The sequence below is a fragment of the Biomphalaria glabrata genome, chromosome 15, assembly GCF_947242115.1.
Source record: "Biomphalaria glabrata chromosome 15, xgBioGlab47.1, whole genome shotgun sequence".
NCBI lineage: Eukaryota > Metazoa > Mollusca > Gastropoda > Planorbidae > Biomphalaria > Biomphalaria glabrata.
The window spans coordinates 5,647,659-5,923,426 of NC_074725.1; the positions used below are offsets into that span (position 1 = coordinate 5,647,659).

The 275,768-nt window shown below is 35.3% G+C and overlaps 9 protein-coding genes across 31 annotated transcripts in view; 5 read left to right on the forward strand and 4 right to left on the reverse strand.

Annotated features, from left to right (window-relative positions):
• Positions 1–19,273, reverse strand: part of LOC106055802 (succinate--CoA ligase [ADP-forming] subunit beta, mitochondrial-like) — a 31,688-nt gene extending 12,415 nt beyond the window's left edge. The window contains exons 1-10 of the mRNA XM_056011863.1: positions 19,128–19,273; positions 15,395–15,578; positions 14,830–14,941; positions 12,942–13,104; positions 10,919–11,093; positions 10,119–10,214; positions 9,056–9,217; positions 7,467–7,609; positions 6,532–6,652; positions 5,196–5,284 (exon numbers count right to left, since the gene is read on the reverse strand). Of these exons, the coding sequence (XP_055867838.1) occupies positions 5,196–5,284; positions 6,532–6,652; positions 7,467–7,609; positions 9,056–9,217; positions 10,119–10,214; positions 10,919–11,093; positions 12,942–13,104; positions 14,830–14,941; positions 15,395–15,578; positions 19,128–19,193 (1,311 nt within the window). The 5' untranslated portion in view covers positions 19,194–19,273. The remainder of the gene's footprint in view (positions 1–5,195; positions 5,285–6,531; positions 6,653–7,466; positions 7,610–9,055; positions 9,218–10,118; positions 10,215–10,918; positions 11,094–12,941; positions 13,105–14,829; positions 14,942–15,394; positions 15,579–19,127) is intronic.
• A 50-nt stretch (positions 19,274–19,323) lies between these two features.
• LOC106069969 (RNA-binding motif protein, X-linked 2-like) lies at positions 19,324–25,276 on the forward strand. Its single transcript, XM_056013133.1, has 6 exons — positions 19,324–19,551; positions 19,885–19,930; positions 21,323–21,481; positions 22,144–22,273; positions 23,464–23,656; positions 24,615–25,276. Exons 2-6 carry the CDS (start codon positions 19,917–19,919, stop codon positions 25,172–25,174), a joined length of 1,056 nt encoding a protein of 351 aa, XP_055869108.1. The 5' UTR covers positions 19,324–19,551; positions 19,885–19,916; the 3' UTR covers positions 25,175–25,276.
• A 3,023-nt stretch (positions 25,277–28,299) lies between these two features.
• Positions 28,300–42,429, forward strand: LOC129923205 (uncharacterized). Its single transcript, XM_056013233.1, has 7 exons — positions 28,300–28,448; positions 30,957–30,991; positions 35,881–36,057; positions 36,951–37,089; positions 38,956–39,071; positions 40,883–40,985; positions 42,217–42,429. The coding sequence occupies exons 1-7, from the start codon at positions 28,313–28,315 to the stop codon at positions 42,249–42,251; spliced, it is 741 nt and encodes a 246-aa protein (XP_055869208.1). The 5' UTR covers positions 28,300–28,312; the 3' UTR covers positions 42,252–42,429.
• Positions 42,430–51,979: 9,550 nt separating this feature from the next.
• On the forward strand, positions 51,980–151,127 carry LOC106055827 (beta-arrestin-1-like). 12 transcript variants are annotated; one of them, XM_056013259.1, is made up of 17 exons: positions 52,064–52,447; positions 56,919–57,151; positions 94,608–99,061; positions 112,720–112,750; positions 126,160–126,220; positions 127,107–127,249; positions 128,470–128,574; positions 129,145–129,204; positions 129,413–129,480; positions 129,607–129,742; positions 130,495–130,579; positions 134,026–134,098; positions 134,932–135,078; positions 135,724–135,810; positions 139,346–139,402; positions 142,453–142,593; positions 144,805–151,127. In XM_056013259.1, exons 3-17 carry the CDS (start codon positions 99,039–99,041, stop codon positions 144,902–144,904), a joined length of 1,317 nt encoding a protein of 438 aa, XP_055869234.1. In that variant the 5' UTR covers positions 52,064–52,447; positions 56,919–57,151; positions 94,608–99,038; the 3' UTR covers positions 144,905–151,127. The 12 variants fall into 12 exon arrangements, 10 of the variants coding, with proteins under 10 accessions (XP_055869227.1, XP_055869226.1, XP_055869234.1 ...); XR_008775134.1 differs by lacking the exon at positions 94,608–99,061 and having other exon boundaries at positions 52,293–52,447; positions 144,805–145,290; positions 145,327–151,127; XM_056013252.1 differs by lacking the exons at positions 52,064–52,447; positions 94,608–99,061 and adding an exon at positions 51,980–52,018.
• Positions 151,128–154,751: 3,624 nt separating this feature from the next.
• LOC106055823 (histone deacetylase complex subunit SAP130-A-like) lies at positions 154,752–177,755 on the reverse strand. Of its 7 annotated transcripts, XM_056012731.1 has the most exons (22): positions 177,151–177,572; positions 176,002–176,124; positions 173,020–173,221; positions 172,747–172,855; positions 171,430–171,708; positions 170,617–170,830; positions 169,746–170,086; positions 168,743–168,850; positions 167,727–167,971; positions 167,282–167,370; positions 165,116–165,249; positions 163,956–164,126; positions 163,461–163,656; positions 163,219–163,329; positions 162,612–162,742; positions 161,788–161,899; positions 161,642–161,671; positions 160,106–160,245; positions 159,526–159,660; positions 158,849–158,952; positions 157,925–158,035; positions 154,752–157,009 (listed from the first exon to the last, which is right to left on the reverse strand). In XM_056012731.1, the coding sequence occupies exons 3-22, from the start codon at positions 173,206–173,208 to the stop codon at positions 156,860–156,862; spliced, it is 3,099 nt and encodes a 1,032-aa protein (XP_055868706.1). In that variant the 5' UTR covers positions 173,209–173,221; positions 176,002–176,124; positions 177,151–177,572; the 3' UTR covers positions 154,752–156,859. The 7 variants fall into 7 exon arrangements, with proteins under 7 accessions (XP_055868706.1, XP_055868710.1, XP_055868704.1 ...); XM_056012735.1 differs by lacking the exons at positions 176,002–176,124; positions 177,151–177,572 and adding an exon at positions 177,609–177,755 and having other exon boundaries at positions 162,612–162,724; XM_056012729.1 differs by lacking the exons at positions 176,002–176,124; positions 177,151–177,572 and adding an exon at positions 177,609–177,755.
• A 6,362-nt stretch (positions 177,756–184,117) lies between these two features.
• Positions 184,118–207,454, forward strand: LOC106055822 (uncharacterized). Of its 4 annotated transcripts, none has more exons than XM_056012253.1 (21): positions 184,118–184,263; positions 186,632–186,786; positions 187,066–187,168; positions 188,192–188,215; positions 189,141–189,176; positions 189,509–189,532; positions 189,682–189,762; positions 190,884–190,941; positions 191,678–191,757; positions 192,406–192,548; positions 193,344–193,487; positions 194,145–194,228; positions 194,826–194,901; positions 196,373–196,561; positions 197,974–198,069; positions 199,238–199,373; positions 200,219–200,402; positions 201,365–201,528; positions 202,257–202,403; positions 203,447–203,525; positions 203,918–207,454. In XM_056012253.1, exons 2-21 carry the CDS (start codon positions 186,647–186,649, stop codon positions 204,402–204,404), a joined length of 2,475 nt encoding a protein of 824 aa, XP_055868228.1. In that variant the 5' UTR covers positions 184,118–184,263; positions 186,632–186,646; the 3' UTR covers positions 204,405–207,454. The 4 variants fall into 4 exon arrangements, with proteins under 4 accessions (XP_055868228.1, XP_055868226.1, XP_055868229.1 ...); XM_056012251.1 differs by lacking the exon at positions 184,118–184,263 and adding an exon at positions 184,449–184,524; XM_056012254.1 differs by lacking the exon at positions 184,118–184,263 and adding an exon at positions 184,463–184,516.
• A 2,052-nt stretch (positions 207,455–209,506) lies between these two features.
• Positions 209,507–220,958, reverse strand: LOC106055821 (uncharacterized). The gene is made up of 8 exons (XM_013212294.2): positions 220,757–220,958; positions 215,592–215,860; positions 214,654–214,926; positions 214,399–214,526; positions 214,128–214,190; positions 212,325–212,373; positions 212,080–212,142; positions 209,507–211,687 (listed from the first exon to the last, which is right to left on the reverse strand). Exons 1-8 carry the CDS (start codon positions 220,794–220,796, stop codon positions 211,595–211,597), a joined length of 978 nt encoding a protein of 325 aa, XP_013067748.1. The 5' UTR covers positions 220,797–220,958; the 3' UTR covers positions 209,507–211,594.
• A 7,058-nt stretch (positions 220,959–228,016) lies between these two features.
• LOC106055820 (uncharacterized) lies at positions 228,017–254,877 on the forward strand. Of its 3 annotated transcripts, none has more exons than XM_013212291.2 (21): positions 228,017–228,134; positions 229,161–229,311; positions 230,391–230,508; positions 231,072–231,107; positions 231,247–231,288; positions 231,879–231,902; positions 233,680–233,760; positions 235,052–235,115; positions 236,212–236,285; positions 237,654–237,796; positions 239,178–239,321; positions 240,590–240,673; positions 240,852–240,921; positions 241,457–241,633; positions 243,333–243,428; positions 245,054–245,192; positions 245,916–246,078; positions 247,519–247,688; positions 249,062–249,208; positions 249,703–249,784; positions 250,771–254,877. In XM_013212291.2, the coding sequence occupies exons 1-21, from the start codon at positions 228,128–228,130 to the stop codon at positions 251,369–251,371; spliced, it is 2,613 nt and encodes an 870-aa protein (XP_013067745.2). In that variant the 5' UTR covers positions 228,017–228,127; the 3' UTR covers positions 251,372–254,877. The 3 variants fall into 3 exon arrangements, with proteins under 3 accessions (XP_013067745.2, XP_055868019.1, XP_013067746.2); XM_056012044.1 differs by having other exon boundaries at positions 228,091–228,134; positions 229,046–229,311; XM_013212292.2 differs by lacking the exon at positions 228,017–228,134 and adding an exon at positions 228,256–228,274.
• Positions 254,878–255,883: 1,006 nt separating this feature from the next.
• On the reverse strand, positions 255,884–266,457 carry LOC106055818 (uncharacterized). Its single transcript, XM_013212290.2, has 3 exons — positions 266,296–266,457; positions 265,436–265,645; positions 255,884–262,118 (listed from the first exon to the last, which is right to left on the reverse strand). The coding sequence occupies exons 1-3, from the start codon at positions 266,323–266,325 to the stop codon at positions 260,916–260,918; spliced, it is 1,443 nt and encodes a 480-aa protein (XP_013067744.2). The 5' UTR covers positions 266,326–266,457; the 3' UTR covers positions 255,884–260,915.
• Between the last annotated feature and the right edge of the window lie 9,311 nt (positions 266,458–275,768).

The window sequence follows — 275,768 nt, forward strand, 5'->3', positions numbered from 1 at the left end:
CCCCGCTATAGCAATTCTTACAACAGAGCAAGAGGGCGATGGAATAGGCCAAATTACACATTCAGCAACCAAGTTAACAACAGAAGAAACAACTATGGAAATGGAATGTACCAGAATAACCAAGGAAGGTATAGGAATGAGACTAGAAGGAACTACTCCAATCAAGCCGAATGTGCCGTGGTGCAATTGCCTGATAGACAAGGGACTTGCAATCTGATCTACCATAATCCAGAAAGTGTGGCTAACTTCATTATGAATGACAAGTCTATTGGATCGCTAAACATAGAAGAAGGAAAGCTGAATGGAAGAAAGGCGTCGATCCTGAGAGATAGCGGCTGTAGCGTTATCGCCGTAAGAGAGACACTTGTCAATGAAAAAGATATTTTGCCGGAGAAATGCTCATTGTGCTTAGCAGACGGGCAAGTATTTAGATACAAAACCGCAAAGGCAAAGCTTGACACACCTTACCTGAAAGGAGAATTCATCGTTGTGCTATTTCCGGAGCCGGTCGCTGATGTGTTAATAGGCAATGTGAAAGGTCTGTTTGTGTCAGCCGTAGAAACGAGAGGAATGAAGAACAGAGAAAGGGAAGAAACTCAAGTAAAGTCTCCGGTCATAGGAACAATTATAGAAGGGAGTCTAGAGAAGGAACAAGAAGAAGATGAAACTCTGGCACCACTATGGAGAAAATGTACCGAGCAAACAACACAAGTGACTAAAGAAGCATGTATTACGTTTGTCAGGAAGAAGAGTTTGCTTTACAAGAGAGTTACGTCCCTTACGGAACCTCAAGTTGTTAAAGATCTTTTAGTTGTTCCTAAGGGCAGGCGTAAGTTAATACTGGAAAACGCCCACAGCTCACCACTGGCAGGGCATATGTCTGTAAAGAAAACAAAACTTCGTATCTACTCTGAATTTTATTGGCCAGGGGTCGACAAAGATGTAAAGCAGTTAGTAAGGTGCTGCGACCCATGTCAGAGAGCAAAAGTTCCAGGGAGAGCTGGTAAAGCAGTGCTGGGGAAGATGGACAGACAAGGTGTACCCTTTAAGAAAATCGCAATAGACCTGGTTGGACCTCTTCCTATGACAGAAAGTAAACATAGATACATCCTAACTATGATAGACACATTCTCCAGATGGCCTGAAGCTGTACCGTTGAGAAATATAGAGACAACTACTGTGATAGAAGCTTTGTATTCGGTCTGCACTAGGATTGGTTTTCCAGAGGCCATTCTCTCAGACAATGGTTCTCAATATGGTTCAGATTTATACACAGAAGTCTGCAAATTCTTCAATGTGAAGATAATCAAGTCCTCGCTATACCACCCGGCCTCGAATGGATGCGTAGAACGCCTACATGGTTCACTTAAGAGCATATTAAGAAAGCTGTGTTCTGAACGATCTAAAGATTGGGACAAATACTTAGTCTCGGCATTATTCGCTATAAGAGAACTGCCCAACGATACAACAAGATTTTCACCCTACGAACTTGTATTTGGAAGAAAAATTAGAGGGCCGATGGCAATTTTGAAGAAACTTATGACCAAAGAAAAAGAAGTTGACACTAATTACACTAACTTGTTTGAATATCTTGAGGAATTAAAAGAAAGACTACAAAGTACAGCTAAGATTGCATGTGATAATGAAGACATAGCGAGGCAAGAACAAAAACGACTATATGATAGAAACACTGTAAAAAAAAGTTTTGATACAGGAGAAATGGTATTAGTGTTGAAACCAAAAAAGGGAGATAAGCTCAAATTATATTGGGAAGGCCCGTACAAGATAGAAAAGAGGTTATCAGACTTAAACTACATAGTAAAGAAAGGAAACAAATCAAAGATATTTCATGTAAACAGATTAATCAAATACTATACCCCAGTTGAAGTAACAAGTAACAATGTTGCCAACAGTAGCTGTAAAAGTAACATTTTGTCTGCTGCATTTATTGGAGTCGTGGATGAATATGACCATGATGAAACAGGGCAAATCATTGATAATGAGATAGAAGAATTAAAACTACCGAAAATGATCCATGGAAATGGAGAAGTAAACCAAAGGGCAATAACCATTAATAAAGACTTAAACCAAACTCAGAAAAATGAAGTTGAAAAACTTCTTGAAGACTTTGCACACGTAATATCAGATGTACCAGGAAAAGCGAAAGTGGAGCCCTTTAAAATAACTCTAACATCGGATAAGCCTGTCAATTTAAAACCTTATAATGTACCAATGGCATTGAGACAAAGGCTACAAGAAGAAATTGAGTCGATGATTAACATGAATATTATTGAAGAGAGTGAATCGCCTTATGCATCTCCTATGATCTTAATCAAAAAGAAAGATGGAACCTTGAGACCAGTTGTTGATTATAGGCAATTAAATTCCATAACAAAATTTGATGCAGAAGTCATACCAGATCAAGAAGAACTATTTATCACACTAAGGAAAGCTAAATATTTTAGTAAATTAGACCTAACGAAAGGTTACTGGCAGGTGCCATTAGAAGAGAGTAGTAAGCAGTACACAGCGTTCAAAGTACCCAATGCACACTATCAATTCAAATATCTCCCATTTGGTTTAAAAAACAGTCCTAGTTTCTTTAACAGAACAATGCGTAGAGTGCTAAAAGGTTTAGAACAAGTAGTTTGTTATTTTGATGATCTGTGTGTGTACAACACTGATTGGCAGAGTCACATGTTCTCGTTGAGACAGGTGCTTGAGAGGTTAGGAGAATTCAATATTACTGTTAAGCCTAACAAGTTACTAATTGGGTTCCAAACTATTACATTCCTAGGCCATAAGATTGGCCAAGGCTTTCTTCAGCCTGAAAATTCTAATGTCAGTAAGATTCTGCAGCTACGGTACCCTAAAACAAAGAAGGAAACCCGATCATTATTAGGTCTGCTCAATTATTATCGCTCCTTCATTCCAAACTTTTCAAGCTTGTTGTCTCCCTTTACTGAAATTCTTAAAAAAGGGCACCCTTCTAAAGTTGCTAAGACTGTGGAGGGGGAGGTTGCATTGGAGCGTATACAAAGATACTTGACTTCTCACCCCATTTTAATGTTGCCTGATCCGGATAAATGTTTTTATCTACAGTGTGATGCTTCGGACAAGGCTGTTGCAGTTGCTGCTCTACAGTACGTGGGAAACAAATTGCATCCTGTCCGTTTCCTCAGCAGAAAATTACTCCCACGTGAATGTAAATACAGCATAATGGAGCGTGAGTTGTTAGCATTAACATGGGGAATTAAGAAGTTGGAACACTTCTTGTATTCACGTAAGTTCATTGTTTGGACTGATCACCTGAATCTCAAGTATCTCAAGTCTGCAACCACCAATGCTCGTATTGCTAGATGGATATTATACCTTATGGACTTTGACTTCGAAATAGAGCACATAAAAGGTACAGACAACTTTTGGGCTGACCCATTGTCTAGGCTGACAGTTTGAACTCACATTATTGTTTCTGTCAGAAGCATACCTGGTATTGTAACGTTTTCAGACTGTGCACGTCTCAGCAATCCAGTATGTACGTTGAACTTTTTCAACTATGATCGTCTTGTCAGAGAAGTTACTACTATTACTACTACTACTATTATTATTATTGCTAAATTACATGGACTGAACTGTTCATCTCTTTGTGTTTTAATTGTACTTTGCACAAGACGCGTCGTCTCATCCAGTATTGAGAAGCATCGGAAGTCAAGTCTTAAGCTCTATATTTACAAACAATAAACAGTACATTGTAACCTGACGTCACAAGAGAAGGAACTGGACAAGTGGAACAGATGAAGATTAGTTTAGTTATATTATTAGTTTTATTATTACATATGCATTATTATTGATGAACTTGTTTTTTGGTAATGGAAAGATAATTCATGTATTTTATTAATGTTGATGCATAGCAGTATTGTATTCATTATTTCATACTTAAACTCATGGATGTAATTTGTTGAATTGCAATTAATTACTAATGTAAACATAATAAGATGTACTGTGTATTTTTGAGTAGTATTTTTTTAACCATGTTGTACTTCAACAATGTCATTAATAATTTTTTTTAGTGTACATAATATAGACTTAGATTTTCTGGGAAAATCTAGGGGAAGTAAGGGGGAGATGTCAAGAGCGTGGGTGTGTAAGATGTGAGATTGTGTGTGTGTTTGTTTATTTTATGGGTTGGCGTGTGAATTGTTTTATCACGGGATTTTCAAGGGGGGACAATTAGGTTTCTAGCGGTCAGTCAAGCAGTTGGAGAGCTGACCTGGTCTGAGTAGGGTGCTGGTGTTTTGTGTATTTCATAAGAGTGATATAATTGTGTGCTTTATTAAGTATTAAAGTATTATCGATATTCATGAATATAAGGAGTTAGAGTTGATGTATACTAAGTGTTCGTATTTGAGTTAAGCAAGTATTGACAAGTGTAATTGAGAATCATACCCTAGATTATCGAGCCATATGTAAGTGTAGTAAGGAACTCACCCGAGTTCCCTTACATCCCCCTACTCTTGCTGTCAGTTACTTGCATATATTAACCGGTTATACACAAGTACACCGACTCAAAATATGCTGGACTAACATGTATTAACTCCCCCTACTCTTGCTGTCAGTTACTTGCATATATTAACCGGTTATACACAAGTACACCGACTCGAAATATGCTGGACTAACATGAATTAGCCAATTACACACAACTAAACGACTCGAAATATGCTGGACCAACATGAATTAGCCAGTTACACACAACTACACCGACTCGAAATATGCTGGACTAACATGAATTAGCCAGTTACACACAACTACACCGACTCGAAATATGCTGGACTAACATGAATTAACTCTCCCTACTCTTGCTGTCAGTTACTTGCTTTTGATTTAATACTTAATATATATATATAGCCAATATATTGTGGAATATTTCCACATGTCCAGAGAGCCCTTTGTGTCTGAACTCATCATCAGTGTACACAAGGTCCTCTCAACACTGTAATGTATTAAAAGGTACATGTGGGTGAGTAGTGAAACAGGAATAAAAGAATCCTCTTCTGTTACATTACATTGTCTCATGTGCTCAATAAAAACGTATCCTCAATTAGCTAAAACAATAATGTCTTGATCGAGATAACTTAGATGACCTTTCTTATTCCATTCTTACTGACTGGATTAATAAATAAATAGAAGGTACTCACTATTTTGGCTGCCTCATCCAAATTATCAATAGCTATAATTTTAAGTCCACTATTAGCTATTAAGGCTTTAGCATCATCCATCTTGGTTCCTAGTGGAAAGATAAAAAGACATTTTTATAAAAAATCTTTTTTTTTGTCCAATAATGCCTTCCACCATCAGAATCTCAAATATATCTTATCTTATATAATACAGACGTTACTTCAAAAAAGAAGATGATTACGCCCTACACGTCATGCATTTAGTCATACATATTAACCAATGACTTAAATTCTGCCAAGTCACTGGTTTTCCTGGCTAGCTCAGGCAACCCATTCCATGCTCTAATAGCACTAGGGAAGAAGGAGTATTTGTACAAATTTGTCCTAGCATATGGGACAAGGAATGTGCATGATGTCTTTTCATACATTTAGTCAAATAAATTTATTTGGAGTTATAATCGTACAAGTTTAGAGTTGCACAGGCATTTAGTCTGACATTATTTAAAATATGATTTTCTTTGACTATGTAATTTGACTGTGTCATTCCGTAAGTGGTATTTGCTTTCTGATGTTAAAATTGTATTATTTATTGACTTTGTGGGTGGAAGAGAGAAGGCAAGTATGAATAATAATAATAATAATAATAATAATAATAATAATAATAATCTTTGTTATCTATAAGGAAATTTGTCTTACAATATGTGCATTACACCAAACAAAACATTATAGAAAATCAAAATATACATTCACACAAGACTCATTCATAATTCACAAATGAAATGTTTATACCAGATAGTTGAATTGTATTTAATGATTTGATTGCCATGGGAACAAACGAGTTTTTGTGTCTGTTTGTCTTTGCTATCTGTGTCTTGTATCTTTTTTTGTGATGGTAAAATCACAAAATCCTGACCAAAAGGGTGATTTTTATTTCTAAAATCTTATTAGTTTTCTTAAGAAAGTTTTGTGCGGTAATTAGGTAGCAGATCTAGTGTTTTGTGGTGGCTTTTCATGAGATGTTAATCTCCCTTTGCTGTTAATATAATTTTATATTCAATATACATGTTTAATGCATGGATGTCAATGAAAAAAGAATGATATGGGGCCAACTGCCATCTTTGATCTTTTATATTCTAAGATAGGATACAGAGCTGGTGTGAAGAGTGAATAATGTTTTGGTACCTTGTATTAGGTAAAGCTTCAAATCTATATCTCAAGGTTTTAATAATTGCAGACAGGCCATGGATCCCATTTAAATGTTTCTGACAGTGTGTGTACCTAATTGTATGAATGGAAGCTCTACAAGTCCAATTTAGCATACCCTTCGCCACACCTACTTTCAACGCAACCAATTTACCTTGTAACCTAACCACAATGGGAATCTTTAAGCTCAGACTTCCTGCAGCTGCCACAATCCCTTGAGCAATAATATCACAGCGCATGATACCTCCAAATATGTTCACTAAGATTGCATTTACCTATTAAACAAAAATAATATATAACTTTTACCTCTGTTAAATGATGCTAAAAGAAACACATTTCATAAAGACAATACTTGCAAAGAGAAATGTACACATTATCCAACTTAAATTATATTTGGGAGTCGGCCTGACACTAACATAATAAATATTATTTACTAGATCCCATAAGTCCTAACAATCAACTAGAAGACGAGAAGCAATTACCATTATGGAGGATTAAATATTAATTACAACAGTTTAAGTTTAAGGCATATAATATTATGTAAAGGCTTAAATTTCAAGTAAGAAATAGACAGAATGCTGTGGACCTCTTTTTCTCAACTAAAATTTAATGTCATTTATATGTTGTCCAACTATAAAACTAAATATATAATTTAATAAATACCTGAGTTTATAATTAAGACTAAACACCTTATGAATCATGAAGGAGATATACTTCACCAAACTCTGTGACCAATAATGTATGTGGTATAATGAGGTGATAATTAGCCACCAACAGCTTTTTTTTGGGAACCATGGAGTAGTTAGAGGCACAAGTTTCTGATCTAGACTTCAACCCAAAAGCATGATTGCAACCAAAATGTTCCTTGGTATGCCAAACATCTGACCTAATTGGAATAACTACTTTCTAACTTCAATAAATAACAAGTTGCTAAATAAAAAGCAATAGGATTTTTGAACAAAATTAGATTTTGATCAATATAAAAAAATTAATTCCATAATGTTTTCCCATTTAAACAAATTACACTAATGAGTAAATTTTTTTTTGGCACCAAATTATTTGCAAACACATCTACGTGTCTAAAATTACTTTGGGATCTGATGTGATAAGTTTGAAGGCCTCAGTGACTTGTTGTGCTGTAGCACCTCCACCAACATCAAGAAAGTTTGCTGGAGCCCCTCCATGCAGCTTGATAATATCCATGGTAGCCATAGCCAAGCCAGCACCATTAACTGAAGAAACAAAACCATAAATAATATATAAACATTTTGCTATATCTTTTCATTGACTTGTTTCATTTATTAAATGTCAACTAAATTCTTCCCTTAGCGGATTAAAGCTTAACTTGTGTTAGATGAAGCAAAATTCTGTAAGCCACAGATTAACTTGTGCTCTCAAGGGCTATGAAGGTTCTGTAAGCATTTGAGGAAGAAATATTAACGTGCACTTTGCGGACAACAAAGATGGTCTAGCCAAGACAGAAGAAGAGCTAGATGACTTGGTGATAAGCCTAGACAAGACTTCTGAAGCATATGGTATGCAAATCAATGCCAAAATAACACAAATCATGACCAATAGCCAACAGGGCTTTAAAAGAGACATCAGTATGGATGTGAAAAGCTGACAAGTGTCAGTACTTTTAAATATCTCGGAGTTATTGTTTCAGACAAAGGAATAGCACAGTCCACAGCAGCCCTTTCAAAACTCAAAACAATATGGAAAGACAAAGGCATAGCACAGTCCACAGCAGCCCTTTCAAAACTCAAAACAATATGGAAAGACAAAGGCATAGCACAGTCCACAGCAGCCCTTTCAAAACTCAAAACAATATGGAAAGACAAAGGCATAACCCTTGACACTAAAATCAGACTGATGGGCTCCTGGTCATGACCACATTCTTATACGCTTGTGAATCTTAGACACTGACTGCAGAACTAGAGAGCAGGACCTTAGCAATAGAAAGATCCTAGGTATCACATATAAAGACTGCATCACAAATAAAGAGATTAGAAACAGGATAGGTTCGGCTAACTACTGTAAAAAAAACGCAAACTAAAACTCTATGGCAATATTAAAAGCAAAATCCTTCCTTTAGGGAAAAGTACCAGGAAATAAAAGAAGAGGCAGACAGAGAAAGAGATTCTATCAAAGGAAAAAGACAGAGGAATAGAGAAAGACTATCAACAGATCTAGTTTGGTGCCCCAACAGACAGAGATAGGTGAAAGTGAACCTTATGCAGTAGTTCTTTCATGATTTAAGGAGAGATAGGTGAAAGTGAACCTTATGCAGTAGTTCTTCCATGATTTAAGGTTTGATCATTTACAAGCTGGTACGCCTTTTTACTGGCGTCTCTGTCCTGTCCCTCCTCAATATCTTGACATTTTTTCTCTATCCGCTTCTTCTTTCAGGTTGACAATTTTGTATTCATGGGAATAATTTCGGACGGACAACTTTTTCACATTAAGCTCTCATTGCTTGTCACAGAGCATAAAGTTAGTATTTAGTTATGAAAAAAAATAATTTTATTTATTAAAAGGAATAGTATTACTGTCTAAACATTATTAACAGCTCCCACCACCAGAAAAAAAAAACTGTCTAAACATTATAAACAGCTCCCCCATAACAGAAAAAAAAAGAGTTTTTATGATGCCACATTTAAACAAAAGCATTCACTGACCCAAGCAACCAATGTTTCCGTCCAGAGCTATGTAATTCAGGTCAGACTGTGCAGCTCTGCAGTCTCTCTCATTCTCCTGAGACCAGTCTCTCAAGGCAAAAATGCTTTTCTGTCTGAAGGCAGCATTGTCATCAAAGTTGATTTTAGCATCCATGCAGTAAACTAGAAAGACAGAAGTACCCTTAGATAATGCTTCTCTTGGTGGTCAATACAAAATATATATATTAAAATGATATATTTAAAACAAAAATGGTTCAAGCCATGGAAGAAAAGAAAATACACATCACCAAAAGAATTATGTAGAAAAAAAAATATTCTCTCATTCTACAGAAACTTTAGCTATGGTGGTAGACTCTGTCAAATACCTAAAGAAGTCTAATAAAAGTCATCTATTTGCTCATTATTGTTTGAGCCATTTGAAAAATCATTATCAGTTTGGCCAGTCAGATAAACATTAGATTAAAACATTTGAAACAACCGGCCATTGTTGATGCTTTAAAACTAATTTGTTTCCTTTATTTTCTTCCTAAAATATTTTTAATTGCTTAAAAATTAATCATAAATAATTTCCCATTGTTAAAGACCTTTTTTTTTCTCTTTTCCACATATGTTAGTACCAAAGTATGATGTGTTTAAAACAGAGGTCTTTACATTTTCTCTAGTATTTTGCCTTTCTTTTTTAATGGCAGTGACATGGGATAAAAAGCTCAAGATTTCCATTTTAATTGCTTTTAAGGTGTTATTTATTAAGTGTTGTGTAAATATGGATCCTAAAATATTTCCTAGAACTTATCTCTAGATCTAGATAACTTGTATAGGATTTGTAATGTTTCATTTCATAATTCAAATTAAAATAGCTTTTGGTCCTATAAACATTAATTTAATTCTATACCAAATGTAACATTTTCTGATAAACATAAAAGTAGTCATAATATGGAACAAGACAATGGGCCAGTGATATATCCAACAGAATGTAGAAAATAATTCCAGAGAAAGAGTTAAATGTCTTTTTTTAATTGTCATAAACAAATGAGCAGTTTGATAACTATACATATGCTTTTACCTTGACCAGAGTTATCCTCCACCATTGGGTTGATCTCCAGCATAGAGGCATCATATTTAATGAAAATATCATTGTACATCTTCATGATATAATCTGCTGCCTGAAACGGATCACAATCAAAGTCAGATCAAGAAAAACTTGAACATAGAAAATGTAAGGTGGGTTACTTTAAAAAAAAAACAATGTCTACTTTAGTTGGCATGTATGGAGAGGTTTTATAGGAAGCTGGGTTATGTGGAACCTAGTCACAACCTGAGCTGCCTAATGGTAAATGAAAAGAAGCACAAACATTTGATAGTTTAATATATATTTTACCAAGCATTAAAAATATGTTCAGTGCAATGACACAAAGGTGGGATGTATGGTTGAGTGACAAAAAACGCTTGGCTACCTATCAAGAAGCAACAAGAAAAACCTTCCCCCTGGCCCCAGTGCTCCACAAAAGAGATTGTACCATAGTGTACTGAGCATGCTATAAGCATGAAAGTTGGGTTTAAAAAAATGAAATAAATAAAAAATATAAAAAAATCTAAGCAATAATGCTATAAATAATTGATACAAAATATTAAAGACATTATATTTGGGTCTAATTCTCTTCTTTCCCTCTTTGATTACATTAAGTATGTCAAGAGTATTAGTTTGTCTAAGTAGTTAGAGAAACAAAAATGTAGAATAGATGTGAGATGTTTATTTTGAAGCCATATTAATATTGATGTTCAAGTAAAAACTGGAAGACTTTAAAAGTCTCACAAGTAGGTGCTAACATATCCAGTGGTAGGAGCAATTGTAGATTAAAATACTTGCCTTCTCTATTGCCGCAGAGCTGAATCCAATCTTTTTAGCCACATATAAGGCCTGTGATCTGGAGATGCCTGCAATGATGTCAATGGGTTCCTTGATGATTGCACTGGGATTTTCCGCTGCCACTTCCTCAATATTGACACCCCCATGAGCGCTGCCAACTAAAACGGGGCCCTGTGTTTTCAAGAGAAAACCATTTAACATTTAGAGGTAGGTGAGACTGAATGGAAAAAGGAGAACAAAAAATGTGCATGACAAAGATCAAAACTAAATCAAACATGGCAGATCATGAGGACTTTCGATTTCATGCTTTTTATTTAAACCTGCACCAAGAACTCTTCTTAAATTTCAGTTTGAAAACAAAGGCTCAGAGTCAGACTACATACATCTGAATAGTTAGTGGGTTATAAATCGTGCTGAGTATGCAATGTCCTTTTTAAACCGACTGCCACAGAAAATGATGAAAAGTATTTCACTAGACTGAATAACTAAACAGTACCAATTAGACAGACTCTGACTAACTTCTTAAGATTTGTTCACTTTTGCTACTGCTCAGTTCATGGCACATTTACTAGTCCTAGTCAAGGATGCATGGACAAAGAAATTGACCTTTATGTTGCAGGGGTTAAATAGCCTTTTAGAATATATAAGTGCATATATCAAAAGAAAATTACTGATGGTTAAATAAGTTGTTTCCCCCTTTCAGACCATGTGATCTATGGGGCAGATGATGTAAAGGTAATCTGTTTCTGTGGCCCATGGTTAATGAGGGTGTCATGTGGCTAGCACAATGACCAACCACATTTACTTTTTCCCCAACTATTGTCAGGTACTCATTAGAGCTGGGTGGACTAGAAGGCGCAAAAAAATCCTGAAATTAAAAATCCCAGTCTTCTTCAGAAAGATTCAAACCCGGGACCCCCAGTCTGGAAGCCAATTCCCTTTATGTTAATGTTAAAACAATGTAACTATTTAAAAACACATAGTGGCTCTGTACCTATAAAGGTTTCTGATTTGCTTTGGAACCATAACCTTAAACTTTGCTTATTTCTCAAGTTTAATTTTCTAGAAGAAACCTTCTCCCCGTGCCCCTAGCATGTTTTTAACATAACCTTCACAAAGAGACATGGTGACTAGCCCCAAAAACAATTCCCTCATCATAAAAATAGAAAGATGTAAAAGATCATGGGAGCAGTGAAGAAAAGTTTTATAATTGCCTTTTTTTTTTTCAAGGCCAAAGAATGGAATAACTGGTGCAGAAAATACAGGTAGCAAGACTTTTTGTAATGAGACAGGCCAAAGACATTCCTTGACCTAGATAGCTGTCTTACTTTTCTTCAGTTAAGTTGGTCACAGTGTTATATAAATGTGACAACAGGTAAACATTAAATCTTGGAACTTAAAAGCAAAGGACAGCAGCCCCTTGAGTGTGGCAAGTACAAGAGTACAACAGCTATGAACTGTTTAAAAAAAAAAATTAAATAGTAAGAAATCAAAACTAATAAAGTTCCACCACTGCATCATGTTTTTTTTGTAGGCAAATTGATACTGCCAACTAAAACATAGGCTTAACATTATGATACATTTTTTTAAAATATCAAATGAAAATAATGAATGAAGACTCTATTAGAAAGCAATCTAATTACATTTAATTAAATACTTTGCATATCTTTAAATATATGGATTTACATGAACTACAGGTACAGTTCTAAGGGAACTTGTTGATTTTTTTTTTTAATTTCAAGAAACTAAAGCTTTTCTTTTTTACTTTTATTTTCTTTAAAAATCACATATTACTATTTGGTTGAAAGAGATCATTCAATACATTTATAGACTATTCTTTTTTATTTAGTAGGAAATTAGATTTGACTATTAGGTAGCAATATAATTCTCTTTTAAAACGTCAATAAATCTCATTCTTATGACACATAAATCTTCAAGGCTATATTTTAAAGTAAAATATTAACTGTTAATGGACTTTAAATACATAAGACCAGCCTACAACTGGAGCTCAAAACTCACCCCATAGGTTCTCTCTAAAGTGATTGCAAAGTAAAACTCTCGCCTGAGGTACAGCCTCTCAACCACCATCACCTTGTTGCAGATGCGGCCTTCACTCCCTGTCTGTTTTGTGAAGAGCTTGTGACCAATCATTTTACTGCCAATCTCCTTGGCCTCTTTAGCTCTGTCAAACAAAACAGACTTTGAAAAAAAAACCTGTTGAATTTTATGGGAAGGGTTAGGAGAGTCTCCAGATCTTGAAAATAAAGCAACGAAACAAAATATTTATGAATAACATTGCAACTGCATTTTGCCAAAGAGAAAAATTCAAATATGCTGTTAAAATCCTTATCCTTTCAGCAACTAAAAAATATAACAATACAATTTTAAGCCTATTTCTTTCTTTTTTTTTTTGCTATCTTTATTTAAACTTCTTCGCTTTAGAATTTATAATTTATTTAGGATTTAAGTTTATAAGTTCCCTTTCAGACCTTGCGGTCTTTAGGGAAGATGATGTAAAGGTCATCTGTTTCTGTGGTGAATGAGAATGTCATGTAGCCAGCACAATGACCAGCCGCCTTTAGTTTTCCCCAACTAATGTCAGGTACCCATTATACCTGGGTGGACTCAGAGGTGCCCTAAGTTTAGAACTCACAGGTAAATTAAGCATGAACATGTATGACAAATGTGATACAATTATTCATAGTATCAGAGTTGGCCATGTGATAGTCTATGATTCAGTCAAATCTTTACTTGTTGAAGGCTATGTAGATGATAAGATGAGCAATGTTTGAAAAATGACATACTATATACCTTACCTATATTTGTTGAAGGTTTGTGTATATGTTTCAAAGAGGACATACTATATGCCTAACTCTAACCTATATTTGTTGAAGGTTGTGTATATGTTTCAAAGAGGACATATTATATGCCTAACTCTAACCTATATTTGTTGAAGGTTGTGTATATGTTTGAAAGATGGGCTCTAACTGATCAAATGTACACATGTGAAGAAGATGGAAAAGAAATATACTTTAGAACCTCTGTACAATAAACCTGATAACGGCAAAAAAAATTCTTTACTTTGGACATTAAATTTAATATGAAGCGAAAAAAATATATAATGATTTGTTTAATTTATTATTAAGTTCAATTTTTTCAATTACTTGTTTTTGATTATAAAATTGTATGCTATATTAATGAAAAGATTTTTGGGTACATCAAAGTCACTGCAAGCTTTTAAGCCAGAATATAATGAGCAGTCTCTCAGCAGTATTAAATGAAAATAAAATCCAGTTTTCCAGTCCATAATCTAATTGTATATATATTATATGTGTCTAGGAACACCTACATAACTGCAATCCAAAATGTACTACAAGGATCAAGGGTTTTAAACTTTTGGCATGAAGTTTACTTTCATTAATTTCTGGTCACTCAGTCAGGTAGTGTTTTTGTAATTGTAAGTTAGGGTTCAGTGTTTTATGTATTATTTCAGTCTTGTGTCCTGAAGTGTCTCTAAATTTAGTTATTATACTAATGGGTGTTACTTTAAGGTAGATATGAATTATATTCGTTTGTTATATATCTTATGGCTTTATTTTGTGTCTATTCTAGTTTCTTAATGTTTTCTTGGGTTGAAGGGTCCCAAGCACAGGTATTAACATATTCAAGCGAATATTTTCTAGATGGTAGAAATAATCTTAAAATTTCAGCAATAGGATATTGTATGTACTATCACTAAATTAATCAAGTTTGCCTTTTCATTGTGACTAACAGAAACTTCAATTTGCTGGCTCTCAAGATTCAAATGGATTTCAGTTACAATGATGTCTGACCTTGAATCTGGTACTTCATTGTATTGAGGTTCAATAGTAATTAGTACAATTTTTTAAATGACAGAATTACTCACGAGTACACTAATTTCACTCCCCCTTTGAGTCCACTGTCCCATGTTCCTTTCCCACGTCCACCTGCCAGAACTTGAGCCTTCACCACCACATCTGGAGTGCCAGTCAACTCGGCTGGATCAGAACAAAGGACTTGATGTCAAACTACTCACAAACAACTCAGTCAAATAAAATACATTAAACAGTAGCTTTAAATGTTAGGGCCTATTAAAACAAATGAAACATTAGCACAGTGGTTCACATCTTTATGTAAGTAATGATCTAGAGGACAAGACTACTAGGCAGATTTATCTGATATTTTATGGTCAAAAAGGATCACAGTAAAATAGAACAGAAATAAAATGACAGGATATTCTGCATTAAGCTGTAAATGCATCTAGAATGTCAATTTAAGTCAGACTTCAAATTAATAAGACTAACTTGGATTTTTAACAGCATGAACAATTATTTATTAGATACAAATAAAAAATGGGGAAAATAACCTAATCTTTTAAATTTTAATACTATAAAACCTTTTTTTTAATTCTGGATATATAAGATTATGATAGGGAAAAAATGTTTATATACCTATTTCTTTTGCATCCTTATAAATTTCTTCACTATTTGTTGCCACTCGAAATCTAGGAACTGCAATACCGGCATCTCGAAGTAGTTCCATGGACATGTGCTCATGTATTGAAAGGTTTCGTTTCTGCTGGGACTGGCCACTCCACACATTTTGTAAGGTAATGTTATTGGCAGCCGACAGTACCTGCAATTGTATAAATCAAAATAAGACTATAGTTTTTAACTACATAACTTTATGCAAGATGCTGACAAAGCAATTAAGTTTACCATGTTTTAATTAAATTTATTTTCTGTAAATTGTTACTAGTAATAATTTCTCTACGTGTTTAAGTTGTTTGTTTAAAAAGCTGCTCATTGCTACAATATTTCTTTTTACATTTTTTTTTTTAGTAACCACTTTAATAATTTTAAAGAATTAAAGATAATAAAAAAAGAAAGGGCAACATTAAAGTTCATATTTTGCTGAAGATCATGTTCAGAAATTTGACATGGGTATTTATTGCTCCATTTTTTTTTTGCCACTGCTTTATTGAGATGCTGTCTGTGAATAATTATGAATGAATTTTACATTTAAAAAAAAAAAGCAAATAAAACCAAAACTACAGTATCATTAAGTAGGTAGCCTTTGAAAGCATGCAATTTCCACCCTGAGGGTGGCATATATTACAAGCTTCCAGCTCATTTAATCTTTGATATATTTAGTATATTTATGTTGTCAGATTGTTATATTGAGAAATATAGTTAAATAGAGTCTGTATTGGCTCTGTTAAAATTGTTGGTGGAGATGGGTGTGGCAAGGTGGGGAGGGGAGTCATGTGACAGTTAACCTCTGGGACAAGAAAATGCTGCAGTTAATCTTTACAACTGAAATATTATCAATTAGAATAATTAGACAACTTCAATGCTCATATTTGATTTATTTATTTAATTTAACAATTTGACACTATGTTTTCAATATGTCACGCTTGACAGCACACAATAGCAGCTGAACCAGGGGTACGTGAACAGTCCGAATTATTCTAGGTCAATTTTTGTGTGTAGGTGTAAAGAAATATTTGTTTTTGTTCTACTGTACCAACTAGACGACCTTGACATGATTCAATGTAATTTAGAAACTTTTTAGAAATAGATCAAAGGTCTAGGCAGAACTTTAAGAAACTTGAAGAATTTACTAACTGCACAAACAATTCAGAAAACTGTTTGCACTGTACGATTTAAGGAACATAGAACTAGCTATTAGGGTTAATTGTTCACTGTCATTAGTCATTGATTGTTGGTCATTGTTAAGTGTGCTTATTATTATGGATTATTATTGGTCACTTGCATCTTCACTGTGCTTTAAATTTATTCTCCAACAATATTTTATGTCAGTTAAGTTATCAGTTTAACAGTGATTCCTATTTTACTACTCATTTCTCATTGGATTACTAATTTTTATTTTAAAAGCATAAAACTCAAAGAAAATTGTATTCATTCAGTGCTGCGTTTATTCAGTGTATTAAAGTAAAGAGTTGGTATATATTTCTAGGCACCTCAAACTCCACATATGTTGATGTTAGATAAGTTTCATAAAGGAAATTTTTAAAGCAAATAATTTTTTTTTTAAATCTCAAAGTAGAAAATATTTTTTCTATTCATCCTCCTCCTCTTCTTTCAGAACAAATCTATAAATTATTTTTTAACCAAATGTGTATGTTTTGATTAAAAGCAAATATGTGAACTTTGTGTCACTCTGTTATCATTTAGTCCCACCTATATCAACATTGGTATGATAGTCCTTTTTTACTACACACTCTATAACACAGATAAGAAAGGGTCCTTTAGTGATAGGGTTCAAAGTACAACTAAAAACTAGGTTTCATGACACACAACAATAAATCACAAATGACAAGTTACTTTTTAAAAAATATCAATATTTAGATATAAAAATATAAATAAATAATAAATAATGCAATAATTATATTCAGTAAATATACCTATATACCTAGGACTACAGATAAATATTACAACTAGGTGTGAATGGATATCTAAGCTCCTCTTCCCCTCCCCCTCATGTCTTAAAAAAAACATGAAAACTAAGGCCTACATTTTGTGTATGTGTGTAGATTTATGTAAACAGTTCAAAGTTCATAACATAAAATTTCCTTTCTTATAAAAAAAAAAGTTATACTATTTAATTAGAACTGAAAAGTAAAAAAGAATACATGCATGTTTTCAAATTTAGGAAAATTGTTTGAAACTATCAGTGATTTTAAATTGAAAATTGGACAACATAAACTGAAATGATTGGAGCATCTTAGATCTTGTATTTTATAAGCAAAGTATGCACCACATTCAGCAGATGTTGAAGAAAGAGAATCTATAGTGCATCCCTGATAGAGACAATTTTAAAGATTAGCAGAGCTAATATTGCAATGACCACTGTCTTTAAAATTACTAAATGACAAAAAACATTGACTTGTAAGATAGTCAATTAAAAAAAAAACAAAAGTTGCTGGCAACCTAATTCAGGGAGGGGACAGAGCCATAAGTCAATGGAACACAAAAATCAACACTAGGAAAAAAGTAAAAAAAATGATAGAGATATGAAATTTTCATTGTTAACATCATTTCAGAAAATTAAAAATAAACAATAGTAAAATAGAAACTGAAACTAAAATAATAATGAACTGTGATAGAAGTACTGGTAGATCAGATCCTATATAAAAATTGCAACCAGTCCAACTCACAACCTTTGCCTGTGGCATGACGCGTAGGACGTAATCATCTTCTTTTTTGAAGTAACGTCTGTATTATATAAGATATTGGGTTCAGCGGAACTGTTTTACTTTTTTTTTTACAGGAGAAGGAGAAAAAGCTAGTAACTGTCGCATAAACCACCAAGCTTCAGGAAGGGGGAGTTTATTAGCCTTGCTTGGCTACCGACCTAGATGCTGGAATTCAAACCTCTGCTGCCTTGCAGCTATACCCAAAAATGGAAGCTTGGGAAGTCAACTCTGAGGAAAAATCAGGACCTGAGCCAGTGACCCTTCTTTAGGCAGTTTGCAGCCCACAGTAAAATACACCCTGGCAGAGTCTACAATGATGCTGATCCTAAAAACTGTATATACACGGTACTTGCTGTTCTTTTGGATAAATCCACTGAGTGGAGAGGGGATAACTGCTGCGTGGACAACACTGTTTTGACCATAACTTGCCATAAGCAATGCTATGCTAATGCTGCTATGAAATAATCCACCCAGTTTCTTCACAACTGAAGGAAACCATATAAATTATATATTGTAATTCTATAGAATTAATAGAAATATTTACTTATAAATAGATCTACTTTGAGTTTGAGATTGAGTCACTTGACTTTGACTACATTTGCATAATAATTAATAACATAGATCTATATTTGGATTATTTCTATATATATAATATTATATATTTTTTTATTTTATATTATAACATAATATTTAATATATATCATATATTTAAATATATTAGAACTATATGAAAAATAATATACATTATAATAATAGATCTAGATCTTCTATTACTTTATAATTTTTACTTTACAATTTAAAAGTATTGAAAAAAAAAATGAAAATAGCAACCAAATTTTTTTCCGACCTTCACCTTTAACCAAGGCTGTTTTAACAAATTAATTAGATCTAGATTATTACTAGCAATAGTTTTAGAACTATAATGATTAATAGGAAAACAGAAGATTACTTATATTAAGCCATACCTTCAAGTGTTGTTTTATTCCAAGCTTTTCGACCAAACGTCCAGATCGAAAAAATAAGGTGGCCATGTCTGGGGGACAACCAAGTTCACATACAATGTATATTTCGCAAATTTACTTTTTGTTTGTGAAAGATAATACGCGATTTTTTTTTTTATGTTAACCATTCAAGGGGCTTCACTCTAGCGTCAAAGTCTTTCAAAACAAAAGAGTTTGACTGTTTGTCTTGTTTAGGATCTCTCAATCTCTGGAATAGATCTAGACTAAGACTGACTAGACTAGATCTAGAAAAAATTCTAGAATTTAGAATGCTAGATCTAGATTTATAGTCGCTACCTTACAGTCTACTAAAGAATCTAAATTTCTGATTATAGATTCTATACAAATTACAACTAGACCTAGAATTCGGTTTTAACACCACAAACTAGTTCAGTTGTCACTACTTGTCACTAGTGACTAGACTATAAATATAATTCTATAATAAATAATAATAGAGACGAGAGGAGAGTCTAGAGAATAGAATAATAGACTATTAGATAGAGTCACTAGCTAGAGTCTAGTCTAGATCTTAGTACTAGTACTACTTTAGTTAAGTTAGATCCAGTTTTCATCCTGATCCTATGAAACTATGATCCACTCATCCAGCCATTCCATTTCTACACACTGAATGCTGAATGATTTTTTTTTTATAAAGTCACTGATTTGACTTGCATTGTCACATTGTGAATGATTGTGACTGTCTGATTTTACTTATTTCCAGATTTTGATTAAATTTGGCTCATTGACATCATCATGAATCCTCTGACGTGAGTTGTTTTTTTCCCAACACATTAAAGTTTTTGTTCACTAAAAATCTAGATATTATATTACTATTACTCATTTACTGTATTAGAAGGTCTACTAATCTAGTATTAAATTAATTAGATGTATAATCTACAGTAATGATATTTTTCTCCTCTCCCGCTCATGCCTAGATAATCTCTGTTATAATATTATATATATGATGAATTTTTTATTTTTGAATTTCTCTAGCTCTGTAATGGTTTAACCTGGATAAAAATGAAAGTATCTTTAAAATCATTGTCCATTCATCTTTAAAAAATAATTATGATTTAATGTATTACTTCATTTTGGCAATTTGTTAAAAATAAATCATCTGATGCAACATTGAAGCACAGAGAGTTTTCCCTGACCATCGTATTGCACAGCTTGTAACATGAACTGCTCATATCAATAAAATCTTTTTTTTTTAATTCATGTCATTTTATATATAAACAGTTCTCAAATTTGGACAAAGACAGGATGGACTACATCTCTCTTTATAAAGAAATAAAACTTAATCATTCGTTGCAACTATTCCTATCCCCCCTTTCCCCAAGAGTACCATTACAGATGCTCCAATGAAATGAAATGCTGGTCTGGAGTTGGCGTGGCTTGAATTTATATTGTCAAGCAAAACATGTCAAATGACTTTTCTAAACAAATCCATCTTAGACATGATAATAACGTCTCCATTTTTATTATTTTGATTTTCTTTATTTCATTCATTATGCTGGAAATAGATGCAACAGCTAGTTGTCTTTTGGAGTGTGACTTTTCTTGTTAAATATACATTCTTATGGATGCGTTTAAATAAAAAACATTTTTTACCATCTGAAAAAAAGAGTTTACATTATGCAGAGTTACAAATAAAAAACAGTACAGAAAATCCAACTTATTATTTCTTCTTCATGTTTAAATGACTATTTATATCTTTTTTTAAATTTGGTATTCACATACATATAAAATTTAAGACAAATTCATTTTTTGTTACTCAATGGCTATTATATAGGATGTTAATCATCTAGATTCATGGTAAAATTCTCTAGTTTATACAACAGCATCCTCACAGATTTGTTAAGAACATACTGTTGTTTTTTTTAGTACCTATACCTGGAAAGTCATTATTCTCACCTAATTATTTTCCATTCAATTATTTTGTATTACCTTCTACATACTAGTACACATTGACATTATATAGCTATTTAAGCATATTAAAAACAGATGATATACATTTAGACTAAGCTATATTGTACACTATAGCTATCTTGTAACACAAACTTCTTTTGTCACACTGCTTTTCCTTTAATTGACTATTCTTTTTATTAATTAATTTGTTTTTATTTGAATGAATTTTATGCTGTTGCTTCTTCTTTCAGCAATATAAAAAATCTTCAAAAGATTAATGAGCGAGAGCTTGAGTTGGGGATCATTGGGAAAAAATCTTGGCATGATGAATACAAGGACAGTGCCTGGATATTTATTGGTGGACTTCCTTATGACTTATCTGAAGGAGATATTATCTGTGTCTTTTCACAGTAAGTTTACTTACGTTTTCAGAATCGAAGACATTGTCGTTACTATTATTATGTTATAGTTGAGTAAATAGAGTATAGATAAAATCTATTCAAACTCTTCATATTCTTCTAGCACTTTCGGGTCTCTGAAATAACATTAAATAATTAGAATATTTATAAATGTTACCACCGGATTTCTCTTCATCAGTTCCACAGATCTCTGTAACTGTTACCACTAGATTTCTCTTCATCAGTTCCACAGATCTCTGTACATGTTACCACCAGATTTCTCTTCATCAGTTCCACAGATATCTGTACATGTTACCACTTGATTTCTTTTCATTTGTTCCATAGATCTCTGTAACTGTTACCACTAGATTTCTCTTTATCAGCTCCACAGATCTCTTGAACTGTTACCACTATTTTTTTTTCATTTGTTCCACAGGTTTCTGTAACTTGTTACAAATATCTTTCTCTTTTGTCATTACCACAGAAATTTGTTACTGTTAGCCTTAGTTTTCTCTTCATCAATTTCACATCTTTCTGCTACTGTTCCCAATTTTTTCTTCTTCAGTTTCTAAGCTCTTGCTGTGACTAGGAAAAAAGTCAAGTAAACGTACTCCAGAAATGTATATTACTTTGTTGGACTATCATTATTAAGAATGTTGTCGTTTTTTCCTCAGATATGGAGAAATAGTCAATTTAAACTTGGTTCGAGACCACAAGACTGGCAAATCAAAAGGATTTGCATTTATTTGTTTTGAAGACCAGAGGAGTACAGTACTTTCAGTTGATAATCTCAATGGAATAAAAGTAAGTGTTAATTCTAGATCTGTACTACAGTAAATCTGCTCAGCATGGAACAAACTGTATTACTATAACATTGTCAAGAAGGTATGCTAGGAAGTGGGTTATTTAAAATGTAAGTAAATCAAAACATGACATTGTTAATACATTTTTACAACTAGTACTAGTTTATACCGTACTTAGCACTAGTAGATTAACCTGTGTTTTTGGATTTACACTAGTCGATTAACATGTGTTTTTACAGCCTTCAAAACATTCTTTACAAACTAGACGTATTGTCTTTGTTGCTGATTTATGTCTTATAATAAAGAATTCCTAGATTACCTTCCTTCTCCAACTCAGTGGAAAATGTAAAACACAAAACTAACTTTCTGGGTTTTTTTTAAGGTACTAACTAAGATATGTGTATGTAAATGCACTAACTGTTGATTCCTACTCCGAATATCACACTAAAAGACTACCATATTTTTGCAGATATACCCATCATACGTTTATAACACACACACATGCATACGCCACACAAATTAAAAAATAAGTAAAAACTAATTCCTACAACCTGCTACCTTATATATCCTGCATGTGCAGAACTACTGGTACATAAATAACTATCATCAGTACTATTTGTTTTCTTGAGGTTTAGAAGGAGATGTTGATAAAACCTTTCCAATGTACATTTCACAACCACACAGCTAACTTTGGGAAGTATAAAGACCCTCTGGTATATCCATGGTTTCCGTTATGCTATGTTTATGAGTAAAATAAATTTTGTAATCCCCACACTTTTATATAATGGCACAGCTGCCATTCGTTTGTAAAAACCTGTATAACTCACTGGTTATATGCACAACAATATGATATTTGTTCAAAATAGAAAAGTGGAAAAAAAAGTATTACCAAACTTTTTTTCTCAATTTTATCACAGGCGCTGCATTTGAACACAACAACAATTTGAAAACATTTCATGATTTTAGTTAAAGGGTCAATTATGTATAAAAAAAAAAAAAAAAAAAGAAAATTTTCTTTAATCATTCATTTTATCATTCTATTCATTTTTTTATTAAAGTTTGTCATGTAAAAAAAATTCAAATAAAAAAATTATAATAATACATTTATTTATCTAATTAATTATTTAATTAAAAAATATATTAAATAGCTCAGAAAACATTCATGGCTTAACACTGCTGTTTCTTGCTTAGATTTTAGGCAGAACTATCCGAGTTGATCACGTTAAAGAGTACAAAGTGCCAAAGGAACATGGTGATGAGGATGAACTTATTAAAAAAATCAGAGAAGAGGGTTGCGCTCCAAAGATTCAATCATCTGAAGAAGAAGAAAGTGACGGGGAAATTCAAGACAAGGCTGAGAGCACTAAAGTAACAAAAGTAAAAAGTAAGATTATGTCTCTCTGACACCATTACCTTACAGTTCTTGTAAATCACAGCTGCAGTTTACTTTGCTAAATCAGGCTGGGCTTACTAAGCACACACTGCAAGGTCTAAGAAAAATGATTAATCTTTAATATAACTATGTATAGTTGTTGGCAGCACCCATCTTTTCAAACCCATTCTTTTCAATATTTAGATGCTTTGATTATTTTATAACTGCTGATACTGGGTCATTGGTTTAAAGCTCAAAACAGCTAGTGCAACTAAACCAATGTAGGCATATTATTTTCTTAATGTGGAACTTGAAGTAAACTTGAATGGGCTTCTTTTAAAACAAACTTGGAGTTAAGATCTTAAGTGTGAGTGCAATACTATACTGCCCACCACTCTCAAATCTCATAAATAGAATCAAGGTGCATATTGTGTTGGCTAGGCAAGGGAAAGCATCACTTTGTCAAAGTTATTGCAAAAGAAGTTATTACTCTTAGTATAGTCACATTACAATATACTTGTGACTCAGCATTCTAGAGATCATTTGGTTCTCTTTGACAAGCAAGGTGATCCTAACATAAAATTTGATTTGTTTCTCTTTTAAAAGCAGAGTGATCCTAACATAAAATTTGATTTGGTTCAATTTGACAAGCAAAGTGATCAATCATAAAGTCTAATAAAATGTATTACATATTTAATTATTTTTTTTAAATCACTTTTCAACTAAATTTCTAATGTAATGAATTCAACACAATTATTTTTTTTTAGATGGAAACTTTTTTTGCAGAACTTACATTCTGATGTTAGGTAGATTCTGATGTTGGGTAGATTTTAATGTTTTTATTTTTAGGAATACGCTGGGTTTTCATGCTTTCATCATAACTATTTTTTTAAACTTGGGGTTAATTTCTAATTTGATGACATATAAAACATGTTTGAATTCAGTGATTCTTAATATCTTATTTTCTCAGAAAGCAAAAGAAAAAAGAAAGAGAAGAAGAAAAAAAAAGAGAGGAGCAGCTCTGAATCTTCCTCCAGCAGTGAGACAGACAGCAAGAAACCACTACAAAACATCAAGAGCAAAGCTGTTGTGAACAGTAAACAACATGTGAACGGCTCTAGTTTCAAAGTCAAGAAAGAAGAGTCATCTGACTCAAGCAGTGAGAGTGAACAGACATCAAGGAAATCTGGAGATGGAGACTTCAGAAGAAGAGAGAAAGCTGGGCCTAGAAATAACCACAGAGAGAAGAACAGAACTCAGGAACGAGTGAGAGAAAGAAGTAGAGATAGAGAGTCAGCTACCAGCAGCCAGAGAGAGAGAAGTTTGGAGAGGTACAGGGACCGAAGCAGAGATAGGGATAAAAATAAAGACAATTCTAAAGCAAGAGATTTCTACAGAAAAGACAGCAGAAACTGGGTCAGAGAGCGAGATGAGAGCAGAGAGAGTCACAGAGGTCATGACAGGGAGCGAGACAGGAACAGAAGCTACAAGGACAGGGATGAACACTCAATGAAAAATAGAAATAGATAGTTCGAATATTTTAGCATGCATCTTTACATCATTGTATATGTCCAATCATTTGTAATTATGTTGTCTACGAAAATATATAAACATAGATAATTTGTAAGTAAATTGTTGTGTCTTTTTGTTCAATTATTATGATTTGGTTCAAGTCAGAATCATGGTCAAGCCTGAACAGGGATCTCAAAAACGGCTCTAACGATTTTGCTAGAAATTGAACAATTGAGGAAAAGAATTACTAGCTCGTTGGCCACACTGAGAAAACTCTAGTTTAACCGTTATAATTTTTCAAAGAAAAAAATTATTTGGCTAGAGAACGAAAAAAATATTTTTTTTTGAATGTACTATATGTCTTAGGGCAGTGATGCCCAAAGTACAGCCCGCGGGCCAGATCCGGCCCGCGACGTGAGTCCATCCGGCCCGCCGAAATGTCGCCACAAGGTGTAGAAAATCCCCCCTTTTTCCAAAAAAAATTGTAAAAATGTATCTTAACTTACGTTTGGGGCTTAGGGCCCTCAATTTTTCTCCTGATGATAAGTTCCATGACATTTAACATTTGTGAGTTTATGAAAGAGATATCTGAGTGTAGAATGTACGTTTTCAACCAGGAAAAGTGACACGGTTCTTTACTTTGTTTGTGGAACATGATCATAAGCCAACATTTTATACAGAAAGTCTGGCTATTTAAAAAAAAAACAACAACAACATATAAACGACATTATAAAACAAATATGACGGCATTCTTGGTTTGAGCCGCGAGTAAAAGATTGTTAAACTAAGCCTAGAAATTGGAGGATTGATGGGAATATTTACCTGGACAGGAAAATGACTCGGTTGTAAAGCTAGCTACAATGTTGCTCATATTCTAAGTAGAGGAATGAAGCCCAATCTTGCTGATATTTTAAGCACAGAAATGAAGCCATCTTCTGACGTAGGGAAAAAAAAAGATACATTTCAAATATCCCATTAATTAATGAAGCACAGGGTCTACGGGTTTCAGGTCAATATCGGTTTTTGTAGGCCTACGTTTTTGTTCATGTGGCCCGAGACACGAGTGTCGGAAATAAAAATGGCCCGCAGGTCGAATTAGGTTGGGCATCACTGTCTTAGGGTATTTAGCGTTCTTGATGGAAGAGTCTAATAAATTAAATGTTCAGGACAATTTTGTGCATCATCTAGATCTGAAGTCCTCTTAATGGAATATTATTAGGTCTAGTAGATCTATACATTTGCTTAATCACATTCTTTCTCTGGGGGGACAGGGCAGGGTACAAAAATATTCCATTGCTTTTTAATCTAACATTCATTAGATATTAAGAGAAAAAAAATTGCTCTCTATAATTTTTTTTTTTTTTTAAAGTATTTTTATATTTTTTTCTTGTGTGTTTTTTAGTTTGTTAATGAGTTCTCATCTATTCGAAAAATGAAAATGCTCCATTCTGTTTGAATTCCTTTTTGTGAATTAAAAAAATTCCTTTCATTGATTTAAAAAAAAAATTACTTTCTTTTCCCTTTTTGTTTTTGTAGAAACTTAATTGTGGCACTAGTAAATTTTCAATTTTAAAATAATGGTAAATCACTAAGTGAAGACCAACACCATAACCTAAGATGTAAAAGTAAATCATATAAAGAACAAAACTATTCAGAATTATCTTTTTAAATTGTCAAATGTCCCAATTCGTGTTAAAATTCTTGCTTGTGACAACCAAGCAGAACCAGCCTGGGGGGGGGGGGGGGTGACAGCAGAAACTATTATAAACTAGTTTGTTCATGCAAAATGTTTCTGAATCATTAGTTATTTGTTAGTGACCTAATTCATTTCACCCCTAAGTGACAGGTGCAGGTCTCTCCTGTGGTTATGGATTCCGCTATGTAGCCTACCAATGCTTTGCTGTCTCCAACCAGCGATGAAGTCAGAGAGCAGACGGCACAATACCAGGTCGCTATAGAATTGTAGTTGTGTTGTTTTGTGTTACGTTTCGGGATATCCCTTTAGACCACATCTCCCACGGGACGGCGGGGATGGCGACGAGCTTGGTTCGAACTCAGGACCACCAAGACGACATTCCAGAGCGCATACCACACGAGCAAGCAGTTTATAAAGTGTTTTTTTTTTTAAATTATAAAACTTTATAATTTTTTAAATTTTATTTTGATATTTCTGATCAAATTAAATATCAATCATCAAGTTGATCTGCTACTTTTATTGACTTTATTCAATGAAAATTGGCTAGCCACTAGTTGGATAAGTCATATTGTGGCCTTCTCCAGCTGACATCCCGAAGTGTGACAGCCGTGAGAAATGGCAAGACCAATTTTCCTAAAAGGCCTGAACACTGATTGCTACGTCGTAACCTGTGGACAGTGGAGACCAATGGCTCGTTGCCACTTCACGGGTCTGTTCGACGTGACAACGAGCTATTTGTCTGAACTGCCCACAGGTTGTGACGCTGCTGGTCAGTATTGAGGCCTTCAATACGAACGGTCTCGGATGGAGTCGGTGTTGTCCCTAAGTCACATTCTAGTGGAATTCTTTGGAGAGCGAAAGGTCTTTTGATCAAAGGGAGAGAAACGTGAAAGAAAGACTAGCAGACGACAAAAATTTTAGGGAGAAAGCTGGCTGCTTACTGGGACAGGTGGCGTTTAACCGGGACCAATCGTTTCTGCTTTAACCTGAACTGATCCCGTACATAATACTTATTCAATATATATTTTTTTATTATTATATATATATATCTGAGTTTGGTTGTTTTAATGTTTAATAGCATCTTTATTTTATAGTTAGTGCCATTAATGTGCTTACATATAATTTTGATTTATCTTTCTAGATCGTAAGTTTACGATGCCACATCAGGTCTACAATCATATTTTCCTTTTATTGAATAATGAATACCCAGCCAAAAATGGCATAAAAATGAAATATATGTGACAATATTTCAAGCTATAATTCCTGCCACCTGGCTAGATTGACGTCAAGGACACGTTTTACCTGTAGGCTACTTCATTTACATTATTACTTCATTAACCGCAATAAATTCGCGTGGATCCTCGTCATTTTGGTAGTAAACGGGAGACAATCCGTTACAATGGCGAGAATTAAATGACAGACATTCATCATTACGTCCCCTAACTAGTTGATGAGTAGTTATGGGGCCTGGGTATATAACTAGGACCTACCGTCTGCGACAAAAAAGAAGAGGTGGCCTTTATCTAGATTTGCGATTCCTTGGCCTTAGGTTCTCAGAGATGTACACTTCAGTTTGTTTGTGGTTAACTTCTTTGGGTAAGTAATCAATGGAAACTTAACATACAATTTCATAATTTTAGGCTGCTAACTTTAAACAAACAAGATATTTAAAAAAATCCTTTTTATTAAAAAAAAGCTTCTTTTTTAAGGGAAAGGACTCCACACTTGCAGTCATATCTCTCAGTAATGTAGAAGTTATTTCCTTTATCCAATATAAAACACAACAATTAATTACCAATAATTAATCGACTAATTGATTCATGTTTTGTTAGATACAATAAATAATTGTGTAAAGTTTTAATTCGAGAATCGGTGTGCAAAAAAATAAAAACCTCCTTTTAGTAGGTGAGAAATGACAGCAGGTAAGACTTGAACTCAAGACCTTCGTGGTGACATTCCAAAAGCGCTTACCGATATCACAAAACGCCCACAAAAGGGGGGACATGCCATCCTTTTTGAGGTCTTGTTCTCCCTCCGCCAGGCATTGGATGAGAACGCTTACAAAGGAAGAACCCTTAGATCAGTGGTTCCCAAACTTTTGACCTATGTTTTTTTTATGCTGAGTACCTCTCGCCCCCCCCCCCCCCACACACACACATTTTAATTTATTAACAGAACATAATAAATGGGTATTTAAAAAAAAAAACAGCATAGTCTTCCCGTACCCCTGGGGTACGCATACCCCACTTTGGGAAACACTGACTTTCATGGCTAAGAAGTCACAAACAAAAGTTATTTTCGTCATGGAGGGAGGCGCATCACAAGTACAAGTTTGAGAAACATTGAGACAGTAGTTAATGAGTTTTACATCCTTTGATGTGTCCACGTTTCGTCAATGACATTTTAAGCGTTGTTTTAAAAGTTTATTTCTTTGCCCTCTACTTTGTAAAGTTTGTCCTCCTTTGGTTGTATAGGTCCGTGTAATGACTTGTTGCATAATTTTGTTTTATTTGCAAACATCATTGAAAAGTCTATTATTTGTTTCTTTGAAAATATCAACTTACTTAGATCTAGACTTAGTGCAGCTCATTGGGCGTCAAGTGAGTCTCCAGAAAGATCTGTCACTGGCAATGTCTGAAGCCTCTTCCCACCTGATTTCCACTGTTTTGAGGTCCTCCATGAAAGTGTGGCGACAAGTATCAACTTAAACAAAAATAATAAATGTCGGAAACTTGTCGGCAGCCCCTGCGGGTTAGATGTGACGTACGTTACGTTAACTCTTTCCTTTCTCTCCTAACTGTAGATACCAACGTTGATTCCACCAGAATGTGGTAAATAATTACGGAGAGAAAGAGTTAATAAAATTTATATGCGCTCTTTTGGAAGGCCATATGAAACTGTTGCGCATACTAACAATGGACCTCATTCGCCAATCGTAAACAAACAACATTTAGCCACGTGATTGCATTTTGTTTTATGCGTTAGGAAGGTTCGTTGGAACTTTTACAATTTTCATTTCTCTTCACTGTATAATGGACCTCATTCACCAATCGTAAACGAACAACATTTTAGCCACGTGATAATATTGATAAAACAATGGAAAAAAAACAGTATCACGTGACAGCTTGTGTGTATTACGTAATTTGTATAGAAGAGATAGAGAACCACGTGGCTAAATGTTGTTTGTTTACGACTGGTGAATGAGGTCCATTGTTTAAAATCTGCTTATTTTTAAAATACTGCTTGTCATTTCAAGCAGAATACAGGCAATGCAATGGTGAAATAAAATTTAGTTTTTTAGCTAATCGCACCGTGTGCCACCAACCCTCGAGACGCCTCTCTGACTACCACTTTTGTGCTAGTTTAATACTGAATTTTGAGAGAAAGTAGAGAGAAAATGACACAAAGAGAGAGGGAAGAGAGAGAGAGTAGAGAGAGAAAATGACACAAAGAGAGAGAGAATAGAGAGAGTAGAGAGAGAAAATGACACAAAGAGAGAGAGAATAGAGAGAGTAGAGAGAGAAAATGACACAAAGAGAGAGAGAATAGAGAGAGTAGAGAGAGAAAATGACACAAAGAGAGAGAGTAGAGAGAGAGAGAGTAGAGAGAGAAAATGACACAAAGAGAGAGAGAATAGAGAGAGTAGAGAGAGAGAGAGTAGAGAGAGAAAATGACACAAAGAGAGAGAGAATAGAGAGAGTAGAGAGAGAAAATGACACAAAGAGAGAGAGTAGAGAGAGAGAGAGTAGAGAGAGAAAATGACACAAAGAGAGAGAGTAGAGAGAGAGAGAGTAGAGAGAGAAAATGACACAAAGAGAGAGAGAATAGAGAGAGTAGAGAGAGAAAATGACACAAAGAGAGAGAGTAGAGAGAGAGAGAGTAGAGAGAGAAAATGACACAAAGAGAGAGAGAATAGAGAGAGTAGAGAGAGAAAATGACACAAAGAGAGAGAGTAGAGAGAGAGAGAGAGTAGAGAGAGAAAATGACACAAAGAGAGAGAGTAGAGAGAGAGAGAGTAGAGAGAGAAAATGACACAAAGAGAGAGGAAAGAGCGAGAAAAGGAAGTGAGCTTAGAATTAACCTCTTACATCTTGTACTTTTCAGTTTTCTTGTTCGTCTCATGTAGAGGAGAACTTGAGGTAAGGGTCCAATCAGAATGTATCCACAGACATAGACTTTAAACATACGTTCACAGACAGACAACATGCTACACCACTTTTAAGAAGAACATTAAGACCTATCTGTTTAAAACTTTTTTAGATTAATTGTCATTTAATCTATTATCTTATCTTATCTTATATAATACAGACGTTACTTCAAAAAAAGAAGATGATTACGTCCTACGCGTCATGCATTTAGTCATGCATATTAACCAATGACTTAAATTCTGCCAAGTCAATGGTTTTCCTGGCTAGCTCAGGCAATCCATTCCATGCTCTAATAGCACTAGGGAAGAAGGAGTATTTGTACAAATTTGTCCTAGCATATGGGACCGGGAATGTGCCTTTATCTTTGTGTCTTTTTATTGTTTTTGTAATGTTATTACAGCGCCTTGAGCCTACATTTTGTTTGTTAACAGAGCTTTGTAAATAAAATTATTATTATTATTATTACGTATTCACATTACAGATCTGAGTATTTATATTTTCCAAATAACGCTTCACGGTCGACTGAAATATAAAACTGATTGGTTAAAACTAGAAGCCTTATCAAATCAACCCAGCAGTAGGTCCTACTACCTAGTTCTCACAATCAAATCAACCCAGCAGTAGGTCCTACTACCTAATTCTCACAATCAAATCAACCCAGCAGTAGGTCCTACTACCTAGTTCTCACAATCGAATCAACCAAGCAGTAGGTCCTACTACCTAGTTCTCACAATCAAATCAACCCAGCAGTAGGTCCTACTACCTAGTTCTTACAATCAAATCAACCCAGCAGTAGGTCCTACTACCTAGTTCTCACAATCAAATCAACCCAGCAGTAGGTCCTACTACCTAGTTCTCACAATCAAATCAACCCTGCAGTAGGTCCTACTACCTAGTTCTCACAATCAAATCAACCCAGCAGTAGGTCCTACTACCTAGTTCTCACAATCAAATCAACCCAGCAGTAGGTCCTACTACCTAGTTCTCACAATCAAATCAACCCAGCAGTAGGTCCTACTACCTAGTTCTCACAATCAAATCAACCCAGCAGTAGGTCCTACTACCTAGTTCTCACAATCAAATCAACCCAGCAGTAGGTTCTACTACCTAGTTCTCACAATCAAATCAACCCAGCAGTAGGTCCTACTACCTAGTTCTCACAATCGAATCAACCAAGCAGTAGGTTCTACTACCTAGTTCTCACAATCAAATCAACCCAGCAGTAGGTCCTACTACCTAGTTCTCACAATCAAATCAACCCAGCAGTAGGTTCTACTACCTAGTTCTCACAATCAAATCAACCCAGCAGTAGGTCCTACTACCTAGTTCTCACAATCAAATCAACCCAGCAGTTGGTCCTACTACCTAGTTCTCACAATCAAATCAACCCAGCAGTAGGTCCTACTACCTAGTTCTCACAATCAAATCAACCCAGCAGTAGGTCCTACTACCTAGTTTTCACAATCAAATCAACCAAGCAGTAGGTCCTACTACCCAGTTCTCACAATCAAATCAACCAAGCAGTAGGTTATATAATCTAGTTCTCACTATATATTTAATTAGGCTCTGGCATCTGGCTACAACATATAATAATAAGCTTAATCCTCCTTCTGGTCGAAGATGAGCACAAGCATGATACAATCTCAATATCAATTTGAACTCGAAGATGGCTGTTAAGTTTTTTCTTCGCTTTGAAAAGCCGGCCACACTTGAGACTTGCACAATAAAAATTTCCTGGACCCTGTTTTTTCACCGAATGTAGGTTGTAAGGTCAGAGCCGGATTTAACAAAGGGCAGGAGGGGCTACTACTCTGGGGACCCCACAATAGAGAAAAAAACAAATCCATATTACGAGAAGTCTGCGTTGTTTGTTTTTTTTCGCATTTTTACCGATAGGCCTACTTTAAATCTTACAGTTGGCAACACTGTCGTGATTAAAAAGCGCCCACTTATAGCAGCGGTTCTCAACCTTTTAAGTTCCGCGACCCCTTTTTACAATTGCTCACTATGGGGCGACCCCAACTGCAAAAATCATTTTTGCAATCGTTATAAAATCGTAATCATAATGAAAATATCTTAGATGAATTGCCACTAAATATTTCTGCCTATGATTAAATTATAAATAAATGAAATTTTATATTTTACTTTTACGTAGCGTGAACAAAATATTCCACTTTTGTATTGATGTGGAAACTCGAAAGCATTACGGAGCTAGGTAGCATCAAGTCTACTTCTGTGTTCAACAAGTTGGAAAATCCTGATTCGCAAAGACATATTTTTTGGGAAATGATCTCATTTTAAGATGACAAAGATGTCAAAGAGTATTTTCTGTAGTTCACTTTCATCGTTATAAAGTTTTCTAATTTAAAACTTTTTTGATTTATCACGAATAATAAAATACAATGTTTTACAAATTTGCTTCTTGACATCAATCTCACTTCAATGTGAAATATCAGAATAGTGTTGGATGCATCGAACTGACTACAAAGCTTTGAAAACATTCGACTGTTTAAAACAATTTTTACACCATTGAAAGCGCTAACATTGTTCTTTTATTACTTCTTGTCATTCTTGTGCCAGTTACTTCATCGAGTTTTGGAGATTTTTGGTGACTCATTCTGTACCAAAAGTTGAGAATCCAGACCAACATCCAAAGATACTTGGATCAGATTCTTTGAAGACACTATAATTACTTTTGTAAGATATTTTACAATTTTTGAGAAACGTAAATGTTTTGTCAAATACATCACGTGCTGTTGTAGTCCTTTCAAGAAGCTAACAATAGAGAAACTCGTCTTTAAAATCGTCATCTTCACGTAAACCAGTTCTTCTTCTTCTTCTTCGTTCTCATTGTTATGTTGGAGTGTTCAGATGACTATACCAATATATGAGATGAACTGCACAGTGGTTTCCAAATCAGGGAGCTCTCCATATAGTTTTCTTTCTATTGGGGTGTTTTGGGGCCAGTGTCTTGTACGGGCCTCTTGGTAAAGAGAGCAGTTTTGGAGGACGTGGTCAGCATTCTCTGGTGATATTCCACATGGGCAGATTTCACTGGTTGAGCTTCCGGTACATGTGTTGTCGCATTCTGTTGTGTCCGGTCCTGAGTCGAAAGATTAGACGTTGGTCTTGTCGGGATAGCTTATAGTAAGCGTCACGTAAACCAGTAATTGTGATCCATTTGCAAAATCTTTGATTTCTTCAAGCTGGATGATAAATATCTGAAGTGGAGCCACACACAAGTCTGCATCCAACATCACAAGACAAGCCTTCACATGGAACCCCCAACGAATACATGGCACCGTTGCTAAGCAGATGGGCAAGATGCTGGGACCATTGGAAAGATTGCCCATATTTAAGACTTCTGGAGGAAGCTGGTTGGTTGTCTAAGACCCAGACGGAAAAATTTCAAATACTGAATGTCAAAGCCCGGATGTTCGATATTAAAATAATGTTTCAGATTGTTCGGATTCATTGATTCTGATAACAGAGCGTGGTTTCAAATGACGCATTGAGGTTTGTCAATTCCTGCTTTAATTACTGAAGTAAAGCCATATCGGCTAAAATAGTCATTACTTTTTTTCTTTACTATTATTTTAACGGGGTGTTCCATAATGAAATTTTTACCTTTTCTAGCATGGACTATAAAATGATGGCCTATTACTAATTATAAACACATCTGATTTTCAAATACGTGCATACATTTTCACCATAGAAATAATAAATTTGATTCCGCAATGGCGTAACGTCCTGTTTGGTCACACCGTTTAATGGCTGATGCTGCGCAATTAAACAAGTTTGGAATGATTCTGATTCAGTTATCTGCAACATCTTATCTCGAATGACAATTAAAAAAAAAATAGTAGCTGCCCATAAACAATTTTGCACAATGTCACGTTTTTTAGACAAAAATCAATTTTCCAATGGTCTTAGGCGACCCCTAGAAAATTTTCATTCGCCCCCCAAGAGGTTCGCGATCCACAGGTTGAGAACCACAGACTTATAGTTTGCTCGTAAAATACTACGGATTAGCTACATTTTGCAAATACTAAAAATTTTCATTTTTTTTTGTTACTAAGACAAAATCGTAATTTTTAAACAAAGGAAAATTACATTTAATTTGCATGTAGGCCTATTCTCTTTCTTTTATAATATGGCATGCTTTAATGTATTTGTAGGCTATTTTTTTTTTTTTAAGTTTTGAAAAAAAGTGTATGGGCCTCCACAACTATTCTGCCCCGGGGCCTCCACATGCTTAAAACAGGCCCTGAGTAAGGTGATAAATCTCCCTCACTGAAAACAATTTTTGTCGCCTGGTTCATACAAAAACAAAACTATTCGAATTTCATTAACAGTAGACTAACTGGTTTTTCTATTTGGTCAGAAAATAACAATGCTACAAAAAAAGTAATAAACTTCCCAAGAATTTTAATGTGGACAGCATAGGGACAAAATATTTATCAACATCTAGATCAAGATGTAAGTGAATATCACTTTGGGGGAGGAATTTAGATTGTGCGTATATTTTGAAATCGTGTAACAATCAATGGATGTAGGTAATTATCGTTTTTTATTGTTTCAATACGAATAATCAGCCAGTGATATGTAGATCTATTATTTGGGAAATTGGGGAAAGAGGTGATTGGAGAAGTAACACCCATTAGCTAATCGCACCGTGTGTCACCAACCCTAGTGACGCCTCTGTGACTAGAGGACCTCTTTTATTTTTCTCCTAACCATATCTGTGCTAGATTAATCCTAAATTTCGTTAATAATAAAGTACGCTGTACTCTCTTGATTTTCAATGTACCCTTTTTTTAAAAGTATTAAAATATGTTTACACAGTTGCATTAAGAATCGACGTTTACTTGCTATTCTAGCTTGCCGGGGAGAAAGAAGTGAAAAATGTCAGGGCATGGAACCCACCTGAACTCATCCGAGTTGGCATGTATTGGAAGAGTTTTGCCAAACGACGACTTGACGCCTTGGACCGTTGCGAGAGAAGACTCGCAATCTACGTCGAGAGGCTGAAGATGGCGCAAGACATTCTTGGTGGAGTAAGGACTTCAATGTTATACTTACTGTTAACTTTGTTATTTTAACTAAGCACAACAAGTAGGTTACATTAAGCAATACTGTCTTCAACTAATCCGCTTTGCTCCAGTTCATTCTGAAGAATACTGAAACGGTTTGCATTTACAATTTTAATTGGAGATGGTCTTTTGCAATGAGGCAGGTACTTAACTAATTCTAGTGTGTGTTGATGCCTAAAAGCAGCACAAAATCCTTCTCCTAGACAACCCCTACACCCACATGTACATAAAAGAAATTCAACCATAGCGCACTGGCCATGCTGAGATGTTCACGCTAAACTTAAACAATGTCATGCACGCTTCAATTTCGTTAAATAAGGAAAACTTACAAACGGAAGAGCTAAGAAAATTTGATCCCAAGCGCTAAAAAGTGAAAATAAAAATAATATAACTTTTAAAAAGCATTTAAAAAAAAAATTCCTTTGTTTCTGTACACCATAAAGCTTTCTATTTATGGATTTGCCCCCATGTATACAAATCTCCAATACCATAAGAGAGATGCATGTTACGAAAATTAGTTTACGAAACTTGAGCTATAAATTCTATGTGACAAAATAGCTATTCATATTTGACATTAAAGAATTCATATAAACTGACTTTATTGTCAAAATTAGAAATGAGATTTAAAAAAAAATGATTATAATAATTGCAAATTAAAAGTTTATTATTTCTATGTATTACGTTCATTATTTTTAAAATATGTATATGCCACATCTCTGGTAGTGCTGTTTAACAGCGTTAAATGAGGGGCAACCATTGATTTATCAAACTTGTTCAAACACTCTGACGTGCTGGGAGAAAGGTTTGAACATTTGAGTTTATATATATATTATAAATATATATTGTCCTTGTTTCAGTTGGCTAAGCGTAACGTCAACTTAGACGTGGCCCAGATCAAAACATTAAAACAAGAGACCTCTGTGGCGGAACTCAGTTTGTTGGAGTGTGTCAATCAAATCACAAAACAGAATCCTTTGGATCCATTCTATAAAGACTGTAAGTGTGTCCTGCACCCCTAACACCATCCCCAATACTCACGAAGACACCCACCAACACAGCATTGCTCGGTGATCATTTGCTGTCTTACAAACTCTTTCATACGTTGCTTTTGCCCCCCCCCCCCCTTTCCGTGCCCAGAGGTCTATTGCACCAAGTTATGACCAGAGTACTTTAATGGAAAAAAAAGACAACTTTAAAAATGCAAATAGTTTAAACATTTATACCCTCGTCTCTAGCTTCTCTACTCGCAATGTCAGAAGTTTTAGCAAATAATTATGATCTACTGCATCTATTGATACAATAGAAATTACATATCTACTATCTACTGACAAATAATTGATGGAAACAGAACTAGATCTGTCATTGTCTATGTTCAACAGTTTTACATATCTACTATCTACTGACAAATAATTGATGGAAACAGAACTAGATCTGTCATTGTCTATGTTCAACAGTTTTCACATAAAAGTGTTTATTTTTACGATCAATGATTTTAACAGTTTTATTCAATTGTTAATGATAGCATAAGTTAACATTTAATTATCTGAATAGCCTCCCTATCACACACACACACACACGCACAACAGAGAGAGAGAGAGAGATTTTCTATCAAGAAACCAGGAGGAAAGTCTTTCAAAAGTTTATTACTCAACACTTCTAGATCTAATATTTCACTCACCCTCTGATCCTTACATAGATTTAAAGTAATTTGATTACAAATCAAATTAAATATAGATAGATCTAGGGCCCTAGGCCTACTCCAAACCTCATTATTTTGTCTTTCTACAGTGAATTGTGCTGTAATTGCTCCCTCACGGTGGTATTATCCTTAATTATTATCAAATGACATATAGAAAAGGTAGCATGTTAGTTATATGATCTGTTTTTACATAAAAGCGACTTTCTATGATTAACTCACACTTTTGCCATAGGAAAAAAAACAATATTTTTACAACTTTCCATCTTATTGATCGCTTGAATCTCTTCATTAGTTATTGAATCCATTAAAAGAGCTTATCTCTCTTTAAATCCCGATATAGCATCATTATTAATCAGGGAAAGTAAAAATTCCCCTGTATTATTCTTATCATTAAGTAGAAGTAGCCTAGTATTCCTCTTGTCGCCTGCAATACAAAGGTAAGACACTATTTTTTTTTATTGACACTTTAAATTATGTTATTTTTTATGACATATGTGTGATATAGACCTGTTTCATCCATATTATTTGAACATAAAGAAAGGATTAATTTTAAAAAAAATAATTCTATATTTCTCGCATAACATAAATTTAAGAGTTACCTCCTTTATGATGCAAGAGATGTGTAATTAAGTAATGTCCCATGGGAATGCCTGAGGCAACATATATGTTCAACATACATACTCTCATATAGATTTAGATAGGCCATTAGGCTGTCTATTTTTTTTAATGACCTGTAATCTTCTAATACATGCTCTAAGCAGGCTAAGCCTTTTTTTTTACAAAGCTTATATTAAATCGCCACGACTGTCTGTCTGGTACAAAATTTGTATATGTTTTTTCTCGCTTTTCCCAGTCTCGGATCAAATTGAAACCTTGTACAATTATTCATAATCCATGGCAATATATGAATCAATTTAAAAATTACGTTATCAATTAGTGGTAATTAAATAATTGTGTTTTATATAGAAAAAGGGAGTTAAACATTGCAGTGTTGAGAGATATGGCAGTGATTTCGTGGTCAAAAAATGAACTTTGTTATTAAGAAAGTTTTTTTTTTATTTGCTTGTTTTTAAATGCATATTAGAGCTTATAATAAAATAGACCTATCTCATGCTGATTTCAAGTGATAAAATATTTGATCTCATTACGTGTCTGCTCTACAGATCAGCTTTTGTCACATGATCTCCAACGTCTGACCGACCAAGTGGCGTCTTGTATAGAAGCAGGAGGTGCCGTGTCCCAAGGCAAGAGGCAAGTCTTGGAGCAAGTGGACATACAGGTTTGGCAGTGACCAATGGTCAGATAAATTGCCCATACATTGAAACGTTTTAGTCATTATCATGGCTAGTCAGTAAGATAAATTGTTGATGATGTTGGCCTATGATGTAATGATCATTAAAAAAAATGAAGGTTCTGATTACCTGAGAGTGATTTAATTAAGAATGAGTGTACATCGAATTCAGGGTTTACCTATAGGCAATATATAGGCCTATTAAATTGCAAGTTAAGGCTCAGTGCTTCCACTTTCCCCACCAAAAAAAAAAACAACAAAACCCTCCGAGTTTTTTTTTATGAATAATAATGATTTTAAGTTAAAAATGTATATCACTTTAGCCCTCTAGGTATTTGGCACTGAAATATAATATCTAGATTAGTAAAGAGACCTAATTTTGAGTTTGGTGGCTAAGTTGTAAAGCGCTTGGCTTCCGAACCGAGGGTTCAATTTGAATTTCGGGAATTTTAGGGATACCATGAGTCCACCACCCATCACCAATGGATACCTGAAATTAGTTGGGGGAAAGTACGGTCGGTTGTTCGTTGTGCTGGCCACAAGACACCCTCATTAACCGTTAGCAACAGAAACAAAAGACCTTTACATCATCGCAATGTCTGAAAGGAGTACTTACATTAATAGGCCCCATAACTCTACTAGATGAGGATCTTATTAATTCTTTCTCTCCTAACTGACGCTACCAGCGTAGATTCCACCAGAATGTGGTAAATAATTACGGAGAGAGAAAGAGTTAATTCTAAATCCGTCCCTGGGCGTACCCTGGGCACATTTGGAATCGTCTCTTGATGGATCATCTTTTCAATAGAATTAACTCATCCTTTCAGAAAACATTTCCGACCTCTGACCTTTTCATAAGCTTGACTAAGACAGATCTCTGTCCAGGTGAGCGCAATTAAGACATTCATTAAAAGAAACAGCTCAGAAGGGATCATACGCAGCCAGTCGCAATTTAAGACATGAAAATGGAGGAAAGCTATGTGCTATTAAAAACTTCACCTATTTTATTTTTACAAAGGTTATATTAACTCACTTTGTCTGTCTGTCTGTCTGGTAAAAAGCTTGTACAATTATTTCCCCGACACCTAATCTCGGATCAAGCTATAATTTTGCACAATTATTTCTTTTACCTGCTGAAAACACGGGAATCAATAAAAACAAATGAGCCAATTAGTTTATTAGCTTTTGGTAATTAATAATATTGTTTGGTATCTTGAATAAGGGAACGAAGTTGTACTTGACTGAAGTGGTGGTATAAGCTGAATTAGTCCCCTTTATATGTCGTCGCCCTTTGAAACAACCAATAGATAACTATACCTCACAACCTCATCACGCTCACTAGCACAGTGGTTAGTATGTAGGCTCGAGGAGACTTGAGCCATGTGTTGGAATTCAGATCGCCCCCCCCTCACCTTTTTTTAATAAATGCTTTTAAAAAGTGATTATTTTAAAATCCCTTTCTTTCTCCCCTCCCCCCAAAAACCATTTTCCCATCTTGTCCAGATAAGTGAAAGGATCATAGCGTATTGAGAAAGCTAAATGCATGAAATAGTGCTAAACAAAAACAATTGGTAAAATTATTTTTAATCGCACAGATTTATTTTCCTTGGTCTAGATCTATTTCAAATTTAATTACATGACTGATCCAAATACATTTACACTTCGTATAGCTTTGTTTTTTCAGAGTATTTTTAAAAAAAAATGTTTTTCTTGTTTCAATGCCATATTTTAATTCAGAGCTATTTAAGTTTTTTTGTTTCTTAGTTGACAATGAACTTGTTGTTTACAAATACGTCAAGGTTGTTCCGGAAAGTTCTCCACAAATGAGAAGAGTTTATGAAAACATGAAGATCAAACAGCAAACAAAACTCTCGGAAAAGGCGGAATGTTTTTCCTCGTTGGGTCAGTTTGTGTTTCTTTAATTATAAAGTAGGCCTACATTGATGCTATTTTTGTTTCTAAAATGTTATCATATAATGTATTTACAGTACTATACTTAACCTATATAGCTTCTTCGGTCTCGGAACACAATGGTCTATGGATAGGTCCAGATGAATCACTGTTGTTGTTTTTTTTTTCTTCTTGAGACGGGGAAGAATCTGGTGTGATTTATCAAGCCAATTCTGGAGCGTCAAAGTTTGCCACTATTCGTTAAAGGATTCGTTTTTAGGGCGAACTGATAGGGCATCTTTCTTTTTCTTTCTCTTGACTAAGACCACTTCGTTTCTTTTGCTCTCGGCGAAGTTCGTATCAGCACGCTCTGTCTCTGTCTCCGTGCTGTCCGATCTTGAGCCTAAACTGTTGAAAATGAAAATTAACATTAGCTAGTTATTCATTTCTTTTTAAATAAAAGTATTTTGTGCTTCAAAAGTAAGAGTTTAGGTCATCTGGTTCTCCAGTGTTAAAAAGTGCACAGAATTATTTTTAAAAAAAGCTAATTAAAAAGTTGAATTCACGTTAATGACATCGGTACCAAAAGTAGGCCAATATTTTAAATGATTCTCCAACAAATATAGGCAATAAGTCAGACGTGTAACACGGCGTATTTAGCCAACACCTGGTGTTCTGAGGCTTGTTTTTTGTTTTGTTTTTTTTTGCCTAAAATATAGGGGCCTATTGCAAAACAATGATGATAATCCATCCATCCCAGTGGCGCTACAGCCCATGGAGGGCTCTGGCCTGCTTCAACACATCCCTCCATTCAGATCTCTCCTGGGCCTTTCGTCTCCACGCCCTAACCCCAAGCTGTTGCAGATCTGCTTCCACATCATCAATCCAAGATGATAATAATACATAAATAAATAATTCATGACATTGTCTTTGATTCTGAAGATTAAAATTGAGTGAAGTGTTTCACAAAACTACGCAAATTTAGTTTCGACCTGCATATTCTGTCAGGTCTAATGCATACAAAGCCGTTGTCTTGTGTCTTCAGCACCTGGAGCATGGAGACCGCTACATTTTACAATGTATTGTCTATGGTTGTCTATGTGACCTTCAAAGAATGACATTTTTTTTGTCTGATTGTTGTCATATTGTTCTTGGTGCCAGACGTAAGCAACACAATTCGTTTACTTATTATCATTTAAAGTAATCAACTATTCAGTGAATCATTTTTGTGGTCATTCCGCAGCTATCCCGAGCAACTTTCCTGTCCAGTTGGAGTGATGTGATGACTGTGAGGCACCGGTGGTTGATTAAAAGGGCTGACGAATCTTTCTACCACAATAACAACTTCTTCCAACGAAACATTCTGAAAATCATCTTCCAAGAAGTCAAGATAGATTTTAAAAAAAATGATGGTTTTATTTGTTAATAATTACAGAATAAAGAATTTAATATATTTTTTTTTGTTCAAAAGAATTATTTGAATCTGCAGTATTTTAAGTTTCAACATGTCTGAATATAAGAAATGCTTTAAAAAAACAAACTTATATTGAATATAATTTTATCCGTTTGGTTCAGTCATTTAACTTAAATTTTTAATACATCTAGATTCTAGAACGACAAATCTGTGCGATTTGAAATATTTTTACCAATTGTTTTTGTTTAGCGCTATCTCGTGCTTTTAGCGTTCAATCCTTAGTGTACTTTCTACTTCAAATGAATGTTAATGAACAATTAATATTCAAAGAATCAAGAATTTAAAAAACAACACAAAATTTAAAATAAATTTTGATAAGGAATTATAAACATTGACCCTGTTTGGTACGTTTTTAAAAAAATATTTTTAATCAGATCAGAATTTCCAACTTTGCATTCTTAAAGTAAACTATAAATTATTAATATAGTAATGTCAGAACACAAAACGATAGTTTCATCGTTTAACCAATTATGCCATCAAATCCGTGATGGTTTGTTTCAGTTACTTCATTCAAAGTGTATACTTGTTTACAAGTATAACAAGGTCAAGGTGAAAACATTTTCGTCTTCTGCGCCGGTCTTTGGCAAGGGCTCTTTTCTTTGGGCTGCAAAAAAACTGTATCTTTCAGAGGCCATCGGCTTTCATCTATGCCAGTGAAGGCGAAATCTCGACTGATTCGATTTTTGTAGCGTTCCGATGGGGAGGGTACGCCGCCCTCCATAAAGCTCGCTCATGCTTTCTTCCCCCATGCGGGATAGGTGTCGTATCAAGCCCAACTGCATCTACACTGTCCACAACGGTCTTCAGCAGAACTTTTGTTAATTTGCAAGGTAGTCTTGCCAGCGTATGCTCATTATTGAGCGAAGGCACCTTTGATGGAAGCGTTCGGGGAGCCTTAGATGCATCCTATAGAGCTATAACAAAATATTGTGCTGAGAACCACTGCTTTACTTTATAGACAAGGATTTTTGTGTAGGTAGGCGAAGAGACCTATTCCGCCAGACTCTTATCAGATAAGATAAGATAATTTTATTGATCCAATCAAATGGAAATTCAGTTTGACTACAATTGACAACCTCAGCGTAACTACTTTCCAAGAACAATATAGATGAAAAAATTGGAACAACATTCACACACGAAACACATACACATTCACAACCAGCGCTTTATGAGTTTGACTTCTATGTACTTCTCGATGACGACAGCTGATCTTGTAACACTCTGACCGAAAGTGGGATAAAGGAGTTTTTAAATCTTTCTGTTTTTAGTCCTAATGGAAAGGAGACGACCACTTCGTTCAGATCTTATGTAACAGTGGTTTAATGGGTGCACGTTGTCTTTAGTGTTTCGGAAATGCATCTTTCTTGAAAAAGATCTTCAAGAGATGGTAGCTGTATTTGAGTGATATACGATGCTTTTTTAATTAGTCTATTAAGCCTATGTCTTTGTGCCAGTGAAGCATTACCATACCAGCAGGTGATGGCAAAGTTGATTAGACTGCTGAAAGTTGCTGTGTAGAAAAATTTGATTATTGTTTTGTCTATGTTAAATTTTCTTAGCTTTCTGAGATAGAAGAGTCGCTGGTGAATTTTCTTGTATATGTTATTTTTAGGTGACCTAAAGAGATGTTGAGCCGGAAGGTTGTCTAAACAGTGATGCATTGTGGGGCACAGTGCTGCCAAGGTACGTGAAATGTTCACCAACATTAAGGAGGTGGCCATTCATATTGATTTATGGAGCTGAGTTAGTTCAGTTTGGGAACTTATTGAGATTAGTAAACAGATCAAACGAGGAAGAAGTCTCAGCAAATTCACTGGCGGCTTAAATTGAAGCTTTCTGTTTGGCTTGTGCCTGAAGGGAGCAATCATTCGCAATCATCACTTCCATTTTTTAGTTGGCAATGCGCGAAAGTTTGCTGTTGAAGCGGAACTTGATGTAGATTCCCTCATGCAGACGTCGCTTCATTTTATTTCAGTATAACTCCGAAAGAATGATTTAGAAAGCCACGCACCCCTGATTATTTACATCATTTTCTATAAAGATTGGCAAAATATGTAGGTCACAGCTTGGAGCGCGTAGACACATGAAATACTGCACTCCTCTTTAGTCTTCGGGCTCAAAGACAGTTTTTTATTTCAAGAGAAATGAGAGGATGTCACAATATTTGTATCTGATTTCGTCTTATCTTGAAAATGACAGACGTTCCTTCAAAAGAGAAGATAATCACGAATCCATGTGTTGTAATAGTTCCCTTATAGTAGAGACTTAATCTCTACTACGCCGCTGGTTACTTCAAAAAAAAAAAGAGGATAATTACGTCCTAGGCATTTCATGTGCCAATCTAGTCATGCATGTTAATTAATGACTTAAACTCTACTAAGTCTTTGGTTTTCTGGCTGATTTAGGCAACCCATTCCATTCTCTAATGGCACTAGGGAAGAAGGTGCACATGTACGAATTTGTTCTAGCATACGGGATGAGAAGCATGCCTCTATCTTTGTGTCTTTCTGAGTAGGCCTATTTCATTAGGTTTTATTTTTCTGTTTGTAAGTTCTGGTTTAGTGTTTTATGTATTATAGCTACTTTGCTTTTTATTCTTCTGTCCTGAAGTGTCTGTAAGTTTAGTGATTTTACTAATGGTGTTACTCAAATGAAATAGGAATACTCGTTCGTTCTAAATCTTTTTTGAGTTGAGGGATCCCAAACAGAGAATGCATATTCTAATATTGGCATAACTAAAGTTAAATAGCATTTTTAGCGGCCCCCGTAAGGGGAAAAAGCCGCTATTAGGTTTGTGCAAAATGTCCGTCTGTCCGTCTGTCCGTCTGTCACACTCAGATCTCGAAAACTAGAAGAGATATGAAAAATATTATTTCATCATTAAATCCGGCTTGAAAAGTTTAGGTGCAACGGCTACTTTTGGTTTTCTAAAAGCAAACCGTTTAATTTATAAAATTAATTATGCAAGCGATTTTTTCATAAAAATACACCAATTCTAAAACAATTACGTAAATGTAAGGGAGGCAATGTTACAATATGCTAACAAAGATGGACAATTTTTGTGTATTTTCAGTATCACTAAGTCAAATATATTTTTAAAATGTACAGGAAATGTTTACAACAAATACAAATAATAGTTAAAGACGTTTTTTCTGGTCAACTAGCAGCTAAAATTAAAAGAAAACATTTCTGTTTGTTTATAAAGGCTAATAATGCACTTTGTATGTAAATATCACGCACATTTTTTTAAATGGACTTTTTATGCAGCGATTTTCGTGCAGTAGCGTAACGTCGCAACATGATCAGGTGCTAAACCAATTCCTTAAACTTTTTTTAAAAATCAGATTTTATTTATTTTTTGTTTAGTGCCCCCATCCGAATAAAAGAAGCTTATTTTTGTGCGTTTTGTCTGTTGGTCGGTCTGTCCGTCACGATTAGATTTAAAAAACTAGAACTCTAAAAGCTATTGAAAATCTGATTTACCCTTTAATGTTCCTCCCATAACATCTCAATAGTTTTAAGTATCTAAAATTGATTGTTCCGGATTTTTTTGTGCAAAACTAATCAACGCCAACAAATGTTTGTTTGCTCTTCTAACTTATATTACATTCAATTTCCATGCTTAAACGTTGCAAAAACACATTATCAATAATATGTTGTTCCGTTTTTTATGTAAATAGCATATTAATGCTAAATCATAATCTCTATACTGACTTATATTTCATTAAGTGTAAAAATGTTCCGGATATTGTTTTATAAAACATGAATCATGCCTAATGATTGTTTGAAATCGCATAAGGCTTTTAAAAAAAGTAATTTACTAGAATTGATTACTGAAAATTACTTTTTAGACATTTAATTTTCTTGTAAAACATAACATAGAAGTTTTGTAATCGATAAAGAAAGTTCCGGATTTTGTTTCTTACAAATCGTCGCCAGAAATTTCCGAATTTATTTAAAAATCTACTAACGCCAAATAATTGTTTGAACTCCCTCTTCTAATTAATAAACAAATAATCTTCTCATTTACGAAATAATGTTTTTACGGATTTTTATTAAAAATATTTTAACTCACTACTCTCTTACAGTACATTTAACTTTCTACCTAAAACATTAAAAAATCTAATTATCGTTAATATTATGTTCCGATTTTTAAGGAAAACAGAATCCAAACACCAAAGTAAGGTATGAAAATCTCTCCACGTGGCTGTAGTACATCTAATTTTTATACGAGACCATCCAAAAAATTTAATTAACGGTATTACATTTATCTGAAATTCTCTTTTTCTTTTACTATTTATACAAACATCCGGAACAATCTATTATATAAACTTTTCAATTGTGTTCATACCTAAAAATTATTGCGATGTTTTGAAACGTAGAATAAAGGTTAATCAATTTTTAATAACTTTTAGTTGTTTTTTTTATATCAAGATAACGGACAGACCGACTGACAGACAAAACGCAAAAACAATGTGGCTTTGATCCTTTTTAAATAATATCTATTAGAACTCAGTGCACCAATGTCTATGAACCCTCGTTAAATATCTCGTGTAAATAAAGACATTTTTTTTATGGTACCGGTACTAGCCTATTGTGAGGTAATGGAATTTTTTTTCTTTGACGTCATATGAATGGACTCTTTAAATGTAATGTTAAAAGAACGCACTCGGTGCACCAATGTCTATTAACCCTCGAAAAAATTGCTTGTATTAATGAAAACATATTTTAGTCTAACTAAGCCGTTTGACGTAGTGTTTTTTTTTCCTTTGACGTCACATGGAATCCTATACTCTTAAGCGAGCAATTCTTGTATGTATGTATGTATATATATTTATATTTATATATATATATAAATTTTATTTCGAAAACGGCTCTAACGATTTTCTTTAAAATTTTAAGGTATGTGCATATTAGTGAGAAAAAAATTCTCAACTCATTGGCCACATCGGGAAAACTCGAGGTCGACCGTTATATCAGTTTGAAAATGCCTCATTATCGAAAAATTAATTTTGGCTAGAATGTTTTATGAATGAAAATTTTCCATGACGTAAACGGGAAAAACGCTGCTTACGTCACTAGGCTTACAGCAGTGCAGTACACTAAAATATTTCTTTGCAAACAAGAACGAGTTTTAAAGAATCAATAGACCTAATTAAACATTTGCGCACCATCTTACTGTAGATTGATTTATTATAGAACTATGAAAGAAAAGTAATGAAATTAAATGTGCCGATATATGATTAGTTATTGTGTTTTAAGTGCTTAATAAGTTGTTTACACTTTAATTGTGTAGAGCGGTGTAGATACCTTTTACTTTGTTGTTTATTTTGCTGGTGACCTCCAGCTGTCCTGAGGCCCCATGCAATCAGGTGCTCTCTTCTATGTCAGCTAAGTCAAGTTTGCGCCATAAGCTGGTCTTTTAAGGGTTTCGGTGTTACGTCGACCACTTTTTAGCTCACCAAAAAAGACTGCCTTTGGCATGCGTTCGTCTGAGATTCGTCTCCCATACAGGATACTGCTCTGTCCAGCGTAACTGTCGGACTTAAAGAATTCCCTCTATACAAAGGCCGCGGATACACATTTGAGACCAAAAGAAAATTTGCTGCCGAGGACAGACGCAGACGCTAAAAGAAAATCTTAATCGAGCATCGCGGACAATGGTTATGCTTGCCCTGGATGGGCAAGATATGTAGGTCACAGCTGCAATCCTCATTAATTTTCGGACTCTAAGACAAGCCTTATTATTATTATTATTTTGCTGGTGAATTATTACCATGTGTTCATGCTTCAGTGTCTACCTCTCCTGTACCAAAACAAAGGAAATGGTCATAACACAGCTTCTCTACGTCTTACTTGCTCACACTAAACATGATATCCATCTAGCGGTCAACGAGTTTGCGTACACTGCAGCCTCTTTTGATTTAACTATAAACCTCGGTAAAAAGCTTGGAGTTAGGGCCAGGAGAGATCTGAATGTATGGATGTGTAAAAGCAGGCCATAGCACCACTAGGATGGATGGATGGCAAAAGCCGGTATGAACTTCCTATAGTCCGACAGTCAGGCTGGGCAGGGCACGTAACCCGTATGGGTAACGAGCATATTGTTTGGCGTAACAGATGTGCCCCACGGAAACGTTTCTTTAGAAAACTAATGCCATGATTTAAGTCTAATAGGAAAAAATGCGCCATTTTACTTTGTCACTAAGTGCATGTTTTACCCTATAACGTAGAGAAGTTACATTGCAAAGACTTTCTTCCAAGCCAATAATAGTAGGCCTACAATAGTTTTACTCAAAAGATGGATTGTAAAACTATAAGACGGACGTGAGCTGTAGTTTGTCTAGACTGTAGGAGGACTTAAAAGACTTTAAATTTAATCGACATGTACAATTAGGCCTACAATTAGAACTAACAGAACACTAAAACAACTCTTCAGATTAGTAGTCTTTATCCGATCGTTCATTTTCGTAATTACAAGAATATTCCCAAAATGACTTCGGGTATATAACCTTCCGAAATTATTTAACAGAGCGAGGTTCGGCCACCTGGTACAAAAATATTCTCAAAATCACTTCGGGTATATATCCTTCCTTAACAAATTATTCATCCGAGCGAGGCTCGGTCACCTGATATTGAATTCTTTAAATGAAATGCTAAAAGAACGCACTCGGTGCACCAATGTCTATGAACACTCGAGAAATGGCTCGTGTTGATAAAGGTGATTTTTAGTCTAGCTAGGCCTTGTGACGTAGTGTTTTTTTTTCCTTTGACGTCATATGGAATGAATTCTTTAAATGAAATGCTAAAAGAACGCACTCGGTGCACCAAAGTCTATGAACACTCGATAAAAGGCTCGTAATGATGAAGGCGATTTTTATTCTAGCTAGGCCGTGTGACGTAGTGTTTTTTTTCCTTTGACGTCATATGGAATGAATTCTTTAAATGAAATGCTTAAAGAACGCACTCGGTGCACCAAAGTCTATGAACACTCGATAAATGGCTCTTATAGATGAAGGCGATTTTTAATCTAGCTAGGCCGTGTGACGTAGTGTTTTTTTTTCCCTCTGACGTTATATGGAATTAATTCTTCAAATGAAATGAAAAAAGAACTCGGTATAGTAATGTTTATTAAGCCTCGTTATGTGACTCGCGTTTAAAAAAGGAATGATATCTTGATTTAGATCTAATCTAGATTTTTTAAACTAGATCTAGATTTTTATTACAGTATATCTAGATCTTGATTTATATTCTAATTAAAATTATTTTAGAGTCTAGATCTAGAATTTCTAGATCTAGTTTAGACTAAAATAGACTAGATTAAGATGTAGAATTTCAATTTCTAAACTTAAAGTGTAAAAAAAAAGTGTAGATTTTCATTTCCAAACGTTTTGATCAATATTGTAATGTTTTAATATACTAAAACTAATCTACTATTTTTTTATTAAATTTAAATTTAAATTTACGGCAAATGAATCTTTGAAACATTATAACTTTTGACCATCGGATGGCTGCCTGGTCGTGCGGTTTGCGCGCTGGACTGTCGTTCAGATTTATGGATGGCCCAGGGTTCAAACCCTGCCCGCTTCCATCCCCCGTCGTCCTGCGGGAGGTTTGGACTAGGAAGTAATTATCTTGAACTCTGAAGGAACATCCGAAACGTGTAAAACATTTTACATCAAAATTAAATCACCTCTTGAATATTATTTGCGAATATGCAGATCCGACAGGGATCCGACTTCGACGGGGGCCGCCTCTGAGTTTGTGTTACACAAACTCTCTTTGTAATCTTGTAGTATTATGTTCTTGTTTGATTTGTAAAGATTTCTTTTAATAATCTGCATTCCAAAGCCGATCTTCTTTGGCGAGCTATCTAAAAGCATGTTATATTTTAGATGAAAGTTTCATTTGATCTCACTATGCTTTTAATCTATTTAAAATGGCATATTTTAATTTAAAAAAGTGTATGTTTTTGAGTTTGTGGAGGGTAAGGCCCATAGACTTATGTATTATATCTAAACTGGAAACCGGAAATAAATTCTTATCCGCCATTGATCGATTCACAGACATATATATATATATATAGATTATTATGTACGTAAACTCTTTTTTCAGGCTCTAAGGGGAGTCGCCCCAATCAATCTTTTCACCTGCTACAGCATAACGCATGCCTTGTAGACTTCCATTTTGGTAACCGTAGTTAGCTTCTGGTTTTCCCAAACTCTTGGCCTGAGTCTAGCGAAGGTCGAGGCAGCCTTCCCTATGCGTTTTTTAAAATCTCCTCTTCTAGAGACAGGTCATCTTTAATTGTGGATCCCAGATAGCAGAATTCGTTTACGGCGTCCTGCTTGTTATCGTCTATAAGGATGAAAGTTGGTGCTGTAGCAGGTGATCCCATAACATTTGTTTTCTTCGTGCTAATAGTCAAGCCATATTCTTTACAGGCCTGATAGAAGCGTGACATAAGAGACTGAAGTTCCTCTTGCGTGTGTGCCACTACCGCTGCTTCATCCGCGAGAAACATATCTCTTACGAGGGTAGTTCTGATTTTAGTTTTGGCCCTCAGTCTGGCAATATTTAGGAGTTTGCCATCAAATCTGGAATGGAGATAGATGCCTTCGGTGGATTTGTCAAACGCGTTGTGGATTAGCAGTGAAAATAGTATTCCAAAGAGGGTTGGGGCCAGGACACATCCTTGTTTAACTCCGCTGTTTATACTGAAACTTTAGGAGCTGGCACCGTTGAATTGCACTGTACCCATCATATTTTGGTGGAAAGATACGATTACATTTTGTAGCTTGGGTGGCAACCTATTATCTGTAAAATTTTAAAGAGGCCATCTCTGCTGAATAGATCGAAGGCCTTTGTCAGGTCAATGAACGCAATATACAAGGGCATCCTTTGTTCTCTGCACTTTTCCTGGAGTTGGCGAATGGAGAAAATCATGGATCTCCCCGAGCGAAAGCCGCATCGTGTGATTCTGGATAGAGCCTATCAGCGAGTTTTTGTAGCCTGGGAAGTATCACTCGAGCTATATACTTAGGAGGGAGATTCACCATTAAACACCATATTTGAGCAGCCTTACTTATAAAAAAAGATAGAGAGAAGGGAAGAGGGCTATGCAGGCTATTGGGTGTAGCTATCATGTAGCTATCATTATTGTAATATAAGGTAGACATAGGGCCTATTAAAAATAATACAAATACGGCCAAGGTATATAGATTATAATTTTTTAGAAAAAACAAAAACAACAAAGATACAGTGACACATTCATATAAAGTTAGGACTCCATTTAAATCCGCCACTGATTGTGATTAGCGTGATTTCATTAATTTCGATAGAGATACATCTGTACTAAAGTTCTCCTTCCTTACCCCATTCCCTTTTCTAAGATAAAAATAGTCAACTGTGACTGTGAATCTCCGAAAAATTGGGCTCGTGAATGATCCGGAAAACCCCTAAGAACCTGACCTACTTAACAAAAAAAGGTTTATAAATAATGGGAGTTCCGAGGGACGTCACAAAACATTTTAGTCACGTGATTTTATTATACACGGATTGTCTGACGGTGGTAAGATATTATTTTCTAGGTTAGTTACTAACTGTGAGCAAATGTACAAAAAGCATTTGATTTTGTTTGTATAGTCGTTTTAAGTTACGTTTATGGATGCTGCTTATAAAGTTTTTGTCATCTATACATCTGAAATGTTTATGCTAGCTGCATAATTTAGAGACATTAAGTAGATTCTAGCAGATAGGCTTAGGGCGCCGCCATATTTTAGTCTCTCGAGTGTTGTCTCTGTCTGCTAGAGTGTTATACTACTGAGTACTAGGCTAGATCTACTACTGGTAACTTAGTTACTAGAATCTAGATCTATATTACTAAGTTATAGATCTAGTTACAGTGTAGCCTTAAATTGTTGATAATGCCAAAGACAATCTTTACATTACAATGAGTGAATGACTGCACTATATCACTATATCTAGAATATAAATCTAGGTGAGTAGGTCTAGAGTCTAGACTCTTATAACTCTAGACTCTAGTTAGTCTAGTAACACTAAGTCCTAAGTTAAGGCTAAGGAATCTGGATAGTATCTATAATTTAGACTATCTATATTACTATTAGATTATTAAATTATTAGATCTATCTATCTCTATTGTTATAATTATAACTAAGAGTAAAACCATACTCACAGACTGATACTCTTTTACTATATCTACTTTTAGATAGACTTCAGATCAGATCTAGACTACATTTATCAATAATCTATATTAATATAGATAGTATATAAAATAATATATTATTATAATTATATTCAGATCTAGATCTAGAACTATGACTATAGCATCTAGATTCTAGATGTAGAATTCTAGATCTCAGTTTATATCTGAAATAATTTGACTCCAAGACTTAGTTAAATTAAATTTGAATTAGGTCTATAGACTATCTATTTTACTGACTTGTGTATGCTATTACTGCTAGGTCTAGAACTAGAACTTGTTATCTAGTAGAGACAACCCTTAATCTGCTCAAACTTTGTTGGAATGGGTTAATTTACTCAGGTGTTTTATCTGGAAGATTGAAAATAAAACATTTTTTCTATTTTACCATATATTTTCTTTCTTTTCTTTTGTTTTGCATTTTAATTTTAAATTAAAAGTAATTTTAAATATAGGTACTTTTTATTTACAGTTAATAGGACCCAGCAGCCAATTACTCGGACCAATTACTAAAGTAAAAAAAAAATATTATTGAGATAAGTTGACTAGGCTGGTTATTAGGCTGATCATGTCCCAATATGGTCTGATTAACTGGATTCAACTATTTCTTTTGCTTTTAATATATTCTTTAGTCACTGAACTGTAATAATAATTTCATTCAAAAAATTTCCTTTTTTACCTTTAAAAAAAAAAGATGTTGGGGTAATAATTGCTATGTAAATAAATATGTTTTTGTTATGACTAGATGGGGATTTTTATCAAGAAATGAATAAATGTTCACATTTGATGTACTTTTAAAGCTCTCAACTATTTAACATTTAATTGAGTTATAATTTAAAAAAAAATCTGTTTGTTAAATAGTACATGTATGATATATATTAAGATTAAACCAAAAAGTTATAAGAGTTCAACATTTCATGTGTGCTATTTCTTTCTAGTACCTCAATAGCATACACTGGTTTTCTGTCATGTAAGGTAATAAATTGGTTCATTCATGGCTGAACTAAAGGGAATACAAATTTAATTAACATATTAATTACTACAACCCAGCATATTTTAGAAGATAGTTAGTTTGGAGACTATAAATAAGGGGCACTAAGTAAATTTAAGTTAGAGCCAGGCAGTCCATAGATTTAAAGCTTCATGTAAAATATGCTTCTTTGGAATTTTTTATTTTTTAATTTTTTAATCTTACTTGTAATATTTATTGCTTTTAAAATGCTTAATTCATTCTGTGATTCCTATTTGGGATATTAAAGCATTTAATTTCTGAATATGTATTTATATTGATTCTTCACCTTTTTAACTAGTCCTGGCTTTGCTTGGTGATTTTGTCATCAGATTTTACTTATAAAAGTACATAGTTGTACACCACACTATAGCAGAGTAACCTGTCATTATCAGGCTGTAATTCAAGTTTCAAATATCTAGTAACTCAACAACAGAAGTGTAATTTTGGAGATTTAAAGAATTAAATTCACAGAAGAAACATCCAATTTAGAATATAAAAGAAAATAACATAGCACCATCATGAATTGTAGAATAAAATTAATATTCAGCAGAATATGCTACAGGCTAAACATAATAGAAAAGATTATAGTTGACTTATTTACTATATTTTGAAATGGATATGCTATGATTCAGATATAGGATCACACTGTACAAGTACATGAACACACAAAACAAATACCGGTATAGGAACACACTATACAAGTGCATGAGCATACAGTACAGATATAGGAACACACTATACAAGTGCATGAACATGCAATACAGATATAGGAACACACTATACAAGTACCGGTATAGGAAAACACAATACAGATACATGAACTCACATACGAGTAGAGGAGCATAGAGAAAGAGGAACACGTTACATGATACAGATAAAGGGACGCACAATACAAGAATAGGAACACAAGACACACTTATTGGACTTGGGAACACAATGCATATTCATATATATATATTATAATAATATGTGTGTGTGTGTGTATTTTTTTTTCTTAGAAGTCTTTAGAAAATGGGATGGGGTGATGTAATGGATCAAACTACAGTATACAATGGTAGAATGGTTGTCATTACCTCTGCATAAACACTTCTTTGCATTACTGTGTTAATGTTAAAGCTGGGGGGGGGGGGGTTGCTCTGATACCTTAACAAATAACTCTTTCTCTTGGATTCAATCTCAAGACCCACGATAAATCACCTGACCATGTCAGTGACATTCTGTAGCTCAATGCAAATAAGTGTGTATGTTTGGTAGCATATCTGTACATCTTTTCTAAGAATGTAATAAAACCACTGTTGCCTGTCTCACTCTCCACTGTACCGGTATACAACTATGACCCTCTGATCTATATGAACCAATGCATTCAATAAAAGTGCATTTGCAAATTAACTCAGGACTGACGCTAGTCTATATTTGTTAACCTATTTTAGGGAAAAGGAAAGTACCCTGTTAATGAGTGTTTCTACCGCACTTTCTTCTTTCGATTTGGCATGGCAGGATTGTAAAGACGTTTAAGTTCTCACATAAATATACTGGGATACATTTTTTTTTCTTCCTTTCATATAACATATGTAATATCCTTTTTTTTTAATATAAAAAAATCCATCTTAATACTTTTTAAATTTACTTCGACCCGTGGGAACGTATTTGTTTTCCTTACTATTGTAGCAGTAGTCACACGATAGTGTTAAAAAAGGATATAGCTTGAAAAACAAGACATCACGGCTACCCGCCAGGACTGAGGCATCAATCCTTTAACGGAAGCCTCACGACTAATGACAGCACTCTAATAATGATGAGGTCGAAAAGAAAGTCCCATGTTTGAAACTTTGGGGTCCAATTAGAATGGTGGCGGCGTTACCAGGTCTTGCCGAAACACAGTACCAACAAGATGGGTTTGGACTACAGCTAGATAACAGCACTGACTGAAACTAATGGTACCGTACTGACAAGATGGGTTGGACTACAGCTAGATAACAGCACTGACTGAAATTGATGGTACCGTACTGACACGATGGGTTGGACTACAGCTAGATAACAGCACTGACTGAAATTGATGGTACCGTACTGACAAGATGTGTTGCCTACAGTTAGGTAACAAAGCTGTCTGAAATTGATAGTTGTAGATATGAACAAGATGGGTGGCCTACAGCTAGATAACAGCAGTGGCTGAAACTGATGGTATCAACAAGATGGGTGGCCTACAGCTAGATAACAGCGATGACTGAAACGGATGGTATCAACAAGATGGGTGGCCTACAGCTAGATAATAGCGATGACTGAATTTGATGGTATCAACAAGATGGGTGGCCTACAGCTAGATAACAGCGATGACTGAAACGGATGGTATCAACAAGATGGGTGGCCTACAGCTAGATAATAGCGATGACTGAATTTGATGGTATCAACGGGACGGGTGGCCTACAGCTAGATAAAAGCGCTTTGTCAGAAACTGTCTGAAGCATCGGTGAAATTAATCCCACGTCTCAGAGCCAGGCGGGAGTGGAATGACTTAATGAATAGCGCTGAAGTTACTGAGTAAACCATAAACAAAAATTAGAATGACCGCTGGGTTGGGTTTGGGGGGGAGAGGAAGGACTGCTCAGCCAGCGTTGTCTGGCCATCCACGAGGACACGAGAGCTAGAAACCAGATAAACTAGCCAACTTAAGAACAGCTGGTCAAGCAAACATACACAAAACCGTAGAGATCTAGATCTAAACACGGAATGTCATACTGATAATGTTGGTCCGCATATGCACGGCAGGCAATAGTGTAACATCGCTAACCCAGTTTTGTTGTATCACCTTTTTTTTTTTTTTTTTTATTTATTTCTAAGAACGTATCGGTCACTTTTGTTTACAAAGTAAAAAAGATGTAATTCTATAGACACACAACTTCTGCCTGCGTTTCTGTCATGTACGGGTTAATGTGGAATAATAAAATAGTAGGCCATACTGAGTTTATTGTTTGACTGTTTTTTTTTGTTTTAAATCTAATAGACCTACTTTAGGTGCAGAGAAGTGGGAATTGATTCTGTTCCTTATACGTTTTTGATGCTTTTTTTTTTTTATAAATATATTAATTCTGTGTTGATATTACGTCTCTGCACCCCCACCCCCCTCTTTTGTTAAGCTGGTATTATACCTTTGGCTATGAGCCAAGGTGTTGGTTTACTTGTGAATTGATTTATTTCCCTTTCCACAACTAGAGTCAATCATTTCCTATTGTGTTTCAGTTCTAGTACCGACGACACGTAGTGGACAAGGGACGAACACGCCTTTGTGGCTTGTGGGACAGTATTCATTACGTTGGTTTATATGGAAGCTGCGTAACGCCACTGGTATCACGTAGACGCAGTACAGCTTAGTTCAGTTCACGCCACCATCTGGAGAGTATGGCCGGATTGTCGGGTCAGAATGGCCCCATGGATAGTTCACTGGATGACCAGCAGAAGAAGCAAGGCACCAGGTGAGTTCACGGCTCAAAATTGTACTTTTGCACTTTCTTTGCACTTTCTATTGTGAATCTTACGACCTTGAATGCCTAGGAAAGAAATGATTTACATCCGTCTTGTCAGCTGCTTTGAAGATCTGAAGTTACATGGCGTACTGTAGAATGCATTCTTTCAGAGAGACATAGGCAAAGTTTTGTTTTTTAATGATCGATCTCGCAACAGTAATGTGTGTCAATGTATATCTATGCTTTTAGTGTATGCTATGTTTGGCCGTTGAATAAAAATGTGTGTCTGTGTTTCTGTCTATGCATTATTTTTGGGCACCCCCCCCACCCCCCCGGCGTACATCTGCTTTGTCTGCATAAGATGTGTAAAAATATGCAGGTCACACTGGGTTTGTGTAGCCATTTGAAGCACTGCACTCATCCTTAATTTCCGGAATCGAAGACATTACCATTAATATTTGGGCTCTGAGAAGAAATGTGTGCCAGTACGTAATGCTGACACAAGTGCTTGGATTCTGGATGTAAATCATGGTTGAAAAGTATTCCACTGTTGTATAGGCTGTTTTTGTCACAGATAAATCTTGCTTCTAAAGTTGTACTGTAACTAAAGTCACGAAGTCAATAGATACAATGAGACTCTAGTAGTTACACAGTAAGTAGCTATTCAAAGCCACTTAACATTCCGTCAAACTTATACTGATATACATTCTATAAAGCGGCCAATATCCCAACAAGGACCTGTCTCTTCAAGTTGTTTACGTTGCTATTGTAAGGGCTTTGCTTTTCAAAACATTGATTTGTGTTCCCTTGTAGCTAGCTGTCCTCTTGTTAAATCTGTGGGCAATCGTTTGCACTGCTTTTATAATAAGATTGATGAATTGAACCTGTTTCGTTTTTTTAAATCACTGATACAGAAGACTCGTATCAATGTTTGACAATTGGGGGGGGGGGGGGTTGCATAGGTTCAGACCACTTATATCTTGACACTCACGAACTGTAGACATAGCAAGTGACACACATCTTCATCTTCATATGTATATGTTTGTGTTTGAAAACTACACATCGTGTGTGAGATGTCGTCTCTAATAGCCCAAACCCAGAAGTATTTATCTATCTAAATCTATATTTCTGCATGAATTGAACCCGTTTTGTTTTTTTAAATCACTGATACAGAAGACTCGTATCAATGTTTGACAATTGGGGGGGGGGGGGGGGTGCATAGGTTCAGACCACTTATATCTTGACACTCACGAACTGTAGACATAGCAAGTGACACACATCTTCATCTTCATATGTATATGTTTGTGTTTGAAAACTACACATCGTGTGTGAGATGTCGTCTCTAATAGCCCAAACCCAGAAGTATTTATCTATCTAAATCTATATTTCTGCATGAATTGAACCCGTTTTGTTTTTTTAAATCACTGATACAGAAGACTCGTATCAATGTTTGACAATTGGGGGGGGGGGGTGCATAGGTTCAGACCACTTATATCTTGACACTCACGAACTGTAGACATAGCAAGTGACACACATCTTCATCTTCATATGTATATGTTTGTGTTTGAAAACTACACATCGTGTGTGAGATGTCGTCTCTAATAGCCCAAACCCAGAAGTATTTATCTATCTAAATCTATATTTCTGCATGAATTGAACCCGTTTTGTTTTTTTAAATCACTGATACAGAAGACTCGTATCAATGTTTGACAATTGGGGGGGGGGGGGGTGCATAGGTTCAGACCACTTATATCTTGACACTCACGAACTGTAGACATAGCAAGTGACACACATCTTCATCTTCATATGTATATGTTTGTGTTTGAAAACTACACATCGTGTGTGAGATGTCGTCTCTAATAGCCCAAACCCAGAAGTATTTATCTATCTAAATCTATATTTCTGCATGTCTGTCCGTCCATCCAATCCATCCTTCTAAAAGTACACGATAATAAGATGCTTTTAAATTTAAATGTAATTAAACCACGTTAGTATTGTGCTGTAATCTATACCATTTCGTACAGATATAATTTTCTTTTTTAATTTTGATAGTCTTTTTTTAATCTTTTTTTTGATTTTCTCTCTTAGAAGCTCTTTCTCAGATATTACTTGTCACACTTCTTTGCAATCCTTTTTTTTTTTTTTGTTGTTTAAAGTACATGTTTTTCAAGCGCATGCAGTGCCTGTTCTAAACTAATTTAAAGATGGATACTGACTGACGCTTTGGCGCCTTGTAGCTGTTAAGTGAGAATAAATAGGATTACAAGTTTGTTTGTTTGTTTGTTGTCTCTGTCATCTTTGCTCCTGTTTACTTTTTAATGCCGCCGTAACAGCTCTTTTACACACTCACTCGTACTATTAAATGTGACCTATCGACAACAAAAAAAAAAAAGCTCTCTATAATTTACATAAGTATTGTGTTTAATTCTTCTTCTATATCATGTCACATTGATGTTTTATTTTTAATTATAGGAACACTTATGTTGACTTGAAAATCTGTTACACCTGCAGATCTGTTTTTTAATATGTCTTTATTATTTTTTTGGTATTCAAATTGAAGGCTCTGGTGCAAGAAAGTGGTCCCATTTCAATGAAAATTGAATTAGTTACAAATTTAGTCATCAGGATGCTCAGTACACCTTCTGACAAGACTTTCCGTGTGTTGAAGTGTAGAGATGCGTACATAGTGCACATTGGTGGGGGGCTATCTCCATTCATAGCAACTTTGTGCTTGAAACTGCACGGGCATGACCGACTTGTTGCACTGAATGGTGTTTGATACAAGTCACCTGCCAATGTACCTGTCAAACTACTGCATTGCTTTTAGCCTTATAACATAATAACATATCATATTACAATAGTTTAGCTCAGAATAGATGCATATATAGAATAATCATGAGCGTATTATCTCTGTCAACCTAAGAGGAGTTCAAGTCTAATCTCTTTCAATAAATGAAGGGGGGTCAAGTCCAATGAACTTGACCCCTCCCTAGTTTGACAGAAAATTAAATTATGGAGAAATGCCCCAGATCCCTAAGATAGTACTGTGGAAAATTGCCAATTAAGACTGGAAACACTAAATTTTCGTTCACAAGAACCAAATGTCATGAAGAGTATACAAAATAGTTCTTCTTCTTCGTTCTCATTTTACATGTCGGAGGGTTCAGATCAGTAATCTTATATCTGAGATGGACTGCGCAGTGTTTTCCTGATCAGGCAGTAGGAGGGTTTTGGGGCCAGAGTCTTCTTAGGGCCTCTTGATATAGTATGCAGCTTTAAAGGACATGGTCAGCATTCTCTGGTGTTGCTCTACATGGGCAGGTTTTGCTCGTCCCGACTTTAAACTTCCGGACCATATGTTGTCTCATTCTGTTGTTTCCGGTTCTGAGTCGAAAAATTATGCGTTGGTCATGTCGAAATAGCTTATAAGCTAGAAGATCTATCTATCTATCTATCTATCTATCTATCTATCTATCTATCTATCTATCTATCTATCTATCTATCTATCTATCTATCTATCTATCTATCTGTCTGTCTCTCTGTCTGTCTGTCTCTCTCTCTCTCTCTCTCTCTCTCTCTCTATATATATATATATATATATATATATATATATATATATATATATATATCTATATATATATATATATATATATATATATATATATATATATATATATATATATATATATATATATCTGTCCGTCTATCTGTTTGTCTATGTAGTATGTACTTAAACTTTAGTCATCAAACAGCTTATTAATATATTTGTTTCTTTCATGAGCACTAATGAAAGATAAGATACACGTCTTTAATAGAATTAGATCAAAGCATTAGGAAAACAAATCATCTGTTTAATGTCCGGATGCAATTTCTTTTGAAATTGAAATGTTGAAGGAATAAAAAAAAAAGGCATTAAAAGTGTCTTTTTTTTTTTTGTTCCAATCTGGAAAGAATTATTTGTAGGAGTTAAAATGAGATACCAGGTAGATCTTGTTCTAGTCATTCGTTGGCCTGGGTCGCCCTGACATAAGCCTTAAAGAAATCTAAACATAACTGAGATAAATGTTCTTGTGGTATCAAAGAATCAGGCTGAGTATGGCGTGTAGGTTTCGCTGTTTCTCAACTTGGTGATTTCTTCTTTTTTGTTACTCTGGGGGAGGCGAACATTCACCATGTCGCCACATCGTCACAGTGTCCTGGTAGAGATGTCGTAGCTTAAAACAAAAAGAAGCTCTTAATGGTTTGTAAAACGTTTAAATGGTAAACAGTTAGATTCAATGCCAAATTTGAATTTTTGTTTTACAGATTTTATCAGCTACAACTTTCTTTCTATCTCGACTATAATAACAACCAATGTTCAAGTCATGTTAGGTCCTCACGGGATATTGAAAGACTCGTTGTTTTGAGAAGCTTTGTAGAGTGCAGTCATTTATAGTAGGGAAACAAATCTTGTGAGTTCTTCTCTTCTCGAGATGAAACGTGAAAACTGCGTGTCCCAAAGGCAAAGAAGCTGGCCTTGTAAGATAACTGCTTTAAAGAAAAAAAATTATGTAGAATGTTTCTGTTGTTGAGTTGAGCCGCAGGGAACACGGACAATTATACACTGAATAAACTCGTAGACGAGATTGCATTTTGTTTTATGCTTTAGGAAGGTTCGATGGAACTTTTACAATTTTCATTTCTCTTCTCTGTATAGGGCCTCATTCACCAATCGTAAACGAACAACATTTAGCCACGTGATAATATTGATAAAACAATATAAAAAAAAACAATAAAACAATGAAAAAAAAAACGTATCACGTGACAGCCTTTAGGGATTACGTATTTTGTATAGAAGAGATAAAGAACCACGTGGCTAAATGTTGGTTGTTTACGATTGGTGAATGAGGTCCATCGTCGTTAATGGAAACACAATGATATTCAGATATAGACTAACATATTATTTTTGTTAAAAGAACTCTAATGAAATAGTGTTAGACCGCAGAACGAAAAGTTGTGGACGGTACAAGACAACGTGTAACACGCGAATGGTATGACTGTCTCGAGTCTGGCACTTCACCCGCTGATCTCATTGAAGTAGTCTTCAGTTTTTTTAAGAATGAATCTCTTCTGAATATATTTTTCTCTATGTCTGCAACATTTGAACGGGCATATCGCTAGTTTGTGTTTCTAACATTGACTTTTCAACTATGACCTTTGGGAGCCATTCAAAGCGTTTTCTTGTAGTGGTGGAACTGTCAGTGCACTAAAGGCGATCATTGCAAGACACAGTTGAGACTGAAAGGGAAAGTGCCTAAGAAAACTCTTACTGAATTAAAGCTGAAACTATAAGCAGTTTGAAGCGAAATAAAAGCTATTTTAGTTCAACGAAGAATTTTTTTTTATTGTTATATTATTAATAAAGCAGCTTGTTACTTCTTCTTCTTCTTCTTTGTTCTCATTGTTATGTTGGAGTGTTCAGATGACTAGACCAATACATGAGATGAACTGCGCAGTGGTTTCCAAATCAGGGAGCTCTCCATATAGTTTTCTTTCTATTGGGGTGTTTTGGGGCCAGTGTCTTATACGGGCCTCTTGGTAGAGAGAGCAGTTTTGTAGGACGTGGTCGGCATTCCCTGGTGATACTCCACCTGGGCAGATTTCACTGGTTCCAATTTTGAGCTTCCAGGACATGTGTTGTCGCATTCTGTTGTGGAAGCTTGTTACATGTATAAGGTATTCTGGTGTTCAACATAGTACAGCCAAACATTTATTTTTCAACGATGTCATTCTTTGTGTGTTAACCCTTACATTATTTGTCACTCCTATCGAACGCGACTTTATTATATTGTATTGAGTTTTTAATGACTTTCGTAAGTGGACAAAGTTGTACAAATGCTCCTTCTTCCCTAGTGTTATTAGAGCATGGGATGGGTTGCCTGAGCCAGCCAGGAAAACCAGTGACTTGGCAGAATTTAGGTCATTGGTTAATATGCATGACTGAATGCATGACGCGTAGGACGTAATCATCTTCTTTTTTGAAGTAACGTCTGTATTATATAAGAAGATAAGAACTGCATATTGGCTTGTATTGAATTTCCTATATCACACCAAGCTAGATGCAGCTTGTTTTTGTTTTTACAACGCTTTTACTAACTCTTTCAGAGGCCATCTGCTGCTAGCTACTTCCTGTATGCCGGTGAGGGCGAAATGGCGCCTGAGTTGATCTTCATAGCTCTTACGGGTTGGGGGCATCCTCCTTTAAGCTCCCCAAAAATGAATGCATTGGGTGAGGGAAAGACTTTGTTTTTTCACTACCAGAATTTTTTTGCTTTTTAGTGTGTTTTAATCTAAGCCGTTGTTGTTGTTGTTGTTTTACTCTTTATTATTGTTCTTAGTCTGTCTTGATGTATAATAATAATAACAATAATAATAATCTTTATAATCCATAAGGAAATTAGTCTTACAATTTGTGCATTACACCAAACTAAACATGATACCTATAGAAAACCAAAACATATATTCACACCACACTCACTCATAATTTACATGCGAAAAATGTATATCAGATCTATTAATTTTGTTTAATGATTTGATTGCCAGGGGGACACAATAGTTTTTTGTGTCTGTTTGTCTTTTGTTGTCTTGTGTCTCTTTTGTGATAGTAAAATCACAAAGTCCTGACCCACAGGGGGATTTTTTATCTTTTGAATCTTTTAAGTTTTCTTATGAATATTTTTCTGTAACAGCTGCCGAAAGTTTTTTTTTTTTTTTTTTTTTTGCCAATGATTTTACCAGCAGCATTAAGGATTCTATGAAGTTTATTTTTTAATGTTCAGATTGCCATATCAGGCAGTGATATTACAACGTAAAATATTGCAGATGTGAGCACTATTGTGTGTTGGCATTCGTTTTATTCTTTGTATTTTCTAAAAGTGCATCTGTCTGTTTTAGGTCGAGGCTAACGAAAGAAAATCACAAAATATTTTCTTTGGCTCCCCTGAAAGGTAACATTAGCTTGGCTTTCGGCTAGCGGTGGCAGTCTTGCGACATTACAAAAAAAAAAAATAGGTGGAGCTGATGACCTTCTTGAGTCTTAATCCTAGGTTCAGTATCGCGTAATCCTTTACAGCTGTGTTTCCCCTGCTCAAGGACCAGGTCGTAGAAGTAACTATATTTAGATACATCTGTAGGACTTAAGCAAGGAAGGTCACATTTTCAGAACTTGCAATCTATATTTGTGTTGAGTTTAAAAAAATATGTAGATAAATGAAAGTCCGAAATTTAGTTACTTCATAGTGTAGCCTACTTATTTATCAGGTTTATTAATCAAAAAAAAAAATTAAAGCTAATAAATTGAAACTGTAAGGAGAAAAACAATTATAACTAGTGTTAAAGGAGTCTCCAGTTGAATGAAGAACATGACCATTTCTTTTTTAAATTATACTCTATTTGGTATGGATATAATGAATAAAATAAGCAAAGTTCCCCCGTTCAGACCGTGCGATTCAAAGAGCAGATAATGTAAAAGTCATTTATATCTATGGCCAACGCCTTTAATTTTCCCCAACTAACTTTAGGTGCCATTCAATCAAAGTTGGGTAGACAGTGGGGCTCCCTGAAATCTCGAAATTCAAAATCCCAGTCTTTACCGACGAGAATTGAACCCGAGACCTCCTGGGCTCCAAGGCCAAGCTCTCTAGCACTCAGCCATCAGGCCCCTTAAGGATTACCGCCATTGTAATTTGTGTTGTGTCCTTGAGAATGCATGAGAGGATTCACTAAGATTTGCACCAGAATTGAGATCAGCGAAGCAAGCATCACGAGTTGGCACCAATATAAATAGATGCAGCAGAGACAAGACGCAAATAACAAGACACATTTGATCAATAGCAGGCGCGGTGGCTGAGTGGTAAAGCGCTTGGATTCCGAACTGGAGGGTCTGGGATTCTCATCCTGGTGAAGACTGAGATTTTTAATTTATTGATCTTTAGGACGCCTCTGAGTTCACTAGCCAGTCAGTCAAACTCATTCATAAACACATAATCTTACATAGTTACCTTATAAATTGTTATAAAACGGTTAGTATCACGTAAGAGAACAATGAATAGCACTAACCTCTGTGCTTTGTACACATTGTTTATGTGTGTACATTGTCGTGTGCATCATGCCCTGGTTTTAAGGTACTCTACAGAGGACCAGAAATAGCTTCAAAAGATCAGAAGTAGTCACATCTATTTTAAGGACTGTGTAGAAATCAGATTCTCACAAAAAGCTTTAGTTGTTGAGAAGAACGTCAATGTAGCAGACACATAAACTAACAGCGGCTCCCCCCCCCCCCCCCCCCCCCACGGGAAATGCTAACAATAGTCCAACACAATTTTTCTGAAATTTACTATTTCACTCATCGTAGGCTTTAAATGGTCATGTTTCTGTACAACTGGCAATACTAGAATCTAGAATGTAACAGTATTAAATGTCATTTAATCACACCTTTTTTTTTTTTTACAAGATATTAAATCTCCTGTCAATGACCAATAAGATAATGACATTGCTTGGTACGTTCAGAACTACTTAATCATAAGTATGACACAACAGAGATAGTGTCATGGAGGTTGTCTGCGTAATTGCATTGCTTGAAGATTTCCTAGCTAGTCTGCCCCCCCCCCCCGATCGTAGAAAAACGTATAAAAGGTGGTGAACAAATGAGGAGAAGGAGTTGACCGAGAGGTGTGTTTATTGAAAAGCAGTTTTAAGGTGAATTGAAATCTAGTTTTTCAATCGTGCGACATCCTTTTATTTCAGTTGTCTCATGTAAAAGGACGTTTTTCTGAGCTTCATTCACGTTTATGTAACACTACGACTACAAGGTTTTGTTCTAGCTGGCAGGAGCTACAACCCAACACAACATAGCACCAGATAATGCTCTACCATGCGTTATTATAAAACAGTTACGATACGACGACTGATGGATTGATTTTTATCTAGGCCTTTTCTTTGTGCTGGGCTTAAACTTTCTGCTGTCTCTCTATCTCCCTCCCCCAGCTTACCCCTCCACTTCATTCCTTTGACTTAAGGCTCCGCCCACGGAATTCCTATCAACTTGTTTCTCCATTTGAAGTATGCCGGCATTTCTCTGATATTGATTTTTTTTGTATTATTTTGAAATGCACGTCATCGATGGTCATTGAGGCCCGTGGAGCTTGTTGGGTGAAACACTCGGGGCTGGACGGGCCAAATGACGTGGGCTGTTGTTATCAGTCGACACACAAAGTGGTTTGGCCCTAATAATAACAAGGTCTCCAACTACTGAGACTCGTTAAGGCCATTGTCACGGTACGGCTTAACATTGGACTGAGTGAGAATTAGGGATGAGTATATACCGTACACAGGTGACGCCTTCAACTTACACTTACAGAAAATCATAACGTTTCGCAATCATGGTGCAGATAAGGCATTCGAAATGTCGGACAATTTCATGAGGTATTAAAGCTATAGCAACAACAGTTGTTCAACTAATACAGTTAACAAAATAAATAGATAGAAGCATTGGGTGACGATCTAACGTTACACTTAAATATCCCTTTGTACACCTATTCATTTCAATGCATAGTAATTTTAGACTATTCATTTCAAACATTAAGAAAAAAATAGTGTACATGTCTTTCTTTGAAATCAAGACAGTAGACATTTGTATCTGAAACTATATAAAACACATATGCACAACAATATGTAATCACCCAAACAACGTTTATGTCTTTATTTACCTATAGTGTAGAAGGAAGACGTCGTTTCATTGATTCAGGTCCAATACTTTCAGTGGTCTGCGTTTTGTTCCGCCACAGCTGACTTGGTCTGACCAGGAATAAGAGAGATGAATACAAAGTTGTTTCACTAACTCAAACTTCTGTGACATGTGACACTTTGCCTACTGTTTTTTTTATTAACATTGACGGATTGTGTTGCCCATTTCGATTACGACGCGTGCTCAGCACTAGGCATGTACTTTTATGTATATACGAGTATCTCATACAGAAATGTGCCTTTAACTATGAATATTGATGCTTGGCATGATCCTAATACTGGTAATGCATTTCTTTCGACAATAGCCAATTCCATTTTCTGTGATTCCCGTATTGACAGTGTGTCAATTATCGTGACTGTCCGCTTAGTGCTATTTGACACGCTCACAATGGCATCCAGAAATACGTTCACTGGGGGGGGGTGTGAGTGAGCCGAGGTCTTGTGATGGACACGTCCAGAGGGATGAATTAGATAAGATTGCCTGCTTATACCTTGATTAGGGTTCGCTGATTAGACCAAGGAAACCAATAGAATCATCTGACAAAGCTTTAGACTAGATTACTAGATAATAAAAGCTATTTCTGTTTCCTCTCAAACCTACACGCTTCTAACACTGAATCGAAAAACATAATTAAAAAGTTAAGAGGGTAATGTTAATGATGTATGTGCATATATGAAAATGGAGACCTGTAAGACCTAGTTGGTAATACTTTTGCTCATTGTGTAAATATGTTAGGTAACGTCCAGTCAGAGAAACTTTCACTTTTATATGAACGGAAAATTAATACACCACCAAATAGTTACATAAAAAGTCACGCTAGCACTGACATTTGTTTCTATATATATATATATATATATATATGCAATAGGGACAAGCTGGGACGAAAGCGTCCATTTATGATAATATTGAGAATTCTATCGGGGACACCCAAATCAGAGAGATTTTAATAAACCATATTACCAGGTTCAGCCCAGTGTGACAGTGCTCTAGACTAGCCCTAGATAGTAGATATAGATAATGTTTTGCTAAAGAAATAGCATTTTACTTGCATGTGTGCTAGCCTGTGTAAGCCTTTATAGGTAATGTTTTATTGCTGAATAAGCTCTTTCTCTAAAGCATTGCTCTTGATCTGGTAGCTCTTACTTACTCTGCAGGGGTTCTAAAACCTTCTCTAAAGTATTGCTCTTGATCTGGTAGCTCTTACTTACTCTGCAGGGGTTCTTAAATTTTCTCACAGTTGCTTTTTTAAATAATTTTTAGTGTTTTTTTTTCGAACACAGCACTTCTCCTTTAGTTTTTTTTAAGACAGATTTGGTACAAATACCAGTCAAAGTATTAATCTAGCATTGAATATTCATTGTGTCTGGACCATTTGAAACTGTCGGGTTGAGTTGAGCCGAATGCTCTTGAAACTCTAGGCCGGCAAAACAAGTTCGAAAAGCTCCCTTTCACCGGCCTGACTGAACAGATTTGTTCTGTTTGGAAGAGATCCCAGTCGGTGGCTATGTACCACACCGCTATAATCAGTGATTCGGACGCTCCTGACACACTGGGTAGAAATGTGGCCGAATAAAATAAAAATAATCGATATAATTAATTTCTACGCATTTTAAAAATAAATTAGACTTGTGGGTCACAACGACACGCCAGTTTACAAGCGAGGGTGTAGAACATATTCCTGAAATGTTTGCAATTTCTTTTTCCATCTCTGAAAACTTTTGTCTATTTCCTTGTTTTAAGTGATGCTAGTTTCTTTGTCCAGTAGTAAAGTTCAAATGTATATATATATATAGGTCTTGGGTCTGAATCAAAATGTCAGGAAATGAATTACTTTTACCTGCTCGCTATTTGGATCTCCATTGATCCCATAGTTTGAACGCCTGCACAGCTTCCTTCCTCCCACCCTTCTTGTTTCTTCCCCCCCCCCTCCCGTGTCGATATGAACATCTTTTTTACAAAGCCTATATCAACTCACTCTGTCTGGTAAAAAGTTTGTACACGTTATTTCTCTTACACCCGATCTGGGATTAAGCTGAAAATTTGCGCAATTATTTCAATTACCTGACAACACAAGAATCAATAAGACAGTTAGCTATTGGTAATTAATTATTTTGTTTGGTATCTCGAACAAGAGAAAGAAATTGTACTTGATGATAATGGATAATGAATTAGTCCCCTTAGTAGTTCGTCGTCTGAGTCTTAGTAAACACAAACATGAAATAAGACGAGACTATAGAAACAATACCTACTTACCTAAACAATCTACTATGTTCATAGGAACTTCAATAGCAGAGTGGTTACAATGTCGTCCTGATGAGACTTGAGCCATGAGTTCGAATTCAGGTCTTTTCCCCCACCCCACCCTTTTTATTTTTATAAATGTGTTTTTTTTTTGTTGTTAGTACAAATTTTAATTACACGACTGATCCAAACAAATGGATACAACTATGCTTAATATAAGCTTTTTTTTTTAAAAAGTATTTTATTTTTCTTGTTTTGGGGCTGTTGTATCTTGTTCAAAACACGTTTAGTAGTGAACAGGCAGTTCTGCATCGTTTTGTACTTCAATTGTAAGTCTCTGTTTTGTACTTCAATTGTAAGTCTCTGTGAAAAGCCAAAATGCGTCTGCTGGGAAATATTGAGATCAGACACCTAGATATATAGAGAATGGCCAACTGGGCACTTTTAAAAAAAAATGCTACCATCAGTAGTCTAATTACCTTTGCCCAGTCTAATTACCTTTGTCCAGTCTAATTAGCTTTGCCCGTCACCGGCTGTCATGGTAATACGTCAATGGCACAAAGATATCATTAAACAGACTTATTAAAAAGGAATCACTCTGACACAGGTACCATTAAGAACCATTTCATGAAAGCTGCCTTTATTAAACACATCAAATCCTTTACACTACAGACCTGGTCGTCTCCTTTGAGGTTAGAATAAAAAGATTTTAGAACTTCTTAGCTCTACTTCAGTCAGGGTGTTTGAAGGCCATTCTTTTATATATATAGAAATATTGTCTGTGTTTGCATCTATATTGTTATTGTTAACGTAATAGTGATGATGTTAACAGTTGTGGTCAAACTGAATTTTATTTGTTTAGATTTATCTTATCTTTACTAAGAGAATGTATGTTCAACGTTGTATGTATGTCTGACTCGTAGGTGCTGCCTAGGAGTTTGTGAAACACAAACTCACTTTAATTTTTTTTTTTGTTCCATTTCGTTTTAGGTAGATATCTATATGTTTTACTATCCTGTTTACTATGTCCCGTGGATAGAATCCAATTACGTTCCAAAGTACGCTGAAAGAACGGCAATTAATTGGATGTCTACATATCTTCTTACACTATGTTGCGCAAACTGGCCAACAGCTGTGCTTGGGCTTATAAGCTTTTGCCTGGACAAGCTACGCGCGGTTTGGTTGTACAAGAAAGAGGCTTAGTTGTATAGATTTTTAATTAAGGCCATGTAGGTGCAAGAGCCTGTTTATCTCCCTGTTAGCCAAGCTACGTAGACTTAAAGAATTCGGATCTTGGAAACCAGTGTGCCTCTGTGTTAAGCTCAGCTTCTATTAAAGGAAATGAAAGGGCTCTTCTCTTTATCTAAAGAGTAAGAACGAATTTAAAACAACAGTTGTTAGTTCGTGTGGAAGTGGGTGGGGGCAATAGTTTGTCTGTAAGGCTGTTTCTTCCCTTGAATGACATGACGTTTACTAAATCAAAATCGTCATTCACACGTACCATTATTGGTAGAGAAATACCTAGAACTTCCGTGAGTACAATTCAAGGCGGCAAATCGCTTACTTCAGAAAGTATTTCTAACACATTTGTATTATATTGTTTTCTTAAGATTTAGTGTTAATTTTTTTTTTATCAATACTCTCGAGACTTGAACCAAAAAAACTTGGGCGACTTTGTCACAGCGCTACTTTGAAGAGCACTGAGTTTGGAAGTATAAAACTAAGTGAACCAACGTTCCGAGACTATGACTGAGTTGTGTGGCCGAGCTACGGAATGAATTGCTTAGACCTTTCCGTTGTCTTGGAACATGGCCTAAAACTTCACACTCTTTCTTCATGACGGAATAACTCTCTCTCTGGTCCCTGGGTGGATGTGTTTTTACTGCTGGCAGTTATTGATTCCAAACAATAGCGTGGGTTTGGTTTGTTTGAATTCATTGATGACATCTTTATGTTACGTTGTATCATCAGTCAGGTCAGGTGTTACTTCATAAAATCAATCAGGGGTTCTAGTGAGACAAACTACTTCATAAAATCAATCAGGTGCTATAGTGAGACAAACTACTTCATAAAATCAATCAGGGGTTCTAGTGAGACAAACTACTTCATAAAATCAATCAGGTGCTATAGTGAGACAAACTACTTCATAAAATCAATCAGGTGATCTAGTGAGACAAACTACTTCATAAAATCAATCAGGTGTTCTGTTGAGACAAACTAATTCATAAAATCAATCAGGTGTTCTAGTGAGACAAACTACTTCATAAAATCAATCAGGTGTTCTAGTTAGACAAACTACTTCATAAAATCAATCAGGTGTTCTGTTGAGACAAACTACTTCATAAAATCAATCAGGTGTTCTAGTGAGACAAACTACTTCATAAAATCAATCAGGTGTTCTGTTGAGACAAACTACTTCATAAAATCAATCAGGTGTTCTAGTGAGACAAACTACTTCATAAAATCAATCAGGTGTTCTGTTGAGACAAACTACTTCATAAAATCAATCAGGTGTTCTAGTGAGACAAACTACTTCATAAAATCAATCAGGTGTTCTGTTGAGACAAACTACTTCATAAAATCAATCAGGTGTTCTGTTGAGACAAACTACTTCATAAAATCAATCAGGTGTTCTGTTGAGACAAACTACTTCATAAAATCAATCAGGTGTTCTGTTGAGACAAACTACTTCATAAAATCAATCAGGTGTTCTGTTGAGACAAACTACTTCATAAAATCAACCAGGTGTTCTGTTGAGACAAGCTACTTCATAAAATCAATCAGGTGTTCTGTTGAGACAAACTACTTCATAAAATCAATCAGGTGTTCTGTTGAGACAAACTACTTCATAAAATCAATCAGGTGTTCTGTTGAGACAAACTACTTCATAAAATCAATCAGGTGTTCTGTTGAGACAAACTACTTCATAAAATCAATCAGGTGTTCTGTTGAGACAAACTACTTCATAAAATCAATCAGGTGTTCTGTTGAGACAAGCTACTTCATAAAATCAATCAGGTGTTCTGTTGAGACAAACTACTTCATAAAATCAATCAGGTGTTCTGTTGAGACAAACTACTTCATAAAATCAATCAGGTGTTCTGTTGAGACAAACTACTTCATAAAATCAATCAGGTGTTCTGTTGAGACAAACTACTTCATAAAATCAATCAGGTGTTCTGTTGAGACAAACTACTTCATAAAATCAATCAGGTGTTCTGTTGAGACAAACTACTTCATAAAATCAACCAGGTGTTCTGTTGAGACAAGCTACTTCATAAAATCAATCAGGTGTTCTGTTGAGACAAACTACTTCATAAAATCAATCAGGTGTTCTGTTGAGACAAACTACTTCATAAAATCAATCAGGTGTTCTGTTGAGACAAACTACTTCATAAAATCAATCAGGTGTTCTGTTGAGACAAACTACTTCATAAAATCAACCAGGTGTTCTGTTGAGACAAGCTACTTCATAAAATCAATCAGGTGTTCTAGTTAGACAAACTACTTCATAAAATCAATCAGGTGTTACAGTGATACAGTTAAACTTAAAAAGCTTTCCCCTATTTATATATAAAAAAATCATTATTGTACACACGCTATCTAAATAATTTAGAACTCTCCTTAAAATTTATGTGGGTTTTTTTTTTTTTTTCAACTTTTGTGTGTAGCTCCAGGAAGATTTTCCCAGCCGTCTAGAACAGGGTACAAATGGAATCTGTTTAGCCGCATGCCTTGGGGAGTTAATATCTGGGCAAAGTAATAGCGTGTAGCATGAAGGTGTTAGGAGAAGCTCTATTGATGGACCTCATAATAGCATTAAACATCGACTAAGAAGATTGGATGCCAGCTTCACATTGCCAGTTGTTCAAAGAGACATGAACATTAGCTCCTATATTGGCATTGAAGACAGAAAACTTTTTGGGGGTTGAATTTTTTTTTTTTAATTTGTGGCAGTTCATGTTTTAACTTTTTTTTCCCCTCTATATTTCCATTGAAGATTAAATAGCTTTGAAAGCCTTGTGTCCATTGGACAAAGTGCAATCCTGTCTCCATATTTCCATAAAGATCAGTAAGATGTACCACATGAACTTGTGTCTACTACAGATCAATACAGTAAATGTCAGACCACAACCGCCAGTATCATCGTTACACAAGGGATTATATCGTAATACACAGTACTGAGTGCATTCATTACAGTGGAACTATGAAAGCAGTGAAATACAATATAACTTTTTTGTTAAATTCGAAGTGTTAGTATTGGGTATTCTTCATTTGTTTTCATTCATGTTGTTTTTTTCATGATTGTAAATTGAGAGTGCAGTCCTTGTCTTAAGATTACATACGTTTCAATAAAATAGATTATATCGCCCTAAAGTGTGTTACGAGACTTGGGGTTTTCTAGCCTGATTCAAGCAACCCGTTCCATGCTTTAATGACACTAGGGAAGAAGGAGCGCTTGTGTGAGTTTGTCCTAGCATATTGAATAAGAAGTTTGCCTTTATTTTTGTGTAAGTCTGAGCAACTTTTTTTGGGGAAAGGTATGGTTTAGTGCTTTATTTATTAATTGATACCCTACTTTATGAAAGGACTAGATTGGCAAGAAACATCGTTGCTAGTAGGTGTTATTTGTACAGAGGTAACTGAAAACCAATGCAAGAATAAGATAGTTCATGGAAGATGTTCCTGCTATCTTACGAGGTTCTCTCGTTCAATCGTTGCGTTATTTGAAATAGTGGTCACCTAATAATGACCTGCGTCCAGTCTCTGTTGTGTTCTTCGGTATGATAACTTTGCGAGTAGCCTCCGTTTGCAGGAGTACATGTTGTACACACTAGTCTCCAAAGCACGACTTTTACTTTCACGCGTTTTCTCCGATCCCACTATTTGGCTTACAGGTTCGGAGTCCTATTGACCTGATACCAACCTAAGCAGACTTGATTTCTTGAGCACTGACCCGTTTTCGTATACAAGGGAAAAAAAAAAAGAGAAAAGAGGTTATAATTATGGGGAAGGAATGTAGAAAAACAAAGAATTATTGTTATCTTAACTGCATTCTTTTCTCCTCCCCACCGCTGAGAGATTCCAACCACTATATGGCTGTAAAGCAATTATAAACGTTATATGCTGTAAAGCAGTTGTAAACCACTCGCGTAATTAGCCCAATTGTATTGTCTACATAAATTCTCCGATAGCATTGTTGTCTCACGTTGATTGAGTTAATGTTTTACTGTTTGCGTGCATTGAAAATGGACTTGTCTCTCTGATCATACACGAGAGTTCTCAACACTACCTTGCTCTTCTCACATTTGGGTATTCTCTCCCCTAGACTACGCGTGTAACTATATTTAGCTGCAGCTTGAATCGACTCAATTTAAATTTGCCGTTTGATTGAGCCGCTTCATATTAGAATGCTGCCCCCCGCCACCTTTTTGTGTTCCATCAAAGTCGTTCTCTGTTACTTCATAGGATTTCTTGTTAATGAAGAATAGTCATTCGTCCAGGTTTGACTGCACCAGATACAACGCTACTGACATGTGCACTTGAAACCTATCGTGTCTCTACATGCTGTTAAGAATTGCTCCCTTCTACTGATTTGAGATGTTGTCGTATAGAGCAATGCAGAGCGGTCCTAGTTAGCTAGTTCGTCTGACTAGATAGTAATGACACTTTGTTTTGTTTTGAGAGCGATGAATATCTAATATTGTATACTTCTATAAATCTCATTTCCAAATCATTTCATGTCCTGCGATTTCGTTCTGAAACAATTAAAGCACTTATTCTTTCAATCTGCACTAGAATCGAGTGTGTCTTCGCCACTACATCTGACGGAGATGAACCAGATAGAACCAGCCAACGTAGTCTACCAGTTGTCTTTTTACATTTAGTCTTGTGTGAGAGAGAGATAGAGAAATAGGGGGTATTTTGTGTCCTAGAGAGAAAGAGAAATAGGGGTATTTTGTGTCCTAGAGAGAAAGAGAAATAGGGGTATTTTGTGTCCTAGATAGAAAGAGAAATAGGGGTATTTTGTGTTCTAGATAGAAAGAGAAATCGGGGTATTTTGTGTTCTAGATTAATGAATCCTGACTATTTGCTTTGAGTGTGTCCATGAGTACACGTGCTGTTAAGTGTATCTCTTACACTTGAAGACTTTTTCACTTTTTGTGAAGACTATCAACGATATGAACCAGTCAAAGTCTTTCAAGTTTTTCTTTTCATACCTTGATATTTCATATGCAAGTTCGAAGTCCTCAATTTGCTTGGCTTCGTCTTGCGCAAGAATGCAATGGTACAGATATCTAATTGTTTGTATTGTATTTTTGTATCGCGCGGGCAATGCTTGCGTGCGTTCTGTACCTGTGTTTAATTATATTCTATTGACTTTGCCATGTCAGCCCAGTGCCATGGCCGATCCATTTACTTTTGGGATCAATCGCAATGCCGTGGCATTGGTCTATGCAATTATTTAGCGCAGGCCATTACTGAATTAGTTTCGTGCGCGTTGACACGTGACATAAGTCCAAGACGATATTGTGTGACCGCCTCATCCTCCCAGGGAGTGGGGGTAGTGGCACAACTCTTTGAGTTTGTATAGTCACAGTAGGGATTATCGAAAGTTGATTTCATTCTTCGCTCCGAACTAATGTAGTGTTAAAAATATTAAAGAAATTTTAAAGAGATCTTCCTATTGGGGATTTTCACTAACGAAATGACATTTTGAATGTTCTTTGCATTTTGTTGTTTTTTAAGAGCCCGTGTTACGTTTCTTTAAGCCATCAAATGTGCCTGGTGGGAATGTACATTTGAGTTTTCTATAGTTATAATGTTTTGTTTGGTGTGATGCACATATTGTAAGACACATTTCCTTATGAACAATAAAGATTATTATTATTATTATTAAAAATACAGTAAGAGAGAGAGAGGGAAAAAAAAAAGAAAAAATCGGTATGAAGATATGTGGTGGCGATATAATGGAACGTTAACAAAAAAGAAAAAAACGTAAGGCAATGAACTTTGGACGGTTGGAAGAGATATTGAAATAGCCAGACTAAATAATGTAAAGTATAGTCCATTGACCTATAAGCGAAAGAGTTTAAACTTTGATTCTGCATGGCTGAAAGGGCTCAAAAAGCAAATTCTATGTTTTAAAAATTCTTCTGTACACCGTATAAACCAAAGACCTTGCTATTTATGGATTTGCATCCATGTATGAAAATGTCCATATGAATTTGTTTTTTAACACAACAATCCACTCCTTTATATTATGTGTAATATTAACGACTAAGAACTTTTCCTAAAGAAACGAATTATTCAATTTAAAAAGTAAATAGAGTTCTTAGCGAGAGAACAGAATCTTGTCTAGGGAGAAAGAGAATTAATATTTTGAGAGGCCCTCCGTGCTCTAGTTTCTGGTCCAACCGCTGAGCCGCCGCTATTTGTGAGTGCGGAGTTCTTGTTTCTATCAGAATACATGGAGAAATCCCAGGTGTCTTATTTATCTGCCCCCACCCCTTTTCCTTCACTTTACTCGGTGACAGGCTCAATCCCTGGACACTAGGGTCGTTGGGGGGAGGGTTGTGATTAGGAACAAAACGGAAACAAGTTAGTCGTTGCGTTGTGCCAGACCTTAGACTTGGCTCTCTGAAGGACACTCATAAATCATAGACTTACATTCGGTTTTGTTTTGACCTGATCTGTTTGGTTTCACTTTGTATACTCCTTCTCTCTCTCTCTCTCTCTCGCTCTCTCTCTTTCTTTTTCTCTCTTTCTCTTCTCTCCACAACACCCTCCTATAACAAATAAAGACATTTTTAAAATGCTTCTGAAAAGACGAGCTTAAAACTAGACCAAGCAAACTGGACCATTTGTTCTAAGACGTCGGCGTTTAAAAATTGAAAAAAAACTTATTCTTGCTTGTGTCAATTTCAAATAAGTGTATTTGTCTTAGGACGCAGATATTAATTACTAATATAACTGTAACAAAAGTTGTGTTTTTTTTTTTGTGGACTCTTCGTCTACAGAAATTGTTGTTTTTTTAAATAAATGCCGTACTGTCAACATTCCTTGTTTTGTTAGAGGTATGGATTCAGTTTGATGATTGTATGTACTATCAAAAATACTATACGATTTTTATTGTACTTAAAGTAGCAATAATACATAAAACAAATACAAAAGCACAACCTAACAAAATTCTCAGAGACACAAATATAATGGAGCATTTCTTATTCCACATGCTAGGACACATTTGTACAAGTGCCTTTTTCTTTCCTAGTGCCATAAGAGCATTGCACTGGTTGCCTAAATCTCTATTTAACATGCAAGACTAGATTGACCCTTGGATACGCGTAGGATGTAATTATGTTCTTCTTTAATGAAACGTCTGTAATTTATAATTACATCCATGGATGGCTATTTGCAGCTACTGATTGGCTTCTTATACATTTATAATTTCATCCAAAGACTCGTCCAACGAGAACATTATTTCTCTACCCTTTATGTTTTTCCACAAGGACTCAATAAGTCGACTTCACTTTCACATTTCACATCCGTTTAGCACCACAGTCTCGAAAAGTCTTAAGTACCAGCAACTGGAGGATGCAGACTAGCTCAGGCTAATACAAACAGTGTTATTTTAGCCAAATTCTACAATGTCTTCAGTAGAGTGCAGAGGTCACATGGGGGTCTACAGTACTCCCATTTCTCCTTACTGACTCTTCCATTCAAGTCATCGTTTTTTTTTTTCCCTCTTGTTTTGTTTTCTTTTAAGTGCCAACGGCTATGTCCCACTGGGTACCATTAGTGACTGGCCTCCAAACTAGACAGTGACATGGCCGTCATTACATTGGTTTCTCGGACATTCATTTCTGTAACGACATGAAAAATTAACTAAACGTACAAAACACAAGCACACTCTCGCAGTTTTTTTTTTTTTTTTAAATTGCTCACTAATTTTAAATTATCTAGAGCTATCTAGTGCTTTTTTAAAAAAAAGCACATTAGCTATGACTTTTCAGTTGATAATATAAAAAAAAGTCTAAAAGTATTCAATCGATTTCTTTACTTGGCTACTTTAGAGCTGAGTTAACTAGCTCCACCATTAATAGATCTATCTAGAAGATATACGTTTCATTATGTTACCGTGGTAACAGTCAACTTAGAAGAAATCCGTGGGACGGAATATGTGTCTTTCTCATCGTAGACGGCATTACTGAGATGAAAGCGCTCTCGGTCCACGGGCTCAGCCATTTCCGCTTTGTACGTGTAGTATAACTTCCTTGTCCCTCTAGAAGGAGATAATGCTTTGCTAAGCCAGGTCTGTTGAGAGCGCCGTCCTGTGGAATGACGGGCGTCACTTCTAGTTATAAACATCCCATGTAATGGCCCACCTAGAGCCCATTATCACACGCTTTATTAGTATTGACTGCTCCAGTCTGGGAAAAGGGAGAGGGGGGTTCTGAGTAGAACTTTGCTGGTATTCCAGCTTGTATTTAGGCGACGGGTCTGTTTGAATTATGTGGTCGTGTGTCCAATAACCTTTCGGTAATCGATTGGGATAGTCTTGTGGAAAGCTTTCGTTGGCTGTTCCAGAGTAGTGTGTGTGTACAAACAAACGGCCAGGTCCAGTTCGTTAAACATAACCTTGAAACGGAGACCTCAAGTACTTTTAACAATGGATACCTCAAGTACTTTTAACAGTGGAGACCTCAAGTACTTTTAACAATGGATACCTCAAGTACTTTTAACAGTGGAGACCTCAAGTACTTTTAACAGTGGAGACCTCAAGTACTTTTAACAATGGATACCTCAAGTACTTTTAACAATGGATACCTCAAGTACTTTTAACAGTGGAGACCTCAAGTACTTTTAACAATGGATACCTCAAGTACTTTTAACAATGAATACCTCAAGTACTTTTAACAATGGATACCTCAAGTACTTTTAACAGTGGAGACCTCAAGTACTTTTAACAATGGATACCTCAAGTACTTTTAACAATGGATGGAGCTGGAAGTAACTCATCCTCTCCCCCTGCCCACCCCCTTTTAAAAAAAAATTATAAATCCTAACGCTAGTGTTGGTGTTGAAGTAAAGGGCACGTACTTTCGTCTTCTGAAGTAACTTAGTGAGTTCGAATAATGAGCGCTACTTTAGACCTTACAAAGTAATTCCATACCATTATTAGACAAAATCTGTGACCAAAGGTAACACAATTCTTGTTTTTTTTTTTTAGCTCAGACTTCATAGAAATAGCACGAAACAACTGTAACAGGAGATTTTCACGAGTATTTTTGTCTGATCTTTCGTTTCGTAATTTTTTTTCCCCTAAAAGATAATGTTCGTTGTTTTGTATAACTCAGCGCCAGAGCCAAGAGAGTTCCCACTTACAACGAAAATATGAACCCTCGCCTTTTAAATGGATTTATATTTTTGTTTTTCTTGCTGAGTCGTAAACAGTTTCTTCAATTTTTACTGCGAACTTTCGCCCTCTCACTAAAAGTATTGGACTGACTGTTAGCCAATTGAAAGTTCAATGGTTCCCCTGCTAACAGCTTGAAGTTAGTAGCCTATGTTTTAGCTAGAAGTTAGTAGCCTATGTTTTAGCTAGAAGTTAGTAGCCTATGTTTCAGCTTGAAAAATTAACAAATTAATCAATTAATTATTGATATCGAAACGCGAAATAAATTCTGCATTATTGATATAGTTGTTTATGTGGAGTTGTTTCCGTTAGATATTTTTATATATTGCTTGTTTTCCAACACACTGCCATTAGATGACAGCAAACATTGCAAGTAGTTGTTCCAATAGCGGTGATATTATTGGAGAAATGTGTCTCCCTTTTCTCATGTACTAGTAAGTTTATTGACTCCTCTGACGCCAATTTCACTGGTATCTGGATGAATAGGTCTTGATTGTCATCCACACACTTAATTAACAGTCTGCGCTTCGGGCTGTTGGCTCGCATTGATTCCGTTGTGACAGACAGACCACTTTATGGACTCTCGTGGCTAGGCTGCTTTATAACTTGCTTTACTATATATATATATGGGTCATCCGACGTATTATTTCTAGTCCATCCACAACACTTAGCGATCAAATAGGGGAAAAAAACACACAACTATGTCTAATACTATGATCTGAATGTGGTTGAAGTCAGTAAAAAAACACACAACTATGTCTAATACTATGATCTGAATGTGGTTGAAGTCAGTAAAAAAACACACAACTATGTCTAATACTATGATCTGAATGTGGTTGAAGTCAGTAACATGCTATGACTAGCATTAAGTTTGATTGAAAAGTCAAAAAGATGAAAAGTTGAATTCAGAATTCTCCGCTAGCTTTCATTTCGTGTAATCTTATTACAAGTTCAATGCATCTGTTTGTCGTGTCCAAGTGTCAGGTGTATTTTCTTACTGTTAGTCGTCAGGGAGAATAAAAGTGCACACCCAAGAAGTCCTAGTACACTTTGCCTGTCTCACTTAGGGTTAGTGCGTTGTTTTCTTGGGGGAGACGGCTCGGGAACTAAGTAGCCTTTAATAACAAGTTCATCTTCCATATCGTTATCAAATTAGAGGCCGGTGTTGGGAAAACATTTTCTTGTAACGATTTTCTGTGTATGGATGTTTACTACAAATATGCACTGGGCCTGTGTCAATGTATTTGTTCTTCGCCTGGTAGTCGTGGCGGTGTTGTGTTATGCTTGTACCCAGGACACAATGTGTATTTTGAAAGCTCCTGTTTATCTTAGTATAACCAGAGCCAGTAAGTTTTGCAGTCTTCATATTTTCCCCGCACGTTATTGAGACAAACCAGAGAGTTGACTCGTACAATTGACTTACATGTCTGTTGCTTCTACTTCAAACCAATATAGATAGACTTAGATCAGTGGCGTAGCTAAGGTGGAGGATAGTGGGGGGGGGGAGAATTTGAAAAATTGGGGGGGGGGGCCTAATGAGTGTTTTTTTTTTACATTTAATATCACGCAAAAATGCAGGGGCCTCCGAAGAGGTCAAGCCCCCCGGGCCCCCAAATGATGGCGAATTCCTATCTACGCCCCTGACTTAGATCTGGCACATCTGTTGAAGTATTCGTAAATGTCTATCCAATATAAACTGGAGAAGACGTGTTGACTTGTGCTTTGAAATTTGAGCTAGCGGTAGGACCTCTAGGACGATTGGGCGCTTGCGAGTTTCTCTGCCAATTTTGTAATCACGTTGGAGGTGTTTTGTAAAATTGGAAGATCTTAACTCTTTGTTATGATTTGGTTCCTTTTGTATTTCATATTGTCCTTTTCGCTAGTTTGATCTGCTACAAAGATAATAATGAACTGGATGGATATAATTATTTGTATTGGAAAAGGATTCGCTTGCGGTGCTGGCTCTAGTAATTTTTAGTTTCTTTTATAGTCCTGAGGCTCACATTATATTGGGTCGTAAACAGCGCTGAATATAGTCAAGGTACTGAGAGAAATGTAGAAGGACGGTCGACAGATCTTGTGTGCTGCCCCAACTGTCCAACAGACTAGGTAAAGGTGAAGGTGTCTTAGTGCTATCGAGCGCAAACTCCACAAAGATATGGTCCTATTTGAGCAGATTGCTTCTAAATCTAGCTTGACTGTACATTTTAGTGGCTCAACTGACAGTATGATTTCCGCGAATCATGACATTGATTTTATTGATTCAAACCATCAACTTAAATTATCAAATTTTTGGAACTAGAAGTAAATGTTTATTTGTCAGCTAATGATTGCTTCAAATCCACCTCGCTCACCTTTCGGTATCTCTATTTAATATTGTTTCTCTTTTTCTGATTCCATACCATACTTTTTGGTTGGAAACAAACTCCTATAAATGACTGTAATATTTATGTCTTCGCTTGTCTGTTGCCGTAATGAGTTCAATCACAGGACTTGCTGCGCGTTCATCTGATGTATTGAGAGCCAGCGTGGAAGATGAAAGGAATTGTGTTCGGATTGAATTCTAGATTCTATAGTTCCCTTGACTTTAGCGTGCACCTTCATTCTTTTCCCCTTTCTTGTGGGCGTAGAGTGCACAGCTTGTTAGGGCGTAAAGTAGTCATCTTAGAGGTCTTTGTTCTCACTAGTTCATGTCTTTGGTCTCACTAGTTCATGTCTTTGGTCTCACTAGTTCATGTCTTTGGTCTCACTAGTTCATGTCTTTGGTCTCACTAGTTCATGTCTTTGTTCTCACTAGTTAATGTCTTTGGTCTCACTAGTTCATGTCTTTGTCTCACTAGTTCATGTCTTTGGTCCCACTAGTTCATGTCTTTGGTCTCACTAGTTCATGTCTTTGGTCCCACTAGTTCATGTCTTTGGTCTCACTAGTTCATGTCTTTGTTCTCACTAGTTAATGTCTTTGGTCTCACTAGTTCATGTCTTTGTTCTCACTAGTTAATGTCTTTGGTCTCACTAGTTCATGTCTTTGTCTCACTAGTTCATGTCTTTGGTCCCACTAGTTCATGTCTTTGGTCTCACTAGTTCATGTCTTTGGTCCCACTAGTTCATGTCTTTGGTCCCACTAGTTCATGTCTTTGGTCCCACTAGTTCATGTCTTTGGTCTCACTAGTTCATGTCTTTGGTCCCACTAGTTCATGTCTTTGGTCCCACTAGTTCATGTCTTTGGTCCCACTAGTTCATGTCTTTGGTCCCACTAGTTCATGTCTTTGGTCTCACTAGTTCATGTCTTTGGTCCCACTAGTTCATGTCTTTGGTCCCACTAGTTCATGTCTTTGGTCTCACTAGTTCGTAGGACACGAACAACTGCAAGTCGGTAATGTTCGACTTATACAACAATACATCCGATGTCACAAACTCAACGACTTAATGTTGCAATACAACCGATGTCAACGACTTAATGTTGGAATACAACCGATGCCACAAACTCAACGACTTAATGTTGCAATACAACCGATGTCAACGACTTAATGTTGCAATACAACCGATGCCACAAACTCAACGACTTAATGTTGCAATACAACCGATGCCACAAACTCAACGACTTAATGTTGGAATACAACCGATGTCAACGACTTAATGTTGCAATACAACCGATGCCACAAACTCAACGACTTAATGTTGGAATACAACCGATGCCACAAACTCAACGACTTAATGTTGGAATACAACCGATGCCACAAACTCAGCGACTTAATGTTGCAATACAACCGATGTCAACGACTTAATGTTGCAATACAACCGATGCCACAAACTCAACGACTTAATGTTGGAATACAACCGATGCCACAAACTCAACGACTTAATGTTGCAATACAACCGATGTCACAAACTCAACGACTTAATGTTGCAATACAACCGATGTCAACGACTTAATGTTGGAATACAACCGATGCCACAAACTCAACGACTTAATGTTGCAATACAACCGATGTCACAAACTCAACGACTTAATGTTGCAATACAACCGATGTCAACGACTTAATGTTGGAATACAACCGATGCCACAAACTCAACGACTTAATGTTGCAATACAACCGATGTCAACGACTTAATGTTGGAATACAACCGATGCCACAAACTCAACGACTTAATGTTGGAATACAACCGATGCCACAAACTCAACGACTTAATGTTACAATACAACCGATGTCAACGACTTAATGTTGGAATACAACCGATGCCACAAACTCAACGACTTAATGTTGGAATACAACCGATGCCACAAACTCAACGACTTAATGTTGGAATACAACCGATGCCACAAACTCAGCGACTTAATGTTGCAGTACAACCGATGCCACAAAGTCAACGACTTAATGTTGCAGTACAACCGATGTCACAAACTCAACGACTTAATGTTGCAATACAACCGATGCCACAAACTCAACGACTTAATGTTGCAATACAACCGATGCCACAAACTCAACGACTTAATGTTGCAATACAACCGATGTCACAAACTCAACGACTTAATGTTGCAATACAACCGATGTCACAAACTCAACGACTTAATGTTGCAATACAACCGATGTCACAAACTCAACGACTTAATGTTGCAATACAACCGATGTCACAAACTCAACGACTTAATGTTGCAATACAACCGATGCCACAAACTCAACGACTTAATGTTGCAATACAACCGATGCCACAAACTCAACGACTTAATGTTGGAATACAACCGATGTCACAAACTCAACGACTTAATGTTGCAGTACAACCGATGTCACAAACTCAACGACTTAATGTTGGAATACAACCGATGCCACAAACTCAACGACTTAATGTTGGAATACAACCGATGTCACAAACTCAACGACTTAATGTTGGAATACAACCGATGCCACAAACTCAACGACTTAATGTTGGAATACAACCGATGTCACAAACTCAACGACTTAATGTTGCAGTACAACCGATGTCACAAACTCAACGACTTAACGGTGCAATACAACCGATGTCACAAACTCAACGACTTAATGTTGCAGTACAACCGATGTCACAAACTCAACGACTTAATGTTGCAGTACAACCGATGCCACAAACTCAACGACTTAATGTTGGAATACAACCGATGTCACAAACTCAACGACTTAATGTTGGAATACAACCGATGTCACAAACTCAACGACTTAATGTTGGAATACAACCGATGTCACAAACTCAACGACTTAATGTTGGAATACAACCGATGCCACAAACTCAACGACTTAATGTTGGAATACAACCGATGTCACAAACTCAACGACTTAATGTTGGAATACAACCGATGTCACAAACTCAACGACTTAATGTTGGAATACAACCGATGTCACAAACTCAACGACTTAATGTTGCAGTACATCCGATGTCACAAACTCAACGACTTAATGTTGCAGTACAACCGATGTCACAAACTCAACGACTTAATGTTGGAATACAACCGATGTCACAAACTCAACGACTTAATGTTGCAGTACAACCGATGCCACAAACTCAACGACTTAATGTTGGAATACAACCGATGTCACAAACTCAACGACTTAATGTTGCAATACAACCGATGCCACAAACTCAACGACTTAATGTTGGAATACAACCGATGCCACAAACTCAACGACTTAATGTTGGAATACAACCGATGCCACAAACTCAACGACTTAATGTTGCAATACAACCGATGCCACAAACTCAACGACTTAATGTTGGAATACAACCGATGTCACAAACTCAACGACTTAATGTTGGAATACAACCGATGTCACAAACTCAACGACTTAACGGTGCAATACAACCGATGTCACAAACTCAACGACTTAATGTTGCAGTACAACCGATGTCACAAACTCAACGACTTAATGTTGCAATACAACCGATGTCACAAACTCAACGACTTAATGTTGGAATACAACCGATGTCACAAACTCAACGACTTAATGTTGGAATACAACCGATGTCACAAACTCAACGACTTAATGTTGGAATACAACCGATGCCACAAACTCAACGACTTAATGTTGGAATACAACCGATGTCACAAACTCAACGACTTAATGTTGCAGTACAACCGATGCCACAAAGTCAACTTTCAGATAAGAACACGAAGAACACAGTTGCCTGTCTACAGCACAGAGCGCTGGAAATATGTTTGAACCACTTCGGCCAAAACCTGCAGGTCTTGTTTAGGACGTCATGTTGACAATCTGGTTCTCAGCTTCCTACTTGAAAACTAACAAGTACATGGATGGAAACCAACAAGTTTTAAGTTTGTTGGAAATATCTTGTATCATATCTTTGATGCTCAAAAACTTGGCCACGGTGCCTATCTATCTATCTATCTATCTATCTATCTATCTCTCTCTCTATCTATCTATCTATCTATCTATCTATCTATCTATCTATCTATCTGTCTGTCTGTCTGTCTGTCTGTCTATCTACATATCCACATATTATTCTAATAAAATCTAAGTCATCTACATATCCACATATTATTCTAATAAAATCTAAGTCATTTTGATTCTAGATCCAGTAATGAGTAGAATTATCGGTCGTTGCTATGATGCGCTGAGTGTTGTTTGCTTGTTTCCCTAGGTGTCTGTCCATTCAACTTTTTTTTTGTTTGTAGATCCCAATGTTGGTGTTTTGATAAGACCTGGGGTCTATTTGTTTCACCTCCCTGCTGACACATTGGCTTTCTTTACGTGTAGCAGACAATGATACCTTTTATTAAACATTGACTGCTGCTATTTCTTCTGTTACTTCTGAACTAAGATCTGTTGTGTTTCTCTAGGGATCACGACAAATTGTTCACGATAAATTTGTTCTCTAGACAAGTCGCTCACCGACATCTGGCCAACAGACGGTTCACCGACACTGGCCGACAACTGTTTACCGACCCATGACTCATGAGAAGTGATTCACGTAATAAAAGGACTGACATTCTGTTAACTACAAGGGGTTACAGGGACATTTGTTTGACGATAACGAGCATACTGTTATATAGTACTATAATATATTGATAAATTAATATGTCTTTATAGAACTGTGTAAAAAAAAAAAAACATTGATTGAAATTGTATCCATTATTTTGAATTGGTCATGTAATTAATTTTGTAAACATCTAGACTAACAATAATAAATTTGCACGAGTATGTTTGTGAAAAGCGCTCTTTAAATTAAATTATTATTGTAAATAGTTTATCACTGTTTTTTTAAGGGAGAGTTTCATGATTAATGCGCTATGGATCTACTCTATTACTTTTCTAGACCATTTTATTTTAAGGGGAGGGTGGGAGGCAGGGAAATCGTTAAAAAAAAATTGCCGCTCTGCCTTTTCAAAAGCAATTTTAAAAAAAAGCTGAGACTGAATTCGAACTCGCGGTATGGAGCCTCCATGACGGAAAGCCGACATGCTAGCCACTGACCTTTACATATATCTATACAAATAGAAGGCTTTAAAAGGGATAATGGTTTTGTTGGATTCAAATTTTTAACCAAAGAACTAATTAACTACACAAACTATATCCGATCTTAGCTAGTAAGGTCTCTATATAAAATAGATTAATTATTTACGACTAATTGAAAAATAATTGGTCGATTTTTCGATGGATTCATGTGTTGTCATCGACAATGAATAATTGTGCAAAGTTTCCATTTGAGCCGAGAATGGGAAGTGGGAGAAATAATGTGTACAAGATTTGTACCAGACAGACGAAGTAAGTTTTGTAAAAACATTGTAACAATTAATCTTATTGGTCCCTATCTCTTAACTACAAACGAAACAGTCGACTAAAAATGTCATCAGTCTACGTAGAGTACAGCTGGACAATGAGCAACATAATTTGTATTGATTTTTGTTTTATTAAATCATAAACATCAGGAAACGATTAGATCTACATGTATTGTGTGGTTTTGATGGAATACAAGCAATAAATGAAAACCTAACACAGTAGCACACTACTGCTTCTTGTATACTAAACCTTCAATCACACACATTGAGATATAGGAACTAAACCTTCAATCACACACATAGGGATGTAGGAACACACACACTACTGCTGCCTTGTATACTAAACCTTCAATCACACACATTGAGATATAGGAACACACACACACACACTACTGCTGCTTGTATACTAAACCTTCAATCACACACATAGGGATGTAGGAACACACACACTACTGCTGCTTGTATACTAAACCTTCAATCACACACATAGGGATGTAGGAACACACACACACACACACTACTGCTGCCTTGTATACTAAACCTTCAACCACACACATAGGGATGTAGGAACACACACACACTACTGCTTCTTGTATACTAAACCTTCAACCACACACATAGGGATGTAGGAACACACACACACTACTGCTTCTTGTATACTAAACCTTCAATCACACACATAGGGATGTAGGAACACTCACACTACTGCTGCTTGTATACTAAACCTTCAACCACACACATAGGGATGTAGGAACACTCACACTACTGCTGCTTGTATACTAAACCTTCAACCACACACATAGGGATGTAGGAACACACACACACTACTGCTTCTTGTATACTAAACCTTCAATCACACACATAGGGATGTAGGAACACTCACACTACTGCTGCTTGTATACTAAACCTTCAACCACACACATAGGGATGTAGGAACACACACACACACACACTACTGCTGCCTTGTATACTAAACCTTCAACCACACACATAGGGATGTAGGAACACACACACACTACTGCTTCTTGTATACTAAACCTTCAACCACACACATAGGGATGTAGGAACACACACACACTACTGCTTCTTGTATACTAAACCTTCAATCACACACATAGGGATGTAGGAACACTCACACTACTGCTGCTTGTATACTAAACCTTCAATCACACACATAGGGATGTAGGAACACTCACACTACTGCTGCTTGTATACTAAACCTTCAACCACACACATAGGGATGTAGGAACACACACACTACTGCTGCTTGTATACTAAACCTTCAATCACACACATAGGGATGTAGGAACACACACACTACTGCTGCTTGTATACTAAACCTTCAATCACACACATAGGGATGTAGGAACACACACACTACTGCTGCTTGTATACTAAACCTTCAATCACACACATAGGGATGTAGGAACACACACACACTACTGCTTCTTGTATACTAAACCTTCAACCACACACATAGGGATGTAGGAACACACACACACTACTGCTGCTTGTATACTAAACCTTCAATCACACACATAGGGATGTAGGAACACACACACTACTGCTGCTTGTATACTAAACCTTCAATCACACACATAGGGATGTAGGAACACACACACTACTGCTGCTTGTATACTAAACCTTCAACCACACACATAGGGATGTAGGAACACTCACACTACTGCTGCTTGTATACTAAACCTTCAATCACACACATAGGGATGTAGGAACACACACACACTACTGCTTCTTGTATACTAAACCTTCAATCACACACATAGGGATGTAGGAACACACACACTACTGCTTCTTGTATACTAAACCTTCAACCACACACATAGGTATGTAGGAACACTCACACTACTGCTGCTTGTATACTAAACCTTCAATCACACACATAGGGATGTAGGAACACACACACACACTACTGCTGCTTGTATACTAAACCTTCAATCACACACATAGGGATGTAGGAACACACACACACACTACTGCTGCTTGTATACTAAACCTTCAATCACACACATAGGGATGTAGGAACACACACACACACACACTACTGCTGCTTGTATACTAAACCTTCAATCACACACATAGGGATGTAGGAACACACACACACACTACTGCTGCTTGTATACTAAACCTTCAACCACACACATAGGGATGTAGGAACACACACACTACTGCTGCTTGTATACTAAACCTTCAATCACACACATAGGGATGTAGGAACACACACACACTCACACTACTGCTGCTTGTATACTAAACCTTCAACCACACACATAGGGATGTAGGAACACACACACACACACACTACTGCTGCTTGTATACTAAACCTTCAACCACACACATAGGGATGTAGGAACACACACACACACTACTGCTGCTTGTATACTAAACCTTCAATCACACACATAGGGATGTAGGAACACACACACACACTACTGCTGCTTGTATACTAAACCTTCAACCACACACATAGGGATGTAGGAACACACACACACACACACTACTGCTGCTTGTATACTAAACCTTCAACCACACACATAGGGATGTAGGAACACACACACACACTACTGCTGCTTGTATACTAAACCTTCAACCACACACATAGGGATGTAGGAACACACACACTACTGCTGCTTGTATACTAAACCTTCAATCACACACATAGGGATGTAGGAACACACACACACACACACTACTGCTGCTTGTATACTAAACCTTCAACCACACACATAGGGATGTAGGAACACACACACACACACACTACTGCTGCTTGTATACTAAACCTTCAACCACACACATAGGGATGTAGGAACACACACACACACTACTGCTGCTTGTATACTAAACCTTCAACCACACACATAGGGATGTAGGAACACACACACTACTGCTGCTTGTATACTAAACCTTCAACCACACACATAGGGATGTAGGAACACTCACACACACTACTGCTGCTTGTATACTAAACCTTCAACCACACACATAGGGATGTAGGAACACTCACACACACACACACTAGTAATGAAGTTACAAACATTGTTACCTCGTTCTTCTCTTTCCTAATCATTTGTAAATTGTTTTTCATGGCTATAACAGTAGTCATTAAGAGAGGAGGGGGGGGGAGCTAATTAGCCATTAAAAATAAATTTAAAAAAGCAATAAAAAACTAAATAATTGTATTGCTCTTTTAGCCTTAAGCTATTGTCATAGCATTCAAACTAAAGGGTACATGTATTAACTCCATTAGATTCTGTCATCGCCAGCTTGTGGTGGATCTAAGCGTGGTCTGAAAGAAGAGAACACTTGTCCAGGTTTACTTTTGGAGCTATACAATTTCAGGACCTGTCGCTTCAATGTTCTGCATTGCTTCTTGATGCCTTGGCGTCCAGAGCGATGATTTGAGTTCTTTGTTTTGTTTTTTTCTTTCCCTTTAAGAGAACAAAGCCTCGAAAGAAATAGTTAATTTAAACTAAAATAATTAGGAACACTGTCGCACTATAAGGTAGAACATAACGGCGTTTGGGGGTGTTTAGTATGAGTAAGAGACCCAAGGCGTTTTCAAATTACTTTCATAAGCGTTGTTTTTACGATTCACTATGAAACTCTTATTGTTCACAACTATGGCATATAGTAGTGTATATAATTAGTGTAATTTCCGTTGAAGGAAAAATCACTTTGAAAAGGGTAATTAAGACCATGTTAATTACCAAATCCATTAGTAAGCTTTCTTTATAATTGATTAGTACACATACATTTAACATAGTCTTTGATATCACCGTTACATTGACATTTAATTATTTTATTTTGCTCTAGCTCTCTTCCGATTCCAAAGCTCCTAATTCTCTACACAAAGCTTATCTCCCCTTTGCTTAGCCCATTTTCTGTTTTAAAAAAAAAAAACAGAAAAAAAAAAAAAACATTAATGACGACTAATTGACCTATTTGTTTTTGTGTGTTGTCATCCAGCATGAGCTTGTATGCAAAACGTTATGATGTTTGGATGAGTAGAAGTGGTCGAAATATCGATTGTGAAATTCTAAACCAAGTGCACAGTGAGTTAATATAAGCGTTGTACAATTGTTTGTTTTCATCACCACCTATTGCAACACTTTCAGCGTGTGGTCTAGATAATAAGATGATAGATTTGAGGAAATATTTTTTACAAATACATATGCATTGTATTGGAGGTCAATCTTTCAGAAGTGTTTTATGATAATGGCAATAGCCATCAGGAGTGTTTTATGATAGTGACAATAGCCATCAGAAGTGTTTTATGATAGTGACAATAGCCATCAGGAGTGTTTTATGATAGTGACAATAGCCATCAGGAGTGTTTTATGATAGTGACAATAGCCATCAGAAGTGTTTTATGATAGTGACAATAGCCATCAGGAGTGTTTTATGATAGTGACAATAGCCATCAGGAGTGTTTTATGATAGTGACAATAGCCATCAGGAGTGTTTTATGATAGTGACAATAGCCATCAGGAGTGTTTTATGATAGTGACAATAGCCATCAGAAGTGTTTTATGATAGTGACAATAGCCATCAGGAGTGTTTTATGATAGTGACAATAGCCATCAGGAGTGTTTTATGATAGTGACAATAGCCATCAGGAGTGTTTTATGATAGTGACAATAGCCATGTCAACAATTGATTTTTTTTTTTTTCATTTGATCCAGCAATGCTCATTAGCTAGAAAATAGACTTGTCCATAGTTCGTGTCTGTCTAATTTCTGTAACTACAGTCGTCTTGTCCTTGTGTACTGTCCATTATCGATGTTGTAACTACAGTACAGACTGTCCATCTTTAAGGTCTGCCTTGTTGTCACTATCTGATGGCCTGTTCAATGACAACTAAAGGTGAGTGACCGCGTGGTGCAAAGTGCTGCACACACACACTAATGTGGTATTTAGCACGCCCCCACGCTTCATTTGTTTGCACTGGTCATGACCTTTGCCCCTTAACCCCTCTAGCCACTACTGGACCTGGCCGTGACTGGACTGTTTGCTGGCGCTACTATTAAGCACTAGTAAGTAGCGCCTGGCGTCTCGGCACTTAATTGGCCACTTTCTTAGAGTACAGATCATTCACACTTTGAGCTGGATGACACATGAAACGTCTAGCCAATGTTCTAGAAAATGATTTGGTTTCCAGTGTTGACTAGCAGTAACAACTACTGTGCTCACGTACTGACAAGGAACCTGCTGTAATTGGTGTTCTTAGTTCTGGTAGGTCATATTAGTAACATGCTTGTTCAATGCGTGCTACCGGTGTAGTGTTTCATTGGATTAAGAAGTAAATGTGAGTTGAAATGGTTTATTCACTATGCTCAATTTGAGTAATAAAAAACAGTTTTGATGTGTTTTTTTGGTATTATCTTAACTCTTAGTTCGTGTTGGTTGGTACTATTTTATCTCATAGATCGTGTTGGTTGGTATTATCTTAACTCTTAGTTCGTGTTGGTTGGTACTATCTTATCTCTTAGATCGTGTTGGTTGGTACTATTTTATCTCTTAGATTGTGTTGGTTGGTACTATCTTAGATCGTGTTGGTCGGTACTATCTTATCTTGTAGATCGTGTTGGTTGGTACTATCTTATCTCTAAGATTGTGTATGTTGGTACTATCTTATCTCATAGATCGTGTTGGATGGTACTATCTTATCTTATAGATCGTGTTGGTTGGTACTATTTTATCTCATAGATCGTGTTGGTTGGTACTATCTTATCTCATAGATCGTGTTGGTCGGTACTATCTTATCTCTAAGATTGTGTATGTTGGTACTATCTTATCTCATAGATCGTGTTAGTCGGTACTATCTTATCTCGTAGATCATAGACGTCTCTTCAAAAGAGAAGCTCATTAGCCCTATTTTGTTATGAATGCACTTTTAGTGACATTGCCTTTGACATCGTGGATTGTCCTTACTCTTGTATAACGTCTTGAATCATTCATTGCTCGCCATCTTCTGTTTGTTCTTTCTTGAAGTATTCTTGTCTGTGCTGAGTAGTTAGCTATCGGTGTCAGTAATGCCTGTCTTTGTATAGCCTAGAGCAGCGGTTCTCAAACTTTTAAGCTCGGCGACCCCTTTTTACAATCCCCCACTCTGACGCGACCCCCTTCACACACACACACATACAGCAATAGAAGAATACACAATAACAATCCATATTTTCGATGGTCTTAGGCGACCCCTGGCAAATCGTCAATCGACCCCCAAGGGGGTCGCGATCCACAGGTTGAGAACCCCTGGCCTAGAGTCACCCTAGTAGTGATGGAAGTTTTCATTTCAAAACATGTTCTAGTTGATGTCTGTCAACGTTTCACGTTTTCAATGAGACTTGTAACTTCAATGATGACAGGCCGTAGTGTTCACTTCTAAATCGGTTAAGCATTCAAGCCTCCATTGTCAGAACAAAATAAACAGCTTCCGGTGGCATCATTTGTCAGTGGGCGAGAACACCCGGCGTTCACTATTGCATGGCTAATGAATTCGTGCATTATTCAGGACACTATTCATCGCATTCAGCTAACAGATACACACTGGGGCTCGCAGTAAACTCTATCACTTAGTCGTTGGTTAGTCCTTTGTACAGATAACAGAACTCGGTGCCGCTCTGTGTTTCTTGTTGGGCTGTGAATGTCTTAATGGGTGATTTGGAATCGATCCAGAAAGGATGCTTCGGAAATTGCATTGATAATCGCAGTGTTTGTCAAAGTCATAGATGTCACAGTGTTGTGCAAGGGTTATTAATTGGTTTAATGGCTGTTATCAAAGCTCACCGATAGACTTGACAGAGACCAGACAAAGGTTAGGACAATGTCAGTTAGGTGTTTGTCTTGTAGAGAGACTGATATGTGGGTCGGGACAGACATTAGTAATGTTAGTTTAGGCGTAGGCTAGATACTCAGCCTATATAGAGTAGAGTTTGGGGCAGTCGGGACACAGCGCCATGTAGTGTTAGCAGGGGCGTGTGTCGTGTGCTAGGCGTTTTCTGGTAGACGACACATACAGACATTGGGAGCAAGTCGCCGAGGTTGGCTCGCGATCTTGGCTCCAAGATGTGTGAGTTGTTTGCCAGAGACAACATGTAGGAACTAATTCTTAAGGACCAGGGTAAGAAGAAATGTTTTTATTTGTTATATATCTAGCATTAGATGTTAATAGATTATGAATAAATAGTATGGCGCTTTAGCTAGTTGTTAGCGATATCTTGATTATTTGTCTATTTAGAGTGACAGTCTTGGCGACTGTCTGAGTCTTAGTGACATTCTGACGGTCAGAGACGGTAGATCTATATATGGTGTATCCTTGCCTGCTACTCAAGGGGATATCACTCTAGTATTGAGCGGACTGTGACGTTGGGTTCCAGGATCCGTGCAGAGACTAGAGAGAGAGAGAGAGAGAGAGAGAGAGACAAGAGAAATGGAAAGTTCATCGTGACCTACAGCCAAGCATCAATGTCTATGTGATTATTAAATTTTAATTCTAGAATCACATGTTATATGTAACTATAGTTGTTAATTAAATATTTATTTTTCATATGCAAATTTGTGTCCAGAGATCATGATTTATATCATTATTGAATATTGTGGTCTTTAATCCATAGTCATCTGTGATGTGTGTGTTTTATCAGCTAAATTACATCAGTAAGAATCACCCTAGACGTATAGCCATCAAGAGCTGATATCAAGATCTTGACAATTGGGGCCTCGTCTAAAGTTTTATTTTAATTTTCTACGACACTTTAATGATGTCTGGGGGCTAATGAATAACTGGGACCTGTTATTTTTCTTTAAGTGAAAATACTTTAGTTATACTTGATATAGTATTGACATTTATTTTTTTATCCATCATAGTATTGAGAAAATTGTATTTTGCTTGTAAAGGTTTGGACGAATATTCACTGCTTAGAATTAGCATTAAGTAGAGTTTCTGTTTACACTTGTAATACCATGATTGTATTTTTCAAGATTTTTTTTTTTTCTACATTTTGTTTTCTGCCTAGCATTTGTTGTGGTACAGGTGAATTGGCTGTTTGGCAGTGGACGTCACACATGATCTATTTTTAGACTGTCACTCCTGATTCCTGCGCCCATTGTCTTGGGGCCTTCGTGTATCCACGGTTTGAGGGTAACGTAGTTATCTTCAGCGCGTGTTTTTTCAATGTTTAGGTAAGCTGTATGATGTAGTGAGATAGGTGTAAGTTTTCTTGTTTTTATTTTTGATAGGGAGCTTAGGGATTTCATAGAGGTGGGATAGAAAGAGGTGGACATTATTTTTAAAGCATAATTACTGCACTGGGCAGTGTTACATTTATACTGTGCTTATACTGTGTTTTTTGCAGGCAGACAGGGGCGAGTTATTGTTTGGAGAAGGTAGAAGGGGGTTGGACCTGTATGTTCGCGTTGGGCAAACGTATAGTGTCGTTGTCCTCAGTTATTTTTTTTTCTTGCTTTTTAGCTTGTTAAGTTTTGTAGATGGTTAGCCAGGTGAGCAGTACTGTTGGCCAGTTGTTTTTTTTGTTGCCATTTTGGTGTTTTGATAGGCGGGATAGGGGGTTTGAGAGACAGACAATGGCGTTGGGTCATGTAGTGTCTACCCCACCCATGTATTTTAGTAATGCCTATCAAACCTTGTAGTTGTTAATGGAAGTTTTGGAATTTCGTTTCCAGTGCCATGCCAGAGGGCAGGGACATTTGTTTTTCTTCTCCCTCTTAGTTGAGGTCGAGCGTTGATTTTTTTTACCTGGTGTGTCCTTGTTGTACGGATTCATGGTAGTTAAGTCACAGGGTGACGTAATGATTTTTTGTTGTTGCGGCAAGAGTTGTTTTTTTTTACAGTGGGTCTCGAGTTTTGTTGGGCCTGGTTTCAGTTTTTTGTATGCCGTCTATTTTTTTTGCTTGAACGTGTTGATGATAGTTGGCTATAGCTCTATATAGAATATCCGACATTAGGTATGTCGTGGATTTTTTTATTTCAGTGAGATGTTGCTGTGTTGACAGATCATCAGTTTATCAAGGTCATTTGATTAGTTTGTTCAACGTTTGATATTACTAAGATGTTAAAGTTTAGGCCTGACGAGCTTGAATTGGTTTTGATTTTTTTTACATAGATTTTTTTTTTTTTTTTTTTTTTTTTTTGTTGGCAAATATTTGAGCTTTAGCTGAGTTATGGCGATTAATGTACACGCTATCTAGATAGCTCAGAAAATTGGCGTTTAGGGACATTTGTATCCAAGGTGGAACATGAGTTGTTTGTTGAAGAGTCAAGTGAGTCCTTCTAATGGGGGAGGGTGCATAACAGACACTGAAGTAAATGACAAAGCGTTGTTTTTTTTCTACGACATGTGTGATGGACACTGGCAATGAGTACAGCCATTTGACCAATTTCTATTCTATTGCAGGGATGCTAATGAATTTTGTATTTTCATTTTATTATCATTATGTTTTAGTTACTTATAGATTGAATTACACTGTTCTATATTTAGGTCGATCAATAATATGCAAGTGTAGCTTACAATCAGAAAAAAATTGTCCATGATTAGATGATATCATTTTTCTTTCTTTTAGTTTTATTTTAATTCGTGTTTTACTTGCACTCGAGATTTGATTGGCAGAATTGCATTTTCACTTTGATGTATATTTTTTTTTTGTAAATCTACTTGCAGAGATTCATGACTATATTATTTGATGATTAAAGTTGAAGTTTGTGACAGTTGCAGTGCAGATATATGAGATGGCGATGTTCACATGTTTATTTTGATTTTTTTTTCTTTCTTCTTAATTACAACCACTTTGTTTATGATTTTATAATCTTATTCCAGTGTGCTACAGTTGCCTTAAGTCTTTGGTAGGCAATGCTGCAAGTGTTCTATAACATTATTTTTATGTCTCATTATAGTTCCAGAATTTGTTCTCAAAATGTGAGGTGGTAGAGGCAGTTTAGACAGTCGCATTAGTGTGACTTTGGTTGCAAATATTGCAACAAAAGTCAAAGGAGAAGGGGAAGATGTCACAGTGTTGTGCAAGGGTTATTAATTGGTTTAATGGCTGTTATCAAAGCTCACCGATAGACTTGACAGAGACCAGACAAAGGTTAGGACAATGTCAGTTAGGTGTTTGTCTTGTAGAGAGACTGATATGTGGGTCGGGACAGACATTAGTAATGTTAGTTTAGGCGTAGGCTAGATACTCAGCCTATATAGAGTAGAGTTTGGGGCAGTCGGGACACAGCGCCATGTAGTGTTAGCAGGGGCGTGTGTCGTGTGCTAGGCGTTTTCTGGTAGACGACACATACAGACATTGGGAGCAAGTCGCCGAGGTTGGCTCGCGATCTTGGCTCCAAGATGTGTGAGTTGTTTGCCAGAGACAACATGTAGGAACTAATTCTTAAGGACCAGGGTAAGAAGAAATGTTTTTATTTGTTATATATCTAGCATTAGATGTTAATAGATTATGAATAAATAGTATGGCGCTTTAGCTAGTTGTTAGCGATATCTTGATTATTTGTCTATTTAGAGTGACAGTCTTGGCGACTGTCTGAGTCTTAGTGACATTCTGACGGTCAGAGACGGTAGATCTATATATGGTGTATCCTTGCCTGCTACTCAAGGGGATATCACTCTAGTATTGAGCGGACTGTGACGTTGGGTTCCAGGATCCGTGCAGAGACTAGAGAGAGAGAGAGAGAGAGAGAGAGAGACAAGAGAAATGGAAAGTTCATCGTGACCTACAGCCAAGCATCAATGTCTATGTGATTATTAAATTTTAATTCTAGAATCACATGTTATATGTAACTATAGTTGTTAATTAAATATTTATTTTTCATATGCAAATTTGTGTCCAGAGATCATGATTTATATCATTATTGAATATTGTGGTCTTTAATCCATAGTCATCTGTGATGTGTGTGTTTTATCAGCTAAATTACATCAGTAAGAATCACCCTAGACGTATAGCCATCAAGAGCTGATATCAAGATCTTGACAATAGACTGGTTTGATCTCAACGTAAAGTACACAAATCACCAACGAAACATCTTTGAAATCAACACAGGGATTTGAGTTTAGCCAGTTTCTTGTTACCTGTAACATTGTTGAGCTAGAGCCTTGACCTTTACATAGATTTACATCTAGGCTACATTAAGAAAACAAATGTATGGACTTTGGTCTGATTGAGAAAACGTTTTAAATATTGAAGCATGCTAATAGTTTAGCCAGCGGATAGGTTCTTTTCAATGCATCTTTTTTAAAGTAAATGTCACTGTATCTTTATATTTTATTGAATCCTGTTTCCTGAAGACAGAAAGTGTGTTTTAAGATCAGACTCTGCTATTGTGTCTGCTATCGCTGGATGGTCATTGTTCTCTTCTTAACGAACTCCGATCTAGTGAAGGTCTTAATTAAAACAATACGTGATAACCGTGTGATTGCCAGTAGTGTCAGAGCATGACATCTAGAGTGCTGTAGTGTTCAGGAGTATAGCAGATCACGTGACATCTAGAGTGCTGTAGTGTTTAGGAGTATAGCAGATCACGTGACATCTAGAGTGCTGTAGTGTTCAGGAGTATAGCAGATCACATGACATCTAGAGTGCTGTAGTGTTCAGGAGTATAGCAGATCTATTGACTGTATAGTTCACAGTGACCGAGGAGCAGTTAACAATGTTGGATACAATGCGAGGCATGTGAGTATCGAGACACTACCTTCCTCCTTCTTACGTAATAGAGAGAGAGAGAGAGAGCACTTCTTGACTGCCTCCTGTCCCTTCTTCTTTTAGTGTAGTTTCTTAGTTCAGTCCTAGAGCAGTGATGTCCAAAGCGAAACCAATCCTTATAGAAGGCCTAAACACCGACCTGCAACGTCACAACCTGTGGGCAGTTTAGACCAATAGCCTGTTGCCACGTCACAGACCTGTAGTGTATGCTTAATGGGGGAGGGGGTGCTAAAAATTAAAAAACAAAATACCTAAATGTATCTATATTAAAAACGAAACTTTTTTTTTAACAAATCGGGTAAACCCGTTTTCATAGTATTTTCTATTTGATATGACTATGTCAGCTGTGCGGATAAACCCATTTTCACCCTCAACTTTTATTTTCGTGGCAAAATAAAAATGTGTAGGGATCATAGAACAACATTCGCCATAATTGACATCGATCTAGATCTAAATCAAATCCACTTGATCACTACTACCGAAACTAAGGCCCCCGGGTCATATCCGGCTACTTTCTACCCAAGCCGAAGGCCCAAGCTAGGACCATCTCGTGCAAGATGCACGTGCTGGCCAGTGTAGACTGTCATATTAGTAGGTGGCCAGTAAAGAGGATTTCCCTTTCAGCTTCCCTTGGCCATAGAAAGTCTGTTGACAGTAATCGTTTGGTCGCTGATTTACGCGAAGTATTTGTGGAACGGTAAGAGCCTTACTGTGTTGACAGGCAGTCATGTAAGATGACAAACACACAATCAGTATTAACCTGACAGGGGCGGGGAAGACACAACCTTTTTTTTATTTTTTTTGAAGATGATTATGTGACGTAGATGTTTTGACATTTTTATGACCGCTAGTGATATATATTTCATATATATATATATAGATAGATAGTGATTTTTATATATAGATATAGATAGATAAGATAGATAGATAATATAATATAGATAGGTAGATAATATAATATATATTGGCACAAATTTTTGCTCTAATTTTTCTCTGACATGGAAGTAATCACGTCACAACTCGACCGACTAAAATCATCTTAGCTCTATCCTCGCGCGCACACACACTCCTATACATTCACTCCTCTGTCCTCTCATTTGACTTAATTGCTAATTAGTCCACACCATCCAGTGCTATTAGTCTTCTGCATTCACTTGAATAAAAAAAGAAAAAAGGTTCTCTGTCAACTTTTGTGTGTGTGTGTGTGCTGTTTGTTACATCATAGACTTCCTGGTCAGAGCGGCGCATGTTTCTGGTGAACTTAAGGCACGTTTTGTTTTTAGATATCTTTGAATATCTTTGAAATGTTTACTACTCGAATAATGCTCACGCTGAACGTGCCAGCTATTTCGGCGTTGTCTGAGCACATTCGAAACAACAGTTTTGTGTCATTGAACTTTGGAGCGAACGAACCAAATGACAGTCGTTATGTGTTGTATATTTATATTATATATATTTGTCATTTCGCAATCGCTTAATACTTTTCGCTTGTAAACAAACGATTTTATTTTGTTGGCGTTGATATGGGAGAGTGGGGTAAAGGGGGGGGGGGCGAAGATGTAGACACGGGGCTTCTGGTTGTAATGCCTGACATCAAAATGGATGCCGTTGTAGACAAGCTCTAATCAGATTTATCGTTGACTGTCATTCTAGATGTACTGGCCCGTATGTTTGTCAATAGAACAGAGGGAGGGAGGGTCACGGGGAGTGACCTTGAGCTAGACAAGAAGTCACGTGCTGTTCCATGTGATGCCTTCTATGGAAATGGGGTGGGGTGTCGCCAAGAGAAATAACTCCTAGGTTGTCCTAGCGACACCAGTGTCCGATTCCTGGCGAAAGTCTTGCAGTGTTGGGTTCATTGGTAGCTGTGTCGTGACTTTAAAATACTTGTGTTTTTCCTTCTGGTGTGCGCATAGTTTAACTGTCTTTCTTACTATTAGATGCTAATGAAAAGAGTTATTTTAACCATTAAAAAAAAAGTTGGCCGATCTGTATGTCTCTGTTAATATAACTCTATCTCTCCGAATTGACGATACCAACGTTGATTCCACCAGAATGTGGTAAATAATTACGGAGAGAAAGAGTTAATAAGTAACGAAATATTGAATTACAATTAATCACAATTAAGTGTCCTTTACAGTTTAGAGAAATACTTTGCAATAATCAAAGTCTTTGCTTTCAAATAGTATTTATAACACATTTATTTAGAGTTATTCCTATCTGGCCATAGAGTTGAAAGTTTGCGTCACAGAGATGTAATTACCAGTGCGTCCTATTTGTGGTTGAATGTTTATTGATTTATTTCTCTAGTGTGTGAATCTTCAAAACACGTTTGTGTTCAATTTGTACTTAGTGTTTTTTTTACGTTTCTACTTCGTGAGACTTGAGTCAGTACGAAATAAAAACTGAGACGCCTTTTCACAACACTTGGACTTTGTAGTACTAGTACGTTTTAAAAACAATTACAACTATTCTTATCAGCTTGCACATTCTTCATGGGTTCAAAAACCTGGATGTGTGGACACGGATCTCGAAAACGGCTCTAATTTTTTTCGTAGAAATTTGATAGTTTTATCTATGTAACCTTTGGAGTAAAATTACTAGCTAATTGGCCACACAGGAAAAACCGTTATAATTTTTTCAAAATATAATCATTTTAAAATTAAATTTGGTCTAGAGATCTACAGGATCTATATGTTGTATACATTACCTTCTGTATCATATCTCTAACTAGATCTAGATTCAGTATTCTGGTCTAGACTACTGTCTTTCTATGTTTCTTAGTCTGGATCTATGTCATTCAACTAGAATTGTATATACTGTGAGTAAATTTATAAATGGGCGTAACCAGGATTTTTTCTGGGAGGGTGTGTGTTGAAATAGATTCGGGGTAAAAATGTTTCCTTTTCTTAGAGTCATATATTCGTTATTAAGAGCTAAGTAATGGCTGTTACAGAATGTTATCAGTCTCACAAAGGAGGAATTGTCTTTAACAAAAAAATAGAACGTGTTCTTGGAGTAAGCAGGCTATTCATCTAGTCCTCATTAGACTGGCACAACTGAGACTAGCATCTGATGTCAGTGCGGCTTTATTCTCTGATGAAATGTTAGAGTTTTGGTAACCAGTCCTTACATTTTAGTATCCATACTTTATATTTTGAAACAGTTAGTACCTTAACCTAATTCTAGTTGTTTGAACTTGGAGGTCTCACTCTGGTTTTAGTTTAGACTGGACATGGCCCAATTACTAACCTTCTCATTATAGATTGACCCACTAGTAGGCCGATGTCAGCTGTCAGCCATTTGTGGGTTTCACATTATCTTTCTAGATCCCTTCTGTCTCCGAACCAGAAAATCACTTTAGATATTTAGAATGCATTAAATGATCCTCGGTGTTCATTCATTAGTTTCGCCCTCCTCAAGTTTTCCCTCCGTTAGGCTTCGTCTCTCATTCTCGTCCTTTCTCTGGTCAATAGTCTCTTGGTTATTTCTTTTTATTTATGTCTTCTTCCTCTCTCTCTCTCTCTCTCTCTTCCTTCCTCTTTCTTGTTTCTCTTCATCACTCATGTTTCTCTTTCGTTTACTTTCTCTCTCTCTCTCTCTCTAACTGAACTTCTCTTTTTCTCCTTAGACCTGATGCTTTGTCCTGGTCTGCCACGGCATTAAGAGATCCATTACTACATTGACCTCTAGCATTTACTCAGTGTTTGGTGTTGTATTCTACCTTGGTCCCATGATTCTCCATATATTTTTTGTTGTGTACAAGTTTGGCGAGTTGTAATGTACTTATTACATTCTAGTAGCTCCACGAAGATTTTTGTTTTGTTTTGATTGATTTATTTTTTAAAACTTCAAGAGATGCCAAGGAAATAGTCGAATGAGACTCATTCCTCGAGTTTAGTTTTGGGTGTTTTTGGTCTCGTGTTCCTTTCAGTAAGTTTACTTAGTTCTTCCTACACATATCTTGCAGGTCATTTTACAGACATTAAGTCTTCTCTTGTTAGTACAGCGAACACATGTCAGAGCAAATCTTTTATTCTTGTAAGTATTGGTCCCAGAACAAGAAATATCAAATGAATGCTTATCTTTGTTTCTATCTAATCGTTTTTTTTGTTGTTTTTTTTGTTAACTATGTCTTATTATTAATTAGGATAACTAGATCTATTTAGACCTCTTCTATTTCTTGTGTATGATCTCCTGTACACTCTATGTGCATGCACTTACTATTGACCATATCAGTATATGAATCTAATATTAGAGACTGGAGACTTTCTCACCATACCTCTCCTCCCCCGCCCCAGCACGGACATTGATAACGTCGGACTGAGCCACACCTACCTACGTGCACTCACACACGAAAGCTTCCCAAAGTTTCCAGTAGGCCAAAAAGTCAAACTGGATCCCATCTCGCGTAACGCAGTGACATTCTCATCTCTTGGAGCTCTAGACAATAGGTTACAAGGAAGTTTGGGTTTTTCAACGAAATATATATATATATATAAGTTTAACAGCTCATTCTGGCTTGATCAATAGAAATATGTTTTTAGAATTGTGCAGGATTGGTTTTTTTTATAAGTATCTTTGTTTGTTTTTTTACAAGATGCTTCTACAGAAATGGTTTACAAATGTTATTTAGATGAAACTCTAGTTTGCATAGGTTTCTATCGACGAAGGTTAACGAGGGTGTCATGTGGCCAGCACAACCACCTTAGATAATGTCAGGTACCCATTAGAGTTGGGTGAACTTAAGGGCATTTAATATGTCAGTCTTCACCGAGATTCCATCCCGAGACTCTCGATAGCCACTTTAACCACTCAGCCACCAAAGCCCTACTGAAAATTGCAAATATTATTTTGTTGGCAATGGTTATATGTTACGTTTATATACCCTACGTAATACAAATAGTTTTTTTTCCTACTTGTTTTTAAAACTGGTTTATACATCAGTTTTTATTATGCTTCGAGTTTATGTTCAAAAGGACTGTCTGTTGGCGCTTATTTTATTTATTTAATTTTTTTTTCTTTTTAATATATTTTATATATGACAAGGAAGCTTGTGAAATCCGAATTTTTATAGTGATTTTAGTTTTGAGATGTAAACATGCCACACTAGCGGTTTTCTTCCACAGGAGCTTCTAAAGAACAGACCTAATGTGTAGTGTTTTTTTTTAACTTCTAAATGTTAGAAACAGCTAACAAGTGTAGTGTGAGTAGAAACAGCTAACAAGTTCTAGTGTGAGTAGAAACAGCTAACAAGTTCTAGTGTGAGTAGAAACAGCTAACAAGTGGTAGTGTGAGTAGAAACAGCTAACAAGTTCTAGTGTGAGTAGAAACAGCTAACAAGTGGTAGTGTGAGTAGAAACAGCTAACAAGTTCTAGTGTGAGTAGAAACAGCTAACAAGTGGTAGTGTGAGTAGAAACAGCTAACAAGTGGTAGTGTGAGTAGAAACAGCTAACAAGTTCTAGTGTGAGTAGAAACAGCTAACAAGTTCTAGTGTGAGTAGAAACAGCTAACAAGTTCTAGTGTGAGTAGAAACAGCTAACAAGTGGTAGTGTGAATAGAAACAGCTAACAAGTTCTAGTGTGAGTAGAAACAGCTAACAAGTGGTAGTGTGAGTAGAAACAGCTAACAAGTGGTAGTGTGAATAGAAACAGCTAACAAGTTCTAGTGTGAGTAGAAACAGCTAACAAGTGGTAGTGTGAGTAGAAACAGCTAACAAGTGGTAGTGTGAGTAGAAACAGCTAACAAGTGGTAGTGTGAATAGAAACAGCTAACAAGTTCTAGTGTGAGTAGAAACAGCTAACAAGTGGTAGTGTGAGTAGAAACAGCTAACAAGTTCTAGTGTGAGTAGAAACAGCTAACAAGTGGTAGTGTGAGTAGAAACAGCTAACAAGTTCTAGTGTGAGTAGAAACAGCTAACAAGTTCTAGTGTGAGTAGAAACAGCTAACAAGTGGTAGTGTGAGTAGAAACAGCTAACAAGTTCTAGTGTGAGTAGAAACAGCTAACAAGTGGTAGTGTGAGTAGAAACAGCTAACAAGTTCTAGTGTGAGTAGAAACAGCTAACAAGTGGTAGTGTGAGTAGAAACAGCTAACAAGTTCTAGTGTGAGTAGAAACAGCTAACAAGTGGTAGTGTGAGTAGAAACAGCTAACAAGTGGTAGTGTGAGTAGAAACAGCTAACAAGTTCTAGTGTGAGTAGAAACAGCTAACAAGTTCTAGTGTGAGTAGAAACAGCTAACAAGTGGTAGTGTGAGTAGAAACAGCTAACAAGTTCTAGTGTGAGTAGAAACAGCTAACAAGTGGTAGTGTGAGTAGAAACAGCTAACAAGTTCTAGTGTGAGTAGAAACAGCTAACAAGTGGTAGTGTGAGTAGAAACAGCTAACAAGTTCTAGTGTGAGTAGAAACAGCTAACAAGTGGTAGTGTGAATAGAAACAGCTAACAAGTTCTAGTGTGAGTAGAAACAGCTAACAAGTGGTAGTGTGAGTAGAAACAGCTAACAAGTTCTAGTGTGAGTAGAAACAGCTAACAAGTGGTAGTGTGAGTAGAAACAGCTAACAAGTGGTAGTGTGAATAGAAACAGCTAACAAGTGGCAGTGTGAGTAGAAACAGCTAACAAGTGTAGTGTGAGTAGAAACAGCTAACAAGTGGTAGTGTGAGTAGAAACAGCTAACAAGTGGTAGTGTGAGTCAAAAGCTTCGTGCTATCCGACAACTGGGTTGTTGTGATCCCGGAAATGCTTTTATACATTTTATAGCGCTACGCCTAATCTTTCCCCAACACGCTGATAACAGGAGAGACGGTTTACATTAGGGTTGGGGGGGGGAGAGCCGAGAGATGTTGTGTTAGTGTAGCCTCTAACTGGCATGTCCAAGATTTGACTTAATTACTTGATTTTTTAAAAGCCACGGGATTGTCTGGCACTAACAAAGGAGTTCCTGACATTACCCGACTTGGCTTTTCAACAGATCCCTTATTACAGTGTCGCTATATTAGTTACCTTTCAAACACTGGCTCTATTCAATCACTAGTTCCATTCAAACAGTAGTTTGAAGCAGTCCTCTCAAACGCACTGATGGAATTCCCATCTGTGTTATTAATGTGATTGATGAACTACATCAACTGTGTTGTTTATATTCTAGTACAGACACTATCAATTATTTGAAGCTTTCCTTCATTGTCTTCTGTCTTTATGTGCTTCTAGAGACACGAGACAGCTGTTTTTAATAATTAAATACACACATATTCAAAGCATTATCTTATTATAAAGTTCTCATATGTTGCTGTGCAGGTAGAGAAGAAATGATAAGCCTTATTTGTTTGACAACTGAATGGTTTGTCTCAAAATGAATGTTACCAAGACAAGATTGTGGGAACACAGTACATCTCAATAGAACCACAGCGGACTGTTAACCCATTAACGTCAAGATCATGTTTTTGTTTCTCCGAATACTATATCCAAGCAGAAATAACCGCTCAGCACATTTGAACAACTTCTAATGACGAGTCACTAGAACAGGGGGGGGGTTGTGGTATTAAGTGCTAGCTTACAAAACTCAACACTACTATCATTTAACATCCATTTATTCCAATAGTTTAGACTGGAATTTTAAATTTCTGTATTTTAAGGGCACCCCTGAGTCCGCCCAACTCTTAATGGCTACCTGACATAATTTAAGGGCAGTAAAGCGGTTGGTCTTTGTTCTAGCCACATGACACCCTCGTTAACCGTCGGCCACAGAAGCAGATCAGCCCTTAAAGATCGCAAGGTCTGAAAGGAATACTTTTGATTCTTTAATCCCAGTGGCGCTACAGCCCTTGGTGGTCCCTGGCCTGCTTCAACACATCCTTCCATTCAGTTCTCTTCTGCACTTTTCGTTTCCATGCCCGAACTTTTAGCTGTTGTAGACATCGTATTCGTTATCTACCTTTGGGGCGCCCGCCTCTTTGGCCGGTATATCATTTTTGATACTCTGTTCTCTGACATTCTTTCAAGGTGGCCTGCCCAACGTAATCAGTATTTTTTTTTTATTTCTGTCAAGGAGAACAAAACTTATAGAACTTTCATGGACACTTTGGCCTTTATAATTTATCATTCTGTCATCAAAAAGTGATTGGTCTTGTATCATTGATCTCTAATCCCATTTGTTTACTTGATCTTGAAACTTAATCCAGTTTATTCAAAGGAGTTCAGTGCTAAGTACCTACCTACAACCAATGGTCCACACTCCTTCTAAAGTATCTGTTCATATGAGATTGAAAGAGCTGAATTTGTGATTGACATATAAAATTTCACCTTTCAGACTTTGCGATCTATAGGGCAGATGATGTTTAGGTCTTTCTTTGACCAACGTCTAACATGCAGGGTGTCATGTGACCAGCACAACGACCAACCGCCTTTACTAAAGTCAGGTACTCATTAGAGTTGAGCGCCCTGAAAATCCCGAAATTCAAAATCCCAGTCTTCACCTTGATTCGAACCCAGGACCCCAGGTTTGGAAGTCATGCGTTTAACCACTCAAGCCCCTTGTGATTGACATATACGGTATCGTTTTATTATTTTCCATCTGGTATGTGTAGTTATGAATTGTGTAGTCGGTTTCCCGTTGAACAGTCAGTCTTGAAGACTTGTGAAACGAATGCTTGAGACGTTTGTGGATGGTTATAGAATATTAGCACGTACCTCATGAAAAGAGCTCTGTTTGATGACCTAAAGGCCCCCGTGTGTTTGCCTTGTCAATCTTGAGCGTACCCTAATGTACACTGGCTCACGTCACCAGGATAAGTAGCTTTTAACTGGAGTGGGCGTGCAATGATTATGTAGTTCAACACATTGGCTCTTACGATGGAGTCTTTAGAAAATGGACACTGAATGTCTATGTCCCGATGGTTCCTAAACCTTTTTTTTTTCCCCACAAAGCTTCTATGAACTGTGGGTGGAATCTTGTCCACGTTGTTTCTCTCACGTCCCATGCTCGGATCAAGTACAAACTTTGCACAATTAATCGATTCGTTTATCAATGAATTGTGCTTGACAGAGAAAGTGGAGTAAGCCAAGGGGAGATAACCCGTGTGTACACAATTAGGTCGTTGGCTAAAAAATTTTAAATTAATAATAGACTACAAACCTAGTTCTCTAAGTACTTCAATAGCTTAGTGGCTAAACACGTCGGTGTTCCATGATGGAGGCTCGTGACCCGGTGCTCGAATTCGGACGCGAGCACCTTTACTTTTTTTATTTAAAATAGTTTTTGAAAAAGGAACACAGAAATATTGTCTTAGATATTTCTATCGCCCCCCCCCCCCCCCGACTGGTCCTCAAAAGTAACTAGACCAAAACGCACTGAGACTGCTAAGATCCTGAAAGTTGCTCTAAACAAACAAAAAATTGTTTCTAATCGCAAAAATGAAAATAGCATACAGTAGAAATGGTTTTTTTTAGCCTGGACTGGAAACGTTCTCTTTCCATCAAATATTCAGTCAGCCCTTTTCACTTCAAGGCATGTTTAGTACAATAGAGAAACCTCAGAATTTGCGCTATTCAATTTTAGCTTTGTCATCATAGGAATCCGTGGGCCTTATAAAGACTTTTGCAAAACAAAAAACATTTAGTAGGCGTCACTTATTTCCTCAAAACTATTATTCTTTTTTTAGGTTAAGAGAAACGTGAATAAAATAGACATCACCACCTTACCAAACATCATGTCTCTTTTGTAATCCTCTGTTCCCCAAACATCCTATCATTGTCCAGATAAGACGTTCCCTAGTGTTGACACACGAAGGCTAAATTACAATGAAGGTTATTTAGGAAGTGTGGAGAATCACTTTTGTGTGTGTATCAGGAAGCTAATCCTTAACTTTGACTAGGAAAAGTGACGTTCAAGTCTGCAAGGTCGTGGACAAAACAATTATGATACCATAGACAGGAGGTGAAACTTGAGAGAACTTAGGTCAGTGCAGTCAAACGATAGGGTTCTTCCTCGTCCTATTTAAATATAGACGTGATTCATTGTAGACTGAAGCTCGCTTGACTGATTGACTGTGACCATAAGGCCTTCCTGGTGTTTGCAGTTTCATTACCCGACAGTTCAGCTCAGGTGGTTGTGACGTCTCTCTCTCTAGAAGACCGGAGTGTTGAAATAGCGCTGCACCCGTTTCCATTTTGAGATTTCCACCATGTTCTGTTCGATACTTCAATATTTATGTAGGAGATACAGTCATTTCTATTGAATTGGGACGTCTGTTGTGTGATCTTGTTGTGTTTATGTAGGAGATACAGTCATTTCTATTGAATTGGACGTCTGTTGTGTGATCTTGTTGTGTTTATGTAGGAGATACAGTCATTTCTATTGAATTGGGACGTCTGTTGTGTGATCTTGTTGTGTTTATGTAGGAGATACAGTCATTTCTATTGAATTGGGACGTCTGTTGTGTGATCTTGTTGTGTTTATGTAGGAGATACAGTTATTTCTATTGAATTGGGACGTCTGTTGTGTGATCTTGTTGTGTTTATGTACGAGATACAGTTATTTCTATTGAATTGGGACGTCTGTTGTGTGATCTTGCTGTTGTGTTTATGTACGAGATACAGTTATTTCTATTGAATTGGGACGTCTGTTGTGTGATCTTGTTGTGTTTATGTAGGAGATACAGTTATTTCTATTGAATTGGGACGTCTGTTGTGTGATCTTGTTGTGTTTATGTAGGAGATACAGTTATTTCTATTGAATTGGGACGTCTGTTGTGTGATCTTGTTGTGTTTATGTAGGAGATACAGTTATTTCTATTGAATTGGGACGTCTGTTGTGTGATCTTGTTGTTGTGTTTATGTAGGAGATACAGTTATTTCTATTGAATTGGGACGTCTGTTGTGTGATCTTGCTGTTGTGTTTATGTACGAGATACAGTCATTACCATTGAATTGGGACTTCTGTTGTGTGATCTTGTTGTGTTTATGTAGGAGATACAGTCATTTCTATTGAATTGGGACGTCTATTGTGTGATCTTGCTTTTGTGTTTATGTAGGAGATACAGTCATTTCTATTGAATTGGGACGTCTATTGTGTGATCTTGCTATTGTGTTTTCAGACTTGGTTTACACAGTTTCTTATTATCTAACTGACATTAGATTAACCCGTGTATATCTGGGTCTTTAAGTCTGTTCATGTTTGAAGTCTTCAACTGATTATATATGGTTATGGAATCAGGTCTACTCGTGTTCAGCCGTATTATAATTGTCTGTAACATCGGTCTTAAACTGTGACCTTTGTCTGAATACCATTAAGTAAAGAGTGTACCACCAAGTAACACATCAACTGAAGAACGCGGATACATTGTGTTGAAAGACTACGTCATCTAGTTTGAGAACATTGGGGACGGGTTACTTCCTCGTGTGATACAGTGATACACCTCAGTGAGTCTAGGAAGTGACGTTTTGGCTAGTGTTTCTTGGAACAGTGTCTCGTCTTCTCATGAGAGATCAATGTCACATTGAATTGTGTTATCCAATCAATGTCTTAGTTCATTTAACGTACTGTGCTCTTGTCATGCTACTTTTAATTTAAATACAGGTCCGAGTTTGTGGTTTAGGAACTAAATGTATGAATAAAGTCGTAGAATACCTTCCAAGTTTGTCCATAAATAAATTCGCGCTTTTTTTTTTTTCTGACTGAAATGTGCTATTGAACTTTTTTTTTTTTAGTGATCTTGATTTTTTCCCCTAGATAGATAGTTGAGCTGTGTTTAACTGTGTCTTGATTGACTGACTTACTCATACATTTTCGCTGCTCGGGCATTCATTACTTTGATATTAAAAGAGACGAGGAAATCGCGAAGTGTTTAAAAAAAAAAAAGGGACTGTGACTCGAACTCTCTGTGGCTTGTGTAGATAGAGAGCACCTACGAAACTGACCGCCTCATCTGTCCACTAGAAGGATGCCAGAAAAGAAAATGAGAAAGGCGAGTGACAAGAAAGTCTCAGTGACCTCAGGACAAACCAGGTTAATCTAAGTGTGTAGCTTTGTTTGTGTCAGTGTTCCAGTTATCTCCAACAAATCCAATGTCGCTGTAACCAACGTCAGTCACTGAAAATGTACTTTTAGTGTCATCAGTTAGGCATAGGTTTTTATCTGTGCCCTAATTGTCTTATTCTACACTAGGCCTATAGGTCAACTATGTAGGCCAATGTCTATTTAGTTCAAACCTTGCCATTATTTCCTAGATTTTTAGTTTTGTATGAAAGCTGCTTTTTTCCAGTGCTGCTATCGTAGTGACTCGTATCGCTTGAAACCTTACACTATGACTCTCACATCTCTTCTTTTCATTAGGACTAGAAAGGTTCGTCATATGGTCGTACAAATAATAAGGCTTGTCTTCGAGTCTGAAGATTAATGAGGAGTGTTCAGTATTTCACGTGGCTTCGTGGCTACGTGGTCCCAGCTGCGACCTACATATTTTGCCACATTCAACGCAGACATAACCGTTGTCCGGCGGTGGTCGATTTAGGTTCTCTTTTTCGTCGTCTACGTCTGTCATCGGCAGTGGACTCTCTTTTGGTCTCGAATGTGTATCCCACGGCCCTTGTTAGACATCTCCAGCTGTCTCTTTCGGAAGCCGCCTGCTGCAAGGGGCTCTCTTTTATGACAGTTATAGAAAGTTACCTCCTAAGCTGGTCTTTAAAGCGTTTCCGGGGGTCACCTCTGTTACGCCGACCAAAGTTCATTTTATTAAAATAGAAACAAATTCACCTTGCGAGGAAATGCAATACATATAATAGACTTTAGTAATACTATAAAATGGTATTTTCAACAAAATGTAACGCACTATAAAAACACGCCTTTTCACTCTGGCAATCTGCAGTCGTCTGTCGTATCTAAGACCGCTGACGCCAATTCCGCTTATCTCGCATCATAGCTAACTCTTGCCAGTGTCACCATAGAATTACACACACTCCATAACACCCATCCCCCTTTTTTTTTCCAGTTAACCAATGATTGGCCGAAAAAAAGGTTTCTTACAAAACTACTTCGATTCGGTGAGGCTCATCTAGATCTATTTTGTAGTAATCCGGGCATGTCGAATGTAATTCTTGTTTGATACAGTTTTTTTTTTTTTTGTTTCCTCTCGGCTCATTTACCTTGTTCTATTCTAAAAGTCAGTCTCTTTCAAATAAATAAATAAAAGTGGGACATCATTGATCTCATGAAGCACACGTGTAGATAACATTAAAGTCCCTTACAGGAACTCGTTTATGGACAGAATGTAAAGATGGCAAATGTTCATTTATTTGTGGTCCGTGTGTGTGGTTGTGACTTCCGTGCTTGTATCATTTGATATTGATAGTGTCAGCATACCTGGTGAATGTTACCTGTTCTATAGTGTATCCATTGTACAAGAGATAGCATTCTCTGAGCATTTTGATAACAGTTTCACTCGGAGATAAATGTCTGTCAGACGTCACTGTCGTAGCTGTCTCGAGAGAACTGTCTATGAGTCGTCACTGCCCTGTCTCGATCAAAGATTCACACGTCTTGTACAGTTTTTGTCTTCTTATATATTTAATTATTTCATCTTCAACGACTTCGTTATATTATTTGATTAACATTTTTTTGTGTCTCTTCCCTCCACAGAGTATTCAAGAAAAGTAGCCCCAACGGAAAAGTAAGTTCATATTGTCTTGTGTCACTTTTTTTTTTATCTTCTACTGTATTGTATCTGTATCTGTGGGGTTATGCCTTACAGAAATAGCATTAAGTATTTATATCAACAATACAACGAGGCAATTAGATCCAGTTAAAAATAACAAACAAGTTAATACTTTAACATATTTGCATGAATTAAATATCGACTTTTATCTGCTAATTAGAATGGATAGACTCAGCCCTGGTTGTTGTTGGTGCGTATTATATTACTATTATATTACTTTTCGCATTGGAATATGGCGTCTTTTTTTTTTTTTTGTTTACCTAATCAACAAATGTGTGTTATTTTGTTTAATTTTTTTTGTGTTTTTTTGATGACCAGACGTGTCTGTTGTATTGAACTACGAGAGGCTTAGTCACTCATCTAGAAACAGTTACGTGTAGAAATACTGTAGAATGACCTGTTTGGTAATGTAGTGACCAGTACTTGCTTGTTGCAAACTCAGGTTCTTTAATCCAGTGATTATTTGGTGCTCTTGAATTATTTGCCCTTGTCAGGTGTACTACACTTGGGAAAAAAAATATTATGTTCTATCATGGCTTCTCTCTTCAAGGATCTTTAAGGTTGACCCAATTTTGAGCTGATCTTATGGTGTCAGGCCTCTGGCCTAGTTTTGTTGAGTGCCATGGCCAAAACAAACAAACAAAACAACTGTCATTCAGCCCAAGTCCAGGCCACAGCACTCTTTGGTCCAATTTTGTCCTGTTGTCATTTGTCTTCAAATGTATTCTAGTTACTCTACGGCTGATTGCGTGATACTATGTATGATTTACATTTGAAGTGGAAATACGAAAAAATATAAATAAACAGGGTTTCAGAGAGAACACAACCTCAAAATCGGCCCCTTAAGTGGTCCCCCAGGCAGGTTTCATTATTTTCAGAAAGAGTATCAGAATGAAATTCTATTAAAGGCAAATGACAGAGAAGGATGGAGAAAGAATGTTGACAGATCTTGTGTCGTGCCCCAACTGTCCAGCAGACCAAGGGATGGGTGAAAGTGAAGACGTGCGATGTGAACGTGGCCTATCTAACGTCAAATAGCCTCCCGTGTTTGTTACTATTAATAGTGAATAGTTGTAAAAATGGTGTACTTTTATGGAAAAAACTGCTTGCTTGGTTGATTTTATAAATTAAATTTTTTGCTTTAAAAAAAAAGACAAAAGTAGCCGTTGCATCAGAACTTTGAATTGTCTAAAATATAATGATGTCGGATTTTCAATATCTTTTCTAGTTTACGAGATCTAAACGGGACGGACGGAATAGCGTCTATTCCCCTTTCGGGGGCCGCTAAAAAGCAAATATTTATGTTGACCATCTTTAAAAAAAAACATTTGTGAACTTTGCTTGCTGTCACAGCCAAAGATATGTATGAAAACATTCAGGAGAGCAGCATATATGCTACTATTGTTGACGTCTATTGGTACGTCATTGATGCCCAACCTTAATTGACCCGCTGGCCATTTTATTTGCGGCACTCAGTGTCGCGGGCCACAAAAGGTACAAAAACGAAAAACAAAATTGACCTGAAACTATTTGATTAGAAACACGTGGATCTAGTACTGACATTAATTAATAGCAAATTTGAAGGTTTTCTTTTTTTTTTAGGACACAGTAAATGGCTTCAATTCTCTACTTAAAATATGAGCCACAATGTAGCTAGCTTAACAACCGACTCATTTTCTTGTCTCTTTTTTTAAAAATAAATATTCCTATCGATCTTCCAAACTCTCGGCGTAGTTTAACAATACGCGGCTCAAACCAAGAATGCCGCCTTGTGAGTTTCATAATGCCGTTTTGTTGTTGTTTTTAAACAGCTACCCGTTCTTAACAAAACAGATATGTTGGCTTATTATCATGTTACACACACAAAAATTCCCATTTCAGAAAAGAACAAATGTTAAAGGTCATAGCACCTATCCATCACATAAAAAGTGGGGGTTATAACGTAGGTAAAGATACATTCTATACTTAGTGTCGGGGTTTCGGCGGGACGGATGTGGCCCGCGGGCCGTATTTTGGGAATCACTGCCGTATGTCGGTGTTTCCCAAACTTTTTCCTAACGGAACACTTCAGACATTCTGAGTATATAGCGGAACACTTTGCTTATTTTATAGAGAGATGAATTCACGTGGTGGCCTACTAGTTCATTGTTGCAGTAGTTCGCGGAACACCTATTGAGGCCTCGCGGAACACTAGGGTTCCGGGAACACAGTTTGGGAAACACTTGGTATGTATGTCTAGCATGTGTGCTGCTGCAACAATCGGCTTCTAAAATCGAGTTGTTCATCCTTCCCCACTCTCCCACCATACTGCTGTGTCAGTCATAATATGTGTCTATGTCATTGAAGTCATGTACAAAGTCTATTTTTATCATTGATATTACGTTTATTGTCTACGTGTCATTGTCGACGGACGTTGACTCGCAGCACCAAACTGCTGGCAGACAACTCAACCGCTGTATGCTTATTATATTTTAACTTGTTAACTGGAATAACTTCTATTGTGAACAAAGTTAAATATAACTTTCATTAGAATATAGACAAAATCAACTTATAATCTTACTACAAAAACGCGTCTTTTCAATCTTGGGCTGTCTGTTAGACCGCTGACGATAATGCCGCCTATCTTGCATCATTCACACGACATAGCTACCAATCAAAAGCTAACATCTTCCCACCGTCACCATAGATACACACACTCTAGAACAGTCATTAATGTCATGTACAAATCCTATGTGTGTCATTGATGTCATATACAATGTTTTATGCGTGTCTTTAATGTTATACAAATCCTAAGCCATTGATGGTGTAGACAATGTCTGTGTGTCGTTGATGTCGTAGACAATGTCTGTGTGTCATTAATGTCATGGACAATGTCGTGTGTCATCGATGTCATAGACAATGTGTGCCATTAATATCGTAGACAATGTGTGTGTGTCATTGATGTCATGGACAATGTCTGTGTATCATTAATGTCATATTGAATAATTATATGTGTCATTGATGTCATCTACAAAAGTCTATGTCTTTCTATTGTACGAGATTTGAGTTTTGCTGGCGCTCATCAGGACGCCATTAAATCGAGCAGCTAGACCAGAACGTATCGATCTGCTAGTTCAATATGAAGTCAGTTTGAAAACATGGTCGTGTGAGCACAGGACAAGGCTCAGTTAATGGAGTTGAGCTGTTCACACAATGCTGTCTTCAAATCAATCCAATCTTGAAGAGTTTTTTTAGTGGAATGAATGGCTTTCTTCGCTTCTCAACAGACATTGTGTGGAATGAATCGCTTTCTTCGCTTCTCAACAGACATTGTGTGGAATGAATCGCTTTCTTCCCTTCTCAACAGACATTGTGTGGAATGAATCGCTTTCTTCCCTTCTCAACAGACATTGTGTGGAATGAATCGCTTTCTTCCCTTCTCAACAGACATTGTGTGGAATGAATCGCTTTCTTCGCTTCTCAACAGACATTGTGTGGAATGAATCGCTTTCTTCCCTTCTCAACAGACATTGTGTGGAATGAATCGCTTTCTTCCCTTCTCAACAGACATTGTGTGGAATGAATCGCTTTCTTCGCTTCTCAACAGACATTGTGTAGAATGAATCGCTTTCTTCGCTTCTCAACAGACATTGTGTAGAATGAATCGCTTTCTTCGCTTCTCAACAGACATTGTGTAGAATGAATCGCTTTCTTCGCTTCTCAACAGACATTGTGTGGAATGGAGCCCCTTAATACAAGGCACACATTCATAGATACAGACATGTATAGAGTGTGACGTAACAGTTAGATGTCTCTTGTCGGCCGATTTCATTAACAGTCTTTTAAAATGTTCCCGTATCCAGATGCCATCCATTCATCTCAGTGGTGCAAGACTTCGGGGCGTAGCCTGGCCTGCTTCAAAACATCTTCCCCATCAAATCTCTCCCGGAGATTTTCATGCCCTTGTAGATGTACTTGTGCTCTGTCCTAGGGTCTTCTGGCTTTAGCTTTTTGACACAATTCCATTTTCTGACAACATTAAGTTTAACTAAGGTAATCAAATCCTGTTGTTGTAGTTTTTTTTATTTCTTTTGCTATAGATAGCCTTCATATAGTTGGTCTAGCTCTTGGTGAGTAATGTGTTTCCCTTGAAATTGTTTTGGAGTTTGTAGTGAATGCTGTAGATGGACTTTTACCTGCAGCTGTTAAATCCTTTGCTTCTGTCATGAGTCTTTTATAAGTATCATTATTATGTTAGAAACGAACGAATATTCTTTCACTGGCACTGCCAGGGTCGAGCTTTGTTTTTGTTTGTTTGTTCTAAACTGAAGTCTAGTCGAGGAAGATTTCGATACCCGGATTGACTTTGTCCGCCAGTTTGTTTTCATCGCGTCTGATTGTGAAATGACTGTAATGTTAGCGGGATGTGTCGTGTGTTTCTAGATAGTGCATCTTTAAGCTAGCCAGGTCTTCTGCAAGGCTTTCTTCAGTTTTCACTGGAATTATCTCTAAACGAAGTTAGCTGGCGGCTTTCATTCCAGCCCCAATCCAATGTTCTCATCACACAGAATACAATTACTTGGAGACCTTTTTTTTTTTCTAATAGATTTTCTTGTTCTTTCCTTCCCGCCCCTCCCTCCCTCGCTCTCTCTCTCATTTGTTAACTACTCCCCCCGTTTGCCCGTTCTTCTAGCACTTCAAACCTCCCCCCTTCTCAGCCTTGACTTTGATGACCGTCACATCTCAGCTGTAACAAAACATTTTTTTTTTAATTTCCTTGTTGAAAAGCTTCCACTAATGTTAGTGCGTTCTCTACAGGAACTGACCAGTTGATAGCAAGCAGCCGCTGTAGTAGCACTGTTGGTCAACTCTGGTTTACACTCAAATCTTTTTGGCTTAGGGTAAAATAAGTGTGTTGAAAAACTCAACAAAACTTTCACTGTATGCTCTCTCTGTTCTCTCTCTCTCTCCATCCTGTCCTTTTCTGTCCTCTTTCTGCTTTTCGTCCACACCTCTCTATTATTCATTCTTATTATTGTTATTATTAAAGCTCTGATTATTAAAACGTATAATGTTTTTAAAATTGGATGACTCCCCCCCCCCCCCAGGTGCTAGTCTGTAATACCATGATGACATGTTCACATCACGTGTCATGATTCTCATCTGGTCTGCCAAGGAAAGTCCTGTCCGCTCCGTCCTTCTCTCTTCCGTCTGGCATTGTGCCCTGTTGGGGTCGCAGGGAGGTTTGACCTTTTGAAACGTGTCCAGATCACGCGCAATCTTTTGGCTGTTAACAATACTGAGAGAAATCTTAAACTAGGAAGATTAGAACCCGTGGACCTCTTCGTTTGCTTTGTTTCGTCGATGAAATGTGAAGAAGTTCAGTACGAGTTTGGCCATTCAGCTCTGTCTCGGATCAAAAGCTAGCCTAGAAAACAAAGTACATTGTATGTTAATAGGAAATATAGGGAGGCCATCGCAGATAAGATAGGAAACCGGATTATTATAAGAAGTTTAAAATGTATTTCTGTGTTTATATACCTAAAAGAGATATTGTATCCACTGTTTGGAACCCTCAACTCAAGAAAATATTAAGAAACTGGAACAAACACAAAATAGAGCAGTGAGATTCATAACAAACGAATATTCACATTTGACTAGAGCAACACCTTTTGTTAAATCACTAAATTTAGAAAGCCTTCAGCAGAGAAGACTCAATAGTAAAGTAGCAATTATACATGAAACACTGAACTATAATCTTCAAATACAAAAACAAAATCTAATAAAATACTCAGAAAGACACAAAGATAAAGGCACATTCCTCGTCCCATATGCTAGGACTAATTTGTACAAGTGCTCCTTCTTCCCTAGTGCTATTTGAGCATAGAATGGGTTGCCTGAGCCAGACAGGAAAACCAGTGTCTTAGCAGAATTTAAAGCATTGGTTAACATGCATGACGCGTAGGACGTAACAATCTTGTTTTTTTGAAGTAACGTCTGTATCATATAAGATAAGATAATCACAAAAGATCCCCGTTAACAATTTCTTTTGAAACAGATTTCTTAGTCCTTTCATTTATAATTCAAAACAGTGTAAGCTCAGTTGAGTTTATCCAACTATATTTTGGGGTTCTCTCTCTTAGCAGAAGAGTACCACTTGAGCGCTACCGCCATTACATTAGACACGGGGCGCTTTCAATTTGCCAACAGTCTACATTTAAGAAGAAAAAAAAAACATGTACAGTCTGTGTGTCAACTTGTAATTCGACACACGAGTCTTGTTGATTTAAGGCTTACTGATGCTTTGGATGAGGGGTAGGCCTATTTTTAGTCAGCGTTTCTCAAACAACGAGCTCCGTGGCGCATGTCAGTCTGAGGGTCTGCTAGTAGAAGTCACAATTCCTGTCTTCCTACTGTCACTGCAAAGTTTCACTGGGGAATGCATCTGGGAAGAACAAAGTGTAAACTGGTTTCCGTAGAGGCTCAAAAAAGTTGAAAAACTTCTGTTGTTGTTTTTTCGTGGATTTTATCCCAGATCAGCAACTGCGATTGACTTTTTAATGGCTCCCGTGTTTGAACTTTCTGTTCTCCCTTAACAGTCTAGCCTCGTTGTCTATCAAACAGTTGGGAGGGATACAAAAAAATCCCCCCTTTTTGTTCCATATTTTGGTCTTTGGGGCGGGTAATGTAGAGTTTACCAGCTTCCACTGTCAAATGGCGCGGGGTGACCAGCCTTTTTTTCTAACATATATTTGCATAAGATTGTCCAGTTGCAAGATTTGAACAATGACAAGAATGAAACATATTCCTTTTTTTTTTTTGGACTGACTGCGCCCAGTACATAACTACTTTGCTCTGATGTGGAGGCAATGCAAACATCGGTAAAAGAAATATTAATGTATGCACATAGATCCCACAGAAAACTATTTAGAAATAGATATGGTAAGCGTCTGTTTCAACGCTCTCATGACATTTAAAAGGTGCTTCATCAAACGTGTGTCAACGTTGTGGATTAGTTTCAGTTCCAAATCTATGACCCCATCAGCTTGGTCTCGTTGGAGTCACGACGAATTGTTTTTTTCAAGAGTTTAATATAAGCGATCATTGTGGCTTTTATCTGTAGCCTGAATGAAAACAAAATGAGAATCGATTTTTCGAGACTTCTACATTTCTAGTTGACCTACTATGTCACTGTTACGTTAGGTAGGCTACTCACTGACCGACTTCAATACGTTTTTAAACACAACTGAATGAGAGGGACATAATACTTCTTGGAGAGGAATGGAGAGAGAGAGACTAAGATATTGATTGTTGGCGGAAGTGGTCAGGACCGCGGCAATATGGGTAACGGCGGAGAGAAAACTATATGTGTCAGTGATTGGAGTGTGTAGGGCGAGGTCGGTATTTGGTGGTGTTGGGTTGGTAAAGCTTCTACACTCCTGGCCAGCCTGGCATGGCGGTGAACTCTCACCTCCTCAGGGTCACATCGTCGTCTGCTGATCACGTGGTAATGTCTCCCAGCAAGGAGTACAAACAGTTTCGAGGTCCCAGAAGATGTTGACAAGGTGTGAGTTTCCAACTGGAGATGAGTGACAGACATTTCAAATGGATCGAACCGCCCCCCCCCAGAACACCTTTCTACAATGCTTATGTCAAAACTCTCTGTCGGTCTAGTCAAAAGTTGGAACACAATATTTCTTCCATACCCTTTTATCAGATCAAATTGATACTTGGCACAATTATTCATTGGCGAAGACAATAAATGAATTAAATTTTTTTAAAGTTAATTAATTACTGATAATTATATATATTTTATATATATTGTTTGATATAAAAGAGGAAATTAATCCTTCTTTTGTTGTTGTTTTTTTATCATTTAAAAAAAGTTACCATTCTGTTCATGGACCACGGTTGACCAATAAAGGATATATACACATTTGTCGTCTGGTGAGATGACTTGCCAAACTTCCTGAGTTTTATTAAACTTCGTACTATGAAGTCACACTTTGGTCCTAGTCTCCAACTGGAATCGTTTATTTGGACAACTTTTCATTCTCCTATGGAGCCTGACTGGTGGCCCTGAAATTTCGCACATAAACTCGTGCAGTGGGACAACACATTTCTAAAATAAAACCATTCAGAAAGATTCTTGCATTGTTGATTGCGTTCATTGAAAACTTTAATGTTTTACGTTGTGTGGGCAGAATTGTCAAAACTTGCCCGACGTTTTGTTTTACAATTATTTACGTGTTATTTATAGATCGAGATCTATTTATTAATGTTTGGCCATTGATATATGACCGGTTAATTTGGTTAATAACGCGAATGTCGTGGGTTCGATCCGCTCTCTCTCTCTCACTCTCTCAGTTTCGACATTTGCCAGTGGTATTCAGTATATATGCGCTCTGGACTGTTTTCCCTAGGGTTCCGAGTTCGAACCTTGGCCGCCATCATGCTGGAGTTAATGTTCAACTCTGAAGCTACCTTAAAAACACGCAACAAATAATACAACGTGTATTTGTATTATCTGTATTATTATTATTTGGCTCTTATTGTAATCCTGAACTTTTTGTCAATTTGCTACCAAGTTCGAGAATCGTTACAAGAAACCAATGTCCTTATAGTTCCCTTAGTCTGTTCTTCTTACTGAAGGAAAGAGTTTTGGTCCGCTTGTTGTTCTCTTCCCAACTGTTTGCTCTCCATGTGTTCGCTATCTCCCATCTCTTCTAAGTGGCAAGCGTCAAGTGTACTGCTACTTCTTTTCGCTTCGTAAGGTCAAGCTGTGGAGATAGCCTGATAGGAGGTTCCCTCAGAACTGAAGTCTGGAAATAACATTGGATTGATGTACGTGTGGGATCATAGAAGCTTATTGGTGTTCGTGTGGGATGATGTAAGCTTATTGATGTTTTTATGGGATGATGTAATCTCCCATTGATCGCTTTAAGCTCACGACCATGTAAACACTTTGCAACATCTAGCTGTACCTAACGTCACCTTGAGACACAACAACTCGCTGTACCTAACGTCACCTTGAGACACAACAACTCGCTGTACCTAACGTCACCTTGAGACACAACAACTCGCTGTACCTAACGTCATCTTGAGACACAACAACTCGCTGTACCTAACGTCACCTTGAGACACAACAACTGGCTGTACCTAACGTCACCTTGTGACACAACAACTGGCTGTACCTAACGTCACCTTGAGACACAACAACTGGCTGTACCTAACGTCACCTTGAGACACAACAACTCGCTGTACCTAACGTCACCTTGAGACACAACAACTGGCTGTACCTAACGTCACCTTGAGACACAACAACTCGCTGTACCTAACGTCACCTTGAGACACAACAACTCGCTGTACCTAACGTCACCTTGAGACACAACAACTCGCTGTACCTAACGTCATCTTGAGACACAACAACTCGCTGTACCTAACGTCACCTTGAGACACAACAACTCGCTGTACCTAACGTCATCTTGAGACACAATAACTCTCTGTACCTAACGTCACCTTGAGACACAACAACTCGCTGTACCTAACGTCATCTTGAGACACAACAACTCGCTGTACCTAACGTCATCTTGAGACACAACAACTCGCTGTACCTAACGTCATCTTGAGACACAACAACTCGCTGTACCTAACGTCACCTTGTGACACAACAACTGGCTGTACCTAACGTCACCTTGAGACACAACAACTGGCTGTACCTAACGTCACCTTGAGACACAACAACTCGCTGTACCTAACGTCACCTTGAGACACAACAACTGGCTGTACCTAACGTCACCTTGAGACACAACAACTCGCTGTACCTAACGTCACCTTGAGACACAACAACTCGCTGTACCTAACGTCACCTTGAGACACAACAACTCGCTGTACCTAACGTCATCTTGAGACACAACAACTCGCTGTACCTAACGTCACCTTGAGACACAACAACTCGCTGTACCTAACGTCATCTTGAGACACAATAACTCTCTGTACCTAACGTCACCTTGAGACACAACAACTCGCTGTACCTAACGTCATCTTGAGACACAACAACTCGCTGTACCTAACGTCATCTTGAGACACAACAACTCGCTGTACCTAACGTCATCTTGAGACACAACAACTCGCTGTACCTAACGTCATCTTGAGACACAACAACTCGCTGTACCTAACGTCATCTTGAGACACAACAACTCGCTGTACCTAACGTCACCTTGAGACACAACAACTCGCTGTACCTAACGTCATCTTAAGACACAACAACTCGCTGTACCTAACGTCACCTTGAGACACAACAACTCGCTGTACCTAACGTCACCTTGAGATACAACAACTGGCTGTACCTAACGTCACCTTGAGACACAACAACTCGCTGTACCTAACGTCACCTTGAGACACAACAACTCGCTGTACCTAACGTCATCTTGAGACACAACAACTCGCTATACCTAACGTCACCTTGAGGTGTAGTCTTTATAAGAAAATCCATTTTTCTGAACCCTCCTTCCCCCTCCCCCCCAAATTGACTATAAATTGTAGGTCTATAAGTCTGTAATGAACTTTGTTTACAGTAACCAATGAGCAGAAACTATGGAAACAAAGTTTAAAATCTAAATATTGGTGTCTCACACTGTAACGTTATTGATAATTGTTGTATATCTTAGCTTCCAGTCTTTTCAGACTTCGCTAGGACTATTTAGACATATGATCTGCGCAACATTTTTCCAGTAGGCCACTTATTGCTATTTGAACAATATTCGTGTGACCTTTACAGTTCTTTGTTGTTCTACGTGTTTCCGGTGTTCCTTTGGATTCTTTACGCCTGACTGCGGTGGATGGCAAGGGCAGGGTTGGAACCCGTGACCATTGAGATCATCGATCGACATTCCATAGCGCATGGCACACGATCTCAGATGTAGATGTATGTCCTTATATAATTATCAAAAAATTACAATTATTTTTAAGTTGTAAAGGTTGGCATTTCGGGGATAGCAAAGCTATCAGAGTGTAGCTTGTGTCGAAGCGAACACACACACTATGACACAGGCTCCCATGGCATTACTAGGGATGACGTCGTCCATTGAATGTTAGCCACAGTTCCAAGCGTTGACCTCTCGGCAACATACTTTCACACTAACAGCTCGGAAGCAGATTATCGATTTTATTCCTTCCACCTTTTGATATACATCAATGGGGGACATTTGTATGGATTTAGATCCGACACGAGCGTGTGCTGCGTGGGTGTTTGGGTCTCCTCTACATAGAAGGAAGTACGCTGTAATGCGCTTGTGCTTCCTCCTTTAAGTCTTTATAGAGTAGCCTTAATCATCATTCCACATCTCTTAGACGCTTTGGTAAATGTGTGTATCTCTCCCATATATATCGAGCGAACGAGAGAGACATACATGCATACACCAGAAGAGACCCAAATGTGTCTTCAGTGACCTAACTGGACAGGGAGTGTGGGAAACACTGGTGCGACAAAAGCGACCCAATTAAACCAATCAGGTTTTTATATTTTTAAAAAAAAATTAATGGTTTGATGAAAGCCAACAAGATCTGTGCAAAATTGTTTTGGCTTGCTTACCAAAAATTACCTCATAGTTTGTGGTAACACTATAACAACAATAACTTCCCTCTGGTGGAGATAAGCAAGTCACATTTCCTATGCACTTGAAGATGGCTGTGAAACACTACGTCGTCGTCCGGTGAAAGCAGTAACGACATACGTCTGTCTTTTAAATTGTGTCATGGAGTTGACTTCTAATAGGACAACATTGTGCTGGGGATGCATTGAATAAGTTCTGATAAATGCTATGCCTTGTCAACAACATGCAAGTCTTGTCAACCAACTCCGTCCACACTCTCTTTTGTTCCCAACGACTTGAAGACTTGGTTGTATTGGCATGCAGTGCATCTTTGCATTATTGCTTGGAATGAATGAAATTAAATTTCTATAAATCAAAAAAGAACATAAAACTTAAATGTTATTTAACCTTGGTTAGGCCAATAATAGAATATGCATCCTCTGTTTGGTACCTCTCAACTCAAGAAAATATTCATTAACTGGAACACACACATAATAGAGCAGTGAGATTCATAACTAAGAATATTCACACTTGACTAGAGTAACACCTTTAGTAGAATCACTAAATTTAGAAAGCATTCGGGATAGAAGACTTACAAGTAAATTAGCAATTATACATAAAACACTGAATTATAATCTTCAGATACAAAAACAAAATCTAATAAAATACTCAGAAAGACACAAAAATAAAGGCACATTCCTCATCCCATATGCTAGGACAAATTTGTACAAATGCTCCTTCTTCCCTAGTGCTAGTAGAGCATGGAATGGGTTGCCTGAGCCAGCCAGGAAAACCAGTGACTTGGCAGAATTTAAGTCATTGGTTAATATGCATGACTAAATGCATGACGCCTAAGACGTATTCATCTTCTTTTTTGAAGTAACGTCTGTATTATATAAGATTTATAAGATAAGATAATCACAAAAGATCCCTGTTAACAATTTCTTTTAAACAGAATTCTGAGTCCTTTCTTTTATAATTCAAAACAGTGTAAGCTCAGTTGAGTTTGAAAAAAAGGGGGGGGGGGTGTGAGCTTGTACTTTCACTCCAGGTTCTACTTAACTCCTCCTTCCTTTCTGTTTGACAGTACAACTTGTAAGAACATTTGTAACTTTGTGTGAAGAGTCAGAGTTGTCTGTTGACAGAGCCAGTAGTCTTTAAAAGCATTAGATCTAGATTGTAGCTTAAATAAACACAGTACATTCATTCCACTGGAAGTTTGGGAGTTTTGTAATACTTTCCATCTTTGAACAAGTTGACAAATATTTGATGTGCCCTAAATCTTATCACACGCACACACACAATCCAGGCAGTAGAAGATGGATATTATGTTAGAGCAGTGGTCTGGCTTTGGGGGGGGGGGGGGGGGGATAGCTATTAAAGAGATATCATACCAGAGACAAGGAACTTTTATTGAATGGAATGGACATTCTGTGTCAGAGCTTAAGGTTTAGAGCTGTTAAGAGAAAACTCCAAAGGATTTATGGCCATGTGACTAGAATTGACCTTAACCCACAAAGCTGACTTAATGTTCTTGTTTTCTTCAGTCTTTTATGATTGTTTTTATAACTTCCAATCTTTTATGATTGTTTTATAGCTTCCAATCTTTCATGATTGTTTTTATAACTGGTTTTTTTATATGGGCATGAAATGAAATTATTTTTTCTAGTATTGATTTGTACTTGAGGGAACTTGAAAAGGAATGACTTTAGGGATGACAATAGTTGAAAAATGTCTAGCTTTGCATTTATCAATATTAAATGTTTTTTTGTCAACTTTGTCTCTTTTCAGATCACAACATATTTGGGAAAGAGAGATTTCATTGATCATTTGTCTCACATAGATCCAATAGGTGAATGAGAGTTGTTTGTTATCTTTCATATGGCTAAACGTTTTATATATTTTTTTGTTAAATAGGATGCAGACGTATTCTATCCATTAAATCTATGGGGCTGGAAAATCTGAGTTGCAATGACGTCACTTAGTTAAAGCTTTGAACTACCACAGTGAATCATTCCAAAGGAAATGTACTGTCCACTTCAAGCATTTGTTCACACAGTTTTATTTGGTTATAATGTTTGAATGGGTAGGGGGGCAGTGAATGTTGCAATGAATCACTGGTCTTGAAATTAGCTCCTCTGTCTGGTATAACTTACAAAGTCCATGGTACACAAATATTACCAGAGAATCAGCACAATCAACAGCATTTTGCATTACCTTGGTTTGGTTGTCCACAATTCCTTCTAAATTCTCCACTTTTCCAATATTTAAAAAGGTTAAAAGTGGAAGAAGAAAGGTGTGAGAAAAGAAAGGACTATGCTGATGTTAAAATATATTTACCCTCTTGTGCACAGGTTTACATGAATACTCAGACAAACAGCCATGACATAGCAGAACCTCCATTGTCTTGGACATGTTGTACACATTTCCAGATTATCCAATGGTGCAAAGACTAAAATACATACAGGAGAAGGAATACAACCAAATGTGTGCTAAATAAATGCCTAGCACTGGTGAAGGGATGCGTTGGTGGAAACATTTTAAATATGAATGCTTCAATTGAAATCACATTTTTTTTTATTATCAGTTAAATAAAATCTAAATTAAAAAATAAACTTTTTTTCAGACATTTTCTGTTCTTTTCAGCATTGAACATGCTTTACATTGCTTTACATTGCTTTACATGCTTTACACGCTTATCTAGTTTTAAAAGTATCAATCTTGTATTCATTGATTAGATGGAGTCATCTTGGTGGACCCAGAATATCTTAAGGACAGAAAAGTCTTTGCCCACATCCTGGCCGCCTTTCGCTATGGACGTGAAGACCTGGATGTGCTCGGCCTTACCTTCAGGAAGGACTTGTACCTGTCTTCTATGCAGGTTAGTGACTTCCCCTTTTCTTCTTCTTCCTCCAGATTACCGTCCTTGTGTCACTTTCGGGCCCCGTTGTGAGCAGAATTATCTCTGATATAAAGGATCCCATTGTGTGGTTAAGCCTATGTTTGTCCCCTCAGTGCTGGATGGTTTTAATCACAATGTTTTGTGTCACTGGCCTGCATTTGTTCTGGTTCAACACAATATGAGGTTCCAGGTTTGACATAATCTCAACATGGGAAGTTGTCTTGTTAGTAATTATGTTCTAATAATGATATTTATAATAAATTGCAAAATAGATGTTTCACATCAGTATTTTAGTTAATAAGAATAATATCCTGGAGTACATTTCTTTTAAATTAAAGCATTACACAAAACAAGATATTACAACAATGCCAGTGTTAGGTAACATGTTGGAAAGAGCTGTGCCCTAATACCTCCATAATTACTTGGTAATATGCAGAGCTTCTTAATTGAAGATCCTTGGAGTCTCTGTGAAAGCTAAGACTTTTACTTCAGTATTTCAGGACAACTCTAGCTCCACACAGCTGGAGATGGATAAACAAAAGTGATTGGTCAACTTGTAGGGTTATCTTACATGTGATTCACCCCCTCCCCCTTTTCCAGCTTTCAACTTCTAGCTCTTGTAGGGATGATTCATCTTTATCTAATATATTTTGGGTTTGATTTGGGGGATTATATGTCTCCTAATTAAAAGTTGAGTCTCTGTAGACATAATTTTATTTTGGATTAAGATTTCCCTGTTCTTTTGACCAGTTCATGTGTCCATGCCATCAGTAAGAGAGTTGGTACTTGTACAGATCACAAATCACAGTATAGCTTACCATATAAAGAAATATAGTAGAGAGAACAAATCAACAAAACTATCAGAAGATATGCAGCACACAACCTATTGCAGTGAACACCATTTGTAATCTATATTGTATTGAATTGTACTCTAGAAATTGTTCTATTTCCTATAAGCGTGGGAAGCGTGGTCGAGAGGCCAAGTGCGCTTGAACTTGGCTTGGCTTGGCTACCTAGAAGGGGGCTCGAGGTTTGACACCCGACTCGGGCAGAGTTGTGTTTACTGAGCGCCTAAAGGCAGCACGGAAAACCAAAAGCGCTCTGAGCATGCTATAAGCATGAAAGTAGCGCTATATAAAAGCTATAATAATAATAATAACATTTATAAATATTTATAAATATATGTGTTCTTCCTACAGGTTTACCCACCATTAAAGGATTCCAAGGAGTCTAAGCCACTCACTCGGTTGCAGGAACGCTTAATAAAGAAGTTAGGACCCAATGCCTATCCTTTTTTCTTTGAGGTAAATACTACTTTTTTTTCCCCACTAAATTTGTTGTGTAGTGCAGTGCTGTTGGGGTAAAATAAAAAACAAAATACAATTTATTTTGAAACTTTTTATTGTAATTTTTTACCATATAAAATAATGTTATTTTCTGTCAGAGGTTATATTAGTATTTAACCCTTTTTTTCCAATGACTGTACATAAGTTCTTAAATTTGGAAAATATTCCATTTCAGCAATCTAGTTAAAAAAAAACTAAACAATATGTAATCTATAAGTTTTACAAATATAGATCTTTAAGATGTCACGTTGTCTGTATATCTTGATGTTTGAATGTTGCTTGTCCTTTACCATATATTTTATTCGGTAGTATTAGACTGTTGAGGGTCAGTTATCAAAGGTTTGGAGGTTGATAATGTTTAAAAATTCTGAGACCAAGATGATGTCCAGATATTCAATTTTGAGGACCTCAATCATTTTAATAACTTGATTTCCATACTTTGTAAATTGTTTATAACATTCATATATGATTTTACTACATTTATTCAACCAAACTTTTCAATTTCATTTTTATTGCGTCTTCTGTCAGCTTCCACCCAATTCTCCAGCTTCTGTCACCCTCCAACCTGCTCCTGGAGACACTGGCAAGGTAAAGTGGACAGAAACACCCATTGTTTCATTTACTGATTTAGTTCCTTTTTGCTAATAAGAGTTTTTTGTTGTTGTTTTTTTTTTCAAATAGATTTTTGTTCAATTCTTGTTTGTTTTAAGAAACTCCAACCTAGTTTAGGAAGCCACACACTTGAAAATAGATGTAATAATGACATAGTGAATGACATGTTTTTATTTCTTTTCAGCCCTGTGGTGTTGATTATGAACTGAAGACCTTCGTTGCTGACAATATAGATGAGAAACCTCACAAAAGGTGAGACAGAACTAATGTATTGTATACAGAGAAAGACCAGTTGTTTTTTTTAAGCAAGCCATTAGCAGTCATATAAATGTATCAAACACTTAATGCTCTTCTTGTCTTCACTGAACACATGTGTAGGAATTCTGTCAGACTTGCCATTCGTAAACTAACCTATGCCCCTGAAGAACCAGCCCCACAGCCCAATGCTGAAGCAGTCAAAGACTTTATCATGAGTCCAGGGAGCATCAGGCTCGAAGCTTCACTGGACAAGGAAGTGAGTTGGTTTGTTTTCCTTCTCTTTTTTTTTTTTTTTTTTTGTGGTTTTGTAAGTTTTGTAATGTAAAACAGTAGTTTACACAAAGTAACTTTTGAAGATCTCTGGGGAAATTTTCTGCATCATGTATTCTTTTCATATTTTTTTGAAAGCCAAAACTTTTTGCAGATATTTCAGCACAATGACATCGCTCTGCAAAAATGGGTTAACAGATGTGAACAAAACACTTAAAGACAACAGAGACCTTGGTGAGGGTCCATTACTAGAGCCAGAACTAGAAGCAATAAGATCACTTAAAGGTGGCAAGTCATCTGGAATTGTTTTAGTATACCTTCAGAGTTTCTAAATAAGGGGCTCACATATAACAAAAAATGAGTTTGTACTTTTACAAGGCAACACTCTGCCTGGCAAAAAGGAGTTACTGTTAAGAGATGAAAGCTTAAGGCATGACTCACTGTCAAATGTCATTCTCCAAGATACAGTGGAGGGAGCATGAAGGAAGGGTCGTCCAAAGAAAATCTGGTTGATCAATGTAAAAGAGTGGATCTGCCTCTCTCTTATCCTTCTAATAACAGCTGCTGACCGGGAATTGTTGAGGGATTTGGTTAGGCGAACTGTCTCACCTACGACAAAAAACAAGGGACAGATGAGATGAGAGAGATTACTTTGGTTCATAAACATTTCTATTCATATAGTTAGATTCCGTAGTCTTTCTCAACTTAATGCTTTCGATGACTTTTGTTCTTGTGCAGAAATATTATCATGGAGAGAGTATTGCCATCAATGTCTTGGTAGACAACAATACCAACAAGACAGTGAAGAAAATCAAAATATCAGGTAACCTTTGACTGACCTTTAGTGCCTTTTCAGCACACACAAACATGTACACCCAGCTCTGTCTATATATTTTCTATGCACTTTTGTCCAACTTTCTATGACTGTTAGCTTCTTAGTCATTTTATTGTTTTGAGTGCCTGGGGGGTGTCAGAACAGATTCACTGGTTGTCTGTCCTGTCTAGACTCCATTAGGTAATCCTTGTGAGAAGCTCTTTGGACCAAGTCACACTAGCCAAAGAAAGAAAAAGAAAAGATTTTGTCTCAATGGATTTTTTTTTCAGTTCTCTAAGTACATACATTTGATTGATGTTTGTTTTTTTCCATCCAATGTATGAAAGTCTGTCTACAGATGGCTTGTTAAAGTTAAGCATTTGTCTTTAGAAATCCTGCCTACACAAGCTTATTAAAGTATCATCTGTAGAACTGTTCTCTACAGATGGATTTTAGCACATAATCTTTAGAACTATTCTCTACAGATGGCTTTTAGCACAAAATCTTTAGAACTATTCTCTACAGATGGCTTTTAGCACAAAATCTTTAGAAATCCTCTCTACAGATGGCTTTTAGCACAAAATCTTTAGAACTATTCTCTACAGATGGCTTTTAGCACAAAATCTTTAGAAATCCTCTCTACAGATGGCTTGTAAAAGTTGTATTTTCTTAAATGCTTCTTTTTATATGATATAGTTCATAATTTGGCATTATACGAAATAGTGAAGTTATGAAATTTGACAATGCTTTTCATGATATGGCACTAGTTTGAAATGTTGTTCTGGGTTGTTGTTGATGTCACTGTATCGATACAATTCCCATGCACAAGCTTAGCTTTCACCTCTCAGGTTTTCATTGAATGTCATTGCTTGTGCAGTTGTCATATATTTTTAGAGCAAACAATCCTTGAGTAAATGTAGTGTCCTAGAGGTTGGTAAAAAAAAAAACTATTTAAAAAATTATTGCTGGTATCTGTCATTTGTACTGATTTTATCAAAATTGTCTTTATTTAAAAGTCCTACTAATATTTCTGTACCACATGTATATGTTTCATAAATGTCATTAGAAAATAAAATGGTCATTAGCATGCTGGTTCTCCTGAATAGTTAAGTAATAAAACTTGAAAAAAAAACATTTGATAATAATCTGTTTAGCCTACTCCCAGTCAAAGAAGAGCATTTTGTCATTTCTATCAGTAGCGTTCTATATGTTTACAATGTGTTGTGTCTGCTGTGCAGACTACACATCTAAATTTCTCACTGTCTACCCTCTTCTAACACATGCTGCGCTGACTGTGTAGTCTTCCAAAACTGTGAGCTAGCCCTGTATGACAAGAGTGCCTCTACTTTCCTTTTGGTGGAGCAAGAGTTTCAGTGAGTGCCCTTATGTTCCTCCTCCTGTCCTCTCTCTTTGTGTTTCTAGAGTAATGCCATGTTATCTGACACATCTCACTCACCTCTGACTATTCAATGTTATGTTTTGAGCTAGTCTAGGAGATCATCGTCTGTGGGTTTATGTTTTACTGTCTTGTAGTTTCTCTTCTTGTAGTTATTGTATGATATGTCTGAATGCTTGTGTGTTCTAAGTTCATTCACTATCAAATAAAGAAGTTCAGAATTGAACTGTTCACTGATTGTGCACTTATTAATTGGAAAACATGACAATGTCTTTGCTGCTCATTCTTATTAACTTCCTTTTCCTGCTTACTAGTTTGCTTACAGCAGTTGTTACATTCTTATTCTTTGGATCTCACTGTATGAATTGGTTAAGGTGGGATAGGAGTGTTGACCTTCATATAAGAACAGATATCTGAAGTTGTGGTTGTACTGAAGAAAACAGCAGCTTGAGTTAAGTTCTGTTTCAAGAACTTGACATAGACATGCACTCTAATATATGGAAGTTATACAGTTAGTAAGAATTTGACATAGACATGCACTCTAATATATGGAAGTTATACAGTTAGTGTTTCACACACAATTTTTTCACCATGGAAGGTTTTTTTTTTTTTTTATATGGTTTTTCAATATTGTTTTATTGTTTCCCCTGTCAGAAAGCTCATAACTTACTTAATACATGCCACAAGACTCACTCAGTGGCGTAGCTAGGGTGGGGTGAGAATTTGAAAATCCCCCTGGGAACCCACTTGAGGGGGGGCCCCCAAATGAGGTTCAAAATTATTTTTTTTAAATTAAGTATTACGCAAAATGCATGGGCCCTTTTAAGAGGTCAAGCTTCTGGGCCCCCAAATGATGGTATATTCCTAGCTACACCTCTGGACTCACTATTTACTTTCCTTGCCTCCCTTTACTTGTATACACATCACTGTCTCTCTTGCTATTTGTACAAAGCAAACAATATAGCAGACCTTTCTATATAGCAGACCTTATTCTATATCAGACCTTTCAAAAAATGTTTTATTACAGGCAGACACATTTTAAGTTCTTTTCTTTAGGTACCAAAAACAAAAAGTGACAGGGGCTTAGAAATGTCACATTTATCTGCATTTATGGATTATCTGAATGTTTATATATGGCAAGGCAATATTTATTTATTATTTTATATATTATTTTTTTTTATTTTTTTAAATTTTGCTGTTGGCAATACATTTTGAACAATGTATTCATTTTACATTTTCATAGTGGCAGACATCCACAAAATGTTGACTTCTTTTCCTAAAACTTTTTTAGGAATTGATCTGTTCGTCTCTTAATCATAAGTACCTCTACTACCATTGATCATAGCTGAACAGGACAGGACCTACTACATAAACATAAAAAAATCAAAGTTACCCTTTCAGACCTAGTGATCTATGGGGGCAGAGGATGTAAAGTTCATCTGTTTCTGAGGTCCACAGTTAGCAAGGTTGTCATGTGACCAGCGCAACAACCATCCTCCTTTACTTTTCCCCAACTAATATCAGGTACCCATTAGAACTGGGAGGACTCAGAGGCACACTAAATATCCCACAGTAGCTGAGCGGTTAAGTGCTTGGCTTCCAAACCTGGGATCCTGGCTTTGAATCTTGGTGAAGAATGGGATTTTGAAATTCTGGATTTTCATTAACCATTGGCCAAAGAAACAGATGACCTTAAAATCATGTGCCCATTACATTGCAAGATGTGAAAGGGGAACTTGACTACATTGACAATTATGAAAAAGTCTTTTTGCTTCCATTTGTTGGTGCAGGCCTCCTATATATTGTGTGTGTATCAAAGCACTTAATGCACTTGATATCTCACAGCTACAGGAAACAGTAGGGAATATACATTTGTTTTAGCTCACTGCTTTATAATGTAGCAAAGGAATAGTTCTAGTTGGGATTTACAGGTATTACTCTTCATTTTCATGTGGCTTTCTTTAATCCTTCACTCATCCCTATTTTGTTTCACATCTTCATATTGATGTCATGTTGGATGGATGTATCTTGATTATTTTTCTCCCCCACACATGCACAGTGCGGCAGTTTGCGGACATTTGTCTGTTCTCCACTGCCCAGTATAAATGTACAGTGGCCGAGCTGGAGAGCGAGTAAGTTTTCACTATCTGCGTTTAGTCTTGTTTTGACTGTCTCACTATGTCTGCTATGTCCACTCAGTAAGTTTTCACTATTTGTGTTTAGTCTTTGTTTTCACTTGAATACTGTCTCACTGTGTGTGCTATGTCATCTTAGTAACTTGTATGGGAGAAATATTCATATATTATATGACACGTGAAGTCTATCTGTTGGAGTGCTTAGATCCATGTTTGTGGTTTTTTTTATGATGTTCATTTTGTTTTCAATGTCTTTAGGGCAGTTTGTTCTTGTAATGCTATTTATGTTGAGAATAAATTGAATGCAGGCAGTTTTGAAAAACTGAGGGATCCATTAACATTAGTGGTCTTATTAAAAGTTGTACTTACATATTGCAAAAAGATGTGACAAAGTTGTTTTACATAATTTTCAATGTTTTATTTTATTCCTTTTTATAATACTTTTTAGACCACCTGGTATATACTTCATTGGGCACAGTTTCGTGTTTTAAAACAAATGAGCAACATTTCAAAACTGCCTGCATTCAATAAATGTTCATTTAACCAGAATTTTTTTTTTTTTTTTGAATTGTTTTTTTTAACTTTAAGAAGACTATTAAAATATTCCTGTTTACTAGACATTGTATCACTGGAGTGCACATATTTGAAATGTTGAAACATTTATTACTGATTTATTTTTGGAATAGATTCATTGATTTTTTGTGTAAAAATCCAAGTTAAAATGCTTTAGAGAATAGTTCATGCTGTCAACTTGAGGAATTGTTTGTGTTTGCTAGCGATTCAGGTGATCACTTTTTTTTTCATGACCCTGTTAACTTTGTCTACACCAGGGAAGGATTTCCAATTCAGCCCAGTCAGACTGGATTCTGTAAAGTCTACCACCTGACTCCCCTGCTCTTAAACAATCGTGATAAACGGGGGCTGGCCTTGGATGGCAAACTGAAACACGAAGACACCAACCTGGCTTCGTCCACCATGTAAGTCTCGATATTTAGACATCATACAGTTGCTAGTTAAAGATACTTTAATTTTCCAATTAAGAACAACTGCCAACTGTCATTATTGGTCATTTAGGTGACCTGTGCAGTTTAGGCTCTAAGTTGAATCTGATGTGTGGTTACTTGTTGCACATCACTTTAGAATATTAGTTTTTAGCCTACCACTAGTGTCAGCAATAGCTTACTCTCTGACCAGGAATATGTGTTTATTGCTGATTTATCACTTTTCTTTTTTTGGTTCATTTGTAGCAGAAGAGACTTTACCAAATTAACAAATAATTGTATACGTTTATTTTCCCATCAGTGTCGTAGCTCATTGCCTTGATAAGGTAATAGAGGAGTCAAGAGATAAATGTTTGGATAGTAAGAAATATCAACCTGACATGGACTAGGACATAGAATCACTGGAAAAAGTTTTCTTAAAACAATAATTGAGGTCTAGATAAGAAAAACCATTTAGCCCTTATGATTTGATTAAAAAAATAATTTCTGAGACCTTTAAACAATTTTTATCTCTATCCAATTAAAAAAATATCCCCCTGGAGTTACATTTGGTGTATTGCTGTTTATGTCATGAGCAGAGTTTGAGGTAGACATTTTATTAATTGTCCTTTATCTTTGCAGCATGACTGAAAAGAGTCAGAAAGAAAGTCTAGGTATTGTTGTGTCCTATCGAGTCAAGGTAAAGCTCATCATGGGATTTGGTTCAGGGTAAGTACTAGGTACTGCCACACTAGGCACTCACACATACAGTCACAGGAAAAAAAAAATTTTGCACATGGCCACCTACTCAAAATCAAATTTTTATAAAGGAAAGTAGTTTGACCTCTTTGGCATACTTAGCTGAGGATTACATTCGCCAAGTAACTACTTCTGAACATATAATTGATACTAATGTCCACATCTCTTATAATATAATTTTTTTTTTTCTCATTGTCACTGAGTATTCAGTTCAAGTACACAAGTGACCTCTGTCAATGTTCTGTAAACTATGTCTATGGTGTCTTTGATTTGATTCAAACTGGATTTCTATGGAATGTGTAGATGCCACTTTATAACATAAGCAATGGAGTAAATGATTGAAGCACGACATTTTGGTGCAGCTGTTTTGGCACAGTTGTGGTTTTGGCCCTAAATAGTTTATATGTTATATATTTATCTAGTGATGTCTACCAAAAGCTTATGTTATATTTTGTACCATTTGTAAAATGACTAAACTTAGAGTTTTCAGGATAGATGAATAAAAAGTAAAGTAGCAATAATACAAATAATGTTAAATTTAACACTTCTTACTTGAAAACGTAACCTAATAAAATACACAGTAAGGCACAAAGATGAAGGTACATGTCTTATTCCATATGCCAGGACATATTCATACAAATGCTCTTTTTTTTCCCTAGTGCCATTAGAGCATAGAATGGGTTGCCTGAATCATCTAGGAAAACCTTCGACTTATATGTCTCTAATAACACTGCTAGAGTAACACACGTACAAGCATAGGACATAATTCTTTTCTTTTTTTAAGGAACATTTGTAATGTATTAGATATTTCTGTTTAAATTAAGCTTATTTTCTTGTGCAGAAACTTTGGTGCATTAATAATATTTTGAGCTCTAGTTTTTTGTTTGGCACTGTTACATCACTTCACATCAGAATTATTTGTGTTTTCTGGGTTTTCATGTGGCTTACAATTTTGTGCTTGTGTGTCTCTGTTTTTCTGTTCAGATTCTCTGAAAGTTAAAAAAAAAAAGTAAAGTTCCCCTTCAGACCTAGTGATCTACGGAGGAAGATGATGTAAAGGTCATCTGTTTCTATGGCCCATGGTTAACGAGGATGTCGTGTGGCTAGCGCAACGACCAACCACCTTTACTTTTCTCCAACTAATGTCAGGTACCCATTAGAGCTGGGAGGACTCAGAGGCACCCTGAAGATCCTGAAAGTAAAAATCCCAGTCTTCGATACAGTTTGAACCCTGGACCTTGCTTCAGAAGCCAAGTATTTTAACACTCAGCCACTGTGCCTCCCTCTAAAGTTAGTTTTTTTTTTTGGATGTATAGGTCATTTTAGGTCACTGATCTAGACCTGAATGAAGCTGTCATTTTTCGACATCAAAACCAGGCTTGTTGGTGCCACGATGATGTGGTAGTACTAGTGTTTTCCTACCTGAAGCTGCGTAAGAGACCTGAAATTTATGGCTGGGAAGAGGAAGCTTGTCAGATAGGAATAGGACATGTTCTAGTTGAAGATATTTGTTAAATAGTCAAAACTTTGTCTTTTTTTTTTCTTTTTAAAGTTTCAGGCTTTTTTTGTTTTTAATTCCTATGGGGAAAATATTATCAAACTTCTAGCATCAAACCAGCCAACAACCAATTCAGCTTCACCAAAAGGTCATCCATTGAGAAATTGAGCTAATGCAAAACAAAACCAAAATTAAAAAAAAAAAAGTTTCATTTGTGCTTAACGATTTGATTCTTCATTACCAGTGATGCCCTTGTAGCACCACATTTCTCATGCTATAGAGATCAATAAAACATCTTTTTAATGAAATCTAAGCTCATAACAAAAAGCACAGCAAAAGTAACTTTGTTTGTACTTACAAAATTAATTTCTGCATGACATTGATGTCATTTCTGCTGATTTCTCATTTCTATATACAAGTTCAATAGTTTGTACAACTTAAGATTGTTTCGTGAATACTTCATGCAGCATTTTTTTTTAACGTCTCCAATCTTCCAAACATAATTAGGAAGTTACCTGGTTTTCTGGTCATTTGATTATATGAATCTGTAGCTGTACTGTCATCTCATCGAACTTGTCATCTCATTTGCAAACTTGTCAATATGTCATTGTTGCTTGCTTTTGAAATATGTAACTGTTTTATGGCAGGATTAAAAATCATCTTATTGAATCCTTCATTGATGTTCATTGGTACATCAGTGATTCTCAGATCAGTAAAATGATGTAAATGCTAGAACTAGCAAGGTCAAGGATGTCTCCACTGTAGTTACTGGTGTTCTTAGGTTTCTTACAGTGCTGGGACTAGAAGCAAGAACATTTATGGACTAACACTGATGGTTTTATATTGCTGTATTTAGTTAGTCATAATTCTTATGGTTAAATGTTCAAGAGAAAAGAAGGAAATACTGCCATAAGTAGATAAGATTAGACTAAACATAAAATGTAATAGATTTGAAGAGAAGGAAGAAGATTATTTCAGGCTCATAGTTTGAAAAGCATGAATGAGTTGTAAACACACTGAGCATACACACGCTGTGCATTGTGACATGTCAATGTTGTGTCAATATTAAGTTAACCCTTGTAGGAGGCTGCTTTGTCCTCTTCTCACTGCACACGCGCTGCTGGCATGTGTTCGTTGCCTACAATAAGACCCCCCCCACAGACACAGCAAACAACCATCACATTGACACGCTATGTTTATTGACAGTTTATCACAGTGTTTCTTAAACATTAGCTCATGGGTCATCTTGTGTCAACACTCACTTCCTTAATGACTCTTAGGATATTTTGTCGGAGACATTAAACAAATGCAGACAATTGGCATAAAGGCTGGGAGATCACTTGTCTTGTGGCAGGTTGTTATTGGGAGATCACTTGCTTTGTAGCAGGTTGTTACTGGGAGATCACTAGCTTTGTGGCAGGTTGTTACTGGGAGATCACTTGCTTTGTAGCAGGTTGTTACTGGGAGATCACTTGCTTTGTGGCAGGTTGTCTTTGCACAAAGTAGAATTTGGGTGTTTGTCAATTTATTAATAAGTACCTACATGCGCTGACCATAACCCTTTACTTTTGACCAAATGTTACTAGTTTAAGAAACACTGCTTCATTGCTTCAAAGAGATTACACAAGAAAAATCACAGTTGTTAGACTTGTCTTTATAAGTTTGTTCTCTGACAATCATTGTTCCTCATTGTATTCAAGAATGTTCTCTTGTACATTGTCTGAGATATGATTAAGTGCATGAGAACCATTGGATAGCATTTGACAAAGATGAACAACTGTGCTTCTTCTTTTTGCAATCCACACAAATATTTGTTGTTATTTCCTTTTTATATATATATTTTTTTTTCCTGTGTTTAAACCTCTCAGTATGTTTATGTGGTATCTTATTGTTTATGAAGTTAGAATCAAATCTAAAGTTATTCTATCCACATTTGTTAACATGCTGAGTTCTTGAACATTATCTTGCCAATGTTTTGTCTCAGGATGTTGCCATGACTATTTTCAGAATGTGGTTTCAAAAGTTAATCCCTCGAAGACGCCATGAAAATGATCGAAGCACAAAGCAAGTTGGTTGGGTGGGGAGGGGAAAAGGGTTTCTTGTTTTGTTTCTATTTTAGAGTTGCTTCTTCTTTTTTTCATTTTCTTTACTGCCACACCCTTTTAATTTCATGTTAGTATTTCAAAGAGGAATAATTAATGATAAATTAAAACAGATGGGTTTGAGACTTTAAGCAGTAGTCGTTTATGCCAAGAAACAGTAAGACAGAGAAAGGGTTTGCCAGTAAATAGCTTAGCTTGCATCTGTGCTGAGTATGAGCTAAAAATATCTATAACTTTTTTCAATGAACTTAATCAGATATTAAATCTTAATAACTCTCTGATTACTGGTCAGAAACTCTGAATCTGGGAAGTTTGACTGTAAGGTACGAGTTGACCCTGTTAGATTACTCTAAATTAGACCAACATATTTAGGGGAGGTATGGGCTGGTTGTGCTATGAGACTTAGTCATTAAAGCTATGGGCTGGTCAATCCAATGAGACTTAGTCTGGTCAGTGCATTGAGACTTAGGAAACTTAGTCATTGGAGACATGGGTTGGTCAATGCAATGAGACTTAGTCTTTGGAGGTACAGACTGGTCAGTGCATTAGATGTGCATATAAAGACTCCTAGGGTGGAGACATTTGCATTCTGACTCTAAATAGGAGGTTTGAAGTGAGATCCATGATTGCAGCTGTTTCTAAAGGTCTTTATTTGTTGTGCTGTTCACGCAGTGGGCCAGCGGGGAATTTATTTTCACCTTTAATATGGACTTGGTCAACTTATTGGACTGAATTGGGTTGCCTGAGCTAGCCAGGAAAACCAGTGACTTGGCAGAATTTAAGTCATTGGTTAATATGCATGACTAAATGCATGACGCGTAGGACGTAATCATCTTCTTTTTTGAAGTAACGTCTGTATTATATAAGATAAGATAAGGTCTGACACCACTTAGAATAGTGGAATATTGTGTCCTAGCAAAACAATGTCCTACCAACTAGACATGGACCTGACCTTTTCCCAGCTGTTCTTATTAAATCTTATGTCCATTTTATTTCAACTGTTCAATATTTTTAAAAATAAAGTAAGAGAAAGGTCCATGGTTGAATGGCATCTTTATATTCAATGTTTTAATGGAGATTTTTTCATCCAAGGCGTTAAGAAAATCTACTTTTATTGATTTATGCTGCATTTATTTCAATTGACTGACTTATCAACCATAAAATAAAAATATTAAACCAATCTACTTTAGACAGACAAATCTCTGCATTTTGTTTTCATGATTTCTGTTTCTTTAAGTTTGACTGATGACCTATAGAGACATAACAGGACGTTATGACGTTATTTTTATCTATCTGGGAGCTAGAATAATCTTTCAGAATTCTGAGTTTCCTCCAGTAAATTCTAATCAATTAGCTAATAGACTTGTTTGACACCAGGCCTCGATAACAGCTAAGCCTTTTTAGAATCCAAGTTTTGATTATCTTTGTATTTTTTTTTTAAATTTTTGTTTTGTTTTTTCACTCTCTTCCTGTACCTCTACTAGTATGGAACTAATCTTTGAGATTTCAACTAACCTAGTCCCTCCCCCCTTTTCTTTCATTCACATGTAAAGATTCAACTATAATCAGACCATATTTAATAACACTTGTTATTGTTGGTATTTCCAATATCAAATATTGCTAAGGGGTTTGGAACAATGTGTTGCTCTAATTGCTTAGTGCTGTGAGAAATGTTCATTAAACAAAAAATTCATTTAACAAAAGCTTGCACTAATGTCATCATGCTAAGTAAATAATTAATTTGACTTGCAAAATAATATCTTCAGACAACTCTCCAGAGATTCGTCTGTCTGCTACTTGGATTTCCTTAACTAAAAGTCTAAAATTATGCAAAATCTAATGTCACAAATCTGGTCGCTCAGTAATAACATACAACAGCTTGCATATAATAACAGCTCCATTTCCCATCTAATCTGACTTATGACAAGATTATACCTAAACATTGAATTATTTCTATTGTTAAATAACACTGTAATTATTTAAGTTATGTTGGATTTTTTTTTATTTTCACATGTGCACGTTGTCAAATTTATTCTTTTGAAGATTATTTTTTTTAATCATAATGTTGTTTTTTTTTTTACAATAAGGCTTAATTTTTTATTTTTTTTTACCGTAATCTCCCGCATTTACACAAACAAGCTTTACAATGCATATAAGTTTGAATTAGAAACTAGTGTATGGTTACATGAGCTTATTTTATTTATTTTTTAATCTAAGTTTTCTATGATTTTAGTACAAAAAGTATTATTCATAGAATGCTGTTCTTAATATCCTTGATAAATCCAATTACACAAAGGTTCTCACTCTTTGAACTTAGCAACATGTACATCTAATAGTCTATCAAACAAAAGAAAAATCTACATGTATGTTGATATATTCTGGTAGAACAAAAAAAGGGAAAACTCAAAGGATGAAGGGGATTTAGGAACTGAGAATGTTTTTAACAAATCTAAAGATATAGGTTGCATTAGAGATGATCTGTTCCCATAGTTTATTTCATGACAGAGAATTATGGACAGTTCATAAATTGAGAACCTCTGTAGTAAAACCCCTTTTTAACAGATAATGGTGAATCCAGTCTAACCAAATCTTTCTTTACTAAAAAAAACAATTTAGTTTGTTAATTTGCATTTGATTTTAAGTTCCTTGAATTAAAAATGATGATCTGAATTGTATTTTGTTACAACTCTTTTTAAGTTAATCATTGGTTTGAATGAACATTGAATTGAGAGAGCTCAGAGTTGTGTAACATAAAGAAAACATTTTAAGGGACACACAAAGCTAACAGAGAATAATAATGAATATTTTTTTTTTGCATCAGATCTTTGTTTAATCTTTCAACTCTTTCTAGACAATAGGATACAAATACATTTGTAAAAATCCATAATATTTGAGACTATTTAGTTATTCTGTTGTAGACTTGCCTGTACACTTTGACTCTGTTGTAGGGCTGCCTGTACACTTTGACTTTTAATGTCACATAAATATCCATTGTTGTTCGTTTGTTCCCAGAGAATTGGCCGTTGAATTACCATTCACTTTGACCCACCCCAAGCCCCCAGATTCACCAGCACCATCCAGATCAGCGAGTATCGCACCAGCAGAAGGAGGTGACGTGCCAATAGACACCAACCTTATTCAGCTGGATACTAAGTAAGTTTTTGTGATATGTATAACATTTTTTTGGTCAATGTTGTTTAGTTTTGTGAGCGTTGCAGTTCACTGAATAATATGAAAAGCTACTTACTAATTGTTGTTTTAAATTATTTCAAATTTATATGCATACTAAATAGATTTTTTTCTTTTAAAAAAAAGTAAACATTTTTTGTGTGTAAATATAGTACTTAGTATAACAAAATTTACATAACTTAACAATACAAATGTAAAAAAAAAAAAAAAAATAATTTTTTTACAAAAATTCTAAAACCGTTTACATAAATGTATGAAAAATATGGTAAATAGTTGCCTCCCCTAATAAAGAACCTCCCCTGTTTGTTAGTATTAATAGTGAATAGTTGTAAAAGTGGTGTATTTTTATGAAAAAACTGCTTGCATAAGTGATTTAACTATGACTTTTAAGTGACAGAACTTAACCTAGCAATATAAATGTTAACACAAATTTTTTTTGACAAAAAATCTAAAACCATTTGCATAAATGTGTTCCGGATATGGTTTATAGTCTAAAGAGCCTCCCGTGTTTGTTACTATTAATAGTGAATAGTTGTAAAAGTGAGGTATTTTTATGAAAAAAATGCTTGTATAAGTGATTTTAAAAATTAGATTTTTTGCTTTCAGAAAAGAAAAAAGTAGCTGTTGCATCAGAACTTTGAATGGTCTAAAATATTATGGTGTCAGATTTTCACTATCTTTTCTAGTTTATGAGATCTTAACAGGACGGACGGACAGACATTCCACACAAAACTAATAGCGTCTTTTCCCCTTTTGGGGGCTGCTAAAAAAACAGCACTTTTATTAAAGGACACTGAAAGCAGACAACTAGTTTCAGAGCATTGAAAGGGTGAAAAGTAGAGTCAAACTTAAAGTCTGATGCACTTGTCCATCAAAACAACTTTTCATGTCTTGTTCAGTGCTTAATGGAATGCACTTAAATTAACAGTAATTTGTAAACATATTTTACATGTATAGTATTTGTCATATTTTTTTTTTTCTTCTTGACAAAAAGTTCTACTTAAGTAATGAGCCTCATCTGGCTCTAGTGGGTTTAGTAATTACAACTATAAAATCTTTTATATTTGCATATCATTGGTTTACTGGCTCCCTAAAAAATACAACTGTTACAGAATGTTCATTAGTCTGTTAGCGCATAAAATATTTTAATTTTATTTTTTGTTGTTTCTTTATGGTATTTTTACTGCCTAAAAAACAAATTGTTTACTCATTTTAGAAACAGTTCAAAATAGAAATTATGTATATTGCATTTAGTAATAGAAATAAATAGGAGCTGATCTCTTTAGAAATACAGAGCTCAGAAATATGAAAAGTTTATAAAAATTGGAAAAGTTAGAAAACTTCTAAAGAGGATTAATCAAGTAAAAAGCACATTAGCATCCCACTATTATAACTTTAAGGATTGATTCATTTGTCTTGTGTTTGCAATTGTATACTATTTCATTATGACTGTCTGTTCTTATCATTTGTCCAACTCAGACAGAAGTGAAGTAGCTAATTAGTAAGTACCATCAGGTATCTCAACATTGAATGTGATGGATTCTGTTCCATGTGGCATGCTCTGGTTGGGAGGGAGATAGTTTCATCCCACGTCACTGTTCACTCCAGCTGTCATAGCTCACATTACCAGCAGACCCTTTTTGTCTGTCACCAATGTTAGGTGTTAGGAAGACACAGGATGTTCAAATTGTTAACTAGTTAAAAGTGATTTGCTAGCAGGGCTCATCCTGACTTGCTTAACTTCATGCTAAATCATCCTGTTACTGTCATGTTATATTAGCTGTTAATAATTTACTTTGTTTAAAAAAAATGCTTTCTTTAATGCTTCTAATTGTAATGGTAATTTATAGAAGAATTTTTTTTTAAACGGGGCATGCTTTTTTTTCCCTCCACAATGACTTAAAATAATAGTTTCTCCACATTTTTATGCCATGATAATTTATAGTTAATTTTTAAAAAAACATATCTGACTTGTTTCTACATGTGGGGTAGTACATTAGCTAGACATTAACATGATCTAAGCTTCTCTTCTTGTGCAGACAAACTCTTTGACTTAGCTATCAGTGTTGAGCACAGTGCCATGTTCTAGCAGGGTCACTCTAGTGTTAGTGATATGTAAAGACTCAAAATTGTTTTAACTACACATTCTCACTTCTCCTTTTGTTTTGTCCCCAGTGGCGAAGCTTTCTATGGCGACAAGGATGATGATTTTATTTTTGAGGACTTTGCTCGGCTGCGTCTAAAAGGCCATGAAGGGGATGACACTGAAGCTTAGTCACTGACCAATATATTTTCTTGGAGTAGAATCTGAACATTATTTGTATGTTGTTGGTTTTTTTTTTTTTTTCAGAAACTTGTTTCATGTTTATTTTAGTGTGTGTATGAGCTGCTCTACCAATGGTAAGGGTCCCTTGGTATGTTATACAACCATCAGATATATACACAGCTAGGTAAACCTTGTGTCACTCATTGAACCTGATGACAAAAAACAAGAACCTGAACTCGATGACTAGTGCAACTTACTAACTTTTGGAAGCTCAATTTGTTTTAATTACATACAGTTTGGAAAAGAAGGGTGAAAGTTGTTTGTTTGGAGCTATGTACTGTACATTTTATAGAAATTTTTGTATTTTTAAAGTTTATTGTAAGCATGTTTTCTAGGTTAATTTTACAGTTTATTGTAAGCATGTTTTCTAGGTTAATTTTACAGTTTATTTGTAAGCATGTTTTCTAGGTTATTGTTGTACTGTTTACTTAATAGTAAAATCTAATTTGTCATTCAGCTATTTAAAACAAAATGATATTCTACACAATTTGTGTATGTGACTATTTATTGCTTCAATCCGGAACTTGTTGTAGCCAGTTTATTTATTTGATGGTTTCAATTTGGACATGATCTTTAGTAGCATTGTCTTACTGACCAAAGACAAAGCATTGTTGAATAAATTAGAATATTGTATAGTTTTAGGGCAGGGGCTTTTTATTTGTGTGTTCATACAGATATCTTCTTAGTGTCAACTCTTTAGGTGAGAAGTGTCAGTGTCCACGACAGAATTGAAAGCTACTCTGTTAGCTCTGTCATTTGTTTTAGAACTTGCGCTACTTTGCAATGCAAATCATTCTTAACAAAAGTTTGAAGACAAGAGCAACAATTGCTAAAGTTTGCTATAATCTCTATCAATTCTGTGGTTAGATATCTTGCTATCATGCACATCCCTCTCTTCTGGTACTGGAAGAAGACTCTTTGTCTCCCCTGACATTGGTTGTGTGATCTGATGTACATACTTCAGTTTTTTTTTCTTGTCACTTTCTTGATTTGAACTAATTTATGCTGCAAGCTTTTTAGAATGATGCATGACAGAACAAGTCCATCCATCTCTTCAAAAATAAAGAGATTTATCAAGTTAAATGCATTGATTTTTATACTTACAAAACATTCTCCAGAAAATCAAAGGCTAAGACATAAGACACATAAAGTACCTGATTCAAGCTCCATATTAAACTGCAGCTTTTTTTTTTTTGTTTCATATATTTGTTATGCTTCAGGTTTTTATTTTAAGCTTACTCTTTTTATTGAATGGCATATAACTTGATCAGTTGTTTATGATCACTATCTCAAGGTAATAGCTTTTACTTTAAACTATAGTTTTGACACTCTTTAATAATTTTATATTTTATGATAATGTCATTCAGCTTAGAACTTGTTTTACATATGTTAGTGTATTAACATAGACTTTATTAGATTCTTTTTATTTTGCCTACAAAATGTTTAATTTAACTTAATTTTTTTTATTCTGGTGAAAGACTTCAGATAGTGGTCAATGCTAGTGACTAGAGGATCTCTTCGCTTGAAAGAATCAAAATACTCTTAACCCTGATTCTTTTGTGCTATTTTCAATTCATGATTTCTAATTTCAAGTTGTGTGCCCTCATAAAGATTACAAAAGTTTGAACTTTGAACAACAGAAAGCTAAGTCAACAGGGTTCGTAGCCACCTTGAAAACCTGGAAAACACCTTGAATTTCATATTAAATTCAAGGCCTTGAAAAAGCCTTGAATTTCGTAAAAAACGGTGAAAAAACCTTGAATTTTAAAACTGGACCTTGAGTTCTTTCCCTCCCGATACCTGGTGTTTATTTTCGTTTTTTTCCCGGTTACATTGAGCTGACCAGTGACGACGCGTCTACACCGCCTTTCACCCACTTGTGAAGCGCGACCTCGTGATTGAAAACGACCTTGGCTGAAGCAAGCATTTCACTTAGCACTATTTTCCTTTCACTGTTACGACTGAAGACGCGCTAGATCTAGTCTGTAGTGACTATTGTCTATAACTAGAGCAATTAGCAGCCTAATGTGAAGGCTACACCCCTCCGGGCCCTCCCTCGCCGAAAATCTTCTTGTTGTAACAGTAAGAGTGACTTCGCGTGGAAAGTCCGTATATCATCTTATCTTTGTGTCTTTCTGAGTATTTTATTAGATTTTTTATTTGGAGATTATGATTCAGTGTTTAAGTATAATTGCTACCGGTACTTTACTTTTGAGTCTTCTCACGATCCATCCTTCTCATCTAGCTAGAAATAGTATCTAGATTTAGATCTAAGTTAGATCTAGTGAAGATAATTCGCGCTTAACCTGAAAACTCCGTGAATTTTAGTTAATTTAAGGATCTAGATACAGGTAGGGGCCTACATCTAATGTCTAGATTGCTCTACAAATACTCTAGATTCTAGATTTACGCTAAATCACTAGAATCTAGTGAAGATAATTCTCTCACTGCCGTTAAAAGTCCGCGAAGTTTAGTGACATTGAGTTAGAATCTATAGAGTCTAGATCTACGATAGATTCAGTGAAGATAATTCGCACACAGCCGTGAAGAAAAGTCCGCCAATTTAGTGACTTAATTAGATCTAGACTGAGAAGCAGTGACAGCCGTGAAAAGTCCGCGAATTTAGTGACTTAGATCTAGACTCTAGATTTACGGTAGATTCAGTGAAAATAATTCGCACACAGCCGTGAAAAGTCCGCGAATTTTAGGGACTAGATTTACGGTGATTCAGTGAAGATAATTCGAAAAAAAGTCCGCGAATTTAGTGACTTAGACTTAGATCTAGACTTAATTTACGCTAATCCAATAGAATATAGAGTGAAGATAATTCTCTCACAGCCATGAAAAGTCCGCGAATTTAGTGACTTAGATCTAGACTCTAGACCTAGATTTACGATAGATTCAGTGAAAATAATTCGCACACTGCCATGAAAAGTCCGCGAATTTTAGGGTTAGATTTACGGTGATTCAGTGAAGATAATTCGAAAAAAAGTCCGCGAATTTAGTGACTTAGATCTATACTTAATTTACGCTAATCCAATAGAATATAGTGAAGATAATTCTCTCACAGCTGTGAAAAGTCCGCGAATTTAGTGACTTAAATTAGAGTCTAGATCTACTGTAGATTTAACGAAAATATTTCGCACACAGCTGTAGAAAAGCCCGTAGAGTTATTTTGGTTGTAATGTACTTAAAACTGATGGAAAGCAAGTCAACTGCTATAGTAAGAATGAAATATTTTTTTTACAAATCTATGTCAATTTAAGAAAATTTCCAACTTCAGATTGCGACAGTTTTAGCTGAATTACATCTCATATTTTTAAAAAGTTATTCTTCTGTAGTGCAAGCTTGTGTGTGTTTTCTAATGTATTAAAAAGTTGCATTTAAATGCTTAGGAAACACTAGAGATGAATTCTTTTTTATATATATATATATATATTGTTCTTTTTACATATTAATGTCATATGTATGTAAATATATATACATATATATTGATTGCTATGGTGCGATGCATACCTTGAAAATCTAAAACTCTACCTTGAAAACCTGGAAAATCATTCATGAAATTGGCTATGAACCCTGAGTCAAGTGAATGATCTGAAACACTTTAATGCCTCCTGTACTAGACACACAGCAAGAAGAAGGCTGTGTATGTATTCAAAACAAATGTTTCACTTGAAGTCATCTTCTAGTTCACAGCTTTTAATGTCACAGTCACTAGATTGATTTACCAGAATAAGTCTTGATAAAGTCATATTTTCTCATCCAGATTGTTTTATTGTTTTGAAGAACAAGACAGCTAAGCTGAACATCTTATTTTTGTGTTATCACTTGAAAACAAAAAGCTGTTTATATTTCTAGACTCCTATACTTTTTTGAGAGTTATTTTAGCAATAAGATTTTATAATTATCTCATCTTTTAGTGATCTTACAGTAGACACTATTATTGAATGAATTAGTTGGAAGTGTTCTGTATGTTGTTGTTGTAACTATGGGATTATTGAAACAAATAAATGCAAATGTTTTATTTCTTTATTGTGCATCCATTATTTTACCAATACCATGTCTATTGAATTATTTACTACTAAGTCACTCAATGTTGTTATAAATATTTTTAATTTATGTCCATTTATTTAGCTCTAATTAATAATTACTTGTTTCTATGACCCACTATAAATATATATATATAACATGAGTTTTTTTTCTTTCTCTGAGGGAAGCTACTTTTTTGTTTCATTTACTTTAAAGGGTAGTTCTTCATTTGGTCTTTTGTTTCTAGAGTCATTAGAAATAAGGCATTTCAAGGCATGGTCTATGTCATGATGTTCTCATTGTAGTTTGCTAGTAAGCTGCCACTAAGACTTCATGTTCTTTGCTCACAGTTTTTCTAGTCACACTCAAGTCTGATCCCAGACAAAGCTTCAAAGTTCTAGTCTTAGTGTCAATGTAAGAACCAGTGTTTGAGTCTTTACACATTAATAAGAACTTTGTCTCAAGATGGTGTATTATGTAAATCTTCATTTGTTCTGACATAGTCCCGCAGTCCTGGCTTGCCCCAATGACTCTAGAAACAGCTGTTCAAAGTGAACCATAAGTTCTAACAAGAGAACTCTTATTGTGTTGAAAATATTTTTTTAAATCAAAATAGTAGTTTGGCTTTTAAAGAAAAAGCACTTAGTCAAAGATTAAAATTCTAAGAATTTTAAGCTGTGACAATGTGGCTTCCAGTAAAACTTGACTCTATCTGTACTTCCACTTGTATGGTCTTAATATTATTGCTTCATTATATTTCTACCATAAGGTATAAAAGATTTTTTCAAAGCATGCCTACATATTCTCTCTTAAGGATATTGCATCCTCAGAATTGATCAATGTGCATAATTCTGTTCTCTTTATGGATGTTGGTGTCTGCTCTATTGTTTGTCGGAAAAGACAAAATTTAGTTTTGCTTCCAATCTATTTTGATGTTGTTCCCTTACAAGTGTCATGGGGACAAGCTAGCACATCTGTGACCTTTTCCTCCGTAGGGACTCAGCATCAGGGCCTATGTATCATTGAATGTATCAATATTTATATACCATACTTACATCTAAATAAATATAGTTCATTCTTTTTTTTTTTTTTTTTTGTTATTGTTGTTGTTGATTTATTGAATGTTTTCAAGTTGAACAAGGACAAACTTGTGCAATATTTAATTCCCTGTATTCATTGTGTCATCATGTCTCTGAGTTGTATCCCTTGTTATTCATGTCGAAGTAAATATCTAACCCTGTGACTTTTGGGATATACATATATTTATCTTTATACATATTAGGAAATCAGAAGTTTGAATTAATTGTAGATAGCTGTGAGAAAAGACAAAATAGATTTCTTTGGTAATTGTGATGTTGGCCCTTTGAATAGTTCTTCAGTCATGAAAATATATTAAATCTCAAGTGACTTTGGTGAAAGCAATGTGAAGTTGACAGGTTCCTGTACTTTTACCTTCAGTCTTGCTGCTAGTTTCAGAGAAATCAAAGTGTTTGGTAAAATACAAAGTATATTGTAACATGACTTTTAAAACTTTTCTTGGGCCATCATTGCAATAGTGTTAGTTTTTAAACCTGTTTATTCAACCTTTTTTTTTTTAATAAATTCTAAGGTAATAAATGAAATAAAAGTGAAACTCTTTGTACATTATTTTTCAAACTACTTTCAGGATTGTATGTTAAAACTAGCCCCTCAGTGTTTTAAACTTCTGTTGTTTAGGTAATTTTTTTTATTGTGATTTCGATACTGACTCTATGTAATTGATTTATATTTCTATACATACACATAATTAAACAAACAAAACTGATTGTCCATATATTTTTTTAAAACTTCCTAGCTTTTGTGTATTATATCTAATAAACTATTGAACAAACTGTGAGGACATGACCTATATATTCTAGAACTGTTACTCACTCCTATATATTTGAATATCAAACTTCTCCTTGCTAGGCTGGGAGAGCTTCTATAGAGCTGTCGCAACAATCACCTCCCAATACATCTTGATGTGTTTGTATTTTCACCAAAGTCCTAAAAATCCATTGAACTGTGCCCAACACTGACTGTTGTATTTGGTCCTATCAGCGCTGTCACATTTAGTCTTCTGCTAGTTCTCTATTAACAATAAAAAATCTTTGGTTCTAAACTTTGTGTTTTTTTCTCAAGTGTTTTCATTTGTGTCTGTTTCAGTAACAAGCTTAATATGTATATAGAGATATATATGTTACTGGCAAAGGTGTGACTGGCAACACAATTGCAGACTCTTTGGCCCACCAGGGAGGGCAAATTCCACCCACTGATCAGGCTGTAAGCTTTCATCAAGCCCTGGCTATAATACAAAAAACAGAAATGGAAAGGTGGTTTGAGTGCTGAGACAAGTCCCAAAAAGCCCGTGGAGTCTGGGAGCGCATGAGGCGCCCTGACCGCACTTACCCGTGGTAAAGGCTGTCCAGGCCTGAGCAAGCTATTATAGCACAGTGCAGGACAGGCCACTGTCCTGTTGGCTCATATTTCTCGCGGCTATGGCCAAATTTTGATTCACGGTGCCCCCGCTGCGGGGAAGAAGAGGATACCGTGCCTCATATTCTGTTTGACTGCCCCAGACTTGTTGATCTCTGTCTCGACAGGTCTGGGAAACCCAAAATTCTCGACCTGTATGGCGACATTTATGCACTACGCAAGACAGCAGGGTTTCTGTCCAGGGCTTTTGCAAGAGAGGATTTGAGCCTCTCAAGCCCTCACTCTAATGGAGTTTGATGATGATGATGATGACTGGCAAAGTACGAAATCCAGCATTCTACAGAACATTGATTATATATATAATACATATATATATATATATACACGCTAAAATTCCTGGTCCTGACCACTTGCAGAGGAAGATAAAACTATGGTAATTTAACCTGTTTTTAGTTAACTTAAGGCTAGAACAACTAAGCCATTTTCAAGATCAAAAACTGTGGCTGCTAAATGTACCAAAATGAATTTTTATTCACAATTTCTACCAAATATTTCTTTGAAATCCTTCATTTTAATTCTAAAGTCAAAACTATAATTTCTTTAGATTTAAGCACTTATTAACCCTTTTTTTTGTGTGCGTGTGTAACTTTCTTTCATTCCAATTTGTTTGTTTTTTTAATGTATATTTCTTGACAGGTCAGATCTTTAAAGCTAATTCTCCTCTAGGTGTAGATAATAGTCCAAGTGAATGTGAGGGATTCTCCTTAGATCATTGTGTTTATCAAAGTTATTGGGTTTTTTTTTTTTTTTTTTTTTTTCTACAGCAAATGTGTTTTTACATCTGTACGAAAGTGTGTGTGGAGAACAAGACTAGGATTTGAAATGTATAGACTGTAGTTAATGATAATGTGTAGAACAAATTGAAAAGGACTAGATCTACGCCTTCAAGTAAACCTCTATTCTAAAGCAAACATTTAATGTCCTAAAAATTGGCACAGTGAATATAAAGGCCTATCTAGATCCATGAGTGACAAAATAAAAGTAAATATGTAAAGAGCGATGTCTCTTCTATCAAACTGTTCAGCGGAAGGAGCGTTCCATTTGAAAATATTGTGTGTATACGTGGGGTGGGGAAATTATAGTGCAAGGAGATGGAAGGCTACAACTGATGAAGTGTTTGTGCATACTCTGTGATAGTGTTTGCAGATAAAACAAAAACAGAATTTGAGGGCTAGAAAATTGTGTTGGAGGTGGGGGAGCCGTTGTATTGATGGGTTTAAGTGCGTTTCGAGCAAATTATGCATAAATATCAACTTTTTCAACCGTAGCTTGTGACTAATTTGACCAACGGATGGCTGCCTTGTCGTGCGGTTTGCGTGCTGGACTGTCGTTCGGATTTATCGACGGTCGAGGGTTCAAACCCTGCCCGCTCCCATCTCCCGTCGTCCTGCGGGAGGTTTGGACTAGGAAGTAAACTATCTTTAACTCTGTAGGAACATCCGAAACATGTAAAACATTTTACAAAACAAGCTTAGCACGGGTATTAGCTAGTGTTGATATATATTTCAGGCAAAGTAGGAATTATTCTTTGAATAATATTTCCATTGGTCAGTAATCTAAATATTCCTGTTCTTTAAAGTACGGCTGCCTAACAGTGTATGCTGTGTACAACTGTATTGTGCTTGCTACAGTGTTGATCTAGAAGACCGTGTTGAAAGAAAAGACTGTGCTGTGTGAACAACGGGAAATACTAAGAAGGAAACGGGCTGGTGAAACGTTTTGTTGTGATGGTCAGTGACAAGACAAACTAGTTCCTTTATCGTGTTAAACAAGACTTCCATCCCATTTATTAGGTCTGAACTATTTGAAACATGTATGTGGTTTGTACCCATGAACAATACATTAACTCGTTGAAATCAAAGTACTATGAACTATTTTCAGGAAAATAAAATTGGGTTTAAATAATTACGGAAGGTGTTTACATTTTTATTCTTGCTCATCCAGTTTTTTTTTAAATATATTATCCAGTGAAAGTTTTTTTCCCCCACTGGATAGTGTCACTGTAGCATATTTGACCAACTATTCTGAGGAGAGAGACATCCCTATAATTGTTGGCTTTTTGTTGTTGTTGCAATAACTCCGATCTCCTTTGTTCTTCTTTATTGTGACTATATTTGCGTCACGCACGTGTTGTGGAACATGACCCGGTACGTAATTTATTCTCCAGATTTTGATCAAAGGACCCAAGGCCGCTTTTATACCATCGAGCAGAGTTTCTCTATTTCCGAAAGACAGACTTTCTTGAATTCTATTGCATTTTGTATTCTCATATTGGGGAGTTAGAAGAAACTAAACAAAATGTATTGACTAATTGACTTAAAATACACATTTTTGTTCCTACTTTACCCGAAAATCTCTGGATTTCGCACTTTTAATGGTAACATTTAAAAAAAAAAAGTTATTTAAAAACAAAATCAGATTATGTTAATTGCTGTAGGTCACTTTGACACAAACTTGAGATGCTTTGATCAATGAAAAAGGGTTAACGTTATTTACTATATCACCCCCCCCCCAAACAGAACCCTTCTCACTTCCCTTGATAGAGAGGTTAGACCAAGATAATATTTGAGAATCATTGCACCCGAAGTGCAAGTCAAGGAAGACGAAAAAAATCTCATTGAAAACAATAATCCAATACTACAAAAGTCAAGTTCCATGTGATCTACAGGGCAGATGATGTAAAGGTCATCTGTTTCTTCAATAATAATAGAGCATCAGAGGTCTTACTCCTCTGTAAAATGTTATTTGTAAAGTCACACATTTACTTTCATCTTTTTTAACCAACACTCTTCTGAATCTTGAAAGCAACTTCTCCAGAACCAATGGTATACAAAATTTGATTTAAAAAAAAACTGATGATAGTAATTCAGACAAAATTATGAAAATCTTATTTGTAAAAATAGATTGTTAGGGTGAGACCTAGATGAGAAAAGGGTTGCAAAATAAGTGAACCATAATGGAAAACCAAGTGGACCAATTGTAAGTGTGCACCTACACATATGGAAGGGCATTTGTGATGGGATCATTTTGAGCTGACATGGAAAGAGGGGAAAGCCTCTATTAGTTTTGTGAGATCTGTCTTGCTGTGGTATCATGCTTAGCTCTTTACAGCTTGCAAAGTTTTGGGGCCACAGCCACTTTGTCTCTGCTGAAAGTCAAACCATTTTGGTTTTAAAATAAAATGTATAAAAAGTTTTTCTGACATTTTTTCAAACATTTTTTTGCTGTGTGAAAATGAAAAGTCTGAGAGTAAAAATGGAAATAATTTATTTCATTCATCATCATCAAGACTTGAAGAGTACACATAAGTTGTATGTATATATTCACATGTGTAGTCCCAGTGTAACAGCTGCTGTTACATGGAACAATACCAATAATGACATGAACTGTACAATAAAGTCCGGGATTAAGAGATTGCCTCCAAGCAAAACAATGTATAGAATCATACAAATAGTCTACATAGCTCTCTAAACAAGAAGTTAACAAAAGAAAGTTAAAACAATTGGCATGGTGTTTTAGAGGACACCAATATCAAGTACAAACTAGGCTGTCAACATAAAACTGATTTCCCTTTTTTTTTTTTTAACTGCATAAGCCTAATATAAAAAGCAGTCATACATCATTTGAGAATAGGAACCCTAGTAATGACCTTTTGCTCCACTCTTAGGTCACATGACAGGACAAGTGGAACAAGATAATACAACAAAACAAGAATATGGTTTTTTAAAAAAAACTGTTAATAAATTATAATGTATTATTTTATGAAATAAAAAAAAAGGAGTTGATCCAGTTAAAAAAAAACAGAAATGGAATGAGGCAACTGCCAGTAATGGAGAAACTATCCAATTATGTTCAATTCCCCCCCCCCCCTTCTCCTATGTCAACTACATGGAAATAAAAATTGCAGCTTTGATTTTGTTTTCAGCATTAAGTTGTTTGAATTAACTCAGGCCTAAAACACTGAACATTACAACACTGGCATTGGAAACTTCTAAGTGAGGATCTAAGCAATTATCAGTAGGATCTAAGCCATGGTCAGTAGGATCCATAGATCTGTATTTATCTGATAAGAATGAGCTTGACATGTAGGGTCTTTTTGGATGAAGCAGGTAAAGAAGCCAAACAATGCCCTTCTATTTTTTTTAAATTAGTTCTCCCCCCCCCCTTTCACTCTTAAGTGCTGGCATTTCTCTTATACTACCAGCCTATCACTAACAGAAGCTGCTGGAGTAATACTCATAACTAAGGAGTCTATTCAGCTATCTTGAACTATGTTCTGGTCAACTCAAAGGTTTATACATGTTATGCGCTCAACATCACAAAACATTTTGACTTTATGCATAACAAAAAATACAATAAACTTTTGTTTTTAAATGTACATCGTCCTTTTCTGTCTGTATTAAAAGGTTTGGTTCTAGTACAACAATAGTCAAGTAAATGTCCATGGTATGACTAACAATTGTATTTATGTTAACTATTTTTTAAACCACCTGGTTAAATTTGAAAGACTCTCGTCAGCATTTCCAACATTTTTTAAAAATTGTTTATTAAGCTTTTACAAGTTGGCATAATTGATAATAGTTGAAATAAATTAAAATTCAGTTCTACATAAAATGAGTTTCTAAATGATGATTCCTTTTTATGAAAGGCTGAAACCATTTTATCAAGTAACATTGATTCAGAACATTGTTGAGTCCAAACCAACATTAAGTTACTGACAAATACTGGGAAAAAAATGTGATAGCAAGTCATCTAAGCATTCCATGATGCCAAGCTCACACTAATAAGTAAGGTTTGAAATCTTGTTAAACGAAGTCAAGGCCCAGTCTATACTATAGTAATAGAGTTACAGACATTGAGAAATATATAGCCATTAAGTTGATTGCACTATGTACATACTCTTACCCTTTACAGTCTTCAAGTCACTCTAAATGCACATTTGTATTAAAATGTTATTTATATGGCCTCAAGTCAATTAACAGCTAGCAGTTATTGACGCCTACTGCTGCTGCCAGTTTCTCTAATGGCTTGTTTTCCTGTAAGTCATGTATTCACCTAGACCACTTTGGCCCCTGTACACATTTACATTGTCCTTTTAGAAAGATTCAACAAAACAGTTTCAGTTTGTTTTCGATTAAATATTCAGAATTAATGATCATTAAAAGTGAAAAAAAAAAAAAATAATATATATGCACATTTGTTATACAATCAAAATAGTGTTTACCGCAGATGCAGAATCCTTTCACAGGTTATCTCAGAATTCTAGGCATTGAAAACATACAAACAATCAGTATCACATCATTAAAGCTAACAAACAAACAAACAAACAAAACGGTTTAAAAAAAAAGCTGTCCAGTGCTACGTCCTTTCCTTCTTTTTGATTGGTCGTTTGCTGATGTGCTTGTTGACTATTTCCTGGATCCTGGGTTTGTGTTCTAGTGTTCTGATCATCGAGGCCCTGGCATCTGTTAGCTGGTTCTGTATTAACTGACATCTCTGTATGTTGGCCTTTCAAGTAAAAAAATGGATTCTTAAAAAGGGGACTTAATTATATTACAAAACAAACTTAGAAAATTTAAAAAAAAAAAAAAAAAAAAACACGCCACATTTTTGTAACATGTTTTTGGTCTCAAGTTTTCTACTTCTACTAGTGGACACTCATGTATTTGTTTTTTTTCTGTTGACCTTATATGATTTCCATTCGTCTGTGTCCTTTCATTAAAGGCATAAAGAAACTGTAGGTTTTTTTTTTTTAAAGCCTTTAATCAATCAATTTTTTTTTTCTAATGTGGAGTTTAACAAAATTTACTTTTGAATAGCATGCTCAGTGCACTCTATTCCAATATCATTTGTGGACCTTAGGGGGGGGGGGGGGGGGGGGGGGGGGTCTGAAAAAAGGATTTCACACTGCCTTTAGGCGCTTAGCAAAGACCTCCCAGCTTGAATCAGGATTAGAACTCAAGCAGTTTATGTCACTCAGTCACACATCCCGATCTACATAGATCTATAATGTGTCATAAGAAAAAACTGGATGTTCGGTCTATGTACTAGCTCTTCTATGTATTAACAACTGCCATTATTATTTTGAAACATTTTTGTTAGCCATGAGAATACTCAAGTAAAAAAAAAGTTACCCTTTCAGACCTTGTGATCTATAGGGCAGATGATGTAAAAGTCATCTGTTAATACGGCTGACAGTTAACTAGGTTGTCGTGGACAGCACAAAGATCAACCTCATTGACTATCCCCAACTAAAGTCAGAGTTGGGCGGATGCAGAATATCCTAAAATCCTACTCTTCACCGAGACTTAAGCACGAGTCCTCTGGGTTCAGAAGCCAAGCGCTTAACCATTCAGCCACTACGCTTCCTCATGAGAATATTGAGCTAACGTAATCAGAATTTAAAGCCAAGACTAGACTTACCTGCGACATTTCGTGAATTTTACCAGCTTCATCTTCTGTCATGTTATGAATCTGAGAAAGAGCCGTCTGGACTTCACAGAATTCCACTTGGATATCTTTCTCTATGTCCATCTGCATAGAAATACAAGCCTCTTTAGTCTACTCATATAACATAGTCACAAGCTTTATCACTGAAACCTTTTTTCCAAACAATTACAACCATAACACCCAAAATGACATGAACTTTAAAAAAAAAAAAACAACAGTGGAACATATTTATTTTAAAATAAGCTGAATCAACTGAAGTGCATCTGACTGTGAAAACAGTCTCTAGACAACAGACTACCAGTATCTAGACAACAGACTACCAGTATCTAGACAACAGACTACCAGTGTCTAGACAACAGACTACCAGTATCTAGACAACAGACAACAGCTAATAACAATGGTGGTTGTTCTGTTAAATCAACACCCAAGCAAAAGATTTTTTCATGTACAAAAAAAAAAAAAAAGTTCAGGGCAATCATTACAAAAGTTTTCCTTCTCATTCTGGACTGCTCACACTTCTAGATCTTAATTTAGATTAAAATTAAAGATGCAAAATGGAAAGATCAAGAATCAGTTATACATTTGGATTTTATTTCAGAATTCTTTAAGTGGATTTACTTTTTTCAATGTATTTATAATTCTTCTATAGACTTGAATAATCCTATGTGCCTGTTAATTTAACAAATCAAGTTTTAAAATTTTTACTATTCTAAATTGTATCCATGTTCTGTGAAGTCTAAATTCTGCCAGTGTTAATGTCACTAGATCCAGATTCACCACAACATAAAAACCCACAAATCCATCCTAACACAAGGTATGTTACCCTAGCCTTTTCAAACCCTGTGGTCTATAAGGACAGATGATGTTAAGGTATAGAGTTGTGAAAAAATCTTTTACCAATTCTTCTAGTTGTGAAGCTGTAAAATAAAGTTTCCATCCATTGACTTTCTGGGTGATTCCCCTTTGATTGGATAATTCATGGACTGTAGGACACCTCTCTTCTGAGTGTGGAAAAAACATTTGTTTCATTAGCAGACAAAACAAAAGTGAACAATCAAAAGTAACTTGCCAATCACATAGACATAAACCTGTTCCATATCAATCACATAGACATAAACCTGTTCCTTAACCACATAGACATAAACCTATTCCATATCAACCACATAGACATAAACCTGTTTCTTATCAACCACACCAACATCAAAGTATTTCTCAACAAACCACACAGACATTAACCCTTTCCCTTATCACCCACATAGACATCATCCTGTTTATTATCAACCACACAGACATCAAGACCCCCCTTTCCTTTCCAACTGTCATCGTACATAAACAAACTTTTTAGTGTACCACTTAAATCTTTAAAACAAAAACAAACAAAAAATCTCCCCTTTCTACTTTTGTTAATAAACCTTTTGTTTGTTTTAACAACAACAGATCATATGAATTTACAGGTAGAATCCTGTTTTACTTGTTTTAAGAAAACAAATTGTACTATTTCTGTAAATAGTTATGAACCTAGGCTTAAGAATATTAAAGAGTTATTTTCTGACAATTTTTTTTTTAAAACTTACCTTTGGACTTGACATCAGAGTATCTCATAAAATGATTGTTTCTTGTCTTGTTGTTAACAAACTCAGGCTGCAGCAAGACAAACGTCGGCTTTGGTTTGTTCAGCACCCACCTTACTCCCTCCTCATCTGTGTACTCTAGATATCAAAAACAGAACATAGATGTACATGGAGACAGTAAAAAGGTTCCCATGATAATGTGTACATTTTCAACTATCCATAAAACTTGCAATTGTATTGAAATCTCTTTACTGAATGAGTTCTTTAAAAAAAAAAATCATTTTAATATCCTGATTTACATTATATTTTCTTCTAACTACTTTGGTTGAGATGAAGCGACATCACATTTACACATTCACTTTTTATTTAGTGATAATTGTTAATAAACATTTTAAACGTAAAATTCAAACTACCTTATATTCTAGAAACAGGGACAATATACACACAGATTTAGTTCTGGTGCTACAACAGTGATGGCTTCAAACATTTGGGAGATGATACAACTATTTCTAAATCTGATCAAGCAATTATAATAATAGTAACAGTATTAATTGTTGTGCAAGCTGCTCAGATGGAGACTCACCACCTCGTATTTCTTTCTCCTTTTCTTTTTGATCTCGGGCTGATTCCTCTCTCTGTCGAGTGTTTTCTATTTCATCATCAGATGAAGAGTTATTGTCCTTGAGCTCCTCGTTAGCATGTCTGCAAGATAAACCCGACATTCTAAAGTTAATGGGAAGAATAATTTGTTCTAAATTTCAACCAATGATGTGCAGCACTTGGAAAACTCATTGTCATGCCAAATGCTGAAGTCATTGCATGGAATACAAATAGTGATTTGTATAAATACTTTCTAAAACTTTCTAGCTCAAAGTTTGTTAAGTCAGATACTCACATTTCCCTAATTTTATAAACATCCTAATTAATTAGGTAAAGGCAGAAAATGTATTTGCCTGTCAGTTGTTATTGTAAAATAAAAAATTCATTTTCCAATCAACTATTTCATTAAATGATGCTAGATTTTTAATATAAACAAAACTTTAATCTACAATGTCAATAAATATGAGTCAGAGATTAAATCAAGTAGTCAGTTTTAATTAGAGGCAACTTCACTCAAACATATATACTAAACTACTCCACAGAACCCACAAATCTGTGGAGTAGTTAAGTCAAACCAACATAAACAAGTGACCTTTTGACACCTATCTAACCTTTGTAATATAAAAAACACCTTATAATGAGGAAACAAAATATACAACTTGCTTTATGTAAGCAATAATTAACTGTTACTCAAATAAATTTTGTGCTCAGTATTTGAGATAAAATGGTCCAATTGTCCTTCAGATAGATTTAATAATAGACATTCTCCAATAAAATGGTCCTTCGGTTAGATTTAATAATAGACATTCTCCAATAAAATGGTCCTTCGGCTAGATTTACTAATAGACATTCTCCAATAAAATTATCATTCAAGTATAATTAGAATGTTGACCTTTTCAATAAATTGTTAATTTATTTAGCAAAATGTGGTATCTATAAGTTGGTTTGTCAGCAAGCTATTACTTTATAGTTGAACAATTAAAACTTAAAAATGATTGTAACAAGTGAAACTAGTATTTCCCCTGTTAATTTACAATAATGTTTTTTTTATTGAAAGCCTTTGTTTCAAATAAAGGTAAGAAACAGAAAGGTGTGTGATGCAAGTCTAAGGTGAGTGATTCAAGCCTAGATTATTGACCTTGAACTTTTTTTTTTTTTTTAAATGAGATCTGTAAAAGTTTTCAAAAGAAATCTCAGAAAATCTTTATCTTAATACAAAACTTTGTTTTTGTAATTGGTTAAATTAAATGTCAATATCTTTAATAACCAGCAGTTGTAATCTTCATATGTATTCAGTCTGGAATAGTGCTAGTAAGAATACAACAGATGTATTCAGTCTGGAATAGTGCTAGTAAGAATACAACAGATGTATTCAGTCTGGAATAGTGCTAGTAAGAATACAACAGATGTCATAAAAAAAAAATGTCCACAACTGTGAACAATCTGTTAAAACAACTAACTTGAAAATGTGTTAAGGTTTTGAATGGTTTAGTTTCATTATACAACTGATGTTGCTCACCTGACTACTAGCTCATTGTCTTCATTCTCTCTGTGATAGGAATCATTATTTTTAATAATGGCTGAGCTAAATGCATGTGGAAGTTAAGGGCAATAACACACAGGAAAAAGCATTACTCAATGAAAACAAGATTTCTCGATACTCACAAGAGTTGCTTTCTTGCTCGTTTTCTGGGAGATGCTTCTGAAAGACTTCCTGTGTGACTGACGGCAGGGGAAGCTGGGATATTGTTTAACATTGAGGTTAGCGGTGGAGGTCCTAAAAAAAAAAATTATATGCAGTAACAAAATAATAGATTGCATAATAAAATAAACAAATGGTATAGATCAAGTATCATTGGAAACAAGAGTTTATTTCCCCCCAAATCAATTTATTGATCCAATCAAATGGAAATTCAGTTTGACTACAATTGACCACCTCAGCAAGGCTTGCAATAACATGCTCTGCTATTATAAAATGCATAGAAGTATAATAATAACAATGCTTGATGGGCTATCGTAAAATGTCTAGAAACTCTATTGCAAAATGACTTGAAGTGTAATTGTAGTAGCTCTTTTGTAATATGGTTTGGTGTGCTGATGTCATGTCAACAGCTATTGTAAAAATTGATTTTGAAGTGCTACATCAGAAACCCTTGTTATGACAAATTAGCCTGAAATGTGTTGGTTTGTTCACTTTGATTAACCTAAATAACAAGAACATTGCATCATTTGAAATTAACTCCTTCTCTCCGTAAATTATTTTACATGTTCCAATGGAATTATTCATTTCGCTCATTTGTGTTTTGATAAAACTTCAATAACCTTTTTGTATGCAATCAGGAAATGTTATATAAGGTATATAGTTATAGAAGAATGCATGCTCTTTTTATATTACATAAATTAAGGTTTATAAAACCAAAAAGTAATTTAATGGGGGTCAAATCAACGTTGGTATCGTCAGCTAGGAGTGAAAGAGTTAAAACTCTTACCATTTTCAACACAATCTTCCCCTTCCACTTTGCCTTTCTCATTGTGGTTATGTGTTGGTGTTGTGGCATCATTAGATGAAAGGGCTGTATCTGTTGATGACTGGCTGTTTTCACTTAATGGAGAAAAATTTCTAAATAGACAAGTGTAAAGAAAAAACAAAAATTTCTTTCTGAATAAAAATCATGACAAACAGTTGAACTATGTAGGTTTAGAAACAGTTAAACTAGGTAAATTTAAAAACAATTGAACATGTAGATTTAAAAACAGATGAGCTATGTAATTTTAAAAACAGTTGAACTAGATAGGTTTAGAAACAGTTGAACTAGGTAGGTTTAAAAACAGTTGAACTAGATAGGTTTAGAAACAGTTGAACTAGGTAGGTTTAAAAACAATTGAACTAGATAGGTTAGGAAACAGTTGAACTAGATAGGTTTAGAAACAGCTGAACTAGATAGGTTTAGAAACAGTTGAACTAGGTAGGTTTAAAAACAATTGAACTAGATAGGTTAGGAAACAGTTGAACTAGATAGGTTAAGAAACAGTTGAACTAGATAGGTTTAGAAACAGCTGAACTATGTACTGAAGGTTTACATCTGTGTGGCTTACTTTATTGACATTTTGGGTGAACTTAACCCTGAAGTGTTGGTATCAACTCTGGGTGGACTATGACACCTCGGCTCCTGGTTTAAATTGAAGTTTGGTTTCCGCACAACAACGCTGTAAAAAAAAATATTTTTTTTTTGTAGCTTTTAAAAATATTTAAAAAAAAAAATGGACATTGTAACGTGAGGCGTTTTTGTATTAACAGCAATATAAAACATGAACTATTGACTTCAAGAAACCCTTACGCTTCATTAGTGGTCCGCTTTCTGAGAATGCTAGGACGTGGAGATGAGCTAGGGTTGGAAACTGGCACTGCGCTCAGACCGCTGGACATGGATCCACTGTTGCCACCTCCACCTCCCCCTGCCCCTTGAATTTGTGACTGGACACCCACTGAGTTGGTGTAAATGCTGCTAGCTAGTGTCACCCTGGCTGTATTATCTGCAAGTAAAACAAGTCAAAATTCTTTATTGCAAGCTTTGCTTAGAGACTTCTTGAAATACAGTCAAATGAAATAATGATCTAATCACGCATAAGTCTGTTTAATATGTATGAATGTGTCCTTATTTAATATACTTCATTAATTAAGAAAACTAACATTTTTTTTTAAAGAGTCAACAGACAGAACTTGTCATATTCAACAGTATTTTTAACAACTTCAAATGATTAGATAGAAACCGTTATATAAAAAGCAAAACCAAAGTACTTGGTCTATTTAAAACCTAGAATTTAAGACTTACTGATCTTGTCAGTGCTAACGCCTCCAGTGTTTGTGCTAGCATTGAAGGTTGAATGTAGAGCATGTTGTGGGAATCTTGAAGGATCAATCATCATTGTGCCAGAATTGAACCGCACATTGGACGACATCGCAGCCAGCTGGCTTGCAGCTAGTGTAGGTGTCTGAGTAGGGACTATAGTAAACAATAATTTAAAAATCAATTTATAAGAGTACAAAAAAAAAAAAAAAAAGACTATTCCATAATCAATGCTAAAGCTAAAAATATTCCCAAATATTAGTAAACCTTTAATTTATAGGAATAAAAAAAAAAAAGACTATTACTTTTTTCCTTTAAAGCTAACATCATTCCCTAATAATAGTAACCCTAATTCTAAATCTCTAATTGGTAGCTTAAAATAATAAGCCTCCCACTAATAAAAGTTTCCCAGAGCCAAAATCTATCAATGCTAAAGCTAAAAATATTCCCAAATATTAGTAAACCTTTAATTTATAGGAATAAAAAAAAAAAAGACTATTACTTTTTTCCTTTAAAGCTAACATCATTCCCTGATAGTAGTAACCCTAATTCTAAATCTCTAATTGCTAGCTTAAAATAATAAGCCTCCCACTAATAAAAGTTTCCCAGAGCCAAAATCTAATCCTAAAACTGAACACAAAAGCATTAGCATAAACCTAAAAACTTGGACTCTTGTCAACTGGCCAAAATCTAATTCTAAAACTGAACACATAAACCTAAACACTTGACTCTTGTCAACTGGCCAAAATCTAATTCTAAATCTGGAAAATGTTGAAAAAGATTCTCTGTTTTAAATTGCTGATCTTTCAAGATAGAGCTGATTTAGTGCACTCTCTCTGGCCTAAACTCTTTTCTAGACATGTTTGATATTGGGTGTTCACATATTCACCACCTATCCCATAGTCTTTTTGAATCTTTGGTGCATCACACAAGATTGTCTTTCTCCATTCCTCTCTGTCTTTCACCTTGTATAGAACCTCTTTCAATGGTAGGCCAGTCAATGGATGGGCCTGCCATTTTGGGCCTTAAGCTAACACAAATCAGATCAAGTCAAATGGCAATTAAAAATTCCTGGCCTACATCAGGATTTGAACTCAGATCCCTATTAGATAGTTGAGTGGTTCATGTCCCTCGGCCACACTTACTTTTAGTCCCTTGATTAGGCAAGAAAAAGTTGGTCGCCTGTCTAACTATTGGAGAGTACAAACAGTTTTGATACCACATTTGGTCAGTAGGGGGTCTCAAGTTCATTTGTTGAGGCTGAATATGACTATTAGATCTGAGACACAAGACAGATTGATTAGATGTTTCAATATTATATATGCTTTATAATATACATAAGTATAAACATTGCTATATTTATTTTTGAGCACAAGAGACTTTTACCCAATTAAAAAAAAAACATTTTTTCTTGGTTCTGTTAACTTAAAATTTAAAAAAAAAATGTTTTGAATATAAATCTAAGCTTAAAAGAATTTTTTTTAAAGAAAAATATCTAAAAAAAAAATGGAAATAATTTCTTGTTACTAGAACTCTATATTCAAAATAAGGTATCTGTCACAGTCTTAGTTGACATTGCATGATCTAAAGTTCACGTCATGTTAATAGTTTAAAAGACACGTGGAATTCCAGATGTAGAAAACAGGAAGTAGAATAAAGTTGACTTAGAGTTCAGTCAAAATCAAGTAAGTAAGGTCTTGCTCCCGGTACAGGAAGGTTGGACGTTCCCTCCTTGACTGGTGGATATGTATGCATATAGCATGAGAGTCGAAGGACTAGTCATTGTTGATTAATAATATTTGAGAGTTGACTTCATTATGTGCTTATTGAATATTAAGGTATTATTCGTATTTCAATGGATATCTATAGTTGAAGCTCCAGTGTCACTAGTTGTAATTGTTCTTATTGTTACCCGCTGAGATGCGGACGTGATTTTTTGTTAACGTATTGGATACTTTTGATACCGCTGTTATGCGGATATGATTATTATTTCTTGACTTGTAGCACTAACAAGGAGTGCAGTATATTATTATTATGTCGTAAATAAAATCTTCATGTTGTCTGCTGAACGGACTTGAGTCAGTCGTATAGTGTTTGTCTCGTCACGTGTCTAGAGCACTTCAGGAAGTAAGAACCCAGTATTACACCATTCAATCAGTCTCTAATATTCAACGTTCATTGACATTCAAACGTTCATTTACATTTTTTCAACTGTCTTCGGTTTCTGCCGATGGTGATGTCACGCCGTGCTAAATCTCAAGTTGTCGACAATAGTGGAGAAATAGGCATCGACCAGGTTTAAAATATACAAGCTATTGATGTTAAGTTCGAATTGGTCAATGATAAAGTGGACTCTGGTAAATACGGGTCAGGTCAACCGGTGAAAAAGTGCAGGCTCAGGTTAGTTCAATGGTGATCTACTTGAATACTTGTGACTGGTTTCGCTTGAGTGGTGTTTGAGTTTTGAGTCCGTGCGTGTCTAGCACACAACATACTGGCTACCAAAAATGTAAATGAACGTTTGAATGTCAATGAACGTTGAATATTAGAGACTGATTGAATGGTGTAATACTGGGTTCTTACTTCCTGAAGTGCTCTAGACACGTGACGAGACAAACACTATACGACTGACTCAAGTCCGTTCAGCAGACAACATGAAGATTTTATTTACGACATAATAATAATATACTGCACTCCTTGTTAGTGCTACAAGTCAAGAAATAATAATCATATCCGCATAACAGCGGTATCAAAAGTATCCAATACGTTAACAACAAATCACGTCCGCATCTCAGCGGGTAACAATAAGAACAATTACAACTAGTGACACTGGAGCTTCAACTATAGATATCCATTGAAATACGAATAATACCTTAATATTCAATAAGCACATAATGAAGTCAACTCTCAAATATTATTAATCAACAATGACTAGTCCTTCGACTCTCATGCTATATGCATACATATCCACCAGTCCAGGAGGGAACGTCCAACCTTCCTGTACCGGGAGCAAGACCTTACTTACTTGATTTTGACTGAACTCTAAGTCAACTTTATTCTACTTCCTGTTTTCTACATCTGGAATTCCACGTGTCTTTTAAACTATTAACATGACGTGAACTTTAGATCATGCAATGTCAACTAAGACTGTGACAGTATCAATTTTACTATTTTTCTGAAACAAGGGAAATAAAATGATTTTATTTTTTTTTTAGACCAATACATTCAAACATTTGATATAATTAAGTGGAATTCTTTATCATTTTTACTTTACAGGAGATTCTGTGTGATTAAAAAATCAAACTCTCTACCTGTTTTCAGCAGCTTGGGATAAAACATTGGCAGTAGCAGCTGTCCCTATGGAGGAAGGAAGTGTGATGATGGAGCCAGGAGTTCTAGCCTGTAAAACAGACAGGATAACAAAACCTTGACACCTATTTCTAACTAACAAAATGCTTTTTTTTTTTGTTCAGAGTGTCAGATAGAGTAGAAAGATATAATACGTCCTCCATGAAACTTTGTGCCAATGGATGGATATAGGCAATGCTCTTAGTTCCTTAGAACCAACTGCCCAGACCTAATTAATATAAATTTGCAATATTGCATAAACATTGATTAATATTTTAAATTTCCCCACACAAAAACAAAAAATGACATCTGATTATTGAGTAATAAGTATAAGTAAAATAATAAGTAATGTGCATCTCAAATTTGGCACTTTCCATCAACTAAGCAGCAGGCTATGGTTCCCCCTACCTGATAATCTGGAGTAACAATGATGGCACCAGTGTTGGAATGACCAGGCTGGTCGTGATGCCCAGCCTCTAGTTCACTGGAATGGGCAGATGATAAGGGCAGTGTGGAGGATGAGAGTGTGACTGTGTTGGTCTGGGAAGCTGACATGGAAGATAAGACTGAGGCTGTGGATGGGATATGGACTGGTAGCTGAGAGGAGGTTAGGATGCTGCCAACATTATGCAGTCTCTGGGGCGTGACTTTGGCTGAAACAAAATCAAACAAAGTATACATTATTAAAAAAAAAATAATTTTAGTCAATAAATTGAGATCTATTAATTATTTCCTTTCATGAAACTAAGTCAAAAGCAAAGTATGTTGAAATGCTACACAATCAAACAAATATTTTTCTATGTACGGTTCCTAAGCTATACTACTTTATTAATGCAGTCACATTTACTACACTTTCCTAGAAGACTTATTGGACTTGAAGGGGAAATGTCACCCAACATATAAATTAAAATAGCTTTTGTTAGTTTTCTATTAGCAAAGCAGAATGGCTAAATTTGTTAATATTGGCTACTGTAGGTGTTTAAAATAATATCAGTTTAAGAGTGTACATTTTTTCCATTACCAACACTGTCCTTGAAATGCATCTGCCAAAATAGCAGAAAACATGAAGGGCGAGGAAACAATCCAGTTTTACCCCATTGAAAACAGAAATTGAATGGCTCCTCTTTCCTGAACACCAATCTTCCTGCCATCATAAGAGATTTTTTCATGACTTTTACGCACCTTATCTAGTTTTCTTGCAAAGGCTTTGCTACAAGGAATAGCAGCAAACCAGAATGGAAAGGATAATCACATTAACAGAAAACCAGTTTATCCTTGTTACTTTTCTAAGACATAGACTGCAAGAGCATACAGCTCAATAACAAATAGATGGCATTATCAATTATAGAATCCATGATAATGAAAGGACAGAGTAGAAATAGGATGTAGATAGAGAGAGAGAGATAGGTGAGTTCAATTCTTACCTATGGGTATTGAAGCTGATGTAGAAGCAATGGTTGTGCTTGAGTTTGTTTGTGAGGCGTTTAAGGAGTTGATCATCACAGGATTTACAGCAGACACTGCAAGATTCACTGAAACAAGGTCATTAATCAATTAGTAACCATCAGTGCATTTTTAAGGTGAACATTAAGATTCTTTTTTGTTTTTGGTACAACTATAGCTAGGCAACAAGAACATTTACATTTACAATTACTAAAAAAAAAAAAATCAACAAAATAACAATATACACCTAATGCAATACAAAAACATTTTCTCTTCTGCTTTATAAATCCTATTATTAACAGTGTTGGGAGACAATAACATTATTAAATAGTGAAAGTTGTGATCATGGCACAAACTCCAACAAAAGGATTCAAGAAATGAGGAGATATTGGATTACAATGACACAATAATATGTATAAAAATACAGCTGTAATAAGGTCATAGATTCTAACCCCCCCCCCCCCCCCCCCACCTTTCCCAGTTCAAACGTGCTGTCAATGTCATTAGTGTCATGCAATTAAGCATCTTTCCCTCCCTGGGAATGACTACACAAATGAAAAAAACATAGCATTCCACAATTTCTCTACTTCAGACAAACATCTTTATGGCAAGTTCCATAACTAGGAACAGTTTTCCACAGTTGTCTCTGTTGCTCTTGGCCAAAGTCATTAACTCTGTCAACATATTCTTTTAGGACCTTTCTATATTGTGTGTATCTAGTGCACTGTTACTCTTGGCCAAAGTCATTAACTCTGTCAACATATTCTTTTAGGACCTTTCTATATTGTGTGTATCTAGTGCACTGTTACTCTTGGCCAAAGTCATTAGCTCTGTCAACATATTCTTTCAGGACTTTTCTCTATTGCTAGAACTGTTGCTAGTAATGGGCAGTTCAAGGGACAGATACATATTTAAACATTTTCACCTACTAGCCTCATGGGATCTTTGATAGTTCTGGATGATAAAGAGATGGAGTTATCTTACCTGATTTGATAGATGTACCCTGCTGAACTTGATTTTGGGAAGAGATGATCTTTGCTTGAGGAACTAGAGAAGGGTTATTGTTCTTAGTTTGGGAGACAAATGATATTGACCTTGAAAGGTCAGTACCCATACGCGTGTGAAGGTTAGAATCAGATGAAAGTGAAACGCTGATGCGCTGCTGAAGATTGCTGGGACTGTCACTCTGCACCTGGGCTGATATTGTACGAGTCTGGTTGACAGCGTCTGTGTTCAAGGGTGCCACCATGCGATTAAGAGTTATGTGCATAGGGTGAGAGCCTGGTACCACTGGCGTTATGGAGCCATGAATGGGTAGACTTGCACTGAATGGGAAAAGAAATAATAATAACAATTACCCTTCCATTAAGACAAAACATTAGAGCCTTTAGTTTTTTTTTGACAAATCAACATCTTGTATTGATATGCAGCTCCAGCTCTAACACAGCTTGAATAGCAGTATGAAGGAAGCTGGCAATTAGTCACAGCAGTACTAGCATTATCAAACTAAAAAAAAATATATAATTAGAATACGACTAAGGCTGCTTTTTTTATCCTAATGGAAATTTGTTGTGATTATTAAGACTCTTTACTCAAATTTAAAAAAAACAACACATAAATAGAACAGACACAACATAAAGAGTTCATTGAGTCACTACACATAGACATCTTGGTCCACTTCATGTTTTAAGGGAAAATGAAAAGTAACATTTTAATAATAAGCTTGTAAACCTACCAAGTCAAGTCCTATAAGACCTACAGAGACCAATGCTATAAAACCTACCAAGAAAGGTCCTATAAAACCTACAAAGACAAATCCTTTAAAACCTACCGAGACAAGTCCTATAAAACCTACCGAGATAAGTCCTGGGGCTGGGCTTGAAGAACAGGTTGTCCAACCACTGCTGGAGACTGAGACCTGGTAGCAGGGGCTGTGGTAGTTTTTATGGCCTGATGAATTGGGGCTCTTGCCAAAGGCAGAGATAATGGTGGTGTGGGTATCTGAAGGGCTGGCGTAGATGCTTGCCTCAACACTGCTGTGGACTTTGGTACAGCAAGTGTCGTTGGACCTGATGAATCATCAAATATATTTTTAAGTCAAGATTATTCCTAAACTTTAAAGAATAAAAAATAATAATTTAACCATACAAATTTTAATGTGTGGAACAAAATGATTCATAAGAATCACTCAGGTGACCTTTTTATTTTTTTTAGCTTAATGTAAAAAAAGTGTCAACTGTAAATGCTACTGCTGTTGTCTTTAAAAGTTTACTTTATTAAATATCAAATTATAATAAAACTACAATTTAATAAGAATTTACTAATTTACTGATAGAGTAGTTTGCATTTGAAAAGGGAAAAACTTCCTTGTTTTTAGTCTAGATCAAAATTTTTTTGTTAAAAAAGGAAAGAAAGAAAAGAGCTGATCTGGACAGTTTTAGTAAGTAGGTGGCAATCAAATTAAATTTTATGATTGCAAACAGCATTTATATTTTTACATATTTATATTTGGAAAAAAATGTCAGTTGTACAGATCTAAATGTTGTTGTTTTGGTATGTTTTTCTTTCTTAAACCATGTTTCAAAAATTATGCTTAATATAATCAAACAAAAAAAAAACACTATTGAATGAAGCATCTTCAATGCTAACTAATTCTACAGACACTCACCTCTTGCTAAGCTAGAAAAGTTAGGAGTAAAAGCTTGATTCTGATTCTGGGGTTGCTGATTAGCCCTGGCATTTCCCAACATGCTGATAGGAATAGATGGTCCTGATAAACCCTGCTGAACAACAGTTGAGCCACCAGTTAGAGTGTTGGAGCCTAGCTGAATGACGCTAGTGACAGGAACAGTGATGGTACTATGGTTGACACTTCCAATATTGCCAGAAGCTGTTGTGGTAACTAGATTGAGAATTCCCTCAGTGTTAGCGTTTGGCTGACATAATGCTAGAAAGGGAAAAGCATAATCTCATCTATTTCATTCAACATGTAATACACAAAAAATGATATAATACAGTAGAACATCGTTTATCTAGACATCAGTTAACTGGAACCTCAAATATCTGGACTACCTTTTTTTTTTTTGTTTTACAGTACAGTAAGTGGTCTTGCTAAGATGCAGCAAAAGATAAGCAATTATTATTTTGTTTCCCAGTATATTTTACTTGAATTTCATGTTTACATCCAGCACGATACCAAATATGAGTTTTCTACATGTTGGTGAAATAGACCATTTAAATTTTTTTTAATAAATATTACGCATTCGGTAATCTAGACCAGCGGTTCTCAACTTATTTTAGCTCCGTGACCCCTTAATACAATTTTTCATTTGGCGGCGACCCCATCCATAAATTTTCGTTCATAAGCCTAGGTAAATGTGATTTAGCTTAATGTTTTGAAATCTTTATCGCTATGAAGATCACTGATATTAATTCCATTGTTAGAGACTGAAGAGCTTTATTTAGTGTAAAAATAAATTTATGCTTCAATTTCAAAAAAAGTATAACTTTTATAACATTCATTTACTTTCTTTATTGCCTGTTTATAATATATTCATGTTGCATACATAACTGACAATTTAAAAGTATTGCTAAGCTTAGAATACCCAATAAATAAAACAAAATATAATAAGATACGTAGGTCTCGCAAAGACATTGTTTCAGGGAACAGAACCAGGAAAAAGAAGAAGAGGCAGACAGAGAACGCGATGGGAAGACAACATAAAAGAATGGATGGGCCTGCCATTGAAAGAGGTTCTAACTAAAGCTAAAGACAGGAATGGAGAAGGACGGTCTATAGGTCTTGCTGGGTAAGTAAAGGTAAGATAATGTAGGTCAGCCATGTTTCGACACAAAATATATTCACTTTGACTAGCACTTTACATTAACATATGTACAAAAGAAATATGATGAGTTGAACATAAATAATAGTAACAAAATCTCATTAATTTATTTTTCTTTGTTCATGATGATTTCAACAACTTACATGGGGAAATAATATTTGGTATATTAACTTGTGATGCTGGAACATTGCGAGCTGAAATCATCTGAACAGTTTGTGCTGGAGGTGCTGGAGCTATTGGTCGAGTAGATTTCTTTAAAAAAAAAATTATATAACCTTCAAATAAATATCCAACACACCAACAAAAATGATGTCTTACAGATTGTATATTATATATTAAATTTTACTATATACAACAGTTGCATAAAAAAACAAAACAGTTTGTTATTATCTTAAAAGAAAAAAAAAAAGCCTCACTCCAAAGTTTTTCATTTCATGGTGTGGCTGAACAATATATGTTTGCCCAGGAGCAGGTTGCAAAGGGAATGAAGGCCGGGCAAGTAAACCAGAAGTGGCTGCCGAGGTGCTGATCATATGCGATGCCTCTCCTTCACCACCACATTCCCCCTTTCTCTCACCGCCGCCACTTGTTTTGATTTTATTCATGAGTAAAACCTACCTGCAACCAAAACAGATCATTTACAAATTAAGAAATATGAGCAGGATGATTCAAATACAAAAATCTTTTATTAGTTGTTTTTTTTAATTTCCTTGTTCCCATATGAGCAATAAATTAAGATGTGAAGGGGGTGAATGTCTCTAATGAGTTAGGTATAACAAAGCATTTGACGGTGTAAAAAAAATTTGAAAAGTGCAGAAATGTTTTGTTTGTTTTTTTTACTTTTAAAATAGCCAATAACGGTACTGGACTTTCTTTTTCATTAATGGTAACAATTCAAAATAAAAATAATGTAGGTGATGTCATCTAATTTTATATTACATAGATCCAAACGCTAGACTTATTTAGAGGTTGAATCAAATGTTTCTTAACTTGGATCAGGACCTGTCTGCTGGGAAGATATAACCATTAAAAAATACAGTGTTAAAACTATCCATCTAAACCATTGTGAAGTAAATAATTAATTCTTTTTCTATCTTCCAGAAAGTTACCTGAAAAATTTAAGAAGTTTTTGTTAAAAAATATCAAATTGATATTTCCATTTATGAAGATTTAATTATCACTTGATTTTTTTTGTATACTGCATCTCCATGTCATCACAGCATGCTGAGTGCACATTATAGGAGAGGTGTATCTGGGAAAGGTTTCTGTGCTATCAGGCATTGGCAAAACAACAATACGCTCAAATCATAGTAACATCTAGCTTCAATCTGGATTTATTGTGAGTTATAAAAAAATTAAATAATAAACAAGACCAACACTCTATGCCAGAATAATGATCTCTACCCAGTTTTTTCTCAATGGCTTAGAGAAAAACAGCTGGCAGAAAATGGCTTATGTATGAGACAGCTGGAGAACATTCACAGAGGTCAAGTGACACATGTTTGAGGACACACCCCAACCCAAAGGCCTTTATATAGACAGGTGCAGAAACGAGAACTTAAGCTTCCAGAAGACAACAGCTCAGTCTGCATCAGATGTGGCAAAATATGCAGGTCATAACTGGATCTCAATAGATCTATGAAATACTGGACTCCTACTTTATCTTCCAACTGGAAAGACAATGCCTATAAACACACAACATTTAGGAGAGCAAAAAACTAATTCAACTTTTGATTTTTGATACAATCTTTTTTTTTTTATTATCTAATATTTGCATTTGATGAATATGATTGTACTTGAAATAAATTTGAAATGAAAATTTTTTAGTTTAGTATATTATTAGAGCATAAAGTGGGAATTGGTTACATTTTTTTATATTAAAGTTTTCTCTGACCATACTTGACATAATACTGACATTTTGAAGGTATATATATATGAAACTGTATAATATGTAATCTGCCTTTCGATTGTCAATCATATCTCAGCATCTTTCTTTCTAACTCTGACTTATTGTTTATTATTTGAGACGCAATAGAATAGTGTTTGTCAATTCAAAGTCTTCCAGTTCATTTATCTAGATTTTAAAATTAATTTTGTTCTAAATTTTTATAAGCTCTTAGTGACTGCTGAAAGAAAAAACTTTGAGGGTCAGAAGGTTTTCTTTAGGTGGACGTATTTGCTGCTTAAGAGAAAATGAGAAAAAAAAAAAAAAGAGATGGTTATGTAATCAGCACAATCAAGAACTGCTAAGAGGTTGTCTGGCCATAAAGAATTAAGGAAAATAAAATCAATACTATACAAGAAATAGTGAGAACTATGATCTCTCTTAAACATTGTTCCTTTCAAGCAACTCTTCTGCTAGAATTGCAAAAAGGGGAGGAGAGCTATTCACATACAGGTCTATTTATGTTATATAATGATCTAGAGATTTAGCATTACCATAGATACATTTTGTAAGATCTAATCAATACTAGTTCATTTTATGGCATTATTAGGCAATAGTTTTTAAAGGGTATCTTTATGGCTGTCTAGGCCTACTTTTTAGTTGTATTTTAAACCCTTTTCTAGATTTTCATGCCCTAATGCTTATCAATGAGGTCTTTTATATTATAATTGTAACTGCGTTCAATTTTCTCTGTCTCTATACTTAAGTGTTTTATCTTCAAAAATACATTCTGCATATCCATATCCCTTTCTGTACTCATTCAAAAAAAAATGTTTACAAACAGAAACAATGGCATCAATAAAGAAATGGTGTTGTTGTTTTTTTTAATTCTTATCCAAATTTAATTTTTTTCAAGTTAATGGTGATAATAATGGTGCCAAATACCTCCTCTTGAATTTTGAATAATTGCTGATTAGCAATGAAATTACTGTGCAGCAAATAGTTACAATTATCTGTCTATTACAATTAGGTCTACCCCATTTCAACAGAAATATTCAGGATAATTTATCTATATTTGTAAGATACACATATATGTAGACTCTCAATCTGTCAAAGTTTAGAGCTAAACAGATATTTTCAAAATTAAAAAATCATATATGAGATATCCTCCTGGCTCTATGAAATAAAACAGTTTGTAATTTTTCAAAGTAGCTTAATTCTTTATAAATATACCAAAAGAGACACTATAGTATTTCAAATTGTGAGAATATTAATAGATCTAGATCTTATATTAACTTTTAGGTCTGCTTTTTTTTTTTTAATTTTAGTCAATAATATCACAACATGCGACTGACACTATCAGGATAGATGACTGTTTTTCTTGTTATTGGCATAATTTAGATAAATAATATAAACATTTTAAATCTAATTTGCTCAAATATTCTATTAAATCTATTCTACTTATTCATCTAGATCTACCATAATGGTGAGGTAAAAAAAAATGTTAACTTACTGAACACAGAAAATGATCTATAGATCTAGTCTCACTAGATCTAGTGTTTGATGCTAAATCAGTGATTTGAAAAACTCTATTGTGACTGTAAGCAAGAATCTTAGTTATAGTGTTGATCTAATTCTAGATTGAGAGTAGATCTTTATTAAATAAATAAAAGCACAATTCATCTGGTACATCTAGATCTGACTGTTTTTTTGTACCATTAGACTTTAGTCTAGTAGCTGTAGATCTAGAATCTAGATCTATTCTTATTCTTTCTAGATCTATATTTAGAATTTAGAGTCTAGATATATCTATGATAGTACTATAACATAAGTTTATACACTATAGATCAGTGACCAGACTGTAGACTAGCAATCTAGTAGTTTCTAGTCAATTTTGAATCTAAAACTAGATCTATTATCTATAGAGTATAGTATATAATAAAAATCTAAACTAGATTTGAAACTACACTAGAATCAAGTCTAGAATAGATATTAATTTAAAGTACATGATGCATCTCTTAATAGAATTTAGATTAGTGACTAGTCTAAATTTTTAATGATTATATTTCTAACTAGATTAACTAGATCTACTTAATAACTTACTAGATCTATCTATATCTACTAAGTTACCTGAGTCAATCTTACTGATCTAGCTAAGCTTCTATTTCTATTTATTATAATATAGGGGCCTAATCTATAGGATAGAATCATAGTAGATCTTGATTTTAATATTTAAAAAATGGTCCTAATCTAGTTTAGATAGAAATTCAGTATTTTAATCCTAGATTTAGAATTTAGATCTAGACATTCTAGATTTATATAAATCTAGATGATATGATAATATATTTAATAATGATAGATATAGACTATCGACCTACTCCTAGGGCTAGACTAAGTAAGAGTCGGCTAGACATTCTACTAATCTAGAAAATCTAGACTAGAGTCACTAGATCTAGACTCTAGACCTAAGAGTCAGACTAACTAAGTAACTTCAGTCTTCAGTAAGACTCAGTAAGAGATCGACTAAAAAAGTCTATTCACTATTCCAATGACCAATGTCCTTTATACAATACACAATGATACAACTTTTTAGTAATTTAATATCAATTTAATAGGGCATTCTTAGCGATGTAGATCTAGATATAAAATCAAACAAACATACAGACATGCTATAGTATCTAAGTATTGCTAAAAGTCAAATCTTTTAGACTACACACTTCGCCAAGCTAATGCGACAAAAACTGATGAATGAGGGTATGTGTAGTGGCACAATCCATTATTTATCATAGGGGTGTCAGTGTTTTCGAGGCTGACATATTCCGTGAACGATGTCTCATCACCCAAAGACATACAGAACAAAGAAAATACTCGTTACTTAATAAAATGTGAGAAAAAACAACAAACGTATGCGCAATGTTTTTCAAATAATGGCAATGGATTTAAAAAAAATAGATACCAATCCAGATCTAGTTCTCTTGCTGCACACTCACAACCTAACAACAGCGGCGGTGTAGTGTAGTACAACACGAATCATAACACTAACAGGAGTCGATGTTCAAAACTAAATCTGTATCTCTAACAGACCACCTGCTAAATTAAACATATTTATATGACACTTACCCTTCATACACTCTATCAATTGAAACAATTATTTTAAGTTTACTTTTGAAAGTGGATTTTATCAATTGTAGTAATAATAATTAGATAGGACATGGTAATGTGCACAACACAAGCATGAGAATAGACCGCTTCTGCTTCCGTAAAAACAGTCGCTGGTTGGTTCTGTTAGCCACGTGACACTTTATTTTTTTCTTCCAGATTTCGTTTCCGGGTCATGTTGATGTGGTTTGGTGGTTGGAGAAAAAAAATGTTTGTGCTATGCCTAGGTGTGCTAACTAGATTCTAGATCTAGATCTATTTTTTTCTTAAAGAAAGTAGATCTAGCCCATTTAATAGATAATATTTACATCAGATTTACGAAACAAAAAAAAAACAAAAAGAAACATCTCTTGTGGGATTCGTTTATAGATATAATTTTACATCTAAATTTCAAGCTTCTTAATATCTAAATATCGATCGATTTTCGATTTTTTCATGACTGTCGACACAGTCGTGAGGTACGCAATTTTAAGGCGGCCTTCATTAAATTAATTTACATTTATAATCCACCCTTTGTTTTGTCTATATTGTCTTCTCTTACAATGAATAAATTGCCTAAAAAAAATGCATCAATTAATCTATACCTATGGCTATGCCAAGGGGGTAAATGTTATTGATCGTAGATATATTATGTATAGGGCAATAATCAATGTGTGTAGTAGCATCGCGGATTAATTTATTACAACAACACACCAAGTCAAATAATAAAAAGCCCAGTTTTATCTTATTATAAAGTTTGCTGGGTAAATGCATATAAAGTGTCAAAATAAACGTTTCCTTTTCACCTTTCCTCAACTAAATATGTCTAAAACAATAATCTAGTTTAAAATATGTTGCATCTAAGTTTAAACTTGATACTGTCATTTACGAATCTCTCGCCCCTAGAGTTGAAATAGCCTAGTCAAGCAACGCTTGAACTTTAACCCTGTGTGTGATTTTAAAATGTATTGGTTTTCCTACTTACTACACTAGCTGTACGAAGCCTAAGTTTAATATAGCTACCATGAAATGCCAATGAAACCCACTGTGCTCCGTTGATTGCATTTCTGAATAACAATTCTGTTAGCAGTGACATTGTCGAATAGGTCGGATAGATAGATCTATAGGTACCTACAAGAATTTTCTAGTGAAAACCTATATAATAGGCGCCTACATTAGTTGTAGAACTGTTTTATGTAGCATAGATTTTAGGCCTATAAACTATATCTATATATTAAAGCCTATATTTCAACAATGATTGTTTAAGACTTAGATCTATGTCCGTTTATTTAAATCAATAGGCAAGACCATCTGCTTTGTTTAACATAGACATTATAATGAAAAATAAAAGTTATATAGTAGGCTATTATAGCCGTTATAATATATAGGCCTATATTTCCATAAGGAAATTTGTCTTACAATTTTGTGCCTTGCACCAAAAAAATAAAAATAAAAACATTACAATTAAAACTATAGAAAACCAAAATATACATTCACACCAGACTCACTTTTTATGTACATGCGAAAAGTTTATATGAAATAGTTTCTATCATAGACTATATATATATAGTCTATGGTTTCTATTTAATAATGATTGTCATGTGAACAAAAGAGTGTTTGTGTCTTTTTTGTCTTTGCTATCGGTGTCTTGTATCTATTCTGTGATGGTAAAATCCCAAAGTCCTGACCCAAAGGGTGATTTTTTATTTCTAGAATCCTTTTAACTTTTTTTTTTATGAATATTTGTCTCAAACAGCTGCCCAAATGTGTTGTTTTTTTTTTTTTGTCAATGACTACCAGCAGCATTTAGGATTGTATGAAGTTCAGATTGCCATACCAGGCAGTGATATTAAAACGTTAAAATGTTGCAGATGTGAGCGTGATAAAACATTTACAAGGACTTTTCGCTAAAATTAAATGAGGACAGTTTTCTAAGTAATCGTAATCTAGCTTTGCTGCCCCTTTTTTGTTGATATAATCATTATTTGCAGTAAAATTTAATTTATTGTATAAGATAGTATACCAATGTATTTAAAAGTTTGCACTGATTCAATGGTCTCTCCATCTACAGAAACAATATATATATATATATATATATATATATATATATATATATATATATATATATATATATATATATATATATATATATTTATATATATAGTCAATCAATCAGCTCGTTATGACCAAATTAATATTCTTATATTAGTGTAGATAAGTTGGCATTAGTTTTAAATGGCTGGTTGTGGTCTGACTAATGAGAAGTGTGATGTCGATAAACACTTAAACACTAATGGGCTTCAACATTTTCTTGAAGTTTATCAATGTCTATCTCAAAGCCTATAGCACATATGACATTTCTTTTTTGGGAAACACTCTTCGTTCTTTGGAATAATAAAATAAAAATGAGGCGACGTCATCGCCAAGTAAAAAAAAAAAAAGTAGTAAAGGTCCCCTTTCAGACCTTGTGGTCTATATGGCAGATGATGTAAAGGTCATCTGTTTCTGTGGCCTACGGTTAACAAGGGTGTCATATGGCCAGCACAACGACCAACCCCCTTTACTTTCCCTAACTCATGTCAGGTACCCATTAGAGCTGGGTGGACTCAGAGACGCCCGAAGATCCCGAAATTAAAAAATCCCAGTCTTCACTAGGATTCGAACCCCGGTTCCGGTTCGGAAGTCAAGCGCTTTACCGCTCAGCCACCGCGCCTCCGCTATCATCGTCGCCGGCCGGCGGCCGACTTGCTTATTACGGTCACAGCGCTCGCCTTCGTAGGCCAGCGCCTGCCTTCGTAGGCCAGCGCCTGCTCGGGGCGGGAGAATGCTGTCCTTTCAAGAACAGGTCCCTTTTGCGTCCCCTCGCGCATCGCCAAGTACCGCACCGTATTTATCCTTTTTTACGACGCTTACTCTCGCATATTAAAATTTGAGAGTTGGTTATTAACATAGACATTATAATGAAAAATAAAAGTTATATAGTAGGCTATTATAGCCGTTATAATATATAGGCCTATATTTTCATAAGGAAATTTGTCTTACAATTTTGTGCCTTGCACCAAAAAAAATAAAAATAAAAACATAAAATATTAGCTTACTGAGCTTCTTTACACAGATGATTGCACACCGAGCATAGAGCTTAACTTGGCGTCAATGCATTTGCTGAGGCATCTGCCTTGTTTATGCTATCAGCATTCTCCTGAAACGGAGGTCATACTCCAGAAGTCCAAAGACGGATTTAACTCAGCTCCACAAATCAGTGTGAATGGCCACATCCTCAATGTTGTCGACCACTTGACGTACCCATGGGCAGTACCGAGTCCGACGATGCGTCACTGTCGAAAGAAATAGACAACCGTCTGTCTTAATAGTCCAACAGCGATTTTGATCGCCTCCAATTGAGCGTATGGCGGAACAGGTCTCTTCGCCCAGTGCCGGCCTTACGCATAGATTTTAGAGAAACAATTGCGAAGCTTAACAGATCTCAAACATAGTAGAGCACTATGACTAGGCCTATATTATTACCTACGGAAATTGCGATATATGAATTTTGGACAGGTTTTTAATAAACTGCGAAATTTTATTTTTTGCAGTTTCTTTTTTTTTTAATTTTTTTTTTAAATTTCATTTGGGGTCAACAAAATCACTTCGTCTAGGGCCTCCATTTATCTAACGCCGGCCCTGCTTCGCTTATTAAGAAAAATCAATGTATATAAAGCAGTGATTCTCATGACACTTTTATATGGCTCTGAGACCTGTGTGCTCTACAGGGGGCATCTAGGGCTCCTTGAACGATTCCATCAAAGGTGCCCATTCGCTCCATAATGGGCATACCCTGGCAAGACTGCTTCACTAATAACAATGTTCTGCTAGAAGCTGGTGTGGATAGTATAAAAGCCCTACTTATCATTCGACACTTATTCTGTATGGGGGATATTCTAGACCCAAAGAAGGGCCTCTGCTCAAGATAGGTGCACACGACGACAACGGCTTTGTCTACGTTAGATGTGGCATAATATGCATAATGATTTTCGTAGAAATTTGATAGTTGATTTATATCGTTATAATTTTTACAAAGCTTATATCATCTCACTCTGTCCGTCCGTCTGTCTGTCTGGTAAAAAGTTTGAACATGTTTCCCCCCATTTGCGATTCTCGGATCAAATTAAAACTTTGCATAATTATTCATTAAACATAAGAATCAATAAAAAAAATAAACAATTACGGTAGTTAATTAATTGCTGGTGATTAATTATTTTGCTTAATTTTCTCAATAAAGGGAATAAATGCTACCTAATGAGAGATGTATATATATATATATATATATATATATGTGTGTGTGTATTTAGTCCCTTATTACACTTAGACACTCTTTTTCCCACTTCCAATTCTCGGATTAAGTTGAAATTTTGCATAATTATTCATAGTCGATAACAATGCAAGAGTAAATCCAAAAATTAACCAATTAGTTAATCATTTAGTACTAATTAATTAACTTTGTTTTATATAGCAGAAAGGGAGATAAGCCCCGTTAATTTCAGATAAATGGAAGTACTTATCGGTTCCTTCCCCTAGATAAGCTTTGTTTTTAAAAAGATCGTTTTTTCTATTGCTTGTTCAAATTATATAGCGTTGTTGATAATGCCATATTCACTTGGTTAATATCCAAACAATACATTTATAACGACAATGAAATTTAAAAAAAATGTGCCCCTTGAAAAATAAATCGATCGCTTTGGCCCCTTCCCCGTTATAGAAATGTTTGGCCAGTAGCCTACTATTACCTGAAATTATTCCCCCCCCCCCCCCCCCCCCAAAAAAAAAAACAAAACTATATTACATTTTTTTTTTACAACCGTTGCAAGGTTGAGCTATTGGATGGCTGAGAATATGCCAAAGATCAAGAGAAGACAGAAATAATTAATATGACTACAACAACAGCAGAGATCACAGATTCACCGTTCATTACGAACTGCCAGGTTACTTTTGTCCACGTAGTTCGTAATATTGGAGTTTTCTTGCCCTTTTGAGTTTTGACTCACACTTAAGTCAGCTCTGCAAGGGTCTCTAACTGCAGCTGCGCAGATTAGGCCAGATCCGATCATATTTGACAACGGTGTCAACAGAAAATCTAGCTGTGGCTTCATACTCTCCCGCTTTGATAACTGCAACGCCGTCCTAGCAGATATACCCGATGACAAAATCTCTAAGCTGCAGCGAATTCTGAACAACGCTGCACGAATAGTCATACGAAAAATAAGACGAGATTCTGCTACTACTCTCTTACGTACACTCCATTGGGCTTCCCGTGAAAGCAAGAATCGACTACAAGGTGGCTACAGAGGCTACACTTTGTCAGCAGTGCATCTAAAGTGAAGAAATGCCATTGTACTGTAGTGAGCTGATCTCTCCATTATGCCCCCTAGAGAGCCCATGGACTCGCGGTTTCTAGTGCCACGTTTTATAGTTTGCGGGATTTTTCGGTGCATGGACTAGTGGTTTGGAAGTCGCTGCCCATTTATCTCAAACATGCTTCATTGCATTCAAGAACATTAAGATCTATCTGTTCAAAACTTTTGTTTAGATTAGTTTGTCATTTTAGCTCTCGTGTTTATGTTTGTTATGTTATCATAGGGCCTTGAGCCTACATTATGTTTGTTAACAGCTCTATACATTATTATTAAATAGAGCCATTGTCTGTCTAATTAAATATATGCCTAACGGCTGTCTGTGTCGGCTCTGTTCAAGTTGTTGGTGAGGACGGGTGTGACGACGAGAGGTGTGGGTGGGGCAAGTGACCGTAGACGTCTGAGTGGTGGGTGCATATTTGCGAATGTTACAGGTCAGAAAGATACGGGTTTTTTTATAACACCTGGATGCATGGTCTAGTGGTTAATAGCTCCCTTAGCACTGGGTTGCTGCTTGGCGGAGGAGGACCATTGGTTCGTACCCTGGTCATTGCAGTCCCTTCTTTCGTTATAGGCCTATATAAGTCACTATTGTCTCTCATAAAAAATTGGGTTCCATAGACTTATATATATTATATATAATATACAAGTCTATGTTTGGTTCTTATTTGTTATGAACGGTTTTGGAGTGTTTGTTTCCAAGGTGACGAAGAGACGAAGTAGGCCTAAGCGATTGGTTGGTGACGAGGATGAAATTACAATAATTGTGAAACGGCAGACAACCCAGAGATATGAAAGAGAAATTGGATGTTTTTTGTATTGAGTTAGATATATAATTTTAGAAGACATTGTGGTTCATTTGTCTGCAACATCTATCCCCGAAGAACAATTATGAGTTAGATATATAATTTTAGAAGACATTGTGATTCATTTGTCTGCAACATCTATCCCCGAAGAACAATTATGGAAAAAAGGTCAAAGTGTAATGTCAAATTTTACCATTTTAAAATTTTACATTGAAGAAAAAAAAAAAAAAAGCCATATTGTTAGTTTTAGGAGACCCAAGGCTGAGAACCGCTGATCAAGAGTTAGACTAGTTCTAGACCACAGACTGAATTTATTTCCACGAAATAAGTTCAAGTTTTGCCAGTTTGGATAAAGTTGAGAAGATTAAATCCGGTTACATTGAAACTAAAGATAGAGAACGGACGTAGTAAGATTTAGATTAGGTAAGATTTAGTATAATTAAATCGAACAATTAGGCCTATATCTTCTAAATTGAAGTCTATTAAAATGTTTACAAAATATGATTATTAAACGATATTGTGTCCACAAAATCCATATCTCATGAAACATAAAATATATCTCTTCCTATTATATAGTTTATGATCCCTATGTCTAGATTCAAGATTGTAATCTACATTTAGAATTCAACCTGGCCACTGTTTATTTGGGTCTTTATTATTGTTATTGTTTTCAATGGTCTGACTGTAGGTCTAGAATAATTAATATATACTACTTTTTTTTATATATAGATTTAGAATATATTCTAAATCTAGATTAGATCATTAGATTCTAGACTTTTTTTTTACTTTTTATTTAGGTAAGATCATGATTCATTGATTGGGCTGTGGTATTTATAGATAGGCCTAGATCTATATAAATAATATAATATATTAATAAATCCAGTTTGAGTTTGTCACTTGTGTGAATGAAACTAATGAAACTGAAAGGACTCGAAATGTAGGCCGCCTATTGAATGAATCTAGATTTAGATCTAGGTCTAGTCCTAGAATAGATATCTAAAATTTAAATCTATGACTAATATGACTAATTATGACTAGATCTATTATTAAAATATGACACCTAGCCTAGAGTCTAGTATACTACTCAGTGGCGTCACTAGGATGGGTGTCACCCGGTGCCGGTGCTGTAAAATAAGAAAGATCAGGGTGTCACCCCCTCCCCCCCAGCGTCCCACTATTTGTTCCCAATAAAAACTATCGTTGTTTAGTTCTTTTTTGCAAAATAATACAGTTCATTGATTGCTGTTACACAACATTAAAAATGAGTGTTGATTCTATTTTAATTTTTTTTTGTCTCTGATATTTTATCATTAGTTATTACATATAGATTAACATCTAGAATCTAAGATTTTAAAATTAGAAACAAATCAAACATAAACTGAACATCCTTTCCTTAGTAATCTTTAAAGAGCTCCTAACAGCAACTTTTTAACATTATAGTGGTAGTTTTCTGAGGGCGAGTAATAAAATGCATCTTTATGAAAAGTAAATTGATCTTAACATTTAAAAGTTTACAATAACTTTAGAAAATACAAATATTCCCTATCAGGTGTCCCCCAGTGCTGCCCGAACCCCCCAAGTGACGCCATTGCTACTACTCTAGATCCATTCTATGTAGATCTATGTCCTATTATTTACTATTATTAGTCTAGATCATCATCTGATATCATCATAATTAGATTTACTCATCTAATTCTAGACTAGAGTCTAGAGTAGTGCTGCATGCATCTTATTTAAGTCTTATAAAATACAGATGTTACTTCAAAAAAGAAGATGATCATGATAAAAAGTTTACATAGAACATAGGTAGATCTATCATAATTAATATATGTTCCAATGTCAATCTTATCTTATCTAGAATCCTAGATGTAGATTCTATAGCTTAATTACTTAATAGATCTTATCTTAGATCTAGATTATATTACACTTACAGTTATTACAGACGTTACTTCAAAAAAGAAGATATGAGATGATTGAGTATATAGTTTAGACAGCTATAGAATACAATGCTCTTATATTATCTTATAAAATACACACATATGGCTGCCTGGTCATGCGGTTTGCATGCTAGACTGTCGTTCAGATTTATCGATGGTCCTGGGTTCAAACCCTGCCCGCTTCCATCTCCCGCCATCCTGCGGGACGTTTGGACTAGGAAGTAATTATCTTCAACTCTGAAGGAACATCAGAAACATGTAAAACATTTTACAAACAAACATGTTACTTCAGAAAAGAAGATGGTTATGTCCTACGCATCATTTCCCGTCATCCTGCAGGAGGTTTGGACTAGGAAGTAATTATCTTCAACTCTGAAGGAACATCTGAAACATGTAAAACATTTTACAAACATGTAAAACATGTTCAGAAAAGAAGATGGTTATGTCCTACGCATCATGCATACACATGTTAACCAGTGACTTAACTTCTGCCTAGTCATTGGTTTTCCAGACTGGTTCAGGCAATCCATTCCATGCTCTAATAGCACTAGGAAAGAATGAGCATTTGTACAAATTTGTCCTAGCATATGGAACGAGGAATGTGCCAGATACTATACTGTATATTAGATTATAGATCTAAATGATATCTAGACTCTAGTCTTTTGATCAGTCTTAGGTGATAGATCTAGAACTAGATTGATCAAAAGTCTAGATCCAGATTTAAATTATTCTGGATCTAAAAAAAATCTTGTCTTAGCTTTAATAATAATCTAAATAATCTAGTTTAGTTAGACCAATCTTTAAATCTAGTTTGATGTTTCATTATAATATATATATTCACAATTATAATCTAGATTTGATCATCAATCATGGGTTCCAGTTCAGATAAAGACTCAATTTTAGATTGTAATTTATTAAAAATGATCAATATTTTGAATGAATTGTCATCAAGCTCAAAAATACACACAGATCTGAAGCTCAAAGAAATCACTTCAGGGATTTTATCTGTGTAAGTATAACTTCTAGACTCTTAGTAATCTACATCTAACAAAAAAAAAAATTTCAGTTCTCTATTGTAAATCTAGAGGGTTAGATAGATCTTCAGAAAAGTCTGATGAGAAAGGATTTTAATTTTTGCATTTTTACATTTTTAAATTATAATCAAGATAAAGAAAAACATGCACCTCTGAACTTATTCAGACTTTCAAAATAATTTTTTACAAGCAAGAACTAATTTAAGCTTCTGATAGTACAATCATAACATTTTTTTCTTTCATTTCTATTATAGGCTATTGACACTTCTAAAAGATAATGAGAGTGCTAAATTGATGTGCTGGCTAGACACATTTAAGTCCCTTGGCAAAGCTGCAGAAGAAGACATTGACAAACTGGTAATTCTGAATCTGCTATGACTAATGTTTGTGAAGAAAAAAAAATGAGACTGAATTCTATGTAAATGCTATTTAATCCCATAATTTCTTTCTCTGAAAGATATTTTAATGTAGAAGGGAATGTCTGGTAGGCTGACCATATTTCTTTATGCTAGTTATTCCTTTATTCTTACACTTCTTTCAACCATTTTTTAGTGTCCATTTTTATTTTCCTAATAGTGTCCAATTTATTGCTATGTTACAAAATCTTGCTGCTAATAGGCTGCAAATATATCTATTAGACCTGTGTTGGTACCTATGTCTCTCGTCTGGTTGTTTTACTTCACTCTAAAATATTTTTGTTTAAAAAATTTGTCTTTAAAAGCAACTGGATAAATATAGTAAGAAGCACACACAAATTATTGCCCCTACTTTAATTGTTGTCAGTTTGTATTAAGACACAAATTTACTAAAAAAACATTTTTAGCATTATAAATGAACATATCATATTCTCAAATTATTTATTGATTAAGTCAGTACCGGTATATTAAAACATTTTTTTCTTTATAAATTCAATGTACTTTTTTGTTTATATTTGAAATAAATACAGATAATTTAAGTATCAACATGAGTAACTCCTTTAAATTCCTTTAGTGGTCTTTTAATGGTTACATTTAGTGAACCTGAACCCCATAGGGTGTCATCAATCTTTTGATTCTGTGAACATTCCTAGCAATCATCATACTTTCACTTGAAATATTGTACATCATTGTTGTTTTAGTTGCTTTTACAAAAATACATCTATGTAACATCATTTATACATATAAACTTGAAAATATACACCAACAAATATATACCAACTTAGATCAAAACATACTTCATGAGATCTACATTTTCCCCAGCAAATTATATTGTACATATATTAAACTTATTTAATTCAGTTACCAGCACATGGGAAGCTATTCCATTCACAACATTCAACAGTTTAGACAAAATAGATCTTGTATGTTTTCTTAATATGATCTTATTCACATTCTTCTATAGGTTCTGGCCCAAGAAAGAAATAAGGTAAATATACCAACTAGTACACTATATAAATATATATTGAAACTTTGGCAGTATTCAAGTGTGTTTGGTTTTCCCACCCATTCTTCTGTTTTTTGACCATCTTCATGTTGTCAGTCATAGTGAGGATTGTGTGTTCCGTAATGTTGTTTCACCATTGTTTAATTAGTGCACATTCCACTTCCATTTGGACCCAGTCACATAACACTTAGGGACTTGAGGTTCTCAATCTTCGTCGGTGAAATTCCTCATTTATTTTCTGTATACAAGTATGGATGAATTTAAAAACCATTTCCCTTAAGGTCAGCGGTTCTCAACCTTTTAAGCTCGACGACCCCTTTTTACAATCCCCGACTGCTGCGACCCCCCCCCCCTTTTGGCACATACACACAGCAATAGAAGAATAAATAAAAACAATCGTTTTTTTCTATTGTCTTTGGCGATCCCTGGCAAATCGTCAATTGACCCCCAAGGGGGGTCGCGGCCCACAGATTGAGAACCCCTGCTTAAGGTTGTTTCTCACTCTGTGGTTTAACTTTCTAATACTTTTCCCTCATTTCTGATGGGCTTGTGGGTAGTGTGGTCGAGAGGCTAAGTGCGCTTGAACTTGGCTTGACTTGGTTACCTATGAAGGGGCTCGAGGTTCGACACCCGACCCGGGCAGAGTTGTGTTTACTGAGCTGCCTGAAGGCAGCACGAAAAAAATTCTCCTAGATACCACCCCCACCCCCACTGGTCCACAACTGAGATTGGACCAAAGCGCTCTGAGCATGCTATAAGCATGGAAGTGGCGCTATATAAAAGCCATAATTTATTTATCAGGCAACTAGAATGTCTCAATTGTGTTAGTCAATATTTCCAATCTACATGAACATTTTTAAGTTTTTTAAAAACCTTTTCAATACATTGAATTTGATTTATGTCATAGGCTGTCAGTTCTTTGAATTCTCCAAGCAGTAAAAAGGTAGGATTATTTCAACTAATAATTTCATTTTTTTTTTTTAAATATTAATTTGATTTTGAAGACAAATCTAATCCTGTACAATTTCCATTCCAATGTCTTTGTCATGAGAGCAAAAGAATTGAAGGGTATACTAGATGTACAGTAGAAATAATGGTGGTGATTGGCAGACCTTATTTTTCTATTGGAAAACTCCCTACTGGCCATAAAGGGGAAAATCTTCAATGTAATTTTACATATAAAAAAATTTTCTGAAAGATTCTTCACAATTTTAAATTAATTTAGTATTTAATAATAATAATAATAATTTATTTTTTTTGGCCATTTATATGCAGGTTTCTTTAAAGAACTTAACACAGGTAATGTCATTGAAATTACTAGTCAAAAATATATTTTAAATAATTGTAGGTAAACGTTATAAATTAGCTCCATTGTTAGTCTGAACTTTATTATGTAAGCCTACATTGTTGAAGAAAGACTTTAATGTCATTAGTTCACTACATTGCAGGATAAGTCAAGAGATGAATTTGAAAAACTTTTCTCCGCTAGCTGTGATCAACTACAGAAACTTCAAGAAGATGTGCACAAAGTAATTACCATCAAAAAACCTTTTTTATGTTTAGGATAAGATTAATGCACTAAATACTTATATGCAAAACATCAGGAAAAGATTATTGCTTTAGAAGATTGTATTCCCACATGACACGGATTCTAAATGAAATGTTTAATTGATCTTTTCAGTTACAAAATTCATCAGTCAAAGTTGTCAGTTCAACAACTTCTATAGTTACTATTAGATGGTTTAATGCTGTAAAGATATTGACTAAATATTGGTACTCAACAAAACTGTTGTTGGCATATTTAATTCTTAATGTAGAATTTGAATAAAAACATGATCAAACTTCTTTTTAAATAAGGCTTTTAACTTCTATGTAGATGTATGTAGAAAGACTAGCGAAATATTATCTTGAACAATTTTAACATATCACAAATTTCATTCCAAAACCTACATGTCTTTCTGTCAATCATCCTTTACTTGTGTGCCCCCCCCCCCCCCTTTTTCAACTTTTAAAGTTCTCCTTTCAGACCTTGTAGTCTATAGGGCAGATGATGTTAAAGGTCATCTGTTTCTTTAGCGTACGGTTAACGAGGGTGTCATGTGTCAAGCATAACGACCAACCACCTTTACTTTTCCCCAACTAATGTCAGGTACCCATTAGAGCTGGGTGGACTCAGAGGTGTCCAAAGATCCCGAAATTAAAAATCCCAGTCTTCACCAGGATTTGAACCCGGGACCCCCCGGTTCAGAAGCCAAGAGCTTTACCACTCAGCCACCACTCTTACACGTCAACTTTTACTCCCCACCTGAGCTATAACAAGACTTCCTCATGGTTACATCAGAATCTAGTCAGCCTATACAACTAAATTGTCTGCCTTGTTGTACTCATAACAACAGAAACATCTACACACACTCCATAACACTGGACAGCCTATTGACACTCCAAATTTGTTATTGTTGTCATCCTAATTCTTTTAGCTTTCCTTAATTTCCATAACATAGCAATGCTTCAGAATGGTAAAAATATTTCATTTGAATTCTGTTTATTCTAGATATTTGGTTTAACTCAGTTTCTGTATGAATATTTTCAGTGATTCAGACTGTTTCTCATTTTCAGTTCATGGATATAGTTGGTTTTTTTTACATTTCAGTTTCAAGAAAGTTATGCCTATAGCATTGAAGTAGCTACCAATTTAGGTAGTTTTGAATGTAAGTACATTTTAATATTGCAATAATCTTTTTTTTATACTGACTGTAATTATGTATTATTAGTTTGGTTTAGGGTTATGTTTAATATGTCATTGTGGTCTCATTAAAAAATGGTTAAAATTAAACATTTTGATTCCTGATAACTATGTATTCTGACTCCGGTATATATATATATCAAGAGACTCTAAATAGGAGCTTTAGTTAAAAGTTTTACTGTTCAGTATTCTATTCTATCATTGCTTCAGGAGTTGTTAAAAGCTTACTATATAAAAATGAACAAATATAAATGGAATTTAGTGTCTCAGTTGTTAAGTACTTTGCTGCTGAGATACTGGTCTCATGTTCAATCTTGCTTTAGGCTGTGAGTTAAAGCTGCCTAGACACTTGGTATGCACTTCAGACTGCTGTCCTCATTGGCTCAAACTCTGCTCGCTGCCATCCCATGCATAGTGGTGTTTAGTTTAGTTTTGAAAATAAGTCTTTATATGGAATATCTGTCCTGCCTAACTCTACTTGAAGTAATGCTCAAGTAACTGAAAGAAGTTTATTAATATTGCTGGGCACAGACGCATATGGTAACTACACTGCGCATGACCATTGAGCAACCAACATAAAACTATTTTCAAGTGTAACTTGTATTTGCTGACCATGAATGTGTCCACACATTTACTGTTATAGTAGTATTGTACTGAGAATTCTAAGTAATAACAGCTGATCTTTTTTTTTTATTGTACAGTTCCATGTGGCGAAGATGAAAACAGATGTTTGCAGGAAGAGCTACGGAACAAAGAAGTTGAATGTGAACAAATACAAGAAGTACATTTTGATTTAAATTCTAATCCATTTTTGTTTTTACATTTCTATCAAATTATCTCAAAAATACACATTTCAAAGCAGAGAATACACATTCTTACTGGTCAATGTAGGCATTTCTGTGTTGGATCGAAATGTGAAGAAATCTTGGGTATGAATGCAGTTGACCCTAGATAGTCTGACATGTGACCCAGCACAGGCTCAGACACAATAGTTGATTCAGCTACCTCACCTCTTCTCATGTGCTTCTTGCTGTGTTCTGTGGATACATGTTCTTGGTTGACTTTCTGGGACTACTGGTAGTTTACTTGCCATATTTTTTTATATTTGATTTTTTTTTTTTTTTGGCACATTTGCAAAATTGAGTCCGTCTCGTGCCCATATTTTTTAGTGTTGAACTTTTTGTTACATCTTGTATGATGGAGAACAAAGCTATGAAGTGTAAGCATAAAACATTATCTCTTCCTGAAATATGGGGAAATATTTTAGAGGTATAACCATGGCTGAATCTTTGAAGTACAGCTAACCTTTGGTATTCTGATTTTTTTTTTTGATAATCCAACACCACCCGCGTCAGACTAACAAGGGTCAACTGTACTTGTATAAATGATTTGATGATTAAAATAGTTGTTCACCTCAATAATGTTGCAGGAAATAATGTCTGCTACAGACTTGCTTAAAGCTAATTTGTCTAACATGATGAACAAGTGGAGGAGGTATGAAGCCCTCGTACACGTGGAGCACATTATTCCTAGGGTTGAAAGAAAGGAAGATATGAGAAGCTTAAACAATTTGTGAGAATTTTTTGTTTTTTATTCAGCTGTTTTCTTTTTAACAATATAAGATACATTAATAAAAATAATAATTTTATTTAAAGAGCACCGTTAACAAACAAAATGTAGGCTCAATGTTGATTTCTTGTTACTTACGCAGCATGTTCTAGAATTAATTAATTAGTGACATAGCTTACCCCATGGTGACATCTGATCTAAAAATTTATTATTGCTCTGAATCGCTTATCTTCCATGCTCCTTAAGCATGCTCAGGGCTCTGGTGCAATCTCTTTTGATGTGGGGGAAAGAGTATCTATGCTGCCTTTAGGTGCTCAGCAAACACAATTCATTTTTAACTCTTTCTCTCCTAATTGACAATACCATTTGACCTCATTAAATTGAATAATATATTTTTTTAAAACTTTGCTTTGTGTTTTATAAAAGGAGCATGCATTTCCCTTTAATTCTATACCAAATACAACATTTTCTGATAACTAACAACAAAGCTATTGAAGCCCAATCATAATAGGGTAGTGAAATAGTAATGGGCAAATAGAAGAATTCCTTCAAAACATGGAAAAATAATTACAGAGAGAAAAAGTTTAGCAAATCTTTAACAAATTAAAACATTTCTTGGCTACATAGAGCTTTGCACTTGATTTACCCTCAGTTAAGTAGCTATTCAGTTTATGACATTCATTCAAACATCCCACAATAACAGACTTCTAATTTTAGTACAAAGTACATTTTGATTCATATTCCTGATAGTAATCTTTTATCAATGGCAATTTAACCTTTGTTGTTTTGTTTCTTTAGATTCTCTGAGGTTTTCCAACTTACGTCAATCAAACAATTAGAAGTGAGAAATAACAAAATAAAGAAAATGCTGACTTCTGTTACATCATTGGTTGGAAAGGTCAATGCACATCTGTCATCTCTTATGTCTACAATCATCCCATTGTAAGTTCAGTTGTACTGCTTAATGCACATATTTCATCTCTCCTGTCTACAACAATGCAATATTTTTCTACGTTGGGTTCATTGTTTTTACATTTTTTGGTGGACGTCAATAGACAGATGAGAGATAAGACATCGCTTGGAAAAAATAATTGCATTAACTTGTGGTCATTTTATTTATTTTTAACAAAATATTTTTCTTAATGAGTCAGGCAAAAACATTTAAATTTGACACTGATATGCTAGTAGTTATATGGGGAAAAAAAGCTAAAAATGAGAGAATCGAATGTGACCAAGAATCCCTGTTTGTAAATTGTTGTTGAAGCAAACGAAAGCTTTTTAACATCTTTCTCCTTTTCACTACAAATAATGCCTAAGTAGTGTTAATTCTTTTAATTACAGAAAATTTATTTATAAATAACATTTATTAATGATTGTGAATGAAATTTGGTACAAATTCATTTATAACGTATTCATCTCTGAATAGCTTTCCTCAGTGTTAAGTCAACATTTCCTTGCTGTGGACATTCTGTTTTAAAGTTCTAATAATTGTTATCATACTGAAGTACATCAGTTGTTTTTTTTATGTTTATGGTTCAATTGGATATTATAATTTTATCACTTACCACAGACCTTTTTTTTTTCTTTCTTTTATTCCAGGGCTTGGTGTTTAGACAAACAGCCTTCACCTTGTGTCAAATTAAATAATACAAAGCTACCTGATGACATTGATCTTGAACTCAGGTTTGACCTTTTTTGTTTCCATTTGATTAATTTACTTGAAAACCATCTGTAGTATTTAGTTTGGTTTGAATATATGATATTGAAAAGAATATAACAAAAGGGAATATTTATTAATAGATAAAAAATTATTAACATTAAACACAATAAATAAGAATAACTGGTACTTACAAAATGTAGATGTTAATAATTTTTAATACTAGTTGAGGCATTTAAAAACATAATGGAATTCACCAAATTGAATTCTGGGGAGTTACAGTTGCAAATTTCAGAATCATTTGAATATACTGAGAATAAAAAAGAAATGAAAGAAGAAATTTTCAACTTCTTTTCTATCCACAAACAGTATTTTGACTTCTTTTGTATATTATAGAGCATAATAAATTATCTTCAAATGTCTATTGATTTTTCTAACATCTATAATAAGTACTAAATTTGGATGGAAATTTTGAATGGATGATTTGACGTCTTCATTTTCTGTCTCTTGTTTCATTTTTTTTCTGACTCTGTAAACAGGAATTAATTTTTGAGAACTCAGTATTGTATCAGAATATTTTGACTTGAATATTGTTTCTAAATGTAACTTATCTTCAATTTCAGAGTATTTGGTTTTCGTGAGGATCAAATCCTGAAAAGGGAGATGAAAATAAACTACTATTTTGAAAAAGACCCAAAGGTAACTAATGCTATTACATGAACAAAAGGCTAATTAACTAATGTTTCTAATTTGCATATATGTTCTATCAAATGACATCAGCTTGGACTCAGATCCTTCTGGGCTGTTCGTTGCATAGCCTGGCAAGCTCCCTAGAAATCAGTAACAAGCTACACCATTACCTATTCACAGAAGGCAACATAGTATATAAAACAATAACAACTGCACAAGATACTGCAATAATTAAGAAAGAATTTGATGATTTATACATATATAGGAATAAGACTTCTTCTTCTTCTTCTAGCCAGCTTTATTGCTGCTGAGCTGTGAGCTCTTTTGCAGACTGTGCCAAGGAAAAAAAGTGTGCTGTTTTCTTCAGCTGTTCAGCACTGCCGTACAGGGTGTTGGTTATGTTGGGCTGTAGTGGAAGTAGGGTCTGCCTAAGGTGGATTAGGGAGGGGCATTCAAAGAGGATATGGTTTACGGTTTCAAAGGGGTGGGCGCAATGTCTGCAAAGGGGTAGTTGTGTGGAGTTTATTTTGTTCAGGTGGTAATTTAATAGTGGTGTGTGTCCTGTTCTTAGTTGGAAGATTGTAGATTGTTCTTTGCGGGGGAGGAAGTTAATACTGTCCAGTTTGTTAGGCGTAGTCATTTCTCTGTACATGGCTCTGCCTGTGTTTCCTGATGCCCATTGGTTGAGCCACTCCTCTTTGTGATTGTTGACTAACATTGACCTTAGGGTGAGGTAGTTAACAGGTCTATCTGGTTGTTCCATAGATGAACCTGCCTTTGATAGCTTATCTGCCTTTTCATTTCCCATGATGCCAATGTGTCCAGGGATCCACTGTAGTGTAATATTGATATTTAATTTTGATATCATCTGGTGGATTATCACAGTGAGTGTTGTCAACTCTCTATAGGAATAAGACTGGAACATGCCCCTCGACACAGAAAAATATCAACCATTAATAGAATTAAAAAAGTAAAATAAATGGAAATCTTATCTTATTCATGATGAGCAATAGGTTTAGCTTAAGACTTAGTAATTATTTTTTTACTAAGGGACTTAAGTAATTCTTTAATATAATATTTTCCACAGGATAATTAAATTTTTTAAAGCGCTGGTTCTTAGCAGAGGCATGGTGGCTGAGTGGTAAAGCAATTGGCTTCTGAACTGGGGGTCCCGGGTTTGAATCATGGTAAAGACTGGGATTTTTAATTTAGGGATCTTTAGGCACCTCTGAGTCCATCCAGCTGTAATGGCTACCTGACATATAATAGGGAAAAAGTAAAGACTGTTGGTCGTTTTGCTGGCCACATGACACCCTCGTTAACTATAGGCCATATAAACAGATGACTTATATCATCTGCCCTATAGACCACAAGGTATTAAAGGGGAACTTTACTATGTTCTTAGTTCCCAGTTTTTGCTGATGGTCAGCCATCTATGTCTACATACTGCATAAAAGTTAAATGTCTATGTTTTTCACAGACTTTACATGACTGCACTGTAAAGGAGGTAACAATGAAGGACACCAACGATGGTCTCATCATCTCTGTAACTTTGCAGCTGGCAAAGTTCACCAGAACAACGAAAAGATCAACCAAGACAAATTTTGAACACTTTAATAGAATTACTTGGCAGCTAAAGTTAGATATACCAGGCCAACCAGAGATAAAGGTTTATTTTTATATTTAACTTACTTTAATATTCATCTAATACTGATATTTTTTAATTTAGGTAAACATTTCTTGAAATCTCTAATATGGTACCTTTGAAAATATCAAAGAAATCAAAAATAGATTCTATGAAGGAAACGAAACCACTGCCCTGGTCTCTCTTGATGAAAGAAGAGAAATAAAAATCCTTTCCCAATTCACTAAATTGGAAACATTGGAAACTCAAAACCAAAATCCGCAAAACTGGCACTATAAACCAACTTAGAAAGGACCAATTTCTTACAAGAAGCTTTAAACCTAAAAAAGAAACAACAGCTTGAAAAAATAACTCTGGAATCCACAATACATCATAATGAATCTCCACCCTGGGGGCGAAAGCTCTCTTCCTACTATAAGAGACCATATTGAAAATATAATTTAAAAATCTGACTACATTCCAACAGAGCTCATGGAAATAGTGAACTGTTTTCTACAGACTCAATTATTCTAGCAATCAGTGGATCAGAGTCTACAGAGATGGCTCATACCATAAAGCCACCACAAATGGAGGAGCTGGAATACTCATCAAAAGGCCTGATGGAGAAAAACTAGAAAAATCCATTGCAACCGGAGAGCTCTCTGACAGCCACAGAGCAGAAAGGGAAGCACTAGAACTAGCCACTACCATTCTAGCAAATCATCCAAGTACCCCACACAGTCAGATTGTCTTTCAAACTGATGCAAATCAATCCTCCAAAGCTTGGAAAACTCTGATTCCTCCTATATAAAATGACTTAGGACAGCACTTATAAAGCTCAACAACAACAGAAAAAAAACTGTTATTCAATGGATACCAGGACATATAGAACTAGAAGGAAATGAGAAGGCTGACACACTCACCAAGAGTGGGAGAACAAACTCACAATTAAACATAGCACTCTATCCAGAAGAAATCAAGAAACTAATAGTAAATAAAATAAATGAGAAATGGACAAGCTCTCATCCCAATCACAAGAAAGATGATGCCTATTATAAGTTATACCGACAAGATCTAATCTTTCGACTCACGACCGGACACAAAGAATGAGACATGTGTACCGGAGGCTCAAAACTGAACTAGTGAAATCTGCCCATGTGGAGTGTCACCAGAGAATGCTAACCATATCCTCCAGGACTGCTCTCTTTACCAAGAGGCCTGTACAAGACACTGGCCCCAAAACACTCCAATGCTGATTTGGAAACCACTGCACAGTTCATCTCATATATTGGTCTAGTCATCTGAACACTCCAGCATAAAGATGAGAACAAAGAAGAAGAAGAAAAAAAAAATAGATTCCATTTTATTCTGCTCGTGCATTAAGCATTATTTTATTCTTAGTGTTCTAATTATTAGTGCTCAATTCTAATTAAGTATGTCATGTTGTTTCCTCTCAGTGTCTATCTCTACCTTTCACCGTACGGTCAGGCAGCACACAGTTGTGGTACTACATAGGAGCAGTTCACTGGTACTGTTGGGTGCAAACAGATTTGGTGAGTAGAATTAGTTCAACTATTTTTGATATTTGACACACAATTAAATCCTTGAACCAAAGGCTGGGAGGAAAGGGAGCAGACATAGAGCAATGATTCCAAACTGTATTCTGTGGAACCCTAGTGTTTTATGAAGCCTAAATAAGGGTTCCACAAACTACTGGAATAATTAACTAGTAGGCCATCATGTGAATTAATTTCTCAAAAAAGTAAACTAAGTGTTCTGCTAAATACTCAGATTGTGCAAAGGGGAAAAGGTTTGGGAAACACTGGTGTAGAGGAATTTCAGAAACAATCAAATAAACAAAACTAGTAAAAATATAAAACAGTTTGTAGAATCAGAATTAGTCTGCTATTAGCCAATTCATAGTGGTATTATGTTTTCACTGTCTCTATCTGGACAAAGTTGTAGTTTTAAGGAAAAAGATCTTTTAAAGTTCAAAACAGATTAGACTTTCTACATGTAAATGTTTTCACAATCTCATGACAAAAAATAGAACATTACAAAACATTGTAGCATTTCATCATGATAAATTTTTAAAAATATCTTTAAAGCTCACAGATATGTTTGAAGAAAAAAAAAGGTGGATCAATATGATTATGCGACCTGCTTAGAGCCTGACCACATTTTTTTTTCACTTGCCTTCACAAACAATTTTATATGTAGGAGCCTGTGGCTTCTTTAAAAGATAACAAAGACCCTAATTTAAATTTCTTCTATCTCTCTAAGAATACAAAAAGAGTACATAATGATGGAAATTCTTTTAATAACTTTTTAACCTTAATGCTTCTATTATGCTTTTTTTCATGGATTAAACTAGCCAAGTTCTACTTCACTTATGAACATCTAGTTCTCAGAGAGAGAATTTACTGACTAATAAGCATTTCATTTTATCAATATCTCTGACAAAATTAGTCTTTCAAGTAGCTTTATAAAATGTCTCTTTTCTCTTTCGTGCTACTGTTTTGTGCCCCTTTTAAAGATGTCCTCTGTTTGTGACCAATTATCCAACACATTGTCTTTTGAGTTTTCTCTATTCACAGCTTTATAATTCTTTCCATTCCATTCATAATTTGGTCATACTATTAAAGATTACATGATCTATTCACAGCTTATCATTTCTTTTTAATTTCAACAACTGATTTGAGCTTTCCTTTCTTCCTTCAGTATCAGCCAAAGTGTCAGTGCCCAACCACTATGAAACGTGAACTCTTCTTGTCCATGCTCCAGGAGAGATACCACTCCATTACCTCAGACCATTTTACTGAAGAAAACATTCAATCATTTCAAAGTCAATTGGATGGTAAGATTTATCTGGGTGTGAATAAGCTTTTTAAATTTATGTTCACATTCGTTGTACCGGTATAACTTATTCTATTCTACCAATTAGTTTAGACATTTTTCTTAAATACAAATTATATCTCAGTTTTAAATTTATTTTTTTCATGTAACATCTTCAGTTTTAGCTGAGTACCTGCAGTTGTGCTATAGACGGTTACATTCCACTAATGATATCTATTTAAAAAGCTAAATAAGGCAAATACTGTGTTCTATAAGAAAAGCTGTTAAAACATCGGTTTATTATATACACTAAAGGCAATTTAAACACAGTACATTAAATCTGGTGGTTGAGTGGTGAAGTACTTCACTTCTAAACTTATTGGTGTTGAGCTTGAATCCTGATGAAGACTGAGATGTATTTGTGATTTCTAGGGCGCCTCTGAGTCCAAACCAACTAAATGGGGGAAGTAATGACGGTTGGTCGTTGTGATGGCCAAAATGACACCCTTGTTAATGTTGTCCATAGAAACAGAGGAGCTTTAAATCATCTAGAATTTAAAATTCAAGGATGTTTTATCTGACAAGTATGCTAGCTATTGACATACCAGTGAATTAAAAATTCAGAAAAAAATAGTGGATTCTGTAATAGAGAGAAGAGTCAGTAGTTTTTCTTACAATTTTATTCCTTTTTTTTTGTTTTTCTTCTTTTCTGTTATATGATTTTTGTCTGAAAATGAATGGAAGATTGTTTTCTTCAATATTGCTCTTGTATTTTAATTCTTAATAATTCAATAGTAAGAGTCTGTTTCAATTCTGTCTTTGATAAGCTGGTTACATTTAATTGCATGTATACAATATTTTATCTAGCAATGCCGAGCCACTTAAGCCATGATGTACAGATGAATGAAATACTCCAAGGGAAACTACCCTGCATCAGGAGTTCTGACAATTCTAAAAGGCATACCCAGGAAAACAAATTTTCCTTCTACAACTGGTTCATAGCAGCTTGCAACACTCTGAAAAGGTTTCAACTGGAAGTGCACAAACTAAGGTATTCTATTTAGTTGCTAATACAGCAAATCATTTCATACCAATAATAAGCTATTTATTTCATGGCCTATTCAGTTCACACTTTTTAAACATTTTTCTTTCACTTACAATCCATTAGATAATAATAATAGTCTTTGATTCTGAAGATTAAGGATAAGTGCAGTATTTCACATGACCAGGTGAACCCAATTGTGACCTGCATATTTCACCACTCAGACACAAAGTCTTTGTCTGCTGCCTTTCTTAGGGCTCTTTTTTTTTATTGAGTCTTCAATGTGCGTCCTATCAGATAGTTTACAGGTCCATAATCATTGCCCATTCCTGCAAGTACCTAAGCTTCTAGTTCTAGGCTTTTGTACATCTCCTTTGTTGAAAAACGAATTTATTTTATGGGTTGTTCTATTTGAGCTATAATATGTTATACCTAAAAATAATCTGACACCAGGATTATCCTTTAATATTAGGCTAATATGTTTATGTCATTATTTGTTGTGGATATTTTGTGAAAACTACTTGAAAGGATGTAACATAATAAAATTAGAGCTTTTATTATCTAGTCATATTAACTTGAAGTCTCTATTAATTCATGCTTATGTTTATTAGTCTACATTACTTTAATGATCTGTAGGAACAGAAGAAATATGTATATTGGTTCATTTTCTGATCTTGATAGCTAGGACTGCTCTAACTCTTATAAAAGAGTTGTCATTGTGCTAGGATGTGCCATTATTACAGTTTGATTTTGTGGTTTTGGTTCTAAGTTGTCCCGCACTCATTCTTGCTTGGCTTACCCTCTGTCCCAGTGCCTCATCATTTTGATTAGTTTTCAAAAATCTTTGTCCAAGTATGAGGTGTCAGACCATCAAGCGTCTACAGTTTTGCATTATATTTGTATATCTAATTATCAGATTAAGGTTTCCTTTTTATGTTTAAATAATTATTGATAACATTTTGTACTTTCAGAATATTTTCCAGTTTTTTAAGCCAGCAACACTGCAATGATATACTCAAAGATCAACCTAATGGAACGGCCATTGTCAGACTATCACTCAACAGTATCAAAAACATTCAGTCTGAAGCCCCGTTGGCTTTTGTTACTGTACAGATTATCTTTAATTCTGTTCAGAGTATGTATTTTTTTAAGCATTAAGCACCTTAACTATTTTATAAATAAATAATTATTAGCCCATATAATTGATTTAAATATATAGCCACCCTCTTTAGTGGTGTCGGTTAGTTTGGTTAAATTGTGGCATGTAGTTCCATTAGATTTATAATTCTTCTAAAATAAAGCAGATTTCAGGTGTTTCCACTTGTAGAGTTGTTTTTTTTTAAATATAAGCTTCTAGTGTATGATTAGTATAGTTAGGGTTAAAAAAGGTCACGTCCATATATTTTATGGGGAAAGACGCTAAATAGTCATTAAATTATAAATGAGATAAACTGAAAAAAAAAGTGATGGCATCATTACTAGATCAAAACCTCTGAGTACAACTTTTAGTTTAGGAGAGCTGCTCTATAGGCCTACAACTTTGTATAAGTAGAAGAGACTGCTGAGAGAAGTGAATAGATGATTATGGACAAGAAATGATTATTTTAAAAAATGATTGTTAGTACGGAAACTTGTCAGACTTTCCTCATAGATGTGTTCACATAAAGAAAGAGATATAGATATGTTTTTTTTTCAATTTAACAAATAAGGGTGCAGTGGCTCAGTGGTTAAGAGTTTGGCTTCCAGGTGTGGGGTCCAGTGTTTGAATCTTTATGAAGACTGGGGTTTTCAATTCATAATAAATATTTAGCATACTTATTTTTAACTGTGAACTTTGATTCTATTTATTTGGCTCTGTCTCAGCAATACTTGTCAAAGACCCAGATGAAATAAGGAGTTTGTATAGTTTTCTCTCACATATCAGAGGGGAAAAAGAAGAGCCCAATTTCTGTGTCCACTATGTGTGGCCTAGTTGTAAACAGCTGGAAGAATACAAAGAATGTTGTACTGGTGAGTCGTAGATTTCAAACAACTTTTTTGTCTTTCTTTGCTTTGATGACCTCTGGCATTGTTCTCTTTGAACTTGTTCATCGCCAACATCCAGTTTAAAAATCTGGAAATTCAGGCACACACATCACCTTGAACTTAATTTAAGATATTTCAAAAGGCATTGTCAAGACAGTTAATGAAATTAATTAATTATGCAAGCACTAAAATACATTAATACAAAATATAAAGGATGGCTACCTGTTTGTGTTTTATCTGCTCTTCTGGACTGTTATTCGATGGTCTGGCGTTCATATCTGGAGAGGCCATCCACTGTTGTTATGCAGGAGGTTTGCCTAGGATGCAATTATCATTCAAAACATATAAAACAATCAATTCAACTCAAAAAGGTCAGAAACACAAATCTTATATTATTCCATTGGCAAGAACAAACTCATATAAACTCTTACTCTGAATTAGCTAGGAAGACACAGACTGAGCATAGAGATTAACACATTTATAAAGTAGATGATAATTGTGAAAAGTTTATATAGAAACCTGAACTTCTGAAAATACAACACTTTCCTTAACACTTGATGGATTTGGCACGTGAATATTGACAATTTTTTATTTATTGTCCTGAATACACACTGTCCTCCTGCAGGATAAAGTGCACATTGTAGCACAGATTGCTGTTTAGACAGAGTTTACTTCCACCAAGTATAGTAGCTGAGAAGAAGATGTATGTTGAGGGCAGACGATTATATTTGTGTGTTTCATTGAGTTATTAAACGCCCTTTCATTGAGTTACTTGCCCTAGAGTTATTACTATGTGAAGCGCACATTGCACAAAACAAATATGCATTGCTTGAGGCTGAACAAAAGATGTACTTTCTAATACAGTTTGTATTGTACTACACATCAGTGCATTGTTTTTGATTACCAATCAACTAAATGGATTGATGCAAAATATATAGAGTGGCTTAAGTTATATAGATTTGCTATGAATACACTAAAAGTTTGATCTAATAATGGCTTGATTTCCATTTCTTTTAATATTGTTTCAGAAAATGTCAAAAGTATTACAAACATTAATGGTTATAAACAAGTAACTAGAGAAGATCAAGGGGATATCATTGTATCTCGGTAAATTTTTTTTGACCAAGTTGTTAATTGCTTCACCTTATAGCTCCACTTTTATCTTTCAGCTTAGCATCCAAACTCTGTAGATTTTCAGTGTCAATTTCCTTCTTACTTTAGTATTCAAGTTGTTTTTTTTTACCTGAGACCAATACAAATGAGATTGTTTACCTGAAACATTTGTAAAGACTTATTTACACTTGTTTAACTGAAACATCTGTAAAGCCTTATTTACATCTGTTTTAACTGAAACTTTGTAAAGCCTTATTTACATCTGTTTAACTGAAACTTTGTAAAGCCTTATTTACACCAATTAACTGCCAGTTATTGTTTAAATGAATGACTAGACATTTAAGTGTTACAATCAATCTAACAGATTTCTCTAAACTTCTCTTCAGGGATTCCCATAGAGGGCCTGTGCATGTTCCTGGAGACAAAGTTGAATTTGAGCAACCATATGAACTTGAGAATGAAAATGTAAATTTCAAACACCCTAGACTAGTTGCTCAAAATGAATTAGTGCACCAAAACAGTCATCCTCTAACCTGTCAGGAACCTCTCCCAAGTGCACAATATGAGGATTTGTCATTTGTCTGTCCAGATCCTAACACGGGGCTGCACAGTACTGAAGTACTCATAGATATTGATTCATTTGAAACACAAAGTACTGAACAATGTCTTGATATGGCAGTCTTAGAAAGAATTAGCTGTTTTGGTAAATATTTAAAAAATGATGTAGCATGGCATGGATTTACTCAAATAGACAGCAATGGCTGGGATGTGCACCACCCCCCTGGTGGCGGACAGTTGTCTCAGGACTTGGATGATATTGAAGTATCTGATTTGCTGAACTCAAATAGTCAATTATTAAATGATAGAAGTTAGGACATAAAAGTTACATTTGTTTTTGTTCTACGTGTTTTTAGATGTTCTTTCCAAATTAAAGTTAATTATCACATCTTAGCCCAAACCTCCCTCAAGATGGTGGCAGGTTCGCACCCAGGCCATCAAGATGACAGTCCAGATAGCTTACCACACAATCAGTCAGCCATTTATAATTATACTTATTTGCATTCATTACAAATTTTGTAATCATTGTAGATCTATAGTTTATATCCCTTTATAAATATTTCTTGATTGGTTTGTGCTCTGTTGGCTTATCAGGAGTTCAACTAAAGATACTGAAAAAGTCAAGTGCTAGATTTAATGAATGGTTAGATTTGGGTTTGAAAGAGAAACGTTTAGGATGATAGCTAGTAAATGTAAAATGTAGTCTATTACAATACAATGGTAACAAAATATGAAAGTCAAGAACTAACATAAATGTTATGGTTTCCTTTCATATAGTTAATCAAATTGAGTTTCGCCATTGATTAGGCAAGCAGTTTAAGGGAGAGTGCACGTGTGTTAATGGTGAGCCTTTAGTATTAATGCTTTAAACTTATGCTACATACTCATTTTAGCTTGGGGGGCACTGTTTAAACCAGCTAGGTTTTTTTTTTTAGCTAGGTCATCTGAAGAGTTTTAAATCCAGGCTGTTTGTGCTAAGAAAAAAATCCAGAGTTGAGCATGGCATCTTTGACCCAGAATTTGCATGCTCCACCATTCCACTATCCCAGTACTCCTAGTAGTGTAAATGTTGTAAATAGCCACGGTTTGATGCACAAATCTCAAGTGGAAGGAACTTACCTCACCCACTTTGAAAGTATCTTAATATCACACCAAATAGATCAGTGCTCACAAAATAAAACAATATTTTGAAAGACTAAATGGTTGATATAAAAAAAAATGTTGACTTGTCATGCTGTATGCCATATTTTGTTTTTCATGGATTCATTGATATTAATTTTGTTTTTGTTCAAACTTGTATGAAGCTAACACTTTGGTTTTAAACATAACAAAGTTCAAACACACTGATGTATGCACATCATTAATGTAATATTGTGTTATCATATCACTCTGTGATCACTGAGGGAACAAAGTACCTTGTATGAAATTATCACTCTGTTGTTATGGAGGGGGGACAAAGTACTTTGTATGAAAATCTCACTCTTGTCACTGAGGGAACAAACTACTTTGTATGAAAATCTCACTCTTGTCACTGAGGGAACAAAGTACTTTGTATGAAAATCTCTCTTGTCACTGAGGGAACAAACTACTTTGTATGAAAATCTCACTCTTGTCACTGAGGGAACAAAGTACTTTGTATGAAATTATCACTCTGTTGTCATTGGGGGAAGGGGAACAAAGTACTTTGTATTAAATTATCACTCTGTTGTTACTGAGGGTACAAAGTACTTTGTATGAAATTGTCACTGAAGGAATAAAGTACTTTGTATGAAATTATTGCGATGTAAATAATGGAAACATACGAAAACTAAATTTGAGTATTTTGTAGTGTCACCATAGCTTAATATTTTTATTTAGCCACTGACATTTTGGGCTTTCTTAATTGTAATGTCTTTCTTAAATCTGTCTACTTTTTTATGTTGTTTTTTTTACTGTTTTACACACATGATATAATTCCAGTTTTGCTAATATACAAGGTTACACACATGATAAATTCAAGTTTGGCAAATTTATAAAGCTTGTCTTTGAGTCTGAAGATTAAGGAGGAGTGTATTATTTCCCTGGGATGCACAGTCCCAGCTGAGATCTGTATATCTAACTTGCTCATTCTGAAAACAGTGTTAACTAGTATATATGACAGCAAAGCTACTATGGTACAGCAATAATCATAATGTATAAACAAAGTCTTGACTAGCGTAGAACTGTGATTCAGGAACAGCTCTTTCTCTCTGACTGGCTCCTCTGTAGCACAAGAATGAAGTGAATGCCAAAAATCAAATTAATCTGTTTTTTAAGCAAATGTTGCTATCTTTATATTTACTGATCATAGGCTGGAAGGAATTCATTGCCTGTCAGACATTCTTAAGCTTGAGTAATTATGCTGAAAAGAATACAATAACCATCTTACTGATACTAAGTTTGCATTTTGTGGCATATTTTTCTTAGTCACTCTCTTGTGCATTCATTGGTCCAAATAAATGAGCAATATTAAGCTAATATGATAAGATTTGTTTCAGTTCTTAAATGTTTCTTTAACGTTGTTTTAACCCCAAATGCATAACTTATTATACATATGCTCAAATGCTGCATGCCATGTACAACTTACACCATTGCCCTCATTGTTTATTTTTCTGTGATTTGCTAGTAAATTGTAAAGTATTTTTTTCTATGTTAGTATTACATTCAGTTGTAGCTTTTTGTTTATCATGCCAAGGTTCACCTTTGTTTGGAATATTACACAAATCATTTTTTTTTAAATTAGCAATCAGATTTCCACAAAAAAATGTTATGTTATTTTCGCTAATAATATAGTATGGTTCTTAATAATAACAATACTGTAGCTTCAAAATTCATGTTTCTATATTAATCATTTATGTATTAACATGGTTCATATAACTTTTGTGAAAATGAATTCCAGACTTTTTTCCAGACATTTAAAAAATTCACCTAGAAAAGTATCAATTTTCCAGACTTTTAAAGTCTGAAATCTGATGTTTGAAATTCCAGACTTTTTCCAGACCGTGTACAAAACCTGAATAATTAAGAATTGTTTTAACTACTGTTTAGGCTCACATTTTCACAATGTTGCCTTTTTATCACTATTATTGTATGTGATTGGATTGTAACTATAGTTTGTTAAAAATTTGAGGAAGATAAAACTACGACTTGTATATTTTGCTCTGTTACTTTTTTTTTTTATTCCTGTTTATTTTTAAGACCAGGTTTTATTGTGATGACAGAAATAGAGTTGCCTTTAATTTGTAATAGGTATAGTTAAAAAAATGTGTGAATAGATAAATGAATAGATATTTGGACATTTATTGTCTTTGTTTTTTTTCATGTTTATCATTAAAATCTATATTTTACTCTTTTTTTTTTTTTTTAAATTTATTAGCATTATTATTTTGATTGGATGTGGAAAAAAAAATAATTAAATACTGTAAAAAGAAGAGGCAGGTGCCTCCAAGACAGACCAGGATTGATGATATAGAGGCAGATCTACAATGGCTAAGAGTAGGCCCTAAAGCCCAGGATAAATAAGACTGGAAAGATGAGCTAGAGCAGGCCAGGGCCCTCCATGGGCTGTAGTGTCACTGAAAAGATGATGTATATCTTGCTTTCGCAGCTCAGACAGACATTTAAACAAAAATTAAGCTCAGCACAAAGTAGATTTTCTTCTTACCTAATTAAAACAAAACATTTGCTTTTTGAATGCCCCAAATTAACTTACTACTAGCAGGCCTCATCAGCTGGGTCTAACAACCTTTGTACAAGTTTAAAAATGTTTGTAAAATGTTTTACATGTTTCGGATGTTCCTTCAGAGTTGAAGATAATTACTTCCTAGTCCAAACCTCCCGCAGGACGACAGGGGATGGGAGCGGGCAGGGTTTGAACCCGGGACCATCGATAAATCTGAACGACAGTCCAGCGTGCAAACCGCACGACCAGGCGGAAGTGCATACTAGGAAAATTAGTAGCTCTTTTTTTTTTTTTTTTTTTTTTTTTTTTTTTTTTTTTTTTTTTTTTTTACACACAGTGGACAGGCAATTTAAAAATGAAAAAAAAACAAGGTTACAAAGACAGTTTGTGTGGATAAACAAACTCAAAATCGGACCCCGGCAGGTTTCAATATTTTCAGAAAGAATATCAGAATGAAATTCTATCAAAGGCAAATGACAGAGAAGAATGGAGAAAGAAGGTTGACAGATCTTGTGTGGTTCCCCAACGGTCCAGCAGACCAAGGGATAAGTGAAGTTAGAAGTGAACCTGACCTAACTGATGTCTTATAATGAATATCTAATTAGTCTAATTGACTTGTAGAAAGCCTGAACAAAAAAAAAAGCATTTCCGTTACTCAGCAGTTTACACGATAATATGAAAAACTACTTATTAATTGTTGTTTTACATTATGTTACACTTATATGCATACCAAATAGATTTTTTTCTCTTTAAAAATAAAATAGTATGACAGCATTTACTTAACTTTCTAATACAATTGTTAAAAAAAAAAAATTTTTTTTACAAAAAATCTAAAACTGTTTGCATAAATGTGTTAAAAATATGGTAAATAGTCATCTCCCTTACTAAATAGCCTCCAGTGTTTGTTACTATTAATAGTGAATAGTTGTAGAAAATGGTGTATTTTTATGAAAAAACTGCTTGTATACTTGATTTTAAAAATTAAGATTTTTCGCTTTCAGAAAAAAAAAGTAGCAGTTGTATCAGAACTTTGAATGGTCTAAAATATTTTGTAGTCGGATTTTTCCTATTATGATATCTAAACGCAACGGACGGACCGACAAACCACACAAAACTAATAGCGTCTTTTCTCCTTTCAGGGGCCACTAGAAATTGAGGTGCTCACAACATGCTTTTCCTGCACTCTTAATCTCAGTTATCATGTGAATTTGAATGGTCTAAAATATTATTATGTCAGATTTTCCCTATCTTTTCTAGTTTACGATATCTAAATGGGACGGATGGACTGACAAACCACACAAAACTAATAGCGTCTTTTCCCCTTTCAGGAGCCGCTAGAAATTGAGGTGCTCATAACATACTTTTCCTGCACACTTAATCTCAGTTACCATGTGGCATTTCTATGTCTACACAAAAAAAATGACTGCCAATTTCAATCTACAGCTGGCTGAAGGAAGAGATTTCTAATACCTAGGGCATTCTGTTTAATGACTGAGTGGGTATCTTATTTCAAGTCTATCCACCCTGTTAAGACCTTTTTATTCCCTCTTTCATTCACAGCATTTTTTAGGGTGCATATAGTGATACTGCATGAAGCTGTTGATAAAACATTTAAGTTTTTACTTGAAGATAGAAAAACAGATCTTTTTATAGTCTTATTCAAGTTCCATAAATATTTTGTTTTCAAAGATGCAGAGGAGCAAAAACTACACAAAAATGGTTGTTCATATTGATATTTATTTCAAACATTGCATTGTCACTGCAGGTTCACATTCAAGCACAGAAGATTAATGTCTGAAGTAAAGATAGATGAAACAGTGTTGTGCACATTTTTAATCACTTTATAAAAACCTTAATGGTCAGAAAAATAAATTCTGATACTGTTAATAGAATATTCGAAATCATTTTATTAATGTACCATTATTTTGTTAGTTGATTAAAATACCATGGAATGTGAACATGTTTTCAAATTGAACTGAACTGTCAGGGGACAAAAGAGCTAAAAACAGCGAGGCTACTTTTATTACCAATTATGATTTAAAACAACCTTAAATGTATATTTCTTAATTGTAAAGAAACATACACATCAATTCTTAGAATTACACTATTTACATCAAGGGATTTGGGGGGAAATAACTAGTTTGTAATAAAGCACCAATTACCAGCATTAAAAAAAACATTTATATCTAATTATCTCAAGAAAATCATTGAACTAGTTTGAGGTAAATGTTACACAAATAGTTGCAAGAACAATTAGCCAAACCAAACTGTGTTATTATTTTATAGTTGTAAGTTACATCAATCTACTTTTAATACTTTTTATACTAGAAAAAAAAAAAATAGAATACCCTTAAAAAAAACTGTTATTAATTTATAGTTTCAAGTTACATCTATCTACTTTCAACACTTCTTACACTTATATACTGGCAGAAAAAACAACAACATTGAAGACACTTGATTTGTGTGTCTAGATGTAGTCAAGCTCTAGATTCATGCTAGAGCACTTCTTTTCTGATCAGAGCATGTTTAATACTGGAAAACAGCTTCCTAATGTTACAAAAATATTGTTCACATACAAGATTGTATGCCTTATTTCAAAATAACTGTGTCTTGTGCAGAAGAGCCCAAATTACAAAATGATTGTTAATTATAATGGATGCTACAAAGATGGATACGACTGATTTAATATAAATCAGAATTAATAATGCGAAGGTTAACAATTTTATATTAATTATGTTATTTTTATTATTTTAAAAAAAGATAAGGGGGCACTATTTTACAGTGAACCAAACGGAACAAAGAAAACATGTAAAACAATCTACACAACCCAATCAGCCAACATGTAATAAGCCTTTCACAACAAATGAAAAGGTTTTTGGAGTTGTAGAAATAAATGTTAAGATTATTTATAGTGTACCTGTAAAAGCAGGACTAACCCATCAGACACAAGTGATCTCTAAAGGAGCCTAGCGTACCCTTGGACCAATGTGTCACACTAAAGAACTTATCTCACTTTACAACTTGTCACTATGATATGCACACACACACAAAAAAATACACTTAGAAACAGAACTACACACACAAAAGTTGCCAAATAAGTGATATTAAAAATGTAAAAGTCAATCCAATGTTGTAGTTGTTGGAGCTATCAGGTGAATTATATATTTTTTTAATTATTTGTATTTGTTTAAGCAACCATTGACTAATCCATACTAAATTTGTTCCAAATTATTAACACTTCTCTGATTTTACCCTCAATTCCTAACACTAATAAATATTGCTTTAAAATGTCATATGCCGAAGTCTAAAACTGATAAAAATGCCCCTTTCCTAAACCTAATACAACAAACCTGAGCCTAAATCATTTAAGAGTGAAAAGTACTTTTGATATTACCAGCTCTAAAATATTTAAATCAAAATTGTAATTTCTAATCCAAGTCAATAATCACTATCTTACTAGAAAAAAAAATTTTAACAAATAAATTTGGCTGAAAGATCCTCATCATACCATCTGTTAGATCAACAAGGTCTAAGTATTGATAGTTCTAGTGGCTACAATAACTCTAATTAACAAGTATTTAGCTAAAATCACACTTGCTTCAACATTTATACCTAATTATTAGCATTTTGCAAAAATAAAAAAATGATATAACGGATCTCTTGAAGAAACAAGATAATCAATTTTACGTTAAAAGGACCTCCATCACATTTAGAAACAAGAGAGTTCCATGCATCAACATTTTTAACAACCATTGGAATATTAACTAATCTTCACCAGAGAGACATGATGCAGCTAAAAGATGTGCTACAAAAACACTTTTCTTCCTTCTGGACTGAAAGCATCTCCACTCTCTGCTATAGCTGTACTTGAAAATCTTTCATTTAAGCTTAGGCCAGTCTGTGGATATGTTTCATTTGATTTGAATGGTATACTACTACATATATTTAAACAGTAAGTTTCAATATGATGAGAATAGTCTTGATATTTTTCACCAAATTAGATTAAGATGAACACATTGAATGTCTATTAGAATTGTTTGGATAAGTATAAATGTTAGGAATATTGAACCCAGAATAAAATAATTGAAATAATAATAATCTTTATTATGTGTTGAAATAAAAAAAAATAACATAGTTTTAATTGTTAAAAAAAAAAAGATAAGGTTACCTACTAAAATTAGACTAGATATTTTAATCATTCCTAATTCAGAAAACTGTATACTAATGAAACTAAACTTTTTCTAAATTGTTACAGTCAAAGAAGGAAATCATAAATTCATAAAGACTTACCGCTGGTGTTGCGAACATATTTTTTTGGAATTTATAAGCAGTTGGAACAGTTGGTTTTAATAACTGTAACATAAAGGAAGACAAAGTTATAGAACTTTAAGGAGATTTCTTACTGTTTAGAAACTCATTCTAGATAATGAAATGCAATAAATGTCTGCGCAAAAATTTTTACAAGAAAAACTTTCAAAAAATGTTCATCTCCACCCAAGATTTCAGATTAACAAATGTAGCCAAAGTACTATTACCTTCAACTGATCCACTATAGACTCCTGTTCCTGTTTAACTTGCTGCAAGCTGTAATGAAGGAAACAAATTCTTGTTAAATCAGACCTGCATATGTTTCAAAAAGTGTAACTGTAATTAACATTTTTTTTTGCTAAGTTCTAAAACAATTACTTAAGTTATGTTAGCATGAATTCTATGTTTTATCATTCTCATTTATATGTTGAAGGGTTCAGATGAGTAGTCCTATATCTGTGATAAACTGAGCAATCATTTCCAGATCTACATGTAGTTTTTGTTCTTCTTCTTCTTCATCGTTCTCATTGTCATGTTGGAGTGTTCATATGACTAGACCAATACATGAGATGAACTGCGCAGTGGTTTCCAAATCAGGGAGCTCTCCATATAGTTGGGGGAGCTACCACCTTCTACCAAGCGCGTCCCCAGGTGGCGGATATGGGAAAGACCCTTAGATATAAGGGTTAGCTGTGAATAGCAAATAAACAGCCGCGGACCAACTGGTTTGCAGTCATGGAGGATGAGGTGAAGTATTCCAGTGGTTAGAATATTTACTAAAAACATCTCAGAAATCCAGGGAAATGATTGCAAAAAGCGAGTATAGGGCGCTCTAACTCTAAACCCGGGTAGATGAAACCCGTTAGCTAGGGATAGCAGTTCATCTAGGAGAGAAAACTCCGAAAATAAACACCTGCTGCCTTGCAGATGATCTTGGATGATCAAAGGCTATGGGAGCACACCCAGAAAGAAAAGCAGGCTGAAGTCGGAGTCAATGGGCCTCCTGGCGCATAACACATTGACACACAACCTCATCTATGTTAGTTTTTGTTCTATAAGGGGGGGTTTTGGGATCAGGGGCAGAGTCTTGTTGAGGCCTCTTGATAGAGTATGCAGCTTTGAAGGACATGGTCTGCATTCTCTAGTGATACTTCACAAGGGCAAATCTCACTGGTCCCTATTTTTAGCTTCTGGAACAGGTGTTGTCTCATTCTGTTGTTTCCAGTTCTGATACGAAATATATGTTTGTCATATCAGGACAGCTAGTAATAGAAATTTGGAGTTGGTTGGTCCATCTCTCTTTTATTCTATTCTTTTTTTTTTTCATTCCTTCCAGTCAGAGAGGGTTTTTTATTGTTTAGTCATTCTCCCATCTTTGACCACTATGTCTGCTCTTTCATTGAGTTCTATTTGGAAGTGTGCTGGGATCCACAGCATGAATTATTCTAACTAATTAAAAAACGATTTGTCTACTAAGTTATAACCAATATAGGTACAGTTACCACAATTTTGTGATGGGAAATTCAAAATAAAGAAGTTTGTGTCAATTGGCTAAGTTTTTGCATTACATTTATATTAAATAAAAAGATTTTCATTTACAGATCAGAATATATTTAAAAGGAAATGAGCCTCTTATTGAAATTATTAAATAGTAAATTAAAAAAAAAACATGAATGTTCATTATTTGTGTTAGGGTCATCACAAGAATGAGTTTGAATACAGAAACTGTACATAATGAATAACATGCATCAATATATATATATATATATATATATATATATATATATATATATATATATATATATATATAAACTTTTTTTCTTCTGTAGGCCAAATGTTCTTAAGAAATGTATTTTTATTTATTTAATGTGTGTTATTAATTTTTTTAAAAAGCCCCCCCCCCCCCCCCCCCCCCCAAATAAATTTCTCTCTGATCACTGCAACAGTTGTGGAAATTATTTAGGCAAGTTCTTCACAGCCACATATAAGCCTATTTTCCTAAACTACAGACATCTGAATAAAATACTTACTTTTCATTAGCGACTTGAATAGTGAAATGCTCTGATCTTTGCTTATTCAAGCTTCCTCTCCATCTATAAGTAAAAAGACAGACAAAATACATTTGAACATCAATCAAAGTCAATACTCAGACTCTAATAATCAGGCTTTTCATTTCAAATTTCCTTTATCCAAATTAGTTTACAGTGTGCCCCAGCAAGTCCACAGAGTACCCCAGGAGTAAAATTGATTGCTCTAAGAAAAAGAAAAAAACACTATTTGCGACTATTTTATGATTCAAACCTTTTTCTTCTCCCTCTGATTGAAGCATTAGCTGTCAGTGCGGAAGGATTGATAACTGTGACTGAGGTATTGTTCAGCTGACGAATAGGTTGTGTTAGCAATCTGCCTCTTCCTCTACCTCTGTTAGACTAGGATACAAAAGAAAAATAGAATGATATAAAAAAAAAAAAAAAAGGCGCATGAATTTCCAACTTTATCAAAAAATTTTCCCCTCCTAAAAATGCCATAGAGGTAACAAAGAAAACTATTACATACTGTAGTGATATTATTAAGGCCTCTTTTCTGGTTGACAACTAAATCTCTTGAACTTTTTTGCAAAGCCAAATTCACATTTTGAACGTTCTGTTTTGCCAGCTGTAAATTTTTTAAGGCCAGCTGTTTTTCTCTCAGCAGTGCTGCCTGTTTAGCTGCCTCACTCTGATGATCCCTGAAACCACTGTTTGGCCGAGTGTTAGCCTGACCTCTTTTGTAAGGCTGTACATTTGTGTTTCTGCCTCGCCCTCTAGTTTTAAATGTGTTTGCTGTAAACTGCAGAAAGAAGAATAGCATAAATTTTCATTAGCTTATGGAAATAGAATCTTGAATGACATTTTTTTCAGACTTTAATTAATTACATTTTAAATATTGGAAAAATTAACTTTATAATGTTCTTGTTTTCAATTGTTGCATTAACATGTTTATGACGAGACTGCTATTTAAGACAATAAATGTAAATTATATAATTAAATTAAATTATATATATTCAATAATCTTAGCAACATCATTTTATTCATAATTGGGCACAATTGGTAAATAAATAATTTTAAGGAAAAAGATGTTTATTTTTTATTATTATAAATATTTTTATTGTCACTAAGTACATAGCATACATATTTAAAATAAGACAAGACTTATCATTAAACGTAAACATTTCTAGTCCTTTATCACATTTTGTTGATAGCATCAATGACATCAAAAGTCTTAATGTTCCTAATGACTAACTTGTGACTGAGTTGCAAAGAACATGTAGCTAGTATTAATATTAGGTTTACATACAGCCCTGGACATAGAAAACAGTTTTATGATTTATATACAAGACTGTGTCAATCTAATTTTTGTATGAGATAAATGAGAGAGGGTTGGGGTTTTTTTTACCGAGATTTAAAAAAAAAATTAAAGTTTATCAAGAAAGAAATATTAAAACTGATTCAAACCTTATTTGTGTTAATTCTATCCAATGGATTGATACTTTTATTGCGCTGCTGAAAGACTCCGCGCCCTCTTCCTCTGCCACCCCTTCCTCTACCACGCACTGGGATGTCTGGCTTCTGCTGTAACTGTTTGGAATTCACATTCGTTTGATTGCCTCCTCTTCCTCTCCCTCGCCCTCTTTTGACACCTTGGCCCCTAGAAAAAACTAGTCCCTTTTTAATTTGAACAGCCTGCTTTCTTTTCTCAGACTTTGAAATCTTGATAATTTCATCTGTGAAGTAAACAGTATAGTTATAATTCAATCTGTCTTTACTCATTACGGCTAAAATAATGATTCTATGATTCATTAACAATGATTTTCAACAATTGCAAAAATAAATGTTATCGCTATTTTTGATGCATCAGTTCTAGAAATGACCTTTATAATTATTATAAACGTCAAAACAGAGGAGGCAATGTGTATTTTTAGTCTATGCTGTCCACTGAACTAAAATTTAATAAACCAAATGAAAGGGTGATCAAAAACTGACCTTTATAAATAAAACAATTTTTAAAATCTGCATATTTTAAATGCAACTGTTCTAAAAAAAGCTTAATTGCCATTTTTTAAAGTTTACAGAAGATGTAGATATATTAAACTTAATCTAGATATGGATATTAATTTATTGTGATACATCATAATACAGTATCCCTGAAGCCCATTACAATCAAAGAATATGATTGAAATAAAGAATATATGTATATATAAAGGTAGGCTTCTTTTTTATTGGTAGCTACTCTTTTTTTTTTATTATTATAGCTGTCATTCGAAAATAGATGTTGCAGATAACATTTTAATTATTGCAGCACATATATCTGAAACTGTTTTCCATCAAAAGCTTAACTCCCTTGTGGAATCAAACAATATTTCTATGGTGAAGATTTAAACACGTCATGAACCAATTAAAAGCAGTAATACGCTATCATTTTGTAGTCCAAGATATTGAAGGTAATACATTCATTATGAATCATCACGTGACCAAGGATATCGAGCAAAAGAATGTTAAGAAAAGAAAAGAAGATGATTTTTTGAGGCATGGTTTTACTTCAAGCAATCTGTGAAATTTTACGTCTCGAGAGACAATCTTTTCCCTTTGCAACTTCTTGTGTCACTAAAGAAGTCAATCCTTGATACACAGCAGGTTGGGCATATGTAATCACCAGGCGCTGTTACATTTTCACCCTTCTTTCTGCTTCTGTTGTGTATGGCATCTCCAATACGAGACCCTTACTTTATGCTCTCTCTCCATGTGGATCTATCCAGTGCCACTTTATCTCAGCTACTGGTGTCCATTTTTAAGATCTTCATGTCGCGTTTGCATATATCCGTATACGGTAAAAGTGGGTGACCAGCGGCTCTCCTGCATTCTATTAGATCGCCATACAAAATATCTTGTGGAAGTCGACCTACTGGCATTCTACGAACGTGGCCAAGCCAGCTATGGCGTCTGCTGCTGATAACAGAGCGGATGTCCTGGCACCCTGCTCTTCATATCACTTCCTCATTGGTTATCTTATCTTGCCACCTTATTTTAAAGATCCGCCTTAGGCATCGGAGGTGGAAGACATTCAGCTTTTTTTCCTGCCATGAGTAGGTTGACCATGTTTCACTTCCATACAGCAAGGTGCTCAACACACAGGTCCGGTAGACTAGGGCTTTAGTACTGCTAGTCAGTAATATGTTGTCCCAGACTCTTTTCTGCAACCGTGACATGGTGGCCATTGCCTTGGCTATCCTGTTGTTTATGTCTTTATCCAGTAGAGTGTTGTTGGATATGATGGAGCCAAGGTATCAAAAGTGATCAACAATTTCTAGTGGTTGGCCATTAATGCTTACTTGAGGTGCAGTGTTTGTGTTTTGTTGTCCCACACTCTTTTCTGCAAGCATGAATTGATAAAACCCCATGAGTCATTTGTAATGATTTGCATCTGCCAAATGGTTGAAACCGAACAAGCATCGAAACTTTACCGATAGGACATTCATAAATTTTATTTTGAAGGCTGACAAGTCAAGAAATCCTAACTTGATTCACATGGCAAATACCATAAAATCAAAACATAGCAGCCATAGAAACTCCTTATTTTGTTGGCTGTCAGAATTATCATAGTTATGAAACCTCATACCATTGCCGAGGAATTATATTACCATTGTCCAAAGACATTGTTCGAGTTATCATCATCACTCCTTTGAGTTCCTCATGGAACATAGGGCCTCGACAAAAACACGCCACTCTCCACAGTCTCTTGCTAGCTTTTTGATGGTGTCCCAGCTCTTCCCGGTCTTCTCTGCTTCTTCAAGTACACTGCGTCGCCATGTTCTTCTTGGTCTTCCTCTGCGTCTTGTTCCCTGGGGGTTCCACTCTAAGGCCTGCCTAGCTCTGTTGCTGGTATCTTTTCTAAGGGTGTGATCAATCCATCTCCACTTCCTCTCTAAGATATGCACTTCTATATTTTTCTGTCCACTCATCTCCCACAGTTTGGTGTTTTCTACTTTGTCATACCAGTGTATTTTTAGGATATTTCTCAGGCATCTGTTGATGAAGGTCTGTATTTTTTTTGTTGTGGCTTCAGTTGTTCTCCATGTTTCAGAACCATACACTAGGACAGCCTTGACATTAGAGTTAAAGATTCTTAGTTTAGTCTTTTTGAGATATAAGGAGATTTCCAGGATGGTTTTAGCTGTGTAAATGTCTGACGTGCTAGATTTATACTGTGTTTAATGTCTTCATCTGTTCCACCTGATATACTGACTACACTCCCAAGGTATATAAATTTTTCTACTTGGTCTATTGTCTGAGAATCCAATACTATGTCTCCACTTTGTTTATTGTTTACTTTAAGTACTTTAGTTTTTTGGTGGTTTATTTTGAGGCCTACTCTTTTTCCTACTTCGCTTAAAGCTGTGACCTTTTCTTGCATATCCTGTAGTCTGTGTGATAATAGGGCTATGTCATCAGCGAATTCCAGATCTTCCAGCTTTTGTGTGAGAGTCCATTGGATTCATTTCCATGCGTTAGAGTAGGCTTCTTTTGTGACCCAATCCAGTACTAGAAGGAACAGGAGTGGTGAAAGAAGACATCCCTGTTTGACTCCTGTTGTGACTGGAAATTCCTCTGACAGCTTGCCACAGTGGGTTACTTGGCAGGTGAAACCATCATAAAGGTTCTTGATTATGGTTATTATTTTATTGGGGATCCCATAATGTCTCATTACAGTCCAGATAGATTCTCTGTCGACACTATCAAAAGCTTTTTCAAAGTCAACAAAAGTTGCATATAGAGGAGATTGCCATTCGACACATTCTTCTACAATTATCCTGAGTGTAGCTATTTGGTAAGTACAAGATCTCCCTTTTCTGAATCCGGCCTGTTCTTCCCTTAGGTGTTCATCACATGCTCCCTTTATTCTGTTTAGTAGGATTCTGCTAAAAATCTTGCTTGGTACTGACAGCAAAGTGATGCCTTGCCATTTCTCACATTGTGATAGATCTCCACTCTTTGGTATTTTTATTAGCAAGCCCTTTTTCCACTCACCCGGAGGTGTTTCTGTTAACCAAATTTTGTTGAATAGTTTGTGCATTTGGTCAACTATTTCACTTCCTCCTTCTTTTAGGACTTCGGGTGGTATGTTGTCAATTCCAGCTGCTTTACCTGTCTTCATTTGTTTGAGTGCATTCCTTATTTCTTCTTTTGTTATTTCTTCCATGTTTATGTCTAGTGTTGGTCCTGCATTTAGATCTGGTGGATTTTGTGGTTTAGGTCTATTGAGCACTTCTTGAAAATATTCTTTCCATCTTTCAAGTTGTTCATTTATTGAAGAAAGTAGTTTTCCCTATTTGTCTCGGACTGGAACATTGCAATTAGCCTTTTTGGTACTGAGAAGTTTGGTGATTTTGTATCTATAGTTGTTTTATATCTCCTTCTGTTCGAGTTATGATTGGAGCTAAATTCGTGACTAAACGGAATGCACTTTCCTTATCAAATGTCATTGTTAACAGGAGAATAATTGACATGTCTTCTGATATTTAATTTAATTTAGGAAATAATATAATTGTATTTAATTTGGGGGTCATGTAACTAAAAAAGTTGAGAATCGCTGTTATAGAAAGTCCAGATAATAGTCTATATAGAATACATCTAGATAGATCTATCTAGTCTAAATCTTTATATAGTTTTTATAGTGTTGTATAGTTATAGATTTAGAGATGTAAAATCTAAACCTAGATTCATAGATCTAGTTATTCTAGTGATCTTAACAAGTACTGTGGTATTAATACTACTACTAACTACTTACTACTAGTAATGTAACTAGTACTTACTAGTACTAGATAATTGACTAGAAAATCTAGATTTGACCTAATTATAATAATCTAGATTTACTAAAATTAATGACAGTTATAACAATGTCAACATCATTGAATAATAATTTATAATCATTTTATAATGGAACATGAATGAGACATGTCATTATTATCATCAACATGAACATCATGATCTGAATGATCATGATGAAGAATCAGAAGATGTGTGTAATCGGTTTACTTTACTGAAAATGGTTTAAGTTTAGACTTAGTGACTTAGTAAGCTTAGTAGACAAGATCATCCAATCCATGGACGCCATAGACATAGACCATGTCATGGTGTCAGAATGTTGATTTTTTATATTTTATGAAATGAATCATTGAATGAAATAAAAATTAATAATATTTGTAAGACTTATTAAAATATTGTAAATAGACAAATAAAATATATATTCTAGATCTACTAGACTAGAGTAGATAGCTAAGAATTTAAGATACTATCTTAGTAATAACTAGGACTAGAATCTAGACTTAAGACTTAAGTCACTTAAGAGTTAAGAGTAACTTTTAAACTTTAGTTTAGACTTAGACGACTTCTAAAGTTTAGTCAGGCTAGATCTAGATACTAGAATCTAGACTCTACCTACTAGTAGAAGTAGTACTAGTCTCTAGATCTAGACCTAGGCTAGAGAAAAGCTTTGTGTGACACTTTCACAGGACACACACACAGTCAGTCACTCAGTCTCAGTGTCGTCAGTGAGAGTGACTTTGACACTTTCACTTTGTCTGTGTTGACATTAAAAATAAAATTAATAAAATCACAATTACCAAGGCTCATATTAACTTTATCCTGAGGTTGGAGAGACATTTTCTTTTAATCAGATCTAGACTATGTAGATCTATATACTTTAGATCTAGATCTATCTAGAATCTAGATCTATTAGTCTATACGAGAGTCAGTAAGTTAACTTTCGGTCTATTTGTTTACCATCAACACGAAGCCAAAATGGCGTATGAATTCATAAAAAATGTGGCAAAAAAACGATACAATCTTTTCAAAAACGTGTTTCTCTGGCGGGACGATCCGGAAAGTGTGGGGCATTGGATCGATCAAAGACTGCAGCAGTACTTTTTTGCTCAACTAAAATAGAATGTTATAAAATTTAAAAAAATAGACTACATATTATAATTTTTTGTTAAGAAAACGAAGATCTATTTTGTGCTTCAATGAAGTGAATAAACAAGTAACAAGTAGACCTAGGCCTAAAATATAAAAAAACATACTTTTTAAAAAGACAATTCTTCCTATAAAAAGCTGACCAACTTTTTTTTAAAGACTAATGAATGATAGATGTAGCAAGAAAAACATACAAAATTATTTAAAAAAAAAAACGAAGCTTATAGGAAAACATTTTAAAAACATTTTGGCCTATAAAAAAAAAGGGGGAGGGGCGACGACCTGAATTTGAACTCATGACTCAAGACGACATTCTAACCACTCTGTTAGTGGAGAGTACGAATATAGAAAATTGTATAGTTATATATTGTTTGTTTCAAACTTACTTTAAAGCGGCGACCTATAAATGGGACTTATTCAGCTTAGCCTATACCACCACCTCAGACAAGTAGGCCTACAATTTCTTTCTCATGTTCGAGATACCAAACAAAGTAGGCCTAATTAATTAGCAATAGTTGTTTTGTATTTTTTAATTCATTATAGTGTTGTCAAGTAAACGAAAGAATTGTGCAAAATTTCAGCTTAATCCAAGATTGGGTGATATTGTTGTAACCCAGCCTTGCACCAGTGCTTTAGGTGCGCACCAGCGCACTAGTGAACGTAAACAAGAAGGACTGTTGGGAAGCCGGCTAGAAGTCATGGGAGTCTGAACAGTCTGGTGCTGAGTGCTGTCCTGTATGATACTAGGAAACTGTTTGGGAGACCTGGAGCGACACTGGGAAGTGTGTCGGTGGTCTGTTCTGTGTTCTGGTATAAAGTAGGACTCTTAGAACTTAGACATATTACTCCCTGTGACTTTATAGCAGAAGTCCAAGTCTAACTAGTTACTATTACCCGTACCATTTGTCGATGCTTCATTTGCATTTATCATAAATAAATACATCGTTTACTCTTGTCAACCTGTCTTTCGTTGAGTGCCTGCCTTAGAGAGTTACAACAATATAATAACCTTTGGAGATAATGTTGGGCAGACCTTGATTAGAAAATTAGTTCAAAGTATAATTTAATATAGGTCAACACTAGGTTACATTTCATTTAAGAAAGAGCATATATAATTAACAACGTTGCAAAATAAATAAATGTTACTTTTTATTTCAAATAGGCTACATTAGTTTGTGTTTATTCATGTTTGAGCAATGTGTAGTTTTTTAATGAAGAGCTCAGGGGAATTAATAATTTGATGACTCTCGTCACTTGCCCCTTGTGGACCATCATCATCATCATCACTCCTTTAAGTTCCTCATGGAACATAGGGCCTCGTTTTTCTAGTTTCTGTAACACTATTTTTTTTCCATGGACAGGTTGTTAGCCTATCGCACAATCCCTGTGTCCCGGGAAGGGGGATGCACCTTTTGTCTGGCCTCTTTCCTAACAGACCTGTCCGGCTTGGTAGTACCTGCCAGGAGTGATGAACTTCCGCCGGTATAGCTCTGAGGGTCATTGAGGCACTCAAGCTGTCACACCACGGCAAGGTATGTGCATCAGGTGACAGCCTTGTGGCCCATACCACCCGCAAATTGCTAGTGACGCATCTGTTAAGGTCAAAACAGGCATTGTCTTTGATTTCGAAAAATAGAATGAGTACAGTATCTATAGGCCTGTATATAATTCTCTTCGTGGCCCAACCATGCGGTACACATACGGTGAAAAAGTCATGCAAGTCGGATTAGAGTTATCCCACGTAACTTTCGCCTCGACAGAGAGCACGACTCCGAAAAAAAAAAGGGGGGGGGGCGTAGGCTATGCTACGCCGCGGATCGGCTCGTTTCAGATAATCATGCAAACCCCAGTTGCGGCCTGCGGTTTTGTCACATCTGATACAGACAAAGCCGTTGTTTGTTAAGTTTTATTTTGGTCGTCTGCACCTGTCTTTGGAAACAGCTTTTCTTTTGGTCTCAATGTGTGTCCCTTTACCTTGGTGATGGCTCTTCACCCAGGTCTCAGAGCCATACAAAAATATGGTTAGAACCACTGCTATATGGACATTGGTAAGAGAAGAGTCTTATTCTGCCTTAATTACTCTCGTTTGGAGGCGACCAAAAGTGTTTTGGCCTTCGATAGACTGTACCATTGTCTTTGGCGACTGGGACTTAAAGAAAAGATACAAAGATATGCTAACGCTGGAGACATACGCTAGTTCTTTGAGTCGCCCCGTGCTTCCTACGGCAGACAGGACTATGGCCCCTCTAAGAACTGTCGAAGGTCTCAACGTGTTAAACCAGCACTGTAGTTTGCTTTTTAGCGACAATATTATTGTCTCTGTTGAGTCTCTTACTGAAATTTCGTAGGAAACAGTTAAAACGAAGCTAGATGTGTTGATATGTGATGTAATGTTGCGTAAGAGTTAGCGGATTATGAAGTGTGTGTTGCTGTTCGTTATCTAATATGGTTGAATAAAGCCTGTGTGTGTTATGTAAATCGGCCTTGTCGTTTATCTATTTCTAGGTGTATTTAAGAGTATATCAACATGGTGGCAGCGGAAACACGTTAATTAAGTAAGACCTGTATTAATTATCATTTAAGAAAGCAAGAGTACATCTAGTTTAACTGAAACAATGCCAGATATTTATCTAAATCCACCAATACAGAGTTAAATTTGGTAGATGGTAATATTTACCAAAATTACCGGATATTTCAAAGACATGCGAGATTTACCTCCTAGCGTCAGGGGCCGACAAGAAACGCATATGTCAACGCATATGTCAACGACAGGTCATTATCCTTCATTGTGTAGGAGCCCAGGTTCAAGAAGTATGTGATCATTTTATTTATGACGACCATGAAGAGAGCAATGATCCAGACATATTGTTACAGAAGCTACTTGAATCCAAGGAAGAACGAAGTACTTGAAGCTTACAGGTTCTGGAATATGACTCGTATCTCGTCATATGATTTGTTTATTACTAGTTTGAGGACACAGGCTGAGGAGTGCAATTTTAAAGACAAAGACAGAATGATTAGAGATAATCTAGTCTTTTCTGCTAATCAACGTTTACAAGAGAAACTACAAATGTGTACAGATTTGACACAAGAAAAAGCTATAGAAATATGCCAAGTCTACGAACAAATGTCCAATAGTCTCAAGGAAATGAATAAAGAGTCTAGTCAAACCGATTATGTTCCGAAGCTTGAGAAGGCAGGTTGCCACAAAGCTCTACAAAGAAAGTTTACCAAATATTGCAGAATTTGTGGAAGCCGAGATGAATTTAACAGAAAACATGCCCAGCTTGGGGCAAAACTTGTTTCAGCTGTCAAATGATTAACCACTTTGCGGTGAAATGCAAGTCACAGTCTCAGAAAATTAACTTCAAGAAGAAGTCATCTACATCTAATCAAGACACTTGTATTTACTCTATAACTGGTAATTGGAGATCATCGGTCAAACGTTTCAGATAACAAACTAAAGACAGTAAACTTCCAGAATGTAGATGCTCTTGCAAGTATCAGGCCCATAAAAACACTGTTTGTCCAGCCCGAGGGAAAGAATGCTACACGTTCCACAGACTGAATCATTTTTCGTCTCAATGTAAGAGACGATATTCAAAACAAAGTGAACATGTCGCTGTGAAGAATAGGAAAAGGTTAGGGAACTCTGGTCGAGGTGAACATGATTCGAAAGCAGATCACAGAAAGATACCGCCTCACCAAGACACTGAATGGATGGGAGACATTACAGAAACTCAGGAGCCTGTGATGAAGGACTGTCGCTTTAACACTGAGAACATCATTGTCACCATGCAGATGAATGGCTTTGCTGACTGTGTTGGCAAAGATTCTGATATATATATAGGCCTATACGCCTGTATAACTTAATCTGTCATACTTGTTTGTTTTTTTTTTATCTCGAGTTATATAGGCCTATGTAATATTATTATTTGTAAAAGGGGAAGATGCTAATATTTTGTTTTATTTTATGTAGGCCTAGCTATGTGCTCAGATGTATAATTTTATTTTTGTAGAGAAAGAAAGGTGTTGATATGTGATAATGTAATGTTATGCGAGAGTTAGCGGATTAGGAAGTGTGTTCTGTTGTGCGTTACCTAATAGGCCCTATTGTTGAATAAAGCCTGTGTGTGTTTTGTAAATCGGCCTTGTCGTTGATCTATGTCTCTGTGTAGTTAAGAGTATATCTCAATACGATGACTTCCCAACACTTGATGAAGAGGAAAACTCAATAAGACATAGCAATAGAACTAAGCTGCCACAGAAAGATCCCGTGTAGTAATTACTGAGACAGCATCACAAATGAGATCAGAAACAGGATTAACACTAGCAATTAGACCCCGTGATGACCTGCTAACCATGGCAATATAAAAAAAAACGCAAACTTAAACTCTATGGCCACAACACAAGGTCCTCTGGCTCGCGAAGACCTTCCTTCAGGGAACAGTACCAGGAAAAAGAAGTAGACAGAGAAAACCATGGGAAAACAACATAAAAGAATGTACGGCCTGTCATTGAATGAAATTCTATCCAAGGCAAATGACAGGAATGGAAAAAGACGGTCAACATGCATATCTTGTATGGTGCCCAACGGTTCAAGACACTAACACTAAGGGATAGGTGAAGGTGAAGAGTATATCGGACATGATTTTCGTTCATCATAATGCTCGAAATCATACAGCTTTTTATTTTTCTTGTTCTAGATCAACAGTTCTCAATTTTTTTTAGGTTGGCGACCCCCTATTACGATTCTCCACTATGTGGCGACCCCAACCATAAAACCATAAGCCTAAGTAGCTGTGCTTGTGATAATGTTCTAAAACATTCATTTGGTATGTACACAGGATAAAGTTTATAGGTTTCATCACTAAGCAATAGCCTAGTCATTATAGTCTTGAAATAAATATTTCTCATTATGATTAAATTATAGACCTAAATGAATAAAATTACATCTTTGTCACATGCATTTATTTACTATTCTATTCCTTTTTTTCGGGAGACGGGGTGACTGAGCAGTAAAGCGCGTGGCTTCCGAACCGAAGTCATGGGTTCAAATTCCTGTGAGGACATGGATTTTTAACTAGGTATATTTGGGCGCCCTTGAGTCCACCCAGCACTAAGTTGGGGAAAGTAAAGGCGGTTGGTCGTTGTGCTAGCCACATGACACCCGCGTTAACCGTGGTCCACAGAAACAGATGACCTTTACATCATCTGTGTTTCGTGTGTGAATGTTGCTCGTATTTGCATCTATATTGTTATTGTACAGTAGTTGTAAATTGTAGTCAAACTGAGTTTCCATTTGATTGGATCAATAAAAATTATCTTATCTCATCCTAAAGATTACTATGTCTGAAATGGGGAGCTTTACTTTTTAACTTATTTCTTATTCCCCTTGTTTGTGGTGCAGGCTTGTGTGAGTAGTTTTCTTTCTTTCTTTAAAGCACGACGTAGCATATGCAGTATTAAATGTCAGTTGTTAAGAGTAACAAAAAAACTAAAACAAATTAATTCCACTTATCTTATTCATGGCAAACCAGTAACACAGACTAAAAACGCAAAATACCTAGGTGTTATAATAAATGAAAAACTGTCATGGAATCCACATATTGATGAAACTATAACAAAAATCAAACAAAGCATTAGGGTTTATTTAAAGAAATTTCTATAAATCAAATAAGAACATAAAACTGAAATGTTATTTCACCTTGGTTAGGCCAACAATAGAATATGCATTCTCTGTTTGGGACGCCTCAACTCAAGAAAACATTAAGAAACTGAAACAGACACAAAATAGAGCAGTGAGATTCATAACAAACGATTATTCACATTTGACTAGTCGAGTAACACCTTTAGTAAAATCACTAAATTTAGAAAGCCTTCAGGACAGAAGACTCAAAAGCAAAGTAGCAATTATACATAAAACACTGAACCATAACCTTCAAATACAAAATTTAATAAAATACTCTGAAAGACACAAAGTTAAAGGCACATTCCTCGTCCCATATTCTAGGACAAATTTGTACAAATACTCCTTCTTCCCTAGTGCTATTAGAGCATGGAATGGGTTGCCTGAGCTAGCCTGGAAAACCAGTGACTTGGCAGAATTTAAGTCATTGGTTAATATGCATAACTAATTGCATGACGTAATCATCTTCTTTTTTGAAGTAACGTCTGTATTATTATTATATAAGATAAGAAGATATAATAAAGTCCATATTTTAAATGGTCTTAGGCGACCCCTGGCAAATCGTTATTCGATCCCCAAGGGCGTCGCGACCCACGTACAGTTTGAGAACCCCTACCCAAATGATATTATTATTGAAGTTTTTATCAGATTTTAGGTCAATAAAATAATTTTCTTGGCTGATAAAAAATTGATTTTGGCTGATGTAACAAATTACTGACGGTGAAGATTTGATTAAATTATATATAGGCCCCTATGTCATGTATACAATAGAACCGAGACCATTATCCACAGTCTTTTTTTTTTTTTTTTTTTTTAGAAATATGAAAAAGGTTACATAACGTTTTAGCCACCCTCCGAAATTTGTCCGCCTGCGTGCACTGTTCCCATTGCCATAGAGAGCGACGGCCCTGGTTGATAGTATTAACAACAATAAACTATAATAGATCCTACTGCTAGACCTGTGGAAAAAAGTACAGTAGGCCTAATTCATAAGATAAAGAAAAGGGAGGTCTGTTTGTGTGGGTGTGTTAATGTGTGTGTGTGTTAGCTTATTTCTCCGAATTAAGAACATAAAATGCCAGGCTGGACATTAAAATTTTCAATGATGTTAAATAATAACCTATGCTTTAATCTTTTAAAAAAATAATAAAAATCTACTTTTGTATGAAAGATAAAACAACAGCAATGAAAGGGCTATCGATTTTATACCATTTGTTTAATTATTTGGAAACAAACTATGAAAATAAAAAGCTAGCATATCTGGTAAAAAAAATCAGGCACCGAGATCTAGATACTAGTAATTCAATAATCTGAATTTACTAACTCGACCTCAATGATTAGTGAGTAGATTGTTACTAGATCTAGATCTAGATGGATCATCATCTTCTTTATTCACTCAATTTGCTGTATTATGCATTTATTATTTAGTCTAGAGTCTAGACTTACATACTCAATAATGAATAACTCATCTTGAATCTTGGTATCATCTTATTAACTTATCATGACTTAACTTATGAAGACTTATCTTACAAAATTTGAAAATACACTACACTATCTTATCTATACTACAGCTGTTACGTCAGAAAATAAGAGATTAAGATTAAGATCACGTCTATCGTGTCAATCATGATAATTGAAATTGATTTTGATACCGCCACACTCACACTGGACTTAGATCTATGATAATCGATTCTATCTACTAAAATCTACTTAAATTTAGATCTAGACCAGATATGATATTAATCATATCTATTATTGTATTATCAAGAATACTAGATCTAGATTTTAGATCTAGATCTATATAGATCTAGATTCTAGTTAAACTAGACTTCTAGATCTAATCAAAATAATTCAATATAGAGTCTAGATCGTAGAATATGTAGATCACTAGTTGTAATAGTTTATAGATCTAGTTACTTAACCTTCTGACAAGAAAAGAAAGCTGAAATGCCTGAATTAAAGACAGAAAACAGTAAAAAAAAAACCCTTAGATTTAGAATTACTCAAGAATTAGTCTTCTAGAATCTAAGTAGATGTAATATAATCGAAATAGACATAGATCTAGACCTATAATAATATTAATATTCTAGATCTAGATGATAGATCTAGTCAATCTAGATTCTAGTTTAAGAAATTAAGTTAGATCTATGTGACAGTATGATGAGTATGTCTAAGTAACCAAAATTTGTTTATCAAACAAAAGTTAAAAATGTAACATTTTTTTTAAAGAAATGTTGATCTACTCATCCAGATTTTAGCCTTAGACTTTAGACTAGATCATAGGCCTAATACACTGTTAGATCTATGACTTGTAGCTAAATTTTCACATAAAAAGAAAATAGAATCTAGAACTGAAAGTTTTGCAGTTGCAGTCAATTCATCAGATATGAGTCCAGTAAACTTAGATCTAGATGCTGTAAATGTTTCTGAGCTGAAAACAAATAATCAAATAGATGAAATAAATTCTAAGATTTCTCATCCAAGGATTAAAGAAACATTAACAGATTTACAAAAGCTGTAAGTAGCCAAGATTTATATTTTAATTAATTAAATTGAAGTGCCTGTTAACTTGAGTTTGACTTAGATCTATGTTTTAACAATAGAATTCACTTACAAATATGGATATTCAAAGCTACCTCCCTTGTTAGTGAAGCCCTCAAACTTAAGTTTCATTTTTTTTTTTTGATTATAGTTCTTTTACATTGTTAGAAAAATATTTGTGGAAACTGGAAATTAAATACAATATTTCTCTGCTACAGCTTCTTGGGCATTTACTTTGTTGATGTCCTTCAAAATGCTATTTTGTTTCAACTGTTAAAGGTTTGAAATTGAATATTTAATGATGCCGCTCTGTTTAGAAATGAGAAAATTATGATTTAGCAAGTGATATTGATGACAACTCTGTATATTGTCTGAGTATGAGAGAGATTTCAGTTGGTTAGTCTTGACCCTCACTAAGCACAACCCTCCAGCTAGGCAAGTAGACCCTATGCATGATGTGACATTTACTCTTACAGAATATGATTCTAGAAGTAGATCAGTTGAATCATCAAATCTTTTACAAAATAGCATTGTTGAAGGACAATAAAATAATGCCCAAGAAAGCTTGAAATGGTGGGTGAAAAAAGGCATTCAGCACACTGAAATATTCTTAATGTTTTATTAGAATTTTCAGGAAATGAAAAAATTAAGAACAAGTTTTTTTTTGCATGTTTGAATTATCTTGATTCCAATGTGATTATTTGGCTTTATCCTCATAGAATTTATACCGAAATCTCATCTCATCTGTCCCTTGACTTTTATCCTCGGGGTGCTGTGTCATTTTGAGTAACCAAATCCCTCCACTTTTCACGGTCAGCAGCTGTTCTTAGCAGGCTATTAAGAAAGAGAGGCTGTTCCATTCTTTTATGTTATCCAGCCAGCTTTTCTTTGGACAACCCTTTCTTCATGCTCCCTCCATAGGATTAGAAATAGTAAATAGTTTGTAAAAGTTACTTAATCCTTACAGAATCTATATAGAAATAGCATAGGGATTAGATATAGTTGATAGTTTGTAAAAATCTTCTTTTTCAAAGGAATATCTTTCTCTTTTGCAGTATTTGTGACCTTGACCAGGATGCTAAAAAATGTTTATTAAAGTCATTAATAACTATTGGTGAATCTGCAAAAGAAGACTTAATAACCATGGGAAAAGCAGTTAAAGAGGATGTACATGTAAGCTATTTTCAAAACTATATACACATTAACCTTTTAAAAAGAATACCAACATACAAATAATTGTATGGCAGTGTAATGTCACTACCATTTAACAAAACAATAAACAAACATTAGCAAGGGTTTTACAGTATACAACTTGGGGTAACATATTAAGAACTGTAAAGATATTACCTTTTTTTTTTACTTGCTATGTACAGTATTTCTTTTTTTTCTTTTTTTATAGAGCAACTAAGTAACTGAGTCATAAAAATGAATGTTAAAATAGTTTTTCTTAATCTTATACAGAAATATAAAAAAATACAGACATTTTTTTTCTAAATAGAAGATAATTAAACATATCCATTTTTTAATCTAGTCATGCATGTTAATCAGAGACATAAAATCTGCTTAGTTTTCTTGGCTGAAATGCATAGGACGTAATTATCTTTTTTTTTTTCTTTTTCTTCTAATCTATAAGATTATAGGAGCACTTTTATATTTCTATATTTGAAAAACATTATTGTTTTTTTTTTTGTTTTTTTTTTATCATTGTAAACACATTTCTGTTTGTTTTATTTCAGTTATATGATAAAACCTGTGTCTGTGATGCTAAGAAGGTTAGAAATTACTTGAAAAATTTAATAAGGCTGTACTACTACTTTGTTCTATTCTATTATTTTATTTCTTTAATGTACCTTTAATAACATTGCTAAAATAGAAGTTAATTTTATTATTATTATTTTTTGTTAAATAAAGGTTTTCAGGCCAGTGGAATTTCCTAAAAAAAATAATTTTAAGGTAAGGTATATAAAAATGGTAAAACTAACTCTGTGTCAAAGTGTCTTTTTAAATAACAAATTAGGACTTAGCCTCTAATCAAAAGCTCATGTTTAAAACAAAGAGTATTTTTATACACTAATGTTATTATGGTCACCAAATCATTTCTAAATTGTATTTTAAAAATGTGTCCAATAAGAATATTAAATTAAAGTTCATATTTAAATAGAAGTCTCCTATGTTTTCGGTTTGTTTCATTTAAAATAATCCTATTATTTATAATATCTCAACTTTGAATTTAAATTGATGTAAATAATTTGCCCCATGAACTTAGAGCTGAAAATTTTATAATATATTTGAGTGCTTTTGCCATCACCTTGATCAGGTCACCAGTATGTAGTGAAATGAATGCAGTGTTTTTCTTGGGACTTCTCTGGAAGCAGAAAGTAAAGAACTGCTTCTGTAGATGTTTAGTGCTCATGATTTTTTAGAGGAAGTTCCTATTTTGTTGAAAATACTTTTATGAAAATCAGTGACCTATTATACAAACTTTCACCATGTTTCTGCTATGAACTGTAATGAATTTCTATGTGTATTATTTTTGTTTTCAGATTTCATTAAAGAGTCTGAAGCAGGTAACACATGCATTTAAACTTCACTTTGACTTATTTTCACTTCTTTTTCTAATGTGTACATTCGATGTAAAGCTTAAGAAATTGCATTATTTATTGGACTAAGATGTCAACACTGTAACTGAGAGGTAAACCACAAAGGCAGACCATGAATACGGTGGCTTGATGACGATGAGGCAGATCTACAACAGCTAAAAGTCCGGGTATGGAGACATAAAGCACAGGGTAGATCAGAACAGAGAGAGGTGCTAAAGCAGGCCAGAGCCTGCCATGTGCTGTAGCGCCACTGAGATGGATGGATGGAAATCACATAGCTTCCCAATGCTACATTTCTTAGTTCCCAGTAATTGGATCATAGAGTGTGTGTTCTGTTGGCTAAAGATAATATCTGTGTTGCAATATTAGACCTAGATGTGATGTATATTATCAATGCTATCCAGTTTGATTATAACATTGAAATATATCCAACAACTTGTTCAAAATTAGAATCCGTAATGTATAAAACAGATATCCACACAAACAAACAAACAATGGAAACTGGCTTTTTGTGCTGTGTATTTTTCTCAGATATTATTCCTCTTTGATATATTGCATCCATGAAATCAGGAGCTCTTTGAATACCTCAGTTCACCTTAGACTATTACCACAACCTCACATTAACAACATTGTATGGCAACATTGTGTGGTGACATTATATGGCAACATTGTATGGTAACATTGTATAGCAGTGAGAAACAGCTGGACAAAACACACCTAGCTATTTTACCTTGGCACAGACTGCAAAAGAGCTTACAGGTCAGCATCAATAAGTTGGCTAGGTAAGGAAGATGAAGAAAAAAGTTATCATATCATGCTGCACATTAGACGACAGGTCTGGCAGCATATTGTAATAAGGCACAACCATGGGGTGAAGCTCAAGCATTAATTTAGAAACAAGTGCATACCGAAAATAGCATTCACATTATCGGCTTATGTAGAAATAAGAGAAATATTAACATTATTTACAATAATTTTTTTTACACTGAAGACTAAGACAGCTTTATTGATCCTTACGGAAATTTGTTGTGATTACAAGGACTCTTTTCTCATATAAAGACAACACAACAGAAAAATACACATAAATACAACAGACACAACATAAAGAGTTCATTCAGCGACTACACACAAGTATCTTGGTGCATTTCATGTTCCCTGATCAATGAGTGGTGGTGATAGAGTCTGACCGAGTGAGGTACGAACGAGTTTTTGTACCGCTCCGTTCTTGTTTTGATTGACAGCAGTCGCCCACTTCGCGACGACTTGACGCAGTTCTGATGGAGCGGGTGGCCGTTGTCTTCCAAGATTTTTTCGATTTTTCTTAGGCACTTTTGTTCAAAAAGTTCCTTTAAATGTGGTAATGTTGTGAGTGTAATTTTTTATGCTTTTTTTATGATGTTTACTAGACGTCGCAACAGTTTAGATGAGGCGTTGCCTTGCCAAGAAGTTATTCCATATGTTAGCAGATTTTGTATAGTCGCATCGTAAAAAGTCTCAAGGATCATCCTGTTTAGCTTAAGTTAAAATCAATAATATAATTGGGGGAAATATAGAAAATAATTATGTTACACCAATGTGAGGGATTATTTTTTAGCCTAGTCTCTAGCTTGTTTACTTTTTAAAATTATATATTGTTATACATTTTTTGTCCATATTTCTGAAATATTAATATGTACTATAACAATGTTTATTTTTCTCTTAAAATTGTATTTAATATTTTCATTCTAAAATTTCTACTTATCAGGATCAATCAGAAGATGAATTTAAAGCCTTACTGACCAGTTGTTCTGATGCTCTGGAGAGACTTGAAGAACATTTAAAAGAAGTAGATACTATTTACTTATAATTCTCTAGTTTTTACCCACTTACTTTACCAATTTTTATGTTCTGAGTGTCACTAACCCATTCAGCAAGTCACAGTTATATTGATGAAAGACACTGTACTAGTTCAAAAAGAAAAAAAAAATTAGATAAATATACTAATTTATTTCATCGTATTGTTATAAACCTGGTGGCGACACATAAGGGGGTAGTGGTATGTGTGTAGACAGCCGACGCAAATCACCACGGGCCAGCGCTAGACGAGCGGTCAACTGTGATGAGTTATGATGATCAGCCAAGACAGTTCGGGAAGGATCTGTGTTGTGAGTATAGCTCAGGAGCGTCACAAAGAATGTGATCATGTGATTAACCAGAATAGTCGAACAATGTTCCATCAGGTTCTAGAAGGCCAGCCGGGACCCTATATAAAGAACAGAGGTGTCACAGTCAAGACTGTTCAGTACAACGACTTAGTACAAGTTTGGAACGAGACGGAGAGGCCAGTGCAAGAGTGTATTCGTCAGTACAGTTGTTCACGAAGAAATATTTGTACAGTTATGCATTGCCAATTATACAGTATTGGCTGTGATTTTGGACATTAAACTATTGAGCTATTTTGGAGCCCTGAGTTGTCAAGTTCTTTAAGTTGGTGGTTTCGTATGGTGCAGTTTGCAGAGAGCCTGAATAGTGAGATTTGTTACAATATTTGTAAGATGTTCTTGTTTTCATGCTAAATACTCAGCACTATCATATTTTAAAATAAAGGTTTTAAGATTTAAAAAAAAAGACAACAATATAGCCTAATGAAGGGATTGGATATCTGCCAGGCTGTGTGTTATATGCTTTTATCTCAAGGTTTGAACCCTGCCTCTAGCCATTCTCTGTCGTCCTGTGATACGTAGGCTAGAATGTAATAGTCTTGAATTCTGAAGAAACATCTAAAACATGTAAAAAAATAATTATTTTTTTAAATTCTGGGTAAGATGAAAGGAGATATCCAATCATTCCCATGTGGTATCCCAGGTGACTAGCAAAATGTGAACGCACAGGACATAATTTTGTATTAAATAAAAAAAAGTTTTGTTTAAATTGGAAGCTTTGTTTCTTTGTAACCCCAAGTGAAAAGCGTAGCTGGCTATGTATCCCACTTTGAATGTTGATGTTTTTCATAACTTACAGGGGGAATGAACTCTTTGTTGGTTAGTCAATCATACTCTGATGAAAGCTGGCCTTTATGTATGTTCCACCTCTTAGTATGTTCCATTTTACTTTACAATTAAAATATATATTTTCAGTTGAATGAAAGATATGCTCACTATGCAAAAACAAGAGAGAATGAAATACTTACTTTATATAATTGTAAGTAAATGCTTGTTTTTTTTTTCTCACATCTTGATTTATTTTAGAATTTTATTTCTTAACTTAGCTAAGCACCTTTAACTTACAATCCCATTTTCATGCCACTCTAAATACAGTGATTTCTTTTTAACTCCAGATTTTATAAGTGATGAAATATTTTTGTAAATTCTTAAATATGAAGTATAAGGAACATTCTATTGATAAAAAGAGGTCTGCAAAATATATATATATATACCTATATATAAATATAGTTAGCAGTTCCAGGACCAGAAATGGTATGGGTGACCTTTTAAAAATTATCTTTAATTTAGAACACATTAATGGGAGGATATTAAACATAACTCTCATAGGTTAGCAGAGTACTGAGACTAATAATGGATGGCTGCCTGGTCGTGCTGTTTGCGCGCTGGAATGTCGTTCGGGATTTATCGATGGTCCTGGGTTCAAACCCTGCCCGCTTCCATCCCCCGTCGTCCTGCGGAAGGTTTGGGCTAGGAAGTAAACCATCTTCAATTCTGAAGGAACATCCGAAACATGTAAAACATTTTACAAACATAAAAGAATTTGAGAGCACTAATTGTGTCCTCTGTGATTGTATGAGTACTCTTAGTATAGTAAATAAAGTGAAATATTGTATGCCTTTAATTTTTTTCAATTTCATTTTGTTGTAATTTACCCAGAATAGCTACCTGATTGTGTGGCATTTTGTCTGGATTGTCCTGGGTTCAAACCCTGTCTATTGCCCCCCCCCCCTTCCTGGTTGTAAATAATCTTCAATTCTGAAGAACATGTAAAACTATACAAAACTGTGCATATATCTCTTCTTATCTTAGGAGCCATCCTAAAGTAATTGTTGCTTCACAGTTCAAATGAGTTCTTTATGCTAAAAATGAAAGTCGCCATATTTATACTTTTTTAGGCTTGCTGACCTAGTAGTAAAGCACTTGGCTTTCAAAACAAGGGGTCCTGGGTTTGAATTTGGGTGAAGACTGGGATTGAGTAAAGCGGTTGGTCATTGTTCTGGCCAGAAATATTTTCCCTTTAGATTGCAAGGTCTGAAAAGGGTACTTTACTTTACTTTTATATACATTTGTAGCCTCATACGAAATGGAAGTGGACATTTGGAGTGCAAATAATGATTTGGAAGTTAAGCTACAGGAACAATGTCAGGTTGGCATACATTTTAATATCATAATTTAAAAAAACTTGATGCAATACTTGTAATAGTTTTTTTTTTTAATTGTTGTTTATTTAAGATATTTTTACTTTATGTAATAGATTATTGCTAAAAGAACAATTTTAAAAATTTTGTTTTAAATCAAAATGCTTTGTTCAATTTATAATTATAGTTTTGTTAAGGTTAAAACCTTAAGTAATTTTGTAATTTTAGGTCTAGAGAGACCATCTTTTTCCCTTTGCAACTTCTCTTGTGACTTCATTTTTCCTTTGCGTTCCTCATGGAACATTAGGCCTCAGTAAAAACATGCCACTCTCCACGATCTCTTGCTAGTTTTTTAATGGCTTCCCAACTTTTTCCTGTCCTTTCGGCTTCATCTGAAACACTGCGTCGTCATGTTCTTTTTGGTCTTCCTCTATGTCTTGTGCCCTGGGGGTTCCACTCAAAGGCCTGTTTAGCTCTTTTGGTATCTTTTCTAAGGGTGTGACTATTCTATCATTACTTTCTATCTTAGATCTGCACCTCTATATTTCTCTGCCAACTCATCTCCCACAGTTTTAGTGTTCTCTACTTTGTCATACCAGTGAAGTTTTAATATATTTCTCAGACATATGTTGATGAATGTCAGTATCTTTTTTGTTGTTGCTTCAGTTGTTCTCCATGTTTCAGAACCATTTATTAAGACTTCCTTGACTTTAGAGTTAAAGATTCTTATTTTAGTCTTCTTAGAGATGTGGGGAGATTTCCAGGTTGGTTTTAGGTGTATAAATGTTTGATGTACTAGATTTATACTTACTGAGGCCAATCCTAGATATGATCATTATCCCATATCATTACTATCTGGATATTCATTCTAAAGAAATTAGAATCTTTTTATCCTCCCCCCCCCCCCCCCCCCCCAACTCTTAAAAAAAAAACTTTCTCTGTAAAAGCACACTGAAAGAAGGAAATTCTGGTCTAGCAAAGACAAATATTGAAGATAAAGTTTTAAGCAATTAAAAACTTTTGGGGAGATAAAAATAAAAGAAATTTTAAAGCACTGATGTTGCCAGTGATCATATGCTCACAGAGGCGAAGCTAGGAATTTTCCATCATTTGGGGCCCGCATTTTTCGTAATATTTAATTTTTTATGTAAAAATGACTCATTCTGGGCCCTCCCTCAAGTTGCGGCTCCAGGGGATTTTCAAATTCTCCCCCCACCCTAGATACGCCACTGTCTACTCACTAAAAGCCAGGGGTCAAATCAATGCTGGGATTGGCATTGGGTGTTCTGGTGTCAAAAGAGTTAAATAAATTTATTCTAAATACATTTTTTAATGAAATTGTTTGATGAAAAGAAAAATTTTTTTTTTTCTGTCAGTCTTTGACTAAAGCTTCAACAGACCTCCTGAAGAATTGTTTGCCTAATATGATGAGCAAGTGGAGACGCTATGAATCTCTAGCACATGTAGGACATATTCCTTCTCATGACAGAGAAGTTTACATAGAGAAATTAGACAAACTGTAAGCATTTTATTTTACCATTCTCTTCCAAACTTTATTTAAAATTGATGGTGAACATTTTCTGATGTTTATACTTTTAATTGCTTTACAGTAATTACTTAGGGGATACGATGGATGAATAGTTTAGTTCAAGAATTCTTAGTTAAAAAATAGTTGGTTGTTTGGTCATGTGGTATTCTTTTTGGGATGTCATCAGGATGGTCTTGTTTAAACTTTCCTGTTCTGCTAAAGGTTTTTCACCTTCATCTATCACTTAGTCTGTTGGACCGTTGGGGGACTAGAAAGATCTGTTGACTATCTTTATCCATTCCTCTGTCTTTTGTCTTGGATAGAATTTCATTCAATGACAGGCCTGCTCATTCTTTAATGTTGTCTTCCCATCGCTTTCTGTCTGCATTTCTTCTTTTTCCTGGTAGTGTTCCCTGAAGGAAGGTCTTTGCAAGCTCTGAGGACCTTGTAAAATGTCCATAGAGCTTTAGTTTTTGTTTTTTGACAGTAGTTAGCTGGTCATCATGGGGTCCAATCACTGTTATTGTTTGAACTACACTGCACTAGTGGTCTGCTTGTAGAGGTTCTGGATTGTTTTTACTTACATTATTCTTTTCCATTGTTGCCCATGGTGCCCCATGCCATACTCTTTCAAAAGCTTTGGTTTGGGATTGTACATATTTTTCTACATTTTCTGAAGGAAAATCAGAAACTTAAAAAAACAACACAAATGAAAATCATTAATTTAGCTCAAATTTAAATGCTTGCTGAGTGTACCAGGTTTTAATATAAGCTGTAAACTACAAAGCAGAGTCAGTGTTGTTGTTTTGTGAATTTCATAGTTTCCTTCTAGAACTTAACTCTTTCTCTCTGTAATTTTTATTTTTCCACATTTCGAAGGGATTCTTCATTTTGCTCATTACTATTTCACTACCCTGTTATGATTAAGCTTCAATAGCTTTGTTGTTTGGTATCAGAAAATGTTGTATTTGGTATAGGATTAAAGAGAAATGCATTCTCTTTTTATATAACAGAAAGTCATGTTTATAAAATTATACATTAATTTAATTTAATGAAGTCAAATAAACGATGCTATCGTTGATTAGGAGAGAAAGAGTTAAAGGGATGAGGGTAAGCAAGATTTGAATTCACGAATATCTTGTCAACGGTATCAATAACTAATTACTTGGTCAGGAGAACTCTGCTCCATGGAGCAACACATTATTTTGTGGGCAACCATCATAGTCTTAACATGGAAAAACAAAAAATGTACGTCTTTTTATGGATTCTTTCAATCAACCACTCATAATGTCAAAATGTAAAAACTAGTATTCTTTCTTTTATTAATAATTATAAAATGTTTTTAAAAAAATGCATTTACATTTTTTTCAAGATTTACTCGGGTCTTCCAACTTGCTTTGATTCAACCAACAGAAGTAGAAAGCAGTGTTGTTGCTGAAAAACTGGCTTCTGTTTCATCAACTATTGAAAACTTTAATACACACCTTTCAGCTCTCAAGTCTGCAATCATTGAGATGTAAGACACATTTTTTTTTTTTTTGTAGGAGTGATCAATTAACATTTTGAGACAATAAGTTAACAAGTCATTAGATATTGCTTTAGACATTGTGATGGGTCCATAAAAATGTATACATCTCTCACACAGTGAATAAAAAAAAACATAAAATACAAATACCCTCACACTTCACTAACAAGGGGAATAATTCACTTTTGTAGAGTATCCATTTTATTGTTATTTCCCTTGTTGGCAAGTTCTTTGAACTATAAATAATTTTGAGTCCCTCCATGTTCTAGGGAGCATGGTGGCTGAGCGATAAAGCACTTCGCTTCCAAACTTAGGAGTCTCAGGTTTGAACCTTGGTAAAGACTGGGATTTTTGAACTTTAGGATTTTTGTTAGGATGCCCCAGAGTCCACCCAACTCTGATGGGTAGCCTACCTGACATAACAGTTGGGAAAAGCAAAAGCTGTTGGCCCTGTGACACCCTCATTAACTGTTGGCCCTATGACACCCTCATTAACTGTTGGCCCTATGTCACCGTCATTAACTGTTGGCCCTATGACACCCTCATTAACTGTTGGCCCTATGACACCCTCATTAACTGTTGGCCCTACAACACCCTCATTAACTGTTGGCCCTATGACACCCCTCATTAACTGTTGGCCCTATGACACCCTCATTAACTGTTGGCCCTATGACACCCCTCATTAACTGTTGGCCCTATGACTCCCCTCATTAACTGTTGGCCCTATGACACCCTCATTAACTGTTGGCCCTATGACACCCTCATTAACTGTTGGCCCTATGACACCCTCATTAACTGTTGGCCCTATGACACCCTCATTAACTGTTGTCCCTATGACACCCCTCATTAACTGTTGGCCCTATGACACCCCTCATTAACTGTTGGCCCTATGACACCCCTCATTAACTGTTGGCCCTATGACACCCTCATTAACTGTTGGCCATAGAAACAGATGACCTTTACATCACCTGCTCTATATATAACAAGGTCTAAAAATGGGTACTTTACTTTTTACCCCCCTTGTTCCCTGACATAACAACTCAAGCGATTCCACTTTAACCCTTAAATTTTCTTGTACCTCTTATAACCTTTAAATTTCTGTTTTTTCCTAGAGTGACTTCAGTAATTTTGTATTGTCCACCAGAAGCATAAACATGTCCATAGTCATTAGCTCTATGGCAAAGGAGGTTGATAGATGAGCTATTTTAAGGCTGTATCCTTTGGAAATTATGCATTGACCTTCTATCATTTGATTTCAGAGCTTGGTACTATGAGGTGCAACCTTCCCCATGTATTAAAGTTAATACATCCAAAAACTCTGAGGACATCATTCTCAAACTTCGGTTTGCCTTTCTTTTTTTTTTAAATCATTTCATTACTTAATGGTTGATGTAGCAGATCTATTTAAATAATCAAAATAGAAAGGTTGCAAACAAAAATAATTTAATTATTAATATTGCTTTTCATTAGATAATTTGCAGACTATTTGTTTTTATACCCAATTTTTTTTTTTAATTCCAGTCCGTTAGGCATAGCTTTAAATGAGATCAAGTCACAGGAAATCGTTTATTTTGCTGAGAAAAATAGCAAGGTGAGTGAATATTTCTTTTCATGTACTGTAATTCAATACATCAGTGTCATAGTCTGCTTCTATTCAATACACTTAAAACCATGAACTAGAACAATAACAATTACTTTGTATATAGCAGCAGAGTAAAGACTACATTTATGGCTCTGACTTATCCTTTAAGAAAAAAAAAGTGTGCGCTGTTTCTCTTGTAGTTTGATAACACTCCATTGTATTTGTTTTTGATTGATGGCTAGTGGCCACAAGCAGACTTGTATAATTTATAGGCATTCAAATATTTATTAGTGCACTGATATTAAATCCTTTGGCGTGTACATGCATACTTTTTATATTATTACAATTTTAAAAGAAACAGGTTTTTTTATTTGAAAGATGATCATCTATCTTAATTGGTAACTTGCTTTATGGAATGAAAGAATCCTGTCCCAAATTTTATGTTAATAGTCTAAACCTTAAAACCATACCTTTGAATCATAAACTATCCAGCTTCTTTTAATGTAAGTCATATTTCTGTCATGAGTTGTTTTGTTTTGTTCAGAAACATGTCAAATGTCAAATCAAGAAAATAAAAGAAGCTGGCAACACCATCATAGTGACAGTTCAATTGTCCAACTTTGAAAGACATACCAAAAGATCTGCTAATGCTGATTTTGATCACTTTAATAGAATCCAATGGGAACTGCAGCTTAAAGGTTCCAATGCACCTACAATAAAGGTCTCTGTAATATTTGTATTTATTATTGTCACATTTCTTTTTAACTGATCATCTTGCAAATTTATCATTAATTATTTAATTAGCTTTTATTGATGCATTTACTGGCATTAATTTACTCTCTTAATTTGCAATTGTTGAGATTGTTTACTAATCAACAAACTCTGATTAAATGGAATCTTGAGCTAAATTATTAATAAAAAATTTCTGGAAAAATTATGACCAATTGCCAAGAGGGCTTTAAAAGGGGCATCAGTATTGGAGATGAAAAGACAAAGAGGAATGGAGAAAAACAGGATGGCTGCCTGGTCGTGCCTGCCTGGTTGTGTGGTTTGTGCGCTGGATTGTCGTTTGGATTTATCGATGGTAACAGGTTCAAAACCCTGCCCGTTCCCATCCCCGTTGTCTTGCGGGAGGTTTGGACTTGGAAGTAAACTATCTTCAACTCTGAAGGAACATCCGAAACATGAAAAACTTTTTTACTAAAGCAGACAGTGTTAGCAGCTTCAAATGCCTCGGAGCTATTGTCTCAGATGAGAAAAGAAACCTGAAGTACTGGCCCGAATTGCACAGTCCACAGCAGCCCTTTCAAAACTTAAAGTAATACGGAAAGATAAAGGCTTAACCCTCGGCACCAAAATCAGACTGATGCGCTCCTTGGTCATGGCCACATTTTTATATGCTTGTGAGTCTTGGATGCTGATTGCAGAGCTAGAGAGGAGATCCTAGCAATGCTAGGTGCTACAGAAGGTATCACATTCAAAGATCGCATCACAAACCAAGAGATTAGAGACATGGTTACTGCAGCGATTGGACCCCATGATGACCTTCTAACTATTGTAAAAAAAACATACGCTATAAATCTATGGCCATATTACAAGACCTTTGGGGCTCGCAAAAACCTTCTTTCAAGGAACAATACTAGGAAAAAGAAGAAGACAGACAGATAAAGCAATGGGAGGACAACATAAAAGAATGAATGGGCCTGCCATTGAATGAGGTTCTATCTAAGGCAAAAGACATAGAGGAATGGAGAAAAATGGTCAGCGAGTCTTGCATGGTGCCCCTTTGGTCCAACAGACTAAGGGATATTATAAAGTAAAAAAAAAATGTATAAATCTCCTTTATTTACTATCTGTGTAAACAAAACGTGGCTAGAATATTAACAAAAAGTTTCTGTCTTGTGAATCAATTGTTTGTGATTCATTTGTTGTTTGAACCATTTGCCATAAGTGAATTGTAAGTGAACCATTTGTTGTTAAACACAAATCTTGCTTCTTTACTTATCTGATCCATCTTTATCTACTAGTATTGATGTCACTTTCAAAAAAAAAAAATTGTATCTTCTAAATACTGGTAGGCATTCATGGTGGCTTATTGGTAAAGTGCTTGACTTCTGAACAGAGGAGATACAAGTTTGAATCCAGGCAAGACTGGGACTTTGAACATCAAGATTTAGGGGATGCCTCTGAGTCTTCTACCTACCTTTTACGTCAGGCTGGTTGGCCATTATGCTGGCCACATAGACCCTCATTAACCATTGGCCTTAGAAACAGATGTGCTTATACATCTTCAGACCCAAGGTCTGAAAGTGTACTACCTTTTCTTTACTTAAAAAACTGTTAGAAGTTTTAGTTAAAGATTAAATTCTGTGCTTGATGACTTGTAAAATGTTGACACCAAATAATGTTGTTATTCCCAGTGTCTATCGTTACCATTCACTGTACGTTCAGGCAGCACACAGTTGTGGTACTACATAGGAGCAGTTCACTGGTACTGTTGGGTGCAAACAGATTTGGTGAGCAGTACATGAATAACATAACAGTCCTAGTAGTTAGATTAGTATAAAATTAATCAAACCTCTTATCAAGACTAAGACCACTATATTGATCCTTTTTGCTTATTTATTGTGATTTCAAGGACTCAAACAACAACAACATTCACATACATAGAACAGACACCACATACTGAGAAGCTCATTGGGTGACTTCATACACACACATGTTCCCTCCCTAGTCAATGAATAGCGCTGATACAGTCTTACAGAGTGAGGAACAAATGAATTTTTGTACTGTTCTGTTCTAGCCGTAATGGACAGAAGTTGCAGATGACTTGACAATAGTTATAATGGCGTGGTTGGTGGTTGTCTTCTAAGATTTTTCACACTTTGGTGAGAAACAGTAGTGGGCCTGAGAATGTTTCTTGAGGTACACCTGAGTTTACTTTTATTGGTGTTGATTTAGAGCCTTGTATTATTAAGTTTGTTCTCGCCTTATCAGGAAATCCTGAATCCATTGATGTAATGAACCATCTTAACAAAATAAATTTTACACAACTCCTCCTTTGTAGACACTGCGCCCACCCTTATGAAACCGTAAACCATATCCTCTTTGAATACCTCTTCCTAATCCACCTTGGGCAGACCCTACTACCACTACAGCCCAACACAACCTACACCCTGTGCGGCAGTGCTGAACAACATTATTTTTCCTTGGCACAGTCTTCATAAGAGCTCACAGCTCAGCAGCAAAAAGCTGGCTAGAAGAAGAAATTTAATGAACCAGCAATGCCAAAGTACTTATATTTTTTAAGCAAGCTATGGTGGTGAAATTTGTCAAATGCATTACAAAAAAATAGCATCTATTTGCTCACTATTATCTAAGCCTTTTGAAAAATTGTAAATTAGTTCTATTAGTTGTGTTTCACATGATCTATATTTCCTGAAGCCATGTTGGTAAGGAGTAAGGAAATTATTTGTATCTATGTGATTTAGGATGTTGCTACATATTATGCGTTCAAGTATTTATGTGGTTAATAATACTGGTCTGTAGTTTCCTGGATCAGATTTTCCTCATTTTTTAAACAGAACAGGGGAGTGACATTAAATGAATCTAATGGCATTATTTAAAACCAGTTTAAATGTAATTTAAAGGTAGTCTAAGAATTCCTTTTATCAACAAAATTGTTGTGATAATTTTTTTTACAAACCTGCCCTACCAAATTAGCTGTCCAGTTTGACAGAAAGTCTTTTTTTCCAAAGTTAAGATACTTTTACATACCCCAGAGTGGTGACCAAAGGTCCCTGAAGCAAAGGGAAAACAAAACATCCATACAGATCGAAAAAATTTCATGGTAAAGTAAAGGTCCGAGAAGATTTTAATGTCATCAGGTTTGTAATTTACTTTGAGTAGCTGGAATCTCTTTTAAATAAAACAATGACAAACTTTTTACCTTATTCCTGGTATTGGTAGTGAAAAAAAGTATTTCCATTGGTTAAAAGGCCTCAAGGGGCTTTGACTCTTGCTCTAAAATGAAGGAGTTCTTTATGATTTTCAATAAGTGAAAGGTTCCTCTTGACAATATTTTAATACTTATATTTGTAGTTCTTAACTGTTGACTTTGTCTATAATATTTTTTCATCAGTACCAGCCACGATTCCATTGCTCCACAACAATGCCCCTTGAAGTCTTCATCTCCATGTTGCAGGAAAGATTTTATACTATCACTTCACAACATTTCACTGAAGAAAATGTTCAATTTTTCCAAAGTTTATTAAGACAAGGTAAGAAGAGATACTGTTCACAAAGATATCTTCTTAATTAAATTATTGGGTTTATTTATTTTTGGCTAGTTTATTCATCAATGCAATCAAAAGTCTAGATACAACAAGAATTATCCTATTTTCAATTCGACAACACATTGTCTGCTATCCAAACTTAAGCTTTAATTCCTTTCTTAACTCTTTCTCTCCTAACGATATATACGCTGATTTGACCCCATTAAACTAAATTATATTTTGGTTTTATAAACTTTAATCATTGTTATATAAAAAGTGCAGGCATTCTCCTACAATTATATACCTTAAATAATATTTCCTGATTACATACAAAAAGTTTTAGAAGATAAATCGTGTAACAGGATGGTGAAAAACACTTGAGCTAAATAAATAATTCCATTGGAACATGGGAAAGAATTATGGAGAGAAAGAGTTAAGTTTTTTTTTTTATTTTTAAGAAAAAGAAATTTATAATTAAAATAAATTGGTTATCATTTGTCCCCCTGGCAATCAAATCATTAAATAAGATTCAACTATCTGATATACAATTTTCACAACTAAATTATGAGTGAGTCTGGTGTGAATGTATATTTTGGTTTTCTATAATTATAATGTTTTACAAATTGTAAGACAAATTTCCTTATGGATAATAAATATTATTATTATTATTATTATTATCAAAACATTATATTAAACTACAATGCAACTAAAAGTATTGGATATTTCCAGCGTTCCCAAATATGAAAGATGATGTACAAATGAAAGACATCTTACAAGAAAAAATGCACAACACAAGAAACAATTCCTCTCATAGAAATAATTTTTCAACTTACACTTGGTTTATTGCTGCTTGTTATACACTGGCAATGTTTCAAGAAGATCTGAAACTAGGGTAAGAATAAACGTCTCAGATAAGAGATTTCTAACTTCTCACTCGGAATTCTCATTTTTCTTATAGGTTTAATTAGGAACAAAGAAACTGGTAGACAGTAACAAAAAAAAAAAAAGGAAAATGTTAATGTTTTATTTAGTAGCACTTTCAAACATTAAGATTATTATGGTCCTAGTCCAAACCTCCTTCAGGGGATGGCATCATCAGGGTTTGATTTGGAAACATAATGAAGACAGTCTAAAGCGCTTACCACAGGACCAGGGAGCCTTGTAAAAGTATAAAAGTAAAGTTCCCCTTTCAGACCTTGTGATCTATAGGGCACGTGATGTTTAAGTCATGTTTCTTTGCTTAATGGACAGGGTGTCATGTGGCCATCTCAGCGAACCTTTACTTTCCCCAACTTAAGTCAGGTACCTATTAGAGTTGGGTCGACTCAGGGGCGCCCAAAAATCCTGAAATTCAAAATCCCAGTCTTCACAAACATTGGAACCAAGGACCCCAGGTTTGGAAGCTAAGAGCTTAACCACTCAGCCACCGCGCCCCCCTGTAAAAGTATAGTTTTAGATAATATCATGTGTTGGCAGATGAAGTCAGCGTTGCCAGGTTAATCCTTTTTTGGACCATATTTAACATAACAATCAGACCTTTCTTTAGCCAAGTATCCATATATATAGTACAAAGGGCAGACAAAAACTTCAGGATTGAGACCCACACAATAAAAATATCATGAAGGCTATGCCATTCTCTCTTTGGCATTGAAGCTTTGCTACCCATTAACTTTACCAGCTCTTAGTTCCTACACCTAACTTTCCCTAGCTCTTAGTTCCTACACCTAACTTTTCCCCAGCTCTTAGTTCCTACACCTAGCTTTCCCTAGCTTTTAGTTCCTACACCTAACTTTCCCTAGCTCTTAGTTCCTACACCTAGCTTTCCCTAGCTCTTAGTTCCTACACCTAACTTTCCCCTATACCTGAGAGCCCCTTTTTTTTTTACTATCTAGCTTTAGATCTAATAAAGTTATAGATTTTTCATGTTAGTCAAGTTCTCACTGTTTCTATAAATGAAAGTTAAAATGTTATTTTTAATCAAGTTTAGAATTTGAAGAGTCTAAATCAACTCAAATATTGAGTAAATTCAAGCTTCTTTCAAGCTTAGACAAGTACAAGTACAGAAATTTTTCCACATAAATCCACACCAATTCAACATAAACACATCTATGTAGTAATAGAGGCAGCCTTTTGCAATGACAAAAACAAAAGTTTCACCACATTTTATTAGCTATTTTTTAGATTCTGACACGTTTGTTCTTTATAAAGTAAAAAAAAAAATCCCTCTTTAGAGGGATCACCAATATAGGCATTTTAGAAAGTTCCTGGAAACCAGGCGAACAATCTGGTGAAGTTAAAACTTAATTTTGATTTTTTCATGTCTTCCCCCTAGAGTTTTGTCAAGTTTTTTAAGCTATGATCAATGTGAGGGTATGCTAATGAATCAACCAGCTGGCAGCACTATAGTTAGAATTTCTCGAAACACAGTCAAAAATGAGCAGTCTGAGCGTCCATTGGCTAGCATTACTGCACACATTGCAACAGGTCATAAACAGACTACCGGTATGTTTGATTTTTGGTATAAACTTTTTTTTTTTTTCAGAAATGAGCAAAACTTTTTTTGATTGTTTTGAGAATGGGATATTTGTATTTTAATGTTGGAAATAAATAAAATCATGTCCAGAGAAATATTAATAGAAGGTAAGAATAATGGAAAACAATAATCATTACTGTATTAAAGACCATGTCTTGTCCAGTGGTGTATCTAGGGTGGGGGAAATGGTGGGATAATTTGAAATCCCCCCCCCCCCCCTGGCCCCTTACATTAAGTATTATGCAAAATGCAGGGGCCCCCATAGAGGTCAAATGGCAAATTCCTAGCTACGCCCCTGGTTATGTCTAATACTTGAAGTTTATTTATACAGTCCTAGAATCCCTACATTTTTTGTTTACTCTCACCATTCAATGGTTGTGTTAATTGAAAATAACCAGCATAACTTCTGTCATTTTAACAGTGAAAGAAAAAATCTTGTTTTATCATTAATTTTAAAACTATTTTCTTAGAATTGTAGATTGACCTCATTTCATTTTCTTCAGCACTTGTTCAGCCTTTCTCCTCTTCAGACTTTGTTAACCTTAGGGAAACTTTTGCCTTTCTCCTCTTCAGACTTTGTTAACCTTAGGGAAACTTTTGCCTTTCTCCTCTTCAGACTTTGTTAACCTTAGGGAAACTTTTGCCTTTCTCCTCTTCAGACTTTGTTAACCTTAGGGAAACTTTTGCCTTTCTCCTCTTCAGACTTTGTTAACCTTAGGGAAACTTTTGCTACTGCTGTTCCCTTTGTCATCATTTATGTTGGGTTTTTTTTTGGGGGGTGGGGGTGAATCTCTTTCAAGTCTTCCATACAAAGACATTTTTGGGCAAATAGTCTGAGTAGTTAAGTTTTGGAGCTTTGGTATTTTGGGTGTTTAACTTGTCTTCTAAATATTTTCAACCTTCTTCACTGCAGGGTTGATGAACTTATGTAATTTTAATTTTTTTTTTTTTTTTAGATATAATAAAATTAGTTTTGAAACTAAAAATAATACATTTTAAAATGTGACTTTGTATGCTAAAAAAAAAAGTAAAGTTCCCCTTTCAGACCTTCTGGTCTATAGGGCAGATGATGTAAAGGTCATCTATTTCTGTGGCCTACGGTTAACGAGGGTGTCACGTGGCCGGTTCGGAAGCCAAGCGCTTTACCGCTCAGCCACCTTGCTTTGCATGCTAAAGTAATAGAGAAATTAATCGGAATGCCCTTGAGAATGTTAATCTTAAACAAAATTATTAATACTTATTTCTTTTATCCATAATAAGTGACTTTTTAATTGAATTTATAAGAATAGAGAGATTTTTTTTGTGTGTATAATTTTCCAAATTGCTTCTTTCATAAAACTAGCTCCACATGTGGAAGACCCTGTCAACATAGATAACCTTTACACTTTTTTGTCGCATCTGAAAGTGGCAGTGAATCATCAGACTGTCAGCGTTCTTTGCCTGCTCCCTTCTGGTCTAACGATGGATAAATATAAAAGCTATTCAAAAGGTGAATTAGCTTCTAAAAACATTTGTACTCTTGTAGACTAAAGGATTTTCCTTGACATTATTTCATGTACAATCTGCTTCTGTACTTTCCACTAGAACAAAAATGTACCATAGTTATTTCCAAGCATCCCTTCTGATCTGGAATTTATAGACTAAATATCAGTGGCGCTTCAACTATTTTTCTTGGTTTGGCATCAAATGAAAATAATCTGCCCACAGAAATGCACAAATGATATTGCAAAATAATTTCCATGTTAATATGTTCTAATCTATCAATCTTCTTGAGCTATTCCATGTTAAAGTTAATCTGTTTTAATCTGTCAATCTTCTTGAGCAAAGTGGAAAATAAACAATCACACTGTTTTCAAAACGGATGTTTTTATCTAATCACGCATTTCCTTTACCATAGCTCATCATCAATCTTTTGGATTGAAATATTACATTTTTAAATTGAAAGAATTATTTTTTTAATGCATACAATTCATAATTCAACAGTGAAGCAGCAAAATGGGGAGGATAATCCTAATGGTTATGGCAAAAAAGCATTTGTGACACCAGGAGACATAATTATACTTGGGTGAGTTTTTTTATATATATTGTTTTTAAATCTTACTTTTTCACTGCCTTTGCTAAAATGTGATGTTGGCTCTTAGAAAAGCATGGATTTTGTAAAAACTCTTTTTATGACAGTCCTTATTGCAAATCACACAACTAGACAGCCAGCCATGCTTGTGACATATCTAGCATTTAGCTACTAAATGGTCACTGAATTCAGTGTTACAAATAAATGTAAAAAATAAAAAATGTCAACAAAAATTTTTATGGAGCCATAACTAAGTATTTTATTTTTCATTTAATTCGTATTTATCACTATTAAAACTCTATGGACCATCAGCACATATAAATGTTGTTACAACATATTGAATAAAATGAAGCACCTATTCTTTTTATATCATACATTATATTTCATTTCCTGTCATTTTTATACATAGAAAGTCCCAAACAAAGAAACTCAGATTAGGCCAGATCTCTTTGGAAATAATAGCTACAAAAGTTTTAACGTAAACAAATTAAACACGCGACTAGAATATATAATATTAACAATATGTTTCTATCCAGTGATTAATATGTCTGTGAACGAATTGTCAATGAACGATTTGTCGTGTGAACGATTTGTGAGCAAGTTGTCGGTGAGCGATATGTTAGGTGAAGGAATAGTCGCATGAACGAATAGTTGCGTGAAGAAAAGGCGTGAATGATTTGTCGTTTCCCCGTGGCAAACTGTCAGAGGAATTTCCAGTCATGACAGGAGTAAAACAGGGATGTCTTCTTTCACCACTTTTGTTCCTTCTATTATTGGATTGGGTCACAAAAGAAACCTATTTAATACATAATAATGCTTATAGAATCTCTTACAAAGTCAGATTTGTAAAATATGAACTTCAAATTACCTAATTAAAAAAAAATACTTAAAAATAGTTACTGAACATTTTATAAGTTATAGATGTCCTTAACAGAAGATAATCAACTCTTTATATTTATAATTTTCATAATTCATTTCAGAGACGAAATGCAGCCCTTGAGTCAAATGCTGGAAGAAAAAGTTTCACTTAATCAAGTTAATCCAGAATCAGAAGATGTCCAACCTTGTACAAAATCAATAAAATTAGATAACAAACAAAATAGTAAAATGGATCAAATTCTTTCCATGAATTCGCCTCAGTCATTTCAACCAGCTATACAAAGTTCAACAAGTCAGCCAAATTTTGCACAGTCTCTTAGTTTGCTACCACTACAGAACAACTCTAATAGAATTTATCTGGATACTAATGAGGGCCCTGACTTACCACTGAATGCTGATTTTATTGAAATGTGGGCTAGGCAGCAGCTAACCAATGAGAGCCCGGACTTATTAGCCTCACAGCTAGGTTCACTGAATGTTAACAATAACATGCTATCTTCACAGCAGCAATGCCAAGAGAATCCTAACTCATCACAAGATTATGTTAATGTGCCAACATTACTCTCACCAACTACTGCAAATTCTTCTTTATTCACTGAAAATTCATTAGAAACATTAGACAACGATCCATTTAATATATTAGATGACCAAACAGAAGACCTTACAGATTTTTTTTTCAGCTGTCAGAACATGAACAAATAGAGATTATTTCTAATTCGTCAAAGGATGATAGATAAAGAGTTTTTTCTTATTTCTTTTGCTAATGTTGTTCATCATCATTGTTCATCAAATGTATAAAGAACTAGCATTACACACACCAGCTACACCCATTGAGTTGTTAATTTGGCCGTGGACCACCCCTAACCCTTTTTTTTCTTATTAGAGTCAAAGTATAAAGGTCCACGTGTAAACATTCCTCCATACATTCCTTTGGCCAGAGAATTCTAGTATATTTTATGTTGAATTGAACTAGACTATAAATTCAAGTAGCACTTCACTCTCTTCAATCTCTCTGCCTTAATAAATAGTCTTATTTAATTTACCCTGACTATTCTTCTGCTTTTCAGCTCTTAATAAGAAAATAATAAAAGAACAGGTTTGTAACTATTGTAATATACTCATAAACCGATGCTTATGGTGCGCATCAGTGCAATATTAATGATACAATACAGCAGAAATCAGGGACTTACTATTTGCTGACAACTGTGCCTGCTCTGAAAATGATCTGCAGAGCATGGTCAGTGACTTCTCAAGAGCATGCTTAGACTTTAGCCTTACCATTAACACAAAAAAGACTGAAGTCTTTATTTGCCTGCTCCAGGGAAAGCCTACTCGGATCCAAGCATCAAGATAAATGGGCATGATATAAACGCAGTGGTCAGATTCACATATCTATCTTGGCAGCACACTCTCCAGAAACAGAAAGATCGATAATGAAATCGACCTGCGTATCGCCTTGCCCAGTGCATCGTATGACAGACTGTCTAAAAACATCTGGAACAGACGAGGTACCACTACAAACACAAAGCTAGGGATCTGTCGAGCTGTCATCCTCCCTACATTGCTCTATGCCTCAGAAACATGGAACAGTGTACAGAAAACATGCAAAGAAACTGAACCACTTCCACATGACATGTCTAAGAAAAATACTGAATGTCAAATGGCAAGACAAAATACCAGATACTGAAGTCCTTCGAAGAGTGGATCTGCAAAGCATCACACAATCCTGATACAGTCCCAGCTGCAATGGGCAGGACACGTCTTCAGAATGGAAGACCTCCGCATCCCTAAACGACTACGCGAAGGAAAGCGCTTGAAAGGTGGTCATAGAAAGGTGTAAGGGACACCCTCAAAGCTTCTATGAAGGCGTTCAGCATAGACCCAGCCACCTGGGAGACAAGAGGCACATGACAGCGCATGATGGTGTCGCGCTGTGAAAACTGGCGCACAGGTTGCTGAGGAAAAGAGAACAACGCTGGCAGAAGAAAAACGCCAGAGAAGAAAAGCAAGGCCAATAGCACTAGCTCCAGCTGGAATAACCTGCCCAGTGTGCAGCCTAACATTCTGGGCTCACATAGGTCTCACCAGCCACATGAAGAGCCCTCAGCCCCCTGGATGACAAAGTGGTCATCATCGAACCATGATGGACGAACTATAATGATTCAATAAGATTTCTTTCTTTTCTTCAGAACTATGTCTGATCATACAAACTCCACCTTATTGCCAAAGATACTTCATTGAAGTAAAGAAACCCTGTAATAAAACACTTGTATTTATCAACTTGGAATCATTAACATATTGAACGTACACTACAAATTCACAATATAATGGAATTAACACTGGGAAATTCACAAAATTAGACATATTAAACTTATTTGAAACATCAACAACCCCAGTTGTCTTCCCTGTTTGTTATACTGTTCGTAATCTTTGTTTCTCTCATGAACTAACTAGAAATTGATTTTCCGCACTATGGAAATTCCAATGTCTATTAAGAGCAAGTTATGTATTTGCTTGAAGGAAATTAGACATAAACAATATATTTATGTTTTTCAAAGCTTTTAGTTGCAACATTATGTATATCTACTCCACGCCTATGAACCTAAGCTGCTTTGTTTTTCAAATTGTAGCCAGATAAAATACTCAGCTGACTATCAATGCTTTTGTTGCTTTTTAAAAAATGAGCCTCTTTTATGAATGTTTGTGTTTCAAAAATGTTTTTAAAATGTTTATTCTTCTTTTACAAAGCAAGTTAGTAAATAATGTTCCATGCCATATACAGTGAGTGAATCTGTGGTACGAATGTATATATATATATTTTTTTTATTATAATGTTTTTTTATGTGTAATGCACAATTATAAAAACTAAATTCCTCAGGGATATGTTATTGTTTTTTTTTTTGTTATTATAAAATGTTTATTTTTTTTTTTTAATGTTTTACATGTTTCAGATTTTTAAAAGTAATTATACATCCTATCCCAAATATCCTGCAGGATGACAGTTGTTAGCAATTGGCAGGGTTCTAACCCTGGATCATAGAGACATAGTACACAGCATGTACCACACGGTTGCCATCCTGGCATTATGATACAATTACTTTGCTACTAGACATACACAACACTTTTCCTAAATATTGATTTCATAAAACCTCTAAGCTAACTACTTTGGGAGAAAAACCCATAACAGCTGAGACATCTTAGAAGTATAAATCAGTTTTATATTGTAAAAAAATATATTTCTACAATATAAAATATTTAAAACAATCATCATCATCAGTCCTTTGTGTTCCTCATGGAATATAGGGCTTCAGTAAAAACAAGCCACTTTCCAATGGTCTCTTGCTATTATTTTTAGTGGCTTCCCAGCTCTTTCCTGTCCTCTGGGCTTCACTGCGTCGCCACGTTCTACATCTTGTGCCCTGGGGTTCCAATCTAAGGTCTGTTTAGCTGTCGTTGGCATCTTTCTGTTTTCTTTATTATAGCTAAAGAGTACCATAGACAGTAAAAAAAAAAATGACCTAATCTTTGGAAGAAAAGTGAACCAAGAAAAATGCCTTATTTCTCTTATCATCAAAGCTGAATGCCTCTCCAGAAGAGCACTCTACAGTCACTTGATAAGGTGCTCTATAAGATGAACCATTGTCATTCTACAACTGAAGGAGGTAAAAAAAAAATGTATATTGAAATCTAGCTCGTATTGTTTATATGTATATTTTTAAATACCTTTATTTTAAGTTGCGTTTCCTAGTAATTTTTGTTGATTTTCAACTATTGTAAGAACCAGTATTCTTGATTGTTGCTTAACTTGTTTATGATTTGAATTATGTTCCTATCATTGCTGCTATCATTAGTGTTGTATTCTCTTTTTGGAAATGAAAAGTATGAAGCATTAGTGCTGTGATATAGTTAGTCTTTCATGTCATTAACAGACTAAAAAACTAAAGGGCTTTTGAAAATCACATTTCAATGAAGTCTGTAGTGTGCTAAAAATAGGTGCAACTGTTACTTTTTGGTCTTCTGAAAATGGCCCCTTTTTAAAAAAAAATAAATGATATCTATATGATTTTAAAAATCATTTGTTAAACGTGATAGTCTTCTATAGTTTTATAGATGTAATTTGAAAGAATAGAAAAATATTTTTAAAATAATTTTTCTTTACTAATATAAAATTGTTTACGGAATACAATAAATTTTTTGTATATAAAGTTCTATTTGTGTTGTTTAGTTCTTCAGCCACTTAAGATACTCAGAATGCTGTATTTTTATTTTAAAATTTAAGTATACATATATTTACAAATTAAAAAAAAAAAATAGGCATTTTCTGTTATTTAATTGCTACATTGCTGTAGTCCTACTGCAACTGATATTAGTGTCCATATAAAAATCAAACTTGGCCTGATCTTGCTGGCTTATTTTAAGGCAGGTGACAAGTCAGACATTGTGCAGTAACATGATTTCTGCATTGGATGTCATCTTGCTGGCTCGGCAGGTGACAAGTTGGACCTTGTTCAGAGACATGTTTTCTGCATTGGATTGGTACAAGCAATCAATATTAAAATGCATATTTTGTATGGAGGACAATGGTTGTTGATATTTTGTAGTTCATAATTTCTAAAGGTTATCTGTTACTTGCTGTTAACAATAACTACTGTAAACACACCAGTGACATCATCTGAAACATGAAAGAAGCATAGAACTTCAAAAGCTCACTCTACATCAAAACAAATATCAATAGGTTTTTCTGTAAAATTCAATTAATTTTGAAAACAATATCTACAAGCTATTGTCATCTTCAAATTCATAGGAGTTCATCTTTGACTTTGAAGAAGGATATACATATATAATTTCCAGGTTTAAATTTTTTTCCCCAGCAAAAGTATTTTTGATTTGGGTTCCAGGATCATTTTGGCTAGTTCCATGAATTTTCCAGGTGTGACAACCCTTCAGATAGATAAATTATATCTCAATTTTTTTTTTTTTCAGTTGGCAACAGTGACATACAAAGACATACAAAGACTGCATCATAAATGAAGAGATTAGAAAGGATTAATATTGGAACATACTGTGACCTGCTAACTCTATGGCCATATCACATGGTCCTCAAGGCTCGCAAAGATCTTTATTCAGCAGCCAAATAACATCTCAGACATGAACAATTTGATTTTAAGTTGTATTGGACATACAAAGTCATGAAAGAAACAAAACACAGTGAAATGTATGCATTATGTCACCATCTTTATTAAACAAATATCAAATGTGACTGATTTATCAGATAGAACAAAGATAGAGGGATCAAGTCCTATTTACCAATTCACTTGTTTAGAAACTGGTTTGTTCAGATTCAAGAAATGGTTATGGTACAGACATGTATAAAACATCCAGCTTGACATCAATGTCATCAGATTGAAGATCTGCATCAATAAGATCAGTTTTAGTAGCTCTAAGAAAAAATATGTCTAAATCATTATCACTGTTTGACCAGCTGGTGGTGTGAGTGACCTCTGTTACAAAATAAGGTTGACTATGTACAATGTCTAATACACCAAACAGTAGGACTATCAACAATGGAAGGTATTTGAATAAAAAAAAAAAGAATTAAGAAATATAAGTCCAATGATTTACCTCAAAAAGTTTTACAAAAAAATTATAAATAGAGGAAAAAAATAAAGAGTACAGCTTTCACTATTTTAAAACAAATGTTTTCAGAAGTGTAAAATAGCTTTCTCTGGCCAGTGGACTTCAAAACTAGTATCTTTCACTAGTGTCTTGGGAAATGCAAAATGCAATCACCCTTTTAAAACCAATTTGTTAGGCGTCCAAACAAGAGGCTGAAAAAAAAAAATCCATTTCATTAAAGTACCCTATGTTTCATCAAGATAGCATACACAGTAATCCCTCGCTATTTCCCAGTTCATCTTTCACAGATTTGCAACTTCAATATTTTTTTCACAGGGGTTGATGTGGCAAAGTAGGTAGGTCGGAGCTGGGGCTGAGTAGACACGTACAATACTGCATTCCTAATTAATCTTTGGACTGTCAATATTTTTTGCTTTTGCCTATTCTCCTCAAAGAAGAGTTTGTTTTTCAATGCACAAATCTTTATGATTTTGTTTTTCAATCCTTTTCCTCTTCTTTTAAGTTCAATTCTTGTTCTTTATGTTATTAATTTATATAATGCAGTGGACCCTACGCATCTCTTTGCAATAGAATATAATAGGTGTGTACATGAAAGCAGTGTTTTTATCTTTTAAATTACACACATTACTTAAAAAAAAAAATTAAAAAATTGTGTACTGTAAAGTATTTCATAAACTAAGTGCCTAAAATATTTTCTTATTGTGTGTACCAAAAAGGTATTTAAAAAAAAAATTCTAAATTTACAAGTATTAGACTAGGCCAGTAGGTGACAAAATATATCATTGACAAGTATTTCTTACACACAGTACATGTATTGTTCACGTCAACATCCGAATGAAATTTACTGATCCGCCAAATCACAACTCAGGAATTGCTCTATTTTAAAAAAAAAAATGGTAGGATATCACATGTAGTTCCAGCTGAGAAATGATTGGTTCATGCAATGGGTGGATTAGGAACAGTACAGGAAGAGTTTTAAAAGTCCAAATACTTTTTAAATACATCAAAAATATCTTTCCTCTACTACAAGAAAATTTGGTTTTCACTCATGGTCTTGATACGCATCAACTGTGAAAAATGAGGGATCACTGTATCTAAATTTTTAGCATGTATTTAAAACAATTTTCATCAAAAATAGCAAGCATCTAAAGTTGTAAAAATAACTCAGACTTGTGCATATTTTAGTAAATTAATCTTTCGCAAACTTCAACAGTCAGTTTCTAGTAGAATTGCTTCTATTTATTGATTGTCATCAGGGAACAAACATTACAGCAAATATATATAGTAGACATTTCTTTATTATTAGCTATGGATGTTTGAAACAATGATAGAGGCTGTTGCAAATGGTTAGGGTTAGGATTTAGACCCCACATAAAAAAAATCTCAATGTGCACAAAGTGAAATGAATAAATGAAGCATAAATAGAAGGCCATTGCGATCCTTTTTATTGAGTTTTTCATGATGAACTATTTTTTTGTTTACTGTACCAGTCTGCGATGTTTTAAAAAAAATAACTCAGAGAAATCTGATTTATTCAAAAACAATATAATAGAAGCCATTCTATCCTAACAGACTATATAATACTTTAAAACAACTAGTTCTTTACAAATAAATGAAGAAGCTTATAGTAAGACTTAAAACAAAAACGTGTACTGTACAATGCTAATGATATAATGAAAAGTTTTGAATGTCAATTTATTTTTATATTAAAAACTTATTTTTTTTATTCTTTTTTAAAGGAAACAAAATCATTTAATTACTATTATTCCTAGCAGCATTAATAACAAATAAATAAAAAGTAATCCTGTTAAAAAAGGGTTGAGGAAGAAAGCAGTCTACGAAAAAAACAAAACATATTTCTTGAAAAAAAAATTATAAAAGAAATTATGTTTTCAACCAATTTTTTTATAAAATCATCATGATGGCACAATGGAATCCAACGGTTCCGTTTAGTTACTCCTCTAGGAATGTGAGATGCTTGCTGGATGATGTAGTGTAACAAGCCATGCCACCAAAATATTTTTCACCTCAATAATCAGACATTCACAGAAATTACTCACATGGTCCAGTGATGACATTGACTTGACATAAACCAATAGGTGAATTATACAAAAACCTACTTTTGAAATACTTGATTAGCTTTCTAGCTATAAAAGCTCAAGAATTTACACAAATTATAAATATTAAATCTTTCTTAAGACATTAAGTAGAAAACTTTTCTAGTTCTATCAAAATTAGAAAGATTTCACAATTAATGTGTGGAGGAGTGTTTTTGTCTACAACTGTGTGATAATCTAAGATAAATACCACAAAATGGGATGATTTTTTTTCAATTATTAGCTTTTATGATTGTATTTGTGTCTTAAACATTTACTTAATGTTGACATTTGAGTCAAAGGACTGATACTTAATATACACTGTGTTGGTTATTTTCACAACTTATGTTTATGCAATAAATATGCAGATTTTGTCATTTTAGTTCGACTGATGAAACTCATTTCCATGACTACCTACTATTCCATTTCATTCTGGCAAATTTTCTGCATCAATGAAAACTTTTCTTTAAGACATTTTCAAAATCCTTTTATAACATTTCATAGCAATAATTTAATTATATAAAAGCTTAGCTTCATAAAAAAAACAACGATCTGTTGCAAAAAACATCATTAGCTCAGTTATTCTGTATTTAAATTTCAAATGCTTTGCATTTCAAAACTTATGGTAAATAATTTTGTCCTCAAAGTTTGTTACAATTTCAAAGGAATCATTTAATACAAAAAAAAAACTCAGCTATAGACATTTAACTATGAAAGCACACATCATTTGTGGATGTTGAGTTCTGGGATGAAAAATCATCTTCTTTATTGTTATTACTTTATAAAAAGCTTAATATTGTTAACTGACATGACTAGATTTAAACAGCATATGGAAAGAATAAATTTTTATTTGAAATAATTTTAATAGACAACTGTAACAAAATAGAAAAAAAGATATGAATAAGTATCTTTATGCTCACAATGATTAAGTATGAGATGAACAAAATCACTAATACATGGAAATTAGAATACATTACTATAAAATGCCACCATTTTTTAAACAAAAATATGTTTTTTGAAGTGTATTGTTTACAGACAATATACTCTCTCATCATAAGTAAAATATTTGCCAGAGAGCGAGAAAAAAAGAGAGTCATAGTGAACTGAAGAATTACCTACGTGATTTCATACTCAGAAGAGTTACAAAAATGAGGAAAAAAAAAAAGTAAAGTTGTTCTTTTCGAAAATCGAAACTGATGAATACAAAATGGAAGAAAAAGAAGAAATAGACAATTGGACAACATGATGTCTTGGTTGTTGTTTTCTTTTGTGGGGTTAATTACTGACAAAGTAAACAAAACAGGCCTCCTCAATTCAGTTCATACTTACCAATGTATGATAAAACAAATATCATGACAAGATTACAAAACACCAGTCATTTAGATTTGCACGTCTCAAGTTTTGAGTGTGAATCACAGTCCGTGTGAAAAAAAAAAGTTTAAATATATATTATATATAAACATGAGCAGATACAAGCTCAAAGGCTAGAGTCATGAACAAGCCATTTTATTCATGATATTGTCATCAGTATATGTACAAACTAAGTGATGTTAGTATCAATTATTCTTTTCAGAAATTAAGTTTCTCAATGCAGCTTGATAAAAGAAATATAAAAATATGTGATCCTGAAATCTGACAAAAAGTCTTATTTTGATTTGGAATATGTTTCAGGTAAACAGTGATGATAGTTTCACATCTGGCCAAATGGCATTGAGATACTCTAATAATCTATAAATGACCAAATGATTTACATGATCATGATGAAAGTAAAGTATTTTGGACATTTCAAAGATAAGAATCAATATGATAGACTATGGACTAATAGTCGGCCTAATGCAAAGTAAACAAGATAATTAAGGTGTTTTAGACAAGCTGGAATAATGATATCTCATCAGCTCCAGAATGTTAATCATTTCATCAAAATATTAACATTTTTGGTAAAGATAAAAAGTCAAAAGGATAGTAGACTTCATGTCAATTAAAAATCAACACAGAGTTTATAAACCCAGCAATGCATTGGGTCACAAGTAGTCAAAGAAGAACAAGTACGAAAGAGTCAATGAAATGAAACTTTTGAACACATTTTTACACTTTCAAAATTATGAAATGTCTTTTTTTTTTTTTCTAACAAAAACCTTTGAAACAAGATGCTCTTTGTTTTCAAAAAAAAAAAAATAGTCTGTACACGTCCTTTAAAATAAGGAGAAATAAAAATGCATGCAATAAAATATTCACACAAATTATTTGGGTTGAAAAAATATTATAACTTATGTCAATATCAATGCACCAAAAATTAAAATTTATTAAGCTTAGTTTAGAAACAACAAGCAATTTTAAATCCTACAAAATGATTTTAATGAATTTCAGACAAACAAACAAAAAACATGAGGTGTATACATTTAGTATGAACAGTACTGCCAAACTACAACAATTGCATTTAAACATTAAACTTTTCATGTGAAAGACAAATTATAAATCCTCCACCAAAACGATGAACACTTCTACCATATGTCTCAATGGTTCCTTTCGTCAAACAAAATCAGGGGTTTTATTGTACCATTCTCCATCAGGTACAAGTCGTTGTTTGACCTCCTTAAATAAGCAGCGCCTTTGCCGAAAACACTGTAAGTCAATAAAAGAATATCACATTTACTTAAAACATACTGATCCGCAATAACCTTCTCAAATCCAGAGCATGCGTCTAGGACGACAGGACTGGTAACATTGTCCCGCCTGCGCTGATCTTTTAACTTGTCAATGTGAATGATGTCCCCTTCCACATCCACAGTTATGTTTCTATACATGCTCTTGACTTTATCCCGAAAGCCTTGCCAGTCACTGGCTACAAACATCCGATATTTCAGTGGATCAGAATGCTTATCCAGGTAAGACCACAAGGGTTTTATTGTTGTTAATGAGTTTCTAATGTCTGAGTCAGTTGGAATTGTTGGATTCCTTCCAAAGCGGATATGTGCACAAGCCAGTTTGTGTTGACTGGTAGGCCAGGCATTTTTCAGAGCTGATGAATATTTTTTAACAACTCTTTTGTTCATTTTAAATATACTTTGCCACAAATCGGCAAACAATATCGGTCTTGGTCGACCTTTAATCTTCTGTTTAAAAATACTTTTGTATTTGGGATTAGCTTTCAGGTTATAAAAATAATCATAGTTTGTTGTCAAGTACACAACATCCTGAGGATATTCTTCATCAAAGTCTATCTCTCTCATGGACTCACGAAAGCGACGGTCATTTAAGGCGTACAAGTGAGTGCTAGACAATCCTTCCAGCTCTGACTGGTTAATTCTCCAGTTAAGCAGTCGTGGATGGTACAGCTTAGACAAGGGACAAGGACTCTGCATGTCCACTTTGAACGTTCTGTTGGTGACTATGGACAGGAGGTACGCTGACAGTACACCGTGCTGTCTGTCACCCCAACCAGCACAAGTTAAGTTACTGTGGCATAAATAAACTATGTATCTTTCCCCATTCCAGTTCTGTCTTGTTCTCTGGGGATTGTTGTAAATTTGCATGGCCAAAGGAACAAAGGCTTTTCTTCGTTTTTGTGCCTTTTCATGGCTTGGCCACATATCTTCTTTTTTAATCTTTTTAGGCAGATGAGCATCTTCATTTTGACCCTTTTTCGCTTTCCTTTTTTCAATATGCAGGGCAATATCTATGTCATTTAGTACTGGGTGAGCATTGGCATCATGGTTCTGAGGAATTATAAATTAAAGGTTGTATTGAAAAGTAAATTTCTAAAAAATATTATTACTAATATATTTAAAAACAAATGAAAGATTATGATAGAACAAGCAAAATTAATAAAAAAAAATAACTTTAAAAAAAAAGCTTATATTAAGTTAAATGAATCAATTAGTTTGTATAAATCATTATTTTTAAATTTGTAATAGATCTAAACTAAGAATAATAAATTGGTTACAATAGATATTATTTTTACCAATTGTTTTTGTTTAGCACAATCGCATGCTTTTAGCTTTATCAGAACAAATCAAGGGGCATAGCTGGTGTGTACTGCTAGTGTATTAAAATTAAGAGGGAGCATTTTAGCATGTATTGTGCCAAAAAGACGGAGCACTATTTCCAGACTGAGCACTTCTCTTACAAAAAAATTCATAACAAATAAACTAATTACTTTACATATACATAAAACTATATCTATATATATATTATTGAACAGAAATGAATGAACTAATACAATTTGAAAGAGTCCAACAAAAATATTTACATTTATTTAAATTAACTCATCTAATTTGATTAATTTATGCGAACATTTAAAAAAATTTATTTTCTTTAAACAGAAAAGAGTTACAAAAACTATGAATTTTTAAGTGGTTTTAGGCTTCAATAAGTCCTAACACTTATGTTTGGAGAAACAAGGCCCATGGAGACCCTTCAGACACTTCTGGCACATAGTTCTACTTCTTTTCCTCCCCACAGGTATTTTTCTGTTACTACAGACTGAGCAGTCTTTTTCACCATTGTTGGGGATGGGGCATATCCCAGCTCCTAGATGGCAGCCTCAGGGCTATTTTTCTTGCTTATGTGTACTTGGACAAGGGCTTCAATGACAGAAGTATTAAAATCATATCTGTTAATAACTTTGCCGGTTGCATGCTCCTTGTACAAAATGTAGGCGTTGAGCAGCATACTGGAAAGAATGTTGAAAGTTACTTTCTTCCAGTATTTGATGGTCCTTCTTTCATCTAGATAAAAATAAAGCATCATGTCAGTCTGATCCACTCCACCCATGTGCTTATTATAATCTAAAACTGTCACTGGTTTTTTTTATTGTCTGTGGTGCATCTCCTTCTTGTGGTAAATCTCTTCTCCAAACAGGAACATCCATTGTATCAGCTTTATTTTTTGTAGACAAGAGCAATACAGAGTTTTTCTGGGATTTGTTTTCAGTAAATGCTGTTGCCAGTGTCTCCCCTTGCCTGTATGTTATGATTTCACCAGGTTTCATTTTAGCTTTTAGACCTTGAGGGAGTTCCTTTCTGATGCGCCGAACAGTTCCTGTCAAATGGGTATGGTGGTCAGCCATTTCCCGGATAAGTGGCATACTAGTAAAAAAATTGTCCATAAAAAGGTGGTATCCCCTCCTCAAATATGAGCCCAATCTCAGCAATATCATTAGAACTTTGTAGGCTAGTCCTCTTTCATTGTCTGCCTGGTCATTGATGGTATCTCGCTTTCCCTTATATAAAAAAAAATCCAAGGAGATAGGCTGTCACAGAATCGCAAAGCATATTTATATAAAGTTTTATTCCCCCATTTATGGTGATGTTTATTAGGTAGACACTGAATCAACTGAGTCTTGCCTTTAGTACCTATCAGGCTTTCATCAATGCATATCTCTCTATGGGGTTTATATCAGAAAAACTATCAGAGGGTCAAACCATTTGAAAAAATTTCAGGATGAGCTCAAACCTATCCCTACTCATAACTTGGGGAAACCAGGGTGTTATTTGAGAGCTAGATTTACTCCAGTAGGATTTGATGGTTGGCTTTCTTATCAGACCCATATTGAGAATCATGGAAATAAACGCCTTCATTTCGGCCACAGTGACAGCCACCCATTTATGACCCAGGGATCTTCTTTTAAGTTGTGTGTTGGACAGAAAATTGGCAGCATATTTATTTGTCTCCCTAACAAACATCTGAACTAAATTTAAAGTAAAATAAAGCATGAAATAGTCTAGAGGGGTGCTAATCCCTTGGGGCATATTTACAGGGCCAACAGTTTCCAAAAACTCTTATAGGTCATCTCTATCAAGCTCCTCACCCCTAACTCTAAACCATGGATGGGCATCTTCTACACTAGACCTAGAGCTATCACTTTCAAAGCCCTCCAAATTACAGCCCTGATTATTATTGGGGCTATCAGAGTCACTACAATCAGAGTCTGTGAGAATACTCTCATCAATTTCAGAGTCTGACATTTTGAAATTTGTACACTCTAGCTAACTTAAAAAAATGAAAACAAATTACTTATTGTATAAAAAAAGCAAAGGAAGCCGCCATTAAAGTGTACGAATGTATAAGAATAGTAAGAACTAATCTGATTGGCTGATACATATACTGGCTAGCCTATCTTATGATTGGAAACATTGCAGCCAATATATCGGCCGTGTCGTCTTTTTCGCCAAATAGCCTTGGGCCGATATATCAGCTGCATCGTATTAAGAAGGTTAAGATCCTATCACTTGTCAGGACCAGTTGGGGAGTGGGGGAGGAAGAAGGGGTATCTACCAAATGTTACTGTTATTGTTTTTAAATGCATTTTATAAGTTAAAAAAAAAAAGTTGTACAACTTGAATTCGAACTTGAGAGCTCAAGCCTTCTCAAGCCAATATACTAACCACTGTGCCAGCAAAGTGCTTATGAAAATATAAGGTTTTATAGCTATCTACTATTAGTTTCAAACCTACTTAAAGTTTAAAGGAGACTAATTCAACTTATGCTACCACATTTTAAATTATTTTTTCTCTCCCTTGTTCGATAACCAAAAAATTAATTACCAATAGTTAATTAACTAATTGGCTAATTTTTTTTTATTGATTCTGGTTTTGTCAGGTACAAGAAATAATTGTGCAAAACTTCAACATGTTCTGACATTGGGTGTGGGAGAAATAATGTGCCCAAACTTTTTATCTGAGAGTCAGTTGATATTTAATAAGCTTTGTACAAATATTTTTTTTAAATGCTTATAAATAGTCACCTCCATCAAATGTATCAAGTATCAATATTTAATTATTACCTATTTCTGAGAAGTGTTGTTTTACAATGGTTTAAACTGAGCCAGAACAAAGACTAGCCACTTTCACTTTCAAATATCAGGCTGGGTGGGGATAAAAACTGTCCTGAATTTTCAGTTTCCAGAACTCACTTGCGTTAATAGTGCATTTTAAAGTTCAAAATTTATATTTATGAAGTTTAAGACACAATAATTTTCCTTTTTGAAGGAACATTTGTAATCTCAAAAAGAAGACAACTATATGTAACTTACTTCTGATGAATTAAATAAATCCAACTGGGAATGAGCATTGTCAGGTGATTCATCTTCTCCTATAACTCTTCCATTCAGCCTGACAATTCTGTTGGCTTTCATCAGGTCTAAGGGTGAAGCCATGGCAATGTTGTGAATATAGTACATGCTCACAAGTAAAGAGCACATGCACAAAGTGAGTATAGCAGCCAAGACAAGTGTTGGGCGAGCCTAAAATACAATATAATAGTAGAATCAGAGTAGTGTTAAATTATAATTATAGTTACAATTTATATTGTTAGCCAATTAAAGGCTGCTTGCAACATAGCTGAGAAGACAATAAAGTTGTTTGTTTTTAAGTCTGAACATTTCAAATAGTTTTTCTAATACAAGTTAAATTGTCTTTCCAATTTACTCTTGAGAGTTTGCTGACTAATATAATTATTAATTATTATAATAATAATACTCCAATTTACTCTTGAGAGTTTGCTGACTAATATAATTATTAATTATTATAATAATAATAATGAATATAATCTACAATGTCTACATCACATACATGTGGCTTCAAATTTTTCTAGATCAACTTAGTATTACTATTAGTTAGGCCTAGCCTAGTATACTCCTTACTTGGACTCGGTAAGAACACCAAGTCAGTCAAGTAAGTTAGTTACTGTTAGTATACTCCTTACTTAAGTAAATTCGGTAAGACCACCAACTTGTGACCAAGTCAGTCAAGTCATCTTTCTAAGTCAGTTTATAATGACTGTAACACTGTCACTGTGACTGTCAGTTACTTGAGTCCTGAGGCTGAGTTACTCAGTTACTTTTGACCATTTCTTGATTCTAGATCTAGACTCTAGATTTAAATATTCACTTACTAAAAACATGTTGATAGTTAATCTTCTCATTATCTATCACTTGTATCATGTTTAACACCTCATTAAATTCCATTCAGTAATTGTTCAAGACTAAGAGTTTAGTCTCGTATAGGAACATCAAGAAGGAGGTCATGCACCCGCAGCCATTTTTGCCATTTAGCACAGCCGGTGCAAGCCAGCTCAATGACCTCTGACCCTCTTGCAAGGAGTGTAACAAAAAGCTTACATTAGATTTAGAATACAAATAAAATCTAGATCTAGTTTCTAGATTTAGACCTTGAGTACTTGAGTCTATATCCAGTGCCGTATATAGGCTTGAAAAGGCCCTAGTTGAGATATGGACCTTTTTGGAGCCTTTCATAAGTCCAGATATTAGATATATAACGAGCAGCGCTAGATTAAATATTTCTTGTGTGTCCTAAGCTCTATAGGCACTAATATAGCCTACTTGCCTATATACTAGCTGCCTATATAGTTCTAGTTTCAAAGGTTGTCATGGCCAGGGGTGTCAATGGGGTTAAGCTCCCATTGTCTATAAAGTACTCCTAATGGCATGCGTCTCAAATAGCCTCTGACAACTAAGTCCAGCACCTGGCCAGCTCGTGTGGCTTAGATATTAAGCCCGGCGAAACTGCTCTTACTAACAGGTGAAGGCGGATACCTGGCGCCACAAAACCGGGAGCTTCGGGCAGATGGAGCTCGTCAGCCTAGTAAGGCAGTTCATCTAGGAGAGGGGTACTCTGACTTCAAACCCCCGCTGCCTTGCGGTACTGAGGCTTCAGGAGACAACCTCGAGGAGAAATCAGGAGTGAAGCCCCTTAGGCGTTGGGAGTATCAGCTACGAAATTCCCTCCGGCAGCTTCTGCAACTGAGTTGGTGCCAAATGTAATGCGATGCGTTCCTTTGGATCACATCAGCAAGGTCGAGAGAGGGATCATGACGCATGGGCCACCCATGACCCCTTTATCCAAGGCCCAGGAATGCGCCCCGGAGAGGAAACTCTGGTGCTGCTGCAAAGCGGCTATATAGTTCTAGAGAGATCGAGAGGCGCTGGAAGAGCTGGAAAGCTTCACCGAATCAGAAACCCCATTATTATAGTAACGAAACATGCTGAGATTACTGCCTTAGAGCACGTGAAAGGAAGCGGGCAGTGATTTTTAAGGTCGCATTGTCCCGTACAAAGACAGACCAATGGCCGCACACGAACAAGTTCTCTCTCTGTCAAATATTTATCCGGATGGCTCTTCATGCAGAACCCGTCATTCATAAAGAATGTGGTCTACAGTTTCTTCGTCCTCGATGCAGTGGCGACACCGTGTGCCATCGTACCAAAGTGCCTGACGGCTAGGGATCGTAAACTTTGATAAGTGCACGGTTCATCATGCACGAATGCCGTCTGGACAGCGGTTGTTGCTAAAATATCGGCCCTGTCGTGACCGACCTGAACAGAATAGGCGGGCACCCTTTGAATAAAACTATATTCCTATACACCGAGCTGTAGAAGCGACATTCCACGACCGTGAGGAACGCTTCCATCTTTCTGACACCCGCACACTGCCCTTCTACGGCCTCTAGTGCGGAGATCGAATCATTGAAAATGACTACGTCCTCAGCTGGCACGGTTCCTTTTCTGACTTTTTCCTCCACTCATTCCACCGCTTTGCTTCCAACTCAGTCTCGAGGCTGCTGAAAGCCTCACCTATATCTTGTTAGTATCCTGGACGACCACGGAGGAACAGATTAGAGATGGAAAACGGACCTAACTTGAGCTTCATTTAGGCCTACGACCGAACCGGACTCGAACTTTAGGCCTAAAACTGATCGGTACGAACCGAACGAACTGTCCTTACCTTATTCGAACTGAATCAAGATTTTGCAAAATTCTTGTAAGAAAAATTGTTTTCGACGGGATGACGTAGTTTTAATTCTTGGAAAATTCTTCACTGTCTGGATTTGGCAGTGTCCTTGACATCTTAAAATTGTTTGGTGTCTTATCCTATCTTATAAAATACAGACGTTACTTCAGAGAAGAAGATTATTACGTCCTACGCGTGTTTCTAGGTCAATCTAGTCATGCATGCAAGCAGTGGCCTAGCAAGGTACCCGTGAGTACGGGTTCAAAGAATATGCTGATGTTCTACTCCCCCCACCCCACCCCAAAGACACATTTTGTGTGTGACAAAATATCGAGTCTTATCTTATCTTATATAATACAGACGTTACTTCAAAAAAGAAGATGATTACGTCCTACGCGTCAAGCATTTAGTCATGCATATTAACCAATGACTTAAAGTCTGTTTGTATAGGTACATTTACTAAAAGACATTCCAATGCAACTTCATGAAAACCATGTTTAAGTACTGTTTAACTCAGTGAACATAATGCACAAACGGCTGATTTTGATGGGACTGCGCCAGAAAGCCACTGTACTGTCCACTCATATTGGAAAACTGTCACAGCCTTGGCCTCGCAAGGAATTTGAAGAAAGATTGTGATTGTTTATTTCTTGGAGTATTAGGTCAGCCACTTGCGCAGACTTCTTGTTCTTACAAATAGGAAAACCTAGAAATGACTCTCTGATTGCTATTTCTTTGCGTATTTCTTCATTGGAGCTCATAAAAAAAATGCTAATCTAATTTGCGGATAATAAAGATTATTATTATGTTAGAAATGAACGAGTAGTCATTCTCTGGCGCTGCCAGCCTAGGGTCGAGTTTCGCTAAAGAGAAACAAAATTCATCGTAGTCCCTTTAACAGTTTCCACTGAGGAATTTTCTGGTGATGTGGCAGGTCTGCAGCAGTACCGCCCTCTGACAGGCAACGAAGATGTTCCTAGGAATGTTGAGGGCCTTGAAGGTGTCTGTGAGGTCAGTTGTTATTATCCCCAGCTCGGTTGATATAACAATGGGGTATATTGTTATTTTGGACAATTTCCATAGACGCTTAATCTCCAAGCCTAGGTTCCCATATTTTCTTTGTTTTTCTATCTCAGTTTTTCTTAAATTATGAGACAGTGGTACGGCGATATCGATAATGGTAGCAGTTTTTTCTTTTTTATCGATGAACAGCAGATCCGGGCGATTGAAATCTACCGTTTTGTCGGTCAGAATAGGCCTATCCCAGTACAGCAGATGTTCAGTAGACTCGAGAACCTCTTGCGGAGAGTATTTATAATAAGGGGGAGTGTCCTTACCGATCAATTTGTACGTCAAAGCCAGGTGTTGGTGTATTAACTTTGCAACTTGGTTATGGCGACCTAGGTAGGCTGATTCTGATAGGGCTGGACATCCTGCCATAATGTGTTCAATCGACTCGCCCACATTTCCACATTTTTTAGGCATTTGTCGACAACATTGAGTTTCAGGATATGCTTCTCGTAATTTTTTGTCCTGTTTATTATTTTTATTATTATGTTAGAAATGAACGAGTAGTCATTCTCTGGCGCTGCCAGGGTCGAGTTTCGCTAAAGAGAAACAAAATTCATCGTAGTCCCTTTAACAGTTTCCACTGAGGAATTTTCTGGTGATGTGGCAGGTCTGCAGCAGTACCGCCCTCTGACAGGCAACGAAGATGTTCCTAAAAAATGTTGAGGACCTTGAAGGTATCTGTGAGGTCAGTTGTTATTATCCCCTCGGTTGATATAACAATGGGGTATATTGTTATTTTGGACAATTTCCATAGACGCTTAATCTCCAAGCCTAGGTTCCCATATTTTCTTTGTTTTTCTATCTCAGTTTTTCTTAAATTATGAGATAGTGGTACGGCGATATCGATAATGGTAGCGGTTTTTTCTTTTTTATCGATGAACAGCAGATCCGGGCGATTGAAATCTACCGTTTTGTCGGTCAGAATAGGCCTATCCCAGTACAGCAGATGTTCAGTAGACTCGAGAACCTCTTGCGGAGAGTATTTATAATAAGGGGGAGTGTCCTTACCGATCAATTTGTTCGTCAAAGCCAGGTGTTGGTGTATTAACTTTGCAACTTGGTTATGGCGACCTAGGTAGGCTGATTCTGATAGGGCTGGACATCCTGCCATAATGTGTTCAATCGACTCGCCCACATTTCCACATTTTTTAGGCATTTGTCGACAACATTGAGTTTCAGGATATGCTTCTCGTAATTTTTTGTCCTGTTTATTATTATTATTATTATGTTAGAAATGAACGAGTAGTCATTCTCTGGCGCTGCCAGCCTAGGGTCGAGTTTCGCTAAAGAGAAACAAAATTCATCGTAGTCCCTTTAACAGTTTCCACTGAGGAATTTTCTGGTGATGTGGCAGGTCTGCAGCAGTACCGCCCTCTGACAGGCAACGAAGATGTTCCTAGGAATGTTGAGGGCCTTGAAGGTGTCTGTGAGGTCAGTTGTTATTATCCCCAGCTCGGTTGATATAACAATGGGGTATATTGTTATTTTGGACAATTTCCATAGACGCTTAATCTCCAAGCCTAGGTTCCCATATTTTCTTTGTTTTTCTATCTCAGTTTTTCTTAAATTATGAGACAGTGGTACGGCGATATCGATAATGGTAGCAGTTTTTTCTTTTTTATCGATGAACAGCAGATCCGGGCGATTGAAATCTACCGTTTTGTCGGTCAGAATAGGCCTATCCCAGTACAGCAGATGTTCAGTAGACTCGAGAACCTCTTGCGGAGAGTATTTATAATAAGGGGGAGTGTCCTTACCGATCAATTTGTACGTCAAAGCCAGGTGTTGGTGTATTAACTTTGCAACTTGGTTATGGCGACCCAGGTAGGCCGATTCTGATAGGGCTGGACATCCTGCCATAATGTGTTCAATCGACTCGCCCACATTTCCACATTTTCGGCATTTGTCGACAACATTGAGTTTCAGGATATGCTTCTCGTAATTTTTTGTCCTGATTACTCTGTCCTGTATTGCTGTAACAAAGCCTTCTGTTTCAGGGTAGAGATGACCTGCTTTGAGCCATGTTAAGGAAGCAGCCTTGTCGATGTTGTCCCCATGTAATGAAGCCGGAAATTTTCCGTGGAGTGTTTTTTCCTCCCATTGGCGAATCTCATGCCCTACGTCGTCCAAACCGACATTGACATCAGCATTGTGTAGGTTCAGAGGGGTTGCATCGGAGTCGTATTTCCGTAGGAAGGAAACTAATTTGTTGCTGGAGGCGAGCAGTTTTGATCGTATTTTTAAAACTTGCATCTTACACAATTTGAAGATGTTCTGCAATCCACGACCCCCATCCTTCCTGGGCAGGTATAACCTTATGGTGGAGGACTTGGGGTGTAGGCATCGAAACTTGGTTAGTAATTTTATAGTGAGTCTGTCAATGTCATGTAGGTCGGTGTCAGTCCATTTGATCACACCGAACGTGTAAAGGAGCTCTGGGACGGCCCAGCTGTTTATTGCAGTGATGAGATTACTGCCAGACAGTTTGGTGTTGAGGATTTTATTAACTCTTTGCCTATATTTGCCAAGAAAGTCCTCTTTTAATTTCTTATGGTTTATCTTGGCATTCTGGTTTATTCCAAGATATTTATAAATAGAGGCGGAGTTCAATTCCTCGATGCCTTCAAATTCAATGTTGGTGTTCGTTGCCTTGCCCTTTTTAATGCTTATGATGCCACACTTATCCAGGCCAAAAGACATACAGATATCGTCACTAAAGCATTTTACCGTTTTGATTAAGGTGTGTAATTTTTGCTCGGTTTCTGCATATAGCTTTAGATCATCCATGTATAATAAGTGGGACACACATTTTGTACATTTAGTGTCAACCCTAAAACCGTTTGTAGAGTCTTGGAGTAATGTAGATAGAGGATTAATCGCTAGGCAGAACCAGAGTGGAGATAGTGAGTCACCCTGGCATATACCTCTTCTTATGTGCACAGAACCTAGTTTATCACGATTAAGGTGCAGGTTTATCTTCCAATTATTCATACAGACTTTCAATAGTTGTTTTATTCTTGGTTTGATTTTATGAATATCCAGGGTTTTTAATAGCCAATCATGCGGAACTGAATCGAAAGCTTATTATTATTATTATTATTATTATTATTATTATTAATATTTAATGGAGTCAACCATGATAGAGAAAAATGGCGCATATTGGATCTCCTTTAGTATTTGTACAAACTTATACCAACTCACTCGAATCAAGCTGAAATTTTGCACAATTTCTTTTACCTGACAACACAAGAATCAACAAAGAAAAATTAACCAATTAGTGAATTAACTATTGGTAATTAATTATTTTGCTAGGTATCTCGAACAAGAGAAAGAAATTGTACTTGACTGAAGTGGTGGTATAAGCTGAATTAGTCCCAATTACGTCGCCACTCTATTATAAATTTTCCCAACTAGTCCCAGATAGCCTAAGTGAGAAAGCTAAAAGCATGAAATAGCACTAAACAAAAACAATTGGCCTATAAATCGCACAGATCTATTGATTTACTACTAATTTAATTACATGACTGATCCAAACTAATTGATACAATTAAACTTCGAAGATTTGTTTATTAAAAGTATTTTTTATGTCTTCCTTGTTGCTAAAGCTGCATTGCCCAACAGGTCTATAATCTCGTTTTGAATCTGTGGTTCGAGGAAAGGGGTTGTGTTTTTTTTTGTTTTCTTAAAAAATTGTTAAACTGCAAAGCAATAGGGTATGTTGGACTAGTCCGTTTCGTTAAATCCCCCTCTTTTAAAAAAACAAAACAAAAAAAAAATGCAAACCACAATATCCAAATTGCAAGAGGACAGTTAAGGAAGATTTTTTATTTTAAACTCCCCTCCAAAATTTACGATAAACCCCCCTCTTCAATATGAAAAAGCCAATTACACATTCAAAATTTTATGAGCGTAGCCAAAGGGGTTTTGAGTTTTACCCCCCACACCCCACCTCTTTAGTAGGGTTTGAAGCTAAAAAATACCTCTTCAATATAAAAAAAAAGGAAATTACGCACTCAAAATGTTATGAGCGTATATAGCTAAATGGTTTTGACTCAGTTTTGAGTTTAAACCCTCTTCAGCGGGGTTTGAAGGTAAAAAAAACACCTCTTTAATATTAAAAACAAAGCAAATTATACACTCAAAATTATATGAGTGTAGTTAAAGGTGTTTTGAGTTTAAACTCCCCTCCAGTGGAGTTTGAAGCTAAAAAATACTTCAATATAAAAAAAAAGCAAATTACACACTCTAAAATCTATGACGATAAAACTTCCCTTTTCGATATAAAATCTAAAGCAAACTACAGTCACCAAATTCCAAGAGCGTATTCAAGAGAGGTTACGCATTTCTACCAGTGGCGGGGCTCCTTTAATAAAGTGCAGTGAATAGTAATCTGCCGAAATTGAAAAGCACTAAATGTGGCTCAACAAAGATGGCTAAGACAGATTTTAGGAGTCAGTTATAGAGATCGGGTCTAAATCAAGGAAATCCTATGCCGGAACTGGGAGTCGACCTCTTAGTAAGATTGTGACAGAGCGTCTCATGAGATCCTAGTACAACTAGGCGCCATAAATTCATGGAGGTCCTCAGAGCAGGTGGGAAGAGGCTTCATACATATCCAGTGACATATTTTTGTGGAAACAGCTTAGGTTTAGTGCTGGGGGAGCTCCTAGCTGGAAATGACGGGGAACTCCAGGAAGAACATATTCTAGGGCACAATAAACGTTTTCCGAAAGAATGAAAGGTCAGATTGACCCCCACCCCCCCAAAAAAAAAATCCTGGCTACGCCCATGGTATAAACCCAAGACCATTTGAGATGAACCCCAATTGGTTACAAGGCAGGGAGACCTAGGTCTCCCGTAGTGCCCTGGTAAGGAACTCTGCTGTTTGGCGTAGTGCCCAAGACCATCTGAAGAACAGTCCAATGCACTTACCATAGAAAAGGCAGCCATTCAAGTGAAAGACACTATTCCATGATAAATATAATTATCGATGTATCTTTAATTTTTTTTTATAAACCTCCTCCCCAATTCGGTCACGATAAGCATCACAAAAATTCAACATCTTTAACGATTCCCTAGGTAACAGAATATGGTGTTACTTTTGCTGGTTTAATTTCTAACGTTAAGTCTAAATCGACATTGAATAATGAAAATAAGATGCGGACTTTAAAAAAAAATCTGGAAAAAAAAAAGGTAATGCGGTTTAATTAAAATAAAGGAAAAAAAACAAAAGAAAGACTGGGACCCAAAATGTTACGCACCGTCAACACCATTACAATAAACCCTACATCAAAGCCGTTCTAGCCGCTTGTACAGTGACTCTAGCTGAAACCACGGGTTACGTTTTGAAGTTAACATAAAGTTTGATATGGCGTTTAGGATATTTTAAGGAAACTTTTTATTCTTTTTAAACCATTTGTGTTTTTAAACGTTGCAGTTATTTTTCCCCCACATTTATTGTCATCCCCCCGTAGGGCAAGCCACAACTGGTCATTATTCATGGGCACTAGCGCAATGAAACCCCTACACGCTAGGCAGTGCCGTATTTAGAGTTGAAAAGACCCTATTCTATTTTAGATATGGGGCGTTGGGGTTCATATAAATCCAGATATTATATGTAACTACTAAATATTTCTTGGCGGTCCTAATAAGCTATAGCTTATGTTAAATATAGGTAAACCCGGCCCTAACGAATGGTTGTTACGCCATCGGGTGTGGGCCAGGGTTCATTGAACTCCTTCGCGCCATGGATGCTACGCCACTGCATGCATGTTAACCAATGACTTAAATTCTGCCAAATCATTTGGTTTTCCTGCCTGGCTCATGCAACCCATTCCATGCTCTAATAGCACTAGGAAAGAAGGAGATTTGTAAAAAAATTGTCCGTGCGTATTATATGGAACGAGGAATGTGCCTTTATATTTGTATCTTTCTGTGTGTGCATCTTACCTGCGTCATTTTGGGTTGTCTTCCTTTGGTATCACCCGTGAAGCTATAGGATGTCTTAGGCCTACCATTTAATGTAGGCTTATGTGCGTCAACTTTCCTTGGCTGACATAGAAGAGAGTACCTGGCTGCATGCGGCGTCGGAGCGAGACAGCTGGAGGTCACTCACGAAGGCCGCAGGGTACACATTTGAGACCAAAAGAAAATCTGCTGCCGTGGACAAACGCAGACGACGAAAAGAAAATCTAAATCGACCACCTGCGGACAATGGCCATGCTTGCCCTGGATGTGGCAAAATATGTAGGTCACAGTTGGGGCTGCACAGACAATGAGTCAGCGATAATGAAGGGCATGTTGTGAAATGATCGAAGCCTTTTTTCGATGGAAAAAATGTGTCGCTTCATGAAAAAAAAAATGCAGTTGAAGCCACTACCCTATTTCGCATGAAAATTAGAAATCTCAATTTTAAACTAAGAGATAGAGCAGCAGAGTTCGAAATGTTTTCTATTGCCACCGAAATATCTGATACCGATAAACTCTTAATACTTAATCGCGGTACGAAAAGCAATTTTAAAATCACAGAAGAGATAATGAAGTATT

Excerpts from the sequence above, each read along its gene's own strand:
- LOC106055818 (XM_013212290.2), bottom strand. The coding sequence starts at position 266,325 with ATGAGAAGATTAACTATCAACATGTTTTTA. Across the intron at positions 265,646-266,295 it reads TAACTATCAACATGTTTTTA|GCTCGCCCAACACTTGTCTT; the intron begins GTAAGTGAATAT and ends ATTGTATTTTAG. Across the intron at positions 262,119-265,435 it reads ATTTATTTAATTCATCAGAA|AACCATGATGCCAATGCTCA; the intron begins GTAAGTTACATA and ends ATAATTCCTCAG.
- LOC129923205 (XM_056013233.1), top strand. The coding sequence starts at position 28,313 with ATGGGGCCTGGGTATATAACTAGGACCTACCGTCTGCGACAAAAAAGA. Across the intron at positions 39,072-40,882 it reads TGGAGCAAGTGGACATACAG|GTTGTTCCGGAAAGTTCTCC; the intron begins GTTTGGCAGTGA and ends AAATACGTCAAG. Across the intron at positions 40,986-42,216 it reads GGAATGTTTTTCCTCGTTGG|CTATCCCGAGCAACTTTCCT; the intron begins GTCAGTTTGTGT and ends GTCATTCCGCAG.
- LOC106069969 (XM_056013133.1), top strand. Across the intron at positions 21,482-22,143 it reads ATTATCTGTGTCTTTTCACA|ATATGGAGAAATAGTCAATT; the intron begins GTAAGTTTACTT and ends TTTTTTCCTCAG. Across the intron at positions 23,657-24,614 it reads TAAAGTAACAAAAGTAAAAA|AAAGCAAAAGAAAAAAGAAA; the intron begins GTAAGATTATGT and ends TTATTTTCTCAG.
- LOC106055822 (XM_056012253.1), top strand. The coding sequence starts at position 186,647 with ATGGGTTCCAGTTCAGATAAAGACTCAATTTTAGATTGTAATTTATTA. Across the intron at positions 187,169-188,191 it reads AAGAAGACATTGACAAACTG|GTTCTGGCCCAAGAAAGAAA; the intron begins GTAATTCTGAAT and ends ATTCTTCTATAG. Across the intron at positions 194,229-194,825 it reads GACATTGATCTTGAACTCAG|AGTATTTGGTTTTCGTGAGG; the intron begins GTTTGACCTTTT and ends CTTCAATTTCAG.
- LOC106055827 (XM_056013252.1), top strand. The coding sequence starts at position 57,078 with ATGGCCGGATTGTCGGGTCAGAATGGCCCCATGGATAGTTCACTGGAT. Across the intron at positions 126,221-127,106 it reads GTCTCACATAGATCCAATAG|ATGGAGTCATCTTGGTGGAC; the intron begins GTGAATGAGAGT and ends TTCATTGATTAG. Across the intron at positions 128,575-129,144 it reads CCTATCCTTTTTTCTTTGAG|CTTCCACCCAATTCTCCAGC; the intron begins GTAAATACTACT and ends GTCTTCTGTCAG.
- LOC106055823 (XM_056012729.1), bottom strand. The coding sequence starts at position 173,208 with ATGAATAAAATCAAAACAAGTGGCGGCGGTGAGAGAAAGGGGGAATGT. Across the intron at positions 168,851-169,745 it reads GGGTACATCTATCAAATCAG|TGAATCTTGCAGTGTCTGCT; the intron begins GTAAGATAACTC and ends ACCTTGTTTCAG. Across the intron at positions 162,743-163,218 it reads TCACCCAAAATGTCAATAAA|AAATTTTTCTCCATTAAGTG; the intron begins GTAAGCCACACA and ends TTGTCTATTTAG.
- LOC106055820 (XM_013212291.2), top strand. Across the intron at positions 237,797-239,177 it reads ATAGAGAAATTAGACAAACT|ATTTACTCGGGTCTTCCAAC; the intron begins GTAAGCATTTTA and ends ATTTTTTTCAAG. Across the intron at positions 249,209-249,702 it reads ATATAAAAGCTATTCAAAAG|TGAAGCAGCAAAATGGGGAG; the intron begins GTGAATTAGCTT and ends ATAATTCAACAG.
- LOC106055821 (XM_013212294.2), bottom strand. The coding sequence starts at position 220,796 with ATGTCTCTCCAACCTCAGGATAAAGTTAATATGAGCCTTG. Across the intron at positions 215,861-220,756 it reads TAAAGTTAATATGAGCCTTG|ATGAAATTATCAAGATTTCA; the intron begins GTAATTGTGATT and ends TTTACTTCACAG. Across the intron at positions 214,527-214,653 it reads GCCTTAATAATATCACTACA|TCTAACAGAGGTAGAGGAAG; the intron begins GTATGTAATAGT and ends TTTGTATCCTAG.